The following is a 218,146-nucleotide window of genomic DNA, read 5'->3' as shown; positions in this document are numbered from 1 at the left end:
GATCCAGGGGTACCACGCGAAATCCGGTTCCGCGGGATAACTCGAGTAAAACGGAAGCTCCAAGGGCTTTGAGGGCGAATTTCCGCCACGCTGCTGCTTACTGGATGAAACGAAATGGCTTCACGACGAGCCCAGCCACGATTTCGAAAATCCACCGTGATTATTCGAGTGTTCGCAGCTTCATTTCGAATTTCAAGACGTGAAATTCAGCGATTCCCTAGGACGTTCCTCTCCCCTAAAGCTGATGGATTCTCGAGCGAAAGGAAAGAAAAAATAAAATCTGTGTCATCTGTACACGGAATTTCGTCACCAATGACCTTGCTGATGATCTAATCTTAAATCTTCAAATAAAAAGAATGCAGATACGCTGTTGAGGAATGCTTCCATTGGGGATGTTTTCGAGACAAAGCAAAATTCGAGGCGAGATACCGTCGCAACAGCAGAAGGCAGGCACGAGGGGGGTGCATAGGGAGCGTGGCTTATTGTCCTCCCTACGAATAGGGGAGCGAGATGCAACAGCCGCAATTTCGATGAAATTTTCCTACCTCTGTTAGGGTCCTGCTACACTTGCTCAACTTCATAAAATTCGGCCCAACTGCAACGACGCGACTAATTGGGCGCGTCCAAGAACACACGTGGACAGATGCGCGACGATATAATTGATTGCATTGGACATAGGGCAACCCAGCGTAATTGCTGTTGCATTAGCGGAGATACTGAACACCTTTAACTATCTTTAACCTCTGATATTTCAGCAGACTTCCCACGTGTGCACAAACAAGCAATATTCGGTGTTCAGTGGTGTACTTTGTAGGAAGAAAAAGCTATATTCTGCTATATTATCGGCGAGACAGGAGACAGTAAAAAATCTGCTACATTTCTCATTTCAACTATCCCTGATGAATAGCTTATATTACTTTCTTTAGAATGACCATCATTAAAAAGAGCTCGTTGCACGGGTTGAATGGCACGCGTTCACAGCCGACTTCCAACCATTCCATTGCACGCAGCCATCATCCAAAACCTCTCGCGAGCGATTCAGAGACGCTTGTAGAACTCTCTCGCCCGAACAATGCGTTGCTGTTTTCTTTGCGACAAGATTTTCCGACTTCGAGCACCGGCAAAAGTTGAACAAAAAATCAGCCGAGTTCCGCGGGAGAAAGGAAGCAACGTCACGATTGTTTCAAAAGAAGAGGACTGAAGTAACGGCGACCCAGTTCTCCTGTGGACACAGACAAAAGTCTGAATAACGTTTTCGCCGCGTGAAAACGATTCGAGACTGGCTACTGGAGAGGGGGGATTTAATTAAATTCCACGCGAGGGCATTAACGCGGGGAAACTTCAATTTCGCTGGTGCGTCTCGCGAAGAAAACGTTCCCACGGGAGCCCTTTGTTCTTTCCCAGCTCTATTAGAGCGTATTTCGAAGAAGATAGAGAGCCGTTTCAGCGACCGACGGATGATCTTCGAGCCTTCCGGATTCTTGCCGCGAATCGAGAGAAAAAGATCGATCGTCCTTCGCGATCGGACCCTCTCCATTTCTAATTCCTCGAAGAAGCCGCGCCAGTGGTGGTTCTCTCTCCTCCTCGCGGGCGAAAGCTGCGACGTGGAATTAGATTTCCGTTCCGTCGAGAAACTCGAACCACCCCGACCGAGAAACTTTGCGACACCAGTGTTGCGTTACGTCGAGAAAGAGACTCGCGACGGAGAACAACTGCGAGAGAAACGCCCGTGGCCGACCGACGACATCGACAGAGCTGCACCTAGGAGACTGTTTCTTACGTGCAACCACTCGTATAACGCTTCGGGACTTAGACGGGGGGTAAAATGTTATTTGAAGAAACCCAGGCGACGAGGAAGACGAAGAGAAATACTGGGAATTACGAAACTTCCTTCTGCATTCAATTTACTGTTTTAATTGATATGGTTTTATAGTTGTTTTAAAAGAGAAAGGACTTTGAACGTATACATCTGGAAAATAAAAATGTACCACTTATATTGTTTCCTTTATAGGCATAGAATTCAAGAGGATTTAGTCTACAGCCTGTTCTGACGTTTCAATCTGTTCGACCCTCTTTCGAATACGTGACCCAGGGACGAAGAGACCATAGAACCAGTAGAACAGAGACCAGGATATAGTAGACACGGAAATGACGGAGACGATCGATCAGTCCCCAAGTAATCGCCAGAAATCGCGTTAATTTTGGTCTACGAACCGCTTAAATATCGCGGCAAGCCGGCAGTTTAGAGGGAAGAACAGTTTGGAGTGGAAGGAAAGAAATATTATTACGAGGGTATGCAAATATCGCTTGGAAGAGAAACTAAAACGGCACAGTCACAATTATCGGTGTGCATCGCGACGCTTCGGGCTCGCGCCCGTTAAACCTTAGACCGTGCTGCAACCTTACACACACTGTTCCTCGCTTTATCATGTAAATGAACCATCAACCGCGAAGAACAAAGATAAATCCCGAAGAAAGACGAGCGACGCGGCGCGGCGCGGCGCGGCGCGGCGGCCAGCTAAATCCGAGATGTTATTCGGCCGCCCTAAACACCGCCCCGTTTGGTTATCGTCGAGAGTCCGCTTACCACCGACGCCGTCGCTTTTTATCGCCCCCTTAATTTCCCCGCCGCGGCTACGCGTCGCGAATCTAGCCAACTTTTATTCCTCCTCGCCGTGCGGATCTCGTAACGGTTAATAGCGCGACGTTCGTCCCTGTCGTAACAGCGAACGAGCTTTAATCGGAATATGTTCGACCACGTTTCCACCGAGCGTCGAGCTAATTTCATCTCTGCGTTGCCACAAGCAAATCCGCCGAAAATAAATATCGATTTCCAATGTATGTACACTCGATTCGACGAGAGGAAACGGTAGTCAGTCGCGACGAATTAATCTTTGCCTCGGATTAAGCTTTCGATGAACACTTGCGACACCTTGTCGTGTAGCTCTTGCTTGCTTGAGAGGAGATTTCCATTCGAAGGGATGGCAAAATGGATTGAAATCGTGTTCGTAATATTTTGAGTCTGAATTTGGGAAATAATCAAGTTACAGTGATTTTAAAATAAAGGTTACAGCTATAAAATTAATCTAAAGTATTTCAATCGCTTGAATAACGATAGCTATACAAAGATAGTTAAAGCTTTGAATTATTTATTACGATTTTAGCAAATATTAAGTAAGATACTTGAATTAGAAGCCCTTATGAAACACAGCGTATAATATCCAACGAGTTTTCACTCTATAAATTCCCCAAGAACGACGCCTCCAAATGGAACTACCTCCTTAATTGACGCGTGGAAGAGGCAGAAGAGACTGACGTAGATTAGAAGGCACTGCATCCTCTGTAGGAACGTCCCATCGAGACGAAGAGAAGATCCACGCTTTCCACGAATGCAGCTCGTGTGTGGGGCACAGTTGTTTTCGAGGCAGAACAGGGCTTCCGTTTGCTCGGATGGCCTAACGAGAGCGTCGAGTTTCCTGGCCGGAGAGGAGCAGGTGGAAAAAGCCGAGGACAAAGGAGTCGGCCGTCAAAAGGCAGAGTGCATCCCCTTTAAGCTTATGGCAACCCCTAGCGGAGGCATAGGCGGCCAACTGGTCGACTGGCTACCTTCCTGCCTGTCTGTGCGTCCGCAACCAGAGGTCTAATAAAAACGCCACCGACGGAAGTGTATTCTAGGACGACCTGCGCTCTTTTAGCGAACCGATCGCGCACCCCGTTTCACCCCTTGGCCGCTAATCGCGCGTCGCGAGGAGCGTCGAGAGTTCAGAAGATGTCACTGGCTCTGATAAAACGCATAAAGGCGGCACACGAACCCGAGTCTGGCCTTAAACCGATGGACCTCTGCGCCGTAATTCATTAACCTCTTCAAGAGCGAGGCCGCTGGATTGAATTACGGCCTCAATCGAGCAACATCGTTACTGTTTTCGCAGCTTTCTGCGTACTTTATTGCAGACTCAATTTATTAATTACGAGAGATCATCGTTTCCGCGGCCGTTGCTTGAAAGCTCGCGTTTCCGTGCTTTAACAGGTTTCGCGCAGTTTACTTCGGAAGAGCTTAGGATTAAGTATTACGCGGATCGTGACTGCTGGTTTACGTAATTCGCACCATTTGTGTACACCGTTTCCGTGCCTCGTTATCCTGCAAAGAAGCTTCGCGCGTGAAATCTGATTTCACGCTAGGAGCGAGGGTTCTGTTGGAACCGCGAGAAAATCGAATACGTGTTAAAAAGCACTAAAAAGAATTAGAAAGGGAGCGAAAGTGGACACATGTGTACGCTATAATTAGAAGTCACGAAGAGGCGAGTCTCAAAGGATAAACAAGCTTGTGCTTAAAAACGAAACACGATGGGAGCTCTGATTGTGTTATCTTGGAACACGTTTCTATTAATGAATTCGCAATTAGCTTGGAGATTCTCACGTCACTCAAGCGCAATCCGTCGTTCTTTTAACCCCCACCTACGCATGCCACCAACTTGCCTTCGCGATAGAGACGAACGTTGCTGCCGAAGCGAGCTGTCTATGCGTTAACGCTGTGCATCTGTGTCTAATAACTCCTACAAACGCAATATGCAGTTGCATCCTCAATTTCCCAACTCCACCACAGCTGAATATTTTACCATCGTACCAATCCACAAAATAATGGCTATTATACCATCAATTAATCTAGAGACTCTCGAAACTAGTAATCAACGAATTCGAGCTCAAATCGCGTTTCCAATAAATCGTTCTACTAAACTGGTAGACTATAATACAGCGATCTAAGAACGAGGAATGCAATTTAACGAAGCGCGTTAACGTCAGCGACAAGTAGAAACGAGCTCGAGGAAAAATAAACGTGTCGCGTTTGAATGAAATATTTAATAAAGGGGAGGTGCAAGTTCGAACGAAAGAATAACACGCGCCATTATCGACCCGTCTTAAAGCACAATTAAACGATCGGTCTGTTGTTATCGAGTCGATCACGCGTTAGACCAGTCCACACGTGTGACTGCTTAAAGCACGCGTATCGCGACACAACTCGTCCCATTTTCGCGTGGTCCGCCCCATAGCGACGCGATATTATTCCTTTATATTTCATGGAAAATTCTTCCCCTCTGACACTCCCCTGTACAATTTGACGCGCGTCGGCTGTACAGCGCAAGATTGAACCACGCTCTGCTCCGTTTTGTTCGAATATCATTCAAGCGTCAGAAAGACTGCAAAAAGAAATTTCTGATGCTTCAACTACGGGTAACAACGATATTCGCCGAAATTCGGGATCTTCCAGACGTATTAATTGGAAAAATTTCACCGTAGTCTCCGCTTTCATTTCTCCAAACTCCCACTTTTTGCTTTCTGTAAAATTTGTAATCCCATTACTCGAGTATCTAGGCAATTGTTAGTTAAGTTTCCAAAAAATCATAAATTTGATCTGCCTCATTATATTATCATATTCCAGAAAGTACTAGCAGTGAATTTTTAGAATAGAAGGAAGCCTCCTCATCGAAAGAGACAAAAGTCGCGCACATTGTTGGCACTGGCCAGAGCGTCTAAGCGAGTCGAAAGGGACTCGAAGCGTGTCGAGTCGTTCGAGCCGAAAGGCGAAAGGTAGCAGGCGGATGGGTGTGCGAGGGGCCACCCTCTGATGGCTCCCGTCGCACGAAAAGCCCACAGAGCCACAACATTTCGTGCAGGCTGTACAGCGCCCCTAGAGCACGCTCGCCCGTTCGTTGCTTCTATCCGACCCTCCCCCCGTAATCCAGCTGGAAACACATGGCGTCATCGTCCTCCGCCAGCGAGCATATGCACCGCGTTTGCCTTCCATCGGCTCACGGCAAAAATCATCGAATCGATCGAATCGACAAGCCAGCTCTGCCTGCGCCCCACCACTTCTAATTACTCTTCTCCGCGCATCCGAGCGTTATTTTCCCGGGTGCGAGCGTACACCGAGTACCGGCTCGACGCGTGTCCCACCGCCTCGCGAGCAGCACGTGTTTCGCGTACGTTCCAACCGTGAACCGATTTGAGGGTCGTTCGACGCCGCTTCTCTGAACCACCAGACGTTCACAGGAGTGTTCAACCCTCGTGTAGAACACGCCTGGTCGTTTGGGGGGTTTCTTAAGCTGGGATTCTTCTTCATGCAATTGCTGTGATTGCTTTGCAATTACAGTGCTTTGCAAAATTGTCATTTTCCTGTATGGAAAGAAACCACTTCTACCTGCTACGCAATTGTGTCCTAAATGTATTTTCCTTTCATTGTAGAGAGGTGACCTACCCCTATGGGTTACAGTATAGCTCTTCTCATTAGCCTAGGACAAAACGTTTGAACCATTTTTATATTCAGAGGACTGTCGTCGATCATGGAGGACAGTCTTAGCAAAATACACTGTGTTCAGTTAATGGCCAGCTGCAGGACCGGCAGTTTCAATCGTTTCTCCTATCCTTTTCCTTCAAATCAGTTAATACAGACTCGTATAATCCTTCACTATGCACGTTCCACTATACACGTAACACCTTTCCTAAGGATGGATGGAAATGAAAGCAGCACGAAGGCGACTAAATTCGTCGGTCGTGTCTGTCGTGAGAAATAACGGAGATCGAGGGATCGGAGGCGAGTTCGGTCGCGTACGAATGTTTCGTTTATGCTTCGTACGTGCCGTCACCACCCTTCCCTCTCGCCTGCAGTTTAAGGGATTAGATCGTTATCGAGATTACGAGCTCGCGCGCGCGTCCCTTCGCTCGGCTGCCCTGTGCTACGCGCGTGCCCCCTTTACGAGCCTCGTCCCCTTTAAGGGCTCCGCGAGAAAGCATAAAAACGTGAAACGCCTGTCTTACGGCTGGAATTACAGCGGACGTAAAGCGTTTCGTGTTGCGTGGAACAGCCAGTTATGCTTGGCGTACAGGGCGAAAAATTGTGGGCTGAGTATGTTTCGTGTGATACAATGTATGATAATTATGAAAGCTGTGCGAGTAGAAAAATACTCTTTATACACTGAGTGCATGAGTCTCGAGTTGTTTGCAGGAAGTATGCGTTGACATACTCTGTTAACTAGAAAATGACCTGACCCCTCGTTAGTCAAGTGTCTTGAACTTTTCACAGACTCTGAACTACAAAGCTTGGCGACAAATTGCATACCGTGCCAACAGCTATTTCATTATCGATGGAACCCTTTGATGATTCGAGGTCTGATAGAGACGCTATAATGAATTTCCACGAACTGGCAGGATCTGGATTCTGAATACAGTTTGATCGATGGGTATGTTCCGATCCTCTACATCCTCGATTTTGTAACCGACGTCGAGTAGATGGAAAGGAAGAGAATAGTTTTCTGGAAGGAGCAAGGAAACTGACGGCTGGGAGGAGACGAAATTGCATTCGGTGGAAGACAGAGGACGGAGAGAAAAGAGCCACTAAGCCGAAAGAACTCTTTTCCCTTTTACGTGGCCAAAATATCGGACATCGATATCCATTCTCGACTCTCTCCTTTCTCCCCCGAATAACAAATTCGATCTCGAAGGGTCCTCGTCGTGGCTCCATTTAATAGCAATTGGAAACAAAGCGAGCCACGGTTCCTCGCAACGCAACAAATGGCTGACCCATTCGTTATACTTCAATTCGTTATACGCAAACTTCTGGTGTCGCGTCAGTCTAATCGCGTTAATTATTTCACAGTGTTTTGTTAGGAGTGAGAGGAAACTTGCAACCTTGAGAAAGTACTGTCACCACTCCGTCCAACAGATTTCCTCCGTTGTTTCGACAGAATGTCTGCTGTGAGTAGAACTATGGCATCAATTTTTCAATCGTGCAGGAGCAACGAGAAGCTTTCCAGGTTTTCAATTGGATCTGCGTAGGACTGGAAGGGTCAACAGGGTGGTACTTTTGGCTCTTGACGCGTTATGGATCTGGGCCATGGTAAAGGCAGCTTGACTGTGCAACGAGCAGAGAAAAATGCATTTTGTAGCTGGTAACCTTGAGTGAATTGAACGCGCGTGGGAGCGAGTTCACGAGGATGACCAATTCGTTGCGATAGTGTTGTACTATGTTATATGTATATCGCTCTATGTAACTCTTGAATGATGAATCACTTGGCAGACTACGCAGCGTAAGGGGAATACCATTTTCACGTATAATGTAATTTTCCTTATAGGTACGTTGCATTAAATAAAACTTCTAAACTGAGTTCACTTGAAGCCAAGACTTATTCAAAAGAGATTAGTTTTCTAACATAAGATCCGAAGGAATGTTCAGTAAATATCGACCAATCCAGTACCAGAATACTAAAGACTCCAAAGCTAGTTCCATGAATTTCCTATTCCGCCAAGTATTATAAGTCATACGTATTGCGCGGTATAAATTTGAAAATTTGAATATTTGAAATTTTGAAAATTTGAATATTTGAAATTTTGAAAATTTGAAATTTTGAATATTTGAAAATTTAAATATTTGAAATTTTGAAAATTTGAAAGTTTAAACATCTTTATATTTGAAATCCTAGTTTATTTCAAGACGTTCTGCCCATCCTATCGAAGTTCTAAAAGCCTTATCGTTTTAAGCAGCAAAAGCGCTCATGCAGATTCTAACATTCTCCAGACACTCTATTCCAAACGCTCAACGACCGAAATAGTTGTCCATCAGAGAAAGCGGAACAATCCCAGCAAGCAACCCTTCTGCATAAATTTTCTCCATTTTCGGCACAATCGTTACAGAAGACGTTGGATATAAAAGATCACGTCCTGACTTAGGAATCACAACCAAGAACCAGGAGTCTCGACTTTTTCACGTAAACATCGCAAACACTGATAATCTATCATGTTCATAAGAAGATATCAACTTCCAAAGAACATTAATCTCAGCCAGTAGGCTTCCCAGGTTAGAAGAGACAGTCAGGTAAAAAATTAGTTATCTCCGCAGCTTGTCCATTCATTCCACAGTTATTACGGTGAAATTACGCTTGTTGCATTCGATAAGACACGATTCGGTCTCCACGCGACTGGATCTCATTAATTTGTGGTTGAGATAGCGTGCGCGTGTCCGCGTAACATGCAGCTCGCAGATTGCAACGAAAGCCCTCGACAGTTTGATAAGAAATTCGGTAAATCGTGTGGCTAACTGTATAAGAAAGGAACGTCTGGAGGCGGCCTTGCACAAGGATCGATGCTCCAGTGTCGATATCCCCTCCCCTCTTCCTGGGTTAGTAGGCCCTACAAAGAGGGGTCTGTGTCGCAGCCTGACGTAATTTACGTCCGCCCAAGCCACCCTCGTACGTTCCACTGTCTGACTTTCGGCCTGCTCCTCCTCGTCTTTTGAGTCTATCGTTTTAAACGACAGCGAGCCTGCTGCCACGTTCCGCCTTGGATTCGGCTCGACGCAAAAAGAGGGTGAGAATAAAAAACGCGGCAAAAACGAGGGAATCACGGACAGAGGGGTAAGATACTATGTAATTAGAGTAGAACGAAAACATGATTATATAATTAAACTATATACACGAACTTCCGTAACATTCGACTCACACACGATCAGCTGAACCTATTTCCGATAGCGGTATTGTGTGTGTAATATGTATCTCGAACGAGTCGTTCTTTAAATTATTGATTAACTTCACATATTTAACATGTACCGATAGATGGCTAACGAGTAAAAGCAAGTCAGCGTTTCTCGACGATTCAGCTGAAAACTTGAATACCACCAGATATGTAAAGTTGACCTCTGGCTGTCTCTGACGAGAAACAGACGGAGAGATTCGCGTTCAAGGGAGCCAGTCTATGGTTCGAGAAGACGGAGAAAGCAGCTCTAGTCGTGTCTGCTTTGAAACGCAAAACGAAAGGGTCCTCTCCGTATCTCGAGCTTCCTAATTCCCATCGAAAAGCAGCAATGGGGGTAAAAACAGGTCGAGTCGCTCTTTCGCGTTTGCAGCTTTATTTTTACGCTGACCTTTATTCAGCGAAATCCCGAGGACGGTTTTTAATCCGCGAGCAGCTACGCGATTCCCAGAAGGCTGCTTTATCTTTGCCCCCGTGTCTCGGGGGCACATCGATTATTTAAGTTCGAAAAGCCGCGAGCGGGATCCAGCCATCGATCACCGTATCGGCCCAAGTATCCTCTTCTCCCACGCATAATGGCCACTCGAGCCAATCACTCGTCTACTTCGTGCACTACATCTTTCCAATTTATTTACGAAGAAGCCTCTTCGCTCTTCGCCGAACCTCCAACGACTTTTAACGCGGCCTGCTGGAAACAGCTTTTTTCTCCCCAAACAAAATTCGAACGTTGCGCTTCAAAAATAAGCTAACGAGCACAACGAACATTGAAACGTAAAATTCCTCATCAAAATTCTCTCGCCGTGATTAGTTCAGTTTCAAGTCCGACTACTATGTTACAGCATAGCGTGAAAAAAAAAATCCTCACGCCACGGTTGAACGCCCCTCGCAACTTTAATTATCCCAGCAAGCAATTAAATCGCCATAATAACCATTCAGTGGTATTTCCCTGGGTAATATTAAAATTCCCGCGACATGTGAAACACGTCCCTCGGATTTTCTAAAGTCGAGCCCGACTGGCCGAGTTATCTTCGTCGCGTGACTCGCTGGGATCTTTTCAAGGTAACCAGTCATTCACAGACTTTGAGGCTTCCTCTTTCTTATCGTTACTCCAGGAACGCTGACTCGAATCGAAAGAAGTCAGTTGATTTTGTTTCGGCCGTTGATCGTTCAGGAAATGTGTCGTAAAGCGCGAGGAAAGAGTTGCCGAGAGTATCGAGATATATCTGCAGTAAATTCCACTCGTAAATCCTAACTTCGACCGTCGAACGAAATGAACGAAAGCCTGACGAATGTGGATCGATTATTTTATCGCTTTAGAGGACCATAGTGTCCGTTTAGCACATATATTCTCTAGATATTTGCCATAATAGACTTGTATAGTAGTATTTCTAGATATTTTTAAGCACATGAGCAATTTTAAAATACGGCAGAACTTTGGCTAATTGAATTTACACCATTCACAGTCTCTTTCATTTAGAATTACATTCATTCGGTATAATGACAAGAGTATAGTAGAACATCGATTGATTTGACCCGTGATTCGATAATGTTCTATCGAAAATAATTAGTGCAGCATTGCTCTCTATCGCGATGCATTGGAGAAGCCGCGACGATCTCATTGCTCGGGGATGAATCACGCAGCCCATTCGTTGCGATAGAGTCATCGTTGGGGAGTCTAGGAAAATCAAGTTTGAAATTCGCTGAAGGAAGAGCGAGCGTCGCGTAACAACTGCACGGGCTTAGAAACGAAACGAGAAAGCACGATTGTTTAAAACGCGAGGGGAAGAGATAACGAACGTTTATTGCCCCGTTCGCTACTCCTTCGTCGAGCTCGGCCCGACTTCGAATTGTTACGATTATTATCTCGCGTTAACTTTATTTCGAACACGACCCAAGAGTAACAAACTATCCACGTTCGCGAGAAAGTCGTTTCCGTTTCGAACGCCTTTTAAATTATCCCCGCCGAATCGTGTTCGGTTTTTCTAATTCACGAGTCGTCATTGCGAACTTTCGCCAGTCTATTAGCGGTCTGCTTCCCCTTGAAATCTTACGATAATGAGAAGGAGAAAACCGTGGAAATATAGAACGAATTTTTTCCCAGTTCGCGAGCATACGAGAATTTCAATTAATTCTTGAATTATTCTGCTCGAATCTTTCTGTTTGAGAATATTTAAAAACGTAGCAAGAGCAATTATTCTCAAGTTGAAATGCTGCGAACTGCTTCGTCTCGATATTTCAATCGCGCAAGAGAAAAGAGATGGAAATAAAAGACGGCAAGAGAAATCCATGAAGAATCCAGTGGAAGCATCGAAGCCCAATGGATAGAAACGCAATTACGGGAGCACGTCGAACAATGCGTCTCTATTCTCCGCGAAATTTATGAACAGAAACGTTCGTCTCGGCTTGGCGGAGAAGCATATTATCATCACTCTAAATTAATACGAATCGAAATGCTCGGAGAACAGAGTCAGAGTCTTTCCATTGAGACAACAGCGCAAACATCAGAAGAGTAAACAACAGGAGAGGAGGGAAAGACGACGACGTGGTACATACTTAAAGGATTGTGTATTCTAGACTGCTGCTACTCGAGCAACCAATTCGAATCACGACAAAGCACACGCGTGAGCCCCTCCAAAACGCGCTTCGTCTGCAATGTATTATCTCTACTGTGGAGCGGAATAATGCAGCCTTTACCTACCAAAAGTCAGCTGTACATGCGATCCTATATGTCAACCATCTTTCTCCTGTTTTTTAGTTTCTTTTAGAGTGGTCAAAACGAGACCTCCAGAAAGCTTATAATACTAAATTTCTATTTTACAATTTTAATCTGTGGAACAGGATTTAAGGATGCTACAGTATTATCCTGTTCACCTGAAAAAAGATCAAAATTGAGAGGGATCGTTTTGGTTGCAAGTTCCTCAACTTTCATTCCCTTTTTCAAGTATTCAGGATACGTGCGTATTTCGAATGAACGTGACGACCTAAACAATGGCTAAAAGTCCGCTTAACTTCATCCAGATAATCTGAATGGAGCAAAGTAATCGAAATCGAAGGGAATTACATGGAGGTCGGTCGACTAATCTGATTCAGAGCCACTTACCGAACGCTCGAAAGAGCGTTAATCTTTATGCGAGTCGAGAGTCGTGGAAATCGAAGGAGGAGGTCGACAAGGAGAGGCCACAGGGAATGGAAAAAGGTGGAGCGCGTCGATTTTAAATTCGATACCCTCGCAACGCGAGGGATACCCGTTTCCGTGAACCCTCTGCGGTTCTACGAGGTCGACTGGACACAGTATTCTATAACACCTTTCCTTTTTTATTTCACAGGATTCGAGTGTCGGACTCCGGAGAAGCGAGTCGCGACCAAAGATCCCGTTTCAAAGGGAAAATGTTCGCTGGTATTTACGAGTTCATCGGGTCGCTAAAAAGATGTCTTATGGGTCTTCTCGAACTACTTTTTATCAATAGTGTGATCATTGCTAGTTATCAGCTGTAACGAAAAGAAGAAGAATAGATTTTAATCGAGTGATTTTTTTCGAAACAGATGGCAACTAAGGGCCAATGTATGCGAATGATATTTTAATTTTGTAATTTAGAAAACAAAGAAAAATATGATCGCAGCGAAATCGTGCATCAAAATATCGTTTGTGTGCATCGGCTTTTATAAAATAGTTTCCAGTTTTATAAAAAAAGTGGAAAGTTTTTTTAATAAAAAACTGGAAACATTTCGAAAAATGTTTCAGCCCAAATATGAATATTGAAAGGATGTCCTGACCAATATGGAAAAGGGTGATGTAATTCGACTGAGTGGTCAGACAAACGAATTCACGATTCAACGTGGCTGGATACCGTTACAACGAATGAGATAACGACCCTCCCTTCGTATGCCGCTGCCAGCACATTTACGTGGTCGCATTAACGCACGTGTGCGCTCGAGACATCCAGCATGTTCAGCCAGGGATGAGCTTCCAAACAGTCTGTAGAAATTGTTAAACGTTTCTACGTGCTGAAACGACGAAAGGTCAGAGTTTTCTCTGCCAGCAAATCGTATTAATATTAAGATGTTCACATTTTACAATATATTCTCTTCACTTTCTGAATGCAGGAGTGAACTAGTCACCCTTTCGGTGGTCTGTGGCTATGTTAATCCTTATCAACACGAGTAATCTCAGATTCCCTCGCAATTCTATACGGCAAGAAACACCCACGAAACTGCCCTAACGACCTCCTAGGAACACCTTTCGCTTCGTTCACGTTCGATGAAATTGACGGATGTCCAAGAGGCAGGAAACAATCGAAGAGCTTTCCAAAGAGCTAGACGACGAAAGAACAGGAAATACGAAAAAGGATGGATCCCGCGTCCTCGATACGTTTCGAGTGTAAGTGCGAGCGCTTGTAAGGCGAATCTCGCGGTGGCGATGTCGTCGCGGAGACGCGCGAGGAGAACTCTCCAAGGGAGTTCTTCAGTCACGGGAAAGAGAACACGGCGACGTTCTTACGTGTCGTCAAGAAAAACAGACCGTATACGGCCAACGAAGGCTGCCAACGCGAAAACACGTTCTAATATTCCAAGGGAAGCTTTCTCTGAAGCAAACACCGGGTCACCGGCTGCGGTCACCCAGAATCAACGCCACAGAGGAAGCGATCGTTTGAAGGTTGGTCAGATCTTGGAGTCAGACTTTTATCTAAGAAATGTTGATCTCTAGAACAGATCAGTTCTATTTCTTCATGACAGATCTGATACTAACACGTTGACTGTCGCGCTAAATTCGCTAAAAATTCGATCACTTTGATAGTAACTCCAATTCGAAAAAAAAAAAAAAATTGTTTTTAATTAATTTTTGCATCTATTCTAGAGTATAGTAACTCTTTCTACAAAATGTAACTTATGTTTCTCTGCCCTAGAACCAGAGATATAATGTATCGTCACGTTATCGTTCTGATGGAAATAAGCACACGTTACGCGTTCCCATTTCCAGTGTTAATAAAGACAGTTTCCTAGCAAAACGTCCAAGCAGAGTGTTATCCCCCACCGTTCTACTCATTAAGAACGGAGTCAGAGTGAAGCTGGTGAAGCGTGCAGACTATCTTTATATTCACCCATCTCTCTGTCTTTCCTTGCTAGCGTTTTTACGAGTAAGTCTCAATGCGCTCGATAACGTCGAGCGGCCAATTAGCGATGCTGTCTTTCAATCAATCGAGACCGGTCCGTTTAAACGTTCGCGGACTTTATACGAGATATCGATAAAATTCAGTCGGCCGCTGCTACGAGTTAAAATAAAATAACGAAATAATTCTATCTGGTCCATTGGCGGGGATCGTTCGCTCGCGTCGACCTCGACAAACAAAGCGTTAATCACGCACAAAATATCGTGCAGTACTAACCATAGACAGCGTTGCTACAATCGCTCGCGATTGGTCGGCCGTGGATTTCTGATGAAATTTTTGAGCCTCCAGTGTACTGTTCCGTCGTCGAACGAAAACGATATTTCAACGAATTAAATGTTACTCGCGTTACAGATTACATAGGCGCCCATGCATTATCGCGTGGAGAAGATTAAAACATTAAGATAAGATAAAATAAGAAAAACGAGTGAGTCCGTTACTGATTCGCGTTCCACGATCCCATCCATGCTGTCTACCCTTATTTGTTAAGGGAATGCAAAAACAGGCAACGTCGAAACTAGTTAGGAATTCATTCGCTACAAATGGTACACGTTGATGTATACTCCACGTTCCTCGGTTTTGTAAACTCGCAAATAATCTGACGAAACTGTGTGGCGCAGGAAGGTGCACCGTGTACCCAAAACGAAAACAAATTGCTAACACTTTCCTTTACTACGCACAACTGACACGAACACGATTCTAGAACTGCTTTAATTAAATAAAAATCGCAGATTTAAATTTGTTAAAATCGAATCTAAAACTACGTCTCCACTGAAGCAACAACTAGAAACATTTTCTCGCCAGGTTCGTTATTGTTGAATCAGAAGAGATATAGCTTAAGGTGACGATCACCAATGACGCAATGACGCAATGACAGTGAAGGCGTCGAATCCTTCTGAACAGTGAAACAACGAGCGAACGAGGGCAATTAATGGGAATCGTGTAAATTACAGCGTGCAGCAGAAGCCTTTGCTCCAAGGAGTTCCCTCGGAAGCGCTTAATTCGCTTATCCGCTTACTCGGCCAACTTGAAACGAGAAAAACTGATCCTCGATCCGAATCGAAGGCTTAATGTGTCTGGTTCGAGAGGGGGAGTGGGCAGAGGGGAGATATGAAACGCGAGTCGCGAAGAAACGTTCCAATTACTATGAAGATAAATTAGAAATGCCCTCGCTTTTCCAAGCTTTTCCCGACTCGGCGAATCCAATAACTTCCTTCTCCGTGAGAGAAGTTTGTTTCTCCGTTCGCAGTGTCTTCCGCCCGACCACCCCAAATGGAAACTACATCTGTAGTTGTGTCGGATAGCTGAAAGCCCGTAATAATCCTTTTTTCGCCTCGCGAATACATTTCGACGAGCGTTCGTTTACTTTTCGCTCGGTTCGAGAGACCCGTGCATCGGTTACCTGGCTTTTACGACCGACCCCGAATCCTGTAAACACGAAACTCGGACCCTCGCGGACCAAGCTGGGCAGAAGGAAAGGGAAAAAAAAAAGAAGTGACGTTCCGTACACGTGAACGGAAGAAAAATTGTGAGTGTCATTGACACAACGGCAAGGAAAAACACTAAACGTCGCGAGAAAGCGCGAGCCCGTCATTCGTACGAGTTTCAGGAGGGGAAAAAAAACGGGAAAAGTTGAGTGGCGTTCGCAATAGTGGCGAGAATCTCGCACGGTGGCATCGTAACGGCACCACTGCTACGAAATACGAAGTACACTCGACCGCTTTTGAGACCAGTATAAAAAGGCCGAGCGACAAGCCACTGGAACACGCTATTAAATAGGCCGTGCTGCTACCAGCCAAATGATTAATCGCCCCGTGAACCCGTCTTTTCACCCTAAAAATTGCTACCATGACAAATGCGATCAATTGATATCCTCCTACGAGCTAATATATCTCCTTCGACGTATCCCTCGATCGGAGTATCCACGAGCAGAACAAATAATTCTGTTGCTTTTGTTATCGTAACGCGTGTGCTTATGCAAGCTGTTTCCAAGCTATATGCATAATATTAAATGAGACCATTAATTCGGCTTATGGAAAAGAAGCAAAAAATTCTAATGGTTTAGTATTAATTATGTAGACAAGGTTTTAATTTAGAATGTGATTGTACATAAGATGGATTGTTGATATATTCAAAGATTTCACTGTAAATAAATGCAAATGTAGTTGTACACCAAAGAAGGTACAATAAAAGTACACTTCATTCTAAGAAAATGTTTACATTCTTTTTGTCAGGATTAATCCCTAACAGGTAATGTCATAACTATTGAGTTCATACTGTCCATTATTTTCTATGTTTTTGACCTTTGATTATCGTTAAAGCAATTCTAAAAAAAAGTATTGAGTGTTTCTAAATTCCTATATTCAAATTATAAACCTTAATATCAGAGATTAAAGATTATTCACATTTCCTACTTGTTTGTATCTATGACATTATTGATAGAGAAAGCTATCAGAATATGCATGATAAAAGATTCCATAGTTATCAAACAAATAGAAAGATTTTCTTTTAAAAGGGGCTAAGTGGTTATCAGTGGAAGTTATCTACAATCTGAGATAATTGTTCTATTTTCAGAAAAAAACATTTATCAATGTATGTTATCGACTTAGGCTCTATATAACTGGTCTACGACCACTCTGAGTTGAGGTTATGTTGTTGTTTGCTTCTTTCTTACTTTATCAATTTGAATAATGAAGCATAATAAATAGAATTGTTACATATCATTGATCACTAATGATATACTAACAATTTGTCTAATATTGTGCCTGATATCCTTAATGAAGGACACGGGACTGAGTAAGAAGGAATGATAATACTGTGATACATTGCAAAATATGTTTGAATTTGTAGCCAAGTTATTTGTTCTTTGTAAGCTTGTAACTAATCATCAATTAATGCTCATTAAGACTATAATATACATATCAAAGGCAGTTAGTAGTTCTCACACATTTGATCGCTACCTGACCATTGATGACTGCTTACTAATATCGCATATGTTCCACAGCCTTCAGAAATAAACTGCTCGATGCTGACTAACTAACCACAATATAAAGAAGCTTGACACAGATTGCCAATCGTATCGAACAACCAAAGCTGTACGTAAGCATTCTACCCAATAGCAAGGTCTTCGTTTACAAAACTGAACAAACCATATTTCTCTAGTACGTGGTTAGAGGTAAATAAGGAAATAGTCAAGCTTGTGAAAGCATGGAAAAATACATGAATTGTACTCACTCTGCGGGTAGTAGAGGATCTAGGAAGGGTGGTACTGCTGGTAGAGTGGGTAGACGATACGGTGGTGGAGAACCGGTAAGTTGTTTCGGTGGGATGCACGAGCATTGGGCGGCACAGAACTCGCCTCGCGGCCGTGCTTTTTCTTGCTCGTACGCACTTGTACCACGGTCCATGCACCACGTACAGCCACCGTCATTCGGCAAAGCCTGGAGGGTACGTGGTAACGCGTATATATCCAAGTGGTCGAGGATCACGACATGATACGCACACGGAGCACAGTACGGTACGGCGAGGCACGATACGACACGGCACGACACGCCACGACACGCCACGGCACGATACGATACGATACAAGAGGGCAAGACAGAGAACACGCAACGCGAGGAACGCACGGGGCTATGCACTGGAAAAAGTAGCGAGGAACGTGAAACTAGCAGACACCAACAGCTCGAGGAAACACGATTCCTCGGAATAAGCGTAACGGCGGGGACTACGAATTAATATGGCCGTCCCTCGTTGACACAATGTTTCGAGTCACGCGTAGAACGCAACTTGCCGTGGAAACGGAAAAAACAGGTCGACTCGGATGATACCGTTGGCAATAGAGAGGCTCGGCCGCGTACGACGCGCACGCATTTGTTTCACCCGCGGCACCACACACACACCACCCGCGATTCTACCTTGCGATCTATCCACTTCCGTATCACCCTGTTGTATTTTCCACGCGATCCTTCAACCTTCCTTTCTTCCCTTTCTTCTTACCTCCGCTCTTTTTTATCTCCTCCTCTCTCTGTCACGAGCGATCCCTTTCAACCCCTGCGGCTGGGCACGTTCCTTGCTTCTTCTCCCTCTTTTCTTTCTCCTCTCAACCGTTCCTTGTCGTTTTCGTCGAACACCGCGAGAGGAGGGATCCAGCGAACACCGCACTCGCGTCTTCGAATCACCGACAACTTTCTCGCTGTATCGTTTTCTCGTTCGGGAGCACCACGAGGATCGCGGAAGCATTCGAGCGATCGCGTTCTGTTCACGCTTTTCGAGGACGTGACGCGGCCTTGCTGCAAACGACGTCAACATCACCACCGTACGCTTTCATGGCGGCCATCTTTTTCGGGATGCGCGAACGCGAATCGCGGAACGGGAAACGCATACGCGTGTGTATCACGCACACGTACACACACATGGGAGCCCTGACACTATGTATACGCAATGGCCGCTACTATGACTCTTCACACAGGTAGAGAAGAGACACTTGCGCGAACCAACACACGTGTAACTCGACGATGTGCCAGCCTGGATATTTTGGATGGTGAACAGCTAGCTAAACGTGGGACCGACGAACATGGAACGGCTGACGTTCCTTCTTTAGCAGGGAATTGTGGCGCTGCTGCCCGCTCTTGCTCCCTATCTTTCCCTTCTTTCCGTTTCCCGCGACCAATCGCGAGGCGAATCTTCTTGTAATTCATTTCGCGAACTAGGGATTTCTTTATGCCTCTTCCAGTAGCCTAGTTCTTTTCATTTCGAACTTCGATATGTTTCAGGCGCAAGTTTTTAAATCTTTCTTCGAATTCGATACAACTTTGTCAATGAAAAAAGTAAGATAAATAAAACAATTTCATTTTTGTAATCTCTTTATTTAATGCAATATGTAACACTGATATTGTATGTTTCAGGAATCTTTGAAATTTTAAGTTATTCTCTTTGTTTATAAATGCACCTATTCGTTTGTAACATTATAGTTAGAATCATTTTATAATAGGAACGTTTCCTACATATGTGAACTTTGGCAAAATGATATTTTTAATCTGTACATCACTATGTGTATGTGTTCAATTTCTGTATAAAATAAAATTTTTATGTATAAAAATTATATATAAAATTTAATATCTTTCTGTACAAAAAGGAAATCTTTTATATTGAATCGAATGATTTTTCAACACGCACAAATCCATACAAATGACATGGAATGCATTAATTAACATATGGCAGTACGCTCTGCGTTTAATTCCTGTGCGTTTCTCAACGCGAAACTGTAATAATCTTGTTCGTTCATTGAAAATTACAGTTTCAGAACTTCTTGAACAGCAGCAACTATCTTGTTCGAGCTAATGCCATATTTATCCAGTAAGACAGTTGGTGGGCCAGATCGTGGCACTTCTGTAACAGCTAGTTTTTTAACTATAATATTTTTTTCTAATGCTACAGCTGAGAGAACTGCTTCTCCAAGACCACCTTCTGCGTAATGATCCTCGACGGTAACGATCTTTCCACCGACTTCTTTAGCGTTCTTTACGATCAATTGAGTGTCGAGTGGTTTAATCGTAAATGGATCGATCACTCGAACGTTTACACTAGCTTTGGACAATTCGTCAGCAGCTTTAAGGGCTTCGTGCAAAGTTACTCCGGCTCCAATAACAAGAACTTGATCCTTTGCGGATGATTTAAGCACCTTACCCTTACCGACGACAAATGTTTCATCGTTTTTATATAAAACTGCCGTGGCAGGGCGAGAAGTTCTTACGAAGCAGATGCCTTTCGTATTAGCTGCCAATTCAATGGCACGCTCTGTCGAAACAGCATCGCTTGGGTAAAATACAGTAGAGCCAGGAATTGTACGGAACATAGCTATATCCTCCAAACCCATTTGCGAGGGGCCGTCTTCTCCGATGGAGACACCACAATGAGATCCCACAAAGTTGACATTGGTTTGTGAAATAGCACCCATTCGTATCTGCAGAATTTAAGAAAATTTATGTAAAATAATTCATGAATTTACATACCGTTTATAAATGAAAACTTCTATCGTTTTACCTGATCGAAAGCACGAGTGAAGAAAGTAGCAAAGGCAGATACAAACGCGACCGTTCTGTCTCTGCATGCTGCACCAATCGCAACTCCCACGACATTTTGCTCGGCAATAAAGCCTTCAATAAACCTAGCTGGGTCGATGGTCTTTATTTTTTCTGCGTATGTAGAATTCTTTGTGTCGCCATCTAAAGCAATTACACGGGGATTATTTTTTGCCAACTAAAACAAAAAAGAACATATGAAGTATGGATAAAAGTAAAAAGTATTCGAATAAGTGGTTTAATTTTAAGAGAAAAATACAAACCTTGGCTAAAGCGGTACCATATGCCAATCTTGTAGCTACTTGCTCTCCCAATTTGTAATTCGGGGGCGACGCTAGAGTAATATTGCTGATGTCTACTACTGGAGCATCATCAACTAAGGGTTTCTGAGGGTGCAGTCCAAGGGGACCAGAATTTTTCAGCATGCCGGTTAAATGCTATAATTATACAATGCATTAGATTCCAGAATGTAGATATAGTATTTGTTGTTGAACGTAGATATAGTTCTTACCTGAAGAACTTCGTTTGCTTTGTTGCCGAGTGGTTTCCCGTGCCAATTTTCAAGATCCTCAATGTTTGGGAAATATTTGCCCTTGAACGTCTTCGCTAGAATAGCGGTAGGACGTCCTTTTGTGTTTTGAGCCTCATGGAAAGCCTACAGAATTTGTTTTAAGTACTCTGTACAGACAATCATTCAGTTTTAATTGTATATGTGTACACATACCTTAGCTAATTCTTCAACATCATGACCATCAACAACCAGAGCGTTGAAGCCAAAAGCTTCCAGTCTCTTACGATAAACTTCCATATTATGTTGCAGAGATGTTGGTTCACTCTGGCCCAGACGATTGATATCAAAAATAGCACAAAGATTGTCTAATTTGTAGTAGGATGAGAAGTGAAGGGCTTCCCATATTGAACCTTCTGCTGCTTCACCATCACCAATCAGACAGTATACGCTGTAAATATATTATTCTACTTTTATCTTTCTTCTCTACAAATGCAAATGTCTTTTACATTAACACATATCAATAAATTATCTAAAATGTTAATATACCGATAATTAGCCTTGTCATAGTTCTTGCCCACATAGGCCATTCCTGCAGCAACAGAGAGACCTTGACCTAAGGAACCAGTTCCCACATCAACAAAGTTAAGTCTTGGAGTAGGATGACCTTCCAAGTCACTATCAATTTTCCTCAAATTCAGCAACTCATTTGCTGGGAAAAGACCAGCTTCAGCCCATGCTGTAAGGAAATAAATAAAACATGATTTTATGACGTTCTCCGAAAGAGTCGTATTTATAACGTGTGTAGACGGAAAATTTACCTGCATAAAGAATAGGAGCTGCGTGACCTTTGCTCAAAACGAATCTATCGCTGTTCGGATCACGTGGAGCCGATACTTTGTACCGCATCGTGTGGAAGAATAAAACGGACATAATTTCTGCCATAGAAGAGCATGATGTCGGGTGACTAAAGAAAAAATAAAAGAAAAAAATTATAAATTTTATGGCTAAAAATGTCGAAAAGTTCTATAAAGCTGTTAACGTCATGTATTAGTAGATTCACGATTAGGATGAACTATTATCTCTGGAGGTCAATAGATTCATTATCTTGATCACGTGATTGCTAAATATCAGAAGACGAAAATAGTAGAATCATTCTATTATATAATTCATAAATGAAAAAGAAATGCTAATCCTTTGCATTACAGCCACTTTTTTCTTTTTTTTTTTTATACTTTATGCTAAATTTTATATTAATATTAAATAAAATATTTATGAAAATATTTATCTTTGACGTATATGTATATTCATACATTGAAATTTTAAATGAAGCTAACGTACAGAAAGTGTATACGTTTCTTCAAATATTTTTTCTTTTGTGTGTAGTTCTTATGCCCATCATACCTCATCACAGTAATAACCATTATGATAAATAGATTATAAGTGCTTATTGCATGAATTATTAGGAGTCATCATACATTTAAATACAATTAAACTAACCGACTAATTCCGGTGATCATTCGTAAAAGTACCGGTCATCGATTTCATTGCCCTAGTCGAAATGCGTATTACAATAAGTTCGATATTGTCGCAAGACATTTAGCCGTATATTTCAATTCGTATTTACACGAAAACTTCTAATATTAACACAGTGATTTTTATCGCTTGCAATAGAAAAATACGTCTAGAACATTTCTTAACACTTCCAATCTTCTGAAATTTTATTTTAGCTACAGTGAACAGTTTACACGTCATTTTTTCCATACTCGTGAAAAATATTTAACATACACGTAAAAATATTTAAAATCTATTCGGTAAAAAGGTTTCTGACACCGATTCAATCATTGTAGGACAATAAGAGTAGCTGACGCACAACAGAAAATATTCGAATATTTCCAAAAACTATGCCTTCACATTTTCGAAAAATTATCCTTTTTATCGTACCCGCTTTTCGACGCCTCGGTTGCCTGAATGCATTGAATGCGAAGCCTGTTCGCCAGATCTTGGAGTTTTTCCACGTTCATGTCGCACACCATCGTGAATTACGGATATCCTCTCCCAGGTCGTCACCAGACTAGCGTTCGATAACAAGTGAGGAAAGGGAACCGTTTGCGAGTAACTGCGCGCCAGAACCCCCTACTTTTCTCCACGCTGATTACAGGACGTTTCAAAATTAATGTCCACGTGGCCCATGAGATAGGGGGACCCTCATGGATTCTTGATCGTTATGTGTGCATATTACGTACATTGCTCGACGCAACGGGACACGCACACTTGCATGGAACACGATTTAGGAGCACGAGTTTTATAGAGTACGATTCAAAAATGATGGTCGCCCATTAACAAGTTGATAGTTTTAATGATTAGTAGTTTAGTTTTTTACTAAATTTATTTTAGTACAAAATCGTTAATCTTTCAGACATCTATCGATTATTATCGGTAATAAAACTTGCAGCTTTTAGACGATAAGTGAATTTTTTCAAGGGTTCATGGATCTGTTTATTTCGTAGTGGTTTTTTCCACTGTCTTATCTAAAGCACAGATTTTTTTAAAGCCAAACTTTAGCCATTATCAAACCACTATTTCGAAAGCTGAAACATATTTGTTTCGGGATTTTAAAACGTCCTCGTTATTTAGAAGACTATCAAATGCAGTTAATTTATTGCATACTAAACAGTTCGTGTTCTCGTGTCAAGTAACATCGAACGACATTTGTAGAAAAAAATTTTAATGTTTAATAATTGTCGTTTGCCTGATGACGCCGATTGCATAGAAGTTACGTAACGATTCCTTACATGCATCATTTTTGTATCGTACGTGCACGTGTTAGTGATACCGTTGCTATGTGCAAAAACACGCATAAGAAAATATAGAAAACTTCTCCCCTCATTCATTTTCTAGATCTTTCTAAAAAAAAAAAACGATGACTCATCGTTCATGAAATTCTTATTTTTAAGTATACAAGTCATACCCTAAGATCAATGTTATATTCAAAATTATACTTCAGTAAAATATATTTGCAGTTATGCTCCCACGTAAAATACTTTTCACATTAATTGGACAGAAGTCTAACATGATTTCTGGGTATACATTTTAATCATAGTTCGATGGTATTCCGGTTCTCGATGAATGCATAAACATAAACCTCAATTGTAAGACTAACCATGAACCGCATAACGTGATGTAACCAAATATTAAAAATGTGCTATATTATTAGATATACTGATAAGTTCAGAAAGCAGACTCGTCAGAATCGAGACCAATGCCATGCCGCTGGAAAAGTTTCCACGATTGGGATCTCGATGATAGAAAGTTAAAAAAAGAAAGGATGAACGTCGTCGTGTGCGGCACGACTAAGCGTCGTAAAAGGCAATTACAACCGAGTTATCATAACGGTGAAATAAAGCAAACATTAACCATTTTTTCGTATCGTGTGCATCAAGAATTTTTGCGCGCGATTATCCAAATGTTCAATTTCAGTGTAAGTACATAGTACCACTTGGAATCACTAAGACAAATAAGTGATCGATATTGCTACACATTAATTCTTCGAAAAATTATTTCAGATGATGATGATCAACTGATTCACGACAGTAAAGTGGGAATGTAATATTTTACATACCCGGATTTGCTGGCTTGCGTGGCATTGATCGAGTGAATCCTTAACTTCGTAGCAATATCTTTCAATTCTTGGACGGTTTTTGATTCAGGTTTGTGATAGTTGGCCATTTTTTCCACGTCTGATTAACTTCTCAAAACTTCAACAGCCTCCGAAGAGATCTTCGCAAAAATACCGAGTATGACTCGTGCGTCCAAGCAACAAGTAGAATTCCCGCAAGCACGGTATTAATCGAACATAGAGACGAATTCGATCAGCCGAGAGACCCATACTGATCCATAGGTTACTTGACTGTTCCTAGATGGCGCTGATTACTCTTTCAAAAACATGGGTTTCAAATGCACACATGCATGCCACGCATAAGGTTACTGAATTTGAATGGAGTGAAGGTACTTTAACGATATTCTCTTGGAGAAAGTAGTATTTTAATAACAAATTTATTCGACGCTTAGGAACAGGATTCGTGGTGTTATATTTAATACGATCGATACCGACGTACTCATTTATGATTTTATATATAACTAATCATAAAATATTGAACTAAAATTATGTAATTACATAAAAACTAGCACAAAAGTTACAAAAAGTTCGCTCTTTACCAAAATTAGTGTTATAGATACAATAAAAGTACAAGCAATGGTGTAACAGTAAAATATACGTATCTGTTAAACCCTTACTGCAAAATTACTTTCTTTCAAAAATTCAGTGTATTCGTTTCGCATAGTAACAATTCTTGGACTTTAAATAGCATTATTTTATGAACGTTTAAAGACATTTAAGCAGAAATTATGCGGTAAGGGATTAAATAAGAGGCTTTTAATGATCGCATTGATTAAAAATATTCGCGTACTGTTCTTGTTGACCTGTAAGAATAAATTACTATGATAAACGATTAAACATTACATCGTGGTTAATTTTAGATTTATGTCTTATTGAATTATATGTACATATGCCTTATTGATGTAGTATGTTTTTTAAAGAATTCGCACTTTAATCTTGACATGATTTTCGTCAAGAATAGTTCAATAAGATCGTATTTAATCGTTCGTTTTTTTTCTCTTCTCTTCTCGTGTTTTTCCTCTTTTAGTAACATTTCGTCTGGCTATCTTTTTTCTATGTCTATGATCAGCTTCATTTTTATGTTACTATTTCTCAACAGATGTTTTAGTCATTACTATGTGTGCGAATTTTGTAGTGTCATTGGTGTACTTGAGTATAAGACGGAAAGATACTCTTATATAGCCTGTTTAAATAACAAGTACATAACGTGAAAATCAGACTCGAATGTTTTTTTCAGTAACCGCCAAAACTGCTTAAATTGTTTAATGTATCGAAATAAAATGTTTCCTTTAATTATTCTTATATAAACATAAGTATATTCATATAAGCCTTTTACGCACATGTACACACATATATAAATTTATATATATGTATTTATATGCCAAATTATGCTTATATTTTTATGTATACTTATACATATGCATAACATGCAATTGGTTCCCATATTCCTTTGAATTTCGTATATATGCATGTCGGCATGTTAATTTACAGTTATTAATTAATAGCTTTATCACATATAAAGTTTGTCCTATTTACAGCAATTTTTTGTCTACATCAGGAATGTTCCAATATTTTATACGTGATTCATGATGACGTAAGAGTCACGATTTAACGATGAATATTTTACATCGTCCTCATGACGTAGTCGAATCACGAATCGAGAATTTGCCAGGTCAGTTTCTTCCATATCGTAAGTTTCTTATAATTTCATATTTGATTATGATCAGGCGTATTGCTATTAATATACTTAATTTAATCTGCTACTCCGTGAACCACTTTGTGCAACAGATTAAGTTTTAGTGTACACGTTTGTGACTTCTTACGTCTTACCCTATTACGTATTTCATCAAAACCAATTTCTAAAGACAAATTATACTAAATTATACTTTATGTTATACACTTTAATAAACGATGTCAAAAATGTTTCTAAGAATGACAACTTAGAAATTATATACGTAATGTTAGCGATTATCTATAATCTATAACACTACTATGCAATAATTTAATAAAATTATTTTTGAACCTGTAGTTCTGTATCTTAGATTACATTCGTTTGTTACAGAATTAGTAAAAAAGGATGAGATTGCGCAACTTATCTCTATTATTTTGCACCCGCTTATCGTATACCAACTACTTTCGTGTTCCCGTATGTATTGCTGAGACAAGTACTTCAACATTTTGTCTGCATGGCGTTGGAAATTATAAAACGATGCTATGATTGCTTAATATAATATTTGCTGCTAGCGATAATTCAACCAATGTCATGTATAAATAAAAAATATCTCTTTTTTTCCATCAATATTTTCAAGTATACTGTAGTGATTATAAAGTTTTTATTGTGTTTGCAAACTTATTACTAGCTTTTGATTTGATATGCTTTTTCATTCAGTTCGAAATTGCCATTTAGTTAAAATTGTAGCGATATACAGAAGGTACAAAATATGTAAACGCTATTAAATAGGGGGAACTCAGTCACAATATAATGCGACATAATGTATTGCTGGATTTACAAAAAGGAAAAACAATGAACACTTGAAGAGTTGGTCGCTATATGACCGATTGTTTGAGTGTTAAGAAAAGTTATGTTAAAGTTATATGTATAAACAAAAGTAGGGGATGATAATAAATATGCAAGCGTATGATATTCCTAAATGAAAATAAATAATGACAGATGCATGTGTAATGCGTTCAGTTCAATTATTATACATTAAAAAACGATGTGTACAGAGACTTCTTCAGGTATGATAACGTGCTATAGATTTCTGTTTTTGATATCGTATCATACACGCTCAGATTATGATAGATCTATTGGTGAAAACTATGTTCCTTCTTAAAAAATACAGCACTGTTTTTATAAAGAATATGTCTTATGTTAAAAAGCATTAAAATTAAAAGATTTTTATAAGAAATGACTAAAAGAATGTGTTAATGGTGTGCAATAGGTGTCAGGTACTTTTTGGAATTGATATTTTACCCAGTGTCAAAGCTTTAAAGTCAGCGCAAGTATACTGAAAGGTTGTTTATTATCATGTAGTGTTAATATCACATACAAGTACACTTTAAAGCTTCTAAAGAGAGGTCCAGTAACTGAGCGTTTGATTACTGTGCTTCATCAACACATTCCAAACATTTCCTAACATCCATATTGCTAATATTTATCTGTGGTAACGTAAAAAAATGCTATATGTACATAACGGGCAATCCTTAGTATGAAGATGAAATTACGACTGCTCGATACGTTTGAAAGATTTCACACTGCTTTTTCCAGCTTTCCTCATGCCATAGAAATTGTAACATTTATTCCTAGATTTCCATTATCGGCAAATAACTGCGCGATAGAGGTGTCAAATACAAGGCAGTCTGAATTTAAAATTGCAGATGAAACACCTTCATGAATTGAACGTGGCATAGCTTCCCATGTCAGACGCCTTTTGTGTCCGTTTAATTCTAGTCTGTTTAACATTAAAATTACCATTAAATGATTACCTTGATACCTCATGATAATCCAGAATTACCTGTAAGCAAAATTTTCTGCTTGCTTTCTCGAACCAATCAGCTGAACAATTGCAAAAAATTGTTGATGCCCATCATATTTTTCTTGCTTTTCAAGTACTAGCATAAAGTGGTGACCAAAACAGGATTGCATCATTACCCAATCCACTGCACCAGGAAGATTAATATCAGTTGCTAAAAAAACAATATCTTCCCCTGCAAAAAAAGAAATGTCATTATACTTTCAAATATAAAAGACATTATTATGTATTTTGTTTGAGATGATTACCTTGAAGAGTTGTAATACTTTTATGACTCATAACAAGATGTGGCATTACTTGCTCAAGAGATCCTTGCCATTTGCAAGAAGCACCTGGACAAGGGCAACTGTATGGACGGAATTCGCATGCATCTTCATGATCTGCCTTTTCAGTATGCACTAAAGAGACTGTGCATCCACTTGTTGAATACTTGCAAGGAAACATCACGTTACTTGCCACTTTCTCCATAGCCAGATTACGAATATTACCTGTATGATGAACATTTGAAAGACAATATTTATACTTTACTTTTTATCTATAAAAAGAGGCACAGTATGATCATAACATACCTAATGGACCTCTACAGGTAGGACAACAGTTAAGTTTTGGTCTGCAAGTACTACAAACAAGGTGACCACTCTGGCACTGTAGGATCGGTGGAAGAACGTAATCAAAGCAAACCGGACATTCAAACAGGCTTGCTAAGTCAGTTGAGCTGCTTAAAGATGATACAGTAGATGCAGAGGAGCTTGCAACACTCCTCCCTCTCTTTCCTGTACTAATACTTAATTGGGACATCTTTTTCTCCTTGTTTATTCACCAAACGAGAATACTTTGCCGTTTTGTTGACAAGGAAATCCGTTTGTCTCCAAGATGTTCAGTAAATGCAATGCATTGTGGAATGAATCGTCCACCTCATATCTGCGAATTATTGTAATTTCAATGATATTACAGAGTCTGATATAAGTGACTTTCAGTATTATGAAATCTGAATACTCAAAAAGTTAATTATGGTTTACAACTATACCTTTAAAGTGTACAATAATTATTTTATCATACTGAAAAGTTTGATTGTGGTTATGTCATAGAATACTTTTGTTAATCTTTGTTGAAATTAAATGTGTGGTGAATATTTGAAAACTTAATTTCTCTATTTTAAAAAACGAATTCTTAAAAAAAAAGCTCATCACCATGCTATTTGTAAATAAATTGATATAGTAATATACATGATTCTTTCTATTTTTACATTGAAATGATGCAATATAAATTTTAACTAACGTAAATTGTTAAGGTAATTTATAACTGATACAAAAATTATTTGTATTTTTTTCTCATCAAAGAGATTAAAGAAACCTAAAATAAGAAGCAATAAACAATTTTCTAAATGTTTGTAGTATTAAACACAAATGTAAACTTCTTTGAGACCTAAATATTTGTTGCTGAACTGTGAAACAGCTCACAGAGAGCGTTATTAATGATTTTGCATTGATAAATCAGCTTTAATAGTAATGATTATGTTGCATCGATTGCACCACCATTTATCGTGTGCGTGTCAACTATCATCGTCTTATTCGATGAATTTTCACTGCGAGCTTGGCAAATTTTCCGAGAAGGAACTCGACAAATTTTCACACAGAATCATATTTACTAGTTGTTTATCCCGGAAGAATAGCGGACAGAAAAAAAGAAATGTTACGGATACAGTATCATGAAGCAAGCCGTAACTCGTGAGTCTCGACGAGTCAGCAAACAACAAATAAATAATGTTACGAGAAATGAGAGAGCATACGATTCTCGTGAAAAAGTCCTACATAGCGAGCGTAGAAGTAGAGCGTGCAACTTTTGTAACTTTGAAATGAGCGTGGTACTCTGACTTACCGGAATCTGGATTGGTAAAGATATTAGTACGTCACTCGATGCATACACTGGTTTTCGCGCGATTACGATCAGAAAATAGTGAGTCAAAAAAGGTACGAGAGAGGGAGAGAGAAGGCACTTGGTGAGAACGATGACAACGGGGGTGCAGAACGAGAATGAAAACGTCGAAAATAACGATGAAGGATGACACGACAATAGACAAATGTTGTCACAAGAACAATAACAGAGGATTTCATGCGATTTGGCTTTGGAAATGTTGCACGAAATACTCCCGATACTTCTCGGTACATCGATGATGAATAAACGCGAACGCGATGAAATCGACTATGGAAGAGGCTACATCGCGGATTCTCTTGGCCAAAGTGGCGACATTAATCGCGACATAACTTTTATCAATTTTCTCTGAAACATAGTAGCAGCTCGCTCCTTTCCGAACTTCCAACACTACAAGCCTCTTTCCGTCCAATATGACGCACACTATGATGATGACACTGCAGCTGTCTGTCCGTTCGTTTACACCCATGCAATGCATGCAACGATGCAACTGCCATTAATGAGCTTTAAGCCGCATTCTTAACGGTCTACGCATTCCCTGATGTATCGTGTTTTTAAACCTACTTCACAGTGCAATTAGCTGCAATATATTTTGATTCTAGACATATGAATTGTACTGGTTAATCGTGTTCGAATGGCCAAATATGTATTGCTAACAAGTTTAACCTATTTTGTAAAAATGATTAAACGCAAATAAAATAAAAATTATTGTAATGTTTGAAATTTTGTATTACTTTTAAATATGTCTAATCTAAGAAATCTGTCCTGAGTAAATTTATTAAATTGTGTTAAATACAAGATGCAAAATCTCATAAAATTGTAGGCCTGTTCTCTACCTTATCGATCCAGACATCGGAAAATTTTAGTATCACTGACTCTGCTCAGATGGCATACATGGTTTACTTTCAAAGATGGCCGAGTTCAAAAGGTCAGTAATTCGAATCCTTCTCACAATCACATATTTGCATAATATAAATGTTAAATCACATATATTTCACTTTAGCCAGTACAAAATTTTAAATTATAACTAAAAAATACGAGTTTCAAAATTTTCATGACGCTCATAATTATAATTTAACGAAGCTTGTTTAATTTGAATTTTTTCGTAGTTAGGATGAGGGAGGAGTTTATTTCGAATTATTTTGTTTATAAGATGTTGTAACAACAAAATTTTACTCAATGTTTTCGTTCAACCATAAGCTTCGATTAGAACAAGAACGTCACAAAGTACTTTTCAATCAATGAATATTTTATTTTTTGTTATAATTAAAATATACATTGTGTCATGGGTGAAACAGGCGAATAGTAATCAATAGTAACAAAATATTTGTATTATTTCCTTTAATTTCACACTCTTTTCTCTTTATATATATATGTATATATATTTATATACATTTTTCACACTCAGCAAATATGGTATACACAGTATACAGATTTAATTTCAAAAGCACAATTAGCTTGGCTTAAAATTGTTTTCAAGAGAAACGGTTTATATTCCGTTGTGTTTTTGTATAATAAATTGTATTTAAGCCGAACTGTCTATACTTTTGCAACATCTGAGAAAAACTTGAATGTTTAAAGCCGTATTATTCTCGTGTATAATTTCGATGTACCTAAATGTAGTCTCGTAATATTGGATCTAAATTTACTATAATTAGGTTGTCACTTTAAAGTTTTTTAGTCAAGGAAATCACAAGATCTATTAGTTGTTAAACTCTCTACAATTTGTATCATATCAAATGATACATATACACTTAAAACAGTCTTCTTGTGATATGAAGAACAGTCTTTGTACACCAGACAGGAACTGCTGTTCAATACAAATGCAATAGAAATGTCAAACTAGCCTAAATTATAGTAATTTATATTTTTGTTGTTGCAATGCCTTAAACATTCTGTTAATTCAGTGTTTACGAAATTTTTTTCATATGACAAGACACAATCGTTTTTGCCATATTACATGTTCTCTATGTAACATTGGAGTACACGAGCGTATCAATTTTCGATAGAGTTAATTAAAGTTCATCATGATCATAATTTACAAAATTATATTTTACAAAATTCATGCATATTATACCGTACTTAAAACCCCTTTTAGATGGCTTCTGGTATATAAATTCATAATATTTTGGAACCATTTTCTACCACTCGCGTACTCTTCATGCATCTACCCAGGACGTTCATATTTTAATTATATTCATTTTGAAATATTTTTATCTTTGTCTTAATTGCTACTTTATTATATACTAATTCGCTCGCGTATACATCATTATGTATGTGTACACGCATATACCTATAACATACGAGGATGCGTATGCTTCTGTAATATCTTATGTTTCGTATAAATTACAGGACTTATTTTAGATTATAAACAATTGGATGATAATAGATAATACGTTTAGATTATAAATTTTTAAGGAAGAAGTACGTGCGATTAGGAGTACGAACCGTTGGTCCATGAATAGCAAATTTCTTTTATACCTATCGATTATCTATAACTGTGACAATTGCTTTCCGAACTGAAACTGTTTATCAACATAAAGTCCTAATACGAACGGCACAGCGTTTCGTATCTAATAATAAGATTAACACCAAGCATATAGTAAACAATACTTTAGTAATGCAACTTAAGATGCTAAAGAATAATTAGAGTATTAAATTATAAGATATACATGTTAGTATTATGAATCATGAATAACAAGAAAACAGGAGTAAATCGATCATTTGAATTTTTATTCTGTATGAAGTTCAAAAAAAATGTTGTTGCAGGAGAGTGATATTAGTCATTGTCGCGTCGAGTGTTGTTTCATGTATATAAAAAAAAAAAAGTATTTTTGTATAAAGATTTCATCCTGAGTAAAAATACTCAATTCATTTCAGTTATCTCATTAACAATTCTTTCATATAATTGATGATAAAATGTGTGTAGACAATAAGGTCCTTGTAATGTGTTAATTATACTTATCAAAAATCAATGAAAAATTCGTTTCTGTTTTAGAAAATATACATGGAACTATCTAACATTTCACAGACTCGACACACAAAGATTAGGGAATTTGGGGCTCCAGTATGAATCTTGCAAAGACTCAATAAGCTCTTGTATCCCAAATACCCATCTCAGTCTTAGACTGTACCTAAAGTTCGTCTACTCCTTACTATATTCTTGCTGTATCACCAATTTCAAATATGTCGGGCTCATATAGCCTTAGTTTTTTTAATATGGTTGATGTCTCTGAAACTGGCGTGGTCCCTGACCATTTCCTCTTGGCTTACCTTGAGCCCCATATCCCATATTGTCATATTCGTCGTAACTTTCATAATCGTAGCTTGCATAAATATCGTATCCTCCTTGATAACCATTACAGTACTCAGGAATGTAGCCATAACCACCACCATAACCATAACCATATCCTGGACCCCAAAATCCTTGATTCCTTGGATCTGGATTAACTTTTACTTTCTTGACATCCACTTCTTTACCATTAATCGTTTGTTTTGGTGTTTTGAGTAACTTATATACAACTTCCTTCGAATCGAACGTTATAAAGCAAAATCCTTTTCTTTGGTTTTTTACCTTATCAAATGGCGCTTGTAATTCAACAATAGTACCATATTGTCCGAAATAGGATTTAATATCATCATCCGTGATTTCAGGAGTAAGGCCCCCCACAAAAATTTTACCATGCTGGGGCTTTTTACTCACCCGCTTTGGATCCACCTACACCGAAAGCAAAAAAATATTTCATAGAAAACCATGTACATATAAACGTAACAGAGACGGTTAATTGAAACAGTCATAAATTCAAATATCCAAATTTTCTACTCTCTATACTACTGACCTTTCGTTTGTTGATGTAATGCTCGCCAGAGGCCAAAAGTTTGTCGATCGTCTTCGGATTAGTGAAGACCATGAATGCGAAGCCTCGAGAGATACCGGTATAAGGGTTGATTTTAACGGAGATGCTCTCGATCTCTCCGAATTTCCCGAAATGATCTCGTAATTCCTTGTCCGTGGTATCACGCGACAGGCCGCCGACAAATAATTTGCGTTCGTCATCTTTGCCTGGAATTCCGGCAGTGGCTTGTTGTGGCTGGGACTGCGATTGTTGCTGCTGTTGTTGTTGGGATTGTTGCTGCTGTTGTTGTTGTTGCTGTTGCGATTGCTGCTGTTGTTGAGACGGCTGTTGTTGAGTTGGTGTCTGTTGGCCGGTACCCTCGTTCTGGGCTTGATTCTGATAACAGTCAACTGCCGCCATCGCGTACTGTTTAGAGCTTACCGCGTTAAAACCACGTCAGAAGATATAAAGTGGACTGGTCGGAGCAACGAGATGAGTGAAAGCAACAGAGTACTGCGCACCAGAATAATTTCGGAGCAGTTGGCACGCGTCACAGTCGGTTCTTATGGTGAACCGGTGCCGGCTTACGACCGAAAGAAAGATAGTCAGCAACAGTTTCTGATTCCCTCTAAGCCTCTATTAACACCACGCTATTCGTCCTTTCTAGTGAGACGCAATTCATCGCTCCAATCGCGACGACTGATCCAACGGACTGAGCCGGAAATTCCAGTTTGTTTCCTGTGATCGTTTCGTTACTAACATTCATCAATTTTCTAAAAACATCACAAATTAACGCATGAGACGACATATCGTTATTATAAATTTTCAAATTAATTTTATAACACTTCTCTGGTAGGGTAATCGATGCCTTTTGTAAAGTCCTTGAACATTGGCGAATACGAACAATGCACGAATACCTTTGTTCCTCTGACCGAGATCGGTGTCTTTATCGGTCTAGAATCGTACATTCCTAATTCGTTCTATAGAGATCAAGTTGCATCGTATATTTTGCCCCAGCGAACATCACTCGTTATGGTTCGTTTTCGAACTGGCGGATTTAGGTTAAGTTAACAGTTAAGTCATTAGAATGCTTCATATTCTATGTGGGCATTTGCATTCTTACAGGGTGCCATCGGTACACTCGAAGTGTGAAATGCACGGTGTACTTAATTCAATTATCTACTTCATCAGCTATATCAAATAAATATATCGACAAAGTTGTAACGTCAATGTTTCAGTCGAGTTCAATGTATTCAATGTATTTTTTTAACATAGGCTAATGAATATTTTCCTAAGTTCAGATAACATGTTAACCGACTAGATTTTCAAAATTTATAATCGCAAGTGTCACAAAGATGACTCGATTTATTTTCGATTTTCTGTAGAAATTTCGGAAGCACGCGTTCTTACTTATTTGCGTACTGTTTGAAATAGTTGCTTTCTCGGTACATATATAAATATAGTGAGACAGAGAAGGTTGTATAAATAAAACACAGGCCCTCGGCAACCCCGGCTTATCTTTTCTTCGGTGGAACAGTTTAAGAATAGAATAAGGTTCTACGGGTAGACTGACGCGTTGTTAATTATAGAGCGCGCTTGTTTGCACCAATATAAAAATGGTGCAAAACATATGGTACAAAAATCGTCGTTACAAAACGAGATTTACAAAAATTTCAAATATTTACGATATCAACAACCAGATTAACATTTTGCACGTTGCAAAAAGGAGTCGCTCCTACACTGTTTTATCGTTGTTTTAGCGGGAAAAGTGAGTGATTGCGTCCTCGCATGATGGCGCCACGCGATTTAGCGAATTGAAAAGTAGCTTACCGTTCCTTCAGACGGCAGCTTCTCATGAAGAATATTGTGTCCTGTTTGTCGAGCATTTTAAATGAATTCCAAAGCAGGTACTCATATGTTTATACTATTTGGAAACAGTAGTAGCTGCTATAATGATGATTAGCTCATAAGGTTGATCGATATAATTTATACCTATAAAGTGGAAGTTGAATTGTACGTGTAAAAGGAATATAGAACTTGAAACCGTCCGTTCCTCTTTTTAAATAGTAGATGCAAATATATTGTAAGCATCTTTATTGACTCCACTTTTACTTTCACTCTTTTTTGATAAATTTTGTAACGCAAGGCGAATATCAGTGACATTTACTATAGTTTACTATAATCGATGCACGTGTACGAATCTGTTTTTGTTTACATTACTTATAATCCTTTATTATTATTCGATCTTCGAGTTGCAGTAGTTCATTTATCATAGCTACTTCATTCTCGTTTTGTATCTTATTACTTTTTGTACCAAGTATTACAACACAGTTGCTATTAAATTAGAAACAATGTTGCCGGCAATCAATCGTATGAATAGTCGTGTGTTTCGCACAGTATATACCTATAATTATATATATAGATGCTATATTTCACACCTGACGCACGTGCTCTTCCCCTCTCCACTTTTTATCAACTCTTAAATCGTGATTACTTACCCATTATTTTTCACTCGATATACTAGAGTGATTTCGAATAGAAACATTACTCTGGTTATTGCAGTAATAATTGAAACCGAAACAACTGTGTCTCATTGAAAGCAAAACTGCTTTTACACATTTTGCTACTGAAACGAAAAAATATAGTTATCGAAATGCAGACGACAAAAACTCTCTTCAACACGTTCCCTAATTTTTCTCAATTTTTAGGAGTTATAAGACGTCTCCACTCTCGGTTAACCTTTCCTCTCCTGCTCCTTTTTCTTCGAAAGAACGCGTCGCGTTTGTCGCACACGCAGCCATACACGTCGGTCGGGGGTGGGGCGTCGCGACGCCAGGCGTCGCTGGCGTCGAGCCGGCGGCATATCGTCAAGTCGAACGTGTCGTGTGCCGTCGCTGTGGCCGCCGCCGTCGCTGTCGTCTTCATCGTCGAATTCATTCGTTGTTTCTCATCCAGCCAGACTCTAAAGAATCCTCCAAAAGAACCTCTACCCTTCCTGCCCTCCGAGATCGTAGGAAGAAGCGAGTTTCAGTGGAATTGTTGTTACTTTCGGAGCAATAGACGCTGGACCTCCCGGTCTTCGAAGGATCGTGGCGAGAAGTGTCTGTGCACCGTACGAGTTACATTCACAGCGGGGGAGCAGCGTTGGTCGTGTGCTAGGGAAAGGTTGCTGCCACGAAACCGAGTGGAAGGAGGAACGATAGAGTCAGCGTAAGAGCGAGAGAGAAGGAGACCGAGGGCTAAAGTTGAAAGCAACGTCCTGGGTTATCGTTCGTGGCGAGAGAACGGCGGAAAAGAGGGGAAGAAAAGGTTCCCGATTGAAAAATCGCGAAAGGGTGGGAGCTACGATAATAGTAGAGAGAAGAGGGGCCAGGTATCGAAGAGGTAAGGTAGCCGATTGATTTGCCGCCGATGTAGACGACGCCTCTTTTGTGCGTAGAGTGTTAAACCGCCCTCGTGTGCACGGAAGTCGAGGGAGGAAGAGCGAGAGGGGGAGAGGGAGTGAATAGCGAGGGAAGAAAGCGGCGGTCGGTCAATCTGCGGAACCGATCGGCGCGATCTTCTTAGTGGCGACTCGTCGCGTCCGGGAATCGCGAGTCCTCATCGGAGGATCCGGCCAAGGGACGACCGAGAGAGAGTTAGAGGCGCCTCGAGAGAGGGAGAAAGCGAGAGGGAGCGCGCGGGCGCGCGCCACGGCAAAAGAAAGAGAGCAAGTGAGAGCGCGTAACTAGGTGTACCATGAATAATACGCGCAGTTCGCGACAAGCACACGCTCGCACGATTCTGCGTTCGTGGAAGTGGTGAGGGTGTACGGGACGCTCGTGTGCGTACGTCCGTACGTGTGTTAGATGTGTATACATGCATACATAGAGCCGCGTACATATAAATATAATCGAACGCACCCAGATATCTATTTATAAGTTTAAACACAAGGCGAGAAGAAGGAGTGGTGGGAATGATCGCCGCGGTGGTAGCGATGCTTGGCCTCTGCTAGAGGCGTGTGCGTGCGTGTTGCGCGGCCGCTGGTAGTGGTGCTCTCTCGGCTAGTGGTCTTACGGTGGTGTTGCTGCTGCTGCTTGCTGATGTGGTGATGATGATGCTGGTGGTAGCGGTAGTGTCTTAACAAGCGACAGAAAAGGACAAAACAGAGGGGAGAAGTAAAAAGGAATGCGGAAGGAAGCGTTGAGAGACGAGGAGTAAGATCACGGAGTAGAAGAAAGGGTGAAACGATAGCGCGATAGGAGGGAGAGTGGCAAAAGTGCGTTGTCCGTTGTGTGTCGTGGCGCGATAAGGGAAAGAAGAGCGAAGGAGAGAGTGGAGAAAGTGGACGAAGAGGAAGGAAGCGAAGAAGGTGTAGGAGAAAAGAAGAGAAAAGAACGCCCTGGCGGTGGAGGATCACGACCTCGAGCGCGTCAACGCGGATATGACGAGCGGATACGCCCGGCTCACGTGATACGCGACACAATTGCTTCACCGATACCGCTCTCTTGCAAGATATGTGGTGAGTAGATAGATCCTTTGCATAACCCTCGGTCTCGAGGCCCGTCGGAAGATCTCGAGACTGAGAAATCCTCCATCTCCCTTCCTACTCTCCTATTCTATACGTCTGATCGTATTTCCGATCTATTCTACTTGCGATCACAGTAGAATATGCCTAAAGCGTCGTGCTTCGGAATCCTGTTAGCACGAGGTTCGCTCAGGGTCGTATTCTTGCGTTCTTAAACAAAATGTTAGAGGCATAGTTATTGTACGTATTGTATAAAAAACAGACGTTCAAAGAAGAACATGAAACACCCTTCATTTGATCGCTACGAGCACAAATGTTTTGACAACATTTAGGTCTTGATTAGGTACACGTGGTTTCGATCGAGGCTCGGTTTGGACGTCGGACGTCGACGGTCGATGGTCGATTCATAAACAGAGAATGAAGACGTGGCTTGAAGGTTCGAGTCAATAACCGATGCCACGGAGACTTACATCGATAAAAGTCGATTCATCGAAGATACTCTCATTTTCAACCATGAATTAAAGCTTATTACTGAATTAGCGATTGGAAACGTTCTTTCAAAGTATCGTAAAAGCATCAGTATTTAATTAGAAAGGGTTGTCGCTGCTCGAAGGCTCGCAAAAGCTCGATCGTTAATTTCAGTAGAAAAGGACAACACCTAAAGGGCACTGAAAAAGGCAACGTGTCCCCCTTTGTTTGTCATAGTTCAAAAGATACCTGTTTACCTGCGCAACCTTTACAAAGCTGTCCTCTGAGAAACATTAAGTACCCCCTTCCCAGCAGGCCTGCCAATTTCATTAACTTTTTTCGTCAAGAAGACCAGGGGATTTCGTCAATATTCTGTTCCATGAATCCAACTTTTCTTCTCATTAATATTTTTTCAACGTCGCTTTACCCCACGATATTTCCGCTCGTTTAAAATGTAGCGCGCGTGGCTGTTCACAGATTACTTCATAATGTACCGCAAACTTTTTCAGGACTCGTTCGTTTTAGACAGCGTGCAAACACGTGTCATAAAAATGCCGAGCTTCTTTTTTACGATCGTGCTCGTGGCCCCTCGTTTATAGTCCGACATTTATAGCCGTCGATTTCTTCACTGTCTGAATTTTTGCTCGCGACAGTCAGTTTGTAGCAAGTCAGTTAGAACGCCATGAGTCTCTGCATACACACAGCCGTTTGGAGCACGCAGTCCATTACGATGCGTGTCAAAGGGAGTCGACTCTAAAAATCCATTGGCTTTTGATCTCGCGGGAACAAAGCGGTGTCGCGTGAGCTTGAGGAAATTCGGTCGATCGACGTTATTGTTAGCAGAATGTAATGACGCATTTCGCAGGTGGACTATTCAAACGTTCGCATGGAAATTCGACAAGGGAATTCTCTTGACAATTGTTTGCGCGTGAGAGGATCGTGATTGCAGGTGTCTTTAACGCAGGGAAACATATAGCTTCTCTGTTTTCGGTAACAGTATCCCGAGCTTTGTGGTCACTGATTCTGTAGGTATTTTAAAAAACAGTTCTCTTCAAATCGAGTGCACCGATTTTTCTGACCGCTCCTGCAATTGTTGCTGCGCCTTTGGGATTTCGTGTCAATCAATTCAGATCCAATTCACCAGAAGTTTAACTTTCTGCTTCTTCGTTTCACACAACTCGAATACCCCGGCTCGGTTCCAGTTCAGTTCTAGATGATCCTTTGTCTCTTAACTTTTCTGGGATATTCGTTCGTTACGTAAGACTCTAAGTTTGGTGCGGGAGTGCTCGAAATTGCTAAGGGCGAGTGTCACCTTTATTTGTTTTCTTGTTTTCAAATTCCATCGACTCCGCCTCTCGCGAAGTTCCTTGGCGCTGATTCGAGTTTCGAGGAGAACGGTCGGCATTAGCCCACTGACCGCTGGGAAGATAACGCGAAGTTTCCTCGAGAAACAGGGATGATCGACCCGATTCCCTCTGTCCCGAAATCGTGGTCTAATCCCAAGGAAATTCGGGTCGATGCATAATGAGGCTTCACCTCGGATTCCCAGTCGGCATTCCAAGGCATTCCGCCAGGAACGTTGCCTTTCCGAAGTGTAAATTACCTAGACAGACGTCATCGTGTTAAGAAATTAATTCTATTCGTTCGTCATCCGCGCGCGTTTCGAACGTCCGTCGGTCGACCTCACACTTTCTGCCAAACTGGTGGATCGTACTTTCCTTCGTTCCCTGAAAGGTCATTGTTCAAATTGTTGCAATACACAGAGTAGTATACAGAGTAGATTTACCTATCTTCTTTCTCATAAATAATCTAATAATTTCATAAAGCTGCCTTGGTTTATGCGAGGAAATCCGAGTATCCCTCTCGCTAACCCCTGACTCATCAAATTATTATTCAGTGTAACGATAAGTTTAGATCATGGCTCCTACCTTAGCTTCATTGAAAATCCACGTCAGAAATAAGTCGATAAATAAAGAATTCTTCGCACACCGTACTCCAACGAAAAGAAACAAATGGGTTTCCGAGTTTACGACCGTCGAATTCGCTCGGGATCAAGAGCACGTAATTCGCGCGAGCAGCTTATCGATGCATCGCTGAAAAATCGCTTCAGCATGGCTCGGCGACTTCGAAAAGATATAGAATTGGTCCGAATCAATTTTATTGGCGATAAGTTGCTTTTATTTGGCTATCGCGCTATCGTAATCCTTCCCGACAACCTTTAGCCGCGTGTTGATGATCCATTAGAATTTATCATCGTAATAGCCTCGACAAAATAGTCGCTTCGAATTACTATGACTGCACGGCATTGCCCTGGACGTCGTGACGTACGGTAATGAGTCTGAAAAGTCGCGTGACAGTTTCGTCCCGAGAGAGTTCGCCCGCGCCGCGTGTTTGCCATCCTGTGGGATTAATTGTTCTGGATATTAGAAGCTGGTAAATGATGTGCATCATCGAAACGAGCACGCGGTTACCCGAAGCAAAGACTTCTAGTTAGCGACTAGTTTCATTTTCCAACGAGGCAATTTCACCTTTCAGCTATGAGCGCTTTGGTCTTGCTTTAAATTACTTCCTTGAAACCACAAGAAATTTACGTAAACAATTTCTTCTGAATAGCTGGAATTCCGTGAAAATGATTTAGTTTCTAGTGATTCGATAGACTGACACTACATCGCCTGGTACATCGCTGGCCGATATGAAAGTTATTTCAATTATTTGGGAGTACAGATCCTATCTGTGTTTTTAATTTTGTCGTAAAAAAGTTTGATTTGCGAGACGAGTTGTTTACCTTGCTAATGAAATCGCAAACTAATTCCATAGCGAGAGTATGGACCAGTTATCGGTGTCCCCGTTTTCCATCCAGAGTTTTCCGGAACAAGTTGGCATTCGACGAAAATAAAATTGATTCGTTCAGACGACTCGACTTTGCTTCGGCTTCTCGTCCAAGGAAATCAATTTCTCGGATCCCGTTTCAGGAACTTTGAGTTTTCCCAACAAGCTTGAATTTCATTAAACAAAAACTGCACGAACATCATCGGAAGTACGAGTAATTTTTTTACTATCCATCGAGAAGCTCTTTTGTTTCGAAGTAGGTCCTTCTAGAAGCAGCATTTCGGTGCTACGGAAAAATTGTAAATGCTTCAGTGACATCATTTCCTCGTTTACAATATCCGAAACGCCTACTAGTTCCGCGCGGAGTTTCGCGAAACCGAAAAACAAGGCACTTTCGTTGAAAATAGAGCTCGAGCTGCCCGCACAAGTTAGTGGTGCTCGAACAACGTTCCCGTGCGCCCCAAACAGAATCCATGTTTAACTTCCCTCAAACTCAACAACCTCTAAATGAAGACTACGTGGAATTTTCTGAAAAACTTACTGAAGTACTGAGTACAGAACAGAACTGTGAATACGACTTCCTTCACCTGGGGAATCCATTCAATTAATATTCATCTTCTGCTACTACAATTAATTCCTTCGAGTTTATGAAGAATTGGCCTCATAAAAGATAAAAGCGAAAAATGGATAGGAAAGGATATCTCTCTAGTGGGAAAAGTCGAGGAAAACATATCGAATCTTGGATGTGGTCGTTTTTTTCTCTCGGTCTCGTGTTCGATCCATTATTAGGGAGCTGGCGCCAACAGACCCAGTGGAACATTCTCGTTCTACGACTGAGGAGGGCGAAGATAGCAACGTCTGATTTTCACAGGGAAAAGCAAAAGTCCAGTTGAAGTCTATTCGCTCGATATGCAGGCTAATGATAATTTGGTATTCTCGTGAGCGGTCACGCGAACGAAACATGCCTAGGGACAAAGAGATCTGCTTTGATTTCCCTCGGAACCTCTTCGCCACCCTCGCTCCGTCATCCCACTAATGAAAGTTGTTGCGTCGCGTCTGCCTACCGCTAAGAAACGTTATTAACAGACCACAGACCTTACTTAGAGGCTGTTACGCCACCTTGGGTCTCCCTCCGTTTCTCGGTTTCTCGGTTAGATATTCTGACAATACCTTCATTCCTTTCGTTTTACACGACTGGAATTTAATTATCTCTGGACATTGTGATTCTCGAATGGCGTAACGCGCTCAGCTCTGGCTCCATTGCATTCGACTGATATTAGAAGATACGTTAAATCAATAGACAGTATTCAAAGTTGCTTTTCATGTTATAAAGATGCACGCAACGCTGCGTTCGATTTTTTCTGACTTTGTCGTTCTTGTCTCTACGTGAATGATAAAAAAATCGAGGAAACTGGGTGAAATGGAAGACAACTTCATCGTCTATCGAGCGCTATCTCCTCTCTTCTCGAACCTCCTATTTATACTCTCTTCTAGAATGAAAAACACCATAAATTGCAGAACAAATTACGACTGAAGTCTTCTTCGTCGGACGTTGCGAAACCTACATAGGTCTGCTGTTTGTAAACACGTGAACCTCGCGAACAGGATGATGGATCATCACCTTCCAAATATTTTTTTTCGAGGAATATTCGATTCGTTCAACTTAGTAAAAGGTTTGTTAAAAGACTACTCAGAGGAAAAACGTTTCTGAGCGATCCATTACAAGGAGAAATTAGAGAGAACAAGGGCGAAGGGTTATCTCGTACACCTGGATCCCGACTAATTCCTTTAATGAACGCGACGACGATTCGTTAATATGATTCGCTAATCGGCGATAAAAATACACTGAAGGGGTGGTTTCGCGATAACATTTTCTCCAGCGATACAGGATCGGGCGCGATGGCGTTCAATATTGCAATTTCATTGGGTTACCGTTTCACGGCGCTTCCGTGGACGGATTACTTTAGCGGCGAGGAAATGTCGTTTCCTTTTCTATCTAGATAGTTCGGTGCAGTGGAAAGCTGCAGGTTTTGCCTCGGCGATGTCGATCGACGTTAATCGAAAGGAAGCTGTGCCGGTTCTACGGGAGATATCGTGATTCCAGGATCCTACTCCTTTCAAGCCGCTGCTCACGGATTATTCAGACGGCGTTTGAGGGATTTCGAAGTCTATTTTGCGAAGTTTTGCCAGTTCGTTGCTGTTCAATTCGAAACGCTTATAGATACACAGAGTAAAGTTTATCGAAGTAGTTTTCCTTCGATATTAAAAGAAAATGTAAGTTGAAGGAGATGTTCGAAGAATATGTCAGAGGTCAGAGGAAGTGCTCGGAAAAATCGTTCGCAGAAATGTTAGGGAATAAGTAAACAAAGAAATCAGGTTAATCCAGCTCCTACAGTATCAGAAATTCATAGAATTTTCTTGACTTTCTGCAATCTTCCTATTAGAAATATATCTTTGATGAGAAATCGAAGGATTGTGGTGGTGGTGATCGAGAAAGGATATTTATTCAGGAGGACAGATAGAGAAGAGTGAATAATGGAAGAAAAAATGCGATGGCTAAGTATCGAGATGAGCCGACAAAACTTGAGGACTGAGGATGGCCGATTCCACCTCAAATAATACGAATAATATCCGGCATCTTAAAACTTTGGCAAACTCTCGGCCAGAAATTCCGTGGATCCTTTTACTCCTGGCGCGTTAACCGCTTGAAATTCCTTCTTTTCCTCCACCAGCTACGGAACAAACTTTCGCGTTCTAAGCTTTTAACCCCTTTTCGTAATTCCGATCGGCTATTCTCCGAAGCCAAAGTAGATCAAGGAAGCAGATTTCCCAACGTAAATTCGAACTAGAAAGCATTCCATCTTGGCGACCCACTTGCGCCCACCAGAAATCTCTTTGATGTTCACCTGCTAGCGGGTGTTTTGTTGCCACGGAACGACGGATAGCCCGCGAAAGCGGCGAATCAAATATGTACATACTATACGGGAATACAACACGCGCGTTAGTCGAGGGCACGTTTTGACCGACCTGCAAGGGCATCATCCACTTGGAACAGGAGTGTGAGAGAGAGAGGGCGAACCATCGATGTGTTACAAGTGTCCCTCTCAAGTCAGAAACGTCAATTCTGCAGATTCCTGGCTAGGATATCGTCCCAAATGCCCTCGACTTCGTGACCTAGAGCACCAACTATTTTTAAAGCCTTCCTGCTCTCTCTATACGTCTGCTGGAACAGCAACACTGCCTCTACTCGACAGTCTTCTTTCTTCTTAGTGTCTTACCTTACAACAGGAGTACCAATTATTATCGATGACAATCCTCTTTTACGTAACATATTTTCATTCGAATACAAATCTATCGATCTTTACCATTTCTAAATGCACCTGGGATTAAAGTGAAATATCTTGGATATACATCTTTTTTGTACCTCAGAGCCAGAGCAACCTAAATCCATTTTTTTCAAAATTAAGTTTTTTCTTCAGTTCTTCTATTTATTAGAATAATAGGAATTTAGTGAAGTTATGCTACAAGTGAAGGTAACTTAATAGTACAAACTACTTCAAATACTATTTTAAGGAATAGATAATCGCATTTGTTTTTTGGCTCTCCTGAAGAATAACAACAATGGGCTTGGGTTAGTCTGGCTCTGACGTACAGTTTTATTTAATCTGAAGAGATTCCATTTGTCACATTACGAATGACGGAAAATTTCCTCGTTGCTTATTTCTAGGGAACAGAAAGTTCAGCGAGAATTCCGTAGAATTTTTCTCGTGACATGACCAGTTCGTTAGCAGGGTTACTGTTTCGAAGCACCTGCGGTTGATTAACCCCGTACACGCTGTAAACTAATTCGCACGCCAAGCAGCTGTCCTATGCACGCGTCTTCCTTTCCGCGATTTTCTCGTTTCATTTCACGACCAGCCACGCGCTTACAGTCACTCCTGGTTTCGTTCTCAAGTTAGATTCACAGTCGAACATGATAACAAGAGGGGTTGGCTTGGTATTGGAGAAAATTAGTACAAGGCTTTTTCTCTCCTCTAAAACTGTTCTGGTGCAAATTCTGCAGATAATGGTTGAGACCTCGTCGACATAGGGAAATTCGAGGTGGATTCGAGCGAACAATTCGAGTTGGTTCTATTTTAAACGATAGATAAGAGGAGTTCGACGATCTTGACGGGAGCCCGGACATGTGTGTCTAGGAGTAAAAATATCTCGAGTACGGCTTCGAGAAGAAGCCGCGATCGCCACTAACAAACTGGTTGATAGTACTCGCGCTCAGCGTTCTGATTCACCTCCTCGCGACAAAGCTCACATTGAGCAAGATGAATGGTCCTCTTGAAAAGAAAACATCTCTCGTATCTCGCGAATCTCGCTGAATTTCGAGCTCGAACCAGCCGAGATCGAACCAACCATATAGTTAATCCAGCGCAACGCGGCCGTGAACGAGGAAAATGCGAATTCCTGACGTTGTTGAGAGCGGAGAGAAGGAAACGGGAACGCGAGAAGAACTTGAAAAATAGCACTGAAATCGTCGATGCGGCGCAACGAGGGAAGAATAGTTAACGTCTGAATCGCAGCGAGTGATATTAACCATAGAAGAGACGGATTTCCGCAGCATTATCGGATACCTGGTGAATGAAATCCAACCAGGCGTATTTCAGGCATGTTGCGTATTATATGGCATTAACGAATCAACGCTCAGTTGATCAAATTCGAATGTGATCTCTATATTTCAGCACTAGAGTCGTGTTTCTCCATAATTTCTGATTCTATTGGTCATTGAATATTGTGAAATTGGCTATACTTATGTGATTGATTAAATACATACATCATAAAAGCTCTGAGAAAACAGACGCAGTAGATTACAGACATAATGAAAAGCTCTGTATGCATTTGTGCTCAGTCACAGCATCAGTCGCATAGAAAAAATCCTACTTTTAGTAAAAGTATTGTATCCTACTTCAATTATTATAGAGAAAGGATCTCTCGTGATTGGACAGAGCGTGTGAGGTCTAAGAAACTGATACCCATTGGCTTTCGATGCATCATTTGTTTCGAGCAAAATAGGAAGAGGAAAAGAAGCATGTCGAGAGTGAGAGGGAAGGTGCATATTTCACAAGCGATCGGCCCCTTCTTTCACGAAGTCGAGAAACGACTTTGCGAAGCTGAAATATTGATATCAGCTTGGGGAACTCTGGCCGAGTTAACGGACAATAGAATTACGTAGAACGCATTGTACCGTAAACGATGCTCCATCCTCGTCCCCTCTTCAGGTTTCCTTTATCAATTTCTTTTCTCGTTTTTTTCTCTGCTTCTTCCCCTTTCATCCTTTCGGCTTTACTAGACAACGGTGTTCGGTCGACGTACCCTCTTCTTTGCTTTTTGCCACGGTTATTTTCGTGAATTATATAAATGTTCTCAGGAAGGACGTCAGAAGTATTGAAAATAAACAAGATATTACTATGAGACTGTTATTTACACCTCGTAGAGATAAAACCTTCCCCTAGGTATCTTCCGACCCCTAGATCGTTAACCCATAAAGTTGCAATTAATGGAAGCCAAGTAATTTCGGACGCGAGAATCCTTGCTGTATCCAGTTGGCGATCAGTTTCTCTCCTAATCTAAATGCCAATTAATTCCTGTCCTTAATCGAAACGAACCAATCTTGATCGCTGGATTATTGTTAGAGACTAATTATCGTCCAGAGTAATATCATCTAAAGCCAGTAATTTTATTCCTCTTTAGAAACATCGAGACTTTGATGCTTAGGCGACCTGACAGAAATGCAACGAATATTGCATGCCATTTTCTGCACAAAATTAGACAACAGCAAGAGTCAGCTTTGCTGTCACATGGTCTCGTGTCTCATAAAGTTGTGTTCCCGCTGAAGCAACAACAAGGAACATCTTATTACCTCTTGTTTCTGCACGTTCCAAGATATTTCCAAAAAATATCAGCCTTTAGAAACATTCTGTTCACGCTGAGGCAACATAACTCGAGGAATATCTGGGTTCTGTTTCAGAGACATGAAAAATCAAAGATAAAAGTTCCTCCTTGTTACTTTGGTAGAGACATAGCTTCACATTTCCAATTGTGCAGCTATCGACATACTCGTATCAATAAAAAGGAGTCGAATGGTGTATCGCGAGAGTGTCCACGTAGCACGTGCCAGAAGGTAAGCGGGTAAGCGGGTAAGCGGGTAAGCGGCCCAGCTTGCTCGCGGCTTCCGTGGGAGCGAAGTGGTGAACTAAATTTAACTCGTTAGCACCGGTCGGTGACTATCTTACGAACCAGTGTGTCTCTTTATACGCACGCGACATGGGGAAACATTATTAGCGGCGATCGATCTCTGACCGAAAGGCTGGCGAACAAAATGGGTCAGCGGCCCGACATTCCCATTTCTTCGCTGTATTTTTCCACTTACAAGGAGAGTGCAAGATCTTTGGACCAACGATTTCGTTCAGACTTTGCACCCTGATGGATTTCGTTATTATGTCTACTAAAATGTAATGCCCATTTTATTGAGTATCTGAGTACATAATGGGCATTTTAGTAGACACAATAACGAAACCTATCAGTGTACTAAGTCTCAACCAAATTGGTGATCTGAAGGTCTTGTATTCTCCTTGTTAGAGACACGACGTTGCGCGAACCATTACCAGGAATCCTCGTTTCGCGGAACCAGCTTAGAATCGGCCACGTCCGCCTGTTTTCCCACTGATAATGACCGCTCCGAGATCGACGGCAATTCAATTATCCATAAACCGATTACCCGCTGAATCCCTCTTCGTGTTATACCGACAGGTTTTCCCAAACGTACGGCGTGACCGCGTAATCGATTCGCGGGTTGTTTGTGCAGGATGGCGCTCTTCAAAAACGTCGGGCGAATTTGGATAATGGCGCGATTAAGAGTCACTGGAATGATATATGCTGAATCTATTGTTGCAAATGTGCTGCATTTGATCCCCGTAGAGTCGAGTGGGTGGCTCATAGATTTCACATTTGTGGCGCTTAATCCTTTAGGACCTCCAATTTTTTATATTACTATTGAATGCATATACGATGCATTGTGTTACGGTTTTACATAGAACTTAGCAGCCATAATTTCACTATTTTGTAGCAGATATAAAGTAGGAGTTCAATTTGTAAAAAGTTGAGTACAAATCACGTGCCTCGGCTATTTTGAGAAAAAGTGAATACTTTCGCTGAACATATCTACTTTCGTTGGTAGACTCATTCTATCTTCGAATCGATCCTTCATCGATCGGTTTGAAGTCGCGTGGGCGTCCGAACTTCGAAGAGATTGGCTTGTCTGGTGCATCGGTCAGCATAAACGGGAAATTCCTTGGCTGAAATAAAACCAGCAGGATTTCCTCTTTTCCGTGGAAATCGGGGAATTACGTACGCAAGTTTCGGTAATCGTCTGACTCACACCGTAAAACGGGACTCGTCTCTAGCTGTGGCACTATTCGAACGCGCATCTCCTACGAAGAGGCTTTATTTGAGACTCCTGAATCACGAACATTTGCTTTACGTGCGTCACGCGTCTGCGAGCGTGTTCAGTCGTCACGGGAAATGGAGGAATCGTAGCGAGCTATGTTGACGTCGATGTTGGAATTATTAATCTGAGTATTCGTGTGAATTTTGTCGTTGGTATACGAAGACTCGAAATTTTGACCAAATTTAATACAGATAGTTGTTGAATGCAGAGTTTAAACTCGAGAGATTCTGCTAATTTTAAAGTCGACACTAGAAGTGGTCGATTAGTTCCTCTGGACTTCTTTTTCTAAAAGGATTCTGGAAGGTGAAGAACAAAGCGAGGCCGTGGGTCCACGCTGTTCACTTACCGAAATGGAACAGTCGCCTAAAAATGATTTGAAGTAGGTCTATATCGCAAAATCCTGATTTTCATTAGAAATCTCAGCAACTTCTTTTGGTAATCAGTTGAACATGTTTCGTGTTGATTCACAGAATCTTCTGTCCCCGTATTGCCTTCCAACATTTTCCGCATTCGGGAAAATGGGAACGACTCGTCTCAATAAAACGTTTTATTTGAACTAGAATCGCGAATTCTCTTTTCATCTGGAAATTGAAGAGAGACTGGATGAAAATAAAAGACAAGAGAGGGCCACTTAGCGAGACAACGGAAAGGCAGCAGTTGAATTTCACTTTAAACAAAACGATCTCCAGATGCATAAACATTGAATGGGATATCTGGCGCACAAATTCATTCATGAAATGGACTCTGTCCTCGCTTTGAGAGTCTGTGCCGACTTTTTCCCTAGATCCCTCCATGAGTGGGGACGAATAATTTCTGTAAAATCGTAATAGGATTTTGACGTTTACCTTATGGCACGGAATCCTGTTGTAACGGGGCCGTAAATGAATTAAAGAGTCACTTAGAGTCAGCGGAGGGACGCTAGGCGGTTCAAAGGGGTCGACAGTGGATTAAGTCTGTACAGTTCCAGACAAGTTCGCGCGACGAAAGCAGGCAAGCGCTCGAGAAACTCGCTCGCAGGTAGAACTTTCTAGTATTTAGGCTCCCTAAATATAGCGCCAGTCCGCTATAAATCCCAGACTCCCGGACTTGCCGAAACTCAGCCGCGGTTCGTCTCGTCTTCTCTTCAGCATTTTGACTTTTATTAAGTCGAACACGCTTTCCCTGTCGACTAATATCGAAATTGTGGCCCTTGCGAGAGGATTCACTTGTCTGCTAGAGTCTTTCTAGAATAGGGGTTCTCAGCCTTTTTTAACTTATGGCTCTCTTTCGACCATCGGCCATCTCTATGATCCCCCTCCTCTTTTCTTTTCTACCCCCATTTCTTTTCTTGTTCCCATTTTTCTTTTTTCACGTAGCCTCGAAAAATCAGCGCTGATACCTTTAGAAAGACATCGCCTCCGTTGAGAATTCCTGCTTTAAAGTTTCTCAATGATTCGATAGTTACGACGTGATAAAAATCTTGGCTAAAGCTGATATTCTATTGGTTTTAGATTGACGGTGGACTGTTACTCTCTACCAGAGAGCCCTTGGCTCCATCCGAGCCAGGCATTCATTTTGGGGTCAACCTACTTCCTCTCGTTATGATTTAATGCAAGTTTCGGGCGATTCCGCGCGAAGTAACGAAAAGTCCAGGCATGGAGAGGTTCTTATGCCAGTAAAAGTAGAAGGGCAGTGGAAAGGTTGTCGCGGGGAGCGAGTAGAAAAGGGGACAGGCCGACATTTGCGTGGAGGAAAACAACGAATGGCTTTTAAGGTCGACCGGCTTTCTGAACTTCCAATCTATTCTCGCGTGATAACGTTGACTTCGCTCGTGTATAGTCTTAAATGTTAACGAGGCACGAGGAACACGAGCGGAACTACTTCGTCTCGCGGTCATAAATATTTATCGCATCCGGCGCGAACTCTCAATCGTCCAAGGCGTCGCGGTGCCAGATTGCTGCTCTCGCGACTGTCTTAAATATTCATTATCAAGTATAGCAGTATTTTCTAAGGGTGCCGGATTTAAGCTTGCGCCTCGAAACTGAGCAAGACTGCATCGTCTGGTGAATATGGAATTAATTGCTGGTGGTTGTGCCGAAAGATAAGAAGTGCTAGTACTGTTCTTCTTTTTATGGATCATTCTTGTCTCAATACTGAAACCCCTCGATAAGTCGGTTATGTAACTCTTTCTCACGTAGAACCACACGTGCACATCCTGTTAACTGATATTTCCATATAAAAATAGGCAACAGCTATTGAGACCTCAAAACCCGGTTTTTCGTAGTCACATGAGAAATACCCGTGACTACAGTCTTGTGCCAATTAACGTGAACACAAGTTATTTCACTGAAACACTTTATTGTTCCTAAAACGAGCTTTAGGTATAAATACAGTACCCTATACCGACTGTTTAATAAAAGAATGTGTCCTATTTTGATAATAATGAGTTTTTGCTTTGGTTACGGGGGTTGAGGGGTTAAAAATGTATGTACCCAGAGAAAGGGAATAACAGAGTTCTGTCGAATGTTTAGGTCACGGAGGGAGGTTCGAAAGAGCCCAGTGCCGTAGCATGCCGGCTAGCTGCAGCGGGTGGTGGGGCGTCTCTGAGAGAGCGCGTCGATCGGCGTCGTCGGGCGTCTGGACGGGCGTCTGCGTGCAGACCAGACAGAGTCCAGAGGAGCGTGCCTACGTGTGTATCTTAGGCAGTGGAGGAGAGGGCGGAGGCGGAGGTAAGCGGAAGCGGAGGAGAAGGGGTAGAAGAAGAAGAAGAGAGTCCCGAAGCGGAAGCACGGAGGTGACAGGGGCGCGGAGGAGCGACCGATGAGCGCGGGGGGGGATGGGGGCTCGGGGTTGGGCCCCCCTGGGCTGCCGGGGGCCCAGCCGACTGCCGCGACCCCCCCCATCCTCGGGCAGCACCAGAACCCCCAATCTGCCCAGGACGGACAGCCAGCAACCGCGCAGTCGCAGACGGGCCAAACTCTCGGGACCAGCACCGCGAAATCCGCCACCAAGAGGCCGGCTCGCAGGGGTGGCAAACCCCCACCCGACAGGCCCGTCAGGGCCCTCTTTTGTTTGCCCCTCAAGAATCCCGTGCGGAAGATGTGCATCGATGTCGTCGAATGGAAGTATCCTTTTTTAAATCTCTGTTTTATGTAGTTCTACAGTGATGGTTAATAGGACAGTGTAGAGGTAAGAGGAGTACAGTTTCCTTGATATAAATACAGGCTCACTGTTCACTGACAAATTCATAGCACTGCTTTGTCTAGCTCTCTTCTTATCACTACATATAGTACGTAGTTGTTAAGTGCAGTGAAGAGCAAGCTCGATAGCTTACTCGGGTGTTGCCAAAATTTTGGAACGTCGAGTCACGTCGAGAGGCTGGGCACGCGAGGCAAACACCTGTAGCAAAAATTCCCTGAAGGATATCGTGTGACTCAGCGCTCGATTCGTAGTAGCTAAGACTTCTGTGAGATATTTCAAATCTCGTCATTGGAAACTTCGAATATGCGTTTACCTTTGTTTCGGTCTCTGCCGCGCCCTTCGGATACGGAACAGGTCGATGGAGGAGGGTGGAAACGAACGACGTTGACGTCGATCCCTGTTGACAAAGCGGTTCTCAGCGTATATTGTCCCAATTCCACCCTCCCTCTCTGTTACGTAAAACATTTACGAGCCGCAGTGAGGCATTCGATACAGAACCTAATAAAAGAAGGTTCCTTCCATTAATTCAAGGTGACATTCATCCTCCCCCATCATCCTCGCGAGACTGAATGAAAACAGAGAGAGGGAGCATTTTATAGCGACGCGAAGAACGCGAAATTACTTTCCAACCTCTGTTTATATTTAAAAGCTTTTACGAAGCTCGGTAAGGGCGCATTGGTTCTGCAGCTTCTATTAGAGATCGGAAAAAAAAAGTTGAACAAAAGTTTGCCTGGTTGCGGCTCGACCAAGCACCCAGCGCTTTATGGAGGCTATTTTCATTTTCCTTAGCTAGACCTTTCATCGACTCAACTTTCTAGACCTTTCGAGTGGCTTATTCTCATGACGATATTTGCGAACTGCGTCGCCCTGGCCGTCTACACACCCTATCCGTACGGAGATTCTAATCTGACCAACCAGTATTTGGTAAGTGTGAACATTTATTCTAATAATCTCCTTAGTTTAATTCGTAGTCCCTTTTTCTCTCGGGACGAACATATTCAACGTCAAGAAATCAATTTCTGTGGAGTTAATAATAGAAAATATAATGAGAACAGTTTCGTTCATCGAACTGATGTGAAATGGTCACCGTGTCAATGAGTTTTCAAGCATTTTCTTGAAAAAATAGAGGTTGACGGCATAAAATTTACTCGAGCTGAATCTTCAATAATTGTTCATTTTGCCCACGTCGGCCATTCACCGTAACTCACCATTACTGCGAAACATGAACAAATACATATACACTTACAAGTCCATCAGTAGAATGTGTCTCCACGTATATCTGACGACTTACTCTACTGGCTTCGCTATGTCTGACCTGACTACTGTACGCCGCTAGTAGAATAAGTCTAGTCCCGAGTCAGACACACAACAAGAATTGTACACTAATTAACAACTCTAAAACAGAGTCTCAAATGCAATGCCATCATCTTTGCTTTTCGTTCTATTTGAACGCGTAGAATCACCCTTTAAATTTTCCAACACTCATCGAACACTCCCTTTTTTTTTTACAATTGCATGTTAGATTGCCATGACGTATATGTAACGCTTCACATCCCTACTTTATCAATTACCTCTTTAATTTCTTTGTCACTGAGCTACAAAACGTTCGCACGAGGGTTTTGTGCGAGTTTCTTCGTGCACCGAATCTAGAACGATAAAGCTTTCGTGAACGGGAATTTATGGTTGTTTGTGGGGAAAAATTGCTTCATTTTCACACCGTGTGAATTACGTGAATACCTGTCTTTCGGTGGTGGGGGGCATTAAGGGCGATAGAAGAAGGCGAAGCGAGGAAAGGAGTGTTTCGGTGTTGAAGAGAATCGTTTGAAGGTTGTCGAAAGCAGCATTGGACGAGGGTCGTGGCAAATTTGAGCTTGAATAGAATCGAAACTAGCGAAGCTCGTGTCCCGGAAAATGGGTAAAAGGTGTCCCGAGATGATCTACCAAGATCTGGCCTTCGGAGCAAGGCTTAAAACCTTTTATTAGAGGCTAGGTTTTTTTCTATGGGCTTATCGCGGCCGATAGAGCAAATGCGTCTATGTCGCGTCAGACCGGAAACTTGGGCTAAAGGCCTTCCCTGTGTAGGAGGGTGTATTGGGACGCGTGGATGTGACTTGAAGGGTGAATTCGAGCCACAAAGACCATAAAAAAGTTGCACGAGCGATGCTCCTATTTGACCTCCTTTCACAATTGTCGCCGTCTCTGTATCCCGTTGCTTCTATTGACAGACTGAGCTAACGTGACTGATACTATCGTACGGCTTACAAACGACACTTGATATCTCGTATACAAGTTTGTCGATTATTCTCTGTACAGTATTTCGTAACGTTTCATGAATGGATTCAGCAAAGAGCCGAGGTCGAACACGCCGTACGTTCTCATATATTGCTATCATTGTTTTCTCGTCTTCGATCTTTTGCTCTCTTTGATGATGGAGATACGAAGATTGTTGCACACCCAATATATGCTGGAATCTACATTCAATGTTATATGCTCCATATTTCATTTGAAATTTCAGAACTTACTACACGATTTTGTTTTTAGAACTCACCCGTTCATATAATTCTAGGATTGACAACAATTTGTACGAATTCTAAGAATATTCTTTTGCAATAGTTTGTTATTGATAGCACTTCCACTTGATTAGAGTGATTTCCACGTTCGCTAGTGGCAATTGTAGAACGTCACGCTCGTTGTCGTTGGCAGTTCCTTGTCACTATCTGTAATCCTCCATTTTTTGGGCGATCTGTGTCAAGAAGAGCGTAGTAAAGGCAAGTGGATATAGACAGTCTTGATCAGTCATTGATAAACCACACGGAGCGTAAGTAGTATAAGCGCTTGAAGCAAGGCTATTGATTTGAGCTAGGCGAATACCTATCCGTCCATGTGATATTCGAGGAAACTACTTGAGGATCCCTAAGACAGCTCGAAATCCCCGTGAAGATCATACACACGAGTTTGTGAGGTCTGTCGAATCTGGCTCTGTCGTTAGACAATTAAAGACCTTACATAAATAGCCTTCGCCAAACTTTACGATTCTTATTTCAAGCAAGAACACGTTTTAATTGTCAGAAATGAGACTGTAGAATTGTTTTTGCTATCCTAGAAAAATACAAAAATTAGCAAGAGTCGTTTCTGTTATGAGTTCTTCAATTTGTAAGGATCTAAAGTAAAATAATTGATAACTACACGCAATTGTCGTAAAAGTAAGAAATCCTTGTTTAGCAATTTCTTCTTTTAACGATACGCTTTTCAACGCACAGCTGACCGACAAAACTAGATTTGATGGACTGTTGCCGAAGGGTTGGTACCACCTTTCTTGTAGATACCGAATAGCCAGCCGGAATCTTGGCGCCCACTGGACTTCATCACGTTAGCTTACGGTGATAGACTTCCTTAGCTACAGTCTAATCGATTCGAACAGGCGTCTAGTTCAATTTCCGTGGCCTAATAAATGTGGAATGTTCAGCCGAAACAGTGTTGGGCTTCGAGTTTAGCATATCAACATGGAGATCCTAAGTATCTGGAGTATCAATAGCCATAGTTTACTACCCGTTTGCTCTCTTTATCTCTGCCTCCCATCTCATCCTGTTTACTTACTTCTTCTACCACCTATGTTTTTTTCTCTTTTCAGCCCCTGTCTTTATGTTTAGCCTCTCTATCCTACTTTTTTTTTATTACCCTTCGTCCTTTACTTTACCCTTTTTTTCTACATAATCAAAGCTTGCGACCCTTATCCTTTGTCGTACTCATTATTTTGTTCTCTGTCTTTCTCCAATCACTCAGCAATTTGTTTTATCTTGTTAATATATTATACTGTAACATTTCACATTACCTTTATACAAACTTATTTTAGTTAGGGTATTTAATTTGTAATGGAGATTATTTAACCGCTTTTCAATTACATTTCGAAACTGCAAATTATTGAATCGTGCAAAGTGCTCGGGGCACTGCGAACGGTTAACGTGGATATGAGTGGGAAACCATAATCTGCGCATGAATGACCCAAACGATTGACCGATGACGGACTATATTTTCGTTTTGGTTTGTCTGACCGAAAACGAATGTTAAATAATTAAGTGCGTTTCCATCGTGTTGCAACAGTCCTCGTGGAGTGTACTAAAATGTTTTTAGCTCAAGCGTACGGCAAATAAATAATGCATTCATTTAATCGGTGCTCGAAAATGCGATAGGAGCGATATTCAAACACGAAACTCTTCTTGATATTCGAGTAGCACGTCGAAAAACAAATGGGAGCTAGCACTGTTTAATCAAATTGGCCATTCATTTGAAGGTAGGAGCGGTCGTTGTTCTCGAGTAACGCGTTCATCGATGTAACTTTATAATTATTAGAAACTTGAAAACTTTTAATGGCAAACACGTTTCGCTGATGGAAATTGATTATTACTTCATCGGGTACCCGAGGAAAGCGTAGGCGCTGCTCGCAAATTGGCAAAACGTTATCTGACCTCGCATTTCTGTTGCTTGTTTCAGGAAAAAATAGAGTATATATTTCTTGTGATTTTTACGGTCGAATGCGTAATGAAGATCATCGCTTACGGCTTCGTGGCTCATCCTGGAGCTTATCTTCGGAACGGATGGAACATACTAGATTTCTCGATAGTAGTTATAGGGTGAGTACAATTGTAACCAGATGCTCCGTTTATCCCACTTGATTCCTGTGTAATGCAGCAAGGAATTGCACGATAATGTAATACATATGGAGATTTAGTGCTACATTAATTTTGCTTTAATAGCAAATCAGTTCAAAGAGAAATACTTTTTTAACTGATTCATGCAGCAAAAGTTGTTAACATACAATCGTTTTTAAATCTACTACTTTATCAGCGCAACAAGAGATACTTGTGGTCGCTGCAAATCGATTGCAGAAATTATTAATGCCAATAATGGAAATTTAGCGCGCACAAATTCCGCGATCGAGGTCTTTTTTCAGGTTTGAACGTTTTACCATCCAATATCGGCCGCACGCGATACCGCGATGACATTGAATCGGCACGTGTCGCTTTGTTCCCTGTCGCGTGCTCCACTTCAATTCAATAAGTTTTGCTTAGTTGGCGAAACAAGGGGGTTTCCTTCGTTGTGCTCGCAGCCTCCCTCGGATTGTCAATCAAACCACATTTAATTTCGATTCTAGTCCTCGCCCGCGTCGTTCCGCCAACTATCGGCGGAGTCACCCAGCGAATCACTTGTTACCCGCGTCCTGCGATTCTGTCGCGTCGAAATTCGTGTCTGTGCGGCCGAGGTCAGCGTTTTTGATACCTCTATTCGATTCTGAACACGGGATTTCCGAACGATACAAATGAAGGAAGAAGGGAAGGTGAACAGGTGTGTCAGAAGGCGATCGGTTGCGGGACAAAGCCAGCGAACGTCGAAACGAACGTTTCGCTTGGGGAACGGATCGTTTAATTTCCATATCTTTCCTTTGCAGAATGGTGAGCACCGTGTTGACGATGCTCATGAAAGAAGGCTTCGATGTGAAAGCGCTAAGGGCTTTTCGTGTGCTGCGACCTCTCAGGCTGGTCTCCGGAGTACCAAGTAAGGGGATTACCATATCAAAGCGATATCTTGGACCGTGGGAGATCGCGCTGAGATATCTCGACGTTTCCAGTCCCACGCGTAGCCTTTGTCCTTGTTTCGAGACTCAACACGCTCGAGGAATTGACCAATTTTTTTCTCTTCGATCTGTCCAGGTCTTCAAGTGGTCCTAAACTCTATTTTGAGAGCGATGATACCTCTGCTCCATATCGCTTTGTTGGTTCTGTTCGTCATCATTATTTACGCCATTATCGGCCTCGAGCTGTTCTCTGGGAAAATGCATAAAACCTGCAGGCACAATCTCACAGGTAAGTTCACAATCTCTTGAGCCCCCGAATCACTGCGCGGAGATTTGGAGGTGAGACTCTGTATTGAAACCGGGTATTACTCGCGTTAGCCCAGTGCAAGTTATACCCCCACTCAGAGGTATTAAAGTTGAGACACTTGCTGCATCACGACAAATATCTGGGAAAAGTTACGAAGTGTACCTCTACCAGTATTCCTATAATTCTAAGCATCCTAACAATCAATTTTTTAATTACCTTTATCCTTTTACTATTTCTCACTTTTCAAACACTGTGTAGAGATTCGCCTAGGTGCCCTTCTAGTCTCGATTGGGGGTGTAAGTGAAAGAGGGTTTAGAGCCTCGAATTTCCAGCAGCAGAGTGTTTTCTTCGCGGTCGAGGCAGGAGCGATCGAAATTACATAAGAGTCCTGTGGTGGTCTATCGATCGGTCCCACTCCGGGAAAAATTCCTTGAAAAATGAAATATATCGAAGAGCAGTTGGCAGCGGCTGCCGGGGGAGTTCCCGGCTTAACCCCGAAACACACTTTGCACCGGCGCTATTTTAGATATGATTCAGCCGCGGCGAAACTAACGTCTAATTATTCTTAGCGCGCGGAACGCGAGCTGCGTGGCCAGCCGGCCGCGCGTGTCCCACCGGTAAACAGCTGATTCACAAGAATCTGCGAATTCGCTCATCTGCGTGACAGCCCCGGATATGCTTGCCCATACAAGCTCAGTCCACCTTGATCCCATCCCTACCGATCACCTCGTTCGCTGCCAAACTCTTCGTCCAGATCGCATTGTGTTGGGAGACGATCAATGTCAACCAATGCACATCCCTCGTAATGCGTTAATGTTACTTAAACTGGAAACTTTGATAAGAAATAATGTATACACAGAGCGACCGTGAACTGCGTTGTCAGAGTCTCAGAGTCCTGTGTTACGATACCTCTGGGAATGAGCAGAGCTCACGGAATTGTGTATCTAAAAATGGCTTCCAAGTTTTAGAACTAGCGAGTGTTTACCTGTATTCGGATCTTGTGTTTGGCAGATGCAATAATGGACGAGCCAGTTCCATGTGGACCTGGTGGCTTCCAGTGCGATGACGAGTATTACTGTAGCAAACAGTTTTGGGAAGGTCCGAATTGGGGTATCACGAACTTCGACAACTTCGGCTTGGCTATGTTGACGGTTTTCCAGTGCGTCACTCTCGAGGGCTGGACGGATGTGCTTTATAACGTAAGAATGTTATTTTCTATTATGTAGAGTGGATGTTTATAGCCTACTCTTCTGCTCCCACGGGTGTTTGTATATTTTTTCGCCTGAAGAATGAGGTATTCGTTAAATAATGCAATTTTCGTTATTACGTGATCTGCCTTGAGCGTTTCGTAAGCGTTTCGGGCTTCCTCTTTAATGTTGCTCTTCGCTCCTGTCAATAATGCAGTTCTACCTAATCGCTTGCAGATCGAAGATGCGATGGGAAGCTCGTGGCAATGGATTTATTTTATTTCGATGGTTATACTTGGAGCTTTCTTCGTGATGAATCTGATTCTCGGTGTGTTGTCTGGGTGAGTACCTCAATTAAATACGTCTTACATTAGTGTTGACTATGAGACTCAAGGAGTTGTAATAAGCCTCCAGAAGAGCAGCAATTCGGCCATCCTTGCTCTAGAATATTTTGTTATCCTTTATCAAATGACATGTTCAACGAGTCCCTTCTGCAGATTCCCAAATCTCGTTAATTACCATTTCAATTTGATTCCCCATCGCGATAAGACATTCGATATACATAAGGACACGTTTCTGCGAGTCAGAGAGGCACAAGTCTTGTCCCGCTTTCCGCAAACTTCCCCTTATCTCGTATTCGCGGCGAGACGAGGTGGCGGCATCGACGAACGTCCCAATTACACACGACATCGACGTCTTTAATCACGCCACAAATCACGCGTGTCTTTGCCTGACTCCAGTGAGTTTTCGAAAGAGAGAGAAAAGGCGAAAGCGAGGGGCGATTTCCACAAGCTCAGAGAGAAACAGCAAATCGAGGACGATCTCAGGGGTTACCTGGACTGGATCACGCAGGCCGAGGTGATCGAGCCGGAAGCTGACGAGCCGAAAATGCAGGACGGAAAATGTAAGTGTTTTTAATTTTGCGATATGGTCAAGGGTGAATACAATTTCTGTTGCTCATAATTAGACTGCGGATTTTTATGCAATTCCATTATTTTATAAATATAATTAAAAAATAGAACTTGAATAAAAATTTGATCCATATTTCAAATAGTACGTATATGAAAATCTGCAATCTACTGATAAATATCAGTTTTAACAAGAAAGATGCTCTGGAAAAAAATCGACCGAAGTCACTTCTTGCAGCAAAGCAGCAAAGCGAAATGGAGAGCACGGATCAGCTGGAGGGCGATGAGGAGGGGGTTCAACAGGAGTCCGTGTGGAGGAAAAAGAAGCGGGACTTTGACAGGTAAGTACCTTTCTATTGCTTCTCATAACCAGTAGTTGAATCTGTCTTATATTCTGTTAAATTGAAATTCTACGGTCACAACGAGTGCAATCTTTATGAAAAGAAAATAGCAGTGCATATTAATAAGTTTGCCTTAAGATCGTGAAAAGATCCTACTTCAGAAATACGAAATGTTTTTCATCGAACGACTTTGCAATGGAAATTCACAGGGTAAATAGAAGGATGAGGAGAGCCTGCAGAAAGGCTGTCAAGTCACAGGTTTTCTATTGGTTGATCATAGTACTGGTTTTCCTGAACACCGGTGTTCTGGCGACAGAGCATTACAATCAGCCACACTGGTTGGATGATTTTCAAGGTACACGACTTGAGATTTTTCTAGGTTTACATTAGCACCAAACGTGTAATTTATTTTTTTTTCGCCACGCAGAGATCACAAATATGTTTTTCATTGCGCTGTTCTCAATGGAGATGATGCTGAAGATGTATAGCTTAGGGTTTCAAGTAAGTCTCGGTCGCCCTCTGAACTCGAACCAATCCAGAAATTAGAAAATTACTTATTCTTTGTCCTTGTTCAGGGCTACTTTGTCTCGTTGTTCAATCGATTCGACTGTTTCGTTGTGATCGGATCCATCACCGAGATGATTCTCACGAACACACACGTGATGCCACCACTCGGTGTCTCCGTGTTACGTTGCGTCCGGTTGCTCAGGGTATTTAAAGTAACCAAGTAAGTCTATATCTGACTTGTAGAGTATAACAGAGCTCGTTAAAAGGATACAAAGGAAGTAATATTACCAATGACACGTTGCTTTCTAGATATTGGAAATCGCTATCGAATTTAGTGGCCTCTCTGTTGAATTCAATACAATCGATCGCGTCCTTGCTGCTTCTACTCTTTCTCTTTATCGTGATCTTCGCCCTTCTCGGCATGCAGGTATGAATCATTTTTCTAGTGACAATAGATCGTGATTCCCCGCTTCATAATTTGCATTTATCTACAGGTGTTCGGAGGGAAATTTAATTTTAGCGAAATGCAAGATAAGCCCCGTCACAATTTTGACAGTTTCTGGCAGAGCTTATTGACAGTCTTTCAGGTAAAGTGATACAGTAGCGGCTTAATTCAATTCTGTTTAATTTAAATGTAAGTTAGAAACACGTACGTTCGATTTTGATTCGCAGATACTGACTGGTGAGGACTGGAATGCGGTGATGTACGATGGGATCAGAGCCTACGGAGGCGTTGCGAGCTTCGGCATGCTCGCCTGTTTCTACTTCATCATCCTCTTCATATGCGGTAACTGTATCCTTTTCCTTAAAACATAAAATGCGCGAAAGCGTAAAGCAGACAATTCCTAATGTGGTCTGCGAATAATGCCACCGAGAACGTATTCAAATAAATTCAGTTGATGCACAACGAAGCGTCCCGGTTCTCAGCACTCGAAGTAAATGATCCTTGACATAAGAAGTAACGCAGATATCCTACTGAACGTCTTCTTGGCCATCGCTGTCGATAATCTCGCTGATGCTGAATCGTTGACTGCCATTGAGAAGGAAGCTGAGGAAGAGGTGAGTTTCTTTTATATTCACTTTTTGTATATGAAACCTTTTTGTGGCAACTATAAATCGCGCAACCGCGTAGTAAATTCTTTGTAGCTATACTTAAATATTTAAAGATGCGAATGAAAGTTGTTCGTTTGGGTGAAGGAAGCAGCGAATGGTATCGGCGTCGCCTCAATAAACGTTTCGCCATTCCGTTTACTTAGCCGCGCGAGGCCGAGGAAAATTAGAATGCCGGTCGTTTTATCGTTCTCTCAAAGAGCATCGAATAGGGGGCTCATTTGCTGTCGCCTGTAATGACCGACGCTGACGCCGAAGTCGACGCCAACGGCGACGCCAGCTCTGACGCCGACTCCGACATTGCTTCACTGGTTTCATTTTTATTAGCAAAATCTTGTCAATACGATCGAAACACTTTCATTCAGGTAAAAGAAACAAATGTACGAAATTTGTGTGACTAAAAATGAATGAGATTTGAGAATAAAGAATTAGATTTTGTCGGGTGTATTAATGCAATAAAAAATAGGCGAAATTGTTGGTAATGTTAACGTTATGTGCATCTAGAATTACTATCAGAATGGTCACATTATCAGCCACATCAAATTTTCGTGCATTATACCTTAGTAATTTAAATTGGCGGATTCAGTCAACCAATCAGTTGAATCGATGTCATTATATTCTTTCTTCGGAGTGCTATAAATACAACCCTGGGACCATCAAACCTTCAGATCCTTCCTCGGCTCTGTCGGGGACGGATCTCCCTGGACCTCCAGGATCCCTTGGATGAGCACCCCAAGGGTGGTCACTCAAAGGACAAAGGTCCTCCTCGACCTCTTGACCGCTTCAACCCTTCCCCTCCCGTGCATGGGCATATTCCCTCTCCTCTCTCCTCTCTCCTCTCTCCTCTCTCCTCTCTCCTCTCTCCTCTCTCCTCTCTCCTCTCTCCTCTCTCCTCTCTCCTCTTTCCTCTCTCCTCTCTCCCCTCTCTCCCCTCTCTCCCCTCTCCCCCCTCTCCCCCCTCTCTCCCCCCTCTCCCCCTCTCTCCCCTCTCTCCTCTCTCCCCTCTCTCCTCTCTCTCCTCTCTCTCCTCTCTCTCCTCTCTCTCCTCTCTCTCCTCTCTCCCCTCTCACCTTTCTCCTCCCTCACTATCTTCCTGTTTCCACTTTTCCCTCTCCTCCTATCTCACCTTCTTCCTGTTTCCTTTATCCACTTTTCAGTCAAAAATGGAGGTGGGAAGGAGAAACGGGAACGAGAAATTTTTTTAATCTACCTAGAGTTTGTGTTATAAGAATAGGTATATCATGTTCTTACAATATTGACATTTTCTATAAAAGTATATTGAAATTTATATCGAATGCAACAGAGACTTCGTTAAACATACATACACATATACACTTCTCGTATAAAATGTTCCGCACCTACAAGCAAAGCGTCAACACTGGTATAATTGCATGCAATGTTCTTTATTCAAGAGTTTAACAGACGTGACACATAGGACGTATCTCGCGTGTCCATTTTAATGAAACTGTGCTGTTCTAACTAAACGCGCAAGGGTAATACGAGTCTACAGTCGTCGTACAGCCGGAAAAGAGTCATTCCACGCGAGAAGACAATTGGAACCGGTGGAATAAAGTTTCGCAAAAAACGGCTGTCCTGCAGTAATGACTTTCCGCGTAAACTCAGCTTCCTCGGAAATCGTTTCGAAATTGTTTCGCAGTTAATTTCCAGTTAACGAGTATCGGTTGAAAACTACGCCATCTCCTTTAATCGTTGCGCTTGGATGCTCAAGGACCTACGGACTGCGAGCCACGCACGCAAAATCGAGGTCGACGCAATCGAATACCGATAGTCCGGAATTAAAACCGTTATTGCGAGACATCCACCGCGCCATTGTTGGTTTTCTATCCACCCCTTCCCTCTCCACCCGCTTTCCCATTTTTCTCCACTTTTTTTTGTGTAATATTTTGTAACGAACGTCTATAAATACGCGGAGCAGGTCGAGCGTGAAGCTCCTCTGCAAGGGTAGAGAAAAGAGGCCGTCGTTGAACAATAGACGTCCCAACGACGATGATATCGTCGCATTGCCGCATAGCTTCACGTCGAGAGTTTAATCGTTCGTGATTCGTCGATAAGCTAATGAAAAATCGGTAGTCATCGAGCGTTAATCCTGCGAGGGTGAGCTTTACCGCGGCGTGCATTGGAATGCGAAAGGAATCAATGACTTCGTGCTCAGAAGACTGTCCAGTCCCTGGAGCTCTCACGTAGTCGATTGGTATCGTAGAATGTAAACATTATCAAGACACTGAAGGTAATCCTAGGGTTCTCTGTTGCCTTTTAGGCTGAAAAACATAAATCGCACAGTGCCTCACCAGCGAGGGACGAGGTTAGCGGGGATCAGGGCGACGGTGGCGAAGAAACTGGTGGAGAGGATGAGGATGGTGGGACCGATCTCGAGCAGGACCCTAACGAAACGATGGAGGACTATGAAGCGGCTCTGGACACGGAAACGTAAGCCTGCATATAATTGTTTACGATGTTTTTCAAGTATTTCAATCAAGAAGGATGAGTAAAAATATTATTTTGAAATCTCAGGTCGGAGAAGAGCGAGGATGGGAACACGCACGCGAAAGTCCGACTGAACATAGAGTCCGACGAAGAGGTCGAAGAAGAGGAAGATGTCGAGCAAAACGAGATGCATGGTATCCTCTCTTGTCTCCTCTTACTGAACATTTTCCCCAGTTAAAGTTGACGAGTCCTACCTTTAATGAAACTGTGTGTATAGACGATGGCACAGAGCAAGGGGTTTCGGCCAGGCCACGGAGAATGTCCGAGTTCAACATGGCTACAAAGACGCAACCTATTCCACCCGGTTCAGCATTCTTCATTTTTTCACAAACGAACCGGTAGCGAAACTTTATCGCATTACTCAGAGCCCATCAAATGACCCTCATCTGATCTCGTTCTTTGTTTGTGCTTCAGGTTTCGAGTCTTTTGTCATTGGTTCTGTAATCACAGCTACTTTGGCAACGTGATTCTAGTGTGTATCATGATATCCTCAGCCATGTTGGCGGCTGAGGATCCTTTGAGCGCTTTGTCTTATAGAAATCAGGTATCTATGACATCTTATACGCTCATATGTCCTCTTATTTCGTATTTCTTAAAGATTCTAACAATACTACCTGTGTTTTTCATTGCAGATATTACAGAATTTCGACTATTTTTTCACCACAGTGTTTACTATCGAGATCTGTCTAAAGATGATCTCCTACGGTTTTATCATACACGATGGCGCGTTCTGTCGCTCGGCGTTCAATCTGCTCGACCTGTTGGTCGTTTGCTCGTCCCTCCTTTCGATGTCTTTTACGTAAGAACTCACGAACTCGTCAATGTTTACAATAGTAGCCCCACCTGTAAGGAATAATCGCTTAAGACGTTCACTTTGTCCAATGTTCTTAGCTCCGGCGCGTTTTCCGTCGTGAAGGTCCTCCGTGTGTTGCGTGTCCTGAGACCTCTGCGTGCCATCAACCGTGCCAAGGGATTAAAGGTATTTTTCTTAACGTATTATCCACCAAACGATCAGTAAACTCGCTAAATCGGTCCCATGAGTACAGCACACACCCTGATGTAGATGTAAAAGTAATTTTCAGTTTAGTTCGAGTCGCGTAACATGAATCCAGTACAAATTTCCAAAGGTTAAGAAAAGCGATTCGTTGAATATTCGGTAGTAGACTGTTTCCGATTGCTTCTGAGAATCAAGACAATCTTACCGGTACCTTCATTGAAATCCAAGTATCTTGAAGTCCGTGTCGCGTGGGAAATATCTCGCGGAGATATTCGTTCTTTTTTTAAAACGCAATTTTTCAGTATATGCACACTGTTCTATTATTTGGGAGAACTGCATTTTATGATTCTCCGCGAAATTTCTCGTGCGACTCGCAAAGTAGTAATACCCGAAAGTAAAGAACGATATCTATAACGAGAAAAAAGTAGGAAGTAAAAGAAAAGAATAAGAGAAACAAGAGGTAACCGACGTGAATAAAAATTAATCGGCACACGTTAATCCCGTATCTGAAAGAGCGGATCTACATTATGATTAATGTTGAACCCAGCACGTAGTACAGTGCGTCATCGTAGCGGTAAAGACTATCGGAAACATAGTCCTCGTCACCAGCCTCCTGCAGTTCGTGTTCGCCGTCATTGGCGTACAACTGTTCAAGGTAGGATTGCCAGGCCCCGGCACAGTAAACGGTCCTGGGACAAATTCCTTCGAACCTCTCGTAGTACACTAGAGTGGCATATAATATACAACCAAAACCCCGTTTACCCCAAGCCCCCCCCTCTCAGCCCTTTCTTGCGATCCGATTGATTATATCGTCATATCTCGTTCATTCATTGTTTCACATACGTTTGATGCAACGCCAAAATAATTCACCATCACCAAATATTCACTACTACCAAATTCGTTTACCACCTCAGTACGCCTTTGCTCGACATCCCGACTACCTTTATCGACGATTATTCGACGGCTGTCCCCGATGCTCGCTAGAATAAAGAACAGGCCGTGTAACCGATAACGCCTTTGCATTTAAACGTGAACGAACAAATTCGCCTCTGTTCCATGACGCTGACAACGAAACGCTTACGTTAACGAGACCAAAAGTCTAGCGATCGGCTGCTACAGAAAAAATAAAATAATCGTCGAGAGGTGCGGGCACGAGGCAGACGTTGTTTTTTCCGACAAATGCACCTCTGGGTATCTTCCCTGTGATACAAAGCTGTTTACGTGTTAACTTATTTCATTGGGTTTCTTGTCTCGGCACTCTCTCCCCGAAACCTCTCACTGTGACCGCCTTGGTTACGTCTATCCCTTGGAACGTTTTTGTTTACTTGTCCGCCTACATGCGAACCCAGAGCGAATAGAAAAGCTGCCCTCATCCGAGACACTTTTACGCCGGCTCCCTTAAAACGAGCCTGGATACTTTGCCGATACTTTTTTTTTTCGTCCACCGTCTAACGCGCTGATTGGCGTCTAATCAACGAGCTTGTCCGTCTTTTTGTCCTTTGACTAGCTTAGAGTTTGGCTTCATCTTAATCCACGTTTAGTTTGTATAACCGAGTGCATCGACTAGCGCATCGAAACGACGCGATGCTTCGGCGTAAAGGCTGTCCCATGGGGGCACGCATCGCGACCACATTTTACTAACGGGGAAATCAGACATATTTATCCATTATCCAACGACACTCCCAACAAGCGAGAGCTCAGAATCCCGAGTTCTGTGTTCTCTTCGAAAAGCATTCGGCATCGATGAAACGAGGATCGGGTGTTTCGGGTTTGTAGATCGTTCGTGTAGCGAGATGCTTTTCTGTTGCATTGTCATTAATGGGATTCTTTGTCTGTCGAATAGTATAAAAGGCATCCCACGCTACAAGACTGTCACATGATAATATAGGAGAAACGTAATAGAAGCCCGTCGATAGAGACGGACGAGACTTCTTTTTCACTGTCTTTTTGTTGCGAATAATGATAATATATATTATATTATGAAACGGCATGCCGATATATATACATACATATACGTATATATATATTGTAGTGTACGAGCATTTATGTATAGTAGACGAGTGACCGGGGGGAGATGAGACGGTAGCTCAAAGTAGATAGCGATAAAGTGAAAATTATTGTCGCATACGTACGTATACAGACATGTGAATACAGACTGTTCGACAGTAGATGTCAGAAATCTTATGGGGTGATTCCAGACGCTGAAATATGATAAAAGTGTGTTTGCGACCTCATTTCAGTGTACTGTTGTCTGACTTTGAACTTATTCTACTTACTTCGCAGTGCCTGTCGGCAGTAGAATAAGTCTGAGGTCAGACACATTTCACGCAGACACCTATTGTCGAAATCCCCTGTACATGTCCTTCTTGGAAAACAACAATTCTGCAAGAAAAGGATCGGTTTTTCGTAAAGGCCCACCATGTCCTTGGTCTCTTCGACTTTGGCTTTCGTATCTTCGTTTACTTCCCCTTTGTCTGGACACCTACGACTTTCTTTACATCTTTTTCTCTTTCTCTCTCTCTCTCTCTCTCTCTCACTTTTTCTCTCTTTTTCTCTCATCTCTCATCTCTCTTCTCTCTTCTCTCTTTCCCTCATTTTCATTTTGCCTTTACTTCGCTGCTCGAGAGCTCTATAGCTGGAAGACTGATTTATCAGACACAGGTATTCGAAAGTACACGTAGCGAAATGTACCACGGGCGTGTTTCTGTCCTACGAAGAAGGTATTGGACAGGCGAAGCAGAACGGTGATTATTGTCGAGCACGACGTCTCGAAGGTGAATTCTCGATGAGACAGTTCTGACGGCTACGATCCGGCCTGCACGCCTGCTCCAAACGAACAATGACACGACACGACACGATGCAACACGACGCAAACAATGTCGATGAATTTGAACATGCAGCACATATACATACACGGACATACGTACTTATATACACACGTGCGCAGAAAAAACACACGCAGGCTTCGTGGTTAAACATGGTAGTAGAGGATTGTTTGACAATTGCATGCTTGTGCCGGCTGAGCGTTGCAGTGGTGTGTCGCTATATTAACACGAGAGAAAGGAAAGAAAAGGAAAGGAAAGAAAGGGCAGTTCCATAAATCTCGTGAATCTCGAGCACCGACGGGATTCGAGAAAGAGCGTAGAAGAGAGGGAAGAAAGTCCCCCGGTGTCCCCTGTTCTTTTTCCAATTCCCATAATTGCTGCAAAAAGAAGCATCACGGCACTTTTCTGTCCGGTCTACTCGCAGGTCCGAGTAGCCGCTTCGGCCTGACCGACTATCGAGCTAGTCGACTCGCGACAGGCTCCTACAGCCTCGATCCACTTCGCCCGAAACCTCCGAACAACGTTCCTTTTCAGTCCTGTAGATTCACTTAGCCTCTACGGTGGTCCCCCGTTAATTGAACACGATCAATTAACGAGGCATCGCTTTGTCTCGTCCACGGCGTTCAGCTCGTGCCACTCATACAACTGGAACGGTCGATTTCAAACGCGGACTTATTACTGTTTTCTATGCAGCGTCTAAGTTCTAGCATGTCCAGAATTTAGGGTACGTGTTCACCTGAGAGTAGAACTATCACAAGTTACTTCTTTCAGGATACGTATCCACTTGAGAATATAACTGTCGTCAGCTCCTCTCGAGAATCAAATTTCGTCCATCTTCAGAATATTAGGAGTATTTGTAGAGAGCAACTACCGTGTAAAACTATACAATCAGATAATGTACTCTCGAGAGCAGCTGTTATAGAAAACTCTCAAGTGAACAGGTATCCTCAGGTGAATACGTATCTTTAGACACTAAACGGCGAGAATAGCTGCGTTTCAAAGTTTGTTTCATATTTTATCGACGACCAACTTCAGAAGACTTAGAGTGAGAAGCAAAGTTTAAGATTCAAAGAGAATTAGAGAGTTACTTAGTCATGTTCGTAGTTCATAGTTCACATTCCACGCGATCGTTGGTCACTGCATCCGATTAGTTTTAGACAGATGGTAGTTTGCCGAATATCAGTCGCTGTTACACGTTTCTTAACAGTAACACGCACACACCAGAGCTGGCGTCCGAACGTTCAGTGAGAGACGAAGACGCGAGAGAAGCGATGCTCCAAGGATGCACCTTCCTCTGAATTCTGGTAGTTTCAGACACATTAGATCGATTAGGGAAATTTCGTTTGATGTCAGCGTAAGCGATGATCGCTTTCGCAAGGTGTGTCCTTGGCGTGTTGAAATGCAGGATACGTTCGAGAGCGCAGATTATCGAAGAAGCTCGAGGAACTTTGTACAATTCGAGTGCCTGGGTCGAATTCAAGGGAGTGCGAGGGGGTAAATATAGGAACTAAAGGAACTAAAGGGTGTTCGGTGTCACGGAATATCGTTGAGAGAACGATGAAAGCCAAATATCTGAGGTACGACAGCCAAAAGAGCAAAAATGCAGTTTCACTCGCGAATCCGACGATAAAAGACGACGAAACATTCCAACGACGAAACGAGACGAACACGATCGAACGTTTCGAGGATTAGATTCGGCGAGGATATATCTCCTTCGTGGCCCCTTAGGTGCATTGCCGAGAAAAAACATCGAGCACTGGTGGGTTGGATGGATGGCGAGGGCTTAGTTCACGATTAAAGACCACATCGAGAGTTCGCGTTAAATCGAAAGCAAATGAAAAAAAGCAGAAAATGGAGAAGAAAAGGAATGTGTCGATGCGACGAGAACGAAACGAAATGCGTGGTCTGTGGCCGAAGGGACCGTGCGAGCGAACTAAATAGAGAGGGATAAAAGCGTTTCAAAGACGCACCGAGGAGAAAAACGGAAGGCCAAACGAACGACGATGCGAAGCGCGGAAGTTAGACGATTACGCGTATTTGCATAGCTTCCCGACCTCCCCTGCCCCCTAGCCCCTGCCCCCTAGCGCCCTTTAAGCGCCCCAAAGCCAACTCCAGGAGCAATACTAGCCGACCCTCGATTAATGCTACTTTGTATTTTTTTTTGTTTTCTCTTTCTGTCTGTCTGTCTCACGATCCCGTGTTCCCCGCTGTGCTCGCTCGTCCTGCTCACCTGCCCTGAAAACCAACTACGTAAAAAGTACGTAGTGAAGTGTGTGATTGTCGCCATTAAAACGATCGGCAACATTATGTTGGTCACCTATCTCCTACAGTTCATGTTCGCTGTTATCGGGGTACAGCTGTTTAAGGTAAAGCCAACCACCAACCACTTAGAAACTTTAAACTAAGCAAGCCAACTTCGAGAACTTCTACTTCTGTCTACTTGTTTCTCATTTCACACTTTCTTTCGTTTTTTCTCTACTGTCTCTCTCTCTGTCTCTCTCTCTCTCTCTCTATCTTTCTCTTCTTCTTCACGCTGTCTCTACTTTCGTTCTCTTCCCTTCGTTCTATTTCTTTCTAGTTTTTATTTCTTCGTCGTTGCTCTTCGTCATCGACATCTAGGTCTCGCGTTACAAGTCGGAAGCTTTGGAGGCGCGTCCCGCGGATCGGAAACGTCAATTTCCTTCGCAAAGTACGAGGCACTGACACGGCCGCGGAAATTGCTCTTCACTGATTAACGATCGCGGTTTAATCGTCTCGAGACGCTGGAAGTTTGCTCACTGATCTCATTCATCACTATAGATCTTCCATTTCTCTTTCCACCTCGTACTTCGCGAAGGACTGCACGCTGACCGACTGCGTTCATCTAAACTTGCCGTCGATCCGGCTGATCTTTCTCGATCCTTCTTCGGCTCTACAAAGGAGAATATCGGCGACGAAAGTTGGTCGATTAGATCGGCCGACCTCTGGCTCGTAACAGTCTGACACTTTCGGTTTCGCGGGCAGCGGTTCGACAATGGTTTTCCCATTGATTATGGGGCTGCGGATAGTTCTCGCGCGAACGTTAATCGCGAACCGATAATACGTTATCGGTGCTATGGTTAGCCAGGATCGTAACGTCGAGCATGAAACTGGGACGTTGATCGATTAACTTGGTCGAGGATACGTCGTCGCTGCCTATATTACCCTTTGCAGAGAGGCTCTGCGTTCACGATAACACCCTCGAGCACGGTAACACGCTGTTAACGATTTTAACGCTTCACCAAGAAAACCAGACGACGGCTGTAACAGCTCGTCCATAACGGAGTAACACACGACTAGCTACACGACTTAACGAATGCTTCATAGATATCTGACTTCGGATAGAGAGAGACACATCGGATAGGCATGCCACTTTCGCTGTACATGTTGGGAATGAAAGCTTTAATCGTAGTGCATGATCGTCGTACGCGACCTCCGCCGAAACCACGAGTCATCGCTGTTAACATGGCAATGATCATTTAGTGAGTTAACGCATTGTGGATGGGAGACGTTTTTTATTTGCTGTCTCGAAAGTGGGATTCACATTAAAGTTGTGTTTGAGGCAGAAGCTTCGTTTTAGAATTATTAATTGTTAAATGTACGCTTAAAAGGCAAGGTGAAATGCGTCTGACTAGGATACTCATTCTACTGACGGTCTGTATTCAGGCGTATTGGTGCTAGTAGAATAAGTCAAGTCAGACATAATTGGAAACTCATTTCACTAGCGGCTTGTGTTCAAGCGCAGCGATGCCAGTAGAATGAGTGAAGTCAGACACACTTCAAGCCCAAATTTGTCTTAGTTTGAATCATAGTTTGGACACCATACCGTCCACAATGTATTAATATTCCGCTCTGTCATTCGTATTCTTTAATAACGCGTTATTGAAACCTAACAGAGCTACATTTTCCCCTCGAAAGACACTCGAGCTCTTCAAAAAACGCTCCTCAAGAAGCTGCACGGCGTCGCGTAATTCACTTAGTGGTTCAGCTTGTCGAGAAGCCTCGTTTTTCCATGTCTCGAGAGCTGGGTGGTTTCGCGAAACCAGATCCTAAGCACGAAACGTACACATAGTTCGTAGACAGTTACATTAGCTTCCAAAGTGTTTCGCTTACACGCTGACTCTTCTAGACACCTGGCTGACTCACACGTAGCGTTCGAACGCACGATAGCGTAGAAAGGAATGCACACGCGACTGCGAAAGCAAGTTTTTAGCAAGTTCGAAGTTCGAGTCTCGCGGTTACGGTTCGCACGAGTAGAAAGAAAGGTGGTGCATGGTGTTCGCTCCCTGTTCTTCCATTGCCAATTTACATTTGCATTAACCGTGAACGTTGTTCTGGCTACTAACGAACCAAAGATCAAGCATCCTACACCTATGCAATATGGAATCCATCCCGTCGAAAGGGAGGCAAAACAGATGGTCAGGAAACCCACGCTGCACTCCGTGTCTTTTCAGAGATTCCTATTCAAGATCGCAAAGCATTCTTGCTCTTCGAAATGTGCGTCGATCCGTAAAAGGTTGATCGCGTGTTTTGCTAGCAAAGGATCCATCTCATCGAGAGGAAGCTATGTACATGTATTTTGACTCGAGACGTGTTAGGAGCGACGCCTGTGCTTTTTCACTTGCAAGCAATTATGGATCGAAGAAAGTTAGCGAATGTCGTGAACGACGAATTATCGACGCATTTATCGCGTGTATGGGGTGTCCCATCCATCCCACTCGTTACAGTTTTTCCAGAGATAAAGGACGATTAAAGATTTGGGGAACGCCCTGCGCAACGATGACCAATCGCTTGCGTTTCGCCGAAAACTCGCACTCGAATGGCTTTCCAATGGACCTCTGTCGAAGCTATCAAGCGGAGAAGCTATCTCGTAAAATCTCGAGTTGTAACTGTCCACCTGACGACGCCAACTTCCTTTTCCATTCGAACGAACAACTCGTACTTGGGCAATTTATTCGCGCAGACAAATTTCCTCGTGGCTAAAGCGTTTCCAACTCGATGTATTTCTTTCTAATCTAAAATTACGATGTCACCTTCGACTGTACCGAAAGTTATCGTGTCCCGGCGAGGAGACGTTCGGAGCGGTGAGATATCTTCATGATTCACGAGGAAATTGTTGCGCGAGGAGTAATTGAAAAGGAACTCGCTCGATCGACGTAGGCCAGATCAGATAGCCTACATCTACGGCCTACTCTGTACATATTTACATGTATCATATATGTGCACGCTGAACGGAATGATGTTTCTTCCTTTCTGTTACTTTCCAGTTTTGTTCTTTCATCTTTCCTTTACTTTGCTCGATCGCTCGCTGCTACTCACTTTGTTCTTGCAACGGAATGGCCAATTAACGATACGCTGTTTCTTGTTCTATACACGAGCTTCGCCGATACTCTCTGTGTCTGATTTTCAATTTAACTTCACGTTCTATTGGTAACAATTATCCAGCACCTGAAATCGGATACACAGAGTATCGATGAGCTTTGCAACGCTACACGAAGCCAGTGTCGGCTTCACAATCGCGCGCTCTCCATTAATGTTCTTTTTATGTTATATAGGGAAAATTTTTCTATTGTACGGATGCATCGAAAATGACTAAGGATGACTGTCAGTAAGTTACACCGTAAATACTAGCGATCCGATAAGATGAATAGTTAGTCGTTAAAAGTAGATGTGGACCATTGTCACTATTATTTTCAGGGGTACGTACCTCGAATTCGAGAACGGTAACATCAATAAACCAGTGATGAAGGAAAGGACCTGGGGTCAGAATCGCTTTCATTTCGACGATGTAGCTAAAGCGATGCTCACACTGTTTACCGTGTCGACGTTCGAGGGCTGGCCATCGTAAGTAAACTCGCGTTGTGACCAAGCTCGATCCACACAAGCCGCAGAAATAATATATTAAATCCCTCGACATAAATGTTTGCGTTGAGAAACCCTACAAAAAGAAAGCTGTCGAAGAATCGATACGCATCGCTTAGAGTTTTCTCTCCCAACAGATTGCTAGACTTTTCAATCGACTCTAACAAGGAGGATCATGGACCAATTCATAATTTTCGGCCGATAGTGGCCGCGTACTACATCATTTACATCATTATCATAGCATTCTTCATGGTGAACATCTTCGTTGGTTTCGTTATTGTCACTTTCCAGAACGAGGGTGAACAAGAGTACAAAAACTGCGAGCTCGACAAGAATCAGGTGAGGGAAGAGACTCGATCCTTTCGATTTACATAAAGTTCGTGATATGTGAATATATCTATGTATCTGAAATTGATTTCACAGCGAAATTGCATCGAGTTCGCGCTAAAGGCGAAACCAGTGCGACGATACATACCAAAGCATCGAATACAATATAAAGTCTGGTGGTTCGTCACCTCTCAGCCATTCGAGTACACCATTTTTACATTAATCATGATCAACACGGTCACGTTAGCGATGAAATTCTACCAGCAGCCGGAGATTTACACGGAGGCGCTAGACGTCCTCAATATGATCTTTACTGCGGTATTTGCTCTGGAATTCATCTTCAAGCTGGCTGCCTTTCGGTTTAAGGTACAATTTTTCCTACAAAATTATGGTCTTTTCTTAATCCAAAACAATTTGAAATACGTTCCATTGCTCGCAGAACTATTTCGGTGACGCTTGGAACGTGTTCGATTTCATTATCGTCCTGGGAAGTTTCATCGATATCGTTTACTCGGAAGTGAACGTAAGTTCCTCGACATTTCGTAAGAGAGACTCGCAGAAAGAGTCAAACATGGTCTCTATAAGAACTCTGGAATTTTCAGCCCGGATCGTCCATCATTTCCATTAACTTTTTCCGACTGTTCCGAGTGATGCGATTGGTAAAGCTGCTGAGCAGAGGGGAAGGCATCAGGACGCTTCTTTGGACTTTCATTAAGTCTTTCCAAGCTCTGCCCTACGTAGCTCTACTTATAATAATGCTCTTTTTTATTTACGCCGTCATAGGTATGCAGGTAAGCGATTAGATGATTTAGAGACAAGGAAAGAAATTTCTTTGTAAATACACAACTCGTAACGAAGAATATTCCTCTCGTAGGTGTTTGGAAAAATCGCGATAGACGATGAAACGTCGATAAACCGGAACAATAATTTTCAATCCTTTCCGCAAGCGGTGTTGGTGCTGTTTCGATCGGCCACAGGTACGTCTTGCGTGAAAATTCCTTAATTTTGCAGCATCGCGTTAAATGTATCGGTATCGACACAGGCGAAGCTTGGCAAGAAATTATGATGGACTGTTCGGCGCAGCCAGGTGTAGTGATGTGCGATCAACACAGTGACGAGGCCAACAATTACAATGGTTGCGGATCCGACATTGCATTTCCCTACTTTATATCTTTCTACGTTTTATGCTCGTTCCTTGTAAGTGATCCAAAAATTACCTTCTCTCTATTAACTTCTCTAGCTTCACAAACACTTGATTGCTCCCCTTTCAGATTATCAATCTCTTCGTGGCTGTTATTATGGACAATTTCGATTACTTGACGAGGGATTGGTCGATCCTCGGTCCCCACCATTTGGACGAATTTATTCGTCTCTGGTCCGAGTACGATCCCGACGCGAAAGGTCGTATCAAGCACCTTGACGTGGTCACTCTTCTCAGAAAGATATCGCCGCCTCTAGGATTCGGTAAACTCTGCCCTCATCGAGTCGCGTGTAAAGTCAGTATCCACCAAGTTCTTTACTATTTAACGGTATTTTCTTATATTTTAATTGTGAACATTTTCAGAGGCTGGTTTCCATGAACATGCCTTTGAACAGTGACGGTACGGTCTTGTTTAACGCGACTTTGTTTGCCGTGGTGAGGACCTCTTTGCGAATCAAAACCGAGGGAAACATTGACGACGCTAATACCGAACTCCGAGCAGTGATCAAAAAGATATGGAAAAGGACTAGTCCAAAACTTTTGGATCAAGTAGTTCCACCACCTGGAGGTATTACTTTTAGACGTTTCTATTCAGTGGTTTATTTTAAAACGTATTTCTGACGAGATTATTCTTTTAGTTGACGACGAAGTCACTGTTGGCAAATTCTACGCGACCTTCCTGATTCAGGACTACTTCCGAAGGTTCAAGAAACGCAAGGAGCAGGAAATGAAAGACGGTGATAAGGATTGCCACAACACTGTCACACTTCAGGTAATATTTCGAGACAAAATTCATTCAATTATTGCATTTTTAACTATGGTAATTTTCTCATAGGCTGGTCTAAGAACACTTCACGAAGCTGGTCCTGAGCTAAAGAGAGCAATTTCTGGGAACTTAGAGGAACTTCTCGATGATAATCCAGAGCCTATGCACAGGGTATACATCTACGAAATTTTATACGTAATATTTATACAATTCAGGGGCCTGTGATTAATTTTTCAATGCGTTCCTTTTATAGAGAAACCATTCACTCTTTGGCAGTGTTTGGTCGAGTATGAGGAAAGGGCATCATGGCTTCAATAGGGCAAGGTCGCTCAAAGTCAACTCTACAACCAAGGTAAACATCCTGTCATAATATTTACAGAATATTTGTAGAAGTTCGGAAGGATTATCGACGATACATGTTCGTAGGCTTCGCCAACTAATTCCATAGACTTCCTACCGTACTCCTCGCTTCACAGAACAGGGCATGACGCGCCGAATCAAATCACAGCAAGGTCCCATCAAGTCGTGCCAAACGTAGCTGGGTTAGTCTCAACATTCTTAACAACAGCAGTTTGTGAAAGGTGGTCGAAATGAAAGTCTGACGTGAGATGTTTTCAATTTGTCCAGTGGTCTTAGCGACAGTGCGATGAACCAAATGGGAATAGATCAAAAGTTGACGGGCATAGAGGAGAACATTCCTCTGAGACCGTTGGCTATGTTTGGGAATCCCGTCCAACAGCAGTCCTGCCTTCCCTCGTACAAAGTGGTCGAGTAAGTAGAATTCGCTAGCCGATATTTATAATCAAAGTCTACATTTGCCTTTATTAGGTCTCGTACCGAAAACACGCGTACTACGGTAAAAATTGGTAGGGAAAGAGAAAGAGAAACGAATAAGCGATTCTCGCGCGAACCTTTGCGATTTCTCACATGAATCCACGGTCTTCTGCTTACTGTCGTACGTTTCAGTGGTCCAGGTAGCGGTAACTATCTACATCCGAATAGCGAATATGGTAAGACAAGTTAGGGCTATGAGATTTTCAATAGTTTGCTTTTACTTGATCCAATAGCGTTTCTCGCTTGTGGCGCTTGCATGCCTAACCACTAACCAACCGGACCTCGACGATCTCGTCGAGTTTAATCGATCGAGAGGGTCCCATTCACGGCCGAGCGGGGCTCTCTCCGCGATTCGAAGCATCAAGGGCGCGATAATCGTTAAAATAGTTGAGAACCGACGAGGAGTTCGCAAGGTTACGCGTACTAAACGCGCAGATATTGCATGACGTTATTCTTCGTCCCTTACTTTCACCGCGGTACGATTTCTGGCTGACTCGTGCGCTTCTCAACTCCGCGACATCGTCGGGCGCCTCGTGGCAGCTTAGACAGGAGAAGAGGTGCGGCTGCACGAGGTTCTCGAGGACGCGGCGAGGGTTTGCACCTGTGGTGGGTCCGCTAACAAACTAAGAAAGTGGTTTTTGCCCGTTTTCTCTGCGTCCTCGCGACGTGCGCGCGCGCGTCGTCGTCACCGCGGTTGCTCGAAGCAGTCTTCAGGACGGAATCGAGCGGCAGCTGACCCCACCGACGCCACCACCCCGAAGGAACCCACCCCCGTCCAATGCCCCGAGCACCGGCATCCCGCACCCTGCGCAACTATCGTCCAGCAAGTCCGGCAGCGGTACGCCGTCGATCGCCACGTGCACAAGCACGTCGAGTACGAACACATCCACCGCCACGACCAGCTCAAGCCCTGGTTCATCCTCCAACGGGACGCGCTGTTACTATTCCTACCCGACACGGGGCTGCTGCGTCGATTGTGCCGTCTGGAGTAATCACGGTACGATCACCACTTTCTCTCTCTGTCTTCTCTCTACTTCTCTACTTTTCTTCTTCTATACTTTCACTCTCTGTCTCTCTATCTCTCTCTTCTGCTTCTACTTCTACTTCTCTGTCTCTTTTTCTTTCGATATCTTCATCCCGCGTCAGAGTTATCTCGCCTCCCGTTTATCGATTGCTTTTTTAATGTAGGTTGTCGTACAATTTATCAGAACAACACAGTACCGACACTGTTACGGATAGGGCACACAATTAGATTTGACGTCAAGGTTGCTAGAGAATTCCTGGTGAAGAGGGGAAGTACACTCTCTTCCTTCACCTGTTGTAGAATATTTTTTATTTTATTTAGAGATCGTGAAATGTTTGGAATTGTTTGGATGAATCGACCAGGTATTCTCTGGCAATTCTGTTTGAGTTAAACACTCGTGTGCTGCTGCTGTGCTGTTATGGATAAGTGTATGACAACCTTAAAGCATCGGAAAGAGGACCAAAGAGTCGATAACTGTCGACAAATCTCTTACCTCGTTAGCTGTCAGCTACCGAATCCAGAAAGTGAAAGAGTGCACTGAACGAGGTTGCACGAATGCAGAGTAAAGTATTCTCTGCACCTTTCACGGTGAAACTTGCTCGACTGTATGATTCGAAAGAAGTTCCACCGTGTAAGGGATACTTAAGTCGCGAGAGACGCGGTCCAGAGGCGAGATAGGTTGAAAGGGACGATAAGGGATGGTTAAAACGCGGTATCGGCTGAATACACGGCAGTCGTAGATCGTGAAGATGTGGACTCGTCAGCGGGAAGCGAGTTGAGCGGGTCCGTCGTGTCCGGAGGGTCTAGCGGTTGGAGCAGCTCGGAGAAGGTCAGAAGCCGAGGAGGATCCACGAGGCAGGAGTTCGCCGTGGCGTCTCGGTCCCGTGCTCGTGGTCGACGCGATCCGCTGGCCGGCAAGTCGGCACCCCCGAGCTTCAGGAAACGCGACGCGAGCGGCGGCGGGTGTCAGTCGAGCAGCTCGACCACCTCCGCGAGCACAGGGGTCGCGCGAACCGTCGCCAATGGCCTGAAGCTCGCCCAGACGCAGGCGATCGCCGTCGCTGGCTTCCTCGCCGACGTCGACTCGCGTCCCTGCCGCGTCTGCTCCTCCTGTCTCTCGCATCGGGCCTCTTACCACGGCAGAGGTGACTAACCCTCGAACCAATGCTTCGTCGTTCGCTCGATCCACGCCTGTCGCCACCCAACTCTCGACAACACTCACCTCTAACCCCTCACGCAAAGGCGTTCAACGACACTCACCGGATCTCGGCCGAGCCCGTGCCAAAGACTCGAACCCCACCAAGATGCGATCGAGTCGCGCGTTTACTCGCGTCCAGTGTCTTCGAATCGAACCGGATCCAAAGCTTTCGACTCGACTCCCAAGACACTCGATCTGCGTAAACGAGCAACCAGCTTTCAGACGAAACAAACCCAGCTTTTGTCTCACCGTTTTAGTTGCTCTTTTTTTGCACGCACGCCTACTCAAACTCGCACCCGCAAGCAGCTACCTTTTATTTGCCGCATGACCGCAACACACAGAGACGCGAAATGTGAGTGGAATCCGTGTGTATCGCATGTGCGCACTCTCGTTCGGAGCATGCGTTCTGCCCAGACATTTCGGCTAATAGTTGTTCAGTGAGTTGCTTGAACTAACCCACGCAACGCTCGATGTGGCACGATTCGCTGTCGAGACTCGTAGAGGCAGAGCGTACGCGACGAGCTTAATCCCTTCACGCCTCTCCTCGTTCGTCAGTTTCCTGGGCCGGAGAGAGTAACGGAAGCATCGGCGCAGAGCGCCTGTCCCACAGCCTGCCGGGAAGCCCTGCAGATCGGAAGCCGAACTTCGAGGTGATCGGGAGCGCGGAGAGTCTCGTCGGTCGGGTGAGCATTCAAGAGAAATTAAGGAGTTGCATCGTGTGTCTGCGAAATACAACCTTTTTCTACTTAACTCTGACAGTTTAGCTTGTACAAGATTGTCAAAGAGTTAACGAGAAAAAAATCGTTTATCCTGTTTCCGCAGCGGTGCAACCCCTTCCTAAAAGTCGCAGATCGAGTTGACCCAGTCTTCGCCTCGATCGCGACCTTTGCTTTCTAGAATCCATATAAACCACGCGTTAATTGACTCAGGTTCTCGTGGAGCAAGGACTGGGCAAGTACTGTGACCCCGAGTTCGTGAGGTACACGTCTCGAGAGATGCAAGAGGCGTTGGACATGACCCGCGAGGAGATGGATCGGGCGGCGCACCAGTTGCTCCTCCAGGAACGTCGCGGTCAGCCGCTGACGTACCAGCTGCAGCAGGGCGCGGACCAGCAGTGGATGCCACCGTTCCATCAGAGCCAACAGCCGACAGGAATCGGCTACCAGCCCCTGCAGGAGCAACAGCCGCCCGGTCCGCGGCAGTATCAGTCGTATTACCGCGGCGGACCAGCAACAGCATCGCAGCTATCCACGCAACAGCAGCCTCCACCCTCTTAGCGACACGATCGCTGACCCATTGATCGCTTTCCTAGTTCCGTTGCCCAGTCGTTCCGACGAGAACGCCTCTGTGCAGCGACTTCTAGGCGCTGCTGCTCGAGGAAGCCGTCGACTGGATGAAAATCGTCCAACGATCGGACCGACAGGGATATTTCCAGGATCTGCCTCCCTATTGGCGCAAAGCAACGACACGGCGTTTTTTCTACGTGTTCTCTGCGCGTGAGACAGCGAACATAGTATCGCGGGGAAGACTCTTCCGAGAAGACTCAAGGAGGATTTCGAGGCGGAAAAATAGGGGATGATGCAAGCAATAAAGCAACGAGAGCAACTACCGATGCATCCACTGGTCTTTCGTACCCGGCTCGGGTTGTTTTTGTATTTCGCGCGGCCACTGCGAGGCTTCGAGGGAGATTCGGACGGAATCGAGTCCTTTTAGGACGGCGATTATTAAATGCGCGATCCACTTGATCGGAGCAAGGGATGAATGAAATGGAGAGGAATCCATCCGGAACGATTTTACCTATCGCTCTCATTCTTATCGTAAACACTTATTCCTCCGACTACCGGTTTATTAGGATAACGAAATCGAACTCGTTATATTGCTCTTCGTACGATGTGGATTCTAGATGAGATATAACAAGTGCCTAAGTATCTGTAACTTCTTTCGGACCAGAGAAGAGACTTTTATCAACTTAGACGAAGTACCATTTGCCGCGAATTACGGAGCAAGTTGCGTGTTGAATGTATACGCTACGATACTTGTAACGGATATTATAGATATTATTACTATTATTCGTATGTAATTGTACATATACGTTGCGCGAGGATGAACGGCCGATAAGAGCGCAGAGACTACGAGATTCGTTTCTATAGTCTAGGTTGAGTCTACGCACGATCGGCCAGCTGAGCACGCGACGCGTTTTCTTTTTGGCTGCGATTGACGCGATCGTCGGACGATCTACCGTAATGATCGAACGGCACTTATAGAGATACGTGTATATTCCTACGGATCCACCTAAATGAGAATTTATTCATCGGGTACACTCGTTCGTGCTCGACGTCACGTTTCGGCCACTGTACGCGATCTGACAAACAGAAAACGAGAGGGAACTATTAGCACATTCAGAGTCCCATGACCCATATGGGGGTCAGGACAATTTCAACAATGATTTCTGATCCTGTCTAGATCTTGGGAATGGTGTATTGTCTTCTATTAATCATTTTTTCAAACTTGTATCGATTTTTTAAATCTAGAGGTGAACCTTGTGGTGACCATTACCCTGTTGGTGGACTGTGAACGTGTTGAACCGCGTAATATTTCCTTTACGCTCAAATCGATTGTAAAGTCGCTGAATGTATTTTACCCAACTGACTGTATAATCCATTCCACCTTAAAAGAGATATTACATTAACGAATAATCTCGTTTTCCGTGTGGAAGATCCAGTATCGTTACTCCATCGACTCTCGTTAGTCTAACTTTGGAAGCGTTTACCACTCGCGCGAATCGTTCACCGACACTGATCTTTTCTATTGAACGCTCTGACGATTTTACTCACCCAATTACCCTCTCCCCTTTTAGACTCGATTTTTACAAATTGCGCCCCGGAACGAAATTTCGACACGTATATATATATTCTTATAGTTGCAAGAGGAGCGCGCGTGTGTATGCGAGACATGAGCGCGTATGCGAGAAAACTGAATTAGCGTGAAAGGGAGAGAAAGAGAGGAAGAGCACGCGTCTACCCGAAGATTTTCCTACGCAATTCTCGACTAAAGAAATCGATCACGGGAGTGGCAGTCGTTCCCTTCCACGCACAAACTTTGTCCGCAAAACGAATGAAACCTGGTGTACGAACCTTTTCTTCACAGGCGTCGCGCAATCTTCGATTTCTTCGTCTGATCGCGTTGCGACCTCGCGATAACGCGATACCTTGGTCATTTTCGAGTACAATCGTAAAGCAGTGACTGCAAGAAGGAGAAACCAAGAACGTCCAGCAGCGACTCCGAGTTACTTCGTTCCGCGTATTGAAATCGCGCGCGAGTGACTTCGAATTGGCTTCCATGTTGATTTAACGTGTGACTCGTACAGAGTGGTAGGAAAAACCGATTCGAAGGTGATCATCGGTCGATCGACTTTGGCTGTTCTTTATTTCGGAGTTTTTCGAGACGCGAGTGACGGGTTTGCGAACGTTTGATGGGAAACACGTTGCGGAAGTAATCGAACGAAGCATTCGTCGCGAAATCTCTCTCGTGTACCTTGAAACGACGTCGACAATAATTTTCATCGAGAATATTTTCAGAACCACGTTCCCCGGAGCTCCTCCCTCGTCGCGTTTTTTCGATTATCGAGCTGTCTTATTTCCCCTTCTCGCAAACGTGTTAGTCTTTCTATGGTCCCCCTCTTGCGTTTCTTGTCGACCTCGGTGGATCCCAACACGTTACCACAAACCTTATCCTATGCAAATTGCTGATCAAAAATCTGGCGTCAGCTATTACTATAGAGTCACAAATTTCTCGTCGGTGTTACACCGAAACGATCTTCGTCAATTTTCTTCCAGATACAAGAATTAAGTGACGCCTGATTTTTGAGCGGTAATTGCATTCTTTTAGGGTATAAGGATGCGCTTCCCTATTAAAAGACTTAAACGAAGGTAGAACTACAAAGGTATTCGATTAAATTATGTGAATGAATTAAGGAAATGTTTACTTCTGTTGTGAAAGTAAACAAAGTGGCATGTTTTGCGTAATAATCGAATGCCTTTGTGTTTAGTAAAGAAGTAAGCGAACAAATCAACATTTACGTCCTTGAATGTTTGGTTGAAGTCACAATTGCAAAGTGGTGCGTGTGGTGTGTGTGAGAACCAGGCGAAAAGAGACCCGAAACTAAATTCACCAGTGAGCGATGCTCAATCGTCGACAGACGAGTCGCGATCTGATATTTCGTACAATCGTCCTGACGATGCTACTTGTATACACTGTACTCAACCTTTCGTATTCATTTTTATTCCAACGTCTTTCTAATGATTACGTGTTTGTCTATAGCGGTCTTTTTATACTATTGCGAAGCGACGTTTACACCGAATATCGTAGGATATACATAGAAGGAACAATTGATACCTTTTAAAATCGTAACAATTCCAAACGCACTGCGTTTTCGCGTCTCTTAAGTGTTTAATTGTAGACGTGTTTAGAGAGACCAACATTTTCTATGCTGTGAGACTGACAACTATCGGAAACGTGACAGTTCTCTGATGAGCGATCGCTAAAATACTAAAATTACATTGACGATTCGTAATTGGAGATCGGTGGATCGTAATGTGAGGACACATGTGGTGCTGGAAGCGATGTTTTAATGGAAATCAGACACCTAAATGGATTCATATGATTACTCCATTTCGTTACGCACAGAATGAGTTAACTCCTTGAAACTGTACTTGTGGTTTCGTTTAATTAGCGACTCAATACATTTCGCTCATTTGCTGCATCAATGATATATTTAAAAGATTAGCTCTTTTTGAGTTATGAATATAAAAAAAAAACAGATTTTGCATTAAATGGCGACACTATGTCATTTCCCTAAAAATCATGGTTTTTGGAGTTATGTCATTGCTGCAACAGAGGGGCAATTTATTCAGTATGGAATGGGCAAAGTAAATCGACATGAAAAAAAATAAATAATGTACAAGATTTTATGCACAACTCGTGAGAATATTTGTGTCAAGAACACTGACCTCCAACTTATCGAAAATTTTATAAACGTCATCTACCACCGATCTCGAAGCACAGCTTAGACTCTCACACACACTACTCGCACCGCTTGCTTTTATCGCAACATTCTATTATTGCTACCGTTGAACGATATTCGCGCGAATGGAACCCTTGTTTGTACGAGAACGCTGACAAAAAAGTCTCCTACCAACGCTACTACAAAGACGAAGAGTGGCGCATTCATTTTCCATTTCTTTTTCCTTATCTTCGTTATCAGATAAGTTTGTTACCGTCGCGCGAATGAATGTAGAAGGAACGTAACTAAGTAGCTCGAAGAACAATCGAATTTCAACAATTACGCTCGAAGATGCGCGTTTGTAAATGTTTTCAAATGTCGGGGAACATGCTCCGGTTGCAGGACCAGTCAGTGCGCTGTGTATCTCGTCGAAGAAGAAAGAAACGAGTACCGCTGCGCACGTTCACGATTCTCGTTAGTGCGTTAGAAATTTTACAGTTTAGAAATGCCCCCGATGCACAACCAACAGACACGCACACGATATATACTGCCGTTTTCTTTCTTTTTTTTCGATTTCTACTCCCCTTGCTTCATTCATTCCCAAAAACTTTTCTTTCTTGTTCAACTCCGCGTATTTTCGAAACCAATTCTCTTCAAAATGAATGCTTCATACAGAAAAAACTTTCGTATCCACAAGTTCCAATTTCATTTTCATTTTTTGAAATGGCTTTTTACTTTCTACTTTGGGGCACCTTGTATTCGTGAGAAGAAATATGTTTAACGCATGCAGAAAGTTGGTAAATGTGTTGGATCTAGAGTGAGACGTGGAACAAAGGTGACTCCGTATTTGTATTTCTTACAGCAAAGGAATTGCCGAAAGACACGACCAAATAAGTCGAGATTCTGAAACTGACTCGCAACCACTTTCTTTCCTTCTTTTTTTGTCATTCGCGATTGTAAAAGTCGATCGATCGATTAATATTACCTGATGATTCACAGTTAAAAATAAAATTGTATGTGATAGCTCTTACAAGAAACACAAAAGCCAATGAAAATGTTTGGCCGGTGAGAACAAAACGGAGGCTGACCGATCGATCGATCGACGCATCAAAGGAAGATATATCGTTAAATCTACGTTCCCGGATAACTACTTGCTTTCGTTTATTCGAACAGGTCGATCACTTTTTGTTCGACGTATTTTTCACGTCCATCAAAAACCAGGAACATAAAACGACATTTTGGTAAAGCGAAATGTTTAGCGCAGAAACGTTCAAATGTTCTATACGCGCGAATGTGCATGCGGTTCTGAGTTTGTATATGAACGAGGCTGGCGCGAGCGACGAAGGAACTGCATGGACGGATCTGCTAAATAGAAATGAAACAAAAAAAAAATCTAACACGAAAAATTGTTGTTGTTAATGTTGTCAAAAATGTGTCAAATTAAAATATAAGGATTTCAAACATTTCACGATTCTGATTTCATGGTATTCTCAAAATGACACGCCATTTTGAAATATCGTTCTTTATTTATAAAGTAGATAGTACGTGTACGTTTTGTTCTCGACTGCATTTCCTGTGATGACGTATTTTACATTACTTACATGAAGTATCTTAATCGTTCGACCGCTAAAGGAATCCGTGAAAAAAAAGATTTATTCCCGTAAATGTTAACTTGAGCCTCTAGAAAAGATGACTCCTCCATCATGATTAACGATTGCCACGAATGCATATATAGTCACTAGGGTGCTGCAATTTTTTTCGCGCATAAACAGCAGAAAATTCCTAGAGAACTTTTATGAACTGTGCACGTACAAGCTAAAGCAAGGCACAGATATGTACAATAGCTGGTGTTTCCGATGAAAGCTAAAGTTCGAGTTAACTTCGTCTTTCAAACTGAATGAATGTTCTCCTACCCGAAATGATTCACAAGATCGTCTGAATCCGAGCTTAATAACTTAGAAAAAATCTTCGAGTTAAGAACAGACAAATATTATTTCATCACTTGCGCTGCCTTCTTCGCCTTGACCAGTTCAACCAGCTCCTACAACGCAATCATATCCATGACATTTCTAGAGAAAAACACATACTTTACAGTACTTGTTCTTTTTAAACATACCTTATACCTCCTCATGCACTCTTTTTTCGTTCTAGTTGGTATGCACGCTGCAATTTGGTCCCACCTATCGGGCACGGTTGTGGGATAAGTTTTTAAGGCTTGCTCCAACAGCTTCTGCTCCGCTGGGGTCCACGGCTGTGGTTCTTTTTTAGCATCTTTTTGTTCAGCAACACCGTTCGATATAGGATGATCTAAACGCTCCGTAACCGCTGGCATTCGATCCTCGACCGATTCCTTGGTTTTCTTTTCCGCGACGAAGTTATCGAATGCTTTCTTGTTCGCTTGTTCCTTTAAAGTAGATTTGCTGAAGTCTGTGGACTGTAAATCCTTAGCTTTGGCAAGAACCTCTTTTGCGTCGCGTATCACACCTGCGGAAGAACTACTATGTTGGTTAATAAAATTGGCAACTATTTCCCATCGTTGATTCGTCCCAGCTGGAAACAAATTTACGGCCTTTATTAAAAGCTGTAGATCGTTCTCGCTCCACGGAGCTGCACTGGATTTCACTTGTTTTTCTGGCGTATTTCGAGAATCACTTGGAAGAACACCGGCCCTACGTTCTGCTTCGATCTTCTTTTCGGTTTCTTCCACGAGATTGAGAAACGCGGGTCTGCCTTCTGTCTGCAATTTTTTCAAAGCCTCTTCCAGTTGAATTAATTTGAAAAGTTCACAAATCTTTTCTACACTTTCCATATGCCTAATATTTTCTGCCGCATTTTCCGCGAAATAATTATTTGCTTTACAGAAATCTCTTAGAGCTTTCCTTTCCTTGCGAAGCGCCTTTTTCTGTGCCTCTCTTTCTTGTTTCAAAGCATCTAGTTTTGCTTTCTCTTCATTCTCACGTTTTTCCTTTTCTAGCCTTTCCTTTTCGGCTGCATCTCTTGCTATTCTCTCCTCCTCTTGCTGCCTCGCTTTCGCCGCTTCCTGCTTTGCTTTCTTTACCGCTGTTTTCTTGTCTTTATCCTCCTGTTGGAACTTCTTTATCCTAGGATCTATATTATAGGCCATATCAACCAAAGAACGTATGCGTGCCATTTCTTCTTTCTTTCGCTTTGCTCGCGTAGCTTTGTTCTTCTTCTCGATCCATTTACGCATATCCCGACTAGATAAACAATTCTAATTAGTTCTGACAAGTATAAGAATCATATTATTGAAATTTATTTTTATATACTTACTCTTGACCACTTTCTTTGTCCTCCTCGTCCAAGTAAGAGTATTCGCGCCATGAATCAAACTCATACCAAAATGAATAAAACTTTTCCACTTTGTCCCTGGGGGTATCTGGTCCGCCTAAGCGCGGCACTGGCTGTTTTAGAGACCATCTAGCATTCTCTTTGAACGCCTTTCCCATTACTGTGTAAAAGTCATTTTTACAGTCTTTTTCATCAGGTAAATCGTCGTTGAAATAAGGGTCCACGCTGTCGTAACTTCGTCTTTTGGTTGAACTACCCAGAGTTTCCCAGGCACGTGTAATGCAAGTGAAATAGTCATCATCTGGCCGGATCTCCTCACCTAGTGCCTTACGTTTATCCGGATGATGCTTGAGGATTTTCTGCTTATCTGTAAGTCACATAACAAATACTCCTCAACGGCGTTAATCAGAGCTTCAAGCAAGACAGTGAACGAGATAACACCTACATTCCTTTACAGAGTATACTTTGAACTTTCTTTACGTACAAGCCCTTTTTATAATATCTTCGGTCGCTCTGTGCCTGAGTTTTTTCAATCCCAATACAGCATAATGATCTTGATCTTTCCACTCCTTAGGATCCAATGACCTAAGGTACTCCAAGTCATCTTCGAACTGATAGTTAGAAAGATCTTCCTCATCCGATGACTCTGATATCCTGGCACCCATGAGACTGCGATGAAACTGAGCTGTCCATGCTTGTGCCGTTGAATATAGAACAAGGGGGCCAGCTATACATGATTCTGCCTTGGAAGAGACTGTAAAATATGTTTTATGTGTTTTTCAATCTTTTTCATTCATATTTTATTTAAATTTTATGAAATATCATATTGTATGTGTACAAAACTGTATGTGAATATGAAACGAACTATAGCTTTTGACCGCGTGGTATATATTAGAATAGCGAAATATTCATAATTTTAAGGTCACCTTTATAATTTCCGAATAACATTCCCACCTAAAATAGTCTTTATTAACAGGTTTTATGGATGTAAAAATTTATACACAGTATTAATGTTGGATTTAAATAGAGTAAATTGTTTTTACGGAGTTTCTTTATTGAAAAACGCTCATTACGCTCAGAGACATCTAACCTCTAGTGGCCGGTGTCACCTGTAAAACTTTAACAGGAATTCAAGAACTTGCCTGATATCGTGCTAAAAGTTGTACAAGCCTCGTTACTTGTACCGTCCGTCATCATTCACTGTCCAAAAGTTGTTAATCCCACAAAGAAACTGCTAGAAACGTTGCACCGAAAACATAAGCGAATAATACTATCGTGGTAAAAACATCTCAATTGAAAACGACATACACATATATATGTGTGTAACAAATGTGCATCTGTGTGTCAAAGTGTAGAATGATTTAACTATACAAACTAAAAGCATTGTTCAGAATTTCATGTCTGTATGTAATCCTATGAATCTATTTTTTTATTTATAATGTAATTGTAATCCCTAAAACGATTTATGTGATTCAAATATATTAGATAATGTATCTGTTTTTTAAATTTTATTATTCGCGTTTTTTATCAATTCTAATTTAATTTTAATTAGTCATTGATAAGGTATGTCATAGATTTACCCTTCAATACATTTTTTGTACCAAACTGCCTAGCCCTCTTTACATCACTCATAACACTATCGGTTCAATTTAAAATAAGATTGCAACTCTTTTATGACATGTTTTATACTCGTGATTACAATTTAATAAAAAAGTATTCTTTATTTCTAAACATCTTTATCATAAATATTACGTGGAAGTAGTGCGAGTGATTTGTTGTATTGTTTTTTCTAATTTGATAAACAAGATGATTGCGTTTGTGATCGCGTTCTTGGTATGTATTGCTTTATTCCGGTAGTAAAAAACTAGATGTAGGATAGCCATATTTTAGGAAGGAATGAATGCATGTATATTAATTTAAAATATATATTTTTTTTATCACCAATTTAATAGCAATAGTAAAATATAGAAATAGATTGTTTACATAAGTAAAGTAATATGCACACGCTCATATTTGAAGTTAGCACAGTCAGGCTAATTTAAAAGTTTAGATTCCTTGATTCACCTTATAAGCTATGGAATATCATTTTTTGAGTAATGTATTGTGGTAAAAGGAATACTTAACTAAATAGGATATCACTTTTAACATTCTTGTAATTGACTTCTGTTTTTTATTATACAAAGTATTCAATATTCTGAACTTAATAATATAATGTATACTATATAGAAAAGTGTTTTGTTTATAAAAATTTAAGATAGGTGCAATCATATATTTTTTTTCAATTTAAGCATTTCATACTGTCCATAGTATTTTTTAGTTAAATATTTCTTTAATAGTTTGCTTAATAAATAATTAAGCAACATGCAATAGGTTTGTTTTTTTTAACAATGAACAAGTACAAGGACTAAATAGACATACTATTCATGCCCAAGCTTAATCATTTATATCTATTTCCTTAGGAATGTGGTTTAGATATTCATTACAACATTTAAATATATAAACAAGTTATACATTATAAGATCTCAGATTTAGAGTGAAAATTTTTGGAAATATTTTGAAATTCCCAGTTTTGGCATCAAAGATTGATATACTGTTTATGCTACAAATAATGTGGCTTCAGAATAGGCAAGAGCAGTTCTAACAAAATATTGGTGTATCTTATATTTTAAGGTTGAATACCATACCCAAGAATTGTTCATAATGTATTGTAATTACACCATCCAAATCTGTGTCTAATTGCCTAAAAGCAGCCGTTAGAGTCTGAAAAAGGTGCAAGTTTTTATTAAATAATATACACAATATAATTTTGACTATATTGTGTATGTATGGATTTATGCTTACATATAATACCACACAGCATTGGATAAAATCATCAAAATATATAGTTCCACGGCCAGCCCGATCATATTTACGTATTAAAGTATCTATAATTTGATCTGATAGTCTGTATCCAAAATTTATAAGTGCAGTCTTCAACTCGTTTCGATCAATATTTCCACTGTTGTCTCGATCAAAAGATCGGAAGCAGTTCTGCCAATCAGTTACATATTTCCACAAAGCTCCAAACTCTTCAAAACTAACTGTTCCTGTCTGATTTTTATCAAACATACCTGGAGAAGCAGGATTATTTTTGTCAATGTCAAACATACCTGCATGAATCAAATGAAGTAAAAATGTATTAATAATTATGAAGGACCATGCAAATTTATTTGGACATTATGTGCAGATATATCTACAATTTTCTATTACTAAATGCATTACTACTAATTTTTGTAACATCAGTGCCAAAAAAATTATTCTAATTTACATGGTCATTTAAAATTACTAACAGTAAAATATTTACCAATCATTAATCGAACAGTTTCTGGATTAAATGGTGTCCAAGTTCCATTTGATAAAGCTTGTTGCAATTCATCTGCAGTAATTGCACCAGATCTGTCTTTATCCACTCTAACAAATAATAGAGAAGAAACATCATTAACAAAAAAATTTAATTAATACATATATATGTACCCTTTATTAATTTTAACCATAATTATTTGTCATACAGTTTTTTAAACGGTTAACAAACAATCAAATAGCTTCAGTACTAATAACTGTATCAAAACTCATATCATTCACGATAAAAAAATGTGCAAAAATGACGTGTAATTAACGGTAACCTCCACGAGCGAATAATTTATCATTTCAATAAAACCATTGATGAAACATTACGCAATTCACATAGAATGACATTTTATATTAATACACGATAAATTATTTAAATTAATGATTGTTATTGAGATAATTTTTGAATTACCTTTGAAAAACATCCCAGAGGAATTCCCGACTGGGCATAGGCGACACAAAAGCCATTTTTGAACTGAGATTTAGCGGTACAAAATACACAAATATTAACGATTATCTTTATTGATAATATTACTAAACGTTTCTTCACAGTTATTGATAAGAAAGAACAAAACCGCTATGAAATCGTATGCAAAAAAATTCACAAGATTGCAATCTACGTCATGAGACACGTCTTCGTTCGTTCGTTCCGACACTATGACGGCTATGAATGACGTGTTACTGTGTTACTAAATAACTGTAGACATATATATTACGTCAAGTTATCATATAGCAGTTCTTGATTGTAGCAAAATTCTTTCAAAGTCGGATTCCATATTATGATGAATACAGTAATTTATATATAGATATATAAAATGAATAAACAAGATTTTTTTTATGCGTAAAATATTTAACAACGATGTTTATTACAAATTGACGTCTGGTACGCATACAAGAATGAATACAAAGAAAAGGTAATATACCTCGCAAAACTCGGTTAGAGTAACCAGAGATGTATAAACAATAGTTATGAAAAATTGTACACATGACATTCCCATTCCTTGAATGTATGATTAGCACACACAGTAAAAAGTGTCACCATTTTTTATAAGTTTTCCTTACAAAGGAAAAATGTTTCATAATTATCACATTAAACATGATATTTAACAAGATTTATAAATTTTTGGAGGTTTAAATACTATATAAAGATATTTGTTAAAATAAATTTAATGATTTCAATTTCGCGGATACTTATATTACGCCTGTTTCCATTGCTTTATTCTCCATGCGCCGATTTTATATTTATACCAAATAAAAAATACGTCTTTAAGCATCTGTAGCCAACTCCAGAAGGGTACTATTTTGGAGCCTTCTATTTCAGTCCAGTTTACAGGAATTTCAGTAATAGGAATGTTTAGAGTTTGTGCAATGTATAACATTTCTACATCAAATGCCCAACGTTCAACATGTAGGGCTTGGAATATAAGTCTGGCCGACGCTCGCGTTAGAAGTTTGAAACCACATTGTGTGTCCTTGATACCTCTTACTCCCCAGAACCATACTAAGAGATGAAATCCATTCATTAACAATAATCGGAAAATAGTTCTCTTAGCTGTTTTTTCTTCCTCTAGATGAGCTCTAGAGCCACATACTACTGCATAAGATGAACTGAGTTTGTCTGGATTATTCTTGTAGTCAACTAAAAAGTAAAATCTTGGTGTTTAAGCAGGCCTTGCATTACACATTTTGAATAATAATTTAAATGATCATTTACATCCTAAAGTAGATCTCAAACTAGCATCCAACTCCTCTAAATCCCTAAACTTAGTAGCACCATCTGCATCAGCAAATAGTATTGCACTGCCTCTAGCACTTAGTATACCCTTAAATGAGAGTGATTGTATCATGAAATAGTAATACTGATTTAAATAGAATACTGCAAATTTATTTTTTAATACTGACTAGTCTTACTGCACCACCTTTTCCTCTATTTTCAACGAGATTCAGTACTCTAATATTTTCATTTTTTAATGCATATTTGTGGGCAATGTCTATAGTCTTATCTGTACTTCCATCGCTAACTACAATTACTTCATAAGTCCATCCATGCTTTGAATATTCTTCCAAGTATTCCAAACATTCATCTAACATAAGTGGTACTGTAAAGTAAAAATATGATTATTATTATCGATTGACAATTATTATTGGTACTGTAATATTTACATCTTTGTTCTTCATTGTATGCAGGCACTATAACGCTTAAATTTACACTCCAGTCATCATATAAAGATGGAAAACTTTCATGAGATTTAGTCTTTGGATTGTAAAAATATTTTTCTTTGTCATCTCTCCATATCTTAGGATATGGTTGAGTAATGACACGCATTACTATGGAAAACTGAAAGCATATAGTGTTAAATGATTTAATATTAAATATAATAGGCATGTAATAGTTTTTGTAAATTAGGTACTATTTTTAATAATATTTTATTCAAATCAATGTGTTACAGTTAGTATAAAATTGCCACGTTTATACAAATTTGAAAGATACACAAATAGTGATATAACCAAAAAACATACCGTAATTACACATATTATCGCAAACAAGATAGCGTAAAGCAGTAAATAGCCCAATGGTATCATCTTAATATTTAATAATTCTAAATATCAATAAAATATACTTTATAAAAGACGCCAAACGACGTATACTCTTTCATAGTTCCTTTTCGTAAGTCAACACTTCTGCTACTTGGGATTCATTATTCATTTGCACATGTGAATTTTGCAGTTGGCTACACTAAATGCAAAGTAAACATTTTATCTTCTATTTTATTGGTGAAAAACTCCTAATTTTTGAACTCAGTAATAATTATAAAACTAAACTCCGTAATATTCAAATTAAAATAATATAAATTTTGTTTTCCATTTATTTTCTAAATTTATTACATATATTTATTACACATTTTTAATGATAACAGAGGGCGTCAAGTTTGCACATATATTCAAAAAAAGTTGTTTAAAATTTGAACGCTCGAAGTATCATAAAATAGCTTTTATTAGCAGTCACGTCTGTATCAATATTTCGAAATTATATTTTTGTGTAGGGAAACTAAAATTTAAATTGAAGTTTTTATTCTACTGATAAGAATAAACTACATGTCTCAAACGAAAAGGGAGTTAATATGAGTCATACTACGAATGATAACGATACACGCAAAGAAGGCACAATTTCAAATACTAGCCGGAAGAAAAAAATAACGATAGAAGTAGACGAAGACGATCCATGTCTTAAACAAGAGGAGGAAAGAAAAGAAAAAGCTCGCTTTCCTGGTAAAGATCCAAGGCAAGTCTGTCTCTCAGCACGCAAATTACTTTCATATTACATGATGGTCGTCATAAACATACATAGTTACACCATTGATTTATTATTAATTTTCTTTATTCTTTCCGAACTAAATAAACTGCTATCGTTATTTAGGTTTCAACAACAAAATCAGACGTTACGTTGTTGGGTAATGTATACCGATTTCTATCGTTGTGAACGTATTTTAGGAGAGGGAACAGATGCATGCACTTGGTTTAAAGATGTCTATAATGTCATGTGTCCAAAATTCTGGATCGAAGAATGGGAGAAGCTTAGAGTTGAAGGGAAATTGCCTTGGCATAAGTATAAGACGCAAGGAGATTTTCCTGGCGATAAATACGGTGTTTAGACGAGTTACCAAAATGTTATTTACAGTTATGGGATAGGTTCTTAGTTTTAAGAAATGAATAAAACCACAATTAGAAAAAAATATCAACTTTTTATTATACAGGTACAAGACTTGTATGAGGTAACTTATATAGAAGTAGGAAATGAATATTTGTTGCAATGTCCGATGTTGGCCTGTTGTACGGCTGTCTTCAACAATCGGTCAACAATCTCTTCTTTTTTTATTTTTGTTTTTTACATTAACCACACTAGTTACTTGTAATTTATATGACACTTTTTACATATTTAAAAAATAAACACTTGCAGCAAATCTTCTTTAAACTTTCGATAGAAGCTTGAAATAGCACGGTATTAAAAATTTTGTTTTGCTTAAAATTTAAGACCCTTACATAATAAAATGGTTATTTTAATTTGTGCACAAACTCCTGCCATGTGAAGAGAACTTACCATCTTCAGGTGTGACTTCTATGTTGTTAAACGGGATTACTCCTTCCATTCTCCGATATTGCTCCAGCAGAAAAGGTACCTGCAATCGCAAGAGCGACGATGTTTAGTTACAACCGAAAAGGTATAAATCTTCCAAAAATGAAAAAGATGATAGAGAAATACGATCAGGTTCAATTAACATCTTGATTAGATTTTTAGTTTGTAATGTCCTCTGAATCATATGATTAAAGATTAAAACCACCTTACGTATAACTTAACAATGCCACTTTAGTAGCTAATTGCTACTTTTCTTGTCTCTCTTTTTGATGAATAAATTGACAATCTCCATCGTTACAAGTTCCCATCAGCTCGTATGGGCAAAGAACACCGTTGGGATTCGCGTTCCTGGTTAAGATTGATGAAAAACACAAAAAGATGCTCAAAATTTTTGTACCATTAAAAAATGAATAGTTTTACGTTAATTAGAATAATTGCAAATAAATAGTCTTGAAATATTTCGAAAACAAAACCCACCTTGGTATTTTAAAGTGTATTAATATAGATTCGTATGGTCGAACTGTTCTTTTTTTCTGTTGGACGTTCTCAATGCTAGACTCCGAAGTTGTTCTATGCCTTGCTGTTTTATTTTCTGATAAGACTTCCTGGTTTGAGTCTTCGGAATTCTTTGAAACAGGTGTAGCCTCGGGAGTACTACTTAAATCTAGTTGTTCTACAGATACTTCTTTTTCAGTGTTGCTTTCTTCAAGTATAGTTTCTTCACCAATATTAGGAGGTAAATTATTTGGTGTACTGTGTTTGTCTTGCTCGTTTCTGTCACTTAAATCTACTGTAGCTATTTCTGTTGATGCACTGTTTTCAGCTGTGTTTGTTTGTGTCGAACATTGATGTTCATTTATGTTCGTTGTATTAACATTATTTACATTACTTTCTCCTAACAATAAGTCTTCACTTTGCGAAAGTTCCAGACACGTGGTACTAGTTTCTAATTTTGTCGTATCGCATGTTTCGGGAATGTCAATAGACGGTACTTTCTTTCGAGAAAGTTGCCGTGTATGATTAGCTACTTCTTTCAGTCTGTTGTCTAGAAGTTGCGCTCCAGCTTCAGGTATTCTGAAACATGTCAATAAAAATAATAGTTTTTATGAGAATTTTATGATTATTCACAATTACACAAATTGTATTTTTTTGTATACTGTACTTGTATTCTTTTCCTATAATTTTACTTCCCAAAGTTGTACAAATTGCTGCAAGTTTAAAGCATTCTTGCCGGTCTACGTTAATTTTCCCGTGTGCTGCTACTACTTTGGGGCCTATACTATTAATACGATCGCGCTGTAGCTGCAATCTTTCTTCGGCAATTTTGAGTTGCTCTCTAAGTTTTTTCACTTCTGCAACTAAATTTGTTTGAAGATCCCGTTCCATATGCCACTGCCGAAGATTACCTGACATTTCCGCTAATTCATCCAAAATAGTATACCTGCATCATAAATAAATAAGTAAATCATATTAATTCACATATTCAGGCCACTGCAAAATGTATAATTACCGTTTTAAAACCAATTTTTGTTCTGTCTCTATTAAATGTTTTTCTTGTTCCTGTCGCGGAAGATTTGTAAGAGCATTTAGCTCCGTCTTAACATCTCTTCTTATTGCTTCCCAATTTTTCTCTATACTTCCTTTACCATCCACCGATAGCCTACTGTTATTTAAGAAACTACTATCACTCTTAGTTGCTGCACTCACATTTAATGATGACTGATTATCTTCCTCGCATTGTGATAATCGAATCGTCGATTCAGATGTATCAAGACTTCTTTCTGTATTTTCTCTTGTTAAAATAACAGTTGATGCATCTGAATCTATAACATCATTGTTGTCAGACTGACTACTAGTACTAATTATTTCTTTTTCTACAGATTGTACAAATTGATTTATAACATGATCATGTGCATCTTTATTAGCAGTATCTTTATTTTCAGAAATATTTTCATTTCGAGTAATTACTGTTTTGTTATTTAAGGTCACTTTGTCATTAATCGTTACTACTCGTTCGTTTGTATCATTTTTTACTTGAATTTGTACGTATTTTCGATTAACTTCGTCCGTGGATAATATTTTCAAACTAGGTGGGACTTTACTTTTTGTTAAAATATCATTTGTAGGTGATTGAAAAACTTGACGCGGCGTAGTAGACTGCAAAGGATTCCCAATAGTTTTGTTTCCACCATTGTTAACAGTATTTTCATTCGTTATACATATATTAAGATTTGTCATTGTCCTTGATGTTAGCTTTGGTTGGTTTGAACTTGTGCTTCCTTGTTTATCAACGCTATATGTTTTAGTAGTATCCAAATGAACATTATTTGTTTGCAAAATAGGCGCAATTTTTATTGACTCTAAAGTTTTAGAACGATTTTCTTTATTAATTTGTTGTGCTCGTGTATCTTGACTTGTTCCAGTTATAACTTGATTTTCTTTTGAAGGGGGTTCTTTATTTGAACTCTTGGATGACGAGGCTGTCGACGATATTTCCGCAGTTTTACTCTTCACTAAATTATTATTTTCTACGGTCCTATGTAATTTTAGTTTTTCGCGTTCTATAATCTGTTGTTTTAACCGACGATATTCTTCTTGTTGAGATGCAGGTAGATGACGTACAGCCTAAAAAAGAAATATTGAAGTATTTAAATTTCTTATGGAAATCAAAAGATTTAAATATAGAATTCTTACCAAAGGTGTGTGAAGATTAGATGAATTTGAATTTTCTGATCTTGCTGTTAACACTGTATCTTTTTTAGGTGTTATTGATACTGAAGTTGGTCTTGCAGCTGCCATAGATTCTTGTTTTTTTCGCACAGCTCGTAAAAATTGATCCAAATTTTTCTCAAATTCACTTCTAGAATTTGTTACTGGTTGATGTTTATCTGTTGTAAGAGAATTTGCTAAGGAAGCAGTTTGTTTTCTTTGCTGTTCAGATTCAGAATCACTTTCTGTGTCAGATTCTAAATTTATTACAATTCTTTGTGTATCAGATAATGATATCTTAGTGTTTGCTGTCCATTTGTTGTCAAGAAGTAGTTTAGAAGCACTTTTACTTTCTCCTACTTTCTGTTTGTTATAGAGAGCAGCTTTCTGTAAATTTAATTTCTTTTGCATCATTGTATTTTGATATTTCTTTGCGTTATTTACCACTTTTGTACTTGCAGGAATTGCAATTCTTTTCACTAGCTTCTTCTGTAGATTCTTATTCACAGGGACTGATCTTTTCCTCCCAGAAGTTACAGAAATTGACGCTTTAATAGTATCAAAAGGTACATTACCTTGTGTAATTGTATTACTTACTCTGTCTTCAGGATTAAGTTGATTTTTATCATTTTCAGTCACACAGTTTGCATGTACTGTTGGAGGAACTGTTGTACTATTAATGTTTGTTGTACTAACTGTATTAACCACTGATGTTACAACTTTTGATGTAATTTGATTTGCAGTTATTAGATTATTAGTATTTGATGCTGTAGAAACACTTGTGGCTGCAGATGAATTTGAAGTACTGTTAGTACTCTTTGTTCGTTTTGGTAAAGAAGCTAATAGAATTGCTCTTAATGCCTCCTCATCTTCATCTAGACTTTGTCTTCTATCATTTGTATTGTTATCTTCTTTTAATACATCATTGGATGAAGTGGTTTTATCCTTTCTCTGGTCTGTATTTTTTTCAGAAGAAATTTGATCTTTTTGATTACTTTTGTTAGATCTTGTTTTTTTAGATTCTTTATGATCTTGTGTATCATTTCTGTGAACAAGTTCAGTTACTTTATTTACATCTTCACTTATATTGTCTTTATTGGAATCTGTTGCAGTGTGTTCTTTTGCAACTGCATCAGTACTTTTTCTCTTTAATCCCTTTTTCATAAATTTTTTCTTCTTTTGAGTTGGGTTTACATTATCACAAGTTTTATCTGAACTTTCTGTGTTTATAATTTTATCATTTTGTACCAAAATTACATTGTCATTACTTTCTACTGGCGAGGTATTTTCATTTGTAAGTATTTCATTAGTTGAATCTTCATGTAAAGAATCATGGAATACAGTAGGTACTGCTAAAACAGAATGAGATTTTTGTTGAAAAGACATTAACTTTATTGGTTTGAAAGAAGTATTTGCTTTTGTACTACTATCATCAACAATGTCAACTGGCTGCATTTCTGCACTTTTAAATGTTGGTTCTGGTTGTGTTGTAGTCTTTCTTACTGGCAAGGGTTGTTGCAATTGTTTGTTTGTTTTTAAAATTGGTGCAGGAACAAGAGTTCTATTGATCAGTGTTGGTATTTTATTTACATCTTTGGTAACATCTGGTATTCCTTTCATATAAAGAGGTTCTGATATTGCTTCTGTAGCATTATCTGTTAATTTGCTTGGAATGGACTCTGTTTTTATATTTTTGAGAGTATCAACTAATGGATTTGCATCTGCATCTATCTCTGGAAGATCATCAATAGTTATCATTGAACTACTAGATGATACTGATTCTCTAATAGAGGTGGTAGCAGAACCAACAGCTGGAACCATAGAAAGTGTTTCTAGTTTGTCTGAATTTTCATCTTCTTTTGCACTATTTACTTGTGTTGTGGTTTGTGTTTGTTGAGTTAGTGGTATATCATTACATTGTTCATTATTTTCTTGTGTATTGAAGTTGCAAGATCCCACAGATACTAAGGGAGAATTTGAGGTATTGATTGGACCAAGACTCTGGGGAAGTGCATGTGATAGATCAGGATCATATATAGGAGTATCAGTAGGAGAATAAGGCATTTCTTGACTTGAATTGATATCTGTTATGTTAGAAGTGTTATTATTTTTAAGAATGTTGGGCATATTTTCATACTGATAAGAGTTTACATTAGAATTATGTACTTTTATAAACTCTGGTCTAGGAATTTTTGTTGGATCTGTTGACGTATATTGTATATTTGCATTAGTTGCATAGAGTGTACTTTGAGGTGCACAATATACAATATTTGGTAAATAACTTTGATTCTCAATAATTTTTCCTTGATAAGATTTCTGATCATCTTGACTAGATATCATAGATGTATTAAAACTTGGGCTATTGTTTGTTTCATTAACACTGATAAATGACACATCAGATGGTTGCATGCATAACAACTCTGTATCCATAGGTATATCGGCAGTAATTTTGTCTGTTGGAGAATATGGTAATTTCTCCTTCTCTCTTTCAACATCAGTATCTAATTCCATGTCTTCTGTATGATTATTTTCACTCATAGGAAGAGGTGTATGAGGTGGTGATGCAAAACTCAATAATTCCTCTCCAGGTATAGGAATGCTATCTAAAAAGCTCTGAGTGAATGGGCTTTCACTTCGAGATGTAGTAGACTTTTTATATTTTCCTGTTTTCAAACTTTTTTGAACTCTATTTTGGTGCTTTTTTAATACTGCAGAACGAAGTGCAATCATTCTCAATTCTAAATCCTCTTCATCTTGATCATCATCTATAGGTGCATTTAGTTTCTTATCAGTGTCAGTCTTTGGTTGATCATTTTGTTTAGTTGATTTCTTTTGTTTTGTTTCAAGTGCTTTCTGTCTTAATAAGGCTAAGTCTTCATCGTCATCTGCATCATTCGGTTCTTTTTTATTTATTTGTGTAATGGATTTTTCTTTAGAAACATTTGTTGTTTCATTATTATTATCACAAACTTTTTTCATCATGTTTGTTAATTTTTCTTTTAATGAAGAGGCATGCTCTTTATTTTTATTCAGTGTTTCTTCCAATGAGTGAGTTCCTATGGAATCTAAATGCCTAACTTTTTTAAGTAATTTATGCGTATCAACATAATTGTGAGATGATACTGCTTCAACATGTGATGTTTTTCGGGGCATTGATTTTCCTGGTGATCGATAGGGTGATCGTTTAGGAGATTTAACTCTTCTTGGGGATCTTCTTATCATTGGTGATCTAGCACGAATAAGTGGAGATTTTGATCTTCTAAAAGGAGAATGTGGTCTTGCAAGAGATCTGTGTTTTCTGGGAGGTGATCTTAAAGCTGCTCTTGATCTATTACTTCTGTGAACAGGACTAATTTCTCTATGATGTGTTCTTGAAGTGCTTTTTGCATTATCATGTTTTAATGGTACAAGAGATTCTGGCACAGCCACATCTATAGTAGATGTAGAAACCAAATCATCCATTACTAACAAAGATGCATGAGTTCTTTTTCTTTTCTTCTTCTTCTTCACTTTAGTTTTTGCTGAAGAACGTATTATAATTTGTTTAGAATTGTCTGCAAGACCAACAATTTCCATATCACTGTCGCTTGAAATAGGTACAAGATCATCATTTTTTTCTTGAAGAGTAGAAGTTGTATGTTTTGTTCCATTACATCCTGATTCTTTGATCTGATGACGGTTTTCTTTTCCCTGGACTGCATCTTGTAGAATAAGGTCAACTTCTACTTGATTAGAACATGATACGTCGAAGATGATAATATTATACATTGAGAAACATAATCTTTATATTTTATTGTACAATAAAAAATAAAAAATATATAATCAATATAAATAAAAACCAGTACTTTGCATACTACAATTTAATGTAATGAAAATAAAATATTTGAAAAACATAAGATTTACTAAAAGCCTAATACACTACATTAAGATCTTAGCATGAATACATTTTATGTATATCATTTTAATTATAGCACTTAAAGGAAAGAAAAACTTATTATTTAATTTACCTCTTCTATTAGAGCCTTTAGAATGATAGGGCTTGACAGAAGTACACCATGCAGCATTGTGTTGAGTTGATAAACAATTCGAACATTGAGCAGTCCTAATTCCATATCCGCAATTTAAATGTCCTTCGTCGGAAGAACTCACATCTTCCAAGGATATCTCACCTTCCTCTTTTTCGTCTAACACCCCGATTGTTTCAGTACACCCACTTGACAAATCGCTAGCCATTCTTAAACTTACCCTCGACCCGTAAACAACTAATCGCGTTCATTCGTAATAGTCAAATAGAAATATCAGAACGCAGCTAATATTCTATCATCAAGACTTGAGTTAATTACGCTTTAACAGTTACAGTAATTTCCTTCACTGATCCAAACCTCTAGCATGCACACATATCACCTCAACGAACTTTAAAAATCTTCTTATCCACGTGATCATACGATAATTTAAAGGTTTAATATCATACAGATCTTGTTTTCGATACAAAATATAATCTAATTATCCGCCACGAGGTCTACTATTATTGCAAGTTTCTTTCCACGACCAAATGCACGTAGTATCTTCGTTGATCTCCGCCATGCTAAGTTGTTCCCAACATATGATATCATCTAGTGTATTTTCTCATATGAGTACGTTCTGAAATTGGTCTCTAGGATTTTACTAGAAATTGATAGAACATCCTGCAACGTAATGCCTAATTTTTGAACAAACTTAAATATTTTAATAATTTAATCGTTTGTAAATCCGTCTTATCATCCAAGACAGTAAACAACAAAAATATTTATATCCATTGATTTATTTATAAGGTTTTTTTTAATATACATTTCACATTTTTAATTAACTTACATTTGTATATAATATTTTCTACAAAAAAAGGAATGCAAAGAATATTATCAAAATACATTTTAAAAAAGTATTCTCATACATATGTGTGTGTATATAGAAGCACGTTGGTGTATAAGAAGCAGAAGCTACTTGTCAGGTTCCCTTGGACGCAATTTAGTGCGCAGAACGTTAAATTTCGGTATGATGTGATTATCGAGTAAATCCTTGTCGAACATGAATCGTGCTAACGCGTAATCACCAATTCCAGAAAGAACAGCCACGAATCTTCCCATTTCATTGACACTCTTCATTTGGTCTTCCATAAAACCGGTAATTATGAAGTCACTTGCATTTAAATCACCATGTTTTTCCGCCACGGCGTTTGCTGCTACTAGTCTTTCGCTTATTTCGACTTCTAAGTCCAACGCCGTCTAAATAAAATCACCGAATAATAGCGATAATCCAATAGAATGTACTATAATTAATATTATTAAAGACTATATCGTTACTTTAAAAGCGTATAGTGGGCATTTCCAATCTTGGTCGGTAGGATGCAGTATCGGGCATAAAGCAACGTGCCCCCCACGCATTTGAATATAATTTAAAAACCTAAGAGCGTGCTCGTGTTCCTCATGATGCATTTGTATGAAAAATGACTCGCAACCGGGTAACGCTACGTCAGCACGCCCAAAATATGCAGCCTACAGGAAAAAACTCACATAAGGAAAAAATGTATTAGCGCAAATACGCTGCATGTGCATTTTTATCTTACCATAGAGAGATAATGATAGAAAGCTTTTAATTCTGCATTTATTTGCTCGTTGAAAATAGTTTCGGTTTCCTCGTGAAATTTAAAACTAGCTGGTTTTTCACTCGGCCATTTCATTGGTTTATCGATACAAACTTTGTCGGATTTATTGCATTTATTATCGGTATCACAAGTGGAGTAGAATTTCCCAGGTAACGCCCCCAAATTAGGCTTCCTCGGTTTGCAAATGATCTCAAACAGCTGTGATTTGCGCGTTCTCGAAAAAGATCAGTTATTTTTGCAAATTTTAATTGTAAAATTTGTAATTTTTATCGTCATAGTAGTTTTTTTATTCCGTGAAATAGAAACTTACTTTCTGTGAGATATGCTTCGAACATGCTGACGCAATGTATGGACAAAAATTTTTCTGTGGAACAACAACCTCAACATATTTGCATTTAATTACTTACAATTTACATCGACATTTCATATGACGTTAGAGACATGTTAACAACAGAATTTATTCTTGAACAAGGTTAATAGCATTTTGGTGTAAATGTCAAGGCGCAGATTCGCAATTTTTTTTCAGCGGTAGTATTGAGAGAAATAGAAATCGTGTATGTATTTACAATAATTATCGACCTTTATTGCGATTAAAGTTAGCACAATGGTATGCCATACATGTTTATCATACTCGCTAAAATATTTGAAGCGATGGAGTTAGTTTGAAATTGACGTTCTGCAATTTTACTCGTAAAATCTATCTAAAATGACACAGAAGTTGACGATTCTGCTAGAATTAGCAATTAGAATTCGTATTAATGCACAGTTTCTTATTTTTGTCGTTTCTTGCATCATTTATCGATGTACGATTCGTTTATGCCTTGTAATATATTCTTCTTTCTTGCAATTTTAATCTCTGAGTTCTCTATCGAAGACATATACGCCAAGGCCTTCACCAACTCGTTGTAAGTTCGTTACATGATCAGCAATCTCTTTAATAGCATCCACTTGCTCTTGTAAGTACTCGGTCTCCAGAAAATCTAAGAAGTTCGGGTCGTTGTGCACCGATGCTAATGCATGTAACTCCAAAAGGCTCTGAAATATAATTAGAATGTTTAAAAAAAAAAAAATACTTATTTCATCAAAAAGGCTGTAACATAGTCATATAATATTGATATGATAAATTAATGAAGAAAAAAATATATAAAAAAAAACTGTTTTGGAGGAGCTGGGATTTGAACCCAGGACTTTCCGCATGCGAAGCGGACACTCTACCACTGAGTTACACCCCCAGTTGAATGTAGACTCTCTAAAAATGTATTTATGGTCACGTTGAAGTAAACCTTGAAAACATTAGGCTACTTCTGTTGTTCAAATTAGCGAATAGAGTCTAATTAGAAGTGCCTTGCGGAATGCATGCAAGTAATATGATCACAAAATAGGTACGTACATACATATTTTCTACGCGTTTAAAATAAATGTTACTTAATAACAACGATTTCTATGACTGAAATGCAATTTCGTATTTACTCACCTTGTTAACTTTTTTTTCTAATACGAGTGCTTCCTCCATGGCATCCTTAGCACTAATCCAGTCACTCTTTGGCGGGCTTTCGATATGAGTTAGAACAATGTTTCCCCCTCTCTTGTTTTGATAAGTCATAAATTTCGTGGCGTGTTCTCTTTCCTCGTCAGAAGCTTTTTTAAAGTATTTGTGAATTCCGGGCAATGCGACATCGCTTCTGTCAAAATAGTAAGCCTGAAAGAAAGTGACGGTGACAGGCGAAAGTGTGGTCAACAATTAGAAGGCATGACAAAAAGACGAAAGAATGGGAGAATGATTTTTCTTTATTAAAAAAGTGGTCTTCACAAAAGGTTATCCGCATTTAAAAATAGACACTCAATGATCGATACGTCGACTAACCATAGACAGATAGACATAACTCGCGTATAGTTCTAAATTGATTTGCTTGTTGAGAGCCTGCTCGCATTCCTCGTGAAAATTCTGCCTGACCAGACTCATAATATACTCCGTGAAGATTGAATTTCGTCGAAGAGAAAACGTAAATACGAAAAGGCACAGAATCGCGACTGACACTGAGTTTCTTGGTAGGTTTACAACGCATATAAGAGAACCATGATCTGACCTGCGCTTTCAAAACATGCTGCACTGAGTGTGCATGTGTAGGCAAGCGGGATTCAATTGTGACGCACGCAAGCGCGCAAATCTCTTATCGAAATTCTGAGTTTAAATACATGACCTTGAGGGAGAAAAAAAGCAAATAAAGATTAGAAATGAAATACATTATTTCAGACCGATAGCTTCTGTAATAAAAAATCTTTAATTATGGCTGAATATATTAATTCGTGATCATTTTACAATGTTCCTTTCAGTGTAAAAGCATTTTTTAGTGGTTCTTATTTTAAGTCATTTTCAACCGCTGTAACTTAGTGGACAGAATAATTTTTTATTTATTTAGTTTAGGTGGGCTTCGAAATGTAAAGTATTCAGTATTGTGAGCTCTAGATACACACCTGTGTGTATATGCATATATGTTGTGTACGACATGCAACTCGTGCAAGACGTGCTTTTGAAGTCCTTAATTGGAATATTTCCTTCTAAATGTAAAATGTTGCATTTCTTCTGCTTGTGTCTGAAATGTTGTCAGATGTAGCTGTTTAATGTGGGTGTAAAAATATTCGTGTTTCATGTAAATATTAGTATAAGTATAGTATACGAGAAAAGATAGGTTAGGTTGGACATTCAAGATATGCAAACATGCAGTATGCAATGTGATTTTATTCAATGTGACCTGTACATTATATTGCCAAAATTATTTAAGTAATTTAATTTTATTAAAAAATGTTATAGAGCAATTATTCCATTACGTGAGAAGATTGATCATTTTTCACAGATAAATTGTAAAGAATAACTAGTTATGGAAAGATCAGAAGTACTGTATGGGAATGGATACAAATATTTTAATGGAGTAATAGTAATGTGTTGAAATTATCAGTGTTCCACAGAATTTTTTACAATAATTGTGTAATAGGATATATGTAAAGTTAAGGTATAGCTCTTCTAATAAAAGATTAAGGTATAATTAATGTTTTGATATATTTATGAAAGAATAAAAGTATAAGCCCGCTAAGTATTTTGTTAGGAGTTTTTCTTTTACTGTAATTTATCATTAACTATTGTAGTATAGTACAGTTATTATAGTATAGTATAATATATTCTCAACAATTGTTATAACTTTAACAAGAAAGAAGTACCCAAGGTATAATAAAAAATACTCCTTTCCTTAACACTCTATATTTGCATTTTTAAGTAATATTTAACAACAACATTTTTCAATCAATTTCTCTACATTAAAAGTGATATTTTTTACTGTGTTTCTCATTTGTAATGTCGAATATCTAAGTGAAAAATGAGGACAATAAACGTCGATAGAGTTTTCGCAACATATTGACATGCGATGTGGTGTTCGCTTCAAGGAGCTAGAACTGATATTTCGTCAGGGTATAGATTTCATTCCGTCGATGATGTTCCATGGAAGCCCCATCATAGCCGCTGTCACACGCACAAGAGTCTTATGTCTAATCTTGTGCAGTGGCCAGCAGCTGCACTAGGGTCCATATACGTTGACTCTTCTTCTTTCCGCGATCCAATCTTTTTTTGAATCTTACGCATTCTTCGAGACCGCTGTCATTTCAGAAGAAACAGCAGACGAAATGAGAATGAATCGCTAAAGAGACTAAAACGACTTCTGTATTTTTCTGTCTGTAATTTAGAACCTAGATGTTGTGATTTACGACACATTCAGAAAAATCTAATCGATATGGTATGCTTTTATGATGGTTATTTGATGTCACTTTTGCTGTTAAGAGTAGTACAAAAGTGGGATACCAAGTAGTCAAGTATGTATAGGTGTCGTGAATGAATGAGTAGAGTGCTGTTTGATCTAGCATCGTCTTTCTGCTATGTACAACGATGCGCTCTATTTTCCTCCGTGTTCGACGTCGTGGCTAGTCTTGCATTGTGCGCTAAATATTTCAAAGATCAATTCAACCACTTCAGAAGGAACAGATCGACATTTTTTTGTGTTTTCTGTGTTTTTTTTTGGAAATATTATTGAAATCGCCTTCTAGACTACCATTTCAAAATGTAGTGGTTCATTTCAATACGATTTGTGTCTCTGCAATTTGAAAGTTTCTACTGGTCACTGTGCAGGAAGATTGCGGTGCATTAAAGCATAAGAGAAGTAGGTATATCCGTACCAAGATAAGCTGTGGGGATCGGACATCTGGCGGTTCTATAGAGTTGATAGGATAATTCGATTCGAATACAAAATTCAACGTCTTCGATTTTCCTACCTCTACGTCTCTACGATGAACTTACCGTAGTAAGTTGTACACGCCGAGGCTCCTCTTCCATTCGTTCGAAAGTTACACTACATCGAAAGCGATCGAGTTCAATTTCGAGTGATCGTTTCAGCGACTACCAAAGTTTGATCCTCTCCACTGAAGATCGAGGTATCGCATTCTTTGAATCGTTTCTTTTAGAATCGTGAATATCACGGTAACAAGTGTCCTCCAAACATAGAGTTCTAGTACTTCAGAACCTCTAATGATGCTTTTAGTTTTGCTAGTTCCTCGAAAGTGTTCTCTCTAAAAGCATCCAGAGGCTCAATCATTCTGATACCAAATGATACATCTCCCTGATGCAGGGACGTTCACACAAACGCATCAATCATCGTACACCTCTCAGGTCCAGGTACATGCCGCCACTCACTTCGTCAGTCTTCTACGATTTATCCACGCGAAATGTCAGAATTTCAGTCCCTCCAAGAGTACGGTTTGTCTTCACCGAGTTCTTGTTCGCTCTCGATGGATAAATGCCGAGCAGGACTCGCAGGTAAATCGCACTTGATCGATGTTCCCTTCGAATAGTTTCCCATATCACTACGCGATCGATGCTAGACGCAAGTTAATAAAAAATGATCGCACTGCTGTCCATGTTCCGAGCACAACTGCCGATATCTTCTTAGTTCACCCTTGGTTATATACCAGGACACCACGTGGTCATCTAATCCATCGACCAATGACGGGGTGGTTTTAGGCTGCACTGGCCAATGAACGGTTCCCTTTAAGGCCACAAGACACGTGTTTCTTGGGAAATAAGGGCACAGGCATTACGAACGAAATCGTATTTGCGTTACCGAAGTTGGACGATCGAATAGCAGACGGTACGGTTTGCTTGCTTAGCTTTTCTTCTATGCGAATGCTCTCGTTTTACCTGATGTTCGCCCGATAACAAGGCGATGTCATTTAATCTAATCTTCCAGCATTCTTTGGACTTTCGTTGCGATACCGTTTCTTCTTTCGAAGTTTGTTATTTTGATAATACTTCGTTCTTCTGGATGACAATCTCTTTGTCGCGTTAAGAATCGTCATTCTGTGACATTTGCATCATCGAATTGGTACCCATCTCGGTACATTCTTCGTCACTTTGGGTTATTCAAATGAAATGTTTGAATACTGTGTTTCGGGTTAAATAACATACAATTTTCCACTCAGTTTCACGTTTTCGGGAATTTTATGTAATACTTTTTACGATTACGTAAATGTTTCGTTATGTAAGTTCACCCTGTGACCTGGCTATTGCTGCTTATTGTCTGTGCTTCTATTAGTGGTAGTGTTTAATGATATTGGGAAGAAGTGAATCCTTAAAACGTACCTCACATACAGACATACTGTTACAAAGTAGCCCTTTGCTTAAATAGCTGGATTTGATATCAAGACGACCTAATTTTTATATTTTGCTTCATATTATTTTTCTTCCTTTATATTTTATAACTCTAGCATCTTAATTTATTCTGTTTCTGCCTCTTTTCTCTATTTCGATCGAATTTTCTGTGCTTCAACAGTGCTGCTAGTCGTAGATCTTCGAATCCTTCTATCAAATATAATCGACAGGGTAGCTGTCATCGGTAAAACTTACCAAATTCGATCATCGATCGATCTAAACTGACGTAATCGCGTACATACAGTAAATCTAAAGGGAATATCAACGCAGACTGTCGCCAACTTCTGCGGCTTCCCGCGAAGGAGGTCAGGTGATAAAGGACACGAGATACGTCGTTGCCGTGTGAGAATCGTTCGTGTTAGCTTCATTGCCAACCCAAGTTGATCGAGAATAACGTGTTTTAAAGACTTTTCAAAGACTGGCGGAGGTTGAACGTCTAAAGAAGCGTGCATAGGGAACATCGATGCAAGGTGAAAGCGCATAGTGCTTGAGATGCAATCTTTTTCCATCATTTCTGTTCTCTGGGATATCGTGACAAGGCGAGAAAATACCGACGAAGAGGAAATTTCAAAATTATTCAATATTTTCAGAGACTATACTCTACAGGTTCCATTAAGAATAATTTGAAAACGATCTGAAAGGGTACATTGATTCCCTCAGGATCATCATTTAACGATTAGCAATTGATTAATAGTTCTCTCGTTGAACCCTCCGTTATAATTTGAAACTCTGAAGAGGGTAGTTTTGTCAGTGAAGAAGCTCGACCTGTAATAAGGGTGGAATGCGAGAAGCGGATGAAGATGAGGAGCCATCGAGCCAACCTTACGCCCCTGCCGAGACAATGCCAACGAGGAAAAAGAGAAAGAGGACGGAGATGGCGGGGGGTAACACTAGCCGAGTAAGCTGAACACTTTTCAGGATTCAGGGCTTAGCACCCCCAGATCCTCAGGCTTCACGTCTGCCTGGCCCAACCTGCGACTCCTCCACTGACTCCGACGATGTCCGCTTGTCCCGTTTTTCTGCTACTCTTCCGCAACCAACAGCTTCCTTCTAATTATATTGTTCAAGCAAAGTGTTTATTGTCGAGTCAAAGTCAAGAAAAATTGCTAGGCATGCAGCGAAAATATGTGGAACTGTTACTCAAGCTTCAGCTTTCTATTTCCAAAAGTTCTAAGACAGTCATGCATTGGCAGTTGCATACTCCTTGCTTCGAGACTCACCAAGTGGTCTTCAACTCCGATGATCTTCATTGCTGATCCTTTGGTCTTGATAGAAGGATGTATGTGTTTCTCCTGCGTTGGTATAGTATCGGCTCGTTGATCATATAGGTACCCACCTTAAGTTTATGTCATATTTCATAAGCAATTTTATAATGAAATAAGACAGAAACATAAGACGGCTTTCCTATGTTACGTTGATTCCTTCGCGAAGAACTTCTTCCTCTTGATGGTTGCAACGAAGAGATTGTAATCTTGAAATTAGCTAATAGGTGCTGAGAAGGAATGAAGTTTTCTGTCTGTCGAAAAATAATGCTACTGACGCCATTGTAGGAAGAATTTGTCATGCGATATAGTGCGCGGGCAAGCGACCACCGCAGTGTCAGATTGGTGTTATGTGTCAGAAGGGTGGACATCAGTTAGGATTTCAAACGGAGCCCTTCTACCAAGGCGTCTGACTTCTTTTCTTGTCTGTTTTTAGTTGTTTTAATATGTTTTTGTTTGTTTCAATAAGAAGGTTTCAGGAATTAGTCGTAGAACTTGTTTGAGAGGCTTCGCCGTTCTGCGAGTTGAGCTGTACTTTTTTTAATAATTTTAATGGTTGAAATAGTTGTGTAAGGTCTAGTAAATTTTGTTCGATGATAACATTTACTAAATAGGAAAAGATAATAGGTGCAAGCAGAGGGAAACAAGACCTTCAGATGCTCTAATTAAGGGAATCACCTCTAAGCGAATTTGTGTCAATATTGTTACCGATTAGGTGAAAAGAAATACATTTAAAAAGAAGGGTGTAAGGTGTATAGAGAAACATAGACAGTTGCATACGTATGTATGCACGTGAAGTTGCATAAGAAGCCTTAAATCTGCTTGAGGTAAACGGGATTAATCTCATCCGCCCCACGCGAAGCCTTGTCAATCTCATTGGCGTAGAAAAATAGAGTTCTTCTGTGAATTAAAATTTTTTTTTGACTCTAACGAGATTCCAGTCTTCGTTTTTATGACTTCCAGCTTTTCGAAATGTTAGAATGTAAAGCAAATATTTTTAGTAATTCTAAATTATTGTAATATTTGAAGACTACTGTGGAAACAAAAGCAGAATCTTGTTACTTAATTCTGATGCTTAAAAAATAACTACTGAATATTTTCATATACAATTATAGATTAATTGTACATTTAAGTAAGTACATTGAACAAAAGTGGTGCATAAGGTATGTAGTGTAATAGAAATAATGATTCGTGTAAGAAAATATTCATGATAAGGTGTTGCTGAAAGATAAATAGATGGCAAGTAGTAGAAAATGGTGTCTAATCAGACATGCAAGCAAGATCCATTCTATAAAAGTCAATTAGTGTTTCATTGTCTCCATTGTAACAAATAAATCCTAGATGGTTTGAGCACATAATTATTAAAAATATTTCTTATAAAACATACATAGTACCAAAAGAAAACTATTTGATAAATAATATTTTCTCTGAATATACTTCAATATAGTCATTTGTAGTACTAGACAATAGTTGATTATTACAACAAAATACAGTTGTTGTACTAGAATGAGGGTAGTGGTGTATGCTAATCATAATCTTAATAAAATTTTTTTGGTACAATAAGTAGTGTTAATTTTCTGATTGCTTACAATGTCGTCCGACGGCATTCCGTGGCTCACAGAATTTTGCAGGGTGTTTCATGACCTTTCGTAATCACAAATCTCGACTTTAACTATTAATTTTTCCCGAAATTGTAAGCAGATGACTGTGGAACACTGACACTGTTGCATCTGTCAAAACAACTTGTCAGTTTCTCAAAGTTTAACCTGCCATCTGGTACCCAACGGGAATACCAATTGAATGGTTTGATTTATGAAGATTTTGAACCTTTTCAATGTATGAAATTTCAGTAAAAAAAGTCTGTAGTATATAAAATTATGTGCACTCTTTTTTCTGATCATGCAATTTGAAATATATTTATTTGATATTGATATATTAAGTTAAGATCTTAAAAATATGCATGCTTATAAATTTTTCTCTAGAAAATAAGAGTGAGAGAAATTTCACATATTGTAGATTCTTTACTTACCGTAATCTTCTTATTGTAATACTTACAACTGATATTCATGAAAAGGGAATACACTTCACCGTGTTACAAAACTGTTCAGATAATATTTATTTTACATTACTAAAAATGCAATGTGTGTATTACATTAAAGGTCTTTCATGAACTACCTTGATAATAAGAACCAAAAATCACTAGGTTTGCAGATGAAAAATTCTTTTTCTTAACGCTGCTTCTACAATAAGAGTGACCGTAGCGTTATTAGTATTCCTTTCTAAGTATTAAAAAGGTGGAGCTGATTTGTAGTTAATTTTTTAAATAGTATCATTGCTTAAAATTCCATTATAAATATACAGGATTTTTAAAAACAAAAAGTGGCAGACTAAAATTCAAGTACGGCGCGTCCATGTACATGAGGGGCCTGGCCTACAGTAGAGTAGTTCTGTGCTCGGTCAGACAACGCTCACAGCGCGTCGTCACTGCTTCGCTCATCGAGTAACAAAGTCTTGCACAACGTGGACGAGAGAACCTACCCTGTCTTCAACTCACTGTTATCAGTTTTACCAGTGGTCACCAAACCACCTGTTTCCCTTACCAACCCTTACGTTACTCTTACCATTACACCTTGCTTTTATCGACCTACCTCGGTACTGCAGTTCCTTGCATCGCTACTGGCTAGTTCCAACCCCTTAATATATTACGTCATTCGATGCTACATATTGGCTCTATCTAAATCAAATTTTTTTAATATAATCAACGAACTCAATTGGAAAAACAATTTATAAAATTCTCGGTAAAAAATAAATTTCAAATATTTCGATAACAAAAATTTCTCGATACACCCTCGTGTCTACTCAAGTACTCGTATATTTAGAAAAAAATATGCGAATCGTTATTTTAAATAATAATGTCAATTGGTGCTGAAAGTTGGTGACGTAGATATTTTATGACGTCAAAGAAAAGTGTGATGAAAGTGAAGTGTATCAGGGTAGTGAACCCGTTTCAATGCGAGTCACAAAGAGGGAGGCCTTCAGAGCCGAGAAACTGGGGCAAAAAAGAGTAAAAAAGACTGAGGGTTAGAGAGGAATTTTTATGCTTCGATTACAAACATTTTTGACGTCACAACAAGTTGAATATAAGGGAAATTGGGATTGGCTGCTGTTATTGTTTTACAAGTGGCCTTTCATTAATGGAATATTAATGGCAAAGTAGTATCGAAAACTGAAATGAAATTTCCATGTTGTTATAAATAGGCTGAGCTTGCAGGCGTATTCTAAAGGTCAATTAACATAGTGGAACGTGCAAAAGCTATAGACCAATAGCTCTTTAAAGACCAAACAATATTCTGCTTTGTATAGTTCAGATAGAAGCTGTTGTTTTCAACGAAGTCAAACCTATCCATTTTTGGAATCGAAATTAACTACATTTTAGCTTTAGTATCTGAACAAAAGGACCCACAGTTATTTCCTTTCTCGCGTTTAGAGCAGAACATCTTTACGTGGCGCGCGTTGAGGTCGTTCATCGGGGGTGGTTCTATAAATAGCGTACCGCGTACTATATAGGTATTCGGGTCAGTGGAAGGCAAGCCAAGGGCGGTCTGTTCAAGATTTGCGACGACGCACAGTTCTTTTTTAATTTGCGTTTAGTTTCACCTCAACTAACTGAACGATGTCAAAGAATCTTCCAACACACAAATGCGGATATTTTGAGAAATAAACATTTCCTAAAATATGATGGCTTTCTGTGCTTTGCAAGGAAGGTTTGTGCTCTAAAAACATGAAAATTCCAGCGACTTACCTTCGAGTACGATACGATCAATGAAAAATGCAAAGTCGTTGCAAGGGTTGCACGAGCGATACTCTCGAATTCAGGGGACCATTGTTCGCAGAAGATGCTGTGCGAAACATTTAAGGCTTAGCTGCCGAACGAAGATGAAGAGCACCCTGTATCTTTTCAACGAAAGAACTTAAGGAGACACCTCGAAGATCTTGCGAGTTGACCCAGTTTCTCCCATGAACGCGTATCCCATTGACCCAAGATGGTTGCCAGGCAACAGCACACCATGGGTCTTCGATATTTTGGCAAGAGTGCAACGGCTTCAATCTCTGATCAGACTCGATGTCCCTTTTGGTCACACTAGCTCCTGCTCGTTAACACGAAGGGAGCAAGAAAAAATAGATAGTTTCTGCCACCATGAATTAAACCGAGGAAGAAGTGGAAGTGTATCTACTGATCTGACAGTTGATTCGTCGAAGTTAAAAATCACTGAGACACACAGTTCTTCTCGAGTCCGTAATGCACACTGACAACATTCATCAATGAGTCCGATCACGTTCTTCTAGAGCCGGATGCAGCTTTGCGTCCTTGAAAGAAGACCGAAAGTGGTTACTGAAATCGTAGGCTGCTCAGCAGGATGTGCACTCTGTTTGTCATCTCGCTCTCTCGCAATCAGTCTGATCACATCCCTTTTCACTCAACCCCTTCCTGTCTCTCTCTCAGTCACTCACTCACTCTCTCTCTCTCTCTCTCTCTCTCTCTCTCTCTCTCTCTCTCTCTCTCTCTCTCTCTCCCTTTCCCGTTCTCTCTTTCCCTATTTCAGATGCGTGTCGTTACCGTAACGCTTGGTGGGGAGAGATTGTGAATGACGCAAGTCATGGGAAATCTGGGTCACCGGGTCATGCTACTCCATCCCCTGTGAGCTCCTCTTCAATGGGGCTTTATTTATGAAACTCGATGTCACACAACCGAAGATGTACCTACGAAGGGAATGAGCTGTGTGATCGAAGGAGATCGAGAACGAGCCAGGTCCGTGTGTGCAGATCTTCACAAGTGTCTGATCACTCACGGTACGTTTTCACTCGCGAGCCACGCTGACAAGATAAGACACTTCGGGCTGCCTGGAAGCAATTCTCTACTCGATCGAAGACCAAATTACCCTCCTCTATGCATCGCTGAAATCCGTTCCCTTTGCAAAGTCTGTTTGCGCAAATGTTGGTAGCGGTATCGGTCTTGCTTCCGAGTGATCAGAAACGAGGGAATATCTACTGCACGTTGATGATCGAAGTCGTAATGCTGGCGACATACCTACGAAGGAGCCAAATGGTCCCAGGGAAATTATCAGCGACACTATTTGGACTCGATGGAGTAGAGAAGATATTTTTACCGAACAGGATCGACCCGAGATAAATTTGCATGGTGCTGAACCAAGCACGAGGGAGTAAAAGAAGAGACGACGTAGAGATGGAGGAAGAGTAAGAAGTAGAGAAGCAGAAGCGGAAAGAGAAGAAATGAGAGGATGGTAAAGAAGGTGAAACGTACGGCGACCTCTCGATTCGCGCAGCCTTGGGAAACTGGGGCTTTGAACTGTCATGCACCATTTCCCGATGCCTATTGCAGCCAGCATGAGAAGAGTCAGGGGTAGGGGGTGCAAGCGCATGTAGAGAGTCAGCCCCTATGACGTCAGTGAGCAACCGACCAATCCTGTGCCTGCATTCTACTGACGTCATCACCTCCCCCCGAGGTGACGTGCATTCCAAGGAAAAGAGGGGTACAGAGGGTCGAGGCACAGGATTGTCGGGGGACAAAGGGGGTTGTTGGAAGGTGCAGGATGACGAGGATAAGTGGTGCACCATATTTTGATCGAATAAACGAGGCTAAACGGACGCCGCGAAAATTGCTTCTTCTTTTAAATAACGCGCGCTTTTTCCTACTACTGTGGGGGGTTGCTCTGACGTCGCTTTTCTGTAGAGGATTACTCTGACGCTATTATCACCTCACATTATAGTTTTCACTCAGAATCAAGAAAGGCACTGTCACGAACGATTAGAAAATCTATCTGAAAAGCTTCAAACATTGTGTTTTTTGCAGTAGGATTTTTAGTTCAAGGTCTTCATCGAATGTGTCACAGAAACTCTTTTCTTAATTGCAAATTCTAAAATGACGCAAATCGTCGGGTTACGAATCCACCCTTCCTTGATATGCAAATCTCGAGAAGTTTACGTAGCGCTATTAAAATGCCGGTTCACTCAATTGAATGCACCGGATGAAAACTAGGACAATGACGATAACTACTAGGGTTGTGTCACGCTTGTAGACTTGTTAATATTTTTATGAATATTTACGGTCAATTAATTAATCGACCGACGAATAACATTTAATGGACTCAGGCGACTGATTTTCTTCGGTTCTATGGAATGTGTTTACTGATCAAAATGACCTTTGCACTTACGATAGGTGAAAGTGCTCAAAGTTCGCGTTGAAAAGCTCTGGGGTAAAAGGGGAAGCCTTATGTGCAAACTGAGTTCATTTGCAATGATGAAAAGAAGAGGAAAGTCCTTGACTTTTATTCCTGGACTCGGGAATTCTTTAGAGGCGGACGAAAAAAGTCGCCGCGTTTCAAGTGAAAGCGAAAACTATGCGTGATGTCCTACCCATGGTCTTGTCTATCGGGAATTTTGCGTGGGCGTTTGTTTGGGTTCCGTCTAACCACGTGCTCGTTTGTCTAAATAGTTGCGTACTCTTGTCGAAAACGTTCTGTATTCAATTATCTAAAAAATTTCAGTCATATAAAAAAATGTTTCTAACGTCTGTTCAAAAAATTTGTTCGATTCGATAATTTCCGTAAACACAAATGACTAATTGAAATTGAGTCGTAGACACTAATACTTCCTCGAAACGAATTACTCGCAGTAATAATCTTGACGCGACAGTTCCATTGATTCTGAAACAAGTACCATCTAGTGCTGTTTACTTGTCCGGAAACAAAAAAATAACAGCTTCACAAAGTCGAGACGCACTACTTTCTACTTACAACTTCCTGCGACCGATGAAACCAACTGTACAATCGACAACTCTCGATATCCCCTTTTGTGACAGCGACAGTGTGCACTTTGGATCCCTTTAAATCTTTTCGTTGGGTTTTTTTGAGACTTCTTCTCTTCTTTGTCTCGTTGACAGTGTCTATCTATCGACGTATGAAATCTCTAACTTCTTTCGTAGCAATCACGATTCCTCTATCTCCTTTAAGGAAGATTCGCATTCCTGACGATCTAAAAATGAAATGATTCTATAATGCGTTGCCACGATAAACTTTAGAAGACACATAATAATCTATTTTCTAGAATGTTTGTATAAAATTCGGAAGTTTTCTGTGACAAAAGCTATGCAACTGTTAGCGAGAGCGAGGAGTTCGAAGGAGCGGGTCCAGCCTCGAATTCGCGCGTCTCAGTGATCGAGGCCGAACTGCAGTCAGGCTAAAGTCCGATGGAACTCGACGAGTTCCCACTCGGAGGCCGAGGCTGTCAGGTTTGAATGGAGCTAGCCCGCGATTGGTCGGTCGCTGATGACGTCACTGCATTGATTGTCCCGCGCACGCCGCACCACGTGGCCCTTCGAACGCTTCTCTCACCCCCTTAGCCCACTCTTTTCCTCCTTCTCTCTACCCTTCTTTTTACCCTCTCTCTTCTTCTACCTTGCCGTTTGGTTGAAAACTGCTTAGAAGAGGGTTGCTTTGCCAAGGGGATGGACGAGATTCTTGCTGGAATCTGTCTTGCGTCTGGTCTCCGACATCAACCACTTAACGTCTGTCTTAAGTCTTCCCATTTTCCTTAGGGTTACTTGTTTCAAGCACATGCCTATCTTTCGAGTCCATTGAAGGGATGCACTGAGGAACGATTTGGCTTGTTCCACTTTCTTCTTTTCTCCAAGATGGTTAGGGATTGGATGATACGATAAATAGATGAGAGTGATCTTTAGAATTCATTTTTCAGTATTCAGAGGCAGTAAAGAATACAATAAGGAATTTCCTAATATTATACTTTTAAATAAATTAGCAGGATGTTTTGAAAAAGCGAAGAAAACTCCTCGCTCATTTTCCTATAAAGGTTTCCCGGGATGAAGGTCAGTGACGCCGTCGACCTTCCTAAATATTTTCCAATCGATAATCGGTCACCTTGTAACCATCCTCTTTTAACTCGTCACCGGATAAAGATTAAGGTCATATCGACCCCTATCGCGATTCGATCGTAACCACTTCTTACGCGAGGATCCCTCGTACCGGAGCCCGTACACCTAGCTGATGCTTGCCCTGAATGCCTAATTCGACGATTCCAAAAATAACTCGCCGGAGAAGCAGCCACGGTGGCGGCGGCGACACAACCACCACCACCACCCTTGATGCTCTTCTCCAGCAACCTCATTCACCCAGTTTTCTCCCCTGCTGCACTGTGCGCCGACCCTTCCTGCTGCGAGTCTGTCACGTACTCCCAGCGCAGTTGCTCCTCTCTGATCCTAATTATCTGAGCAAACTTCCTTCTCGTACTTATCCTTTTTTACAAACCCTTCAGATTTTATTTCCATTTTCCAGAAATTATGAAACGTTCATTTTTGTGATTCTGATTTTATGTCGAATTGTTAGGTCACTATAATCACATTTTATGTAAAAGGAAAAATGAGCTTTATATTGAAACATTTGTGAGTAGCAGTTCTGGGCATCCCCTGTCTCAGCGGAGGGTGTCCCCTTCTTGTGGCGCAGAGATGCTGGGAACTGCGAGGGAGAGAAAGGGATGGCCAGATATCCAGGCAGGCAACTGGGGGTTTCAGGTCGATGCACCCCTTCGCTCGCTTGCCAACGAGGGTTCGACGCCCTGCGTCGTCCCCTGACGTCATTCGAGCGCCCTGACCCTTTACCCCCCACTCCATCAGCTACGCCGGTACCGACGAAACGACGAGAGCTCGGCGGACCAAGTTTTCGTCCTTCGAAAACTGGATCCTTCAGCTCCTTCCTTTCGTGGCTTTAACTCTGACTTGTTTTTTAGGTCAGATTTTAGGTCGCGAAACGGGTCGATGTGATTTTTGATTGGTCCTCTCTCACCCCTTGTTTTCATTAGGGATATCCTATCTGCTCCGTTCGATCTTCCTCTCTGGGACAACCAGCTGATTTTTCTACTCGCCCCTGACTTTTCGTTGCTTGCAGTTGCGATCAAACTTTTGCTTCTCAGCTCCTTTTCCTTCTTTGCTCTTTCAATTTCGTAATATTCTTGTTAGTGAGTGAATTGTAAATGCGGTCTATGAATATTCTAAGAATGTAACACGTTCAAACACACGGAATTGCGTGTCAGAATGAATACGCGGTAGCGAGCCGATGCATTCTAGCCCCGAAGGCCGGATGAATTATCGCGACGTTTCCCTTGATCGCGATCGGAGCTTTCGTTGGCTGGGTCGTTGGAATTACGATCGGCGTGTTATCATGCCAATTCCGTGAAATTATACCGCAGCCTAATATTCTCATTGCGGTTTGCGGCACAGCCGTCAACTTGTCGGTGTCGGACAATGGTTGATTGCGATTTAGGAAATTTTTCTGTTCGACAATTACCTTCGAGAAGATTGCTTAATCTAAACTTATATGAGTTGCACCATTCAGTCAGCTTTGTCTGCTCACCTGACGACTTTCCACATCATCACTGGGATTCTTCTATCTGTTATAATTCATGATATAGGTCTCTAAAAGCTGTCAAAAGTTCAACTGTGAAACTAGTAATGACAAAATACTTTATCTATGACACGTGCATACCATAGAATTGTCTAAAAATATGTACGAGCCCCATTTAGCGCTTTGACTGCTAATCTCGACGTCCCGATTGTCCTGCGTTTATCGCTCGAATTTTCAATCGATGCCGCGAATTAATATTCTCAGTGGTGCAGTCGATAACCTGTCCCTGACGTAACGCCCACGCGGTGCAGTGGTGGGAATCGCCGGGGGGTTGGTCGAAGGGGTAGAAAACGCCGACGAGGGACGCGAGGGGCGGTCAACGAAACTGGGTCACTGGAGCTTCATTCACATTACGCGGCCATTCATGAGATTTGCCAACCGTTCGTTCGGCTTTCATGCTTTCGACGCATTTCTTGACTTTTCGGGAGCCCTCCTACCCTTGTTCACCGCATAGAACAGAGAGACATCAGTTCCCTTTTTCTGTTCGCTAATACGTGACACATCGATGACTTTTCCTGGCGTTTCCTGGGGTAACCGAACGGTACCGCGATAGTGGTACCCCCGGGACACCCAAACCTTTGCCTCGCTTTCTTTCCGTTCTATTCGACGGGATAATTAATCGTTTGCAAATGTTTGTTCGTTCTAGATTCACTCTTCTTTTGCTGGAATCTTCTGCTCGTTAGAAATTCTCTCAGGAAATAGTTACTTGTGATATGATCAGTTCAACTGACCGAGATACCATATCCAACTTCTAAAAATTCTCAGAAAAGAAACTGAAAAATGTCTAAAGTTATTGAAGTCCTCGAAATGAGACTCGTGAAATGAGATACGGATAACGATAGGGACCGATAAGTATAGAGGTGTGCTTTCCGTACGAATTTCAGGATCCTTGAGGTAGGTCAATGACGAGCGTCCCAGACCATAGGGCAACTCGGGAGTCCGTATCGTTCTTATCACTCGGATCCTGGCGATACTGGCCGAAATCGAGCCTCGTTATATCGGTAAGGAAGTTTTCGTCGAGGGAGGCGTGAGCAGGTTCGAGCCTCGACCAGGGAATTTCTCAATAAACTTTCGAAAGCGGCTTCTCAAGCGGCTCGGCTGGGTCTGCCCGACCTACTTTCGCCCGGGCAATGACGTCGGGTATGACGTCACGGGAGCGCAAACTGGGCCGTGGGGTCGTAGCACCCCTGTCGATTTCCCGTGGATACTTACCCCCTTGCTGGATAGCTCGATTCATTGAAAAAAAGAGACAGGATTTAATATGGTTATCAGCGTCGAGAGCAGCTATTGCTAGCTACTCCTGCATTTTGCCTCGTTACTGATTTATATCGCGATATTATACCTTCCCTCGCTTTTGTGAGTGTTTATCGATTGCGTTGTTTCCTCTTGTTATCGTTTTGATAATCTAATGCTAATCGCTAGTACTTTTAACCATTTCGTAGCACATTATGTGAGACAAATTATATGAAATATTTACTAAGCTGTTACAGTGCTATCTCGATATAGGCTCGTGATGTGAACTCAGGAGTTCAAAGAATATAGACAAATTATTTCTAGGTCCAAAGAATAATGCAAAGAGTCAATTGCTATCAAGGTTTTCTGTCTTGTTTCTTCTTCGAATTAATCCCTACGATCTTAGCAGGGAATACAGAAACAAGGACACGATGTCAGTATCGCCTGCTATTCTCTAGCACATTTAGGAATACCGTGTATTGGACGGTCGCCATGACTACTCTGAAAGACGTAATATATTTCCACGAAACATTCTTCTCTGAAATTGTAAGGGACGCCAGTGCACGTATGATGGGGAATTAAAGAAACGATTCACTCATCTGGCAGGATCGAAAGGGAGGATAAGATTTCCTGGTTCACGGTGTATTCAAACGCATCTCTGTAAAGATGGATTGAGACGAAGATGCATGAAAACGGGAAGCTTTCATATGAAGAGGAACTAGATCAGAAGCGTATAAGTTCCAGCGAAAGGAATGCTGGCAATAAGGATAATGCAATTGCTTCCTAAGTGATGCAACGGTTTTTTACCCGCTCGGAGAGCAGTTAATGCGTTTATCAGAAAAACTGAAGGGTCTGGTAGCGACCTCGTTTGATTTACAGAAACGCGGTGCAATCATTCCACCTGTATCGATATTTGCTCGTCAAAATTTGTCGGATAACCGCATTGCGGCCATATCGTGAGTCGAAAAGGGTAAAAATTTCCTTTGTTCAGTTTCTATTACTTAAAATCAATGCACCCTTGGTTTGAGTGGCGCAAAAGTGCAAGAATTTCAAGTTTACGGAAACGAGAAAAAATTGCCACTTGAAAGGTATTGGTGACCTTTGTCAGTCGTGGAACATCCCTTGTATACCTATAAACATACAATGACGAAGTCTGTAAACAGTGGACGTATATAAGAATCCCCTTGTCCCTCGATCGATTGCCAATATCGTTGTACCTCATCTCCTGAACCCCTAAAACGCTCCATCCTCATGGATTAACCTAACAGAGACTATCGACAATTTAGACGAACCCAACAAGAGCTTGTCAGAAATAATTTTTGAGAAACTTAACTACTGAGTCATTTTTTTAAAGGACTGCGTCTGCAGTGATTCATTCAATTATTACGAACACTTTGAAAGTACTTACTACTTACTTAAGGTTTGAGCAAGAGTGGAACTCACAATGATAACTCTTGCTTAAATTTCAAATAAATAATAATTTTGAAGTACTTATAATAATCTGGTGACCCACTGTAGATTTTCGTAGGACCCACGAAATGCATCGTTTCTAGATTCGTATCAGATAGACAGAAAGAGGCAAGCAAGAAAATAGTATGGTAGGGCACAGACAGGAATGAGGGAAGAAAAAGGGTGAGTCGATTCGGCGAGACTCGGCGGAGGGAAGGGGGTAGAGCAGGACGACAGGGTCGGTGGTTCAGCAGGCGACAGTGCTTGGAGAAAGAGGAAGAGGTGGTAAAAGCGGCGGCGAGAAAGGGGTGGTAGGTCGGCGATGGCTATTTTTGGAATGTGGGTCACCCATAAACCCCGGCTTATCCCGTGACGTCACGGGATCGTCGTCGTGGCAACAGGGACGCCGGGTTAATCACCCTTGGTTCAGAGCCACCCAACCACCCTCTCGCACCTAGTCCTTCCCGCGACTAGTCAATCTACCCCTCCAGAAACATACCTGTGTTGCTCCAGCTGGATGCTACGGTCTGTGCGTGCGTATCTTTATAAAACGAATTGATATATAAGCAGGAAAATTCCTGAGATACTTTCTGAAAGTGAGAACTTTGACTTTCCTTGTCTTTTAGTATTAGAATGGAGGAAACTTTTGAATGAGATTCATTCCAGGACGCATTTGCATTATTTATGAAATTGTACAATTACGATAGAATGCTAAATCAAATGATTTATAAGCCTTTTCAAAAATCCGCTCTGAAAACCATCAGAAAGTTCTACTTTCTGTTTCCTGTAATGGTATATTTGTATTCTAATGTATCTTTTCAATTAGTATTTCATTCTCATCTTTGAACTAATATATTTTACCACAAATAGCTTCTGCCATCTTTCGTAAACGAGCTGTACCGGTTGCCATTTCGTTGCGCAAGAAACTGGCATAGAGTTCTGTGTTATCACCGTCGGCTGCTCGTCCGACCAAGCGTCGATATACACTACTCGTCTGTGGGAACGGGCTATTCTACTTAACCCACTGCTTCCTACTTTAGCCGTGTGACTTTAACCCCAATAAATACCATCGCTCGGATGATGGTACGTAGAAGAATCTGGTTCCCGTAAATAGATCGGTCACTTTTTATAGAATTCAAAATGTTTTTCTGAATTTTCTATGTTTAGGTCTCCTTTGACACATTAACAGCCTTGTATCAGTCACCCTCGCATAGGTAGACTCTTAGAAAGTTCTGCATCTATTTGAAACTAACTCAAAAAATGATTTTTTAGTATTTTGAACATAAAATGAGAAGATAAAGTACTTCTAGAATTTGAAAGCAACCTATTTAGTGCATAATTTGTAATCGATATGCCTGGTGGTGACTAATCGAGTGTATCCTACTGAAAGGTCCCATTTCAATTGAAAGACGATTATAATATCGTGCGAAGTCGTAAGTGTTACGTTTAGACGGCGATGTTTCCGTCAGCGTTACCACGTTTAATGCCAAACAGCTGCAGCATACGAAATCCAGAACGATCCGTTAATAATATCTTCGTTCTGCCTCGACGCGCTTCGGGATACTCCTACGATCTCTGTGATTTCTAAATTTCACCCATGCCTCCTCCTCCTCAGCCTCTCCTATACCTGAATGAAACTGTATCAATTAATCGTATCTTTTCTTTACTATAGACTTACAAATCATAAACCTATATATTTATAAACAAACTCTCATATTGAAAAAAAATTGTGCAGACAATTGTGTACAGTATATAACATCAATTCTTATAATTCAAAAACATTGGCAATTGGTTAACAATGTCGATTTGTTAGTCCATCGATCTTCGTCGAGCAAGTGAAACGGAAACGGGGAAGCCCGCTTTCTTCTCTGCACGCATAGCGGCCGGATTACCACACTTAATCAAGTGTGTTGGAAGGTAACCGAAAGATTGAGCATCGTGAGGCGAGGGAGCAACGAAGCAGGCTCGGCTCCGTTTTCAGTTTCCGATTATTTTTGGCAGCAAGCAGAGCGGGCAGAGCTCTCGCCTAAAAATGCTTACGACCAATGGCGAGCCGTCATTGGTCGGCGACTACCACGTGAACAGGCTACGATGGAGGCTCACGACATCGGCCACAGATCCACGATAGCACAGTCAGCTGCCTAAGGTCCGGTTGGCCAGTCGCAGCCAGCAAAGTTCTTCTCAAGGTAAGCTCTGAAAATCGTCGCGCTTGAGCGGAGCAGCTTCTGGGAAACGCGTCGATCGCTCGCCCCTCGGCCGCTGCGGCTTCTTCAGGACTCCGAGTCTCGGACTACTCGAAGATTCCTGTCTTCGAACCCTCGGGTGATCCGTTCATTGTATCGAGTGTCAGTGAGAGGTGCTTTATCAGAGACTTTTTTCAAGGTCGCCAGTGTTGCTCCAGGTTGAAAAGTCTCTTCAGAAACCGTGACGTTCTCCGCGCGAATGTTACAAGGTCCGAGTGAGATTCCGCTGGTGACAGGAACCTCGAAGTGACAGACGAGACCTCGTGCTTCTTCGTTTTCTATAGCCTCTTCTGAAATGGACCTTTCCCTTTCGTCGGGGGACTTTGCGGTGAAAGCCTCGACCTCGAGCAAGCCGGTACCGCTTGCTTCCGTTTCGTGTATTTCTGCGCGACTAATTCACCCTCTGGGATAGGATTCGAAATGAGTTCGTATTTCACGGTTCTTCGGTAGTTCGCTCGGGAGACCTCGCAGGGGTCGTCTCGCCACTATTCGATTGCAACGTGAGTCCACGCGGATATTCGTAAACAGCCTTGTACTAGTATTCGCCACGGTTATCTCTTCGACAAATATAGCAGCTTCGAACGCTTCTGTTCAAACGGTATTCATCATTCGTCTCTTCCAAGAAAGACTTAGTAATCTCCTGGCGTCGATTTGATACGGTTCGAATTTTGATGCATCGTTTCGCGAGCTGATATCCTTTGCGAGTAAAAAGAAAAAGGATATTTCTACGTTGCTCTGGCGAAGCGTGATCCTCGATTTTTGAGAGAAAGGTGTAGGATCGGGCCGTTTTGATTCCTCGGCGACAAAGTATCGTAGATCATCCGAGATAGACTCTACGTGTTTTCTATTTTTACGGCGTCGGGATCTTCTTTGACATCGGAGACGAGACACACATCGGAGTCTTGGTGGGACGTGTCTTGGAATGGCTCGAGTGCGAGGGAATCTATACTTAGCGAAGGCGATCGTCCATTACAAATATAAAAGGCAACGCGTCATACCGCTTGCTGGTGATCGAATGAAATTTCTATGGACATGCACTTTCCCAGTTTCGCTGAATAATTTCTCGAAATAATTTCACGAACAGCAAACGCATTGTTTAATAATAAATGTCGCGGTATCGACAAATGATCTTCAATGCAATATAATTTTAATACCATTTCGATGCAGAGGTACATTTCAGTTCGTTTGATAAAATCAAACGTCATTTTGCAGTTAATGGTACACATAAACACGGTTACACAATCTGTGAATGCAATGAATTTGGAACATATTTTAAACCATTGTTCATGTACTCATTATCGCTTCGACGTCGACATGAAATGTTCGCCAAGCACTTGAATTACTTCAAGCTCCAAATACAATCTCATTTACCAACCAGTGACAGGAATTTGAATAATTCGTCATTTTAGCTACGGCACTTGTTAGATGCATTTTCTGTTTCTAATGACTCTGACGCAGTCGAGAATTGTTTCAAGTTAGACAAATAACTGCACCCTACTTTCTATATTTAAATGCTTATTTCTACTCGCTGCTACAGCTGACTCGAGGTCTCCTCCTTTCATGGCGCTAGGGATTCCAAATGATCGTATCGCCTATACTTTAACAATTATTCATTGAAACATACGCAGGTAGATATTATCTAAAATACATTCATCAATACTCTTATCCGAGAACTCTTATCCGAGAACTACCCCCACGACCAAATAGTCTCAGAATACACTTGGAAAAAAAATAGCTTCCAGAATTCTCGAATAAGCAGCCTCCATAGCAATGGCTTCCATGACCCACGTCAGCTCCCGAGTTTCTCCAGCTCCATTCGGCTTTTCCGCTTTCGCCGTCGAATCGAGTGTCGGCTCGAGGAGCAGAGAGATCTACCTACCGGGTCGTTGCATCCAAATTTGGATCGTCGACGTACCGACGTCTCGGGCGACGGTACGGAAAGTGGGGACGTGGTCCGCGCGTGTCTATTTTCGAGCACCGGATATTCTATACCGTGGCCGTCGCGTCGGTGCGGTGAGCGGCGAAAATTTACGCGCAGAACGCGCGATTTATCGCGCGGATCCGCAGGAACGGCTGTCACTGACCGGCGAAAGAAAAATTTATCCAATGACGCAATCAGAGATCACCACCTCCGCCCCTCTTCTTCTCGCCCTCCTCCTCTCTCCACCTCATCCCACCTCACCTCTGCAGACCCCTTTTTACGCGCGTTTATATTTAAACCGTGCAATGTTTGGATGCCGTTCGTCTATCCGTGTCACGGAGAATCGAACGTATTTACACGGATGACGCAACTGAACGTTATTGTTATTTTGCCACGGATACGTGAAACACCCTTCTCTGTCCTTTATTTTTAGGTAGACGCGTGTAGCAGCCAGGTACCACGATGGCGGACGATGAGGTTAGGTGGGTATTGAAAGCATCTTTTATGGGACAATCGTGCGGAACAGTATTTCTCAATCTTTATCGAGTCGAGACTCCTTCTCTTACGTTTGCCAAGTAATTTGAGACACCTCCCACATTTGGGGGAAATGAACCACAGAAGCTTAAGCCTTTAATATATTGTAGCTTTATCGAAACTGTGTTGAAAAAATCACTGAAGCTAGTAACAATCAAGAGGATACCTGAGAATACTTTGTGATCCCTTTGGGAGTAGCGACTCTTAGATTGGGAACTGGGGGTTTACAATATTATTCTCATCCTGTACAAGGGATGCAATAACGATTGTACGAAGTGTTCGTCTAGTGGTATGCGTTTTAATTTCATTTTCTCTCCCTTTCATGCTTTCCTCACTCGTCGACGCACGATGCACTGGAATCTTGTTCGTTTTGCACGGAAATGGCGAACAATGGATCTTCTCTATATTGGAACGTGCAGTACAACTAATTTCATTGAAAGGTACGCATTGCTTGGGCTCTTTGTGCTTGTGAGATTTCTATTGAAATAGATATCCTGTTGAGATTATTGTTCCGAGTATAAATATAATTAATCCAGCGACAAATACCGCGAACCTCGCCTGAGTGAACGTTTTCATTGAAACGTCAAAGGAAAATAGTTTTTCTACAACAATTCTTTTGCTGGTTTCCATTTTGTTCCGGATTAATTATTTTTTGCCCAGTAGATGTCTGAGTCGAAGAGGCTTTCTTAAACAGTGAAGCTTCGATTGACTCGGGACTCTGAATTGACCGAGACCCGTATATTTTTTCTTTTTTATAGTAGAAAATTGATGTGCCTTAATAGTACGTGGTCGATGATGGGCCACGTTTGACAGTAGTAATTTTTGTGTATCGTAGAGTAACGAGGAGGATGTAATTGTTCATTCCTCGTTACAATTATCCTTTAGAATTTCTCTGGTTTACGAGAAACTACGTGGAATTCCTGTTTCCCATTCTTATTCCTGATTTTTCTATTTTTCTTTCGTTTCCCTTATCTCCTCATTCTTTATGGAACAACGGATTACCGTAATAGCGGTCCATCTCAGCGGAGGGAGGATAGGGAACTAAATCCTTCGATTTCGTTTTACTTCGACTCTATCTTGATGTTTCTCTCGCATAATGTTGCTCTCCTATCTAGTCAATTTAAATACGACTGTAACTTCTGGAACATCAATCTTGGTTATTTGACAGAATTGTTATTTAATTTTCCATCAGAATAAAATCGTTCGTTGTATTAGAAATGAATTAATATTTTTTTTGGAAGCAAAAACAGTAGAAAGTTGTAAAAAGTTTTAGTGGCTGATAAGATGTTTCACTCTCGTGGGACTGGACGCATATTTCTTGAAGCATAACACGAAATTTCGTGCGCTTCAGAGAATAAGAGATAGATCTGGTAGTATTACGAGCGACATGTCGGTTACCTTCGTGGGGTGGACTTTTCCTCTGATTTATTACTACACTCTTGTCCTTATTTCAACATTATTTACCATCCTACCCTATGCTCGTCTCGATAGAGCTATCTGTCCTTCCGCTTTCCTGTTTCTTCTTATTTTGCGATCATACAATTTCCTATGGTATACAAACGTTTCACCATTACCTTTTTAATCTACATCCTTCAATGTCGTAACACGAAGAACCTTTTTACTCTTGTTCTTCGTTCCCTTATTTCTCGATCCGTTTATATTTCAATTGGCACGGAAAATATTGCTCTTGACGTAAGAAAATATAAAGATTCTAATATTGTCTTGCTACAGGTTCAAAATTTGTCCCAAGTAAAATACGTTTCTTTCCTCTACCATTTGTCATTTTCTGTGCCAGTTGGTGGTCCTTTCACACTGTAGGAGTATCTAACAATAGTTACATTTCCTGTGATTTGACTTACAGTCAGTAGTAAGACTACGTAGTGTTAATGTAGAACTCCAAGCACGAGCAACGTAGATAACCAGAAACCTGGGGTAATGTAGATATTATGGTCGCATGAAAGACAAAGTATTTCTACGTCATGCGACTTGTGCCGTACCTTTCTGCCCACAGCATGCTCACGCTTGTCCTCTTCCTTCCAGCATGACAGTAATAACTCATCTCGACACTGACACTATCCGTTTGTAAATTAGCAGTACGTCAATTCGCATAGTCGATATTTTCAACAGAAATATGTACAAATTAATGCATGACGTGTAATGTTGGAAATATGACGGATTGCAATTTGCGCTGGCCAGAGGTAGAAAGTTCACTGAGATTGTAAAATGTTGCACGCGTTCCATATCGCAGCAGAACACGCAGACAATATTGCTTGTAAACGCTTTGCATTTCGTCAGAGATGGAACTCGAAACGCGTTACTTTTTTAAATTTTATCAGCGAGGATCTGAAATTTTTAATTATGAATGGCGCGTTTCGCTTTCCCCTCGCAGAAAATTGACAGGAAAGTTTCTCTAACGACTCGTCTCTTTTTCTTTACAGAGGAAACGTCTCGAGGATGTACGTAAGAGAGGAGAAGTTTAAAGTCGAGCAGAAAAGGACGATCACTCGCGAAACTTTTTCAATATCTTGTACCACGCTAATCAAGCAGCTTTTGTGTCGGTTTTCATATCAAAAAACTTGCGCACATGTTCAGATTTTCTTTTTTCTTGGAAGATTCATCGACCAGTAACGATTTGCTACTTTCTTTTTCTTTTTTCTCTCTTTTCTTTTTAATACTTCATTTGCTGTAAGAATGTCAAGTGTCCTTGCTTTGCGGGGAGAAATTCTTTGGAGTTTCTCCGTTTAACGTTGCTTCGAAGCATTGGCAAACAAGATGTTTTAAGGAAGTTTCACACGGGAAATCTAGGAAAAGAAGAGGAAACAGGCGGAGACCGACAGAAAGAGGGCGGAGGTCCGCGCCCGTCTCGAAGAGGCTTCCAAAGCCAAGAAGGCGAAGAAGGGTTTCATGACCCCTGACAGGAAGAAGAAGCTTAGGGTAAGCTTCCATACCATTCCTCCGTAATTTCTTACCGCGGTACAAACTTTTAATTATTAGTTTGGAAAATTCCACTCCTTTTCATCGAACACTATTAACGAACTTTCTCTTGCAAAGTCTTGTCACTGGTAGATTAAAGCTTTTCCTCGTAATACTTGAATTATTGTTGTCGCAACTTCCGAGGAAAATACTTTCGTCCCGAGATATTACGCTCCTATGCTTAGCTTTCATTTTATACTCATACCATCGGTGTCATAAACTCACAACTTTCCACATCTACTTAACTTTACAGCCCGTAGTTTATTGCGACCTTCCGTCTTCATTTCTGGTTCCCAGTACCTGACACACGCGGTGCATAAAATTTTCCTGGTATTCAAAATTATTTTCCCCCTATCTTCTTCTTTAGAAAGCTACAGGCTCCGAAAACGCAGCAGAGTTTATCCTCTTTTCGTTTTCCGCGATATTCTCGTGTGCGCATATTTCACAAGTCGTTCCTTGCGGTTGGAAGAAAATTTGTTTGTCGGTTTACGGTAGCCTGGAGCTTCCTTTGAAGTTCCTTTAGTAAAATTGTAGCTTTCATTGAATCGTATTCCGATGAACGTCTTCGTGTGTTCGCAGTTGTTGCTGCGTAAGAAAGCCGCCGAGGAATTGAAGAAGGAACAGGAGAGAAAAGCTGCTGAAAGGAGACGCATCATCGAGGAACGCTGTGGAAAACCGAAGGATACCGACAACGCGAGCGAAGGTACTTCCAGACTTTACAAAATTTTAATAGATAACGTGTATCGCGTTTTATCGGTTCGTTGTACTCGTTAGACGTGCGAAGTATAATAAGTTAGGGTCGATGGTTATTAATTCAGTTCCGGTCCCAAGTGATATTCGAAGCAGTTCGATATCGCAGGAAGAGATCGCGATAGATCATTCCGTTTACCTATTTCGTATCTAATACCTATTTCGTCCACTTCTTAGCAGACGGTCTCTTCACGTTTCTGGTACGCAGGATATTAAAATCGTTCGCTGACGTCCGAGTACTCGTTTCACTAGTCACGATCCAAGGTTCCCTCATCTACACATTTACGAATTTAGCTTACACGAATTCAACGCCGATACCTTGAAGAGGTTCTACCAACCTGGAGACCTAAACTATTCGTGGATCTTTTGCAAACTTTTCCATAATTGAACTGCATTTCCGAAAAAGCTAAGTAATCAGCTTATATTTTGAAAATGCGATTCAAGCGAAATTTCGCGAAGAACGATGAAAGCTTTAGGGCTCCAACCCGGTGCAACTTTTTAAGGCGCGCAATCAAGATGTTCGCTTCTCACCTACGAACGAAGAAAACGTTTATTCCTTCGTGATTGAATGAATATGCTGAATTTTGTCCGATCTGTTTCACCTTGATCCACACAGAAACCTTGAAGCGCGTGCTGCGCGAGTACCACAATAGGATCACAGCATTGGAGGATCAAAAATTCGACCTCGAATATGTCGTTAAGAAGAAGGACTACGAGGTACTTGAGAAAGAACCGTTGCGAGAACATATTACGAGTCGCGCAAATAACGAGGCATTCACGACACACAGTAACGATGCTCTCAATGTTGTTGCACTTGAGTAACGTTGACGCGCTTGCCCGGTTGCAATTCGCATTCTATCAGCCGCGGTATCCTCGACTGCGTTTTGGCAAAGAGCTCCAAGTGTTCTCCCAATGATTACGCAACGCTAACATTGCGTTTATTTATAAGTAACCGCGGGTGTATTTATATTACCGTGATTATATCGCGCTTTCCTTTTCTCCTCGAACAATTTTCTCAGATTTTTCTCACAGAAATATAACTTCTTCACACATAACTCTCTGCCAAACCGTATCCCGACAATCGTCACGCGCTCCCGCAACCTGGGCAAGTGTCGCGAGCTTCGCATTTCGTCTCTCCGTGTTTCTTTTCACATCTTTTTTTACTACTCTCACTCTCTCTCTCTCTATCTCTCTCACTTTTATAACACGACTATTCTCTCTATCTCTCTGTCTCTTTCTCTCTTTTCTCGCACACTTTTCTGTACGCATTTCTTTATGTGCGCGCGATCCACATATCTGCTCTTCGTTTAACGCTATCACGTCGTCTTTTAGTGGTGGTCTGATAATCGTGAAGCGTTTCGCCGTATTGATTAACCGTTGTGTTTTCACAATATTGTCGCATCAAGCTACTCTATTCGCAGCGTTAATCGGCAACTGATTGGTTTACCAGAGAAAGTTGGTTTCGAAATACAGTAAGCTCACATTGCTTTCTATGTTCTTGCATCAACATCCCTGTTCGAGTTTCTACTTATATCGTGTAACGCGTCGTCGATTAGGACCCTCTCCAGAGAAGAGCAAAAGTAGCATTTTTTGCCATTGTCGGTATTCGATACAAGCTTTGACACCACACTTGTCCCTGCTTTTACGCGTCCCCCGATTCGTTGGCGGGAAGTTAGCGAGTTTTTACAAACGCCTGAACGAACCAAATGCCAGTTAGTCGGAATAAGTAGAGAGTAGGAAAAACACTCGGCGGACAAAATCGACCGTGTTGCCCGAAAGAGGAGGATTTTTCAAGGTGACTTCGAATTTTGACAGCTAGCGTGAAGTCCATTCTGACCCAGTATCATAAGAGGATCATCGTTCTCGAGGGGGAGAAGTACGACCTTGAGTACGAAGTCGCCAAGAAGGATTTCGAGGTCGAAACGTTTTCGATGCAAAAAGAGAAAGAAGCGACAAATCAGCTGCAATTAACAAACAGAACGGAATTCCTTTTTATTTTTGATTCCGTCTTTCTTTTTTTTTCTTCACACATTTTTTTGAATTCCTCTGAATAATTTTTTCTCATTAGAACGCAAGGGATTTGCTAGCGCAGCGCTGAATAATACGTTTTTTTTTTCTGACGAGAATTAAAAAATTTCGGCTGTTACTTAACGACGTTGAATCATTAGGCATCGAGGCTGAATCACCTAATTGCGCCAACTCTAACGTAGTACTCGCCAATATCTGACTAGTATTAGAATTACTATCTCGTAGAGTGTACGTAATTAGAGAGAACAAACAAATAAACAAATAAAGCAGGCACGCGTGAACCGTAGAATCGCAGCAAGTAGATGTCAAGTAATATCGTAACGCTGATACCTAAGTAGTCCCTTTCGTGAGCGGTTTGAAGTAGAACAACATTCTTTATCTTGTTTTCTTTTATTTCGTTCTTTTATTTGCGTAGGCAAATAATCACCTTCCTCTTATCCGACACGTTATTACACATTCCTTTCATTTATCCTCCGAGTTTTCCTCTAGGTGTCAGGTTAACGTTCACGCAGTTGTCAGCTTCGTGCTTGTTGCTTCCAACACGAGAATCTCATTCTCTCTTAATTTCCCTCGATTCTTCTCCCTTCTCCGCGTTCGACCTTTAAGTAGAATAAGAACGTCATCGACGCGACGGTAAGACTTCAGAGATCGTCAAGTGAAAAAAAGGAACAATAGAGACCAGGTAGTTTTTGTTTTTGATCAAAGTATTTTTTAAGCTCGCGTAACGATAGGATTAGAGTAGTTTTTTAACAGCGAAGGATAGCCGAAAGCATCCTCCGATTCTCATATTTTTTTCCTTTTTTCTTCTGTGAAAAACTTTTGTTCTTTTAGCCGAGCTCCAGACGATCTGTTCGGCATATTGGAACAGAGTATACGCGCTCGAGGGCGATAAATACGACCTCGAGAGGCAAATTAAGTTGAAAGAATTCGAGGTAAATACGATCGGCTCGCCTGAAGAAAGCCTAACGAGTCTCCTGCACACAGATTATTTTTATCTGGCCTCCCACGTGATTCTTTTTTGATTTCATTTAACTTTGCCACATCTTCGTGCGATGGGATTGGCCTAGGGTCCCTAGGGCACTTCTGGTTGATACACCTTCGAGACTTCGCGACTATCGTTAGCAGTCTCGATAGCTTGTTTTCCTATTCAATCTCGAGTATAAATTGCCGACCATCCGGTCGACTTTCCCATCTAGATCGATGCAGATTGAAGTTTCGAAGAAGTGCAACCGGGAGCGCCAACCCCTGTATCGCTTAGATATTGACGGAGGCCGATACGGTGATTTCCATTTGAACGGGAAGGAGAGATTTCAGAGCAGGTCACGTTCGTGTCGATTTCTCGGGCAGAATACCGCTGGCATCGACGCTCGACGCTTTTAGACATTTGGCATTCGTGATACTTGTATTATCGACCGAGCAGAGCGGGAGAGAGAGCTTTTCGGGAAGCTTAAAAGCGCACTACCAAAGTGTTATCGGTCAGCTGTTTGGAATCGCTCGCTGCATCTATAGAAACATGCGTCTCGATACTCGAGTTCAATTCATATAGCAAGAAGCTCTCTCTTTCTCTCTCCTTGCCTCCTGGCTATTTAGAGAAGACAACGTATCGTGAATGGAAGATATCTGAGAGACACTCCATGTTCTTTATAGACGATTTGAAGGAGATTTGCCAAATGTATTACGACCGCGTCTACCTTTGTGAGGGTCAGAAGTGGGATTTGGAGCGTGAAGTTCGGAAAAGGGACTATGAGGTACAGGAGAAAATACGAAAACAAAAAAGCAACATGAAAGCAACGAAAAAAAAAAAAAGAAACGGTGAACAATGCGAGGAGAAAAGAGAGCAACCGTCAGTCGCACGTTTCTTTTGTGCACACCCCAGCCTGACTTTCTCTCTTCGCGTTGTCTCTCGTTCATTCCACCCTCTTTTCTGTACATACGTTTCTCTTTGAATTCTTTCTCTCTTTCACGATGTTTCTCTTGGAGAACACGTTGAGTGGCTTTTTCAGCGACCAGAAGTCGTTACGAGAAAAAGACCGCTTTCGAGTCGCGACAAAGGGAACACGATCTTTCGTTCGCCCGTATTTTTTTTGCTTTTCTCAGATCGGTCACGCATATTCGATCATTTTGCTACTGTATAATCTTGGTCAGTCCTGTCTCGGTGAACTACTACACCCCCCTTTTTCTCGACCTGTTTTTTTTTTTTCTTAAGCTTTTTCGACGGGCCCTCGAGGACTGTCAGAGGACGCATCAGCCAAATTTTTTCTTTTTTCGCGTGGATATGAAGTGCCGCAATGAAGTCCACACTTTTTTTGCCCATCGCTCGCCAATCGCTCTTTTTCTTCTAATATTTTTGCATTTTTCTCGCAGTTGACGACGCCTCGTCAATCTGTTTGCTCTCTTTTTTTCTTCTTTCTATTTCTTTTCACTCTTTAGACGCATAGAACGTATCTTTCTATCTCTATCTATAAAATATCTCTCTGTTTCCCTATCTTGCTCTATCTATTACTCTCTTTCTCTCTCTTTATCTATCTCTATCTAACCGTAACGCAAAATATAGGCTTTCTGAGCTTTCTACTAACTCGCCAAAGAAGAATAAAGCAAAAGCTTCCCGCGAGATTCGAATCAGGGCTGGGCAAGCTTATGGAGGAGACGTTCATCGTGTGAAATCGATTCACATTAACGCCATCGTGCGACTCATACATCGAATTCGTGACTAGCGTTCGCTGGTCGACGTTTCGTCACGGGGACCGTTTCCGCGCAACGAAGCATTTTTGCCGACCGTATTGACGGGTTCTCGTCGAGGAAACGAATCGTGAAATGAGAAGGGCGCGATGTCCCAAACGATAGAAGAGCCTACCCTCGACTATTTTTCGTTTTTTTCTTGGGTTCTCCCCTATCTTTTTTTCTTTTTTTTCTCTGTAAGAAAAGAAAAGTGACACAGACACAGTCATGGGAGAAGAACACACCGAGAAAGGGACTCTGGTGTCTCTTTTCAGTTGATCTCACGCGAGAAACAAACGTCTGCGTGAGACTACGCGCGTGTGTGTGCGCGTGTGCGTGCGTGGGTGTGCGGTGCAAAATCGGAACTTGGTGGATAAAAAGGCAAAACGAAAGTAGAGGAAGCCGAAATGGAATCGCATCGAATCGATCGCAACCGACTACTACTGTACATTTCACGTCTTCTTCGTGTTTTTTTCTAATACTCGTTTCACCGCCTCTCTCTCTCTGCCTCTTTCTCTCTATCTATTTCTTTATCTCTCTATCTCTTTTTATCTAGCTCTCTGTATTTATCTACTTCCTCTTGCACCTTAGCCAGCTTGATTGTAAATACACAGCCAAAGCACCGCTTCTTTCGCCTAACCCAGCATGCTTGTAACACCTACTAATATGTGTCATCTTTTCAGCTTTCATTTTTTATACGAATCTGGATTAATCCGAAGAAATTTTCAAAGAATTTACTAAGCACTATCAAGGATAAAAACTTACATTTAACGCTCGCGACGAAATTCACAAGTATCTTCACGTATATTTTTTAAACAATTACACAAATATTCATAAACGCAGTAAATTACCTAATATGTCAATTATTATTTAATTCACAGTCAATTAATCAAATTTGAGCTATTTTTTATCACGATACGATATTCTTCCGAGCAGCTGACTAAATTAACAGCATGGAATAACGTCTCACGCTATTGCGAAGCCAGCACAAATCTTCTCTATTAACTCGATTTCGGTCAGTCGCGAGGAGAATCGAGACGAATCGATTGATCGGCAATAACAAAGCGGCTCGCTGTAGTATTTTTCAGTGCTTAAGCAATCTTAGATATCGTTGCATCGCGAGAGAGAAGTATGGCACTTCATACTCCCCGCGGGGGAAGAAGGAAAAAGTTTTTGATTCCGTCTCAAAGATTCATGAATCTTTGGACAGTGAGATCGTATTAAAGCAGACGAGCGACAGGAAATATCGATAGCGTTCGAGAAACGCGCTGCAAGTAAGCAATGTCCGAAATTGAACTACCCCTAGCAATATTAATAGGTACTTAGAACGAGAGATCCCGCCTTTTAGAACCGTTGCTGCCCCCTCTTTTGAAATCTCGCCCCCCTGCCCGCCGCCCTACAATATTGAAAAAAAATCTCGTCTATTACATCGTGTTTCTCGCTGAAAGTGTAGCTGGATGTCTGTCACCCCCTTCTCCACGCTTTTCTATCTCTATTCCACTGTTAACTCTCACGAAGGTGGACCGTCTCGGGATCGAGTGAAAAGATCACGAGACCGAAGTGCCATGCTGTGAAAATTCTCCGGACCAGCCCACCCCCGTCGTCCACTGTTTTTTTGTTTCCGTCTCACCCCTTGTAAATTACGACCCCGTGACCCCGCCGTATGTGATGTAAGCCGAGAGATCAAGGAACGATACGGATTTTGTATTCTTTTTTTCTGTCTCTACTTGTGCCCCGCACCTCCCTTGTGTCCTCCAGCCCAGTCTTGTGAAAGAGACGTGAAAGTGAACACGTACACGCGTCTACGATGTCGAAATGGGAACGAGCGAAATTGATTTTGCACCGATTCGCACGCACCACCGACTGTCAGTGTCCTCTTGTCATGGTGTTCAATTGGGCCTGTAAATAGCGGAAATCCTTTCTGGCGGGAATCTGTTCCTCCCTCTAAGTACCCTGCCGTCTTTCTTTCATCTCTATCCCCGTTTTAATCGATCCCGCGGAATTCGTTTCCCCTTCCCTTGGAAATATGATTTTCGAGTACCGAGGGGAAACGTAACACGGTTACGTTTGATGACTGGTATCGCGCGGAATCGATAGTCTGATATCGCGACGGGATACCGACAGACTCGATTAAATTTCCAATCTAGAGAATTAGAGGTTCGCGAAGCAGCGAGAGGAACAGAATTCCATCGGTCCAGGAAAGGGATTGTAGTGGACGTTTTACTTTTTTTTTCTCTTCACCCTCTGTGGACAAAGAGCTGATCGTGACCAGCCCTCCCCCTGATTGGCCAGAATGAAATTCACATCCCATCATCGCTGATCCCCTCTTCCCTTCTCGTTCCTTTCCACCACCGACTCTGTTTCGCCCCGTGTCGAATACGTCTGTCTGTCTCTCTCTCACCCTCTCTCTCCCCCTTCTCGTCGTCGTTCTCTCTCCCCGTCTCGGACGCGTGGAAGCTCCGAGAGGGAGAAACGAAGCGGGCAAAGGAAAGGCTAAAACGTCTCTCGGGGAAGGAGGAGAGAATCCGACAAGTGGCTTCCGGAGGAAGTTTTACCTTTGAAGAAGCTATTCGAAGACACTAGAAAATCAATTTGTTTAAAAGGCCCTTAGAAAAACCGGGCACGTTTCAGATGACGAAGGGAAACCTTTGCAGTGAGATTCTACCTACCGAAACGATCGGCTAAAGAATAAATTCGACATATCGTTCAGCATTATATTCGTAATACGGTTCGCTGAGCCGGATGCACTGTTTATGTGTAACGATAACGTCGCAGATGCACTTTACGATTGCAACGTGCCTCAAATTACGTAGAGTTTTTGGTCGATTGTCCTGGAAACAGCAGCTGCTATATCGCTCTGTTTTGTGTTCAAAGGAAGAACGTGGCTTTTAATTGTATCAGTCGTTCAAAATATTGTTTTAATAACAGACATAGTATATGTGCAACATTCGATCCCCTTCAGCAATAGCTTTCTTTCTCCATGTTTTTGTCTTAGTCCATATTTGTGGGGGGATGTTGAGGGTACGATACTGGGTAAACCATTTAAGTAGGATCATCTAATTATGTTCGCTGTTTATGCATATGTGGAGAAACTTTGCTACAACCTCTTGTATAAAGTAAAATCCCTAGAATGTCAGTGAAAGAACTTTTCGTCTTCTCTAAACTCTTGACTTTTTCACGTATGTATCTATGGACAACGAAGGTATGTGATCCCATTAAAATGGCTCACCCTGTATACGTGCAAGTTTGATCTAGCTGCTAGTCCCGTTTGAATTTCTTCTCTTTTTTTTTCTTGTGCATCAACCTCGTCTGTATCACCCGTCGCGACCTCGTCCATTCTCCGGTCGCAAACGAATTTTTTCCCATCAGTCCCTGTCCCACCGTCGTTACCTGGCATTGCAGTTAATCAGCAAGCCAATTTACTGTCAATCTCGACTCGTCGAGTGGCTCGCTAACCGAATATCTTTCTGTACTCGCTGTAGATCCGTGTGTAACCCAGTCCCGCCTGCTTTCGGCACGCAGGTAGCATGCTAATTTCTGCTGATCTATTATACTTGATGTTCAATCGTTTCATTCGTCCGCTAATCGATTGCTGCTCGTTCGTATTCACTGGTGTACGCGTGTTTTCATTAACATTTCTCTGTTTGTTTCTGTGTTCTGCGTTATTGTGCCGTGATTAGAGACAAACTCGACGCTTTGTTTGGTATTGCAAATTACTAGTTGAATGTTTGCCTTTTAGACGAAAGGGAGACATTTCCCTTGCGCGAGCACGAGTCCCGCTTTGAAGTATCGCCGAGGAACGTTCGTTCTCTGGAAACACGAATTAATATTTTCAGTTGAATTGATTTAATTAAAGGCCATCTTTTACGGAAGTCAATTTCCAGAGGACTTTGTTCCTGTAGTTTCTTAGTTTCTCGCGATAAATTCAACGAAAGAATCGCATGATTAAACGACGGTAGATTGATCGAAACGTGAAACTAATAAAAACTTCGATCGCTGCAGATCGCGGACTTGAACAGCCAAGTGAACGACCTCCGAGGTAAATTGTAAGTAACCAATTTTCAGCTTTTCATTTCACCAAATCTATCTTTCGTCAGTTTGATTCGTGGACGATAACGATTCATTGGTATTGTTAGCATGAAGCCTACGCTGAAGAAGGTCTCCAAGTACGAGAACAAGTTCGCCAAGCTCCAGAAGAAGGCAGCTGAGTTCAACTTCCGTAACCAGCTTAAGCAGGTCAAGAAGAAGGAGTTCACTCTCGAAGAGGAGGACAAGGAGGTAAGGACGATCGTTTTCGATAAGATCAATCGATGCTCTAATTTTTCATGTAGATTTTTCTCCCTCCCGTCGATGGCACGCCCCACTTTTGCATTTTTGGGGCTCGATCTGATGTGCTTACTGTTAGATAAGCTCCGCAGAAATACAACATTCCATTTCTATGACATTTACGTTTGTGGAACACTAGCCTTTTTGACTTCGACATTTTTACGCGAGTAAAATCGCAGATGGTCTTGTATTTCTGTGGATGAAACGATTTCAATCGCGACATTTTGTCTTTTGCGAAGCATTTTGTATTTTTGCCATACGACGGGTGGGCCTTCTACTTACGTTTTTTCCAGCCATTGAGAAAGACTGTTTTTGTGGCTCTGGTTTTCATTCCGTGTATATAAAACCCAATTGGCAGGTTTTTTCCTTGTACAAGTAGTTTTTTTCGTTTAATGTTGTCTCTTTACGGAGATCGATCGATTTCTTATAATACTTTTTGCCCTTATTTTCCATTTTGGTTGACTCTTTGGAAATTCTCTTAGATCTCCTTGGAGGGACTCTATTTTTTATCCTTTTTTCGTATATGTTCAGTCCCCAGTAGTAGCGATAGTTGACTAGGCAATTGTGTTGTTCTCCACAGCCCAAGAAGTCCGAGAAGGCAGAGTGGCAGACGAAGAAGTAGATTTAAAATGAAACACAGAACAAAAACGATAAAACAAAAACGAAACCCGAACAAACACACGCGTACACAGACAAAAATAATCATCATATACCATATACGATCTACAAAAAGTCCGCGTGGCCGTGTTTTTTTTGCATACATACCCGAAAATACAAAGCGCGAAAGTAAAAAGGATGGTCAGGAAGATACAACGTAATACCTCGGAGTTATGTCGTTTGTTTACTCCTTCGTTGATAATTAATTTCACGTTGTTCAACGTGGATTGCTTATCATTTTCCTCCGACCAATTTGTAAACACTCGTATTCGTTCGTTTTTTGGTTTTGCTATTTCGAAGTGCGTGCCTCATTGTTACGCGAGGAACTAGTAGATTGCACGAGTGATCATTAGGTTGTAAGCCAAGTTTTTTTCCCGATTCGGTGATCAATGATTCGGTGATTAGATTGCGGGTTCTGAAGCGTTACAAAATAAGAGGAAAAAATACAGAAGCTGTAACAATAAACGATCGAAGAAAGTGCATGTTAAAGGTGGCGGATATTTCCCTCGAGCACCATTTGGTACTCTTCTACCCTCTCAACGTCAGTTCATTTTGTCGCTCATATTTTCTTTTCGTTTCTTACGATATTTTTTTCTCCGTCTATTTTTCATACGGCACTATACTCAATACGATCCTCGATCACGATTTTCCGACTGTTTCCTATCAATAGAATAATTTACAGTGATCGTCCTCTATAAGGTAGTGGGTTGTATACGTGTAGTATAAGTACTGAATAAACCTTTTGCTTTAAATAATTTCGAGTAATGTTCGCAGAAGCACGTACCAGGGATTGTGTTGAATATCCCATGAGAAAGGGTCGAGCGTTATCGAGGATCGTCCGATTTTGTTTCAACTAATTTTTTCTCTTATAAGGAAAGCAATTAATTTGTCCATTTCTGATCTTAACGAACTCTTGTAGTGGATTACTATCGCATTATAAAAAAAGAGCTGACTTTTCTGACTCTGTATGTACGATAGTCGGAATATTTGAAAATTTGAAAATTTGAGAATTTGAACATTTAAAAATTTGAAAATTTGACCGTTTAAAAATTTAAAAATTCAAAAATTTGAAAATTCAAAAATTCAAAAATTTGAAAATTTGAAAATTTGAAAATTTAAAAATTTGAAAATTTGAAAATTTAAAAATTTGAAAATTTGAAAATTTGAAAATTTAAAAATTTGAAAAATTGTACGTTAAAATCCAAGAAGAACAGGTTGAATGCTTTCTGTTGTAAGCTTTCATAACTTTTCACTTTTTCTATCGGTTATCACTTCGACGGCACCACGGAGTCGAAGAACGCGTCTAAATTGCTTTTTTAACGTGTCTACTTTTCATTTCATCCTTTCTCTTTTCTATCATCTACTTCTACCGCCATTTTTCACAATGATCTCGGTAACCTGCGCAATAAAGAGGCAATACTTGGTTAAAAATAACGTTTAAAAAAAAAAGAGAGAAACGAAAAAAGGTGAGAATGGCTTACAAAGTATATTTAAAACTCACAGACTTTCTTCCTCATTTCGTACGTAATAGCAGAAGCGCTTTACTCACAAGAGCCTTTTTACTCTCTTCTATCTCTTTCTCTATCTATCTATCTGTCTATCTATCTATTTACCTATCTTTTACTATTTCTGTCTCTCCCTTTCTATCACTCGCTCTTTCTCTAATTATTCATTTATTTACTGTTTGCATTCATTTCGTTTATTTCTTCTGTCTGTACTCGTTGAACGTACAGGCTCCGTTAGGAAATAATTGTCGCGTGCTGCGCAAGAGGTTGCGAGAGGATACATTAAAACAGAAAACGCCCCGCTGTACAAGAGACATTTCTCAATTAAAATCACTCTATCCAAGATGCAATAAGCTCTTTTACGGCTTGCCTTTACCGCCATCACTCGGCTGCCATGCTTCCAGGCTGTAAATGTGTAGGATTGTTGTCCCGTCTAAATTTTTTTTTTCTTTCGAATCGTAATCGCGCATCGATCCTCAAGATCCCAGATCGTCGTTCGATACGTCAGTTCTCCACAAATGCGAATTTTTCCAGAAGCTCGACGATCTCTTAAGATCTCAGGGGATCTCAATGATCGATGCACGGGGCTCGATCCTGCCACGGTCGTCGATCGTGATTCATGGCTCAGTCGAAGTCTCCTCGATCAGAAATAACTCGCGAGGGAGGCTTGGATCGCTCATGAATCACGCTCGACACGCCGTTAATCGTTAAGTTTATTAATTAGTATGTACGCTCTAATAATTGTCCACGTCTTATCTGTTGACTAATGATGTTGCTCTTGCATTATGTTCGCAGAACGCGTCAAAAGATAAGGTAAAGCTTTAACGATCAACACGTAGATCGGCATGCTTCTGTAGGGGAGTGTGCGTGTGTTAGAGAAAGATGTTAGATCGCAGGGTGTGAAGGAACGAAGCAAACAAGACGATAGGATGGATAGAAAACGCTTAATTTCCTTAACGATACGATTCGTCACGGTCTCGCGATCAGGCTGTGCCTTTTTTTAAATATTTCGTTTTTCACGGCCTCGTTTTTCCGTGATAACGTTTTTTCTCCGTTTTTTTTTGTATTCAAGCTTCGATACGTCGATAGAAGAGGCTCGACTATTTTTTTCTGTTTCTTTATAATATTTTATCCCTCGTACTCCTCTCGCCACAGTTTCACTAACAAATTGCACGGCTTTTGGATGACGAACAGAGAAGATCGATAAGGTCGTCGATTATTTGATCAGAGAGAACGGGTTTGGCGATACTTCCTAAGATTTTGGGAGGAATTTTAAAATTCGAGCGATAGCCACACCTACGGTTAATATGACGACGATAATAAATGTTGTTGAATAATTCACCATAAGCAATTTTTCGCGAGTCCCGACAGAATGTTCCCATCGCGACAGTTCCCCATACGCGTTGTCCTGCTTTTGCGAAGGTTTACCTTGAAGCTAACCCAGACCTGGCGTGTGCAAATTTGATCGAGTTATGTTTGTAAAAAACGGGTCACTAATGCTTGTTCTCTGAATTTTGCAGAAGAAACCCGACTGGTCGAAGAAGGGCGAGGAAAAGAAGGTAAAGGAAGAAGAGGTGGAGGCATGAGAGAAATAGAAACTCGGTCTCGACATTCTCGAGAAGGGATCGTCCATCCATCCACCCGATAACAACTCGACGCAAGAACTCAAAAAACTTCCTTATTATTATTTTTTCTTCTCTTTTTTTTTTAATTAATTTAACGTCTACTATTCCCAAATTGCACGCAGAAATGTCACATTGTCTGTCTTTTGTCCAACGACGAATCCTCTGTTCATTTTCTTCCATCTGTTGGAGAATGCCTGTCCAGAATTCAGAAGTTTCGTGACTGACTATTATTCTCGTTCACACGTATATATGTACATATTTTTTAAAGAAAAAAAGCAATATCCTGTACCGTTCGTTTCCGTTTGCCAATGTTCTTTTTTACACGTCAACCCCCATACATGTTACGTAATTTTCTGTGAACTGGATGAAGGGAGAAATGAAACGTAATGATAGCAAGCAAAGGGAACTGTTACTTAAGATTTATTATAAAGCAAAATATTTCACGAGAATGAAAAAAAAAACAGTGTTACCCATTATATGTTCATTCTCCCGTTTTCCATAATCCTACTGTTTCCTTCGTTGTGATTTACTGATTTACATACTTTAATGAACTCTTTATGATCGAAGATGACGGGTTGGAAACTGCTCAGCTCCTCTGTACTCGCGTCTAGGTGCAATGAGTATAAATTTTTCCAAGAATAAGATTGTTCTTACAAGTAGTAATACAATCGATACGAGGGGGTTAAGACCTTGAGAGGTCTAACAACTGTAATTTCAGCAAAAACCTGTTCGCGTAATTTTTTCAAAGATCACGACCTTTGTACACGTTTTACTTTCACTAGAACTAATGAATGAAGGCTACCACCACGTGAATGCGAGGTAGTAAACCCAAGTCGTATAACGCTATCGTTATATCGGCTCGTTTGACCTCAGACCCGACGTCTTCGATTCGATCTGATCATGGAGAAGAGGCATTTAATAGCACCCCTGCCCTATTCAACCGAATACCATGGGTAAAGCGTCTTAATACCGTTGTTAATTCCACGAACGGCTCAATTATGAGACGATTATCTGGCATCGAGCAAGAAGCTGAACTTTTACCGCGTTCGAACCTTTGCTCCATGAGAAGACCACGATCCACATCGAAAGCTCAATGTGCCGCGTCGGATGGTAGAGTGTACGGTGAACGGTGCACAATCTATCGAGAAATTTTACGCCACGTCCTGTAAATACCGACGACGCTTTAAGGAGATCGAATTCTCCATGAAATTTCCCGACGTTTTGAAGCAACTCGACGCCGCGCTTTAAATGAATCTTTTCTTGGTCGATAGTAAGTCTCGCGGAAAAACAAAGCGAATATTGCAACAATTCAATTTGCAGGCGTCCAACGAACACGGTAGGTGCCTCGTTAATTGAATTTCGCTTAATTACAATTCGCTATGGAGTGGCGCTTTTATCGCAGAGCTTTTTTTACACGTTCGCCGTGATCGCTCGTATTGTTTACGCTTTGATAGCGCGTCCTCGATATCGAACGGAAATTGTTTCTACGAAAGCTTACCGTGTTTTACGAAACACGATGTCGCGTACAACGCACCATCCTTCTGATATTAATAGATCAATTTTTCATTCGCATTTTCTGTCTCCATGTTTCTGGTGGACACGTGGAACGCCAGAATTATTCGAAGGAATTGTAAATAGCTGCTCGAGCTCCAAAATTGTCCGATCGACGTGTACTGTGATTACCCTGGCTGATGTTTATCAACGCGAGGCCGTTGTCTAATTATTCTAACAGTATTCCCGATCGCAAGCGCCGCTGATTTACGTCGCGAAACTGTACCGCGTCGACAGAAACGCGTTCGGGAACTGCTGAGCGGTACGTAAAGCGTTACTATTATGCGCCGAGACAAATGATGTATCTATAAACGCTGGGTTTAACCCGAGTACATTCGCGAAATGCACGGCCGCGACTATAAATCATGCAATTTAACGCGCGTGTCGTTGACGCGCCACGCAGCTGCGAATACAATTTTATACCGACCGCGTTCACCAAGTACCGCCGAGATAAACACGGGAAAAAATAAATGCTGTATTGGCGCAGGAAAAATAAGCGTCGCTTACTGTTCCGCGGTTTTTCGTTCCGCTAAATCGTATTCATTTCGCTGTATAAACGCGGTGCGTTTACAGCAAGACGTAAACAATACGAGGGTTTTTCCAGTAGCGCAGCATTCCACAATGCTTGACATTTCAGATGCATTCGTGTATACTTTATTACCTGTTTTTATCAAGTGAATTTATGGGGAACGCTAACCATAAACTGTTGGCCATATCCTTGTCGAAGTGAGCATTTTTTAAACGAGCTGCAAACCACTTGTTATTCCAATGTCATTGTATATGTTTAGAAACTGAATCCTCGCAGCTAAGGATTTCATGTGCCACTCTTGTGTAGGAGGAACCACCAGCAGAACCCCCAGCACCCTCGCCAGAACCTCCAGCACCTGAGCCTGCACCGGAAGCACCAGCGGCACCTCCTCCAGCACCATCGCCAACGCCGACACCAGAACCTGCACCTCCAGCTGACGCAGCTCCTCCACCAGCTCCTGCGGAGGGTGCTCCACCTGCGGAAGGAGCACCTGCGGCACCTCCTGCGGAGGGCGCACCACCAGCCGGTCAGTATAGGATTCCTCTACCATTTTTCTGGAAACTCCTGATGCTTCTTAGCACCAAGATGCGATTTCCTACATAAATTACTTTAAAAATCCTCACGACGCGCTACCGCATAATTGACAACGAAGATACTGTAAAAAGTGCACGAGTCAGACTCGTAAAAGTATGGCAAGGGGTTAAAGGAGTGCGTAGGAAATCTCACCTGAAAGGGTTTTCTGAGATGTCACCCTGTTTCCAGTATCTCGAGGAAACTTGTTTTCTAGCCCAGTCGCATAGCATACTTATTACAAAGAATATGGTTTTCCTTGTCATACTAGAAACAGGGAACATCCTCCAGAGATAATAAAGCTAGGAAAGACATCTTGCACATTATGATAACATTTTCATATATCGATACTAGATACATATTATCTTTAATAATCTTCATATGTTTCAATGTCCGTCACGATAACAACGAGTCGATTCTTCGACGAGAAGAGGAAGGCCAAACGAATATGTTCGTCGTTTTTATGGTAGATCTAGAGTAGAATTAGAAAAGAGTAAGGTGCATGTACTTGTTCAGAAGGTGCGCCAGCGGCTGCACCTGCAGAAGGCGCGGCACCAGCGGAAGGAGCAGCAGCTCCCGCGGATGGAACAGCGCCGCCACCAGCGGAAGGCGCGCCTCCCGCGGAGGGAGCAGCACCCCCTGCCGAAGGTGCACCTCCCGCTGAAGGCGCACCACCAGCGGAAGGTGCGCCGCCAGCGGAGGGAGCAGCGCCCGCGGCTGCACCCGCAGAAGGTGCACCGCCAGCGGCTGCGCCTGCAGAGGGTGCACCACCTGCGGAGGGTGCACCACCCGCGGAAGGCGCGCCCCCGGCACCACCAGCAGAAGGTGAACTTGCCAAAGTTTTCATCAAACTTCTTTAACTCGTCACTTCTTCATACGTATTTGCTTTCTTTCATGCAATATTGCAGCTTGCGAGGAAACTGTTAAAACTGATATTCTAGAAAATAGCAATCTATAAAAATGGTTCAACCTGTGACAGTTTTCTCAAGAGGCTGTGATATGAGACAGAATTATTAACAATAACTAATACTGTCAGTCGAAGTAGAAGATTTTGGCTGTTAATCGGGAGATTAGATATGTAAAAAAACCATATCCACCATAAGTGATGTGGTGGTGGGGAATTGCTGAGTGACCTCCCTCAGCCAAAATTTTTTACTGTGACTGAGAATCACGAGACTTTGGTAAGAAGCTGAAATGCATTCGTAAAGGCGCCCCTGCACCCGCACCCGCGGAAGGAGCTCCAGCAGCACCACCAGCCGAAGGAACAGCTCCCCCAGCGGAGGGAGCGCCTGCTGCACCTGCACCAGCCGAAGGAGCTGCACCCCCAGCAGAGGCTGCACCAGCACCCGCGCCCGCTGAAGGTAATCTCCCTTTACATCGTATTTTGCAACGACTGTGTATTGTCACTTTGCAGGATTCATCTCTTCTCATCATGTTTCATAGAAACTGGGTCACTTCCGCTTTCCATTTTTCAATTGCCTCTTACTCCCGTGAGTAGAACGGGATTTTGAGCGCAATTTTTTAAATGAGTCTAATGAAATGGAACAGCGAGCTTGTTTCAGTCGTCCATTCGTCGTCTCTTGTCCTTGCTGCCAATGATTTTTTTTAATAATTCCTTCTTTTCTTTTCCCAACTTAATTTCTAGCTAAGGTAGTTTTGCTTGTGAGAGTTACATTGACGGTCGGTTCCAATCGCCGAATCCCATTTAGGGGTTCTAAATTCATCACGTGGGGTATGTTGACTTAAAGGTTGACCATCTAGTAGAGGACTAAAAACCTAGTCATGAGTCACGAGTAGCGTACAAAGAAATAGCCGACTAATTGCATCAGCGATCATACGGTGCATCGTACTTTGGATGACATTTAGTGTCGACGATAGCTACGATGAATTCATCAATATACTGACATCACTCACGCATTTTTATTAGTAGGAAAACTACTTTCAATTTAATATTTTTTTATTACTGTAGCCAAATAGTTAGTATTAAAGTAGTGATAATAATGGTAACAATAATTTTAATACTGAAGTAGTAACGATGGTGAAATACGTAGAATTCCTCGAAACTTTGATGAAAGCAAAGGAACGTTTGAAGGAAGAAGCAAACTTCTCGTTAGAAGAGTAACGATTTAAAAGTACTAAAAAGAAAAGTCAATTAATCCAAGCTGTTAAATTTCCTCCTCTGTTCGAGGAGCTAACACAGAATAACAGAGATTTCCCAGCCTTAAACGAACGTGTCTCTTTTTATTTGCAGCACCCCCATCGTAACTTCGTCGAAGTTGGAACGGACGAAGGGTCACCTCGCTATGTAATTTCCACTCGTTGACGTCAGAATTTGCATAAAACGTACACGGATAAGCATAGAGCACGGCTATACACGCGTCGAGCCATGTTACCCTCGACGCGATCGCTCATCCGTTATGATTGTGTCATCACCGTCGTCATCATCGTCGTCACCATCACCGTCATCGCAACCATTGATATTTTTTTTCGTCATGCGCTACGCGTCAGCTTTCATTACTTGTGCGTCATGCGTGCCCCGGGGAGCGCAAGCGAAACAGTGCGAAATAGAGAAAGGTAGAAAAGAAGGGGACGTTTGTCGTTTGCCGTCTTTTACTTGGTCCCTTCGTGGATTTTACGACACGTTGTCAGTCTAAGCGATCGCGTAAATCATCACCCGGTGCCCGACCAGTATCCCTCGTTCTAGCTAATTGCAGAGGAACGCAACAATAATAAGCCGTGTGTTTGTTCGAGCCTCTAGCCGAAGGGCCCCCATTGTTTGTGTTTGTCATTGCGTAGGACGATCGCGTCAGACGCGCTCGAAACGATTTCCATCGACCGATGTCGAACGATCTACGAAGCAAACTCGAAATTCAGACTACTGTGACTACTTTCTATGTAAATAATCCACCGACGCGTTCTATCGAAGATCGATGCAGAATCTTATCATCAGCACTTCCTTAGATGAGAGCATTCAATTTCGTAATAAAAACTTTTCTGCGATTACCGAACATTTACCATCCGACGACCATCGATCCTGTCTAATTTATAGCGATCCAAATCGTCCCCGAGCGAATCGTAAACCCTACCTATTCGTTTAGTCTTACGCGCGTCCGAGCACCTTAATTAATATTCAAATGCCGGAGGCTTTGATTTTCTAGCTGCTGGTCCCTACTCGGCAATGCTGACTGTCGGGTTACCACCGTGCTACGAGCCTGATAGGACATACTTATTCATGTTGCTCACTGTGCTACCACCGTGCTACGCGTATTATTAATCCCTTTGTCGCTTTGTTTCGTTGCAACAAAACACGGCTAACGTGGGAGCAATGGACGATCGTATACAGGGTATGGAATTCACGTGGGTCAATTTTATTGGGAGTATCCACCCTCTAATGTCCCAGTCGTCTGTGCAATCGATCTTAGAGCCATCAAATTGAATTACAGTTGAGCCTCAATTATCCAGAGTACTAGGAGATGCAAATCAGAAGCAATCTTCTGATAGTCAATTTTGTTATCGTTGGCAGAGTATTACTAGATCATTGTTTAACTCTCCCACAGTCTATAAAAGCGATACAGATTTCGCAAACTTTTTAAAAATGTCGAGTGAAAAGTAATGAGTAGAAACATACAGTTTCCAACAATATCTGTACATTGCTTTGTTAAAAATTCGAGGAAAATCTGATGAAAATATCGACAGACGTCATTGTTAAAATCTGACCCATATAGGGTCATAGGGTTGTGAATGTATCTATTGTACTTTTTGTATCGTGCTTAACATGCAGACCCCTGAAACAACAGAAATTGTGAATAATTGAGGTTCCACAATACTGTATTTGATTGTATCGTGGTTTCATATTATCACGTACAGAGTCTTTCAGAACTGGTAGTAGAAGCAAAGAGGTGGTAATTATACACGCAAAAATAACTCGAAAATATAGAATAAAATTTCATTGTGCTCCTCTCAAAATCAATTTTCAATATTTTCGATATAATATTTTTGACTCATTTTTCACATAGAATCGCTACCTCTCCACTTGTACCATCAATTCTGGAACTCCTCGTATATCAAGTGAGCTCATACCGCGATAGTACTCGAAAAGTAAACACATTTATTTATTACAGTAATTTTCCAAACGTCCATGCCTGAAATTGACTATCTCTGTGTACGTGTAGAGACCGTGAACGCGGAAGCGAAGAAAACTGTCGCGTAATAGCACGCATTGAACTGGAGCGGTAAGACTGACAGATGCAGAATGTAGCGTTGTAAAGCAGCGCGTAATTCGAAACTCGAGGCCGCGCGCGTTGCGGTGAGTCGGCTCGGTCAGTCAGTCGCGCTCCAGCCGTCGCGGTGGAAGGTGCTCGTCGCGCTCTCGTTTCTTCTAACCTTCGTGTGCTCCCTTCGATCTTTGCGCGCCCAAAACGAACGAACTGTTTCCCCCGTGACACCCTGTGCGAAAAAGAAACAGTGTTCCATCCGAGTGTCTGACTCGTAAAACGTGCGTCGTTTCGACGAGGATCGAGCACGTTGTGCGAACAAGTTGCCGCGTTACGCAACACATCGCTGATTCGCGCCGCGCGGGAAACTCTGCGAACTTGCGGTGCATCTTCGCCTTCCTCTTTTTATTCGCTGTCACGCGGTTGCCTGGAAAACTGCTCGGTAAGTCAACCTTCATTATCTCGTTTAAATTCATTTAACTTAGTTAAGTCTTTCGCGATCCACGGGCAGAGTCCCTGCGACATTGAGACACGCAAAAAGTGCGAAAATGGCGTCGTTTGACTTCTGTGCCCGTTCAGGGGTCTTTGTGGTCGCGACCTGTCAACGTCACGAGTTCATTTCACAAATGTAGGATTGAGAATGGTGGTAGATGTTCTGTTTTATTGGACTTCTATGTATTTATCGCGTGCAAGTGTTTGATCACGAAGCGTCTTGTGACTACTGACGGGAAGGGGTACTTATGAGGTTACACATATATATTCAAACAAATTTAATGGCGATATACTTGGTGATAAGTATTATTATGGCATACTGAAATCTTGGGCGTTTGGTGTTAATTTTAGTAGAAATAGGGGAATGTGAAATGGTATCGATGGTATCAATGCATTCGCATACATAGTTTCGAAATGTTTATACACACATATTACTATTTACATTCAGATTTTTATAGAATTCCAATAATAAGAATCCATGCTATGCTCGATACACGTACACAAAATTACATTTCACGGGCCAATATCAATAATATTATTTCCTTATTATTCTCGTCGCTGCTCGTGACCTTCAGTCCGTTAATGGTCCAAAGTTGGCCACAGTCGAGAATTAGGTTAACACAGCCATAAAAACAGTACAAACTGAACGGATACTACGGAAATGCATAATGCACGACGTAAACAAAACAAGTAATCTATAATTATAAGGCAGTGATGTAAGTCGCATATCGCTCGTTTCCTGCAACAATGACATAACCCCAAAGCCGTAATACTTCAAAATATGAGACAATAATAATTCCACACAAGGATCGATTTTTATGCTAAAAACTCAAAAATAATTATTTTTTGCATATGGTTATCCTAGCAAATACGCAATATTTCTATTTTCCAAATTAACACTGCCGTTCGAAACTTCGAAGCAAACGAAGCATTCCAATATTATATGCCTCGTGTCATTGCACTTTACAGCCACAGATATACGCGCAACTGTACGCATAAACTATCTCAGAAAAATATCGAACACGGTTAGCAAAGTCCTTTGCTAAAAGCAGCCTAGAGGAATGCGAACCGATTGCGCGAGTAGCACGCGTTATAGATTTCATCCGTGCCAGCGCAGTTATTAAGACGCCTCGGTTTCGCGCGATGCACTGGCATCAGAGGAACCGCAGATGCAGCGAGTACGTGATCGATTGCAATCAAGGGTCCACTAGTTGGTTCAATCGCGCCGCTGGACTTGTTTTGACAGTCATAGAGAGAATTCTGCCGCGTTCTTTCCGGTCTTACCGGTTCCCATCGCGTGGTGCCTATGAAGAAGGCGTAGGATAGGAGAAGGACAGAGAGCGAGAGGGGTATGGTCGATGGAAAAAGAGAGCAAGAGAGGATCGGAACGAACGGGTCACTCGGCGACAAAAAATGCGACGTGCTCTCCTCGTGGTCGTCCCTCGAGATGCACGTGCTATATCGGCTACCGTACCGAAACAATTTGAGGTTAATTCTCTTCTCTCCAGTTTTCTTTTTTTCATCGACCGAAGAGAGACGTTTAATTGTGTTGCGCGGTTTGCCCCAACCTCTTGGCTACGAATTTGTAAATTTTATTCGGATTTCAAGCTTGCGCTTGGTCTTGGGGGGAAAGAGGGTCCGACAGGGAAAATTCGAGAGAATTAGTTAGAAAATAGTTAGAGCTGAATTGACTGTTTGATGGACGTAGAGAATAATTTGGATGTTTTATACAAATTGGATTTAACGTTTTCCAAATGTTAATAGAGTGAGACGAGTTTTCAATTAAATTAATTTAGATGCAATTCCTGCAGTGAAGCTGGCTGGATTTTATTTGAAATTGAAATAGGAATCTACGCTCTCGTTAATAACATTCCATTGTTTTATTCGCGATGCAGTTATTTGAGATTAAATAAAATATCGATATATTTGAAATAACAGCAATTGGAAACAGTGGAAATTCGTAGGCAGGCTCTTTGCGAAGCGCTTCGAAAAGTTTCATCGGAAACTGTTTTATTGCATCGGAGTAATTACAAAATATTTCGCTCGCGTTTCCAGGAAGCGAAGCGTATGATATTGATCATTCTTTATTTACTTTAGTTTGAAGCAATTAAAAGATTTGTTTTTCGAATGAATTCGATCGAAATAAAAATTGCCATTAATTGAGTCAGCTGTCTCTATTAAAATGATGGTTATAATGGATTTTTGTAAAAATAGCGCAAGTCGTGAAGTAATATGTTTAGTTATATCCTTTTTAATATCATTCAGCGCTAGTTAAAAGTAAGTCGTATATAAAATAAGTAATAGCACCAGACGTTTTAAGTGCTTTAGTAGTTCTAGTGTTGATGCCCTCTTAAAAGAAATGCCGGACGTTAATGACTTAAGTGAATCGCGAGTGGCGCTGTTTATTCAACGCTAAAGCAGTCTTCTCGTTACTGAAAGAACTGGCGAACATTCGTCGAGAGATTTAACGCAACTACTCTTCCCTTGTTTCGTATTCAACCACGTCTGCCGGAGACCGCATGAATATTTCAACTTTGATTTATTCCCTGGCTCGCTTGACCTCTGATTTGTGCAAGAAGTTGCCCCAAACTGAGTACTTCACGTTCCTTAACCCGACGAGGTACATAGGGACAACAATAGCGATAATAATGACCTAGTCATCGTAAACAATGCCAAAAAGATGTTTTTTCTTGATAAGACCTAAGTGGAAAAATAGAAGTGGTATTCGAGGATCATAGGAAAAGTTCGCGTAAACACTTGACCTGTTTTGACCTGCTGTCCAACCCAGACCCGGTCGAAACTTTGCTTGGCTCCAGGCTATTTTGGGCTTCCACCAATTTGTTTATCTTCGGATCGGGTCTTCAACCGCAATAATCTTATATTTTCCAAGAGTTCGTCCCTTTTATTCCTAGAAGCATCAATAACTCTGAAATTTATTGCGCGAAATAACGGTCTTCAAAGTAGCACCCTTATTGCTTCTCATGTAACGTAAATTCACCTTATCGATCGTTTCGATTGTACAAAGCCACATTAATATTTTTCGAGATAGGCTCGTATTTCGAGCAACACGGCTAGGTAAACACAACTATCTTCCCCCGGTGAAATATTTTCTTTTCGCGCGCCACGCAACTGCTCGTTGATAAAGCGCGTAATGTCACGAATGAGCGTAACGCAAATTCGCTCGAGTTATATAACTGGATCGTCTTGGCCTCGACGCGGAAATTAGGAAACGACGAAGTCACGTCTCCACGTAGCACTTTCAATTTACATAGGTGGGATTAAGTGCATAGGAGTCGTCATTCGTGGCTAGCGATAGGGACTCCTCCCAACGTTTCGAGGTTACGGCACGTAGATAGTTCTCCAATTACCTAGGGCACCGTCTCTCAGCCTGAATATGGATGGCTCTTGTGCCAATGGCGGGCAAGAATTGGAATCGATGAACGTGCACGCAACTGCAGGTGATCGTCTGCTATTTAGTAGATATTAATTACATGTTCTCCATCTTCCCATGTTGAGGGTATCGTGTTAAAATCTCATATTAAGCCTCCTTTAAAACGGATTAGTACAAGTTGGGTTGTAAATTTTAGTTAAAATTTCCTCAAATTTTGTGACGAGTTAATTAATCCCTCGTACCTCTACACGACGTCAGAGTTACACACCCACAGTCGTCAATTTTTAAAATTCCATCCTGTTTAATTACTGCAGATTGTTTGATGCACTTCGTAATATTATTTTCACGTGAAAGGGGAAAAATTGTATGGCAGAGGGATAAATTCTCGAAGGAGTAGCACGTGTTTTGCAATTTGAACGCAACGTTAAGTGATCAAGCGTTACGTATGTATATGGGTTAACGATTTCTGCGAGCACACGCACGGATGTTCCCATTCTGGGCGTCGAGTGCTTCGTTATCACCGTTATCGCTCGCTATATGCTGCCGCGCGTGTACCTATGGGCCTGTGGCGTTTCTATTCTGCATTCGAAGGAGTACCTTGCGTGGAGAATATAAAAGTCTCCTGCAACTGCGCGTTCATAGTATATGAAGTAGAAGAAATATAAAATACACTTACTCTAATAATAAATATGACCAGCGTCAATTACGATATCGAAATAGCTTCCAAAAGAAATGATTCTTTGAAATATCGCCGACTAGCGATTAAAACGTTCGATTATCGTAAACAAAAAATGTAATAAGAAGTGATTGTAACGATATCGAGAAGAGCGATAGTCTAATCATTCCTCGCGATCTGATTCTTTTATATTCGACCGCGTGTCTAAATGCCGCGTTGTTGTCACGGTCCCAAAGATGACGAAGCGAAAAGGAAAGCCCACTGTCGAGGCTTCTCTTCGAAATTCAAGGGTCAGTAAACACGTCGACCTCGTGACTTTAAAGGTGCAAAATGTAGGGACGCCAAACAGCCTCGAATTGCGTTTTTACCTGTTGCAAACGGTCACGAGTTATCCCATTAATCCAGCAACTGGGTCATTCCTCGATTAGAACAGCGAAGTACACTCCGCTGTACTTGAAGCTGGTTAAAGGCGAGTTAACTCATTTTTCCAGGGTAACCGCTACGTACGATCTAATACACTTAGCTATTATCAAATTTTCGCAACAAATTGACTCGTTTGGTCCAGTTAACATACTCTTTTTTACTGCTATTTTTTTCTAAACCGTGAAGCAGTAAGTGAATTGGCCAGTACTTACTTTGAAAGAAAAGTTTTTACTCGACAAGTAAGAGGATTCTATGGAAGGATGAATAAAGACGCATTCTTCAGGGGCAAGGTTCGTCTAGAACGCAGTAAAGAGGATCATGGTATCGTTCAAGGTAAAAATGAGGAAGAAAGAAAGAAGACAGGAGGGGTCTCCTTAATGAAAGCATTAAAATTAAAATACCCGTTCTCGAGCCGACGCGCCTGTGTTTGCACAGTGGAATTGCACGGATGTGTTCATTCTCGCAAAACTGCCAGAATTTTCTATTCAAGACACTCCCCGATTTCACGGTTTCCGAATTATAAAAGTCCCTCGCCACGTAGAATATGGCAAAGTTAGGTACATGTTGAGAAATAAAATAAAAAATTTTTTGAAACGTAGATCTACAATAAAATGATTATTTTTATTCTCTCGACTTTCTCTTCAAATTATGCTCACCAAATTTTAAATATTTTATACATCTCTTATTGAAAATCTTCTGAAATATCTTTTGAAATACTCTATACCTCTGCACAATGAAGTATCGCTCAACGATGATGTCTATTGAATGCATGGCACGCGTGAAACGTCGAGTAGTGATGTAATCTTCGATTGGCTGCGGTTAAGTGTAGAAAAACCAGCGCGAGACGATTTATGACTGAGCACTGGACTTTGTCGCGTTCTTCATCGCCGTAAGTGTCAAGTATGAACGCGGTCTCAGCGTAATCGAAAACATAAGCAATAATCGTGTGCAATTTTTGCTCGTGACCTTTTCGTAAATATACGTTTTTACTTCGCCTGTAGGTAGAGGGCGAATAAATTGATCGGGATTTGAATTCGAATCTCCCGTTCGAGGGTGACTACCCTTCCTATTGAGCAATCGAGAATAGCCATCCGTCTACAAATTCCATTTCCCCGAATCCTGGTATTTGAATGGAGAATTACTGTCGTAGGGCACACTTGCAAAATCTCTACCCCATACCTTGTGTAAAATGTTCAACATTCGAATACAATTTTTTTTCAATTTACTTTTATAAATTGTCCAATTTTCAGATGGCCTCTTGTAGGCCTCTTAGTTTGAAAAACCGATTTTTTGGTCTCCTTTTGCCTATTATCTCTTACAATTGAGGTCAAGAACTAGAACGATTTATCATAAATTCCTCGGTTATATTATCATATGCTCCGTGATTCTTTGCGTAATAATTGATAGACAGACATTGGACTATGTATAGAAGGAATTCAGAGTGTTTCGCAGCCGACACGCGAAAGATAATAAAATACTATCGCGTGCAGTAGCAATTCGCAGCAGGGCCAAGCTGAAACGTGTCAGTGCGCGGGTGTAGGCGCGAAGTTGAATCACGTGCACGCGCGAAGGCACGCGTTTTCGCGCTTCGTCGAGCCGAGGTGGTCGATTGTCCATGATCTGGGAATGATTTGTGGCCCGCAAAAGCGCAGACAGAATGGACATTTCCCTCTTGCACCCGCTGTGAACAAGTTACACCGTGTTCGTTGATTAAATCGTTCGTTGCCAAGGTCCCATAGAGGTTCGTTGATTGTGTTACCGGTATACAGGTGTGTTCAGCTAATCATTTTGGGATTAAATTGTAACTGCACTCGGGAACTCGAAACGTTTCTAGCGGATTGCAAAGTAAATCGGATTTTAACCACTTTGTTAAGGGATAAAATTAAGTACCTGCTATAGGTAAATATCAGAGATTGGAAGCTTTTATGGCCTGATCTCCTGCAGCTCTTACTGTTCAGGTTTCTGAGTATAAGCGTCCTCTCAAAAATAAAATTACATGTTTAAAAAACAATATGTCTACAAGAAATAATGCTACCTGATATTTTAGCTGCTCTGGTAGTCTAGTGTTAATCGTATCAGTTAATTTAATTGCACATACTATTCATGCTCCATCAAGCTCGTCATTTCTCGAATAATCGAGCGAAGCGCGTGACAAGGTAAATGAATGTCCCGACAATCCGTTAATTACGCTAATAAGCGTCTGTGTTTAAGCGTCGTCGCGGGACGTTTCGCCTTAAATCTCGCCGATTCGTCGAAGCGCATTGCCTTAAAAAGCTGTGCTCGTGCACTCCCACCTCCTCCCCCTGCTCCTCTGTTACCTCCTCAGTTCGCCGACAATCTCGCCTTTTCCCTGAATGCAAATTTGCCGCACGAACGAGCGGACCAGTTCTCTCTACCTATGCCGCCAATTAAAACGCTCCTTTTCGAGCGGAGGTAGCGCACAAGTTGGGATTCGGCGTGCACGCGGAGACCGCGCGGGACTTTCTTCTACGTTCGAAAAATAAAAACGGCCCCGCGGCGCTGTTGCCTTTTTAAACGAACGGTCGAGTTGCTGAAACGTTCGTTTGGGAAAAATTAGAGTGACTTCGTGGAGTAAATGGGTCATTTAGCGACACGAACTGGCGGAAAAAGGGTGCTCAGTTTATCGAAAGCAGGAAAAAGAAGCATTCTCGACGGGGAACGTTAACTGGCAAGATACGCGTCCCGTTATCCTCTTTGGCAAACTTTTCTGTGTGTACTGTGTCGTGGGATCGGTAGATACCCGACGAAAACACTGTCTGTAGAGTTCCATTCAAGATGAAGTGGAAATGGTGAGGAACTTTAACTGAATCACATAAGATTAAATTAATGTCAATTTAAATTGAAGCTAGGTGGCTTGTAGATAAAATTTTCAACTTTAATCGTGTATCTTAAGTTAGAATAAACGATTTATTATGAGAAGCCGTATGTACGCTAACATCATACGATGTTTACGGTACGAACACACTGTTATCACGTCACGTGAACTCACGCTACATACTATAGCAAATCCATAGTGTGAGCCGAGATTTTTCCCTTGTCTTAGATCTATTTTGCTACAATATGAAAGAAATTTGCTATAACATCTAACGTGATTTCACGTGATGTAACAGCAATGTGTTCAATCCCTTACGTGTACTCTGACATGAATGGAGTACAGTAGTGAAACGAGTGCTTCCTGCGCTCACGTTCAACTGGTATTTAATCATAGGGTACAAAGCGATCGAATCCCAAATTCCTTCAGACAGAATTCCTCGCGTGCCTAATGCGTTCACAAGCCCGCCGAAAATTTCGTACTAAATAATTCCATTGAATAATCGAAACCGCGTGGGATCGAGGGAAACGCAGAGCCGTGCGTAGGCGCAGGCGCGCTAAACGAAAGCAAAGGCCACGCTCTCATTCACGAGGAAACAAGGAACGTTGTTGTAATTGATTCGCTTGATGGATGTGACATCGACGAGAGTTGCGGCCGGTAATCGCGTAACTGGTCCACGCGTATCGTTCCTCTAAAAATAATTATTCAACGACCCTCGATCTCGTTTCGGTCGGTCGTAAATTCACGGTGCAAGCGGCTCGCGTTATGGGCTGCGAATTGCGCTTATCGCGCAGTGCTTACAGAAATTTGGCCGGAAAACACGAAATCCACTGTTTAGCAGGATTAATTACTGGAAAGAGGGCTCCCGGAGGGGAATTATTAGCCGTTGCTGTCCAGCGATTTTCAAGAGGGAAAGATGAATTAATTCATTATTGGAGGATACCTTGTATTAATTAATTTTTGCTTCCGATTACCTCACCGCCAATTATCAAGAACAAGCACTTGTATTATTTCATAGATTGAAATTGAAACACATGTAAGATTATTGTACGTAGATATTTTGATATTATTTTATTTTATTATACAGTTCTGCAGTTACAAACTAGAAGCCGTGGAATGTTATTTATTCCATTATCTGATATTCTCTCATTCGAGGATGATCCAGTTAGAGAAGTAAGAGCATTGAATCCTGAGGAAACTTCTTTTTACAAAGTGCTAGGCATTCTTCAGTGGATGTCTTTCATTGGGAGTAGAGGGACGAAAGAATTCATTCGGCTCGAATCGGACACGCACGTGCGTGGGCGCGTGCCTGTGCACCTTTTACGGGTCTCATAGAAACCTGGGTCGAATCCATTGAAGGCGTTACGACTCGAAAAACTAAGGTTGCTTCACACGGTCGGGCTGTTTCGTAACTTCGTGGAAGTTCGGGAACGAGGATATTCTCCTGCTCCTCCTCTTCCTTAGAAATAGGGTGAGATATAGGCGTCACTGGCAGACAGAATGTTTGTGATAAGATGGTTTAATTGTATTTTCCTTGGTTCTTATGAATAAGAGTCGATTACTTACAACTAGATCCTGAAGGCTTAATTTGCATAAAATTTCCTAAAAGTTTCCTAATGAAACATCAGGTTCTATTTATAAAATATCCCATGCCCCACCCTCTAGTTTCTCTACAAGCGATGCACACGATTATCTCGATAGAATTAGAGAAAATTCGTAACTTCCCTTTGGACAGTGTTTTGCGTTTCCTCAATCATATTCTCGTCAGGGTTGCATCGTGGTCACGTGGGTAATAGGTACATGGACGTAGCCAAATCCGACCACGTATGAATGCGAGAACACGTGCGCCCGACGCGCGTGATTCTCTTTGTCCTCCTCCCTTCCGTTGCGACGATATCTCGACCTGTCCACGAGACATTAATTTCAACGTCCTCTGCCGCTGTAATACGCGGCAGCGTGGTAGTCAGCTGTCCCCTATCGCTCTAAAACTTCTCCTAAACTCTCAGCGATCAACCTCTCTTTCCCCTCGAGCGATTCAAAGAATGGAAAAAATCCACACGTTTCTCTCTGAACTGAGGGCAACCAATAATTCCGACAGTTTGAAGTTTCAATTAATTCGTTCCCTCCGAATTTTCCACGCCCCAGGTATCTAATAAATTCACTCGAACGAAGGTGCATCGCACTCCAAAGCTCTCTTTTTCGCAATAACGGTTCATCGTTATTTTCGGCCGATATTGGTGGCTATCATCACAATCGCGCACGATGAGAAACGTAGTCGAATATGGATCTCGCAAGAATGCTCTTGGGCGATAAAAATGGACAATCTGGTCAAGATTTTTCGCCAGTTCGTTTGCTCGACTGTTTCGGTAATGAATCGGCTTCTATACCTAACGAACCTCCAATTTCTGTGAATTATTTTACGAGAGTAATAAGCGCATTTTCAGTCTTTTTCTGAATGTACGAAAACGAGGGAAAAAGAGACCTGCAGCGGCATTATACAAATGTCGCGTTATTTATGGCGACTATGAGGCAGAATGAAAGCGATACTTCTAGAGGGTAGGTAGCATTTGGGGTGCTAGAAGAGTGCGATGCCCCTGTAAAAGTATGAGCCGCGCGAGCATTTGTACCTGCCCTGGAAATAAAACCTGCTGAGATTTCTCTGGAAGGTCGGAGAATTACGTGCTCTCGAGGTGGCCCAAGTCGGGTCCCATAATCTGCAGGTACACGAGCGAGGGAACGGTGTGGGATAATCGTGGGAATAGAATTGTAGTGGGAGCAGTTCAAGGGCTAGTGAATATTTAAGGGAACCTAGAGGAGAAGGTCTGATAGAAATATGAACGAGACAACGGTGGCAAAAAGTGCCACGTTTTCAGTTACTATCAATTTTTTCCTGACGTTTAAGTTTGTTACGCGGGAAACCTTGTTTGAGAAAATCCTCGATTCCTCTCGGTGACGCGTGTTCCACGACGTGAAAGAATTACCCGTTACGCTTCTCGGGTCCTAGGGGAAATCCACTCCGCTCGGACGGTCGAGGCTCAAAGCGCTGCGATCTCTGCCAGCGCTTCTTGAAATTCGAGTTTCATCCGGGCGAATGATTTCTAAAGTCTTTGAGTAAATAACGCCAACCTTTGCGAAGTTGACGTCTCGCTTGTGAAAAATCAAATTTCCTCCCCGAGGAAACAGTTTCATTCAGAGCATTAATCTCAATGTAGATCAATTATATTGTTCTGAGAAAAGTTTGAGATGTGATCATGCATTTTTGTAACTTCTGCGCTTCAACTTGTGCGGTACAAATGTCCGTTAGAGCCTTAGTCTATCTTGTAAGTTGCTTGTAGTAGCACGTCTCAGAGTGTGATCCAGTTACACAATGATCCGAATAGGCAGCTCGTGAGAGCAGCGGAGATCAGCCGTGAAAGTAGCTCGTTAAAAGGCCGAATCACGTACGAGCTCCGCGGCGATTTTTATCATCGAGCCTACACTTCCATTCAGCGACAACGCGTCGCGTGACGACTGTTCTCGTTGTTAGTACGCGTCAAGACACGCGGCAGGAAACCGTTTCTCATCTTTCGAGGGAAGAGAAAACTGACTCGGCTCTGCCAGTTCCCGCTTATAGACGCGCAGGTCGTTGGCTTCATTAACTCCTGTGCATACGTTAAATCCTAATTAGCCTCGTTTACTTTGGACCCTCACGATTAAGATCTCTCTTTCCTCTGCTTCTACCCTCGCTTGTCTCGAAGCCTGCAAACCTTGCAACACGGCAGAATCACGTGTCACTGGTAACAGAATTAGTCTAAGGGGATGTTGTCAAGGAGGAAAAATTGCAAGAGGAATTTTTTTAGAAATATGTAGAATGTTACGTTTCTTAAAACGTCAGAAACTATTCACTGTGTGGAGATCTTGGAACATGATTTCTATCAGGTAGAGGGAAGCTGATTTCTCGATTTTGTATGCTCACGATTTTTCTTATCTTGTCTATCTCTGTCATTAGGAAAGCATTTCCGTTCTAGAAAGCACAGGATGGAATACATTCAGATATCGTCGATCGCGATACCACGAAGCGAGATCAATTTTTCACCTGGTGCACGCTCATCCTCGGTACATTAGCGATACTCGAGACAGGTTTTCCGGTTTCTAATTAGTGTAACGAGTCAACATGCCAGGTTAAAACGTCGGCCAACTGCGCGGACAAGAATCTTTCGCCACTGGAATGATACCTGTTACCGACCGTATTAAGAGCACCGACCTTGAGGAATTAATTTAATCGCTCGATTTTTCACTCCTTGCTCCATCGTTACACGTAGCCATTCGAACGCACTCACCGATCCCCTCGCGATATGTACGACTTTCAGAAGTGTTCAAAAGATTACATTGCGATATGCATAACGAATTAACATGTTCACTCCTACGGCAGAGGAACGTGTAGCAAAAGATATCTGAGTACCCAGCATTGCTTCGAATAGATGGTATCCTTTCCCAATGAAAGCCTCTCTCGTTTTTCATTCCTCGAGAAGAAATTCGTCAAGATGCGTAACCAGAGATCCGCTGCAAAGACAAAGAAGTGGCAGTTCGCAGGGACGTTTATAGTCCTCCGCCTCAGACAATCGACGTTCGATCTGAATGGAAGGTAATAGTGCTTCCGCCTACGCGGCGATATGAGAGAAAGGGAGACTGATTATTTGTTGCCGAGGAAGCCGTTTGATGCGGGGTCTAATATTTTACAACTCGTTCCGCGAGTCTGCGGAGGAGTCGAGTCGTCGAAAGAGAAGGGAGGGCAAAGGGCCACAGGATCGACGGAGAGAGGAGAAACGCCAAGGACTAGGATATTCGAGGTTATGTCACGGTTCACGTCGTGACTCACGACGTGTTATTAGTCACCGTTCGTTCTCGTGACTCCCAGGACGAGTAGAAAACGGCTTCCAATTGGTCTCCGCTGTTGCTTCTATCGAGAACCTCGTCCTCTCCGCGAGGATACAAGATCTATTCGCTAAAATATTTGTCGAGCAGCAGCAGCTTACAAGGGAACTCGTTTTGAATTCCGTTGACTCCTGCTCGCATAGGCAGTTGTCGTTGTTAACGAAGACAACGCAAGCTGATAAAAATTCTGGCAAATTTTTTCACTGAAAGCGAGGGATTTTTAGAGATCTTTAACGAAGTTGTAACTCCTTTAAGAAATATTTCTCTGATAATTGAACTCCTCGACGAAGAATCTCCTTTTACCAGGGTTCAAACAACCTTCCATGACCCCGTGATAAGCGGTAAATCACGAACACGACTCCCACCGCGACGATTCGTGAAGTTGAGAGGGATCGAAATAACTCTGGTCTCTCTGCAGGGTCTGTCGAGCGATTGATGTCACCGTCACGACATACAAACGATAATCTCTTATTGTGGGCTCTTCTTAATTGTTACCTCCCAGAATGAGTTCGTGGTACATCGATCGAAACGACGCTCGCATTTATTGTTAACAAGTTTTCACTGGCGAACGATCTCACGCCCAATAAAGGCGACCCTGCATACAATCGCTAGTGAAACGATCTCCATCGGTGCATTCATCAGTCGTCGTTGCAGGCGGACGTGTACGCGCACGGAATTGCAACAGGAAATCTAATCCATTCGTCCCACTTCGCAAATGGTTCGTGGCCTTTGCTCTTATTTAATAAACGGGTCGTGAACGTCGGTGCCCGGCGGGGACTTGCCTGGCAAAGTGACTGCGATTAGGCCAATTGAAGCGCCGTTACAGCCGTCTCGCTCCGCGAATCTGTCGCGCAATCTGCGATAATTGGCTCACTGATTCAGTTGCTGGATGAAAATCTGCGGAACAAAAGGTGTGGACACTGAATCCTTGAAAATCACTGAGAACGAAAATAAAAACGTGTATCTACTGTTAGATACTCCCAAAGCTCCCTGATCACTAAATTACTTATTCTGGGCTACTCAAAGCCCTCGGTTCTAATCACAGGTCCTCCTCTACGACACACGTAAGGGAAGTTAACGATGAGGGATCGAAGGGAAGTTGTTAATAAGTTGGAGCGGATATCGGAGCATTGCGTGTCTAGGATGTAGAGTTAGCTAAGACTTTTGAGGGAAATATCCTGGGGGTTGTACCTGATAAGATGGTCTAGCGTTCCCTAATAGAATCTCCTCTTCCTGTCGACGTTCGGCTGACGGCGCTGGGTATCAGCTATGTAAGTGGATTGCACCCTTGAGACTGGCGTTACCCTGCTGAAATTTCCCTCCCCTGAGGGTCGCTGCCGGGACACCTCGAAATCTCTTGTAACGTAGTTATCCGCCTACCATTGGCTGGCTGAATTGCGCTCGAGTGTCCAGTGTATTGTTAGATACCGGCTGTACCAGGGCAGTTTTCAAAATTGACTTAGCCAGAACTGCTGGAGTCGGTTATTCCCTGGATTGACGCGATCTTCTTGCATGTATAAGCGAGGTGCAATCTTGTTACCCGTAATCATCGAACTTGTGGGATTTTAGATCGAAGCCTGGTCTGGTTAATTTCCAGGAGCAAACACACTCTGTGGCTAAAACGGTCCCTTCATTACGTCCTGGCAAGGTGCAAACCCTTCAGGTGCAAACTTCTCTGCTCCCAACTTGTATTACCTACCGAGCTTTCAGAGAGGACTGTAAATCATTCGCGAGGGGTTCGAGCGACATCGAAATTTCCGTGAGTTTTCTGCTGCAGGTAGTTTGTATTTCTTGAACTAGGAGTATCGATGGGGAGAAGTCTCGAGACGACAGGGCGGTCAATATTCCACGGCAGTTCTTCCGTTTTAGAGGCAAGAAATCGCAGAGTCGTTGGTTAAAAGCCATAGAAACGCAGCATGGCACTGCGATAAGTATCGTGGTGGCTGTGCATCGCGAAAGAATTGGAAACGGTCCACGGAAGTTCTCTTTGGAACGAGTAGGGAGAGTCCTTTACAAAAGTCTCTTAAATGTTTGCGACAATTAGGGAATGGCATCAAAGTTTTCAATCGAAAGTGTTCTGTAGGTGTTCGATATTCGGGTGACCTCCACAGACCAAATCTGCTAAGTATGTAAATTACAATTCCTCAGAAATATTTCTGTAGTCAGTTCTATCATCGACGAAGCATCCTTTCTCTGTACGTGGATTTAGTATTTTCTATAAAAATCAGGAACGTTGATGGGATATGACATCTGCCAGTTCCTGGCTTGTAACAATGAAGGATTGTCCTCACAATAGGACACTGCTGGATGGAGGAAAATTTTCCATCAAAATATCAACAGTTCAACAGTTGTCGCAGCGGGGGCTATGCGAGAGGTGTTCGATTTGATTAATGAAAGCTGTGTACCAGGGCTCTCAACGTTGTAGCCATATTTTCGTTACGTTCGATAATTACTGCAACTAAGTAATTAAAGTATCTGACGTCTGGAGCAAAAGAAATACAGGGAACAAGGAGTTCTACCTTAATCAATGTAGTAAAGTAACGTAGACGTTACAGGACGAAGCAAGAAAACTTAATGAAAGCACGAAGATGGGATGTTAACAGCCACCTTAACGTAGAACGTTGTTCATTAAAAATATAGGGGGACAGAAACACGGAGAAGTTTAATTTCCATTTTCTGCCCCATAACTATGAAGAAACGACATCGTTAACCGTGTTTGATGTAATTTCGCGTTTCCCCCGTCACATAATACTTTAACTGGCAGTTTTTTCAAGAAACTGCTGCAAACTCTATGGAAGCAGTACGAATTTCACGGAGTGTAAATTCAATTATAGAATCAGCAAAGTACTGTTTAATTGATTGTTCTACCTATAAACTGCCCGCCGTTTGATTAATTAATGTAATGAGGGGGGTAATTTATTGTTCTGCACTCCAAAATGATAACAAAAGTTTCATTCATAAATATTCATGCTGCTTGAAAACGAATATTCTATCACGAGAATAACCAACTAATTAATGTTCGACTGGAAATGTTTATTTAGCAATTAACTACGGAAACGTATCTATATTACTCATGTTTAATCTCTGATGATGTTTCTCGTATATACAAAATACATATTTCATTTATCCAACGTGATTTTTACAATTAGTAAAAAGTCCCATATATACCGATTCGTTTGAATATTTCCGCGGAGTAACATTCATAAATATTTATCTGCCAACGATGTTATCCTCTGGAAAACGACGAAAAGAGAAAAATTGATGTCCAGTGATATAGAGATGAAATTAAAACGCGAAGATTCGATATAAATTTGCCCGGTGGGCAAAAATGAAACGGTTGCATGGAAAGGGGTAGGAAAAACTGAAAGAATAAAAATTCTTTTGTCTTGAAAAACTTTTAGAATTTCTTTTGCGGAACAGACCCGTGTAACAAAAAGGAGACCTTCCAATTTTCAGGGAGCAACAGAAGCAAATTATACAGCTGGCCCGCTAATGAAAGGCAACTTAGCGACTTTAAATGAAGGGTTTTGTAGAGGCTCATGCAGATGATCATTCTCAAAAGCGCAGTGTTTTGTGAAAATCTTTTAAAATAAAAAAGCTGCAATATCCATATATTTTTTTAAATAGTTCTGTGCACTATTGCAGGAAAATATCGGAGTCTTTTGATCAGAACGTCAGATATTGTCGACGACTGACAGAAACAAGAAAGTGAGTGAGGTTTATAACATTGAAGAGGAAAAATTGTTCTCCCTTTCCTGCGCTTCTACTTTCGCAGTCAAAGCTACATTTCAGTAACGTTTTATATAGTAGATGTTTGATCATCGTGGACGATGTATTGGTAGAAATGTATCATTTGCAACAAATAGTGCATGCTTTTTGCGCAATTTCAATCGCTATTTGCTTCTAACAATTGCAACTTTTGTCGCCGCTTTGTGCCGCTTTTCGGTGAAGAAAAGGATTCCCTTAATATTGCAAAACGCTGCTGCAGGCGAGTAACGCGAGTGAACTGACCCTAGAGAGTCATCTTCCATTTTCCCGTCTCTTCTGCATCGTGGATTATGCAAAAATGTACGCGTACAACTCCCTTTGAGACGTTATTGCATCATAAAGATGCGTGGGAATTCTTGAAAAAAGTACGTTTGAATACATCACATAAATATTGTAAGATCTTACAAAAGCCGTGAATTATCACATTTTAAAATCTGCTGCACTTCAAGTATATTGAATACCGAGATGTTAGACGTCCGAGGACATCCAAAATCATCCGGACGTTCAGCGTTAGCAAAAAATATACGCGAACATCCGGACGTTCATGGCCAGTCAGGAACATCCAGACGTTCAGTGCTTGACCACATCATTTGGACGTTCAATGTCTGACCAGATCATTCGGACGTTCAGTGTCTGACCAGATCATTCGGACGTTCAGAGATATTCAAGTAGATCCAGACATTCAAAGCAATTGAGGGATATCTGTCCTATCAGTCTGTCACGCTATCAGAGGTACGAGGGTGTGAAGCATTTTTTCGATTAGAAATTCATGATGCCAAGCCTAAGACACCTACAGAAAAGTTTGCGTCGGTGAAGATAGCGTGCTTAACGTTGAATCGCCGCGCGGTTGCAGACGGTTCGCATTAGTGGGCCGTGGCTTATCGCTGTTAAATGCCGTGGTCGTAAATCTGATCGCGTTTACACGCCGCGCCCAGCCTGAAGTTTACGCCGTTCCAGGCGTCGTTTGTAGCGGGCGTCTACTTCGAGCCCTGTCCGCGAATTCCGGCGACGATTCGCGCGACGATTCGCTTATCGCGCGTGCTGGCTCCCCATTGAGAATCCCCAGAGCATTAATTCGAAGACAAACGTTCGAGAATAGTTATGGTTTACTATTAGCTAATGTGGCTATTAAGTACCGATAGTATTAAATCACTACTAGGAGTAATAAGCTTTATAATTTATAAACGAACATCTTTTATCGGTTTTCGATGATCTGTCGTAATTCTAGTTCTAATTTATATTGGCTTGGTTGTCTTCTTCCTGACTCACAGTCTTGTTTGTTGTTAACTGCTTTCCAACTACGTTCATTGTCCTGCGAATGCAATCTGTCTTGTTAAATGTAGGTGCGTCGTCCAATTTAACAGCCGAGGCAGTCAAACGTTTTAGAGGGACGGTACCGTACCCTGCTTCCTAGGCACTGTCTTTTGCATAGAAATTGCCGTGGAGCGTGTTCATTACGTGAGAAAATCTTGACGCGATAATGAGAGAGCGAAGAATAATTTGTTGCAACGAGAACTTGAGATCCAGGCCACTCAAGCTAAATTTAATTATTTCGAGAAGAAAAAGGAAGATATGACGCTAGTGTGACGATCATAAATCTTGCATTTTGTTTCATCCGAGATGTTATCGCGCTAATGATCCTCGCTTAATTTAATTAGAAATTTAATTATCGCCGGTGCTATAAAATTGTTTAGTTGAAGTGAAACTAGATCCACTGAACCATTAGTGGCAGGTACGGTCCCGCGTCGATCTTATTTCCATACTTTGGCGATGAAAATTTCATCACCGAGGCGAGTGTACGTCGTGTGAGAAATCGAAAATTCTTCTCGCCTAGCCATTGAACGAGCGAACAAATCCATTTCACGTAGATTCGACGGGAAAAAGGAAGTTCTATTCTATTACATCGAGTCGTTCAATCGCAGGAACGCTTGTTCCTGTTTCGTTTAACGCGGCGGCTGCGTGCCTCGACTTCATTTCTTGAATAGACCAAGTAGAGCCCGTCTGGTAATTGCAGAACTATTCTCCTTGTATTCGGCGAGAAATAGTGGACAAGCTGGAAAATATGAGGGAAATGGTAGAAACACGTGCCTGGGGGATTGGAAAAAGAGGACTGCCACGAAGTGAATCGTGTTCGCTCGTGCTCTTACCTCGCAGTCGGCGACTTTGATAAAGTGGATGAAAGAAAAATTTCAAACACAGAAACATTCTTTCCTCTAGCGATCGAATTTATCGAATTTCCTCTGATCAGGTATGTCTTTTCATGTTGCAGGACAGACGAACAGGGAATAAGAAGTATTTTCAAAAATTCTAAAGTGGACATGCGTGTCGAAGATCGGACTCAAGCTGTACACCGATGACGCAGGGTGAGTACAAATGTACATTTCGAGTGTGACAAAAGGAGGAAACGCGATTCACGGAGTCAATGAAAATCGTTCCGCGATGCTCGAAGGGGTTTACCATAAATGGCGCGTGGCACGGGCCAACGAGCACGTTTCTCAAACCATTAGGTGAAAGGCCCTCCTCTTCCCGTGTCTTTTTCGCCCTTCTCATCGACTCGTTTCTCCTTCCTCATTAACTTGATTGCCCGATACTCCTGCCAGTAGTAACAAACCTCTTGCGCCCGCTATATGTATACTTCCTACTTCGTACACGGCGCGCGTCCTTCATTCCGCGTGGAACATGAAAAATGGTCCAATTAATTTTTCTTCCCAAGCCAGCGTCACGATTATTGCATCCTTAATTACTTTCACGAGTTTAAGTCGAGTGTCATTGAGGGTTTTAATTGCATTCGATTAATAAACTCTTCAATTCGGGATGCTAATAGTATGAAAATGACTAGCCGGAAATTTGAAGGAAATCTAAACAGCAAGAATTTCAAGTTTAGCAATTTCAGTTCATAATTGATGTTCCAGTATATTCATAATTTCATAATTGATGTTTAAGCAATATTGTTGAACTGGTTTCGTTTTAGTACCACAAGTTTATTCTTTATAATCCACAATTATATCACGTTTGTCCCAGACCATGAAAATCGGGAAACGCTTATGGTGTACCGTTCCTACGGGAGAAGTTTTGTCGCGATCGTTGAATCTTGTTTTTCATTTTCGACGCCCCTCTAGCTGGAAACTGTTGCGAAAAATAATGTTTCTGTTTCGACGGCCGGCCATTTGGTGCTTGAATATTCGAATAGACTTGGAATGCCGAGAGAGAGTTGAGTTTTTCGAACGCGGCAGAGAGGCTGGTTCCGTAATGGAATATAGGAATCCGATGGAAAACTTTGGACAACGAAAGCCGGTATATTGCGCTTTTATTGACTGTATTCTCCCGTTCTCGAGTCCCAAAGCGTCACGATATGAACGTTAAATGAAAAATCCTTGCCTCTTCCTTTTCGTTAACGGATATCCAAAACTGCATCAGGGTACGTACGTAATTAGAGCTCGAGAACCATTTCGTGTAGGTGCATTAAAAAATTCATTCAGCGAACTCATATGCACCAAGTAGAAAAACTAATGAAGCAGTTTGCATGGGAGACTTTGAAGTTAAACTAGTATAAGAGTCAGTCACAAATCAGGCAGAGGAACTGCTTAATTCTAAAGTAGTAATTACAGGGAAAAATCAGACGGGAGATCTTTCGCTTATTTGTGTATCTTCTGAGTTCATCTATGGAGTAATAAAAAAGTTTTTTCCATTTAACATCGCTTTGAAAAGTTGAAACATTTTTTAGTTTTGACAGAATATACTTTTCTTTCTAATTGTAAGTCAGACTGGAGAATATTGCAAATGAAAGAAAAATGTTTTTTACCTCTAATTAATCGTTGATAGATTCTCTTCTACGTCCATCATGCGAAAAATGAAATTGGCTTGAAACCGGCGAATGAAACGGGAGTTTTACCAATTTTGTGCCAACGATTTTTTTCCTACCCTCTTCTAAAATTCCATTTATTCGCGACCGCGCGAAACTGTGCGTATCTGGTAATTTGAACTTCAATATTCGCTTTTTCGTTTTCCTACCTTTACGTTCTTTCGGTGATATCTGGCATTCACGCTGATCATGCATTTCACTGTGAAATTCCTCTGTGGAAATTCCATATTCTACTTCTCATAGGGATGCAACACGACTCGCGTTGGTTGAAACGTTTCACGATCACACGCGGATCACTTTGCACGAGGACGAATTTACTCAATCTGCGTTAAAAAGAATCGATACGTTTAAGAACTTCAGATTCTCATATTTCAAAGACTAATTATTTGATGACTAATATTCTCATTGACACAGAGCAGCTTCTCTGCATTTTCAGTATTTTTCAATTAAAACTTAACAGACACAATCCTGTTAGGGAAATAGGAGTAAGGTTTCACAGACTAAAATTTTCAGACGCTGCAAGTCCAGTCCCATTTCTATTCAAATGAACTCGATTCAGTACAATTTTCCCCTCGCGCTTTCTGTTTCCCCTAAACACTATCGTCCCACTTCAACTCCGTCGCCCTCTCGATTTCGATGCATTCTTTCGCAAGCAACGCTTTTCGCTTTGCGAGCGCGTAGCAAACACCTCGAAAGGTACTCTTTACCACAGCCACAAACTCGAATAGTGTATTATCGCGCGACAGTCGATAATAAGCCAGCTTTGAAGCGCGAATTCAATAACTGGCACAGCCACATATATGCACGTCGAGGTGAAGCGTCGTTGCGCGCGTACAATGCTCCATTCGCGTGTAAGCCTTTGGGGGCTTGAATCGTGTCAAAGAGGGACAGGAGAGGAGGGTGGCGTCGCGAACCTAGCACGAATTCCAGTAACCGCTTTCCAGCTCGCATCGAAGCTTCTAGATTGGTCCCTGGCGAGGGAATATTGGAAACGGCGGAATTCGGATCGGTATCTACAAAAGGACGCGATAAATTATCCGAGGAGCACCTGAGGGAGGACATCAAGAGCGTCGAAAGGAAATTGGGGGATATTCTTTTACACCTGGGATCAATGCGCGCGACTGAATAGAAGGCTCATCGGACGATCTCTTCCTGATTCGAGGAACGAGATGAAACGACGAAAGGAATCACGGAGAGGAATTAAAAAGTTCCAGTGAGCGAGATGAGACCCCAGAGGCGAGCTTTCTCAAGGTTTTGCCCGTGATAGGTGAATGGCTGACAAAGCGGCTATCGCTTGGACAGCTAGCGGGAGCTTCTTAATTGGAGGTGAACGAATGGAATCGTCGGTTCATCGACGCGGCTAAGCTTCTGTTTGCGAGAGAATTTCTCTGCCTGTATCTCCGAAACGTCGAGAGGAATTCACGGCGTAATTAAGCGGCACCTGTTCTCGCTTGGCAATCGGAGCTGGCTGACTTGCTTGCTCTCTATCTTTCGCGCAGCTGGGGATACTCTCGAGTAGGCGTCGAGCTTCCTTATTGGCTGTCAACTGTATCGCGGAACGAGGAAAAGAAGGAAGGTACAGGTCGTGGGGAAAGAAGAGAAGAATCCCCCAGGGTATCGAGGTCCCTGGAACGCCAACACCTTCTGATCCTTCTTCTCCTGTTCCAACTTCTTTTTTTCGCTCCGCCGTATCTCGTGCCGGAGGAATTCTGACAGGAATGGAGAGAGGGAGTTTGGAGCTTTTGTCCTCGCGAGGCGACGCTTTCGTTCACGTTGTGAAGTCGTTTCGCTCGTTCGTAAACTTTAAATGCCCTTTCATCGCCTCCCCCATTCACGGAGATAGATTTCCCCAGCATGGACTCCTTCGAGGCGCGATTAAATCTCACGGAGCTTCGGCCCGTTAGTCTTGGCTCGTTTATAGGGCGGCCGGAAACGGAAGAACCGAGAACACGTTCGCTCGCCGCGGATGAACTTCTGATCGTGATTCCAAAGCTGTCGACACGCGCAGTGATGGATAGCTTTTGTTCGTGGAACGCTACGCGTGAACCTAAAATGGTAAGCTTGGTTTAATAGCAGCTATTGTTACGCAGACGTGAGTTAATTAAAGTTGTGACTGGGATATGCATTTCTCTGTAAAATTTGATCTATGGTAAAAAGTCCGGAAGCAACGCGAGCTGACTAGGTTTATCTTGGCGTGCTTTGACTCGGGTTCGTTTGTTAACAGTGTTAGCTTAAACCGAGATTGGCCCGCGCATCAAAGCGCTGTTGACACTTTAGCTCATCGTCGATCGGCTTTGAGACAATAGATCGTACACGGCGAACAGGTTATTCGACTGCTTTCAAAACACAGGTGTGTGGACCAGTGACACAGTGGAACGTAATGACGTCCAGTTAATCGGATTTCCAGTGAATGCTACAGATACAGTGGCCAATGATGAGGTATTGCTATCAGTATAGCATTGCTAAACATACAGTTAAAAGGACGTTTGAACTCCTTTCTAAAAAGACATACAAATTTCTATACGGTTTCTCGGGCAAAAGATTTCTGGTATTCATGAGAGACAGATCGACTCAGCATCAAAAGCGACAACGTTTCAATAGAAGATGGTATAATTCCAGAATAAGTGAAATCGTTTACGTCTACCTCCAAATAAAGCGAATATCTTTCCTCAAGCTGACTTGAAATTGTGATAGCAGCATAAAAAAGGAAGGCCAGCTAAATTCGGGCTATTCTGTCTTTGGAAGCACATAGAGACAACTCCATTTGAAAGAGGAGGAGTAGTATTGAGACGAAAAGGAGGAGAAGGAGGAGGGAGGGGAGAAGCATTCCGAATTGAATGAATATCCACGTGCACCGATGATCCTCTTCCGCGGCGTACTGGTGAATGCCGAGGCGTAAGGGCTCTAAAGCAGGAAGGCATTTCGTTTAGAACCGGGGGGATTATTTTCTTAGCGTTTATTCTGCCGCGTTGAAAGAGCGAATCCTTTATCCGTCCATTCTCGAGTGGGTCAAGCCACGACGTATTTCTTTTGAAATCGGCGGGCCTCTCTTACTCACGATCATCACTTCACGAAACACAATTGAAAAGGGCGCTGTAGTTGCTGCAAAGACGATGTTTAAACCTCTTCAGTAACTAATCATTACGCTTGTGGCGAATTACGCTATCGTCCAAAGGCCTGCTTCCTTTGAAGTCTCGTACGTTCGCGTCGCCTCTGCAGAAGTCATAGAAATTGAAAGCTCAATAAGATGTGTGCTCGAGTTCCTTTCTTCACATAGACCCTGCGCTGTCATCTACTAGGGTTGCCACGCGCAGCAGCGTTAAAGCATAACATCCTCGTTTTCGATCAAGGGAAGCTGTCCTCTCAGTAGACGCAGATATTACCTTCTTCCGGATCGATTAACGTCCTAAACGTCTGCCTCGTAATCCATGGAAAATGTTCTCTTCGCGTTCCCTTTATGGCTTTTTATCTCGACGTAAAGGAAAGTATTCGATTCTAACGCGACGTCACTTGAAATATAGTATTATTACAGGGATGACGCAGGGGTATTCGACTTTCGCAAGAAAGGGCCTTGAAGACGTTCGCGTCTCTCTGTCGAGATGGACCATTTAGTTTTTTTCCGTCGGCGATTCTCTCAGCTCATCTGTCAGCGGGCAAACGCGAGGTTTGTCGTTTCTTCTCGCTTCTGCGAGTCGAACAAATTGTACCTGACAGCTGGGACACGGCCGCGTGAGTAATGGCCCTCGGAGGGGTGGTTCGCCCCGTTGTTGCGCGTCGAAAGTCAACGCGAGATCGCTCTTCTGTTTCTCTGGCGGCGCGCTGCATGCGTGGCACGCCTCTTCAATGAATATATGTAGATATGTACATACATAGGTACTCTTGTCGCTGCGCGTTTTATTGTGGTCCATTGTACCGCGCCAGAGACGAATGGAAATATCGCCATTTGAATAGGAGGAAGGACGGGTTATTTATTTTTTATCCTGTAATAGTCGACAGGGGTGAGTCCACGGGAATGACGAGGCAAAAGCGTGGACGCTGTTTTGATTAGAACCATCAGAGAAGAATGCGCTTCGTTTCGTGACGAGTGGCAGAGTGACATTTCATTTCTGTTTCTTTTGTAACCAATGGATTTCCCACAGAAGTTAACACTGGTAGGACTTAGACTGTACAGGTGGCGCCTACTGGGTGGGCTAATAATTATCAAAATAATTAATAAAATTGTGCAGTCTAGTCTCACTTACGAAACTGTTCGATTAAGGAACAGAAGAATAACTGAGGCGGGAGAGAATTTTTGCAGGTTTTGTAGCAATCGTGAGAAGCTAAGTAGAGGAAAGACTGGAGCGTAATCCTCGACTACACCAGCAATCGGATTTTCATTCTTTCGGTTCGCGTCGCGTGTAATCCTCTGCTCCCTATTGGGATCTTCCACAAGAGGAGCCGATAGTTAACAAGTTTCCAGCTCCGGAGGCAGCTAATTATGTGGGCATTAATTCGCAATTGAAGTTTCCCTCGTTAAGACCTGCCTCGTTTCTACGAAGTATCAATAAGTGTGAAGACACGCTTTGTTCCTCTTTCTCTGTGATTTCCTTAGAAAATGGTTTTCTGCGATTGCACCTCGCTGGGAAACAATACCAAAGTACTTCGTTACCTTAACTCCAGTTATAACGAGATAACGCCAGTCATTGGCACCTGGATAATGAAAGATTCCTCTCCACTTAGACTAAGAAGGATCCATCTACAATATCGCTGCTGTGATTTTGGAGAAATACAGGCTGAGAGTGGAGCAGGGTTCAGCGACAAACGCGATCGTTAGGTCGAAATGCTGCTACCAAGTTTCTCCCGTTTAATTCCCTCTTTTACGTCCTTAATCCAACAAGTTTCGAGATAATTCGTTTTGTCGAGTTCCGTTTTCGCGCGGCCAGCGGGGAAATAGAGGTTCGAGGGAATGGTTGCCAGGCTCGTCAAACTTTGCATGCAAAGCCGGAAACGGAATTTTAAGCGCGACGAAACGAGACTGATCCTCTTACCAACGGGGAGAAGCAGTCGTAAAGATTTTAATTCCGCTTCCTCGTCACCTTATTGTCGTCGGAGTGACGAAATCATGATATGGGAGCTAAAGTCACTTCCTGTCTGACGGTGGCAACCTTTTAGAACTTTTTAGATGATGAGATAGATACGTCCCCTCGAAGCAGGCAAAAATGACTAACGCTGTGCAAAATGTGATGCTTGGACTTTTTTGGAGATATCTCTCTAAAAGGCAAGAGAATCGCGGAAGCGAGTCTTTTGCTGGTACTACGAATTCTTTTCAAGTAGAAAAGTCCGCTTTAGTCGGATTGGATCGTTTCTCCTTGCACACCTTGGGTCCTCTTCCTTTCTGCACCCCTTCGCTTTCGATCCCTCCGTTCAGCGACGGAAGAAACGAAGAAACGTGCATGGAATTCGTTAGTGGAACTGGCAAAGTAATTGCCTCTGTGATCGGATGAAATTTGTCGGATGGTAACTGACGTTGATTAGGGCCTCCCTCGTTACCCTTGGAACAGGCTCTCGTCTTCCTCTTTTTGAGCGTGTCATTTCTCTATTCGTAGAAATCGGGAGACATAAGGGTTCGCACATTCTTATTAATACAATTATTCTCTAGGGGTGGGATCTTCCCATTTTTCTCTTCGTATCAGGAACTAAACGTAGTCAATACCATTTTCAATTATTATGAAAGCTTTCCTTCCGATGAGGAAGGCTGCACTAATATATTAAATAAGATCCTTAGTTCTGGCATCCGCGTTCTCGGTAAATAGGAATTGAGAAATTGTAAGCATTTCGAGGGAAACTTACCCGATTTCTGAAAGGATGCATTTGAGGGCTCCGTATATCGAATCTGGCTCCATTCGGATGCAGTATACAGAGGTATTCAAACTGCGGGACTTAATGGATTCGACGAACTCAAGAGTTGCTTTCGAGGAGTCGTCGTAGTGCTGTTTTGTTTGCTCGTCTGTCGTACCTTCTTTCCCCCGCGGGACGGAAATCGTCGAGCACCTCAGCACGCTCGATTTCTTGCCAAATTGCAATTGTAACTTCCTTGGAGACTATACTGAATCGAGGACTACACTATATTAACTCTGAAACCTACAGGGGGATGATTCAACGATGAGACGTAGAATTTTATAACTGAAAGGGTAAAGATCTACCTTTTTTATTGGTCTGGAATTTTTAAACTCGTTTCCTTTGGGATTAAATCACAGGATTAGAAAATACGTAGCTCGTGCATGGATTTCATGACTAATCAAATACTATCTTCAAATATTTCCGATTCACCAGCCTGCTCTTTTGAAAAAGTCCACACGAAGATCGACTTTTTGATTTTATTGTGTCCAAAGCACATAGAAGATAACGTTCAGCAGCATCAGTATGGACATAACGCGTAGACGGGACGTGTTGGGTGGTCAGCTCAAATATTTGCGTAACGTGACATCAGTGTATTGACCTCGCGACGTTAAAAAGTCGCCTGTACCATCAATCGTATGATCTTGAAGATCTGAGCGCTTCCTAAGTGGAGTTTTTGTCGTTCATTCAAACAAACCGTGTGATTACGAAAGGCTCAACAAAAAGACCAATGTCCCACGAGTAAAACTAATCCAGCGATATTTATTTATCGTAAAAAATGCTGTCAGTTTGCCTAACCGTTCGTATATCGACGTTTTATGCGTGAAAACGCTAGCGGGCAGAACAAATAGAGGCATCAGCTTCGTTGGAACCTCAATTTTTCCCAAAATTCTCCGTCATATTCATTTATGCAAATATGGTGGACCCTGTTTCTGGATAATTTAGCGACTCGTCCAGCATCGTCCAGCAGCCACCTTTCGATGCAAATAAGCAGGTACGAGCTAAATACACTTTCGCGTTCCTAGTCGCGAGTACAATTCCTGAACATGGTCTCGCTCCGTGTTGCTTGAAAGTCGTTATGGGAGCAGGTTGTCGAACAGCATCTGCACGTCCAACGACGTAACGTTTCGTGTCCGTTCGCCATAATCTCCTCCCTCAACTTTCGCCCCTTTTAGCTTCTCCCCGAGCGAATTAGGGGAAAAGGTAGGGCTCTGTCCCTGAAGCAGAGATTGCTCTCGTTGCTCGTATCGTTGGCCCCCGATTCACCGACGAAACTGTCCCACACGCGCTTCGAAGTTGCTTCAACTTTTAACCCTGTCACGGTAGAGATATTTGCGACATCAGTCTTATCCTTTTCCAGCGAGCTCGACGTTTGGTATTTTTTCGCGCTCCACACGGTGTTTCCAAGGTAGAGATTGTTGAATAAGCGCTGGATATCCTAGGTGACGAACATTGTATAGAAGTGTACGTGGATTAAGAATTAAGAGGAAGTGGAGGCTAGGGTAGGATTAGAGACTTCAGGATCTGAGGACATTTCTACAAGTTCAAGAGATATCCACTATATATGTATGTATAGGGTTACGAGATGTTACCATATTCCACGTGCTCTCAGAAAAGTGATTTCTTAATCCTACCGCCTTAGAGAGTACTTAAACCGATCTGGATAATCGGTTCACTAAATTAATTATTAAAATTAATCGAGCAGAAGGCTGACGTCGGGCCATGGAACTTGCAGGGACTCTGACGTTTTTCTAACTGAACCGGTCGTCGCGAGGGAATGTTGCGACGGCGCTGGAAGATTAAAACGCGACCGGCGGCTTACAAGTTTCTGCACTAAAGCAAACGACTGTTGTCCTTCCGTGCGTAATTACGTAGTGGCAGTTATTTAACGAGTATTAGTAGCGCCCAGGACGTTTTAATTAAATTAGTACTCGCCACGTCCTGCGGCGAACTCCTGCGGTTTAAACTTGCCCCAGAGCTCGCGATATTAGCAAACTCTGAATCTCCTCTGCGGTAGATGTTGTTTGCTGTTTGTCCATGGGATCCCATCTCTTCCTCTATCCTCTTGATTTCGGTTCACGATCAAATACCAGGGTTATTGGTCAACGATCTAAGCAACCATTCATTTCTAAAACTCGGGACCTCGTTTCGTATTAGATTAATATTGCTGAACGATACTTCACAGGACAGGGACAAATTAGCTGAACTGATGAATTGGAGAACATTACATGTCCTAAATTAACCATTTTCGAGGAATCTCAAAATTATATCTGGACTACAGAGTCAAAGTGGACTTAATAGGGCATACTCTGGCTCCCAGATTCGAGTATGTGATGAACCAAATGCCTGAAGCTGTGGCTTTTGGACTTCTCCTGCACTTCATATCACTAATTCAGTTGATTTCCAGTTGAAATGAGGAGATCATGTTTTTTATAGGAGCACTGATGAAATATAGCTACGTCCTATTTTCTAGAAGCACGACATCTTTGTAATAAGATACCTAATTACCTTCCTATTATGCTTTCGTTAAAAAGTGGGTATTCTGTTCCTAGACTTAATGAGAAAAGAAACATTTGACCTATCGTTCATCGTTCGATGCGGATGAAGAATTATTTATCAACGCGAGCTGCCATCATCCATCGTTCTTAATTAGAGCAAATGAGGTCTTAATCTATCCGATGAAATTACATATGCAGAAGGTAGAAGGAGAGGTCGCTAGACTCTCACCTAAGCTGGTTCTCGTGCAATCAAAATATTTCCGGCGGCTGATAACCAGGAGCGGTCTCTCCTACATCATCGACACTTTTCTTCCCCGCCCACGCGTACGTGTATCCTGAATGAGCATACACAGTAGCAACAGGGAAGAACGAAATTCAGACATCATGAATATTTTAGATAATCTGAAAGTCTGCGATCAAGTACCCCAGAAAATTCGCTTTTCTGATCGAATCGACTGGAATTCATTCTCCTTCGTCTGCAGGAGATTATCGCCACGAAATGAATTCAATTCCTTGATGGACTGTCGACCGTGGAGTATCCAGATTCGAATTGGAGCGAAGCGTGCGATTCAGGGGTAATTCACTCTCGACGATATTCATTCTCGCTACTGAAAATGGATGTGAAATTGAAAAACGGGATCGCACGTGTACAAGGCGCGATTTGTAGAACAATTGGGTACTTTTTGCTCGATGGAGAGCGAAACAGTAGTTTCCTCAGAGAAGGGTAAACGTTAATCAACTGAAGAGCTTGCAACAAAAACAGCCCTCATCAAATTTGACGACTTTTTAAATAAAATCACACTCTGATGGCCAGAAAAGAGATTTATAGTAATATTTAAGTAAAAAGAATATTAGATAACCAATTAAACCGGAATGGAACCAACAAATTGACAAGGGTCCTTTTTGTTACGAGCTTTTCAACTTATCAGCGCTATTACGTCAGCAGTATCGTATCGTCAGGAGTATTGTATAAAAGGTAAAGAATATTTTTGATATCTTGCGCAGTAGAAATCCCTAAAAATCTCGTACAAATTGCCGAAATCATGGTCGAAATTGGTGACGTATATAAAATCAGTTGTTCTCAGCTAGGAAGTTAGAGTTGTCTTTCCTTGCGGAGAGATTCGTAGGAATTTCACGAGCGGACAGTGTGCGCGTAACAACCCCGACCCTCGTATTTCGAGGCGAAAGCGACGTAAAGACGAAACGAGTGTCCTTTACGATCGCCTAAACGCTCTCCCTGCGTGTTATTTCCATGTGGTGGACGATATTCAGCGCAATAACGCGATAAATAACGCGGTCGTAACTTCCGTACACCTACGGACGTGGCGGGTACATTCGGTCCGGTGCTCTTCATTCCGGGGCACGATGGCTTATAAACGTTAATTACGTCCCCCTTGCGCGAACGCCGCAGGAAGCGACGTTAAACAAGTGTTCCTGGCGCCGCTTTCTCGCGATTCCTCGGTGGAAAGGAGCGCCGTGTAATCGTTAAAAAGCAGGCTTCACGCTGCTGAAAAAACACTGTTAATCCTTCTGTGTCCTATGCCCCGGGACACGGGTAAAAAGGGAGCTTTCATAAAGGATGCACTTTGCATTTTAGAAGCTTCCTAAAACTACGGTCACTCGAGTTGCTGCACTTTGTTTCGTTATTACTCACATGGGACGGTCATGAATATCCTGCCTCGTAGAACGAAGTGGACGCGTTTTGTTTTCTTCCATATGGAAGAGGATTTACTGTGGATTGAGGAGCGGAAGAAAAAGAGATGTTTGCAAAAGTTCCTCGGGGGCTGTGTGCATGAATTTACGGTGAAAATCGGAAACTCCCCCGAGTTGGAGTCCGCGATAGCGGCTGATGGATCGCGCTTATTCCTGCATCGTATTATCCAATTTTCCACGGTGCAGCGCGGTGCAATTGCACGCAGAGGCGGATGGCGTGGGCCGACGTACTCGTTCGTCGGCTTGTCCCCGCGCCTTGCAGTTTTCCCTCCGCCACGCTGCACTCCAGCTGGTGCACGCTGCAACCTGTGCTCGAGTCGCCGCGCGTCGCTTGTAAATCCAAAGCGGCGATGAAATCGATACCGCGTTGATCTCGATTTTTGTTTCGTCTACGCTAACTGCTCCGCTGATATGAATGATACGAGCCAGCGTCGATAGTCACGCATGTAATTTAAATGAGAGAAGCATAATTAATGTGCCGGGGACTTAAGAAACGGTCGCGAACCGATACCACGGGAGGAACGGATCCAAGCAGTCGCAATAGAGCTTCGGTGAGCGTGGGTTCGATATGAAGGAAATAGATTTGATGTATGTACCTTTATATTTGTTCAGTGTGTTGTTATCTAATCTGGCTTTAGCATTTGCTGTTCTATAGTAATAGAAGTGATATCGCGTGCTATTATTGATATTCTGTGTCGTTTTTTCAATGTCAGAAGAGTTCTGTTTTAGATAGGAAAGGTGATATTATATTAAAAATAAGCTAATAAATGTTGGTCCTAAAAATAAGAGGACATTTGAATGATTAAATATTAATTTTACAACAGGAGTAAAATCTTTTGTCTTGAAAGACCGAATTTTCTCGTTTCGTCGCGCACCTCTCCTCCGATTTCTTTTTCCCTGCAAAGAATTTTTGATTACCGATTTAACGACCGATCGCGTAAAACCAGCCAATCTGCTCGCCGCTCGCCCCCGCTATTTCACCTTTATCGACGAAATTTAACGGGGCGGAGTTCGCGGAATAAAGGAGGAGGAAAGAATGGTTCAGATTACGGTTCCACTTTAAATCGAGCGTACGAGAAACGGCCGCTTTACGCTCCCATGGATACGTGACTCTACACCTTATGATCTCTGACGTATACGTGTTGCCATTAAAGCGAGTCATTCGCTATTATATCGGAGCCTCGGCGACTGTTACTCGTTTAAACAAAATCCATCAGCGAATTCGCGACGGTGGTTTCTCCGATGCCCAGGGGAAGAGGCAAGGTTTTTACACCTTGAACGGTGTCGTTCGGAAAATGTGAAACCTGTCGCAGGAACCGTTCAATAAAAAGGCGACCGGGGACTCTGAGTGGCTGGCAAGGTTAATGCGATTGGATGATTGGCTCGATTAGCAAATTGGCTGTCGACGTGTAGGACATTGGGATAAATGAGGATATGTCTATGCTGGGAACATGGCACTACGGCAAATTGATGGGAAGGGATCGAACGACAGCCTCGATGTCGTCGCTGATATATTATGAGACATGGTTTTCGATAGGGGGCTTACGTGCGCGTGTCAGGTTGCCGATTAACCTGAGCCTTCAAGAATTATAACATCGTGTGGGAAAAAAACTGAAAATGGAGCAGGAACTCCGGCAGATTTTGTTTTCTGTAAAGTTTCGTGAATCTCTCCCACGAAATCTGGTGCCCTTTGCTTCATGAATGACTCTCGAAGACAGACGTTGCTATGAAAAGTTACATTGAAGTAAAAAGCTTCTTCGAATGGGATCGTAAATCGAGCAAAGAGAAGGAGAAACCATGGATGCGTACGATCCCCGTCAGCAAGATGAACTGGCCCATCAATACGTCTCGGTTTATTTCTTCTATCCCGTCTGTAAAAACAGTTTCGAGATGCATATCGATGCGTCATCGCGAGCGTAGGCTGTAGCTTCGCGTGCGTGGGCGTCTGATGTGCCTAAGTCCGTAGCACGTGGGTCGACTCGAAGAACCTTATTGGGCGAGTGGCGCGTGGCGGTTGAAATTTTTTCCTGTCGCCGCCGTTGATTATTTTCACGTCCATTATCGTGGGGGTACGCACGCTTCTAACCAGTTTAGAAAGCTATTTTGATGGGTCTGTCGAAATCGTTGTCTCGTACCTGAAAGCTACTTTATTGAATCGTTCACGTTCCGACAGTCTAGGACGACAGATTTGTTCGGTTAATGGCTCGAAGATATTTGTGCTACGAGAGTTCAGTCCTTGCCTTTAATCGTCTGAACTCGCCAGCGGTGAATTTATTAAACTTCAAGAAAAATAGGAACGACCCAAATAACGGGTTTAATGCTGCATTTACATATTTCTCCTGAAGCTATTCGCGAAGACAAAGCACCCTCCCAGCAGCTTGATGTCAAGTGGAAGCAATAAGTTTCCTTCACTCGTGACTTTCTCTTCGCCCTGTTTTCCCACTCTTGATCTATTCGAGTTTTTCGTTTCAAGAGAACTGCGTTGTTTACAGCATTGTTCCTTGATCCATACCCAAGTCCTCCAGCCAGGACACGCTTGTAATGGACGACACTTTTAGCGAACTTCGCTGCTAAATTCTTCCTTCTTGCTGAACGTTCTGCAATGTAATCGCGCGAAGAGCATCACGGGATATTCAGCTTGCTAATCGCTGGTTTTCTATGAGCTGGACGTGGATAAGGAACTCGTTGAGGGAACGTTGACCCCATCTCTCGACGATATAGTTTGATAGCACTAACTGGTGCAATTTCATGGCTCAAACTGCGAAAGAAACAAGTGGTCGCGGTTCGAAACTACTAATCACTTTAATTTCGTAATAAAATTTCGAAAGTAAGTTGCATAAACAATTGGAGGATACGGTGGTTCTTGGTTCTACTTGAACAAGTTTCCTTAGCTCCCTCTCTCGTTTCTCGTTAGTAGTAAAACTCGAAGTTCTTCAATCATTTCGTAAACTGTTTAGTCTCGAAAGGAGCGCTTGTCGAAGGAGCAGAGTGCTTTCAGAAACAAGATTGCATAGCGACTCGGGGCTACGCTACCGAGCAGTATTCACTAACGACACAACAAATTTCTGTGACAGCTTAACATGAATGAATCGTCGTGCAATGACTATTCATTTACGCAGCTACGGACAGAACTAACAAGTACTTTCAGGAGAAATTAATACAATTAAAATAAAATACATCTCTACTTAACTCTTTTACGACGTGGAGTAGGTATACTGGAAAAGTATTAAACTCGAAACCCAGCCTCATCGAATTTTACACGAAACTTATTCAGCTTCTTATTTTATAGTAATCAATAAATCAATAAACGTACATAATCAATAAAAAAAAAATTTGCTCACTGCTCTAAAACCTGTAAGGGTTAAGGTTCAAGTGATTAATACCTTATTAGAATTCCCAGCGAATACAGCGCGGCAGTAAACCAGTTACGAAACGACCGGAAAAGAGGGTTCGCAGACAGTTTTCCATTCGAGCGCTGCACGGAAAAGTAATTCACCCTGCGTGCAGGAATAATAACCAATGACCGTCTGACGGCCAATAACCGCGGAACGTTATCCAGCCTACCGGTGCATTAAACGTTCCAGCCTCACTGTTTGTGGGGAGAAAAAATGCACGTTGCTCGTGCATCCGGCCCGAGAACTTTCCTTTATGCCCTCCTCGTGGTCGAAACTACTTCGCCCACACGAAAGAGACGGGTCACACCCATTTAATTTCGCGGTTTCTCTTCTTTCATCTTCTCTGCTCAGGTTTCTCCGACGCACCGTTGCAATCGCCTTCGTCTTTCTCTTCTTTCGACCGCCTCCCCCAGCTCTGGCTCACCGCTTCTTCTTCCTCTTCTTCGTTCTCATTAGCCCGGCATTTATCCTTTAGAATTCGCCCGCGGTTGACCAAAATCCGGCGCGCAACAACGAACGCCTTGGTCTCGCTCGATTACGCCTTTATTCGATCCTTCGTGGCTGCTCCATCGCCCTAATTGCGGAAACACAATTAGAAGGTGTTAAGAAGCGACCCTTGCCTGCTCTCCAATTCATTTTGGGATTCGAGTGAATCTGGGAGACTCGAGGCGGTGGAAAATGAGCTTCTAAGGGACTCTAATGAAGCAACTTGCATGTATTGATGAGAAGCCTAAGGATAGCTGAGAATGGGTTCAGTTGTAGATAGTGTTTCTTGTGTTTCTGTGCACGCAACGCGAGGGTTAGTGGTAGGAGCCACCGCAGTAGACAGAAGGGTGGAGAAAAGATAAGGAAAAGAAGGGAAAAAGGCGCGGTCGATGGGTCAAGACGACGTATTCGACCCAAGGAAGCTCGACATTCCTTGGCAAGGTAAGACGTTGCTGGTGATGGGCTCGTGCCAACGTGTGTCGTTTCTCCTTTGAATGACGACCAAGTTACTTCCGGTTCCTCGAGCGCTGCTCCTTTCCGCCTCCATGAAACATAGCTTCCCGATTTCATTCGATTTAGCGACCACGCATCGCTGTTACTTTACCTCTGCGTCGACTATAAACACCCTCCTCACATTTTTCCTGCCTTTTTACGAGTTTTAACATGGTCTGTGAGTCAACTTAACCATCCATTCAATCTATCAATGTATATTAGGAATTGGGAAGCGAGTCGACCCTTCCTAATGATATTTCGACGAAGTAAAAGAGAAATCGATTCGCTTTTTCTTAGCTGCAGATGATCACACTTGACCGGAAGTGCATCAGTGCGTGGTGTCCCTTGGCCGATCGCCAGGGATTCCCGAACGACACTCGAGGATTGATTGCTCGCGATCCGATCGAAGGGGGACGTTGCAACGACGAATTCCAAACGCGAGGAATCGCGGGAGATAGCTCGCGTCGGGAAATGCAATTCCGTCGCTGCGAGTGGATCAGATTCCATTGGGCAGGGTGATCCCTCTCTGCGTCCGCGGGAACGCCCGTCCCGTGGAAAGATTCCTAATCCAGCGGAATTTGGCGTGGTTTCAGGGTCAGTGACGAGGTGACGACGACAAGCACATCGGAGACTCACGAGGAATCTAACGAAGCGATCATGGCTAAGAGTGCTGAGAGGCTACCCGGTACCTCCACCAGGCTGAGGACCAGAGACGACGGTTGCTGCTCCGTCAACTTCCTCAAATACGTTCTTCACATTTACAACGTGGTGTTGTTTGTAAGTACTATGTGCAGTTACATTCTCGATGACTTCGCCCTTGGTTTCGAGCGAGATAGAGTATTTCTCCTTTTTTATTTATTTAGTCCTTTTGTATGCGCGACTAAAAATTATAGAGACACCCTGCCTATACGTACCTCTTGCAATAATTGTTGAGGAGTATTCTCTTCATTTGAAAACTCCTCTGTGTCCATCTGCACACGTAAAAGCGAATAGTGCCAAGTCCCGTGCATCTAGGGGGACTTTTAGCTCACGGAACAAGCTTTCGCTTTCCGCCTCGTAGTCGTGAAATGCTGTAAGCAGACGGTCGAACATCGTGACCCATGCTATGATACATCCCATAAAATGCTAATGAAGTTCGCGTGGTAAGGTGCAGCAGCCGTGCAACAAGGGAATAAAAAGACGCGAACCGCGAGTAATGTACGAGAGCATCGACAGGCTCCGAGGGATAGGGGGAATCCCAAAAGGATGAGGTTACAAATCGATCGGTAGCCCTCGTCGCGAAGCATCGCAATTTAATGCATAAAATGTCGACGCCTCGTTTGAGAAGCAGTCCCGACGGAAGGTCCGCTGGATTAAAAAACAAGCGAGGAACTTGTTCAAGCCTTGTACCCTGTTATTGCCGCCGCCTTTCCGTGAAGGCTCATTTTTCATAATTTCTGCTCCCTCGCGCTCTCGTCGATCGGTTCACTCGAAATTCCTGGACTCTATCCCTGATCGAACTTCGCGTTTCCTTCGACTTCCACTTTCTAACAGTCACCATCGTCAGAACAACAAGTTGGGATAACTTTTCATCTTCTCTTTTACTGAAGATCATTAGAGGATAGAGAAAAGGGACATAATCCCAAGGGTCAGTCCAAGAGCTAGGTCTGGGAGTAGTCCTAGGTCTAGATCTAATCCTAGCTCTAGTCCTAGGTCTAGTCCGAGGGTGACCATGTACTATCAGCCGTGTCCGAACTTTCGAAAGATGTCGCGAGATGATCGCGCGATCATTGGTGCGTTTGCTGGAACATTCGACATAAGCCAGTCTGAATGGCGGAGTTTAAACTTGCCTGGTAATAAGGCTCGATAATGCCGGGATAATGCAACAATAACCTGGTCGGGAACAATGGCCGCGTAACAATGCCTGGTCGCTTAACGAGCGCGTTTACTTCCCATTGATTGCGTTCGTGCAAGTGCAGTCACCCTGTCAAGCCTCCGAAGTTGGAGGATCCAGCGTGTTACTCGCGGCATCGAGCTGTCTCTCGCCGTTATCGCGTAATTACAAGATTCCTCGGCTCTGGCCTTTCTTATTCCCAGAAATTCACATATCGGGCGCGTAGTTCACCATTAGAGAGCATTATTCGTGGCTGACGTTATTTGAATGTGGAATTAATATACGTATGATATAGGAGGAAGAGTAATTGACGTATAATGTCAAGTTGCTGTAATATTTCACTTGCAAAATTAATCTATTTAGCTATGATAATTAGACAACAGATTTTTATGCATTTATGAAAATCTTAAAAGTGTACAGAATCACAGAATGCTACTAAAATATACAAAATATTCTCTGAAAAGGGCTATGATACAGAACATTAATTTTCCAAAAGGTACATTTTCCATAATGCCATTCGCTCGTGAGCAGAGCCAAGGAGCTATCCAACAACCTCTTGTGTTAGATGAACGAGTAGAAGATAAAAGGCGCACTTGCAAAAAAAGGATCGAATAGGAGGGGGAAATTAAGCAATTAGTAGGTGCTTTACGACAGGTTATTACAAGACATCGATTTATTAACAACTGGCAATTACAGGGTACAAAAAGTGGCTCGACTCCTTTCTCCGCGTCTCCTATCCTCTGTTAATTAATCGCTTTGCCAATGATTTAATTACACGGTAAGATCCAGAACCTGGTAGATAGATCTCGAGACGATCAAAAGTAGTAGTAATTATTCGGATGAAATTTTATGCTCTCATAATCCACGCTATACGCCTAATTTATTACTTTGTTCTCGTCCAGCTTATAACTTTTCATCTTGCGCCACTCTCGCCTTATGCAAAATGCAACGCTGCAGGATGCACACAGTCAGGCACATAAAATTTTTACACCAGAGATCACTGGGCATCCACGAAGACTTAATTATATAGTTAGCAGGATCCTCGGCCAGGCTACTAATTACCGATTAATAATGGACCAGCGCATTCGAGGAAATCCATTCGAGAGCCCCAGCGGTTTTCATTGTCACATCGAACGCCTATTCAGAGATTTTGCATTACACATTATTAACGTCGTTTTTCAATTCCCACTCGAATGTTTTCCTCCTATTGTACACGGCGACGTAATAATACACGATTTAAACCTCGTCAGGCATGAAATATGGGAGGGCTTTCCTGTTTCGTTTTACATTGTCGTAACGACGCGCGCAGACATCTGCGTGCGTAGATCTCGTACAAAAGCATCGCAGAAGGTGCATCCTTTAGAGATTGTTGCCACCACGCCGCTGACGGCTGGAGAAAATCGAATGCTAACGTAATTACAGTCGAAACAAGTGATTTACTTCCAGAGACAGAAGAATTTGTATTCCCACCATAAATTATCATTTTAATCTCGATTCTCATTCTTCTTTCCTGAGGGAACTCGACTCCTTTAGGGAAGAATTACATGGTAACCCTTTGTCGATGAAAATTACCGCTGTCCCGATCCTCTGCGCAGTCCCGTAAGCCGGATTAATTTTAACGATCGCTAATAACGAATATCGAGGCACTTCCTTCGTGACCGGCAGAGTGTGCAGGGTGGTTCGCGTAATAAAATACGATTATCTCACCGCGCGGTCCAATCGTATTACCCGCCACCACACTAGGGTCATTATAGTTATAATTTCTGCGTTCCGTGCGGCCTGTTCAGGGCCCATCATCGGAAGCTTCGTGCGGCGCACGCTCTCATCGTTAAATATTGCGCGATTAACGTCGCGTAATTTCTACTTGCCTCGAAACTACCGAAAACAAAATGTCGAAACGCACGGTAGTAGCCGAAATATCCACGTCAAGCCTCCCGAACGCTGTTACGTTTAAACAGCCCCGCATTTGTCGATTATTTATAGCCATTAGTATCCCGAGATCGGCAAGAATGACTATGGTTTCAAACGGACGAGTTTAAAGAGCAGAAGAAACATTAAGTAAGAAATGTTTAATTGTTAGATAAGAATTAAAAGAGCTAGAGGATTTTTCTTCGCGTTCTACAGCATTTTAAAACTCGATTTAGATTCGAAAGGTCGTACCACTGGAGGAGCATTCGTCAGTCGTTTCACGCACTTTGCGTAACACAATCTTCCTCGATCTAGTTCACCGCGGAAAGAGTCCCTCGCGACTGTATTGTTCGGTCCATAAACGAGTGAAAGGATCGTCAGCCAGGTCGATTCCCCTGCGACAATCCAGATCGAAGGCAGCGATCGGTGTTTGCAACGTTCCACGCGGGACACCTACTGCAATCCCAGGGGCACTTGCATTTCCGTGCAGGCAATGCAACGCGAGTAGAGGAACGCGCACGTAGGCGCGTGCATGCCGGTGCATCGGCCGCCGACAGATCGTACTTGACGCGTTTGTCGATCGTGAAACATCGACCTGCGAGGCAATGGGAACTCGCACAATACTGTCCTCTGTTCCACTGAAATCCCTTTCTCGCGTTGCCGGCGATCGTGCGTTGAATTAGCTTCGCGCCGTTGCATCGTGCTTAATTATCCTTTCATGCGCTGCGCGATTCCCCATGCGCTGCCACTTTAACGTGGAAATTCCTCGGGAGAACATCTCGAGTCACCTGCTACGCTAAATTCAATAAAAATTCTATTACTGTTGCAACGACCTCAGCGTGGAAAAATATGTAGGTCTTTTTTATTCATTTCTGTATTCATTTTATAGTGTTCTTCTGCTCTCAGCGTTAACTAGGAAAGCTATATCATGATTAATTGAAATAAAAAAGGAGGTCATAGGGTCTGACAAATGTCCCTAGGTCAAGAAACATCGATACAATTAATATCACATAATTACGTACTTCTATTTCCTACCTCAACTGGCGTAACCTAATTGCTCTAATCGCAGTACTTCACCGTAATATGTTTCCCCAGCCTTTGAATTCTAACTTCTTGAACCGCAAGATTTTCACGCGCGGAAATCCCCGGTGATTCGCGGCAGCCAAGCACATCCTTGTTCACGCGACGCGGGTCAAACGCAATTTGCCGCTCAGTTGTCGGTGCTCCTCGCGGTTCGAAGAGTTTCAGTTAAGAAAACACAGATTCTTCTCCGAGAGAAACCAGACGTTGGAATGTCTTCGAACGTCGGATCAGCGGAGAGTGAAGAGAAGAAGCCAAGAGGCAGAGGAATGCTGGAAGCACCGTCTGGCTTTCCAGAAGATGCTCCAGACGAAACGCTGTGCCTGCGTGGCTTCGAAGGGCAGAGATGGAGAGGCGGTCTCTTGAATTTTCTTAACAGTCAAGACAGGACGTAATACGTAATTATTCTAATTTCGCCCAAGGATGTAACTCTGCTCTCTCAGGACCGGCTGTGCAGGATTTACGTGCCGCGTCGAGATTGGATCTCGGTGTATTCCAGGAGCGGGCTCCAGGGCCAGTTTCGCGCTCACAATCGCAGAATAATAATCTTTATGCACTGACGAGGAACGACGTCGCGGGATGGAATCTTGTTCGCAGTAGTGAAAACCAACGCGGCCTTTATCGTCCCCTGGAACGCCGCTGCAATGGCTTTATCGTCGTGTACCCCCTTAGCGCAATGCGTTCTGCACGGTATCTAACGTGAAGTTAGCCAGGGCGCCTAATCGCCTTTAGAATTGCTCCATTTCCGTGAACAGTTAATTCGCCGTTGAATACATTTTATCGTCGTCCTTCGCCTAACCGGGGAAGTTAACCTTCCGAAAGTTTCGTAATTACACTCGTATTGGAAGAGTAGAGGGCCTTTCGACATACGCTCCTTCTGGATCGTTATCATTGCCCTAGTGACTAGCGTGTCTGACTAGACTAGAACCATCTGTTCTTTTAATGTACTGCAGCCTCACGAGTGGATAAATGTCCTTATGTTGAATTTTGAGCTATAAATTCTTAAGTAAATTCTAGCTAACTCTCCTCGATTTTATGTTCTCCATTATGAATCTTTAGGAATCTGTATTTTCATCATTTTCACGGGTCACTGTGAAAACGCCACCGTTAAACGAGCTGACGACGGTGTAACTAAAGAACCTCTCGCCTTGATCGGCGCGCAGAGTAAACCCCACGAGTAGAATGATTATCCTTGACACGTTGTAAATAAGAAGCGAGCTATCTTCGAGGAGGGATCTTCTCGGTTCTTATGCTAATGGATACCCACCTTCGACTGTTCGAATAGAGGCTCTCTTTCTCGCCTCACGCGCTTCGACCGATTAATGCTGGTGCTGTACAAGCATCCACCGTTCAGCACGCGAGTGCACGTAGCTCCTCGGCAACCGGCGCCCGATCGATGGATCCTTAGGGTCGATAAAGCTGGATGGAATGTCACGCTCTCGAAGGGAACTCCTCTGCCATTCCTGATCGGAAAGGTCTCCTCTTTATTGATCGCCCAGTAGATTAAAGAAAGGAGTCTAGAAGACTATAACGAAGAAAAACAATTAGCCACTGATTTAAATCCTTGGACCCTTGAGCATCTTTCAGAGAAGAAGTGATCTACTCGAAATCACTGAGCTGTCCAAGCTATTTACAATTTCAAAGGAACCTCCATTCCCAAGATCGAACATAATAAAGTCTGAATCTCTGCGAGAGTGAACTATGGAAAGATCCAAATGGCTGGAGGCTGCGGTATCGTGCGAAGGGAAGCATTTCTGAGGGCTGCCGATTATCATAAAGCTCGCTCGCCGCAAACGATTCCATTAAATTAGCCGACGCGTTCGAGTTCCTCCCGCGTTCGCGGTTAAGTCTGGGAACGGTGTACATGGACACGCAGCTCGTCAAAAAGGTTTATCATTAATACTATTACGTGGTGGCGGTGCCAGTGGCCTTAAAACGCCTCCAATAAATCATGCAAGTGCGCTGCTGTACGTAGGTACACATAGGATGCAAGTATTATACCAAGAGAGTGGAACAAACAGTGTGGTGGACCGATGATATCTTGGTGGCGGTTGCGGCAGCTGCAGCTGCGACCAGAAAATACCCTGACGGCGGAGCTCGAGGAATCATTGAACATCGAACACTGTGTTCCTGTGTACCCTTGCTCTCGCTCTTCGAAGAGGTGTTTCTAACATTATTATCAATGAGGCTTGACGTTAAGAAAAGAGATTATCATATTACTTTATTAATGCAGGAAGACAGGCTCATATGATATATAAAAATCGAGTTGGAAAGACAGGATTAGAGATGGATTATGGAATGCTTAATACTTTCTTCACATTTTCAATTTTTAAAACCTTAATAAGATAACTCCATCGTCATATATGATGAGGGTTACATGCAGAATTCTATGAATTCTCTGTATTAAATAACTCAGTTAACACAGTGAGCGCACTACCAAAAATTCCGCTGCCACGACCGCTCCAACAAGTACAAGAATATCGCTGCTGGATGAATACCTATAACAAAATGTTCCCAGCGCGCCAAGATCCGAGTCGTTCTGCCCACAGTTTGACCGACATTCGATGCATTCTCGTGTCGAATAGAGAAACGCGTCTATGAATACAAAACCTATATATACAAGCACGCGGATTCTTAGTTGCACGCATTTCGCAGATACAAACAGGCTTTAAAATTAGACTCGTCCCCGCTATAGTTCGTGTGGCTAAGCGAACCAACGTGGAAAGCTTGCGTTACATAACCGTGAAAATTCCGTTTCAATTAAAATTCGCTGATTCGGGAAAAAGGAGGAACTGCGCGGGTAGAACTGCATAAACGCTGCAAAAATTGCGCAAATCTACGTTCGTTCTATGTCAAGTTTTGTAAAAACTGAGATGATAGCAAACATGGAAACAATTAACGTGCTGCAATTTGTTTCGCTCTCTTGAAGTGAGTTCCAGCGAAAAATTCCGTGAGCGCAACAGTGAGATTCATTAAGTGAGCCTTGCGCCGCCTCACAAAATACACCGATGCAATTCTGCCGCATCGTATCAGGCGAAAAAAGAGAGAACGTTTATTTATTAATTCGAGGCGAAATTGAGACGCGCCAGTTGATCGAGCCGCTAACGCGATTATCGACATATTTCATTCGTGTCCTCCTCGGTGTAGACACGATAGTAAAAGAAAGCGTTACTTCTGTTACGGCTCGTACAACACGAGCCCACACAACTCGAGCCTCGTTACCGTTCCCATAAATCTTGGCAAAAATTCAAGAGGGTCCATGCTGCGATTTATGGAATTAGCGGTGCAATATTTTATCCCTGTCGGGGGGAAAGATTACTGCGGGATATCGGATGCTGTTAAAGAAGTACATACCTACGTGAGCTCGACGGATACAAAAATTACTGTAAACTAGATCACGAAACAGTCGTATTGGAGCTTGTCTTCCAAGGAACACCTGAACAAAGATCATTATTCTCGTCGAAAACTCGCGAGGACGAAATGAATTTTCTGGTCCATCGGCTGTTCGGTGGCGCGTAGGACATGGTAAAAGGATGAGCGTGGAACACCGTTAGACACTCGCCGCTTTATTTGCTTTCTAAATTCATAACCTCCGAAGAAGATAAGCTGCAGAGACGAGGAATGAAAGAAGACTGCGGGGGCGTTTGTGGGAGACGTCAGCGTCCCTCCTAGAATTCCAGAAAACCTGTCCAAACGAGGCTTTTCGGCGTCTAGAGACAAATGTCTCGCACGATTACCTGCGGCTTGATGAAAGTCGAAAGAGGAGCCAAGCGCAGAGGCTCTAATTGAAGGAGATAGATAAAACCGACGTCGCTCTCGGCTTTTATTTTCAGCTCAACTATAGAAGTAAGAGAGAGAGGGACCAAGATTTTCTTCGATGACGTTAAGTCTATTGTCGCAGACACTGTGCGCTAAATATTGCTTCTGGCTGCTCGCGATTCTTCGCGGTACACAGGACCACCCACGTCGTCCGTTTTGATACATACTGGGCACCCATGCGGGGAAATTAGCGTAACGCTTCTATTCACGCTATTGTTAACGCGTCGATTCTCTGCGCCTAGTGGGAGAAAAAAGTGGTAAGAATTTCAAGCCCGTCGTTTCGTCACACTCACGAGGCGAACCTCGCTTGTCGAACACCTGTAATCTCGTGATCGTAAATAATCCCTGGTATTCGAAGGATGGAGCATAAATATGATGTTAGACCAGGTGCATTATAAATACTCTGTTGCGAATGCTGACCGTAGATTACCTTTTCATCTTCTTCGATCCCCACAGAGGAATAGGTCACCGAGGAAAGGGACACAGTATTTTCTCGTTTTATCCGTTTGTAACCGATCGTGCCCTCGAACATCGTTTTTTACTATCGAAGCTACACTGGAGAACGACGGGACGATAAAAAGGTACTGCGAGTGATTCGCTCGCGGATGGCACAGCCTCCCTATCGACTTTCATCCCTCTGGTTTCACAGCCAATGCAGACGCTGCTGGAGTCTCTTAGGGAATCGTAAAACGTAACGTAGGATGTCACGTCATTCCATAAGTAATATCGTTCTGCGTGTGTAACTTTAATACGCTAATGGTCCGAGTTAATGGCTCAGACGAGACAAGCAGTGGAGTTGGCGAACATTTTGCACGTAAACGGAACGTGTCTTTTCGTGGCAACATAGATCTGCATCGCGGAGTCCAATGAACTATGATCATCTGTGAAATGTGTCCGATACAACTATAACAGGGCACCCCCATGCAGCAGAGGAAAATCATGATTGGATTAACCTGACGAGATTAAAAAAAGAGTTATACCAAACTTCACATTCATGGTCTGACCCGATGGCTACACGCGCGTAGAGACGTAGCCGAGCATCGGGGCGATAGAGGGGATTTATGGCATCGTAGTAGCGATACGTGGCCGCCATCGGCATCTCGGAACAATGATAAAATAATAAATTGCGGCCCCCGTCCAGCGGCGGCTGTGTAGCCTCCCCGCAGGGAGTTAGATATCGAGGTCCTTCCTACGTAGTCGTGCACGAGCCACTCCGATTCGACTATGCCGCAGAGAAATACGTACGTTACGAGGTCGTATCGACTTGAAACATTTCTGGCTGGATTCTTCCCCGAAGATATATGATCTAATGCGTAGGTACGGTTTCGTAGCATCGACTCCAAAAGAACTGGTGACTCGGCCACCGGCGCAGCCACGATCAAAGATGATAAAGGAATATCGATCAGCCGCGGTCGCGAACCCTTTTTTATCCCCCACCGCTGTGGAGATTTACTACTTTGCGCAGAGCTCGAAAAAAAGTAATAATCGTAACTTCTGCAGATGAATTTATGCATTAGAATAACCCGATATTTGTCTATGGAATTTATCATGGTATCTGGCTATCGAAATTCTTTCATCCTAGATACTGACTGTGAAAGCGGTGATTACTTTTGATATTGTGGTTGAAATAGAAGTATTTCGTAATTCCTGCGATATCTATTCGGTGTCTAGATTAAATGGATGGTATATTACATTCTGACACGTGCAGGGAGAGAAAAATCAATCACAAGAGATTAGTAGGCGAGAGATTAAGATTAGAATCTATTCATCCAAGAATTTCTTCATCCCTAAAATTTGATGAACTACAGATGGCAGCATCCAATCCTCAGTACCGTTAATTCCTTTACTTACTCGTAACCAACACTAAATTCAACCACTGTGAAAACGTGAAAGCAGCAAAAACAGTGCATGCAATAATATTTCTGCAATTAACGATGATCACAGTCGAAACTCTTCCCTAAGCGTAACATCAGGCGCACGTAATAGCCCAGAGTATTTTGCGCCTCCAACGTACGTGTCCAGGGACCTGACCATTGTGTCCCAGCCCTGGTACACGCTACCCACGTACTGCACATTCCTTGATATCGTAAATATCGCGCGTCGACCGATATTTACGTCGGTATTGTCCGTATATTTTCCCACTACCTTGCGTCGCTGCTCCCATGAGAGGCGCTCGAGAGTCGCGAGCCGATGTCACAGGGCAAACGAAAAAAAATGGAGAAAATCGGCGGGCGAAAATGGAAGAAAAAATCGTAATAAATCGTGCCGCGAGATAGCGATTGGGCGTTTGACGCGCGTGATTAACTCGATGTTTGCTACATGCTGCGCGGCAGCTGTCTGTGGGCGGCTGTGATATCTCGGCAGCTCTTCGTGGCGGAATTCATCGGGATCTGAGTTTCGATATTGCTCCGAATAAAGCGTTCCGTTCGAGATCTTATCGCGGATAGCTGAGCAAGGAAATTACGATGTCGTTAGTCTATCCGCGCATGTTTCGCGGGAGCTGCGCGTGCAACTTGAAGAACCGGGCCACGTGGTTCGAGTCGGACGAATACTGGGGGATTACAGTGTTTCCTTGATAGAGACTCACTGATGAGTTCATAGCGAGAACAGATTCTTAGAGCTAACATATGCTTACGATAATCTATTCTAATCTCATGACAGCCTATTTTAATTGGGATTCTTTATAAATGTTTGTACATAAGTATACTATAAGCTCTTCTTTTTCGCTCCAAAGGAACGCAAAGAAGAAGTTCGAGTCTACTGTGCCCTTACCAAGAGGGCTAAGTAGAGAGCAATTAATGGTTAACAGGGCGCCAGAGGTTGATCGTCGCGTTTATTTTTGTTGCAGCTGTCTGGACTGGTCGTGGGCGGGATCGGTATCTGGACGGTGATTTCGAAGCACAGCTACGTGTCCCTGATGACGACCTCGACATATCCGACTCTAGCCTACGCTTTGATCGTCGCAGGTGTCCTGGCTGTGGTTGGCAGCTGGCTCGGATGCGGCGGTGTAACTTCTGAAAATAGATGCGTTCTTCTCATAGTAAGTAACCGATAAATTCACCCACCCCAAAGATAAACCTTCCCTCGACGCCAGGAAAGAATTCCACGTTATTCCGTTCGGTGTCCCCCAGTCGTGTCCAATTGTCGACAGAAAATTTACTTCTGCCCAGAGTCGATCGATAGCTCGCGAAACTAAGCGCGAGAGGATATTTTACGATCGTAGAAATTTGTTCGCTCCACGGCCAATAATCCTAGCACAGTCGATCAAACGGTAAACGTTTTCCCATTCGTCTCGTGGATTCATCGCGCTGTCATGAACGTGTAGCGGAAGTTGACGGTGGTGCGATGTCTCTTATCGATCATGCACTTCCGTGCCAGCCATTTATCAGGGCGCCGCTATTGTCTGATTAATTAATTCCCCCTTGCGGGCGAGCGTTCGTATCCGAGAGGGATGGCGTGGAAGATAAAGCCGAGGCTAAAGGATCCCCGGAACGTTGACAGTGGGATAGAGGAACGAGCCACTCGACCAACTCGCACTATCGCTTTTGAAATTACCTGTAGCCTCGGCACCAGATGCGCTCCAGATCGGTCGCGGAACTTTCGCGAATTCCAGTCGAGGAACGCAGTTTGTCGAAGCAACGTGAGTTGTTGCCACAGGTCGCTTGAACCTCGCTTTCGTACAGTTTAGATTCGAATCTGACTCGTTTCTTCTTTCGCCTATCCCTTCGAGGGAAATTTCATTTGCGAACGCCCGTGAAAGAAAATACAATGCGGGATTAATTAAAAGAGCAAGGGGCTGCTAAAAGTGTTTCGCTATTCCCAGTAAAACGAAGGAAGAAAGGATTTGGCAAAGTTCCGGTTTCGAGACAGTTCCAGGGCAAACCCGCGAGCTCATTTTTTCCGCGGCTGAAGAGTTCAACTTCTTTTTAACACGGTTGACTGTCTGCGAAGCGGGTGCCCGAGGGATGCATTTACATTTGCAATCACAGTTTCATTTATCTTTGCATCCTATTGAAGTGCTGCTAGATTCATCTGGCTTTACATTTGATTACAAATTTTCAATCTTTTGGTCTCGAGTAATATTCAGTATCTCTTGAGTATCTCTTAAAAATCTTCTCAAAGTCTGGCCCTGTTATTCTTGACCGACTAGCGACTTCATCATCAAAGTAAATAAGGTAAACGACGGGCCGAAGTCTACTTTAAAAAGTACCTCGATTTTCCTAGGAACACAATTAGCCGCAGTAACGAAACAGTTTTTCCTTTATGCTTTCAACGAAATTGTTTCAAAGACCAGAACCTTTTCGTTGGGCGAAAGTTTGGCTAGCAGAATGGACTAGATAGCGTTTTGTTTTTTAAAGAAAAAAAGAGAAGACAAGAGAGAAAGAACCGCGCACTCAACGGAAGAGGCGATAGAGGAAGATCTACGTTTAAAAGCTGCTTTACTTATACGGTGAAGGACATTATTCACCGAAAGAGATATACGATGACCCGTGCACTTGCACTCTAATGGACATTAATACGAACTCGCGAAATCGGGTGAGAAAGAAAGAGATATACCCCTTTATTCTCACCTGGGCCAGGGAAATTTATAATGTCCCTTTTCCTGAAACGTTGATCTCGCCTGATACTTTCTAAAGATAGTTCTGCAGAAGGGTAGAATAGCTGAAATGGCTCAAAGGACTCCCAGGAATCCTGGCGCTTTCGAAAGGACGAGATATGTCCTGCCAAACTGTCTGGCCCCAAAATCTACCTTGTATTTCTCCAACTCAAAATTACCCATCCTCGTTAAACCATAAATCGGACTTAATCGAGAATTAGCACAGCGCCGTGTCTGGTATCTCGGGCTTCCATTGAGACTGCTACGTTACTGGACTGGCTTACATTTAATTCCACATAAATGATAGTTAAATTGTAGTAGTAGTCGTTGTAACCCGCAAAATTTTAGTCGCTAAGATCTCGTCTTAATTTAGGGTGTCGGTGCTCGGTTGAATCGTATTCGATTACACGTAATCTGAAGCATAGTCTACCTTTCATTTTCTCTCGCTCGCTTCGTGGTTAATTTTCTATTTACCATTTCTTCATCGCTGCGGTTAGGTCTTACCGAATCAACACGATTAATACCATAAGTTGGCCAACAGTATACCGAATGGTAATTAACTTCTACCTTCGAATGGTAATTAGGAAAATACTGCTCGAAGCGATAAATCCTCGGTACGCAACGAAACATGTACAAATATCGCTGAAATGAGGACATTAACATTTTCCTTCAGCCAGCAGCGTTAACGAACAATGCCAGCCGCTGGAGCCATTTTAAGCTGCATCACGCGTAATGCATATTTCAGATCCTGCCACAATAATTGCAGGCGTAATATTAACGGCGACGCCGCGCGCCGCGATCCAATTAGTTTTCATAGCGCAGAAGAGCGCCTGTTCATTCTCGATTTTTTTCGAGATGAATGACGTATCGCGGGGCTAGAATGGAATCGGCAGACAAGTCTCGACGCCTTGGACTGGTTTCGAACCAGTTTCAGCGATCCAAATGCTGCGGGCGAGAGCGCATTATTTCCTAAGTATCCGACAACTGATCGCACCACTTACGGCCAATTTATGCCTGGATACGTAGGTAAACGCAATAAGAAGAAGGAAGTATGAATGTTTGACGATGCAATCATGCACGAATCGACGATTCGAGGCAATCGCAACGCGATGCTTTGCGCGCGCATCGTTGAAGAGAAACGTTTCTGGGAAATCGTTCTCTAGTTGCGTGATGATCGTTGTTGATTTAGCTTTGATCTGTTCTATCAATGTTTGTTTCTTGAGGGAACCTTGCAATCCTGTAGAAAGTCCCTATTATTGTAATATCTAGTTGCTTTGATAGGAACCCTTAAGTACACTCATGCAAGCGTATGTACTTACATAAATAATTTATGAAATCGGTGAGTTGGAAAACAGTACAAGTCCAAAAATCACATATTGAAGTATTTGATCTCAATGTGTAGTTCTCTTTTCTATGCATCCTGCATATAATTTGAGAATATTTGAAAATAATTAATTTTAGATTTCTTCTGTTCTCCAACTCACCCATTTAATTGTGTTCTGAAGAAGATTAGACAAAGCATGCCTTGATATGCTTTCTCTGCTACGGATGGGTTCCAATGAGAAACGTGTCCTCTCTGTAATGAATTAGATTAAATTAATTGCATATGCGTTGCAAATCTGACTTGCAGATAGCGAGCAGTGTGGCTCGTTATTTCGGTCAAGTGGATTAATTAAACGCGGATATCTCGTTCATTTAAGAAGCCCCAGGTCTTGTGTCCACCGCCTGCTTATCTTAACAAGAAGATTACCGATGGCCCTCGGAGATTGTAACAAAACCTGGACCAAGCTCTCGAGGATTTCTTGAGGGCATTACAAAATGGTTTGCGCGTTCGACATGATGAAAAGAGACCGCACATGACAAGAAAACGTCCAGCATGGCAGAATGACTGGTCCAGTTGAATCTGTGCAATTATGAAGACGTTAAATCCAAAGTGCCCGAACCTTCGACGACAAGCATTCTCGCAAAAAGAAATACTTCAGCTGACGTCTTGACCAAAGCCTCCTCCCCACAGTCTCCTCGATGTTTGAAATACGCCAGCGGACAATATTATCCCGAGGAAATGAAATATCGCGTAGACCATACTGAAATCATCTGAATTCAATTGGATTTTATCCCAGCCCATGAAGTTATCGTATCGGCTTCCTCGGTTCCAATGAACTCAAGATGTTATGAATTTCAGTGAAGTTAAAATCGAAACTCTGAACCTATTGTTAGATATCGACGTGATTGCAAGTATCTACGGATTCAATTGACAAGAATTTCAAATTGAAGACATTTCTTTTTTTGAAGACAAAATCGAGATGCTTACCTTTCCATCCGTATTTAGATAAGATCTATCAGATTCAAGAAAGATGACAGTACACGACGCGCAAGTTTACCTTAAAAACCGCTTTAAGTCCTGCAAAGTGAGAAAATCATGACATATCAGATTTTATCATTTGACTACAGATTTCTACCACGGTAGATCGAAAGATTTCGTTGCCATTGCAGAAGTTCCTTCGATACGCAGCGTAAAGGGGAACAGCATCGAAATCTACGAGCCATACATAGGCGCAACTTTGAACTCCCCACGAGATTGGCAATTTCCCACAAATAGTTGCGCAAGTTTCGAACCGTTTACCATTATCGACGAACGGTTGGTGCGCAGGCACGTTTTCTATCACGGATGGCGCGTGTTCGCGCGGATACCAGTAACGAGGCCCCGATCCTGCAAAGGGACTATCCTTTGTTTCTCAGCGCGTGCTGGCGCGCGAGCGAAGTGGGTTAGCGCATTTATCTTTCCCTCGGCGCGGAGCGTATTTCATGTAAATAAAAATATAAAAGGCGCACGATAAGACGGCAGGTATGTACAGTAGATTTTCTGGCCATATACGGTCGTTACTCCATGCGCCGTTTCCGTGATCAGGGTATCGCCGTTTCGTGCGTCTAGAGAGTAAATGGAGCGACGAACGATGCCGAGATTCGCTATCGAGTCGGCTCGTTACTCCTCGACGTGGACACGTTTTAACAAGGAGATATCGCCCGATGATCCTCCGAGGGATCTCCTTTTACGTCCGCTCAGTCGCCGAGAACTTTAACGAGCCTCCCTGCGCTTCCTACGCCAGCCAACTGTATCGCTAACTTTTTTCCAATTTGAATATTGATTAAGGAAGGAATATCATAAATTACACGAAACGTGATATAATGCAGCGTCGAGCTAAAACACTGTCAGGATAGTTATCGATAGTTATGCATCATGTAGGAGTGAGATACTGAAGAGAAAATAGGGTCGATGATCGATCAGCGTCATGGATTCGAGCTGGTGGAAAAATAGAATTGCTTCCGCGGCAGATTTGAGTAATCAGATCTTCGGTGTAATGGGAGTTACTTGGTATAAATTATAGTTAATGAAATGTGAAAAAAGATGAAGTAGGTATAGTTAGAATCGAAGGCTCCAGTTTTCCTCTGAATGTAGTCTATTTTTCAACTGGTCGTCAGACCGAGAACGGTAATATTGCTTCCCGTTTCTTCGAGTCTGGTCCTCGTCCCACGACTATCCGGGATTCTTCATTTTATTTCTGTTGTTCTCGATATTTCAGAACCAGGAGGCAAGCGAAAAGAATTGTTCCTGCCACGAAAATTGAAATCGGATTGTTGATTCCACTCCGTCGAGAATCTTGAGTTACGTCCTCCTCTTCAACGTGTTTTCCGCGATGTCCCAATCGACTTCGGTCTGCTCTTCAAGTTGACAATTACCAGCACGTTGCTGCGTCGCTCCTTCTATCGTAATCTTAATTGTAAAGTATCTCTCGATTTACTTATCTTTTAATTAGTATCGCCTAATATAGATTTCGTACAGTTCGAAAGCCGAAGAACTTTATCAAGAATTCCACGAGCAATTAGGCTGTTCGATCGGGGGACTATCGGCGATCTCGCGCGCAAAAGGTTCCCGCCGCTTCTTTCGGTCAATCTTTTGCCTCTCCTTTCCCATAGGTCTTTAGCTCCCTTTCACCACCTGTACACGATGGCACGAGCGGATCGTCTCATTAGCCAACACCATATATGGTGGTCAATTAAAATTTTTGCCCGCGGTAGGTAGGTAAATCTGGATAATGAACACGCCGCGGATTTTTAAGGAAGAAGAAGGAGCCGCGTAAACGAGCGGAGAAAGTAATGGTAGACTAGACGTCTAGCTAATCACGGGAAACCCTTACGAACAGACGTTTTTCCTGCCTTGGATACATTTTTTAATAGCGAGAAAATCTTGTACAGACGCAACGATTAAGTGCAACGAGCTCTGCGTTTAGCCAACAATTCTAAAACTCAGCCACGTTTTCGTAGCAGTCGCGCGTGACGTCGGTTCACGTCAATTTTGAACGAGACGAAGTGTACCGCGTTGCAGATATTTCTCCTAGTAAAATCGATTTATTTGCACTGTCGACGGATGTCGACTGTGATCGCGGCGACCGCAATCCGTGTTCATGATCGACCGTCTATTCGCTGTTAGCGGTACCGTTCAATTCTAAACTGTCAATTGCCGTTCCTGGTCGGATGCTGCGGCCAGCACAATGTACATATCACGCGTGCATGCAGTTTAAATTGGCACCCACGTGTACGCGAGTGCTCATCTTGTAATACCGATGCCTCGCCGCCGCTGCGTCTGCTGATCCTGCTCATTCGAATTGGATTTTTGGGAAATGCTCTTTTTTTTTCTCGATTACGTTGCGTTGTTATCGAATCTCGCGTGTCAATACTTCGACTCGCTAGCATTTCACGCCCTCGTTTGTAGAAGACTCAAATACAGGCTTTTTCAACAGAGATCATCTGGACACTTTGGGGTCCGGATGACGAATTGTCGGGGCCACGTGAAGAGAAAGAAGGTAGGGACTAGAGATGAAGTGGGGATAGGAAAGAAAGGAAGAGAGAAGGGTTCGAAAGAGAGCCATAAGTCTAAAACGGTTGAGAAACCCTGTTCTAGCACAATAAGAATAGAAGAGGAATCGCTTGTACAGGTTGAGAACACTTAGATACTGTCCCACAAGATTGAGGAGACCTTCTCTCGAACGCAAGAGAATAGAATTCTATATCTTAACAAAGTTAACCAACTTCTTCGTCAACAGCTCCTCCCTCAGACAGAACAGTCCGCTGGAAACTTTTGCCCAATCGTTGGACCTGACCTCGCGATTTGAATATTCATGCAGGCAGGTTGTCGACACGTTCTAGATTTATATTCATGAAAACCCCGAAACGCTCCTCCTGGCATTTTGCGGGCTCCACCACGTGGCACGTCGAACTTTTCCTCGAAGAAATTGCTGATCGTCCCACGGTGTACTTTATCCCCTGGTGCGTTGATAGCCAAACGCGAGCCGTTTTTCACACTCAAAGTACGCTGGCAGCAAAATTGGTCGAGGCAGTAAAACTGCGTCACGTGCGAGCAGCCAGCGAACATTACACGGGATCCCCTTGTTTGTCCGAAAATTAGAGAAACTCGGTTTACCAGCGGCGTCGACGAGCTCCGCATATTTTAACGCGACACGCCGCAGGATGGAAGTGAAACAAGTTGGCGAACATATTGTTCGACTAGAGGTCGAGGAACGCGCGAAATTGCGGCGTGTTCTTTAGGAGGACGATTGAATAGGCGATAGTCGACCGTTCGGTAATCGTTTTTGAGACGATTCATAGTGAGACGGGTCGTTACACGCGATTCTTGCTAATGTAGCTCCGTTGCAAAGGTAACCGAGTCGCTTGTCGACGATTTACGACGCTCTCGAGGGAACATTAGCAGCGATCTTGTGATTTCTGGACGAGGGAGTCGTTAGTGACAAACGTGATCGTATTCCAATCTTGATTCTGGGATTACATGCTACTGCGTTTCCAGAGAAGTTTATCCATGTTATTGTTATCTGGGCTTCCTTCGTGGAAATAGTCTACAGACTTTTGTCAATATCTTTCCTGGTCTAGTGAACAAATTTTATAGAGAAGGTACAGAGAATGTACCGCAAATTTCATTCGCCTTTGCTTCTCTAACTTTGCTTTAGTACTAGCTGTTACAACAGTACTTCTAGTTTGCAAGGGGTTGAATGAGGTAAGGGGAGAGTAACTTCAGTGTAGTGCAGCAATCAAATTCCTCGATTACCAAAGTATCGAAGTTTTGAGCAACACTGAACGTCTTAAATGCCTTTGAAAATAGGGAAATTAGCCTTTCAAGGTGAAAGCTAGGGAAGTTTCGAGTTAATAAAGTCCTTCATGTCGATGGAGTTGACGAGCGTTAACGGTATTCCTTTCTAAGCTGCGACAACCTGAAGATGATCGATTCGAGACGATTAATATGTAGCGAGACAGGATAATCACCGTAGGCAACCACTGTAGCGATCACATAGTTAAAACTGCAATTTACTCCGAAATGCTTATGCTAATGAATGTTTCTCGAAGAGCAGGTGTAAGTCGAAGACACATTAGCGAAGATTTTTCAGCGAAAATTGCTCCCATGATTTATGTCACTACTTAGTCAAACGTATAAACCACTTGACTTGTTGCTTATGCTAGTACCCTAGCCTGCACAAGTATTCAGAGTTTTTTACAAAGAGAGTACCATTTGATATCAATTACTAATAAATAAAAAAGTAAAAGTGTATTTCATGCATTTCCGATAATGTGTTATTGTCCAAATATATGAAAGATTAAGAACAAAATCTACCTCCGATTTCCTCTAATCACGTCTGTTTTCTGCGCAGTACGTATTCGTGGTGATGCTGGTATTCGTCCTGGAGGCAGGAGTCGGCGCGCTGGCACGGCTCTACGAGGAACAAGTCGGTCCTGAATTGAAGATGAATCTTAATCGTACCTTCCTCGAGAACTACTCCGTAAGGAGCAGAGAAACTTCCGCGATCGACCAGATGCAGATAGAGGTGAGTACAGCTAGAACGGCGACCTCGTCAAGCGACCGGAAGAAGGATTGCCTGTCCGAGAATAAGACAACCGGTAGTCAGTCGTAAAGAGCAACCATCTACTTCTGTTTCATCGCAGTGAATCGTGGCGTCCTTGTACACCAATCTTCCTTCGATTTTATTGCTGCTACTTGCACCGATTCGAATCGGTACCTTGTTCGACTGGTCGTGAACGTTTCATTGACCAGAAAGCACTCGAACGAAACCGTTTAAAGGAACATCCGTTAGAGTCGCCTTATTGGGACATTTTGCCCTCGCTCTCTTTTTTCTCGCCGTACCTTTAATAGACACAGGGAGAAGGGGGACGTCGTTAAATTTTCTCCCCAGCACGAAATAGCTGCGGGCTGGCTCGCGATATCGCCTAGCCGTTTTTCTCTGCGTTACCTAGTAGTGCAGCCACTGTTGCGTCAGTACTTTACGATAGCGAATTATCGTTATCGCATCGCGAAAAGCGCTCCCAGTACGTCCTCCGCCAATCGATTAGCGTCGTTGCTCCTTCCATCGATCCGTTTTCTCCTCGCGGTCGCCTGTAACTCGCTCCAAGAAGCTCGATTGCCCCTCTCCAGATCCGCCGAGTGCATTCAAACGCGGTTCCTATTCGCGTTCTTGGAACGAAGGTTCCTTCTTCGACCATTTAATGGACGCGCTAACGATTGTTTTAGACTCTCTTTTGTTTATTCAGGCCGAAGCAATTAGGTACTGAAGAGTCGTTAGCAGGCGAATACAATTGAGGGTGGTCGTTGGTTCATTGATATTTTCCTCTGTAGTTCTCTGAGTAAAGAGGAATATTTGCTTGCACTTTCCCGATTCAGAACTACTGCTTATATCTGTGGCTGTAAGGCAAAGCGAAAAACGTAGTTACGTAAACGAATACTAGCCTAAGAGCTATTGATTGGATTATTTTAGGAAGATTCAATTTCCTGTTAAACTTTCAGTTCAAATGCTGCGGAGCCCTGAGATTCGAGGACTGGTTGGTGAGCGAATGGCACAAGGACGAAGACGTCCTCAGGGATGGAAGCCTTGTTCCTGACAGCTGTTGCAAGACCCCGACGCACCTTTGCGGGAGGAGGGATCACCCTTCGAATATCCACTATACGGTACTCATAAATTCTGATTAATTTTCCCCTGAAATTCTGTGGTTCTATCAGCGATCGATTTATTTATTCGTTTTCATTTTACTGGAGGAGGCTTCTATTCAATCTGTGCTCGAAGCTGAAATGCACGCTTATTTGTTCCAATTTAACCTGGTTAGGAGCACGATAATCGACGTGCATACAATTTGAGGATGAAGCTCGTTATCGAAATCCTCGTGGCTTCATCGCGTAAAACTACTGTACATCATAGATCCGCTGCAACGCGCACTCGAGATATGGATTCCATTAACTGAAGAAGCGCTTCTGTTTCGCGGAATCAAAGCTCGACTCTTGAGATTCCCTGAAGTGGATGCGGGATAACATCGACGGACAGTGTATTTATACAAGGTGTTAACAAACTTTGCAGAGTACCTACCTTTCGTTTGCTAACAAACGCCTTTAACGAGCTATTTAACCAACATTATTGGCAGGAGTTCTAGAGGCGAAGTTCCATTATTTGGACTCGCTACAAACTAAATTTCTAGCCAACAACCTGAGTTCGCTCCACCGCCTCTTTTTCTTCAGAATCAATTCATTATCTTTGAAGAAGACACTCTATAGAACCTATGTGAAGTTATGGATAATTGCATGATATGGAACATAGGCTTAAGAAATTTGTAAACGTGATGATAATATGATGGACGTAGTGATTTATAAATTGTTCTTTTTAAGGGTTGCATCTACAAATTCCTGGAAACGACGAAGGATCACCTGATCATTCTGGGCGCGGTGGGCCTGGGCCTGTCGGTGTTAGAGCTGTTCGGCATCGTGTTGGGTTCGTGCCTCTACATAAAGCTCAGGCACGACTTCGACGACTGAGGATTGCTTCAAGTTCGCGAGAGCAACAACAACGGCCGCTCGTGGTGCAGATATATGCACCACGACGTAGGAGCCGTTTGATCGTCGAAGCGGAAGGGAGAGGAGGAACGGAGGGATCGTCCAAAGGGGATTCGTCTTGTGTCGTTCGCCATTCAGGATTTCCTCCCTTCCTGGCTCTTCCTCCGTGACTCAAAGAGGGAGACCGCGAGATTCCTCCTCTCCCCGATTTTTTCCCTTGCCTCGAATGAATCGCACAATGAGGTCGAAGGGAAAAAAGCGGACGGACAAGAAGAGAGGGAGGAGATGCGAGCGCCCTGCCACCGCGACGATCGTCCCCGCGATCACGGAAGTCTTCAAAGACCTTTCCTCTGACAGTTTATCCCCGCGGAGCGGGGCCCAGCGAAAAGCATAGGGTGAAAAAAGAAAAAGACTAGCCATAATGTGGTCGTCGAAGCGACCAGAATCCGTGTCTCGAACGCATCTTGTCAGATCTGTCTCGAAAAGGAGGTTTCTTCCTCTCTTTTGTCTCTTTAGTCGATCAACGAGAAGCCAGACGCTTATGTCGACGAGAAGAGATGATTTATCCTGAGCGAACCGAACCCATGACGATTTTAGAATGCTTTTTAACCACTACTGGTCTTTTCAAATGTGTTCACTTGAGATTATTGAAAACCTGAGCCAAGTAAAGATCAACGATCCAAAGTAATATTTCGATGCTGTTTCTTCCCAAAGAAGAATAAAGAGAAGACAGTTTTTAGGTGAAGTGTCGTTTATGATATTCGTTCCTTCGCGATAAGTGTATTTTATCGAATGTACATGGTTTCTTTGTCGACAAACTTTGATTGCATAAGGTGTAAGAAAAGTAATGAGCACTTTTTTATAACTGGACAGTCTTCTTGTGGAAGATTGGTAAAATATTTATTAATTAGAAGTTACTGAAGTTACTTCTGAGAGTGGAGAACTTTTCCTACCGTTCAGTCTTGGGATCTAGGCAGGTAATTAGAAACTATAATAATTACTTTTTTTGCACCCTATGCAAATTGTACTCTCTTCATGTACTGCCGTCACGAATCCGCACAAATGTTTCTAAAGCTTTAGACAAGAGGAACAAAGTTAACAAGTTTCATATCATGATGGTATTTTAAATTTTTTGGAAAGCTGTCAAATGTAACAATTTGTTACTTTTCTTCTATTTTACAATCAAGTTTAACACGATTAAATGACAAGCGTGATATGAAACGTGTTAAATTCTCAGCCAGTAAAGTCGCGAATGTTAAAGAAATCGCGACTGAAAGACGGTGTTTTGTTCCTCGGGAATAAGTAGTCCTTATCTGTCGATAAACGGACCACTAAATCGTCCTGCTTTTTCACGAATAAAAAAAAATAAATTTGATTGGTCAAGCAACGACGTAAAACGATCGCCCTTCACCCGCGAATGCCTCTTTCGTCCTTAAATTCATTTATTTCGCAATTTGTTCGCTTTATTCGAGGTGTTTATTCTGAGGAAGGCGAAAATAATCTTATAGATCGTTCGTCTCGAAAACACGTATCGATCTCGCGGTTGAGAGGGCGATTTAGAAAGGGTCGTCGACCTTGAACAGAACCGTAAAGAGTGCCTTCAGTAGCATTATTAAGTCCAGAGATATTTTATATTATCGTCAATGTAAATTGGAAAAAAGATGTACGTTAGAGTTGTAAATGTACGTACAGTATTTATATATTTATCTGTTGCTTCGCAGGTTAATAAGAATCTTCGTGCATTATTTATAATAAAATGCTACGTTCACCGTGCAACGAGGGTAGCCGACGCGATGTGTCAATGATTGTGACAGAAGAATGGCCTTCCAGAATCTCAGTATATCTGGAACCACCTTTTGGTCACCGATTTCCTCTGTAATTATCGACACAGTTTTTTGTCGCGCTAAAAACAAAATCTAAGACCATATTTTACTATTGTACGGAATGCGCCATATGTTATTTTATTCTTAACGTTATTGTCTTTATTAGTATTATATATATATATATATATATACGTGTATTATCTGTTAGAGTTTAGAAAAAACTTTATAAATATTGTACATATCAGACCCTATTCTGTTACGAATAAACATCGAAACAATATCTAAGACATTTCCTAATCCAAATATTGAAACATAAAATAGAAGAAAATGAAAAAATTGTAGACTAGCGTTCCTTATGGCTGAATGTATTGACAATTTATTATCTGGAAGGACTAGTTTCATCCGCGTATTTCTTCATAGTCTGTAAATGTATCAAAAAGGCGTCGTCTTTGGTCCCAAGAGAAACGAACAACCAAGCAAACACTGCTAGTATATCCTTCGACATGGACATTTTCTGCCAAGCATTTAAATCATCCAGAAAAGTATGAACGTTAGTAGCCTGAAATAAAGTAAGTTAGCGAATTTCTATTAGGTATGAAAGCTTAGTTTGAGCTTACGTTTTCCCATAAGCTGTCGTTTAAGCTATAATAATGCACCAGTGACAACTGATTGTCTGTGTTCAGACAGACTTGGTGAAGGCAGAAGATGATCAAATACAACGGGACTGCAAATATTGATTTATTGTAATCAAGGTAGATCTCGCGTAAATGTTCTACGTTGAGTCGAGCTAAATCAAATCTAAAACCAAATTGGAATGAGCTTCAGTAGTGGGAATAGAACAGTAGAAAATGTAACAAACATGAAAACATACTTGTCGAAGGTCGACACTATGCATAAAGCGATAAGAAAGGAAAAGATACTCGTATAAATTTCGCAAATCGATGAATGATTTATTACAAAGTCCATGGAAACGTTGAAAAATACAGACAACTAAAAAATAATGACATGATTTTTAAAAAGAAGCAATTTTAAGGAAGGTCAAACGTTTTTTATAAAATAGAAACTTGCCATGATAAAATGCATCAGAGCCATACCACCTAGGATACCTTGAGACACGAATCCTATGCTCTTCCATAATTTTTGGGCAGTAATAGCCACCCTTATAGGTGGAGAATTTCGATTCTCAATGTTCTCATTACTTCTATTATTTTCTGTTTTCCTCCCTCCTCTACTATCTCTTAATCGATTAATTTTCATAGCACTAAAACTACCTCTATGTTGTACGTAAATTTTATCTGTAGTTAATTCTGGAAAAGGCGGCTGATGCTCATATTTAGTGCGTGCATCCTCTTGGCTCCTCTTCAGGATCTCCGTAATTGGAAGTTCGTCCTCCTCTTTAAAGACAAATATTTACTTATTCCTATTCTTTAAACATTTTCTTCTATTCATAGTTGATCTCACATACGTTTACCTCGTAAATGTCCCTTCTTTCTTCTAGAATGTACTGCGTCACCTCTTTCATGACGTTTCTCAGAAGACTGTGAGCCAGAAGTTTCTTTCCTCGTTTCGTTTCCAAAATCTTCAGTACGTCGACTATGTCTTCGCCTCTCACGGTGATCACGCCTTGCCTTTTGCCTTCTTTCACGTTCATCCTGATGCTTTCCTCGTTCAGTCCGAGGCAGTTCTTTGCGACTCTGAAAACTGTCCACCTTCTCCTCGTCAGAGGATTCGTCTTCCGTGTCTTCAGACTCTGCCACATCGTGACTGTTTCGCGGAGACCTGTTGATTTGCTCCAAGTTCCATTTGCTTTTTAAAGGTGTGCTAGTGTTCTTCGCGTACGGTGAATTCTCGGAGCTTTTGCTGGTCGATGACAACTCATCGGTACTGCTCGAACCATTTTTTTGTGGAGCTTCTAAGCTCCACTTTCGTGCAACTTTTTCACTTGATCGACTCATTTGATCGTTTCGTTAATTGCGTAGAAATGTTCGATTTTCCCACTACCTTGATTTTTAGACCACTTCATGTCTAGTCCCTAACGCAGAGCGCAGAAACAGATGTCTGAATTGCAGCAATTCCCTCATGAGAAGTATCCATGGAAACGCTTTGTTGTCATTTGTAAGCCAGCGTGAATAGCAGGTTGGAAAAATCGATAATTCAGAGTGACGAACTAATGTGTTTTCCAAGTAAATAATATCAGAATGAGGATGATATCGAAATTGAGATGTGACTGCGATACAATTGCAATGTAATTAAAAGGACTATTCACTTTATTTCTCTTTTTTATCTATTGACATAGACATTTATATTATTTTTATATAAGTAACATAATTAATATGACATGAATAATTATTACACATTATTTACAACAGACCTTACACCCTATATATACTTCTTTTACCATATTATTTTTCTATTACAAAAAAAAACAATTACAGAATTTCTAAATCACAATGTCGAATCTCCGGATGTTTTTTCTGCAAACATTATGAAACACAAGTGTTACGTTCCAAGAACAATTATAAATTAGCGATGAAGCTCTTACACTTTTTTTACTGTACCTTTAATTTTAATTCCATTCTATCTATTTCTCCACCAACCATGTCGACGATACCCTCACCGTGTTTTAAAAGAAATGTCTCCAATTCGTCGATGTTTTCCATGGCCTTTACTTCCTACAAGCGAAATGATTCTAACAATAACATACTATAGTATTACTTCATAAAGATTTGACAAAAGTCCTGTACCTTCAACATAGCGGTAAGATCGTTCTTATCCAGATAAGACCTCGTTAATTCCTTTCCATCGAAATCTATTTCGGCCTTGTATCGAACTAGGTTATTTCCCATGTCGATACCTTTAACATCATAAATTGCTCGAACCTAACATGCAATCGATTAATAGGAAAACAACTATTGTTATAATTATTTGTAGACAAAAAAGCATTACCATTATATCAGACTCCAACTCCGCGTTAATCTTATCAAGGTCTTCTTGAGATATACTTCTGCCAATTAAAGCAGCAGTATTCGTGTTAATTATAAACATCGCTACTCCACCCAGAAGGAAACCACCCAAGATAGATCCAACAGCGTCATATATTGGGTTTCCAGTGTATGAAGTCAAACTCATACAAATGGTCGCAGTAGTAATACCAACCACCTGGTTAAAATAGATTTTTTAGTGAATCAATTGTTCGTAGGACGCATTCCGCTAAGCAACTAATACTTGCAGACGCAAAGTCTTCTAGAAGTACGACATTCACAGAAGGATCTTGTCCTCCTAATACATATTCTTTAAATGTTTTTTGTTTCTCTTCGGCCCCCTTTTTTATTGATTGTATCGCTACTAATAGTGTTGCTCCTTCAGACACTAAGGAACCACCTAGGACATAGTATGCCCAGTAGAACGGTTCTACGGGCGAAGGATTAAAAATACCGTGAATTCCGTGATAAATTGATAAACCAGCACCGACGCAGAAGATGCCAACGCCGGATATTAAAGAAGAAACGTACTTCATGTTTGTGTATCCATATGGGTGATCTGGATTAGGATTCTGTAATATTTTATGTAAATTTAAACACTGAAATGTGTATCAACACCATTCGTTACACAACATTATAAATTTACATGTACCTGTACAGATTTATGTATCCCATACGCCAATATTAATTGATTACAAGTATCTGCAGCAGAGTGTACACACTCTGCAAACATACTGTGTGACCCAGTAAATATCCAAGCACATAATTTCCACAAGAAATTGCTAGCATTGCTACATAACAAGTAAATATGAATTTAATAATCAAGTAGCAAAATCTAAAATCTACCTCAAACTGGCTGAACTTACATTACAATTGCAGTCAAAACTACTTTACCAGACCTTCCAAACAGACCTTCCCTTTCTTGTAGGAACTCAGTAGTTTTACTACCCATTTCTCTCCTATAATCCCTTAGTCTTCGTTTCACAGTAAATATGTCTACAATGAAGAATAAGATACAATATTTGTACCAATTATTTAATAAAGATTGTATTAAAGTATGCAACAATAACCTCTATAAAGTGGAAAAAGACTTCTGCACAAGAAAGCATATAGCACAGTAATTTATATTCTAGAAAAGAATGGCATCCTTACTTTGTTGGTAGGCTTTTTGTTTAAGTTCTTTCTTGAGAAGTTCCTTTGCCAAAGCTTCTCGTGATCCCCAAACTTCCAAAGCTCTGTAATTAAATGGAACTTACTAAATATTACTACAAAGCCTAAGGGAATTGCACAAACTTACTTGGCTTCTACATCTTTCCTCCAGTATACAGTGATTGGTGGTTCAAACTCATATGGTGATCGTCTTTTTGTTTTTGGTAAATCTTCAAGATCAGAAGGCTTCAACAGAAAATCAGACATAGCTCTGACTGGTGTAATAAAATTACGTTCTAATGATGACATACTTTTGTCAACTTTCTTCTTCTTAACTAGGAGCAAAAGACATTTGCATTCAAAACACAATATAGGAATACAAATTATTAATGAATCACAGAGACTTCAAACTCAATACAATAAAAAATAAAACCTTTCTTTGCTGTTACTCCTTCTGTACTTTCCATTGTTAAATCTGGTTTCTCTTTATTATTCTGATTATCTTTAGTGAAAATAGGTTCAACATCTAGTTTTCTCTCCTTCAATTGTCCTAAATTTTCTTCTTTCAATTCTATTATTCTTTGCTGTAAATTCTCCTGTGGCTTATCCACATTTTCACCTTCTTCTTTTTGCATTTTTGAGACCACAGAAATTGGTCTGAATATTGAAATAAATACATGTCTCCATTCATCAGGATGTCCCAATTTCTTGCCACTAGAAAGCTTCTGAGAGCTTGCAATGATGTGTAACTTGTATCTTGTATTATGATTACATGTTATTAAAGAGCTAGCATGCCTTTTTAGGTATCCAAATTGAAAAATATATAAGCAGTCATGATTGAGGTAAGTAATATTGCGAAAATGCTTCAGCAACTTGGAAGATTGTTGTAACATCGTCTCAGTACCGGTCGCCGTGAATACAATCTTGAAAAAGCCGTATCGTCTAACCTAACTGAAAAATGAATATCTCATTAGTGAAACAACTAATATTCACCAATATTTCGAATACAAATAGCAATAAATCACTGATTTTTAGTAACTGCAAATACAACACTTCAAAACTTATTTGTTATCAAATGGAACATACGCATCCCTAAAGTAACATTTTTAGAAATTTGTTTACCTTTGTCCAAGTTCGATTATTCTAAAAAATAGAATACATTGTTAGCAATATTTGGACGGAAATACTGCTCGGTAATACACTATGCTTAGAAGAGTATAAATTAGTAAGTATCGTTCGAACTGTCAAAAAATTGGTCAAATTCCTTACGATACTAGCAATGTATTCTAGCATCAATGACCGTCGGTAAATACATTGTAATTACAATGTGATTGTTTATAACGTTTTTATAACAAGGAATAAAGAATTTTGTTATTTCACATAGTTGTAAAAGAAATGGCAGAAACGTTATATCATATATTAATATTAATCTCAAGCTACCAATCAGTTCTGAAATGAACGAACCGTTACATGTACAGAGTACAGAGTACGAGTGTCATGTCATTGATAGTGTATGAAATAGATCGATGACTTAATACACTTTCTGTCAGACGCTACGAGAGACCTCTGACTATTTCCGCAACACATACAACGTTATCGGTTCAGTCTAGAAGAAGATCACTCTGCTACAAGTGGCAGGAATCGTGTGAAATAAATTGTGACCGATCTCTGTATAGTTAATGTTTACGTTGCACTTGTCAAACAGATAGAAAATACAAATTAGTTTATTATGGATGGGAATCAATCGAAGGCTAGTGATACTCAATTTATCTCCTTTCAAGACTTTCCCTCGATTCATCAGGAAGGAAATCTTGGTCAAGCACAAATAAATGTTAATACATCTACTCATCAAGGTTTTAATAACCTGTCAAATGACGCAGCAGGGATTGGTATTATAGAGGATCTTCAGGGACTACCCGATAAAACTGAAGGTCTACACTTTTTATTCTATCCCTTGTTATCCTAATCAGACAAATGATTGTCATTTTAAAAGTTATTGCAAGTATCATGATCTACTCTGTCCAGTGAGTCTGTACTTCGAAGCCATATTTCTGTTTTTACAGCCACCCCCTCGCGCAATTTTTGGACAATAGAATACTATCAGAAGTTCTTCAATGTGAACACAGCAGATGTTGTAGAAAGAATCAAACGGTCTATTATTCCTCGTGGCAGTGAGAACTATTTAATATCCCACATAAGACCAAATCCAGATCTTTATGGACCATTTTGGATTTGCGTGACACTAGTATTTTCTATAGCCATCAGTGGGAACTTGGCTAATTATTTACAGACTGCCAGCTCTGGCAAATACCATTGGAAGTATGAATTCCACATTGTATCCTATGCTGCTACTTGTATATTTTTATATGCGTGGTTACTACCAATCGCATTGTGGGGTGCATTGAAGTGGACTACCAGTTCGAGGGACACAGAAGAAGAATTAATAGAGGTTGTAAGGTGTTGCTTTTTACTATTAAAAGGTGTCAGAATAATTTACAATTGAGACTTTTATTTCAGTCTTATGCAACACCTGGTGTCTTGGAACTTCTTTGCCTTTATGGCTATTCTTTAGCAATTTACATTCCAGTAGCTTTTCTTTGGACCATACAAATTGGATGGTTACAATGGAGTTTAATGGTGGTAGCAACTTTTATGTCTGGTGGTATTTTATTGAGATCTCTGTTGCCTGTAATAGCAGGTATAACATGCTAAGGAATTAGATTCTTATTATATACCACATAATGTTAAAGAGAATTAAACTCTGATTTAATTTTCAGGAAGGTATAGGGTAATATATATCGCTATAATCCTAGGAATGCATCTTATGTTGGCAGCAGGGTTTATGATGTTTTTCTTCTATCCATCTAAGACAAATCCAGCTACAGTACATCATGCAGCCACACAAGTAATTGGAAACAAAAATATTTTAAGCAGTACTCTCGCATCATTAACTAATAATTTACTTGTAAAGACAGACAGTCCTGTAAAGATTAACCAATAGAATAAAAGCGCATACGTTTACTAAATACAAATTCCGTCTTCGTGCAATTAGAAATAGTATTTATACTATGTATATGAACGAAAAATAAATGAAAATAATTGAAATTCGTAAAATTTTTAGGCACTAGTGTTTATTATATAAAAAACATCATTCAGTCGAGCCATATATCAAGTACTTCTATATATATATATGTGTGTGTGTGTGTGTGTGTGTGTATAATATTCTTGTGTATCAGGGCAATACAGAAGGCCAACAAAGTGTCTGGTTGATTTATTTTCACAGCTCCCATGTGTTAATATAGGGACTCTTTACATATCAACACAACACATATCCTTTACAATCATACGGATCTCCATGTTATACACAGTTAATTAGTATTCGTAAATACAATAGATAGTAAATGTTAATTAGTCATCAATACAATCGTACGATCGTAATTCACTCGTACTTATTATTTTC

At 41.8% G+C, this 218,146-nt stretch overlaps 16 protein-coding genes, 2 long non-coding RNA genes and 1 other non-coding gene across 43 annotated transcripts; 7 read left to right on the top strand and 12 right to left on the bottom strand.

Moving 5' to 3' along the window:
- Window positions 1–19,528: 19,528 nt before the first annotated feature.
- LOC143180105 (transketolase-like protein 2) lies at window positions 19,529–25,087 on the bottom strand. Of its 2 annotated transcripts, XM_076379639.1 has the most exons (9): window positions 24,895–25,004; window positions 23,217–23,423; window positions 22,094–22,239; window positions 21,822–22,011; window positions 21,489–21,723; window positions 21,276–21,419; window positions 21,028–21,201; window positions 20,727–20,942; window positions 19,529–20,646 (listed from the first exon to the last, which is right to left on the bottom strand). In XM_076379639.1, exons 2-9 carry the CDS (start codon window positions 23,306–23,308, stop codon window positions 19,975–19,977), a joined length of 1,869 nt encoding a protein of 622 aa, XP_076235754.1. In that variant the 5' UTR covers window positions 23,309–23,423; window positions 24,895–25,004; the 3' UTR covers window positions 19,529–19,974. The 2 variants fall into 2 exon arrangements, with proteins under 2 accessions (XP_076235754.1, XP_076235753.1); XM_076379638.1 differs by lacking the exon at window positions 23,217–23,423 and having other exon boundaries at window positions 24,895–25,087.
- On the top strand, window positions 24,432–25,116 carry LOC143180107 (uncharacterized). Of its 2 annotated transcripts, XR_013002077.1 has the most exons (3): window positions 24,432–24,753; window positions 24,839–24,982; window positions 25,040–25,116. It is a non-coding gene; the product is annotated as an uncharacterized LOC143180107 (long non-coding RNA). The 2 variants fall into 2 exon arrangements; XR_013002078.1 differs by lacking the exon at window positions 25,040–25,116 and having other exon boundaries at window positions 24,839–25,004.
- A 2,829-nt stretch (window positions 25,117–27,945) lies between these two features.
- Window positions 27,946–30,502, bottom strand: LOC143180106 (E3 ubiquitin-protein ligase SIAH1). Of its 2 annotated transcripts, none has more exons than XM_076379640.1 (5): window positions 30,363–30,502; window positions 29,054–29,405; window positions 28,733–28,972; window positions 28,467–28,659; window positions 27,946–28,403 (listed from the first exon to the last, which is right to left on the bottom strand). In XM_076379640.1, the coding sequence occupies exons 2-5, from the start codon at window positions 29,280–29,282 to the stop codon at window positions 28,226–28,228; spliced, it is 840 nt and encodes a 279-aa protein (XP_076235755.1). In that variant the 5' UTR covers window positions 29,283–29,405; window positions 30,363–30,502; the 3' UTR covers window positions 27,946–28,225. The 2 variants fall into 2 exon arrangements, with proteins under 2 accessions (XP_076235755.1, XP_076235756.1); XM_076379641.1 differs by lacking the exon at window positions 30,363–30,502 and adding an exon at window positions 29,512–29,613.
- Window positions 30,503–31,644: 1,142 nt separating this feature from the next.
- On the bottom strand, window positions 31,645–35,253 carry LOC143180789 (RNA-binding protein squid). Its single transcript, XM_076380751.1, has 3 exons — window positions 35,157–35,253; window positions 34,256–35,025; window positions 31,645–34,134 (listed from the first exon to the last, which is right to left on the bottom strand). Exons 2-3 carry the CDS (start codon window positions 34,670–34,672, stop codon window positions 33,631–33,633), a joined length of 921 nt encoding a protein of 306 aa, XP_076236866.1. The 5' UTR covers window positions 34,673–35,025; window positions 35,157–35,253; the 3' UTR covers window positions 31,645–33,630.
- On the top strand, window positions 35,117–36,139 carry LOC143180195 (uncharacterized). Its single transcript, XR_013002088.1, has 3 exons — window positions 35,117–35,194; window positions 35,239–35,287; window positions 35,378–36,139. It is a non-coding gene; the product is annotated as an uncharacterized LOC143180195 (long non-coding RNA).
- Window positions 36,140–52,261: 16,122 nt separating this feature from the next.
- On the top strand, window positions 52,262–81,500 carry Ca-alpha1d (Ca[2+]-channel protein alpha[[1]] subunit D). 3 transcript variants are annotated; one of them, XM_076381242.1, is made up of 42 exons: window positions 52,262–52,658; window positions 53,553–53,658; window positions 57,226–57,365; window positions 58,181–58,287; window positions 58,443–58,595; window positions 59,625–59,812; window positions 60,038–60,141; window positions 60,541–60,704; window positions 60,947–61,049; window positions 61,259–61,404; window positions 61,477–61,550; window positions 61,625–61,776; window positions 61,866–61,983; window positions 62,051–62,143; window positions 62,229–62,349; window positions 62,524–62,615; window positions 64,945–65,114; window positions 65,199–65,305; window positions 65,389–65,509; window positions 65,586–65,715; window positions 65,804–65,970; window positions 66,063–66,150; window positions 66,716–66,823; window positions 74,567–74,619; window positions 74,709–74,855; window positions 75,011–75,212; window positions 75,297–75,566; window positions 75,640–75,723; window positions 75,803–75,991; window positions 76,075–76,177; window positions 76,243–76,397; window positions 76,472–76,696; window positions 76,765–76,969; window positions 77,040–77,173; window positions 77,237–77,338; window positions 77,421–77,519; window positions 77,594–77,709; window positions 77,795–77,938; window positions 78,709–78,998; window positions 79,760–80,170; window positions 80,779–80,906; window positions 81,153–81,500. In XM_076381242.1, exons 1-42 carry the CDS (start codon window positions 52,354–52,356, stop codon window positions 81,498–81,500), a joined length of 6,462 nt encoding a protein of 2,153 aa, XP_076237357.1. In that variant the 5' UTR covers window positions 52,262–52,353. The 3 variants fall into 3 exon arrangements, with proteins under 3 accessions (XP_076237357.1, XP_076237356.1, XP_076237355.1); XM_076381241.1 differs by lacking the exons at window positions 78,709–78,998; window positions 79,760–80,170 and adding an exon at window positions 78,134–78,177 and having other exon boundaries at window positions 80,818–80,906; XM_076381240.1 differs by lacking the exons at window positions 78,709–78,998; window positions 79,760–80,170 and adding an exon at window positions 78,134–78,177.
- A 5,227-nt stretch (window positions 81,501–86,727) lies between these two features.
- Window positions 86,728–89,813, bottom strand: LOC143181053 (dnaJ homolog subfamily C member 2). Of its 2 annotated transcripts, none has more exons than XM_076381243.1 (5): window positions 89,677–89,813; window positions 89,019–89,288; window positions 88,517–88,901; window positions 87,342–88,443; window positions 86,728–87,266 (listed from the first exon to the last, which is right to left on the bottom strand). In XM_076381243.1, exons 1-5 carry the CDS (start codon window positions 89,729–89,731, stop codon window positions 87,216–87,218), a joined length of 1,863 nt encoding a protein of 620 aa, XP_076237358.1. In that variant the 5' UTR covers window positions 89,732–89,813; the 3' UTR covers window positions 86,728–87,215. The 2 variants fall into 2 exon arrangements, with proteins under 2 accessions (XP_076237358.1, XP_076237359.1); XM_076381244.1 differs by having other exon boundaries at window positions 89,461–89,778.
- A 1,147-nt stretch (window positions 89,814–90,960) lies between these two features.
- Window positions 90,961–92,562, bottom strand: Alg-2 (Apoptosis-linked gene-2). Of its 2 annotated transcripts, none has more exons than XM_076380814.1 (4): window positions 92,334–92,562; window positions 91,878–91,984; window positions 91,376–91,683; window positions 90,961–91,294 (listed from the first exon to the last, which is right to left on the bottom strand). In XM_076380814.1, the coding sequence occupies exons 1-4, from the start codon at window positions 92,387–92,389 to the stop codon at window positions 91,193–91,195; spliced, it is 573 nt and encodes a 190-aa protein (XP_076236929.1). In that variant the 5' UTR covers window positions 92,390–92,562; the 3' UTR covers window positions 90,961–91,192. The 2 variants fall into 2 exon arrangements, with proteins under 2 accessions (XP_076236929.1, XP_076236930.1); XM_076380815.1 differs by having other exon boundaries at window positions 91,376–91,644; window positions 92,334–92,561.
- A 548-nt stretch (window positions 92,563–93,110) lies between these two features.
- On the bottom strand, window positions 93,111–94,607 carry Wol (Dolichyl-phosphate beta-glucosyltransferase wollknaeuel). The gene is made up of 5 exons (XM_076380813.1): window positions 94,442–94,607; window positions 94,085–94,259; window positions 93,824–94,020; window positions 93,636–93,744; window positions 93,111–93,560 (listed from the first exon to the last, which is right to left on the bottom strand). Exons 1-5 carry the CDS (start codon window positions 94,502–94,504, stop codon window positions 93,118–93,120), a joined length of 987 nt encoding a protein of 328 aa, XP_076236928.1. The 5' UTR covers window positions 94,505–94,607; the 3' UTR covers window positions 93,111–93,117.
- A 404-nt stretch (window positions 94,608–95,011) lies between these two features.
- Window positions 95,012–95,654, top strand: LOC143180441 (cytochrome c oxidase subunit 6B2). The gene is made up of 2 exons (XM_076380171.1): window positions 95,012–95,204; window positions 95,340–95,654. Exons 1-2 carry the CDS (start codon window positions 95,044–95,046, stop codon window positions 95,572–95,574), a joined length of 396 nt encoding a protein of 131 aa, XP_076236286.1. The 5' UTR covers window positions 95,012–95,043; the 3' UTR covers window positions 95,575–95,654.
- LOC143180440 (uncharacterized) lies at window positions 95,645–103,326 on the bottom strand. 7 transcript variants are annotated; one of them, XR_013002131.1, is made up of 8 exons: window positions 102,773–103,326; window positions 98,751–102,487; window positions 97,567–98,681; window positions 97,219–97,497; window positions 96,534–97,130; window positions 96,262–96,404; window positions 96,021–96,099; window positions 95,645–95,957 (listed from the first exon to the last, which is right to left on the bottom strand). XR_013002131.1 is itself a non-coding variant. In XM_076380168.1 (8 exons), the coding sequence occupies exons 1-7, from the start codon at window positions 103,039–103,041 to the stop codon at window positions 96,302–96,304; spliced, it is 6,039 nt and encodes a 2,012-aa protein (XP_076236283.1). In that variant the 5' UTR covers window positions 103,042–103,326; the 3' UTR covers window positions 95,645–96,099; window positions 96,267–96,301. The 7 variants fall into 7 exon arrangements, 5 of the variants coding, with proteins under 5 accessions (XP_076236283.1, XP_076236282.1, XP_076236281.1 ...); XR_013002130.1 differs by having other exon boundaries at window positions 96,267–96,404; XM_076380168.1 differs by having other exon boundaries at window positions 95,645–96,099; window positions 96,267–96,404; window positions 102,773–102,949; window positions 103,011–103,326.
- Window positions 103,327–103,594: 268 nt separating this feature from the next.
- On the bottom strand, window positions 103,595–106,502 carry Fer3hch (Ferritin 3 heavy chain homologue). The gene is made up of 9 exons (XM_076379753.1): window positions 106,271–106,502; window positions 105,881–106,105; window positions 105,259–105,441; window positions 105,010–105,107; window positions 104,821–104,868; window positions 104,717–104,770; window positions 104,368–104,620; window positions 104,105–104,296; window positions 103,595–104,026 (listed from the first exon to the last, which is right to left on the bottom strand). The coding sequence occupies exons 1-9, from the start codon at window positions 106,367–106,369 to the stop codon at window positions 103,742–103,744; spliced, it is 1,437 nt and encodes a 478-aa protein (XP_076235868.1). The 5' UTR covers window positions 106,370–106,502; the 3' UTR covers window positions 103,595–103,741.
- On the bottom strand, window positions 105,567–105,638 carry Trnaa-cgc (transfer RNA alanine (anticodon CGC)). The gene has a single exon. It is a non-coding gene; the product is annotated as a tRNA-Ala (tRNA).
- An 11,510-nt stretch (window positions 106,503–118,012) lies between the features above and the next one.
- LOC143180193 (uncharacterized) lies at window positions 118,013–118,525 on the bottom strand. Its single transcript, XM_076379752.1, has 3 exons — window positions 118,428–118,525; window positions 118,233–118,319; window positions 118,013–118,142 (listed from the first exon to the last, which is right to left on the bottom strand). The coding sequence occupies exons 1-3, from the start codon at window positions 118,523–118,525 to the stop codon at window positions 118,013–118,015; spliced, it is 315 nt and encodes a 104-aa protein (XP_076235867.1).
- Window positions 118,526–125,666: 7,141 nt separating this feature from the next.
- On the top strand, window positions 125,667–149,914 carry Wupa (troponin wings up A). Of its 9 annotated transcripts, none has more exons than XM_076381144.1 (14): window positions 125,667–125,779; window positions 128,191–128,234; window positions 131,097–131,225; window positions 131,844–131,967; window positions 132,631–132,731; window positions 140,763–140,806; window positions 140,897–141,038; window positions 144,044–144,061; window positions 144,769–144,807; window positions 147,260–147,479; window positions 148,040–148,348; window positions 148,771–148,884; window positions 149,169–149,255; window positions 149,775–149,914. In XM_076381144.1, the coding sequence occupies exons 2-14, from the start codon at window positions 128,220–128,222 to the stop codon at window positions 149,786–149,788; spliced, it is 1,356 nt and encodes a 451-aa protein (XP_076237259.1). In that variant the 5' UTR covers window positions 125,667–125,779; window positions 128,191–128,219; the 3' UTR covers window positions 149,789–149,914. The 9 variants fall into 9 exon arrangements, with proteins under 9 accessions (XP_076237259.1, XP_076237263.1, XP_076237264.1 ...); XM_076381145.1 differs by lacking the exon at window positions 148,040–148,348 and adding an exon at window positions 130,730–130,747 and having other exon boundaries at window positions 125,685–125,779; window positions 148,732–148,884; XM_076381146.1 differs by lacking the exons at window positions 148,040–148,348; window positions 149,169–149,255 and adding an exon at window positions 130,730–130,747 and having other exon boundaries at window positions 125,685–125,779; window positions 148,732–148,884; window positions 149,775–149,912.
- A 20,590-nt stretch (window positions 149,915–170,504) lies between these two features.
- Window positions 170,505–208,861, top strand: LOC143180274 (CD151 antigen). 3 transcript variants are annotated; one of them, XM_076379888.1, is made up of 6 exons: window positions 170,505–170,597; window positions 187,151–187,334; window positions 198,086–198,277; window positions 206,551–206,724; window positions 207,699–207,860; window positions 208,569–208,861. In XM_076379888.1, exons 2-6 carry the CDS (start codon window positions 187,215–187,217, stop codon window positions 208,713–208,715), a joined length of 795 nt encoding a protein of 264 aa, XP_076236003.1. In that variant the 5' UTR covers window positions 170,505–170,597; window positions 187,151–187,214; the 3' UTR covers window positions 208,716–208,861. The 3 variants fall into 3 exon arrangements, with proteins under 3 accessions (XP_076236003.1, XP_076236000.1, XP_076236002.1); XM_076379885.1 differs by lacking the exon at window positions 170,505–170,597 and adding an exon at window positions 182,467–182,772; XM_076379887.1 differs by lacking the exons at window positions 170,505–170,597; window positions 208,569–208,861 and adding exons at window positions 182,467–182,772; window positions 207,948–208,441.
- A 1,985-nt stretch (window positions 208,862–210,846) lies between these two features.
- LOC143180275 (uncharacterized) lies at window positions 210,847–212,637 on the bottom strand. The gene is made up of 5 exons (XM_076379889.1): window positions 212,028–212,637; window positions 211,625–211,950; window positions 211,428–211,546; window positions 211,174–211,354; window positions 210,847–211,115 (listed from the first exon to the last, which is right to left on the bottom strand). The coding sequence occupies exons 1-5, from the start codon at window positions 212,509–212,511 to the stop codon at window positions 210,936–210,938; spliced, it is 1,290 nt and encodes a 429-aa protein (XP_076236004.1). The 5' UTR covers window positions 212,512–212,637; the 3' UTR covers window positions 210,847–210,935.
- A 171-nt stretch (window positions 212,638–212,808) lies between these two features.
- On the bottom strand, window positions 212,809–215,948 carry Znt49b (solute carrier family 30 member 9). Of its 2 annotated transcripts, XM_076379884.1 has the most exons (11): window positions 215,809–215,948; window positions 215,120–215,637; window positions 214,835–215,021; window positions 214,690–214,772; window positions 214,404–214,533; window positions 214,190–214,328; window positions 213,786–214,109; window positions 213,503–213,715; window positions 213,301–213,435; window positions 213,115–213,228; window positions 212,809–213,030 (listed from the first exon to the last, which is right to left on the bottom strand). In XM_076379884.1, the coding sequence occupies exons 2-11, from the start codon at window positions 215,577–215,579 to the stop codon at window positions 212,986–212,988; spliced, it is 1,830 nt and encodes a 609-aa protein (XP_076235999.1). In that variant the 5' UTR covers window positions 215,580–215,637; window positions 215,809–215,948; the 3' UTR covers window positions 212,809–212,985. The 2 variants fall into 2 exon arrangements, 1 of the variants encoding a protein (XP_076235999.1); XR_013002102.1 differs by lacking the exon at window positions 212,809–213,030 and having other exon boundaries at window positions 213,301–213,410.
- Window positions 215,949–216,337: 389 nt separating this feature from the next.
- LOC143181216 (protein YIPF1) lies at window positions 216,338–217,945 on the top strand. The gene is made up of 4 exons (XM_076381545.1): window positions 216,338–216,617; window positions 216,750–217,135; window positions 217,204–217,384; window positions 217,464–217,945. The coding sequence occupies exons 1-4, from the start codon at window positions 216,416–216,418 to the stop codon at window positions 217,685–217,687; spliced, it is 993 nt and encodes a 330-aa protein (XP_076237660.1). The 5' UTR covers window positions 216,338–216,415; the 3' UTR covers window positions 217,688–217,945.
- Window positions 217,946–218,146: the final 201 nt, after the last annotated feature.

Source organism: Calliopsis andreniformis, chromosome 6, assembly GCF_051401765.1.
Source record: "Calliopsis andreniformis isolate RMS-2024a chromosome 6, iyCalAndr_principal, whole genome shotgun sequence".
Taxonomy (NCBI): domain Eukaryota; kingdom Metazoa; phylum Arthropoda; class Insecta; order Hymenoptera; family Andrenidae; genus Calliopsis; species Calliopsis andreniformis.
Note: the sequence above shows the minus strand (reverse complement) of the source record. Positions and strands in the feature narration are given on the sequence as shown.

Coding starts and splice junctions, on each gene's coding strand:
- LOC143180105 (XM_076379638.1), bottom strand. CDS start 25,001: ATGGCCAACTATCACAAACCTGAATCAAAAACCGTCCAAGAATTGAAA. Junction 22,012..22,093: donor AGCTCCTATTCTTTATGCAG/GTAAATTTTCCG, acceptor ATTTCCTTACAG/CATGGGCTGAAGCTGGTCTT. Junction 21,724..21,821: donor TATGACAAGGCTAATTATCG/GTATATTAACAT, acceptor ATATATTTACAG/CGTATACTGTCTGATTGGTG.
- LOC143180106 (XM_076379640.1), bottom strand. CDS start 29,282: ATGTCCCAATTAAGTATTAGTACAGGAAAGAGAGGGAGGAGTGTTGCA. Junction 28,973..29,053: donor TACCTGTAGAGGTCCATTAG/GTATGTTATGAT, acceptor TTCATCATACAG/GTAATATTCGTAATCTGGCT. Junction 28,404..28,466: donor GCAGAAAATTTTGCTTACAG/GTAATTCTGGAT, acceptor AATGTTAAACAG/ACTAGAATTAAACGGACACA.
- LOC143180789 (XM_076380751.1), bottom strand. CDS start 34,672: ATGGCGGCAGTTGACTGTTATCAGAATCAAGCCCAGAACGAGGGTACC. Junction 34,135..34,255: donor ATTACATCAACAAACGAAAG/GTCAGTAGTATA, acceptor CTTTCGGTGTAG/GTGGATCCAAAGCGGGTGAG.
- Ca-alpha1d (XM_076381242.1), top strand. CDS start 52,354: ATGAGCGCGGGGGGGGATGGGGGCTCGGGGTTGGGCCCCCCTGGGCTG. Junction 76,970..77,039: donor AGTAGTTCCACCACCTGGAG/GTATTACTTTTA, acceptor TTATTCTTTTAG/TTGACGACGAAGTCACTGTT. Junction 80,171..80,778: donor GGCCTCTTACCACGGCAGAG/GTGACTAACCCT, acceptor CTCGTTCGTCAG/TTTCCTGGGCCGGAGAGAGT.
- LOC143181053 (XM_076381243.1), bottom strand. CDS start 89,731: ATGATGACGGACGGTACAAGTAACGAGGCTTGTACAACTTTTAGCACG. Junction 88,444..88,516: donor GACAAAGAAAGTGGTCAAGA/GTAAGTATATAA, acceptor TTGTTTATCTAG/TCGGGATATGCGTAAATGGA. Junction 87,267..87,341: donor AGTGCATGAGGAGGTATAAG/GTATGTTTAAAA, acceptor ATTGCGTTGTAG/GAGCTGGTTGAACTGGTCAA.
- Alg-2 (XM_076380814.1), bottom strand. CDS start 92,389: ATGGCTTTTGTGTCGCCTATGCCCAGTCGGGAATTCCTCTGGGATGTT. Junction 91,684..91,877: donor AACTGTTCGATTAATGATTG/GTAAATATTTTA, acceptor TGATTCATGCAG/GTATGTTTGACATTGACAAA. Junction 91,295..91,375: donor AATGCTGTGTGGTATTATAT/GTAAGCATAAAT, acceptor CACCTTTTTCAG/ACTCTAACGGCTGCTTTTAG.
- Wol (XM_076380813.1), bottom strand. CDS start 94,504: ATGATACCATTGGGCTATTTACTGCTTTACGCTATCTTGTTTGCGATA. Junction 94,260..94,441: donor CGATAATATGTGTAATTACG/GTATGTTTTTTG, acceptor ATATGCTTTCAG/TTTTCCATAGTAATGCGTGT. Junction 94,021..94,084: donor ATACAATGAAGAACAAAGAT/GTAAATATTACA, acceptor TTTACTTTACAG/TACCACTTATGTTAGATGAA.
- LOC143180441 (XM_076380171.1), top strand. CDS start 95,044: ATGAGTCATACTACGAATGATAACGATACACGCAAAGAAGGCACAATT. Junction 95,205..95,339: donor TTTCCTGGTAAAGATCCAAG/GCAAGTCTGTCT, acceptor ATCGTTATTTAG/GTTTCAACAACAAAATCAGA.
- LOC143180440 (XM_076380167.1), bottom strand. CDS start 102,998: ATGGCTAGCGATTTGTCAAGTGGGTGTACTGAAACAATCGGGGTGTTA. Junction 102,488..102,772: donor TAAAGGCTCTAATAGAAGAG/GTAAATTAAATA, acceptor CTAATCAAGTAG/AAGTTGACCTTATTCTACAA. Junction 97,131..97,218: donor ATTATAGGAAAAGAATACAA/GTACAGTATACA, acceptor GACATGTTTCAG/AATACCTGAAGCTGGAGCGC.
- Fer3hch (XM_076379753.1), bottom strand. CDS start 106,369: ATGAGTCTGGTCAGGCAGAATTTTCACGAGGAATGCGAGCAGGCTCTC. Junction 105,442..105,880: donor TAGAAAAAAAAGTTAACAAG/GTGAGTAAATAC, acceptor ATTATATTTCAG/AGCCTTTTGGAGTTACATGC. Junction 104,869..105,009: donor AACATGTATGGCATACCATT/GTGCTAACTTTA, acceptor ACCTTGTTCAAG/AATAAATTCTGTTGTTAACA.
- LOC143180193 (XM_076379752.1), bottom strand. CDS start 118,525: ATGTGTCTTCTAAAGTTTATCGTGGCAACGCATTATAGAATCATTTCA. Junction 118,320..118,427: donor TTAAAGGAGATAGAGGAATC/GTGATTGCTACG, acceptor AAAGATTTAAAG/GGATCCAAAGTGCACACTGT. Junction 118,143..118,232: donor TTCATCGGTCGCAGGAAGTT/GTAAGTAGAAAG, acceptor TACTTGTTTCAG/AATCAATGGAACTGTCGCGT.
- Wupa (XM_076381144.1), top strand. Junction 147,480..148,039: donor GGAGGGCGCACCACCAGCCG/GTCAGTATAGGA, acceptor GTACTTGTTCAG/AAGGTGCGCCAGCGGCTGCA. Junction 148,885..149,168: donor AGCACCCGCGCCCGCTGAAG/GTAATCTCCCTT, acceptor CTTAATTTCTAG/CTAAGGTAGTTTTGCTTGTG.
- LOC143180274 (XM_076379885.1), top strand. CDS start 182,753: ATGAAGGAAATAGATTTGAT. Junction 182,773..187,150: donor ATGAAGGAAATAGATTTGAT/GTATGTACCTTT, acceptor GCGTGGTTTCAG/GGTCAGTGACGAGGTGACGA. Junction 207,861..208,568: donor CTTCGAATATCCACTATACG/GTACTCATAAAT, acceptor GTTCTTTTTAAG/GGTTGCATCTACAAATTCCT.
- LOC143180275 (XM_076379889.1), bottom strand. CDS start 212,511: ATGAGTCGATCAAGTGAAAAAGTTGCACGAAAGTGGAGCTTAGAAGCT. Junction 211,547..211,624: donor CTCTGATGCATTTTATCATG/GCAAGTTTCTAT, acceptor ATTATTTTTTAG/TTGTCTGTATTTTTCAACGT. Junction 211,116..211,173: donor ACGACAGCTTATGGGAAAAC/GTAAGCTCAAAC, acceptor ACTTTATTTCAG/GCTACTAACGTTCATACTTT.
- Znt49b (XM_076379884.1), bottom strand. CDS start 215,579: ATGTTACAACAATCTTCCAAGTTGCTGAAGCATTTTCGCAATATTACT. Junction 215,022..215,119: donor AGGAGTAACAGCAAAGAAAG/GTTTTATTTTTT, acceptor TTTTGCTCCTAG/TTAAGAAGAAGAAAGTTGAC. Junction 213,031..213,114: donor GAATGGAATTAAAATTAAAG/GTACAGTAAAAA, acceptor TAATGTTTGCAG/AAAAAACATCCGGAGATTCG.
- LOC143181216 (XM_076381545.1), top strand. CDS start 216,416: ATGGATGGGAATCAATCGAAGGCTAGTGATACTCAATTTATCTCCTTT. Junction 216,618..216,749: donor ACTACCCGATAAAACTGAAG/GTCTACACTTTT, acceptor CTGTTTTTACAG/CCACCCCCTCGCGCAATTTT. Junction 217,136..217,203: donor CAGAAGAAGAATTAATAGAG/GTTGTAAGGTGT, acceptor CTTTTATTTCAG/TCTTATGCAACACCTGGTGT.